Here is a 207,335-nt window from a genome sequence, read left to right as displayed (position 1 = left end):
AACCGGTCGTCCCGGCTCCAGTTTTCAAGCTCAGCTCAAAGTTGTTGCGCTCAATCAAGGAAATAGCCGGGACGGGGATTTCATGTTGGAAGTAAGTATCAGTAACAAAATGGTTGATTTGTAGCGTAGATGTACCCGTTCATTTTCTTTCTTGTTTCTTTTGGAGCCCCAAAAAGGGGGTCGCTTGCTGATGTAACAAATTGGAATTTGTTTTCATGAAATGCAGCTTGGCGTGTGAGGGAGGGGAGGAGGGATGTTGTTTGCAGTCAACAATAAATATCATGATGCGATGGGCCGCCGCCGTTGTCACCCTTTCGGCCCTTGCGACGCCCGACCAAGACTTGCGTCGCAAATCACGGCAGCACGGGTAGCAGCATATTACAAAAAAGTTTGCCCCCTCCCCCTGGGGTATAGCATAGCCCATATGCCGATACTTAATCATCTGCTACGTGCGTGCTAGCCCGTCATCATCAAGACGGGGGGCAAAAAGTAGGGTGACTGACGCCTTGTACACATGGAAACCGGATGGTTGACGGCAGTCAGCCAGGCAACTGCAGATGTCATACAGCACAAATGCGCAAATCAAGACACGCACACGCCCCTATCATTATACTACGTGCTTGGGATTGACTTGCCGTGTCCTAAATTTCGATGAATGCTCGTCCGTTTATTGTCGCGGTCGTCCCGACGGTCGCAGCAATCGCAGCCATGGCCCATTCGTAAGCAACAGTAGCAGCAGCAGCGAAGCTTTTCTCTCTTTTTTTTTTTTCTTTGACGCCTCCACAGCAATCTGCTACTTGGGTGTTTCTTCCAAGAAAACAAACAGAAAAAAAAAAGATTGCCCATATTCCTCTCTGTTCATGTCTTGAGTCAGTTACTTATTCAATGGACAGACAAAGTGGCAGGGGCAGAGAAAATCAATAATTAAAAAAAAAGAGGCTTCGGCTTATTAAGGAAAAACCCACGTGGCAGATGCCGTCCGTGAAGTGGGGGGGGGACCGGCACGCTCACTTTCCACTCGCTGGCATAATCCAAGTTATGCATGCGAGGTTAGGAACGGAGTACAAGAGGTAGGTAATCCGTAGGTAGGTAGGTATTGAGTACCAGCACCAGTAGGTACTCGGTACGTAGGGAGGGATCAGCGAGTTGAGCAAGAAGAAGCCCCTTGTCACCAAGTCGCGGGAGAGGGCTACTGGTTGACTGGTAGGTTCCTCCAGGAGGGGACAAGAAGCACAGCGTTTGGTCTAATTGGCTCTCGAGAATTTTGACTTTTTTGTGAGCGTCCATAATTTCTACTGGGTAGTAATTCTCTCTTTTTTTTTTTTATTCTTGGATGCACGACCCAGCCTAGTGCCCCACATCAATCTTGACACGCCCCCCTCCTGCTCCTCCCCGCCTTTCTTCATTCTTTCCACCCCCATCTTCTGACAAACTCGGATAAATGCATATCCAAGATGCGTATGGATCAATCTCTCTCCATCTCTCTCTCTCTCTCTCTCCATCCCAAGATGCAACTCGTCGTCCTCCGTCTTGTCCCGCCTGTAACCAGTAACCCTCCCAGACAAAGGACCTCCTGGCACTGTCCAGTAATTCGTACTTGGCAGCATAAACTTGGCAATTTGCACTTGATTCCCGGCCGAGTAGTTGAAAACCCAGTGCCGTTTTTTTTTCCTTTCTCCCCAGCTGCGCGCGTCACTCCCTCTCATCCTCTCATTGACTGACTACTGGTCATTGGCTCCCTCAGTAAGCAGTACTGGCACAAAACATGTGGCTCTCTCTCTCTCTCTCTCTCTACCTTGCATATAACCCACGTTGCTTTGCTCTCTGCTCTCCAATACACTCACACTCACACTCTCCCCCTTCTCTTGTCTGTTTAAGCCGATGACTTGTTAGGGCTGAGCTGATGCGAGCTGGCAGCTAGCGATTAATTCACTTGCAGTAGTTTTCATTCCATCCCAGATGTAGAATACCGGATGACTGCATCTCTGCTTATCCTCGTAGTGCAAGCATCATTTTTTTTTTTCCCGCTTCTTACACTCTGTAGCCGAGTACAGTCTCGTCTTACTCCCTCCCACCTTAGTAGCTTGCAGCTGTCAGTCCACAACTCGACAGCCCATGTCCGTCCCTGATACCTTGCAAGGCCCAAAAAGCACCCTTCTCCGCGATATGGCAGCCTTGTTGTCTCGTCCCCCCCGTCTGTGCAGCACTTCTCTGCACCTTCTCAATATCCGCCAATGGCCCCCTTTGGTCCCCGATGATCTGCGTGGCACGGTCATGTCTCTCGCTACCTACCCATCCAACCCTCGTACTTGGCAGCATGGTTGCCATCAATTCGCATATGCCTTTCCGTCCACTATCTTGGGATGATGACTGCATACGCGCCGCGCGCCTTCTGAACTGCCGAGACAGAAGGAAGGAGGCAAACATCCTACTACACTTGGTCGACTCAACAACCTTTTACCCTGCTTCCTAGAAACCAGGAAGCATGCAGAAAGCCATCTACCGAAGAGGCGGAGGAGGGAGGGGTGTACATCATCCCTCGCCGCTGACGAGCAAGCTGAGCAGTAGAGGGTCGCAACACGATGCAGATCGTATTACAAACAGATCAACGGGGGGCTAATAAACGAATGAATGATGGGACTAATCCCAAGCAGCCACCTTTGCTTCCATACAGGAAAAAGAATCGAAACTATACAAAAAAAAGAAATGAAAAATAGATTACCTATTTGACTAGGTACCTCCGTGATTCGGACTTGGTTGGCTTCGGCCGAGAATCGCAGCTGGCGCAGGATCGCCACGTGGTTGTTGAGAGGTTCCAGCGTAGGCGGCCTTACCACACAGCCTGGCCTTTTTTTTTTCGTAATTCCCACGGACCTGATCCATCTTCGTCCTTGCTGGAAACTACGGGCGGTGCCGCTTAGTTACCAGACCAGTCCTGGTCTCATGAGCATGGTGCTACAACACCCAACAAATCTCACACACCATAGTCGACCTGCCACGGAAGCCGCACAGAACAGAGTTTTGCTATGCGTTACTGCCTTCGCTTCGCGGGTTAATAATACAACACTGGGTGCCAAATTATCCCTTGGAAAGCAACAGGCATGGAAATCGTGTCGGACAGGGAAGGGACAGGGGGGGTTGGCCCCCAGACCCCTCAAACCTGCGTTACGGGCTGATCACCCTGGCTTTCCTGATTCCATGTGCTTTTTTTGGTCAAGCGAACAAGGTGGCGGGCAGTCAATGTTTGCTATGCATCCTGCCGCGGCGTTATTGACCCGCTCGAGTTGGGTTCGGGGTGACCAGTAATAGAAGAAATACATGTCGCTTTTATAACAAACCTGGTAACGTCAGAGCTGAAAGAAAAAAGAGTAGTCCGTCGCCGTGTCATTGGCCCATGTCTGTTCAAGTTACCCTCTCCTCTCCCCCCCGTTGTCCGTTGCCCCCACCACCGTCTGCAATGCGTGTAAATGCGGTGCCAAACATCCCAGTATTGCTATTGCTCGCCTGTGAGTTGGTTTCAAGGTATGCAGCAGAGAGGAGGGGGAGAGAGCACTGTGCTTGTGTGCCATGCCTAGATTCCAGGTGCATTCACCATCAGGCCACCTTGCGTGCGATGAAGAAGTTTGGCCACCTTCAGTCCGTTCCGCGTTCAGCCCGTGCCATTTGCGAGAGAGAGCCCGTCGATACGGTGAGCCGCACTCTTTACTTCAATCGTCCTATAACCAACTAACTACTAGTAGCTTGCCTCGCGACGCACAAGCCAGCAAAGACCACAGCTGCACCGGCACATTCGCTTAAAACGAACAACGTAATTTCTCCCACCTTTTTCTCTTAATTTTGATTTTTTTTATTTCGCTCGGTTTTTGTGGCCCAACGTGGCGCGTTATTGCCGTGTTACAGGCGATCCGTGTCGGCTCACTAGCTTTGAGTACCAACTTGCCGCGGCATAGATCCCTGGCATGATATCGAATGAATATTTGCTTTCCCTCTTTTTTTCCGTTCTTCGTCACATATCAATGTCAATGGAGCAGAAAGCAACAGATGAGGTAGACACAGCCCCCCGTCTTTTAAGACAAGGTAATTCCTTAGCAGAGTGGTGCCGGTATAGCCGTGAGGCATGCAGACTTGTCTTTTTTCCAATCAAAAGCGAGTTGTCATAAAACAATCAGACGAGTTCTCGCCTGATGTTTGAGCTGTCATTGGCAATTTTCCGAGCTGCGTAGCAACTCTCGAGGGGAAAATAGACGTGCAAGGTGTCAAATGTCCATGCACCGCACTAGCCAAGGCTACGTGGACGGCGTCGTCGTTTCCATCTCTGTCGTCGTATTCTCATGCCTTTTTTGGCAGCGAACACACGCCTTTTTTTAGCTTCCTTTATTAGCGTCTGCCCCCCTTTGAGACAGCAGGCTTCTTATAGGTGCGCCAGTGCTACTGCGTTCCCCGGCAGCTACGCCACAGTTTGCGAGCGCAATAGTCCAAGAAGAAGTCTCCGCGTGGCTCCCCTGCTAAGAGTGCAATAGAAGACAGACTACTGCACGCCAAGGATCGACAAGCCTCTCTCTCTCTCTCTCTCTCTCTTTTGGTCTGTAAGTATGGGACAGTCCGGACTGCACTAGTCAGTATGTTCATATGCACCATTGCTTCAGAACGAAGCCGTGGTGCTCAATCGCTCAGCAGTGTACTGAGTAGTAAATACGACCTCATTTTGCCTCGTTCGGGAACGATATTGCAGAAGCGTAGATGAGAAGGGGCAGACTGGCTCCTCCGTACCCTCCATGACGGGTAGCAAGAGCTCCGGTAACTCGTCAATGGGGCGTGTATCTCTCAGCCTCGTGAAGTGCATATCCTGCAATAGTCGTCTCTCTTTTTTACACGCCGTTTTGAGCATCAGTAGGTTGCACCCCGTTCCCAATTTAGCGCGAGCTGTTCCTCTCGCCGTTTTGACCTCTTTTCCTCTCTGGTGGAGATTAGCACAGCGGCCGTGGGCGTTGCACTGCATTGCCCACTCAGCCTTGTCAATATTGCCTAAACTATCGGGTTTCTGCCTGCGCTCCTCGAGTCAGGTCCAGAACTACTAACCGCGGTAGTTGGCTTCTTTACATCGTTTTCTCCGCATTCGCTCAACTTGTTTCATTCACAAAAGACACCAACGTCAGGCCCAAGTTGCATGATGGTCTTTGAGACATTTGCAGGGTGTCTACTGAGGACCCGAGCCCTCGCTTGGCGCACCATGCTGCTTGAGCGCTTGCCGAAAGGCCTCGGGGCAAACAAAACAGAAAAAAAACCTGGCCGGAGAAAAAACCTGGCCGGAGAAAAGGAGAGAGGGCGAAGAAAAAATAATCATTAAAATGCGGCCTTGACACCAAAACGAGATTCAAAGACACGACTGTGTGTCTCTTTTGGTCGCGACAAGTCCGGGCGGGCTCAATAGCTGCAAGACAAGACCCCACTCCGGCTGGCAGGGCGGAAAACGGCCGCACTGCTAATCAGACAGTGCGGATTCTTTGCGAGCGTGATGAACAAAGCGCCCAATCAACTTACAACAGGTCACAGCAACGATTTGTCAACAACTCCACTGGCGCAAGGTGGTTGCGTGAAAGGGGGGACGGCAAGACGACAAGGCGTGGGTTATCATACGTCTTTTTTCCAGGGCTGGTGCACTGCAGACATCTCTCGTTTCTGGGTGGCGCTCTCAACTGTTGTCTTACTGACTATTCATGCCTCTCCTTCATCAAAAGATGCGCTGACCCGTGGAGCATTGGACGCATTTACTAGGACAGTAATGCACGAGGACCCCTCTTGTGGCTTGGTCTGGGCCGCAGCATGTCGTCCGTGTTTACTGATAGTATTCATCTTTGATGCCTATACCTCGAGCGAGACCAGTTGCCGATATCAATCGGGAAACAAGGCCCAGGGTGCTGGTGAGCGTTAAAGTGCCGATCATGATGACAATCAGACGCGGATCTCCGAGGTGATGGATTGACTGGGCCAAACTGACTTACTAGACAGTGTCTTGCATCTATCGGCTATGGTGCTTTTTTTCATTTTTTTTTAAAAAAAAATCCATCTTTTTCCTTGTCTTGATTCGGTACTTGTTTTGGATTTCCTGCTGGTGGGGTTGCGTGCTAACTTACAAATTAGTTACCTCTCAGCACATGGCTGATGAACGCAAGCCTCGCCTGGTGGCCATCGGCCGTGTGCCATGTGCATGTGTACGCATGAGCCTGGTGGGATTTTGCATCAAAGCCATGACGCGCCACCAAACAGCAACATGAATCCCCAAGGCTCGTTGACAGCTCATGCACGAATAGTCAATTAGGGTTGCTGTTCTCGAACATTGATCCATGACACCGTTTGTATCACATCGTAGGCAGCAGCATCTCTCAGTAAAGTGGCTGGGCCACTAGTTATCCACACTTGTTTCGCCATCTTTCACGCACCGCCAGTCAGCTAGCTGCGTTCACGTCCAAGAATCGCTCCTGCTGAAGCCATTTGTTAGAGCAGAGGACTTGAAGAGGGGTCAAGGAGCGACGTTGGGGCATCCATCAGGAAGAGGAACCAAGTATCCGTAGACGCGCCCCGTCATGGCGCCGAAATCCGTAACCGGGCCTGCAGGCTCTCGCTTCCGTGCCAGGGCAGAACAGCGCATCGACTTCCTGGTTGGCGGTCAGAGGGACGGCAAGGAAAGAAAAGAGCAAGGTTGTGGAAACGCTGAGCGTGATCGTCGCGGCGGTGACAGTGTGTTCCAGCCTTTTGTGCATATTGTCATTGTTTCCACTACAACCACAATATGCAGAGAAGGGCTGTTTTTCCTTCAACATGGGGCTTTTTTTTTTGCTTTTCCCATTCCGTGCGGAACCTGCGCTGGTGGAGTGTGTTCCGTCGGCCACACGCACGGATGACCCGCTCAGCTTTGGTTTGTTTCGGTGGCTCGACGATAAGTTGTCTCTTCTTCATTTCAACTCCTGTGCTCATCACAAAAGTACGAGGAGACTTCACGGCCAAGGGCCCGTTTCTGCGGCGCGCGGCCGCAGACTGCAACCAAAAGCCCAGCCATTGGCGGCGCAATAGCACATGGCGCCCCGTTCCACTAGCCCTCGGGACCGCTCCGTCCGTCTCCGCCTTCTACCCACTCGCGGCTTATTCTGATCCCCGCGCCCTCGCGGGCATCTTTATTGAAAGAGAATACCCGGTTAGACGAGGCCGTCCTTGCTCTCCGGCGACTTGCGGGTGGAGTTGTGGGTGTAAGTGGCGCAATTATAGTATACATGGAAGGGTGCTAGAATGCTTGTCGGCCAAGAGCTGTTTGCCTCTCCTCGCGTCTCGTTTTGCGTGTGGCTTGGGAAACGTAGAGTCTGTCAAGCAATCTGTCGAGCAATCTGTCAAGCAATGTTTCGTTGTCGTCCTGCCCACACGTCCTGCCATGACCGCTTGCGTCTACTTACGTAGTAACGTGGGCGCTGTCTCATCCGGTGCAGCAAGCGTCGCAGAACCAGAGCACGCAGGCACACAGACACAACAGCCTGCTATGCCACGTGAATGAATCTGACATTCTCCCCTTCCAACTACCGGGGCCCCTCCCACATCCTGCCCGGGGTGACCTTGCCAGCAAAGCAGGAGCGGACGTGTCGGCCACAGTTCCATAACAGCACCGCACGCATGCTTAACATGGTCCGGAGAAGTAAGAAACAGAATGACACCCCCCCTTGGTGCTCCTCTCAACAATCCCCCGCGTCCGTCTGTAGCTAGCCTGTAGGTAGGGGTAATGTTACAAGCCACTTGTGTAAGTAATACAGATTCCCCCGTGTGTACCTCGCTGCTCTTGGCCATTTGTCTTATTCCATAGTCGTCGGTAGTTTAAATATGCAGGTGGCCCCTGTGCTTGCTTTTTTTCTCAACGTTGTCACCCCTGGAAAGATCCAATCTCCCACCCAAATCTCGCCGCCACCACGAGGTCGGCTCTGCAAGTGATAATTCTTTTTATTATTTTTGTGGTCCCTGGCAGGACAACGACGCCCCAGATTCTTCTTTATTCCGAAATTGCGCCATTGTCCATTGTACCAAGAGTTCAACGATACTGCAAGGCCAAGGCTGCCGTGTGGCATCTCCCGTCTAAGACGAGACACTGTCACCTCGGATAGCGACCTTGTCAACGGACTCGCATGGGTTTTTCGGACCAGAAGAGGTTATCTTCACCCTGGGAGTTTTCTCTAGTATCAAATCGAATCATATCAGGCTTCCAAGGCATCGTCATTCGAAGGCATACCTGTGCAACGGATCGGCGAAATAAACAACAAGCCTCATCGAACGATCACAATCCAACGGTTTCGTCTTGACCCCCGAGACTAGGCGAGCGTCTAATCAACCGGCTAGCAACCATTTTCGGCCTGTTGCTCCGAGACTTTGAACAGAAATACGCTCGGCGCAAAACTGCGCTCTCTGGACGTCGGTCAATCACACCAAGAAAATTGCGCGGCCGAAGCCACGCTGTCAGCTCCAGGGGCCCTGCTTTTCCGGACGTCGTCGCCTTGGTACACACGCAACGTCCGATCCTTGCACTGTACTCTTGTTTTAGAGTACAGGTCGCTTCATATCGAGCGACGGGTTAATACTATCATATTGTGCCCTTGCCAATTCTTCATTTTACTGGTCGATCCCGGCGCCTCGTCAGGGGTAACAGAAAAAGTCATCCAATCCTGCCAGGTCAGAAGGTGAATATCTCGGTGAGCAGGAACCATGGGCCCATGTTATTCAAATTTCCCACCACACCATTGCACCCCGGCGCGAGATACGGGTTGCAGGGTCGTCGCGTGGGCGTCTGACTATTGTCAGATGCGACGCCAAGGGCATGCGGCGATGCCGTCGGTGAAGCACTGGACTCCTTGTCTATCCCAAACAATGCAAGAGACTGAGACTGTGGCAACGTACTAATATTGAGGAACACAAGCTTAGGTAATACCAGAGTCGCTCGTTTTTGCTTCCCCGTCGGTGTCAAACCCAAGCGATTAGCTTGACCGGCCGAATTCGTAGGCCAACAAGCGGCCAACAAGAAAGCCTCAGTTCGCTGCGACAAGACAACTGGTACACTTTGTCGATACCAAGACGATTTCGGAGCTTGAGAGAAGCACCTGGCTTTGACAAGAAGCAGCTGTGCCCTGGTCGCCCTACGGCGTCACCGAAAATACGACCGGCGCATCTAGAACAGAGCAGGGCTTACCCCTGGTAATAAAAGCAAAGGTAAGTGAGAGGAGTCTATCGATCCTTTTCCTTTGTCAGGGGCGAAACCAGGCATGCATGAATTCATATCGATTTGATTTTTCTTTTTTGCTTTTTTATTCCTGTCCGTTGTCTTTGCGTGGCTGTGTCGGCCCCTCCTCCCTCTATGGATTTCTTCCTTGGTGCTTCTAGAATGTCTCCCATGTCCCTGGAGAGGGGCACGAGCAATACTGGGTTTGAGATCAGCGAAGGATCAGTGCAGCGGTTTCATTCCAACGTCGGCCCCGGTTGGCCGGCGGGCTTCGCCCTGGGTCAGTGCCCGGTGGAACAGGAATTGCGCGTAAAGATTGAAGGACTAGTGGTGACAAGTGTCGCTCTGCGTTTCTATAAGCATGGATTGATGAGACGAACAGAGGTCGTCACCGGGCGGGCGTTGATTGAAGTTGATGCGAGCGCCTAGCGCGAGTTTCATTCAGGTGGGCGGCGGCCGCCTGAACGATGCATTTTAGCAGTGCCTGCTGGACTGAGTGCTTGGACAAAGTCGGCTAGCGAGATGGCACAATCTCTGGAGCCGCGGACCGATCGAGCAGACGACGAGAGACGGATAAGAGCGCCCCGCCGTACGTGTGTCTTTGTTGTGGACATGTCGCAGACATTTGTACTGTCGATGTGGTCGACCATATGGGCAGGAGTTACATATTATTGCCTTGTACCTTGTGGTGCAGCAAGCGCTACCACTTGGGGTCACTGGTGGGCGGTGGCTGGCGGCAGGTGAGCAAAAGTCTCATACTACTTACCTGGTTGGCCGGCAGGCAGGCAGGGAGACAGACCTGCTACGCGCGCGGGGTTCCTTGTTCGTTTTTTTTTTTCTCCTTATGACGACGGTAATGAAATTTGCGATCTGGCAATGGACATACCAAGGAAAAGGAAAAGGAAAAAAAAAAACCCCCACGACAGGCAGCCCAGATTCTCAACCGCGACACAGTTGTTTGTGGTGGGCCTTTGGTGCATTCCAGTTCACAGTACTCCGTACCGGATGGCCAGAGGTCTCAGGTCATGTCCTGCCATGTATGATGTACCTGCAACGAAGAGCACAAGCATTCGGCAGTGGTCACTCGGTGTGCAGGTACCTAGATGCCTGCCTCATGTACCGCTATACATGAAGTACTTAAGTACTGGTACTTGCCGCAAACGGCCATCAGGACAGCAAACAGGCCGCATAATAATGACACTTGGAAACTGGACGGCGGAGAAAACCACAGAAAAAGAAATGGGTGTGAGGCTCGAAGTCAAGTCCACCTGGCATTTTGTCTGTCTTTTTTTTTCTGCTCTGTTCCATGATCCAGTCAAGTTTGCGATCGATGGTTGTCCGTGGGCTTGGTAGTAGTGTGTAGTGGTTGGTAGTGCGTGTGCTCACTCTCTAGGTAGCGCATCGCACGCGCACGGGACCGGTACTTGGCAAATCTCGCCATCTCGCCATCTCGCTTTTCACCAAGCGGCTAGTGGCTAGTGTCGAGTTGTGAGTGGCTGATGGTGGGTTTGGTGGCTGCTCGCGTGGCCTGTTACGCACATGTTTGGCACGTTTTTGCTGCAGAACAAGCGCAGGCAGTAGTGCAGTTGTGGCACACGCTCAGAGTTGAGCCACGCCACTGTCTTTTTTTTTTTTTTTTCCTTTTTTTTTTGTTGCCTTTCCGGCCACACACCAACCCAACTAGTCGGCACTCCGATCATGCAGCCAAAGCAGGCACAGCACCTCGCTGCAAAGTCGTCACGAAACCACGAGAAAAAAGAAAGCAAGAGTCAGCTAGACTAAGCCAGATGGCGACGCATAAATCCGGGGCAATCCCTACCGGCATGCCCGGCTCGTCTGCTGTGCTGTTCTCGTTTTGCCTTTGTTGCTCTCGCGCTGACGGGCTGCCATTTACCTGCAACGGACTTTTGCCACCGCCTGGCCGATTCAGGTACAGAGCTTTTTGGTTACGGGCTTCTACCCACTGAGGTGCCTAGGCCCGGAAGGTACCTAGCAACCTACCTAGGAGGTAGGTAGTTAGTGCTGGTGGCCGCTGGGCGCTGGGCGCTGTCCACTGTCCCAACATTAATCATCCACTGCACGGCCTCTCAGGAACCAAGGCACCACCCCGCTCAAACCCTCAACCTCCTTCTCTCTTACTCTCGCTCTTTCTTCTTTTGTCTGCCCACCTGGCATTGGCCATGCTTCCACCCGGTCTTCTTGTTCTGCTGTTAAATTGCCCGCCGCGCGCGCACGTCCCAGGTCCCCTGCTATGGGCCCTCTCGAGTCAAGAGGCCAAGCGGCGGGGATGTGAGGGGGGGCTTGGGGGGTGGGCTTGGTAGTGGCGTTTGCTTTCCCTCGTGGCTTGACGCACAGCTTTGGCACATCTTTTTGTCCCGGTGCCCCGTTGCTTGCATATTTCTTCCATGCATCTAACCCAGCTGGAACCGGCAAAAGGCCACCCCCCACCCCCTCTCTCTTTTCGTCCCCTCCCATTCCCCTTGTCACAGATACAAGCTACCAGCCCCACCCGGCATATTTCACCCCTCCTTCTCCTTTCTCCACTTATTTCTTCCATACTGGGGGGGAGAAGGGGGGCGCCGGGCAGGACAAGCTCGTACCTCGTACTTCTGGTCGCGCTGCAGAAAACTTGATGTCCGCCCAGGTCAGAGTGGGCTTACAGGGCATGCTTGTTCCGGCAGGAAGAAAGATTTACTTATGACAATAGCCGTCATGGAGGATTGTCCCACATGTACCCTCTACTTCTTTTTTTTTTTTGCCTGGCTTTCGCTTGGTTGTTCCTCGAGTCACACGCCTGTCCCTCTATATGTACCCCTCCAGCCAATATCTCTCACACCCCCCCCCCCCGCGCCTCTCTCTTCAATCCACCCACGCTCCAACTTGCACTACCGTCTCATTCGTCTTTTTATTTCTCCCGCCGACCTGCTGCTACTTTCTACCCGTCTTTTCCTCCAAAGAAACCCGGGCCACTAGTTTCTCTTCTTTTAATACTTTGCTTCTGCATTTGTTCTTCCCTCTTGGCCGTTTGCCCATCGCCTCTCCTCCCAACTTCTTGGCCCGCCCCTACCGCCATCGCATTCACATTCAAAAGAGAAAAAACACGTCACATTGGTCTTGACTGTTTTCGCTGACGCCTCCTCCTCTTGTCCCCCGTCAGATGGCAGCTTTGTCGAACCACAAGATTACCGACCCGATCACATCCCACAAGTCTACGAATACTGTCTCGTCTACCGCCCGTCACGAAAGCGACACCCAGCCTCGCTCGTCGGCGACCATCCCACGGCCGTCTATCGACCACCGTCCCTCTGACCAGCTACTTCAACTCGGTCAATCCTCCCGCCGCTCCCACCACGCTTCCTCCGTTTCCACGAACTCCCTGCCTCGACTTTCCTCCCAGCGCTCCTCTGGCGCCGCCAGTAGCATACTCTCCCGCGCCAAGGACCGAACACAGAGCGCGTTCGCCAGCATCTCCGAGCCCGTTCTCCGCCCCCGCAAGTCCAATCCGGGTCTCGCCAGATTCACCCACGGCGAATCCCTCGCTCCAGTCACTAGGGTCTCTACTGCGTCTCCCTCCAAGAGTCCCTCTACCGACTCCCTCTCCTCGGGCGAATACACCGTCGCTACTCGCAACCCGCCCTCGCAGGCTTACGTCGATACCGACGCCTCTCTTCCCCTCCCCATCAGACAACCCCGCAGTGAGCCCAAGATGCACCAAACATCTTCGCGCTTATTGCGCATGACCGATGATGATCGGCCTTATACGAGGGTACGTTAACTCTCGACACATGGTTCTTATGTCTTTGTGTTTGTTCCGTCGCTAGCCGGGCTGCTGGGTGCTAGGTGAATTAGCACACGCGCTCAGCTTCCTCAATGTCACTGCACACGCGGGTTCTTACCTACTTCCGCAATTGATCCGGGCCCAACCCCTCCCTTAGCACATGAACACTTTTTTATGCTAACTTGTGTCGCGCAGGATTTCAAAGACCTCTTTTCTACCCTGATTGTCAGCCTCCTGCCCCTCTCTGCGCACCGAGTTCGACTAAGCAAGGTCGAATACACGTTCCTCTCGGAGGACGCCATCAACAACCTTGGCTCTCTCAAGTTTTCTCAGTCTAACCGCATGCCTGATCCCAAGGACCCATCAAGGATCGTTACCACGACCACAACGACCACGTTCTCCATGGCCAAGGACATGGCGCGTTCCATCTGCCAGCGATTTGTCGAGGCTCGCTTCATCGAGTCAGCCGACGGCAAATACCAGCAGGTCTACACCATGAAGGGTAGCGTGTGGCAGTTGACTCCCAAGGGTGTTGCCATTCTTAACCGCTTTTGTGCCAGAAACGGCATTCAGCAGAAACAAGTGGGCGAGCTGATGAACACGAGCAATCTCCAATTGGTAATCCTCGAGCGCGACCTGCAGAGCGACAAGCTCATCAGCGACTGGGGCACCATTGAGGTCATCTTCCGCAGATTCATGGGCTCCGACGGCCGCAACATCAAGTCGAGCGTTGCCGCCGCTGATTCAGATTCGCTGCACGACTATCAAGACGGTCTCACCGGTGTCAAGATGGCTGCCGAGCGCAAAATCAATGGCAAGACGTATCAAAACACCTTCACCGGTCGCGCCGCCACGGACTGGCTGATGGACTGCTCCACCATTGTTGACCGACGCGAGACTATCGAGATTGCCAGCCTGTTTGTCGAATACGACCTCGTCGAGCCCCTCACTCAAGACCGTGCCTACCTGGCGCAGATCCCCAGTCACAACCTGTTCCAGCCGACCAAGCATGCCATTTACCAGGTATCGCAACGAGGCAAGGATATTCTCTCCGGCACCGGCTCCAGAGGCCGTGCTTCCGAGAGTGAGGCGGGCACGGGGTCGCAGCGCAATGGCATCACACGAGACTCAAACACGCAGCGTCTAGACAAGATTCTCAACGACCCTGCTTTGCGTCTGCTCTTCCGCGAGAACCTGTCCGACACCCACTGTGAGGAAAACTTGTCCTTCTACAAGGATGTCGATGAGTTTGTGCACGTCTGCAAGGCCGGCATCCGCGCAGCCAAAAAGTCACCTAACGCAACCTCGATGGACGGGATCAAAGAGATCATGGCCCAGGCCTATGGCATCTACAATGCCTTTTTGGCTCCTGGGTCGCCCTGCGAGCTAAATATTGACCACCAGCTACGCAACAACCTGGCAACGCGCATGACCAAGGCTGTCGGCCAGGACATTGCCATGATTGAGACGCTCGAGGAGGTGACGACGCTGTTCGAGGATGCCCAGAATGCTGTCTTCAAGCTCATGGCAAGCGACTCGGTACCCAAGTTTCTACGCAATGCCAAGTACGAGCAGCAATTGCGAAATTTCGATGCCGACCTTGGCCGAGCGCCTGAGCGGAGCCAGAGCCGATCTACCCGGAAATAATGGCGCTGTGTTGGCACGATTTAGCCCTCCTTCTGCGTCGGCCCAAAACAAGGGCGTTGATTGTTGAGACATGACAGCTCGGGCGACACCCGCACCAGCGCGGCCCGAACCAATCCACTCACTGCAAGCCATGTTTTTCGTCTTTTTGCACGAAGTCAACGCCACTCTTATTTTGTCCATCATTCGATCATACATCTCTTTTCGATTGTTCTTATGGCGCGACTTTTTTTTCTTCTTTTTTTTTCGCAAACTGGGCGGCATCGTTTGATACCAAGACTAGATTCCTCCACACGATTTCGTGTTGCATTTACTGGTGTTTTTGCATTTGCTGCGCTCTATTCCATCTGAGGCTTTCTTCCATATATAGCTTGCATATGGCTTTCGACATTTCGATGCTACTTTTTTTTTTTCGATCTGCGGCTTCGGAAATTTTGGGTCCACACGATGACCGGCGGGTGGTATGCAGAATACCAGGGATAGATTAGGATTTCCGACCGCAAGGATGACTCGGCTAGACCTAGACATCGCGGACAGGAATTGGAAGCTACCCGGGAGCATCCCCGTGAAGGAAAAGAATTGGAATACTCTCTCGGCAATAGCATGAGAGTATCGCCGAAATGGCCGCAACACTGACCTCGGGGAGCCGTTCTTCTGGCGCACCGTGTGTAAACATGATGCGTAGAGACTTGGTTTCCTGGAAATCGGTGGTGGCTTTTTGTTGATGTTTGTTTTCCCCTCTCCCCTACAGAGTTTGGTTACCTTTGTGTATTTGTGAAGCATAGAAAGGAAAGCATCAGCTGAAAGAAGGGGGGGGATATTGGTTCGAGACATGAGGGAAAGAAACATGGCACGAATGACTAGGTGCATATTAGAATACATTTTCAAGCTTGATGGTACGGATTGCTCTGCCTGATGATAGTGAATGTTGATTGTTTCTGGTATGAAGCCGGATAGAAGCCAAATCTCCTGGGTTTACGAAACTCATGGTCGTCCGGCCAGCACCTGCGACAGCGTCTCAACGACATTGAGAGAAATTGAAATCTGGAACGACGAGTCTATGGGAATTGAGGAGATTGGGAGATATGGGGGGGGCGGTCATCCCCCGTGCCCCCCTCCCACGCCCGGGACGACAAAACAGGCAGTGATTTTCGTAACAGCAAAGGAAGAAGCGGTATTGGAACTTGCTCCCTGAACATTGAGCTCTCATCCTGTTTGTTTTGGCCTAGTTTCCCCCAGGTAACTCACAGAGAAGGACTAGATGGCAGGAACGGAGTTGATTTTCGGCTCATTCGCAGAAGCACAGTGACATGTAGGAGATTTTTCCGCAGTTTTTTTTTTCTCCTCCTTTTCTTTTTACTATTCTTGATTCAAAGCAAAACCGCTTCAAGGAAGGATTTCTCAGCCTTGTTCTACTTCACCTCTCGTGCTGAAAGAGGCGAAGGACCAAGAGCGGGGAGGAGGAAGGCCTTGTTGTACTTGTTCCAATTCAGATACATGCAAACAGCCAAGCCGGATTTATTGCCCTGTCTGTCGGTTTCTTCTACAGCAGCTGCAGGGAAGTTGGAGAAAATAACAAAGAAATGAACAAGAGAGAAGAAAAAGACAAGAGCCTCGAAAAAGTTGCAAGGTTAGTAGACCACTGGGGGGGGCCAACGCAGCCATCATTGACACCACGTGACGTTGTTAATCGGTGGTCTGCCTCAAAGAAATGGCACGGGCAGACGGGCAAGACGGGGGTGATAATCTGCGGCCGGAATGCAGCGCCGCCGGAGAAGTGGAGACATTTGCCGGCTCAGCATTCCGGACCTTTTTGTGACTCTCCCCCATGCTTCCAGGACTATGGCGGCACAAGCGAAGAGAAAAGAAGACAAAAATTGTCTCTGGTTGATCAAGCGCGGAGCTCTTTGTATGCGGGAAAAACATGAGAGAGAGAGAGAGAGAGAGAGATGGCCCCATAACCGCGGCGACAAGCGTTGATGATCCAAACCCCCACCCTCCTTTTCACCTGCCTGCCATTTTGCCAGTTGAAGGGTGCTATTCCTCCATTGCTTTTCTCTCTTTTGTTGTGATCAGAAATCCATCGGGAATGTTGAGAGCCCCGCTCCAACTTTGCGATCGCCTTTTTTTCGCCGACGGGCCACATGCGGCCCTATGGGCTCATCCAATGTCCATGCCCCCCCCCCTTCCCTCCCGGGAGGCCGGCCCAGTCCGCTACGGTACCTGGTGAGGTTGATCCGTTCCCTTGACCGGGGCCCGGGAACGCAGAACGTTTGTTGTTCATTTCCCCGTGTCGCAGTGGGTTGGGAGTGTGTGTTTATTTCGATCCTGATCCGGAAAAGTGCACGGTTGAGAGGAAACAAGAGACGGGAAAGAGGAAGAAGTCGATGAGCCCAGCACACCCTCATTCTGACATATAAAGCCTCTTGAACGGTTCCTCTCTTCGCAATCAGTTCCTATCCCACTCCTCTCCTCTTCTTCATCACAACTCACTCCAGTCCTTCGCTCTCTATACTACCACGCATTCTCACATCTTCTCCAACTTACACCCTTGTTCTACCAAAAATCACACACATCTCTCTCTCTCAAAATGTTCACCAAGGCCATCGCTCTCGCTCTTGCTGGCGCCGTCGCCGTCCAGGCCGGAGAGTACCCTCACCACCACCCTACCAACGGCACCATCCACACGACGCCCGCCCACCACACCTCCCCTCCTCACCACACCGAGCCTGCTCACCACACCGAGCCTCCTCACCACACCGAGACCATCCACACCGTCACCGAGGTCGTCGACGTCTGGAGCACCTACTGCCCCGAGCCCACCCACCTGACCATGAACAACAAGACGTACACGGTCACCGAGGCCTGCACCTACACCATCACCGACTGCCCCTGCACCGTCACCAAGGCTGTAAGTGAAAGGCGTCAAAACCCACCACCGCCCGCGCTCGCGCGCAAGCTCTCACGTAAACTTGGTTCCTCGTTGGTGCCAGCATGCTGACTTTTTACTTCTTCAGGTTCCTACCTACCCTGCCGGTGGTAACAACAACAACAACAACCCGGCTAACCCCCCTGCCAACAACAACAACAACAACGCTGGCAACAACAACAACGCCGGTAACAACAACAACAATGCCGGCAACAAGGGTCCCTCCCCAACTGCCGCTCCTCCCGTCGTCGGCGCTGCCGGCCAGAACACGGCCGCTTACGGCATGGCTCTCGCTGGTGCCATTGCCGCCGCCGCTATTGCTCTGTAAATGGGGGATTTCCCCTTCGGTGTAGGTCGCGGCTGGGGGAAGAACTGAGGGACTGGCGTTTTGTGGTAAAGGATTATGCTATTTTTTTTCCTTCATCATTATCATTGGACGCTGGGGTCCGTTAATGTAATATACATTTTTTTAATAATAAGACGACGCTCATCAAAGCGTCTTTCCTCCTTGCCTCATGTTGATAATAATCTTCTTTTCTGCTTTCCATGGCATTGGCGATCCCGTCCAAGTTCTCTAGCAAGTAGCATGGGCTGTCAGTGCTCCTCCTTCCTTCACGCGGCTTTTTCCTCTGCTCCCCCTTTGCGTTGTGCCTTTACCACTTAGTTCATTGCAGCTAGTTAGTACGTACTGGCTTGGGGAGGAAGAGACAGTGAAGAAAGCGAACAGACATCTATTCAAAACGCCAATAACCAATCTATGCAAGTACAAGGGAGGAGTAAGCTACTGGTCAAGCAAGACATGGCAAACCAAAAGTGCCACATCGTAGTGACCGCTCATGGCAGTTCTGCCACGCTACGACCAACATCCGCTTCATAGACCTGCTGTGTCTGGCAATAGTGCTGCTGCCCGCAATAGTTGTTGTTGTTGTTGCCGTTGCTCGCACCGCCAGCGTTCACGCCATGCGACAATGTCCTGCCATCCCCTGCGGCGTGACTCTGCTGTAATTCCTGGTTCTCATGGCGATTCCGTTGTAGGTCTGCATCTCTAGGATATTGCATCGCTGTTCCTAATGCCGCCGCCGCGCGACGAGTCGCCTCGGCCTCCCTTTGCACGTAATAGCTGCTCACCCTGTTCTTCCTGTGCTGTTGCTGCTCGCCCTCGCCGGGCCTTTCCCTCTGCTCTTCCGTTTCCTGCTCCGGCCCCTGCTCCCTTGCCGCCGTCGGCGGCTGCAGCAGGATGCGCTCCCTGTGCTCGCGGTCGCGCACCTCGCGGGCGGCGCGCTGCGTCAGCCTCTCCACGAGCCTCGAGTGCGAGTCCCGCAGCGTCCTGCGGACAAAGGCGGCCATGACGAGGCCGCAGCGCAGCTCCGTGTCCTCGCGCAGGTACAGCCCCGCGGGCGGCGCGTCGACGCCGAGCTCGGCCCGCTCGCGCGGCTCGCCCGGCGCGCTGCCGCCGACGGACCACCGCGTGCGCAGGTCCACGCCCATGGGCGCGTAGCAGTGCGTCTGCAGGCCCACGCCGTCCAGGTCCAGGAACGCGCAGCTGTACCGCACGGAGCCGCTCGCGAGCCCGCCGGGCAGGTACGCGATCCGGTCCGTCACCTCGTACCACACGCAACGCAGCTCGTCGGCCTGCGCGTGCGTCGGCGGCGGGATCTGCCGCCGGCCCGTCACCAGCGGGTTCAGGTCGATCATGGCTCGGTGGTCCTGCAGGAAGGAGACGGCGGCCTGCCGCGTCATGCCCGCCGGCAGGGGGGTCACGCTGGTAAACGTCGACTTCTTGGACATTGCGTTGCCCACTTCCTTGCTCGGATCTGTCCACTCGTAAGGCTTTCTTCTATCGTAGGAAAAAGCACCAGGCAACTGCGGCCGTGTATGCTCGTCTAGATTCTGTTGATGCGGCTAATCATGTGTAGGTTTGTATTCACATGTCAACTCTCCAAAAGCGATGACGTTGTTAAGGTTTCGTCGTCGACTACTAGCACAAAGGCAAGCAGCGGCTGGTGGGTAGCAGCAACAATCACGGCCACCAAAAGTTACCCAAAGGTGGATATTGCCTGCCTTTAAATGGCAGCGCTTTGTTTCCGAGCCTTGTTGTCCCCCAGAACCCCTGCCATGTTGAAGCTCTCGGCGCCGCCCCCGGAAGCCTCACCTTCCGAAACGTCAGCCCAAGACTACCCACCGCAAGGTGAGCAACAACATCTCAACTCCCCAGGATAAGCCTAGTATAGAGTCTCGCCAACTTCTGAAAATGTTTCTACGGACAATTCAAAGAGTTGCGTATACCGGCAACAGAGCTTCTGCTCTTATACTTGATACGTCTGGTTAATTACAGGGTAGTGCGGCGCAACCCTTGAATGCAAGATAAAATAGATTCACGCCGATAAATGAAACAGGGCTGCGCCACTTGGCAGAGCCCCAATGGCTGAACACAGCCAGGAGTCGGCATTTGCTGGCGCAAGGCTCTCTGAGCCTAGCTGATGTCGGCACTAACTTGGTCTGGACATTCGCGCTGCTATTTCGAGAGCGCGTTGTCGCGCCTCCCTTTGTATGGGTGGCTTGTGGCGTGCTAAATAGTGGGCAGGCTGCAACTATTGATCGAATACATGCCTGATCACGGGCTATTGAACGGCGGCGAGATATGCTCCTCCATACTGCCAGACTGGTGCATTCTTGAATCGGACGGCCAGTTGTCGCCTTCTGGGCTATAGATGGTTATCCACAGGCTTGCGCAACTCCTTCCGAAAAGTAGACAGGAGTCGGCACACACAAGACGACGAGATGCCCTTGACTCATTGAGCGATGCTGCTAAATGCAGAGAGCCAGGTTTGTTTTTTTATTGTGTTTCTAGATGCACGCATACGTCTTGTTCACCACACTGTAAACTATGACTCCTATCAGTTCATCTAGCGAAATCTAGCCGAGCCTTGGCTCCTACCCTATAGAATAACTTTAAACTCGACCTCAAGTAACCGAGTCGTGGAACCTGGCTTAGGACCTGTTTGACAAGTCTTGCCAGCTGAGGGTGTCAGAGCCAAGAAGCAGACAGCAAACACCATGTCAAGTTGTAGTTATGAAAGTGGTGCCGAAACGACCACATTGAGAACAGAGTAGCGAAACCTCGACGAGCTTCCTTAGCCTTGGTCCCAAAATGGCAGAGTATATCCGGCATCTGCGAGTTGCGAGAAAGTCGTATCGGGGAAATATTACCGTGACCAGGCCATGGTACTTGGCGCAAATATTATTCTTGGTCCGTCCACTCTTGTAATCGTCGTCGCTGCGGGACTCCTCAAGCCTCTATCTGCTGTTTGGATAGATCCAAACATTCTCTACCCAGCGTTACGGGCTCTGGCACTGGCACTGGCACTGGCACTGGCAAAGGCACTGGCACTGGCAAAGGCAAAGGCAAAGGCCAAAAAAAAAAAAAAAAAAAAAAAAAGGAGCTTGCGGGCTTCTTGGCTTCATATCGCTTCATATCCGTCTGAAGGCCATGTCTAATAAGCTGGCATGCTTCGAGAGATTCCACCAGTCCTTGTCTCAAGTAGACTCACGAGTGGCATCCCGCTCACCATCTTATGACGCCGGTCGGTTTGGTCCGTCACCATTTGGCTCTCACTTGACACGGGTGAGAGCTTCCGGCCACAAAAAGACTACCATTCTTCAGCCTTTTTTAGGGTGACGGTTTACTGCTACAACTACGTGGCGCGGATGGCGCAAAACCATGCCATCCATTGAGCGTAGCATGCATTGCCCAGTTGTACGCACCGAAGCCTCGCAAAGCATGATTCGGAACTACATCACCTACATGCAACCAGTATCATAAGCTGCTAAAATTACACTATTCTCGAGTGAATTAAAAAAAAAAAATCAAAGAAAAGAAAAAGTGTCCCAAACGCCGTCGCTGGAGGTTCTGGGTTGACCCTATGCGAGACCCCCCGTACCGTTTTATCTTTTGCATCCTTTTTGTATGTTTTTACAACAAAAAAAGTTCTTCTCTTTGATTCAGACCTTTGCAACACGGGTCCCTGTCCCTCCGCCTCTCTATTTCTCTCTTCTCTCTCTCTCACTCTGTCGCTCACTCAATCTATATCGACGTCGGAGCGGCGTCCCTACGCCAGCCCTTGGAGCGCATATTGAGCTCAATCGTCTTCCAGATGGACTCGACGGCCTCCTTGTCGCGGAAGCGGGAGGCGTCGAAGCCGTGGCCGCGCCAGCGGTCGACGGGGGCGGCCAGGACGCGGTGTCCCCAGTCGCGGACGTTATCCGGGGGCTGGTCGCCGCGCCAGCCGACGAAGATGCCCTGGACGTGCTTGAAGAGCTCGTTGGGGTTGCTCCACTTGTAGTTCTTGAACTGCCACGTCTGGCCGGTGGTGAAGACGGCGGCGACGCGGTTCCAGTACTCGGGCTTGAACTGCTCGGGCCCCTCGACGAGGATGAAGCGCATCGGCCGGGCCGGGTCCACGGCGCGGATCACGCGCTGCACGTGCAGCATGCTGACGGTCGAGGCGCCCGCGTCGGGCGGCACGAACTTGCCGTCCTCGAGGAAGGACCGCGCGTTGGACATGCGCAGCAGCGACGACGCCGACGGCGACAGCAGGATGATGGGGTCCGGCCGCCTCGACGGGCCCTTTTGGTTGAGCGACAGGGCCGTGTTGGCCACCAGGTTGGCCGTCGACTGCGACTTGCGCTGGATGAAGGGCGCGGCGAGCTTTCGCACGTGTGAAAAGTCCTATCCGTCTTCCGCGTTAGCTTTCTTCTTCGTCTCCCGTTTCATTCATGCGGCCGACAGTCCATGACACAACTGTCCGCCCTCTGACTGATTTTGCGCACCCTCCCCTGCCCCCGAAATGATCAACTGGGAAATCAAAGACTTTGCGACCTACCGTAGGCTTGATCCCTCGCAGGACAGTGTTGCGGTCCCCCATGCGACGCTCGCCGTCGTAGATGCTCGCTAGCCTCGGGTCCATGGTGCCCTTTCCGGCACGCGCCAGAACGGCCGTCGGCGGCGCGCCGGCCTTTGTCGCGGGGGCCGATGACGACGAGGTCGCGGCGGCGGCGGCGGCCGCTTCGGCGTCGCCCGCCAGGGGCTTGATGTACTCGGACTCGTCGCTCGCGCCCTCGAGCCAGGTGATGAGGTCGAGCCGCTCGATGAAGCCCAGGTTCTGGACCTTGGCGGCGGCGCCCCCGGCGGCCTCGAGCTCGCCGTTGAGCGTCGCGGCCGAGGCGTTGTACTCGGGGATGGCCAGCTCGCGGTTCAGCCAGGCAAAGTAGATGGAGCGCAGGTCGACGGGCCGGTCGCTGGAGATGAAGCGCGTCGGGGCGTCGATTGGCAGTGCCGCCGCCGCCGCCGCCGCGGCGGAGGACTGGTCCGGGATCAACAGGTGGCTCGCCTGCGCGAGGCCTACCTCGGGGGAGCCCGCCTCGCCAGACGCGCTGGGGACAATGGGCTGCCCGGCGGCGATGGCCTGGCGCAGCCGCAGCAGCGGGTCTTGCTCGTTGGCCGCCATTTCCGTGTGTGTGCTGGACGGAGGAGGGGGTTTGGGTGGGCGATACGAGACGGGGGGCAAAGAGAGAGAGAGAGACAGCCTCCCGGAAAGGTTTGAGCTCTCGATTAAGCAGCGCGAGTGACGACGGGCTGTGGTTGGCAGAGGTGGAACAGTGTGGCGCGGACGCACAAATGCGGTTTAGCGCGTGCTTGAAGAGGATGCGACTGAGGCTCAAGGTATCAACAAGCAACTGGTGTATGAGGAAAGAATTTGGAATAAGATTTCGAGAGTCATCTTCTTCGAAAGATGAAAGACACGCCCTGTTTCTCTTCTCTGTTCTTTCTATTTTTAAAAAAAGGAGATTTATCCCAATAATAGTATAGTTTGGCTCTGGATAATCAAGCGTGAGCAAGGACACGCCCGCCACCAGTTACCAGCCACAAATCTCACTTGGACTGGCAGACAGCAGAGCGCAGAGTTCAGGACTGACTTTATCATGGTTGAAAATATATGTACTCTTGTATAAATATTCTTTTCGTATGTATACCGCAATGCGTGAAATATGAGACGTGGCGGTGGGCATTCCTCTTTCGCCATGGCAAAACATTCAAATGTGCCCACCAACCCACAACCAAACCAACCAACCCTCGACAAAGGGAAAAAATGTTGATGCGAAAAAAACAAAAAAAAATAATCCAATAGTCGCTCAGTCTTTTGCCATGTGCAGAAGGACCCGTAAAACGCCAGCCCAGATAGTCTTTCATGAGACACTTTCATCTTGTCTTGTTCCTTTCCTTTGGAAACGAAATGCTTGGTTAAATACCGAGAATGAGTTTCATTCTCTCGTACGTGTAGAAGCTCACTGCGGCCAGAGGAATGACCTTGACGTATCCAATCGTTAGTCCGACAAAGAAGCCGCGGAAACCGCGCTCTTTCCAGATCATGCCTGCCGTTTCGCCGATGCGCAATCGCCGACCGTCACCCACAGCGCCGCCGACCTGCATGCGCCGACGAATGACCTCGAGCGGGTACGACGCGGTCTGCGAGATCAGGCCAGCGACGCCGCCGGCGCACAGCTCGGCCCAGGATCGCAGAGCCGCGGGCTTCCCGGGCGGGTGATTTGGCTTTTTGGGCAGGGTGGTGTATTGGGCGATGGAAGGGTGTCGCAAGAGGTCGGTGGCCGTGTCGTGCGTCAAGAAGGACATGCCGGCGTAGGGGAGCATGCCGAGTATGGTCGGGGAGAAGCCGCGGTAAAAGTTGACGAGGCCCCTGCGGGGTGTAACGGCCTCGACAACCTTGGCCGTCTCCTTGACGACGTCGCCGACGGGGCCCGGCGCGCTGGGCAGCCTCGCCGTGGCTGTCTTGTCTACCGGGTGCTCGTTGTAGATTTGACGGCAAATGGAGATGAGGGGCGACCGGCCCTGCGACTTTGTCTCAAAGGCCAAGCGGACGCGGATGACCTCGAGAGGATAGGTGAAGAAGACGGAGGTAACGCCGGCCAGGCTGCCACTGAGAAGGCGGCGAAGGGGCGTCTCGTAGTTCTTGTCGGGGATGATGACGGCGCGTATTTGCTCATAGGCCAAGAACTTGATGCCGGCGTATGGGAAGATTCGGAGGAGGGTGGCGGAATGACCGCGGAAGAGACCGCGACTGCCCTCGTGGCCGTATATATCTCGCATGGCGGACAAGACGCCAAAGGAGGAGCCGGTGTACTTTGCAAACTGGGGATTGCTGGCTTGGAAGAGAATCTTTACTCTGTCGAGGGGTGCGACGAGAGTTTTTGCCTAGATTGAACATGTCGGTCAGTACAGGAAATTCAGGTGCATGGTATTGCACACAGGCGCAGAGCTGTTGGACCGAGAGCCGATCGCGACGACGACTGCGACTGCGACGGCTCCGGCGACTTGTTGTCGCGGCGTGTGCGTTTGTATGTGGCAAGGGCTTATTCGGTGCTTACGGCGCAACCAGCGACTCCTCCAGCGACACCGGATCGCCAGGCATAGTCAAAGGAAAAGGTTTTTGATTTGGGCATGATTTTGTTGTCTTCGTCGGTTGGACAGAGGGCGGGTTCGGTCTTGGTCTGCTTCGCGGCGGCGAGGCCATGCTGCGCCTTGGACTGGGCGGCCTGAGCCATGGACGAGAGGTCCGCCGCGTACGTCTGCGGCATGGCTGGAGGGGCGGACCCAAGGCGGGGAGGAGAGGAGAAAGAGACGAGGACGGATGCCGGGGCGTAGAGGGAAGCGTGGAAGATGTCGAAACGTTATTGAATGGACAACATGCCCGTCTAAAAGAATTGAAAGAAGGAAGAGGGAGAGAGAGAGAGAGATAGCGGGGGAGGTAGACGAGGTGAAATTTGGTCGTGTGTCGGTTGTCAAAGGCGAAATTGGTCTGGGAAGTGTGTCGGGTGCCACCCGCAACAAGGCGACGGCGGGTTGGAGCAAATGATAGTCGCCGCTTTGGCGATTATCCGGGGAGCCGGATAAATAAGTGCGTCATTCGCTCGTGCCAATGGGAACTCTTTACTGAGTAATATGGTACATGGAAGCAAGCAGTCAGGCCGGCGGTCACGCACAAGACCGAAAAGAGCCCTTGTCAGTAGTCAAGAGCGGCGTGATAGTTTCTTTGCCAGATTCTTCTTTTCTTCTTTTTTTTTTCTATTTTGTTTCTATGGAATACTGAGCATTCATACCAAAGGTACCCCTGCCTCTGCCTCTCTTCTCTCGGAACCCAGCAGCCCATCCCTCACTGAGCGAGAACCCGCTAACCGCTAACCGCTAACCAACTGACTAACCCGCCAGCCGAAGCCGACAATTACCGAGAGATATTCGTTCAAGTCGGCGTTATGCCGAGCCACCCGCCAAATTTCACACACCTAGAGCTGCAAACACCACCACCAACCACACACGCAACTCGACATCGGCATTCTCACCGTCTTCTCCAGTTCTTTTCCTTCACTCCATTTTTTTTTTTTCAATTTCGATCATGCGAACCATGTAAGCTGCAGAAAAAAAAAGCCCCTCATCCTCCCCCCAGCCAAACAAATCGCAGTAAGTAAGTAGCTTGCAACCCCGTCGGCATCTCCAATGCCGCCTCTACCCTGCCCGGCTGCCCTTTCCTCGTCCCTGCTCTACCGCAGCCCGGACGGTGCCACTGTCATCCTCGACATCCCCAGGTCACTCGAGGAGAGCCAGGTGCGCGCCGGCGACGAACCCTCGGCCCGATGCCGCATCTACTCCTCCCCGGCCCCGACGGCGCCGTTTGAGACCCCGGAGCCGGCTCACGGCGTGGGCCCTCCCGAACAGGCGGCGGCGCAGATTGATGCTCTGATGACGGCCGAGAGTCTTCGACGCACCCTCAAGACCCTCTCTCAAAATTATGCAGGCGCGTATTGCCTGCCACGGCACATTGCGCCTCAGTCATCCTCCTCACCGTCCTCCTCTCCCTCATCATCACAGGTTGTCGAGTCGGAACCGTACATCCCGCCAGGCGCAACCCATATTCAGGGCTCCATACACCAAACCGTGCCATCGTTGCTGAAACGGTGCGCCTCCAACACATTTCACCTCATCGTCATGGACCCCCCATGGCCCAACCGCTCCGTTCGGCGCGCCACCACCAGCGCCACCGCCCGCTACAAGACGGCCGGCTCGCTCTCGGCCGTTGGCGAGCTCCTCCGCGCCATCCCCGTCCCCGCGCTCCTCCGCCCCGACGGCCTGGTCGCCGTCTGGGTCACCAACAAATCTCGTATCGTAGACCTGCTCGGCCGCATCCTGGCCGCATGGGGGCTCCAGGTCGTGGCGGAATGGACCTGGCTCAAGGTCACCACCGACGGCCGGCCCCTGTACCCGCTCGACTCGGTCTGGCGGAAGCCCTGGGAGAAGCTGCTCGTGGCCCGGCCCGTCGGCCCGGCCGCCGCCCCAGCCCGGCCAGCGGCGACGGTGACCCCTAGAACTATAGTTGCCGTGCCCGACGTGCACTCGCGCAAGCCCAACCTCCGAGCGCTGTTCGGGGACCTGTTCGAGCCTGGATACAGTGGCCTCGAGGTGTTTGCGCGCGGCCTGACGGCCGGATGGTGCAGCTGGGGTGACGAGGTGCTCAAGTTCCAGCAGCCGCAGCATTGGCATACAACGCAGAATCAATAGTCTAGTACTGGATACCAGTCTCTCTAAAAGAAAAAAAAAATTCCATATCATATACAGAGTGGTCATATCGGGACCACACGATGCAGCTACAAGTGCGCGTTGCGCATGCATTCTAAAAGTACAATTCTCTCTCTCTCTCTCTCTCTCTCTCTCTTCTCTTGCGTGCTCCTTCTCAGACAAGACGAAAGGCCGGATCCATACATACTTGTTCTGCATATCCGCCATCAACACCCTTATTGCGCAGGCTTGGAGTTCGCCATCGCCTCTCCGTCCTCCTTTTCCAGGGCATCCTTGCGCAGCGCAACCCGCTCCGCGGCCGACTCCCTCTTGCCTTTGCCGGCCGCGGTGCCGGCCGCCTCCTGCACGATGGCGTCCCACTTGGAGTCGAGCTGCACCTGGTTCGACCACTTCTTCTTACCCGAGAGCAGGTCCTTGGCCAGGCTGGCCAGCTTCTTGCGGTCCTCGGACCGGGGCTGCCGGCTCGCCATCGGGATGATCCTGTTGGCGGCATTGTACTGCTCCTCGCGGCGCTGTTCAAACGTCTTCTCCCGCATCTCAAACAGCTCGTGGTTCCACGGCTCCAGGTTGTCCGGCACCGCCGGCCACTGGAACGGCTGCGCGAGCTCTACTGTCATGATCTTGAGCGCCTGCGGGCGGTACGTCGAGCCCGGCCGGTTCGGGCGCTCGGCCAGCGGCCGCCCCTTGACGTACGACCGCACCTTCTTGACCTCAACGTTGTAGAGGTTCCACAGGTAGTCGCGGAGGTCGAACTTTGTGAATGTGAGGGGGACCTGGAAGCAAGCTTCGTTCGGCGGCAGGTGCTCCTTGCGGAGCATGGTGATGATGTGCGTTGGCCTGGACAGGTTTTCGTCCTCGTTAGTTGCTGTCCTTTTGCTCTGTTTCTAGGGTCTGGAATGGAGGAGCATACAGGTATACCTGCTTCTGGCCAAGCCTGAAGCCAGGTAATTGGCGCGCAGCCGCGGCCTTGACTGCCTCGGCCATTGCGAAGAGTGTATGTGCTTTTCTCACGGGTTTCGTGATGGCTCGAGACCTCGTGCGCTTGCGTCGCGATGAATTTGTCCCAAAAAGTTGATCGCTCAATCGAGCCGTGGCTGGTAAGTATGTTACTAAGCAAAATGTGGCGCAGGCGGGGATCTGGCTGCAAGTGCCACTGCAAGTTGTCCCAGCCTAACCGTTGGAGATTTAGATCCCTTGCCAGGGCTGCCCCCCTTCGAATCGTCCCTATCAAAAGCCGAGCAAGTCTCATTGAGGGAACAAGAATACTTGGTTGCGTAGAGCCATCGGCCTTAGTGCGACCCGCGTGACCACACCACAAACGTCATAGTAGATACTGTGCAGTCCGCGCACGCCGGCCTTGTCGTGTAACCGGCTGGATTTTAAAACATCGGTGTGCGTGAGAGTTCCTACGCCGAGAATGATGCTACATAGCTTGATTTTGCGAAACCGCGGTGCCCTTGACGCTGACTTGCCATGTCCGAGGAACCTACTACGCAGTCCCGCCCGCTCACGGCGTGGAACCAGGCCGCACTGCGCGGCTATATAAAACAGGTGCACTGCTTCAAGACCGATGGCGGTCGTGACGCGCTGGACGCACTAGGCAGACACCTCGACAAGGCTCTGACGTGTGTCTGTCGGCACATGCCTTACATGGCCGGCACTCTGTCGCTCTCCAGAGAGCAACCCGGTGTAATTGTCCTGCACACGCGTAAGGACGACCGAATCCTTCACATGAAGTGTGATATGAGCGACGAGGAGCATCTAGCCTATGCGAAGCTTCAGGACCGGGGCTTCCCAGCAGGGGTCTTTCTTGGGCCCTTGTTCAACATTGAACTCGCCCTTTCCGAAAACGGCCACGAGATCCCCGTCACCGCAATCCTACTCAACTTGGTAGATGGCGGCATACTCATGTCCGTCTTTGTCCATCATGCCATCACAGACGGTATCGGTGTCAACTGCTTTCTCTCTGCCGTAGCCGCAGCGATGAAAAACTCGGATACGCTCCCGCCAGAGCCGCTCTGCTTCCCCCGAAAGATTGACGTTCCGGTGCCGTCCACGTCTGACATGATGGGCAGGGACGCTACACTAGCCAAGACATTGAGCAAACAGTGCCCGGAACTCAAGTTGGTGGATCCTAGCACTGACCATGCAGACTACATGACCACCATGTACGGTGTTTCTAAAGTCAAGTTTGGTGGCATCTTCGTATTTGGCCCTGAGAAGCTGCGGCTGGTCAAGGATGCGGTCGTGTCTGCCGGCTATTCCAGCACGCCGTCTACATTCGCTTGCCTGGCCGCGCTCTCCTGGGCATTCATGACTACTACGAGACTGAGAACAGTCGGTATCGCTGACGAGTCGAGACAGGGAGACACAAAGTGCCGTGTGATTATGCCGACGTGGTGGGGAGACCGACTGTTCCGAGAGCAACTCAGAGACTACGCAGCGAATGCGGTCGCGTTTACCGTAGCCTGGCACGGCGCCGCGGACCTGTTCACCATTGCGGAGACGGCTTCGACGGACTTGTCAGCTGCCAAGGGCGCGCTGATGCGGGTGGTGCAGAACATTGAGGCTACGCTTGGCAGCGTCAACGAGGAGTTTGTCAGGACGCGCTCGACACTGTTCAACAATGTCGGCGATCCGCGCCAGATCCAGTACAGTTTCACCCCATCTGACCCGACGCAGTTGTTCTTCAACTCGTGGCGGCGGCTGGGCGCCGACATTGAGTGGACGATACCGACCGCGGCCGGCCTCGAGCTGATGAAGGCCGACGCGGTGCGCAAGGGCCAAGGGGAGTGGAATGAGAGCGCCGGCTTGATCATGCCCGGGAGGCGGGAACATCAGGAATACGAGGCTGTTCTCAGCTCAGACGCCGACTCCATGGAATCGTTGCGAAACAATGCAGCTTGGAAAAGCTGGGTTGACAGGCAGATCTTCTGACAGCTACGCAAGCTAGAGGACTGCCGCCGCCGCTCATCTATGCCTTTTTATTTTTTTTTTGCTCCGTCACAGATGCTCAAATTTGATTTATATATGGTGAACTCTGGATGATAGTAGGAATAGACTTCGATTGGCCAACACACAAACTGCTGCTACAATGTAAGAAGACTACCTAGTATCCTCCACCACTCAAATGGCGGCCTAGACGCAGGCACGCTGCCCACGTCTGGTCGAAATCTTCCTTCTGTTATAGGAAAGGCTCTGCTGAAAAGATGCCTTCCATGGTCGGCGGTCCACTGGCCTGGTACGTATTCCTGCTCGAGATAGTCGAGCGTCTGCGTACCCTGAATGCTTCGGGGACCAATCCAACGTGTATGATGGAGGTCGAAAAGCATGGCCATCCTACACACGTTACCAGGCTTGTCAGAATATCACCAGACACACAAGCAGCGGAAAAGGTGGACATTCTGTACTCACATGTGGTGTCGTCGCCCGCGCAGCATCCCCGACTCCAATGGCATCAGCTCGTACTTGTGCCAGCCATTGAAGAAGATCGTTTCCAGGACTGCCTTGCCCGTCAGATTCTCCCGATGACAGTTGTAGGTCTGTCTGTGGAGGAGATCTTTGGGCGGTGACTCGTAGCAGTCCATGATCTGCAGCGTCAGGATTCCGATACCATCGGTCCTGACATTCTCGTACGTTTGCATGCTCAGGCACGCCTGCTGGCTTTCCATCTCAATGACCAGAAACCACTGGTTCTGTGGACCCGCGTCACTATACTCAAGTTCGTCGCTATGCCGGAGGCATTTTGAGCTGACATGAGTGAGGGCGTCGACGTGAAAGCGGCGTACGGACTGCAGCAAGATCGGATGGCTTTTTGGCACGCCGTTGGAGTAGAGGGTGTCGTGTATGAGATAGAATGTATTGCTACATCCTTTGAAGTCCATGTTTGCCCTCTTGGTTCTCGTCAAATTGTGGATGTTGGGAAGAGATGCGTCCAGGTCTTTCAAGACGGCCATCTCAGGGTATATATACCCATGATAAACGTACTCGAGATCTCTGGTGGGTCAATGTATCACGGCGATACAGCATTACACCATCAGAATCTATTGAGCAAACAATGAGGAAAAAGTAACATCAGAAATTCGGCGGTTTCAGGCGCCGCGACACAGCGCGCGGTAGACAGACGTGTACAAGACTAGCAAGGAGCAGTCGGCCGCCGCGGTGAAACTCCTCTTGTAGTACGAGCCGGCAACAGAAAACGGGAAGTACTGTTGCCAACCCTAATAGTTTTTTCTATTCGACATGGCAAACACGATACGGCAGTTTTCACGTTTCAACAAACCGCGAGCTGAAAGCCGTTTCCTATTGTAGACGCAGCGATCGATTTGTGGGGTAACCCGATCTAGCAATTTTTGAAAGTTTGCAAAGTTTGGTCTCCTGCCTTGCTGTCATGTTAGTCTTTCAAGCCAGAAAACTAGAATGCCAAAGCATGAGAATTGATTTGCCTCTAAGGAAACTAGAGATATGGCAGCCTCCATGTTTGCTGTATGAATGAATCTGCCAAGGACGCCTGTATAGTTGCTCGCACTCGGTGCCCCACTTCATGATGCCATTCACTGGAGGCGGCGTCCGTCAGCTTCTCTCATGAACAAACAACAGCGCATCCTAGACCACAAGCTCTCTTGACGCTAATGGCGTCAGAAGGTCTGGCAATGAACTCTCCAAGCTCAGATACCCAGCATAAAGGCGCAGGTGTCGCCGCCGCTGCTGGCACTGATGTGCCGACTAAGACGAGTGCAAACGCCTCAACAGGTGACGACGACGACTACGACAACACCGATGCACCACGCAGCAGCAGCAAGACCCTGCAGGAAAAGGCCGCCGCTACAGCACCCATAGTCGGGGACATGGATCTCTGGAAACAGCTGGAGCTGGAAAAGTCGCGGTACCCCGGTGCGAGCACCTGGGCGCCAGACGAGGAGCGGCTGTTCGAGCTGCTCTTCTTCCGCGAGGGCCTCCCCATCCTGCCCTCGCACTGGGAGCTGGACCTGCGCGCCGTGCCCATCTCCGAGGCCAACTTTGCCGACGCCGAGAAGCAGCCGATCGTGTACGCCCACTCCAAGGACTTTCTAGGTATGAGCCGCATCTGTCGTGGACCGCAACAGCCGCAGATGAGCTAACACGGATGACCAACACCCCTGCCCGAAAAAATAGCCACTAGGGCTATGGTGCGCCTCATCGAGCTCACCGCCGCCATCCGTACCACCAGCGAGTCTGGCCTGCATCACCGTGTGCCAGGCATGATCAAGGAAGGGCTGGACAGGTTTCTGGCCTGGGCGGCCGAGGACGGAGGCTACCACCACCGGCGCGTGGTGCCCAACATCATCACCGAGGTCGTGGACACTCTGATGCTGGAGAGCGATATCACCGATCTCCTGCAGGGTCGCATGCGGGCCTTGGCGCGACTGCAGCGCGAGTACCTCCGCGAGGACCGGGACCCCAACTTCTGGCATGGCACCTCCTCGGCATCCACGACCAGGACCGCCGCCAACGGCAACGCCTCATCGGCGGCGGCGGCGGCGGCAGACAGGGACCACCTATTGCTGCAGAGATACTTGTCGCCGCGGAGAAAGAGGCACGCCAACAAGTACCGCCACGGAAAAGCGCCAAAGTGGCGCCGGCGCAGCGACAACGCGATGGAGGACGAGCTCGCCGGGACGCCGCACCACCCGCACACCGGCGGCCATTTCCAGGACGCCGCGGCGCCTAGGCGACGCCGGACGTTTGCCAGCCCTGCCAGCGAGCTCGACGAGCTGGCGCGGCCCGGCGACGGCGACCGCATGCGGTCCTCTCCCGCCGGCGAGCACCGCCTGCTCTCATCGCCATCGACGACCGGCACATGCCTCGACGGCGGCGGGCCGGCCGTCAGGTACCGGCGGCAGCCGCCCGTCGTGTACGGCTTCTTCATCCTCAACAGCTCCGTCTTCATCCTCACGGCGGACGCGTCGCTGGGCGACCACGCGTACGTGAGCTTCCACGTCGAGGCCGACTTCATGGAGCACCGCCAGAGCGTCTGGAACGCGCTGACGCTGGCCATGGTGGCGTGCCTGGCGCGCGACGAGATGAGGCTGCGCGCCGACGACTTTGAGCCGCAGCCTGAGGAGGAAGACAGTGATCCTGATCTCTAGAAATTTACCTCCTTCGCAAGAGAGGTCCACTCGCTTTTCTTGTTCTTGTTGCCATGTCTTGCATTTGTTCTTTTTTTTCTTCTCTCTAGGCAACAGTCATCTACTGGAGAGATGTTGTTGTTCTTTTTCCTATGTCTAGCAAACTCACTTTCTGAAAGATACCCTGTCATCGCTAGCTTTTATGTATGAAGCAAAGAGTGGCTCAGTCTCGTAAATTTACAATGTTGAAGACAATAGATGACTACAGACGGAAGTGTACAGTGAATTCTATGTATTGTAGCCGAGTTTTCCAACCTCGCTCGTCTTTCTTCTCTAATCTATCAATGCCAACTCAAGAAAATAGCTCTTGAATGCGTAGGGAGCGGTGTGTTGACAAAGCCGCCCCGAGTCTATATGTGCCACTCCAAAACGCCGAACCAAAATATTGTGCCTTCTTTTGGTAATCCCCCCAATGAATGTGAATAAATATTACAAGAAATGCCCGACCTTGACAGTATACATCGAGCCGTTACCTCTCTTTTTTCGAAACTAAATCGTACATGTGGACACAGGCCCGTGTCATGCATCACTCGCTCTCTCATCGCGCCGATTGATGCAGTCCATCTTCCTCATCGTTTGCTGGCTCAACAACCAACCCTGTAACCTTCATGACCGAAACGAGGTGATCTGTCAACGCACCGATGCCGCTTTTACAGCTCGTTTTCCTTGTCCACGGGCATCCAGACGTCGAGTTGTCGAAGGAGTCGTTGATACAAAAAGAGCATACAGCCACTTTGGATAAACGTCCACACGCCACGAGGCCCCACACCGCGAAACCAACCCTCTAGACCTTCTGTTCTGTATATAACCTTGAGGCCTGTGATGACGGAGGATGTTTCGAGGGGAATGGCACCGGGACGAGGGCGATGTGTACTAGGCGAGGACGTTGATATTGAGCGCTTCTGCGGGTTCGGGTCTTTGGCGTGTGGAGAAGCGTTCTTCAGCATAGAAGGGTTTACTTGCGTCTGTAGTCGAGTCTTTACGACGTCAAGAGGGCACGTTATCACGCCGGCGAGACCACCCGCTGTGGCACCAGTGAGGAGCTCGAGGCTAACGCCAATGTCACGGCTCTGCTTGTACTGTCGCGCCCACGTCTGGAATTGCTCGTAAAACATAAATTGCAGCGCCGAAAAGGGCAGATCACGATATAGCGTAGCCTTGTAGCCGTGGAACATGGCAGCTGGGCCTTCGGCGCGGACAATTGTGCGTGCGGCGTCGACGGTGCCTCGATAATTGTAGCCAGAACGGAAATGGGGGTTGTTGTAGCGCCCTTGTAGCTGAAGCCGCGTTTTGAGGACTTCAGAGGGTACATATACGATAGAGGCAGCCAAGTCACCGAGAAAACCTGTCATGTCTACTGTTAGCTACGTGGCCTGGCCAGGGAGTTTGGCGGCAGTGACAAACCTGCTGAGAGATAGGCTAGATGGTGTTGCAGCCCGTGGTCGATGAGAAATCGTTTGCTCCATTCGTAAGTCCCAAAGAACATGAGGGTTCCCGGGAAAGAGCCGCCGAGCGCAGGAAGCCAACCGCCATAAAGACCCCTCCTGATGCCTTCTTGTCGCAATATTGTGTAGTATGAAGAGGTCAGCGAGCGATATTTCGATGGCACGTTGGGGTCGCCTTGTTGTCGAGTCTTGACTGTGTCTAGGGAGTGCATCAACATGTCTCCAAAGGCACCGCCCGTCCCTCCAGCAAGCATTGCCTACGTCATAGGGTTAGTAGATTGCCCCGAACCGTGAGAAGCCTTGGCGGCTGTAGCAACATACGTGGACATAAGGCGGCCGCCCCTCGACGTCTAGATCTTCTTCCGGACCCATGAAGTCTGTGCTCACGAGTCCTCCGTTTCCAGTGTCCGTGATATGGCGCGCAAACCGCCCTTCATCGCGGGATTCAGAGGGCAAGCCGGCGAGGGGTGAGGAAGCCGCTGTCGCTGTCGCGGAAGGGTCGGGGGCTTCAAATCCAAGCGTTTTGAAGCCCAATGGCATGGCAGAGTCAGACGGATGATGGATATATGTGTGGAATCTGCGTTTCGGTGTTGACGGTGGTCCCCGAGACCGAAAAAGGGTCGAGTTGAATTTTCCGGCGCAAAAGGCAAAAGGGGAGGGGGCGGAAAGCAAAGGCAAGATGCGGCACGAAAAGAAAAAATCGACAGAATGCAGATCCGGTGCCGTGACTATGCGATTGACAGAATGATGATGGAAGCGAAACAACTTGGCAACACCGGTATCCCGAGTAGTTGTATGCTAGCTGTGCGGGTGTGGCTGCTTGGGGATGCCGATTGTCTTGCCTGTGGCTAGTTGAACTTTTTTTCGCGGCTCCGAGCGCTATCGCCGTAGTGATTTGTTTGGTGGCGCTCCAGGCTGCTATGATTGGGTTGGTGCCTGACGGAGCCACTTTTGGCATCTGCCTCTCTGCTGGAATGAGATGGTGAAGCTGGTCATCAGTACGTAGTCAATTCTGTACCGTTTTTATAGTATACAAATATTCTGGTCATCCAGATCATATGTTGCTTATTCTTGCGAAGCGCAGAGGTATACCAGAGGCTACCTTGGGCTCGCAATGCGCTCGCGCGCTCGCTAATGTTGAAACGAACACCCGCCATAGAAATACACCTAATATACAAGCAAATTATTACCCTTTTTCACATACGCAAGCTTCATAGATCTTCATTGCGCGCCCTGCGTTCGATGGGCCTTGGTATGTGCTCCCACCACTTGACTGCGCCGAACTTGTGGAAGGGGTACAAGATGTGTGTGACTCTGCCCACCAGCAACCTCTTGGATACAGGACCGTAGGTATTACTGTCTATCGTGTGTCCAGGTCGGCCATCTCCTTCTATCCAAACATGTCCCTTTGGAACCTTGACTTTGGGAAACGGGTATGGAGGACGCGTGTGAACCGTGTCCCCTTCCAAGCCGACTATTCGCTTGATAGCCACGGCCTCTGGGTTTCTGGGGCTTCTATACGTCAGGTCAGTCGCACATTCATCCACACGACTAAGTTGTGCTGGCGTGAATCGATATCATATAAGCCGTGGCATCATCTCCGCAATGGGGCTTACCTCAGCGTCACAATCATCCCCCTTTGCAGATTCTCTTGTGGCGACCATTTCCACGTCAGAACAACGTCCGTTCGTAGGGTCGAGTCTTTTTCCCCATTGATATACGGATACATGGACTGACCCCGCACGGATGTCGTTTCCACAACGTGCGCATTGATCCAGGCAATGGCTGGCAGCCACGTCGCAAAGACACCGAGTCTCCAGGCAGTTTGGCCTACCACGCTCTGTGGCCGCCAGCCCCGCCAATTCTGTATGCGCACCCACATGGAGGTCATGGTTAGCCGCGGAGACGCGAGTACCTCCTCGTGATTGACAGTCCCTGCTGTAGTATGCTGATGACAATGTTGAGAGCTTAGCTTCATTCAGAGGTTTGAAAATGCCCGCCAAGCGGCCTGTGGGTCCCATCGCGAAATGCCGCCGTCCCTGAGGAATCAACTTACAACACAACAAGCGGTGGCAGATGATCAATTATGTATTATGAAATCCAGTACTTCAATATCTGTTCCTTCAAATCGTTCCAATATTGGCAATTTCTAGCTTCACAACCAAGGCTTAGGCGACAGATCATGACAAATCACACGAACTATCTCCCGGCCTAGCAAAAGTGTCAAATGATGTCATGTTCTATTCTTTTTGTTACCAATCTATGCAGTTGCCTCATTTTCCTGAGATGCCCATAGATGCCCTCCTCCATCACCCTCAACGCTTTCAGAACCTTTTTTTCCTGCCCTCGGTAGGTATATCCGAAAAAAACAATCATTCTCAACCCTTTTTTTGCTGTTCATTTACATCGTCTCGGGAATGTTGTCGTCACTCTCGCTCATACTCTCATCGCCGCTGACTTCGGCGTTCTCACGCTCTCTCTTCTCCATGAGGGCCTGCAGCTCAGCATCATCGCTCTCGGTAACGGCCTTGGGCTCCATCTTGACAGTCAGGTTGCCGCCAGCAGCCTCGATGTTTTTGCGAATGTCGACAATAGCCTCTTCCAAGCGCTTGATGCCGACAGCTTTATCCAAACAGGTGCTAGTGAGAACGTAAAGCGGTGGCGAGACCAGCTTGACCTTGACTTGGGTCTCTTCAGTGTTACCAGCCTCGGCGGTACGCAGAGCCGTCTTGACAGCGTCGATGCCCTCGTAGCCGAAGCAGGTGACTTCGATATCCGCACGGACCTTGGTTGGTTGGGGGGTGAGGCGCTTGCCAATGTAAGACTTCAGCTCATCGGCGACGGGCTGACCGGGGAAAGTGATGTCATCCCATACTTCGGGGTTGCTGTACCTTTGTCAGTATGCCGGGATTTTTGCATAATCAAGCCAAAGACGGTGCCGGAACAACGTACGTGATGGATAGCTTGAAGGCATCAATAGCGTGGCCGAACTTGCGGTTCAGTGGCCAGGCGATGCTCTCATATAGTGACTCAATAGGAACCAGGGTCTTCTCGGCGACGTGACGCATGATGGAATGAACCATCTTGCCCTTGTTGTATCGCTCCTCGCACTTGATGATGTCCTCGGCAGACACACGACGTTTTGAGAGATCGATGTAGCCTGTTCGTCATTAGTCTTTAACTCCATCGCATCGCATACCGGCGTCTCTGCGCTGGAGAGCCGCAACATACCCTTCTCCTTGTCCACCCTGAGAACGACAACAACCTCATTGCGGCCGACTCGGATGAGCTTCTGAATACTTCGAATACGTCGTCGCGAAAGTTCGGAAAGCAGAATCATGCCGTCAATATCATCGTACTCGAGGAGCTTAACGTAAGCTCCCATTTCGGCGATCTAGAACACGCAATGACCAGGTTAGAAACTGATTCCCTTCTCATCGCAAATTGAAAGACCAGACAGTCCCGGCCATTTCATTAAAATGCGCGTCAGTCCCTCGGTAGTAGCCTGACGAACCTGCTTGACATTGACCATGACGAAGCTGTCGATCTCCGGGAACTTCTCCTCATAAAAACGGCAGTTTGTGAGAGACATCTTGGCGGTGTTTTCTTCTCCCTGCTACAGTGGCAAAAACGTAGGAAATCCGGAAAATCAGAGATGTCGTCGAGAGATGTTGGGCACGAGAGACTGCTGTGGGGTACGGACTAAAGAGTCACCCTCTTTTCTGTCCGGTTGTGCTTTTCGGAGGGGAAGGTGGCGCGCAAAATTAAGCGATGGCCAATTTCGTCCCTTATCGATTTCGCGAGATCAGGGGAGCTTCGACTGCTGTAGATTTATGCAGTGGGCAATCGTCGCGTATTTCAGGACCCCGAGGCTATTTGGCGAAGCGTTGGATTTATAGCACAAAGCACAATTTTGACACACAAATTGGACGCAAACCAGTCGATGGTGGGGGGTGGCGGGGTGTGGCTGATGGGAAAGGCGGTCGCAGTCGGCAAGAATTGCAGCAGGCATTTTTTCGCTGGCTTCTCTGTCGGGAAGGAGCAGCTAGCTGCACGTGACTCTCCGCCAAAGTAAACAGTCGCCAGGCGCAAGTTGAGGATGCAAGCATTCGGAGCTTGTTGGTATATTTTGGGGAGCTTTCAAATATAGCATTGAGCAACAATATGGCTCCTGGTAAGTCATGACCCCTTGCTCCAAACAACCCTAACGTTCCTGTGCCTTCCATTGAAAGGCCGTCTGCTAATGATTCTACTCAACAGCAACACAAGTCGAGCTATCGCCGCCGCCTGGCGACGCTGTCTCCGCCGTCGCCTTTGCGCCAGAGACGAGCACAAAGCTGCTTGTCTCTTCTTGGGATAAAAATGTTTACCTCTACGACTTGAGTAACGGCGCTAGCGATGCCAAACTGGCCAACACATATGAACACCGTGCGCCTGTGCTCGATGTATGCTTTGGCGCACATGACGACGAGGCCTACACCGCGGGCATGGACTGGGCCGTCAATAGGTACAGTATTATCCGCTACACGATAGCTATCGCATGGTTAGGGTAACTTACTTACCAGCATCTATGTGCAGTATTAACCTCGCGACCGGCGAAAAAGTCCTCGTGAGCAAGCACGCCGCTCCGGTCCGCAACGTCCGCTACAGCGCCAAGCACAGTATCCTCGTTTCTGCTTCCTGGGACTGCAGCCTGACTCTGCATGATACCGAGAATCCATCTAGCACGTCTCTTCGAGTCTCTCTGCCCGGAAAGCCGCAGGCTCTCGCCATCAGCCCCTCCAAGGTTGTCGTCGCCATGACGGGCCGCATCATCAACATTTACGACCTCGACACCATAAAATCGCTGATTGCCAAGGGTGGCAGCGGTGCCGACCTGAAGCCCTGGCAACAGCGTGAGTCCTCGCTACGGTACCTCACACGTGCCCTTGCGTGCATGCCCAACGACGCAGGCTACGCTACGAGCAGCATCGAGGGCCGAGTCGCCGTGGAGTGGTTCGAGGACACAGCCGAGTCACAGGCGCGCAAATACGCTTTCAAATGCCACAGGCAACCGGCGCCGGACGGCGATGGCGATATTGTATATCCCGTCAATGCTCTGGCCTTCCACAGCGTCCACGGCACATTTGCCTCGGGCGGCGGTGATGGTACCGTGGCCCTCTGGGATGCAGAAGCCAAGCGCAGATTAAAGCAGTACCAAAAGTCACCCAACAGCGTCGCCGCTCTGGCTTTTTCCAATAACGGCAAGTACTTGGCCATTGGCGTGTGCCCTGGCTTTGAAACGGGCCAGCAGGACTACAACGGCGAGGGACAGACCGTGGTCATCATCCGCGAGCTAGGAGAAAATGAGGCCAAGGGCAAGGGGTCCAAATAGTGGCCATTCCAGCACAAATGGATAGAGACAAGGGCAGCGCGCTTTGCATGATTGATCAGTTGTGTGTTTTATTTACTTGACCGAATTTGGCGTTCGGGTACTCGGGGCAGGAATGAATCTTTATTTTGAACAGAAGTTTTGGAGTGGCGTGTACAAGCTGATACCTAGATAGTCCTGCAGATGAAAAAGAAAATGAGCAACGGTGCAGCATGTTTGATTCGGACTCGAGCAAATATAGAAAGTTGACTATGAGCAACAGGCGTACAGTCGTCCAGGTAGTAAACAGCGATGCATTACCATGCCATAAGCCTCTGCGATGGACATTTCTTTACGGGGTCGTTTCCAACTGCCATCGATTCAAGTGCGAGCGAAAGACCTACTCTGCCGCCTTGGCTGGTCGGATGGGCTACGAAACAGTGAGTGGGAGAGCCGAGAGCGGCATGTGTGCGTCATACCTTGGCATCCTCAACATGATCATAGTTGCCTCCGAGGACGGCAAATTTGACGTTTCCCTGGGCCACTGGCATTTCTTTGCCCCAGAGAAAGTTGTTGGGGAACCCGAGGTCAAAGGGCACCGCGGCCTCGATTTCTCGCATATCCTCAGCACTCAACTCTATATTGAGGGCATCAATATTACTTTTGACATGTTCAACCTTGCGCCCACTGAGCACAGGAAAGACGTACGGTGCCTTGAGCATGACGTATGCGATGGCGACACCGGTGACAGACGCGGCTTTACGCTTTGCCACAGCCTCTAGGGCAGCAGTGACCTTTGTCTCCTCTTCAGTGTACTGCTGCTTTGGATTGCCTTCTTGGACTCGGCGCTGGTCCGCCGTTTTGAACCTGCCTCCGCCGAGTGAGCCCCATGGAGCAAGCGCCATTCCCTCGGACCGGCACATGGGGATGATGTCACGCTCAAAGTCACGATGAGCGGCTGACCACTGGCCCTGGTAGACGCTGAATTGTCTCATGCCGTGGTTTCTAGCGTACTCGTTTGCTTTACTATGATCTGTAAGATACAGAGTCACGACTCTGAAAGTACAGTTCTTCTCACCTAGCCACCCATGCCGGTGCGTCGCTGATGCCGAGGTACAGCACTTTGCCGCTGATTACGAGGCTGTTGAGAGCCTGCATCATTTCTGGTATTGATGTATTGTAGTCCCACCAGTGAACGTAGAGCTGTTGAAAATAGTAACCTTAGCAAGTGAATTTCGGATTCCTCGGTGTGGTCTTTCTCACCAGATCAATGTAGTCCGTTTGTAGTTTCTGCAGACTTGCCGCAACGGAGGCTTGGAGGCTTTTGGTACCACACCCATTCAGGTTTATCTTTATATTGGCCTCGCCTTGTAGCGGTACGAAGGCTGTAGTGTACTTGGTGGCAATGACTACAACACGTTGAGTGCAGACCGTCAGCCCCAGCGTATTAAAACGCACATCGTGTTTTGTACTCACCCATCTCATCACGGTTGCCGCGCCTCTTCATCCACTCTCCAAGTCTGGATTCGCTCTCTCCACGCTGGTAGTTGTTTGCGGTATCGATGAAATTGCCCCCCTATGTTGTATCAGTTCGACGCGAGATGAACGTCCGCGCCGCGCAGAAACTCACTTGCTCATAAAAATAGTCTAGGATATCCTCTGTCGTTTCTCTAGTACACTCGCCAAACCACTGCACCCAGCTGTCACCAAAGTTCATTGCCCCCAGACATATAGGGCTAACCCATACGGAAGCAGTCGGAGAGAGCAGTCTGTATCGGCCCAAATTAGATTTCGGAGGCGGGGCAGGAGGGAAGTAGGCGGGCATGTTCAAGGTTGAATGAAGTCCGTTGGTTTGTAAAAATGCTGAATATTCGACGTCCTTCTCAATCTAATGCGTCGAACAGGATTGGGTAAATCAAAAGGAACATTCCAACAGCAGAAAGATTTCACTCATTATAAGAAAGTTGCTCCGTTTATACCATGGCCGTTGCTCCTGCCAACCAAGACTTGATATCGCAACAACGAGAAACCAAATCTTGAAAGCAGACTCGTCACGGACAAAAAGCTGAATCTTCTACTCTAAACCGCCCATACTAGAGAAAGAAAATAGAAACGTTCATCGAGTTAAGCCTATCGCCGGGCTACGGCCAGGCGGCCGACCGGCCGATCGGTATTTCCATTCGCAGGAACACACTTTTCGTCCCTATATCAAGTCATCTGCATGTTGTATATGGCTGTATCCGTATTCAGAATGGTTCTTCGAGTTTAATTGGGCAGTCGCATTCTACCCGCCTCGGGCGGCTTTTAGGGGCTGGGTGGGAAATGGCCCGCGAGGCGCCGATGGGTGCTGTGAATGCGCCGCAGGGTGGGCTCTTGCAGGCCTGTACAGCAATGAGGTACAACGTTCGACCACAATGTCATTTTGCCTCTTTTTCTCATCAAACAAGAGATAATACAAATATCTCACACAGCTAATTTTCATCTTACTGTTCACTTCACAATTGGCTGTCAAAGTCCTTCAAGTACGATGGCAGACGCAATATTACAGTTTGCTGGTGGGCGGTTTACCGAGGAACTACCGCCCCAGAATAATTGTCGCCTGCTTTTGTCCCGTTCCCATGCCGGATCAGCCCATCAACTTCTTTGCTCGACACGGCCTTTGAATCAAATAGTTTCGGGGCCAATTCGAACGCATTGATACCCGATTGCCGTGCGCCATGACTCGACACGCCAATGGCTTCCTCAAGTACCGCGCTCTCTAAGACGGCCATCAACACTCTGCGCGGCGTCCTTTTCACCACGTCCGTCTCCGTCGTCCTGCTCGCAGAGGAACGCCGCCGCCGCATCAAGATTGCTCGTGCCGCCGTCGATAATGCTCGCAAGCTTCACGCCGCCAAAGCTAATCGCGGTGCTGCCGCTGCCGCAATTCTCGAACCCTTCGACCTGGAGGCTCACCTAGCCAAGCTCGAAGACGAGGCCTTCGTCCGCCAGCCACGCGCCTCCAGGAGCCTCCATCGCCGGGGGGGACAAGAAGCACTCGATAACCCGAACGCCTCCGGTGCTACCGTCACAAAGTCCGAGCCTCACGCTGCCGAAGTCGTCGCTCCACCCAATAATATCCAACATGAATCGATTCCCCTTGTTCACATTGCCGAGGCCTTGGCTGTCGGACGGAGATCGAGCGAGATTTCAGTCAAACGTCCTGCGATATCCAGGAAATCACAGATCAGACCAGCTACTGTTGACAATTCTGCCAAGGTCGTTACTGCGAGCTCGAGACCCAGCGAAGCCTCAGTAACTACACCTGCACCCACTGTTTCAGGCCTCTCCACACAACACAACGCAGCACTTCCGAGCCAGAGGCTGGAATACGAGCATCTCCGGATCGCCCCGCGAGATAGCAAAGAAGCTTCTCCCGAGTATAAAGAAGCCATCGCCGCTCTAATCGACGCAGTTCAAGCTTTACCAGAGAATTTCAACAAGACCGATGAACAATCACACACGTTTACTGCAGCGGTAGTTGCCCTGCGAGGGGTTGGCTCGCATGACGGCACCCGACGTTCATTCCGAGAGCTTTTGAAAGACATTGTCGTCAACCTTCTCAAGCACTCTGTGGATATGAAGGCGGATGAAATGAAGGAAGTATTAAAGGCGTCCCTGTTCTTGAAGCGCTCAGTCGTCACCATTCTTACTCGATTTCTCGCCTGGATGGACAAGTACCGACCAGCGGATGCTATAGAGGTGTCGCGAACTGTTATCGCGTTCTTTACGCAGCCAGAGCAGGCCCTGGTGTGGAAGGATGGGCTGCTTATCCAGGAAATGATCAAAGTGCAAAGCGCTCACAGCACCAAGCTTGCAATCAAGGAGTACACCATGCTTAAATCGGCTGGTCTATTCGCTGAAATGAAGAAGCCAGGGCAGGAATATAACATTAGAAGAGAGGTTGTCATGGCGGCTTGTGCAGCGGGACATTCGCGCTTCGTTGATGAGGAAATGGTTGCACTACGAAACCTGAAAGGCGATGACGTCGAGACAGACTTTGGACTGCAAGCTGCCTTGATGACTCAACACGTAAGTCTCGGAGCCTGTGATGTCGTATTTGACTCACTGCGAGAACTCGAGCGCTGCAAAAAATCGTCGTCGCCGGAGTTTCAAGGGCATCTTCGCCGCTTTACAGACCTCTTTAGCAAGGCGCATGATGCTGAAGAGCTCGGTCATTGGCTCAGATACGCGGTGGAAACATATGGCATGGTGCTACGAACGGAGTGGGTCTTTTCCGTACTGGACGGATATGCTTATTATCACGACATTGAGGGAATGATGTCGTGGCTGGAATACTGCCTGGGGCATGGGCTCAAAGTAGATTACGATTTTGCCACTGGATGCAAGAACGCATGCCGAGGACATTTGCGCTTCAGCAAAGACAACGCGCAAATGCTGTGGAAACGACTGGCAAAAGTCATGCCCTTGCCGCAAATGGATGGTCATGAATACCAGGTCAAGCACCGCAAGGGAGACTTGAGCAGACATATGGCGGAGCTGACGAGCAGCGGGCTCTGGGATAAGGCATGCCTGGTGTTTGAGGCGGCAATGTCAAAGTCCCGAGACATTTGCGAGTCAAGCTTTGAAATGGCCCTAGAAGCGCAAGTTCGAGCAAACGGGGGCAAGACAGAAGCAGCTCTCCGGTTGTTGGAACGTGCGCGTAGCTATGGGAGGGAAACAACCGTGGCACAGCACCAGTTTCTCGTTAAGCAGATCCGAGGCAGGCAAAGCGGCGACATCAGGGCTCTGCTCTTGCAGGCTGTGGAATGTGGGATCGACATCCCGGCCGACATTTACAAACTAGCTGTTCAAAAGGTGGTGGAGAAGGATTTGTACGCGGCGCGCGACATCCTGCAGTTGGGAGTAAAGCATCTGGGTCAGGGCAAGCTCGCATATAACGGATACTGTTTCGCAAAATTGCTTTATATCAGCATCGCGACTCACGAATATGAGGCAGCACAGCTGCTTGTGCGCGAATTTGTGTCGGACAGGCCGTTCTGGCACGGCACCAGAGTGTGCAAGGAGAGCATCAAGTTTGGGATACGGGAGCTCACGAAACGCGCGGCGACGAGGTTGGATACAGGAACCAACGGGGAGTCTGGGGATAGCGCACTAAATCGCGAGCTGCGACTTGCGGAGGCGCTACAGCAGGCACTGGAGCAGAATTTTGAGAGCCGTCATGAGCTGGGATACCAGGCTACGATTGCGGACATGATTGTGCAGCTGGTCGAGACGGCCACGAAAGAAAAGGCCGGCGGCGCGTCTGCGGAGTGGCAGATGAAGAAGCAAGCACAACGACTGGCCAAGAGGACAAATTGTAGTCGGGAAACGACAACACTGCAAAAAAGTAGTATCACGCGCATCAGCGTTGAAGGGTAATGAAGGGCTGGGATAGTTGAGAAGGCCCATGTATATACGACCTAAGCATGGTCTACTACCTACATCTGTACTTAGAATTTGAAGTTTTAGCATGCATGTATGTACTCGGTACCAGGAGACGAAATGGGATCGCGCTCTGCTAAACGGTCTTAGACTAGAAATGTATAACATTTGTTTTTTCTGGATAAACTGAGAGAGGAAAGTGAGGTCAAAAAAAGAAGGGGAAACAAGGGCAGACACAGAAAAAAGACGAAAAAAGAAGTAAAAGGACCTGCTGCCGCACAAGCGCCACTGGCGATTACGAGTACGCCGCCGGCAGTTGGAAGCGTAAACTTGGTCATGCATTTATCCGACACTAGTGCCGCTTTGCGGATTGATGTGCTTGGTACGGTAGCGCAGGGACGCAAACGATTGCGGTTGGAGGCGCGAGTGGTGAAGAAGACAAGAATGACATGTGAAGGTGGTATGAGAATGCAGCAGCATGTTTCCACTTATGCATTCAACAGCCTGTTTCCACCTGCTTCCCTGATTGCCTGACAATTGAGCAAGGAGGCAGGTTTCTCATGCCAGGAGCCTTTGAGTTAGGTGAGTGCCATGATGAGTAAGCCCCACCTGAAAGCACGCTAGAGCAAGGCTGCAGATTGTTGGCATGCAGGGCACAGAGAGTGGGTGTGGCCAGACAAGAGACCAGCAAAAGAACAAGGAAAAACAAAGGAAGAAGAAGAAGAAACTACGCGCGTGGTGGAGTAATCAAGCAAGATGCGCGATTGATGTAGTGAAGAGATTGATCAAGCAGTTTTCCACGAATCCTTTTACGAGAGACAAATTCCCTTGCACCACGAGAGAAAAAACAGGCCATGACCCAACAAGTACTCAGCGCATTCATCTACTCATCTACTTGAACACTGAGCACTTAAGTACTTACAGTTAGCGCCACAGAAAAAGGGGGCACTGCTCGGGTACCTAGAGCCATCTGCCGATTGACCGCAAAATGCTCGGTACCATTTTAGTATTCGTACCTGCAATACTTGGGGTGGCGGGCCCGAGTGGCGGCCGAAATTATTAGGGAGGGGAAGGGGGGGCGCCAACAGACAGCAGGCGGGCGGGTGTAAAAAAAAAGGGACGAAAAAAAAAAGGACTGAGGCGGCTTTGCATCAGTTCATCAACCCCCCGTTTCCACATGCTTTCTTCCCTTCTCGACCGGGGGCATCTTCTATTTTTTCCTTTTTACGCATTGGGGCCGTTCTTTTTGCAATACCGTCGTCTTGGATCTTCTGTTTCCTTTTAATCCTCTTTGGCGCGCTGCAGGAGTCGACTTTTTACCTCTTCTATACATGCATTGACAACTTTCGCCACGATATACCCACGAACCTAGCTATATACGAACATCTTCCACAACGCCTCTCTATCATCGACAAACGCAATTCAGCGGACGCAACTATACGTATACAAACACGCACCCTCTGTCTTTGTCTCTGTCTCTGCCTCCCTCTTACGCGCAAACATAACCTCGCCATATCGACCTCGCCATCGTCATCGTCATCATCATCATCATCATGGCCACAGACACCGTCGAGGCCCGCCGCCTCCAGCGTGAGACGCACCACGAGGCCGACGTCGTCGTCGTCGGCGCCGGCATCTTTGGCTGCGCCATCGCCTACGCCCTCGCCCAGCAGGGCCGCTCCGTGCTGCTCCTCGAGCGCTGGATGTCGGAGCCCGACCGCATCGTCGGCGAGCTGCTGCAGCCCGGCGGCATCCAGGCCCTCAAGCGCCTCGGCCTCGGCCACTGCGTCGACGGCATCGAAAGCATCACCTGCCGCGGCTACAACGTCATCTACCAGGGTCGCCCCGTCCTCATCCCCTACCCGACCATGGACGAGCGCGGCGGCGTCCCCCACCAGTGGTCCGGCGCCGGCAAGGAGGGCAAGCGCGAGACGGGCAAGGGCTTCCACCACGGCCGCTTCGTCACCCGCCTGCGCGAGGCCTGCCTCGGCCACCCTAACATCACCGTCCGCGAGACCGAGGCCGTCCGCGCCGTTCGCGGCGAGCACTCGGACCACGTCCTCGGCGTCGAGACGCGCACCACCGACCCCGCCACCAGGAAGAAGACGCCCGACTACTTCTTCGGCCAGCTCACCATCGTCGCCGACGGCTACGACTCCAAGTTCCGCAAAGAGGTGACGGCCGACAAGCCCGTCGCCCGCTCCAAGTTTTTCGCCCTCGAGCTCCGCGACGCCCGCCTCCCGGCCCCGGGCTACGGCCACGTCATCATCGGCGACGCCTACCCGATCCTGCTCTACCAGATCGGCACCCACGAGACCCGCGTCCTCTTTGACGTCCCGCACAACATCCCCGAGGCCGCCCCCGCCGCCGGCGGCGTCAAGAACTACCTCGCCAACCACGCCATCCCTGCCCTGCCCGAGTCGGTCCGCCCGAGCGCCCTCGCCGCCCTCGAGGCCGAGAAGCTGCGCAGCATGCCCAACAGCTGGCTGCCGCCCACGCGCCAGGTCCCGCGCGGCATGGTCGTCCTCGGCGACGCCACCAACATGCGCCACCCCCTCACCGGCGCCGGCATGACCGTCGCCTTCAACGACGCCGCCCTGCTCGCCGACCTGCTGCACCCGGACCGCACCCCCAGCCTCGCGGACGACGGCGCCGTCCAGGCCGCCCTCCGCACCCTCTACTGGCGCCGCAAGAACTACACGGCCATCCTCAACGTCCTCGCCCAGGCCCTCTACGCCCTCTTCGCCGCCAGCGACCCCCAGCTGCACGCCCTCCGCATGGGCTGCTTCGAGTACTTTCGCCGCGGCATCACCGACGGGCCCTGCGGCATGCTCGGCGGCATCATCCACCGCCCCGTCGTCCTCGCCTACCACTTCTTCTCCGTCGCCTTCCTCGGCATCTGGATGCACTTTCTCGAGACCGTCACCAGCGGGCCGGGTCCCCTCGGCATCCTCAAGGCGCCCCTCGCCGTCATTGACGCCGTCCTTATCCTCGCCAAAGCGTGCGTCGTGTTTCTGCCTCTGATTTGGAGGGAAGGATTCCGGTGATTCTTTTTTCTTTCCTTCTTTCGGGCGCATGGCGCCGGAAATATCTGTTTTATCAAGTCCCTTTTTCCTTTCTTTTTCGCTTTTCTTCCCCCTTTTTCTTCTTCTTCTTCTTTACTCTGTACATTTCTTCTTCTCACAACATATATTTTATATAATTCAAGTTTGTTGCTCTTTTGGACAGGACAGAAAGGGGGGGGGGGCGAGGTGGGGGGTTGGAAAAGAGCAGTACAGAGCAGAGCAATCAGCGAGACGGGTGGAAAATTATCTTTCTTGTCTGTGGTTAGATCACGTTGGGACAATCATCACAAACGGCGTTTTCTTTTTCTTTTTTTTTTTTTTCTTTTTCACATGTCGACCAGTATACACACGAGGTGGTGGTAAGGTATGGTTGTTGTTTCATCAACATGGGCCGGTATATATGCCCTGAGTGGTTTTTCATCTTAGCCATGAGCTTTCATAAAGTCAAAACGGACCTGTTTGCACTGGCCATGGATAAAGCCAATGAGCAAGAGGGGAAAGAAAAGAGGTTGGGCTCTTCACGACTTTATTAGAGTCAAGTCAAATTTCCGCATTTATATAATAATCTTAATGCAATTCGGCATTCCCTTTTCTCGACGTCTGCCCCCTGTCTGAAAGCGTCACTCAACCTGACAAACAAACTTTTGGTCTTTCTCTTCCATCATATTGTATTCATTTGTATCGAAACAAATTCTACCATTCAGAATTCACCCCAGCGTCTTGGTGTCTTTCCCACCCCCCCCCTTCCTCTTGCTCTCTCGCTCACTACGTCAGCCGCCGCCTGTACACGCCCAGCATCCAGCTGGCGCGCAGTACCGCCAGGCCGACGGCCATGCGCACGCTGTCCTGCACGACGTTGAGTTTGCTGCCGCCGACCTCGTGCCACTCGACGGGCACCTCGGCGACCTTGATGCCCGGGCTGGTACCAATGACGGAGCCGTCGGCGCCGAGCAGAGGCGCGGCGGGCGCCGACTCAGCGAGCATGAGCATCTCAATGTCAAAGATCCAGCCCTCGGCGTGCATGTACGGCACAATGTGCGGCAGGGCGGCACGCGAGAAGAGCTTGAAGCCGCACTGCGTGTCGCGGATGCGCGACGTCGCCGGCGGTGTGAGGATGGTGAGGACGAGGTGAAACGACCGCATGAGAAAGTTGCGCAGGGCGGAGCGCTGGTGGAGAGGTCCGAGTTAGCTCAGGTCTCTTCTTCGGCATGTGTATTTTCCCTAGTCCTGCAGTATATACAGAAGGATGGCAATATGGTCAACGTACCTTGACTACTGCTTCGCTGCCGACAAGATGCGCGCGGCTGCCAATCGCCACGCCCCGGCCCGAGGCGTCGGCTACCTCGTCGCAGCCCTCCATCAGCTTGGCGACGTCGCTGAAGCGCGACGCGCCGTCGGCGTCGGCAAAGAGGACGTGGTGCCCGCGCACATGGCGCAGGCCGTGCGTCACGCCGCCGCCCTTGCCGCGATTTCTCTCGAGGCTCACGATGCGCAGTACGTCGTGCAGCTTCCGCTCGTGCGCAAACTTGAGCACCACGTCGACCGTCTTGTCGCGGCTGCCGTCGTTGACGACGAGGATCTCGTAGCCGGACAGGGGCAGTTCCTCCGGCTGGGAGGTCGCGCGGTGGTGGCGCTGCTTGCGCGGGCTCGTCGTGGCAGAGGAAGGTAACTTTCCGCCGGCGCTGCGGCCAATGTGCTCATCGAGATACGCGACGGCCTCCTCGAGGGTCGGCAGGATGCGGTCCTCTTCGTTGTAGGCGGGCAGGACGACGCTGAGGCGCAGCTCGGCCGGTTCAATGGTAGTCCCCGCGTCGGGATGGCTCGTCGGCGTCGGTGTCGTCGTGTGGTCAGCAGCGGCGCTCTGTAACTCGCTCAGGCGTCGCTCGGCGAGCCAGCGGTCGTACCAGCACGGCAGCGGCCGCGGCGCTGTCGGGCCACCATCGGGGCAGCTGGTGATGTACGTCTTTTCCGAAGGGAACGGGGCGCGAGGCTTGGGTGCGACAAGGTGCAGCAGGACAAAGAGCTATTTGACAGAGCGGTGGTTAATGCAGCACATTAGCATCGAGCAATTAGAAGAGCGTTGTGCGCCAGTAAGAGGGACAACGAACCGACAACAGCCCAAAGAGGACCAGGATAGCAGCGAGGGCCAGCAGGACGTAGACGGGCGTCGCCTGCACCCAAGCACTGAGCGGATGTAGAATGCGCGCCGGCAAGTCGGCCAGGCCGGAAGCCATGGCAAGCAGGTTGGCGCTTTTGGGTTTCTTCCCCCAAAAAAATAGAGCTATTTCTTGGGGGGGCAGGTGCACGGATTCGCAGATTTAGACAGGCATTGATTTTTGTATACTTGCGCCAGAGAACAAAAGAAAGAAAGGTTGTTAATAAAAGAACCAGGCTATGTGGAAAATGCACAATTGTACAAGAGGGACCAAGAAAGAAGGAAAAGAAAGGGCAGGGAAAATTAGGAAGAAGAGGTGGAAGAAATGAAACCAAGGGGATGTGGCCTGGCAGCTGTCATGCTTGGAGCAAACGAGCATACGTGGTGGTTACAAACGAAGAAGGGTCCCTCTCCCACTCTCCGTAATTTTAATGTGACGTCGGATGGGTAGTGACCTGGCTTGTTGCGGCGCCTGTTGGTGGCCGACAAGGGTAGCCACAGTGGGTGTAGGCAGATACTCGGCACCTACAGATAGGTCTTAAGTAATAACTTAGATTACTCCGTACCTAGGTTAGTACTAAGTAGTTACGGAGTGAGTACACCTACCTACTGAGTACCTATACTTATCGCCGGCACGCAGTGACCCCACGCAGTGGGGTATGCGTAGGAATACTACCCTAGATTTGATGATGATGCAGATGAGTAGCAAGCCGGGGAAAGAAAGTGACGACGTAGCATTCTCCGAGGACGCATCATGTCTATGTTGTTCTTTTCAACTCGTTCCTTGTCGCATCCCGTGAAACGTTGCTTGCAGGTATCAAGGTTGTGACACTGCATCAACTCAACACTTACCATCCCTAATGACAGAGACGGCCAAGCGCGTGCAGGTCCCAGCTCAAATCCACCAACAGCACTTTGGTTTACAAGGATACCGGACAGTGCATTAGATGTTCGCGTAAATAGCCATGAATTGTCCGTCAGATACGTACATTGTCTATGGCTACCTACATATAGCTCTGTATACTGATATCCAAAATCTACCCTTCAAATGGTACTTCCCGATTTCGTCCAACGCCAGTCCAGGAAACAAATAAAATCTATGCTTGAAAAAAAAACAAGAAACATTTTTGTCGTCATCGTCGTTAAAGATCCTACCCTACGGCCGCACAGAAACAACGCTCTCAGCCATCGCTACTTTCTGTGTCTCGGATCGGACCGCAGGTGTGGCGTAATCAGGCTTTTGGTGGCGTCGATGCCACACAGCCGAGAACGGCCGTAGTAAAAACAGCAGGAGAGAAAGAATGCAGGCGACATCCATAGTAAGATGTGCATAGAAGCCAAGGTAATACATGCCACGGAAAAGCCTTTTATAATCAAACATGTCTGGTAAATGTGTAACGAAGAAGAAGAAGAGGAAAAAGATGAGAGAAACGTGCGAGCACGATATGCTTATGCTGTGATGGGCGATGACTTGGCAAAGGACCACCGCGTTTTTTTGCTCTTGTTGAGCTTGCCACGGGTCGACTTTGAATCGTATGGATCGGGCACAGGCTCAGGGAAGATGTTGACTAGATTGTCGTGCGCAAGCGGCGGCGGCATCTCGGAGCGGCTGTGGCGCGTGTACTTGCTGGAAACGATGGGCTCTAGTTCCGGCTGTTGTGGCTGAGCCACAGACTCACCCGTATGCTCCTTGATGCGGCTCTGATACGGCTTCTGGCCAGAAGACAGCATCGTTGGCCCGGCGGACAAGTCGAGGGTAGGGCTCGGGATCGACAAGATGCCAAGATTTACGTCGCTCGAGTTGCGCGAGGCCGGTGGCGCAACGATTGGCGTGGCAGGGGCCCGGGGTGCAGATGCACTATAGCCGGTACCGATGCGATGGGGACTCTGACGCGGCCCGCTAGTGAGTTCAGGCTGCGCAGGCTTGCCGTCGGCACTGGAGGGGGGCTGCTGCTGCTGCTGGCTTGAAGTGGCGGAGATAAAGTTGAAGCCTCTCATTGACGTTGGCGGTGGGCGCGCATCTCTGGTAGCCGGTTTGGTGCTAACAGGAACCGCTGTTCTATCTGACGTCTCCGACGAGGAGCGGCGGTGGCTTGGGTGCAGGCGGTGGGCATGACCAGAGGACGGTCGAGGAGAGTCCGGAACGGGCGATTGGGGTTGCTGAGAAGCCATGATGGGTTGGACAGGTTGCTGAAGTACCGGCGCAGCGGACTGAATTTGAGCCTGCTGAGCATTCTGAAGTTGCTTCGTCTGCTGGATATGCTGGGTCTGGTGGTATGTCTGCAGCTGCTGGGCGGGTTGGGTCTGAGGAAGCTGCAGGGTCTGGGGAGTCTTGGCCTTGGGCCGAGCAGAGGGCACGACCATTTCAAGCTCGTCATGAGAGCTGTTGGATGCTCTAGAGCTTCCCTCGGGAGTAGGCTCTAGCCAAGGGGGTCGATCGGTCAGTCAGTGAGGCCGAGTCTGATACCAAACAAGGGGCCCGACTCACCTTTGCTCACGAGGGTGCTGCTGGCGCCAGACATGTCGTAGGCGGAAAAGGAATGCCTGCTAACTTCTTTGCCCTTCCAGGAAGATGGGCGAGACGGGGGAGCATCTGGCATAGAGTAGATGACCTCACGGTTCGCGCCGTAAGGGTGGTGAACGCTGCCAGAGCTGTAAGCGCGGGGCAAGCCGACGTGGGGAGTGGCCTCGCCGGCCGGGTAGGAGACATAAGAGAGGCTGCTGGTGACGCGAGGCACGGCGGGAATGGTGGTGGTGGAAGGCATGTTCATGGAGAAGCCGGCGGCGGCCATGGCGCTGCGCCTGCGATTCTGCTCGAGGATGCGGGGCCTGTCGTTGACCTCTCGCCAGGCGGGTGGCGCCGAGGAGATGGCGTCGGAGGCGGCGTGCGTGGGAACGTGGCGATAGGGTGTCGTTTGAGCATCCTGCTTCTTCTGCTCGGCGAGCTTCGCATTGTGCTCTTTGGCATGCTGGCGGCTCTTTCGGAGATGAGAAAAAATCGACATGGTCGACCGGGGGTTTGTGTGGTGGCGATGCGAGGTGGAGATGTGTGGTTCGAGCAGGTGTCTTGTCCAAGAAGCTTGGATTGCTGGCCGGTGCGCACCAGCGGCAAGGTAGTTGAAAGGGTGAGTTGGAACAGTGTCGGTCGTCTCCTGATCTCCTCAGTGTAGATGAAGGAAGACGAGAATATATATGAGGGTAATAAGAATTTTTGTCTCAGGGAGCAGAGACAAAGGCTGCGTGTCTTGATTGTCTCGGCTTGGCGTCTTGTATTAGTACTGAGTAGTAGCAGCACCAGGAGACTGGTGCGACTGGTGGATGGCGGCGTGTGGGGGACGGTAAAGCGAGAGAAGAAGAAGAAAAAGTTTAAAAAACGTGTAACAAAAGCCAAGGCCGTGCTTGCATAGTTTATATGCGTAGTACGTAGTGGGTAGGTGGGCAGGTGGGCAGGCAGGCAAGTAAGTAGGCGTTGTAATCAGAGACTGGGACACGCAGGCATCTGAGAAGAATATAATAATAAAAGTCGTGAAAGCCGACTCGAAGGCGAGACAGGTGGATGGGTTAGGTCGGCAGCAAGCAGAGCAAGGTGAAGGACGATGAACTTGGTGGTATCAAGGCGAGGCCCAATCCCCAAAGGCGAGAATACCTTTGACGGCGAGGAGGGAAGGATTTGAGAAGACGGATAATGTGAGAGAAAGAAAAAGAAGACGGAGAGTTATTGAAAGTATTGAGAGTATTGAAAAGGAAGCAGGGCGAGCAGGAGAAGAAAGGACAAACGGCGGCGGCGCCGGGAGGAAGGATATATTAAATATACGGGAAGTGGTGGTGGTGGTGGTAAGTAAGTGGTGGGCTTATATTTAGCGACGAGTATCCGTACTGAGAAGATTAGTAGGTTCGGTAGGTTCCTACCAGGTACCTAGGCAGGCTACGCGGTACACACTTATCGGTACTACCACCAGAAGTTGTGCGCTGTGCCAGGGGTGCGCGGCGTGGCGTGGCGTGGCGTGGCTCGAGACGCAGCTGGGACGACTTGGGAGCAATACTGTGGTGCAATTGGCAGATGTGATGGGTGAGTGACAGACTGGTGATCTGTACAGTAGTTTTGGTGGTTGACAATGGATAAGGACATGTGCCATCATCAATCAGCACAGAGTATCCGTACTGACTGATGCACACTGAGATGATAAGCCCTACAGGGAAGTACCCAGGATGCTACTCAGTACGCAAGGTACCTAGAATCGGGGTGAGCTCAGGCCGTCTTTTTGGCGTGTCTGGGCGATGAGCAAAAAAAAATAACAGAAGCAGGCTGTAACACGACGCACGGCATACGACTGTTGGACTGGAGCCATCCATGTCCATTTCGGTTCTTTTTTTATTCTTTTATTCGTAATTTAATTTTGATCTTTTGTCCATTCGTGTTTTTCCTTGTCAGACACGCGAGGGTTGTGAAGCAGCCCAGCCAAAGCTGTAGTGGAGCGGGAGGGGCGGGACGGCGGAACAGGGTGCGCCCAGTGGGACAGGGCTTGTTTGGTATCTCTGGCTGTGAAGGAGGGCTGAGTCGAACGGTTGAATGGGTGGCACGTTGAAAGGGTGGCACGTTGAAAGGATGGCATAGTCAAAGAGACGGATGGACGCAAACGGAAAGGGAACAGGCTGGTTTTCTTCTTCTTTTCTCTCTCTTCTTTTTTCCCCAGTGTGGATGGATCATGTATCACGATGATGGACTGAGAATTAGAGGCATAATAGTAGAATTACCTACCTTACATAATAGAGGGGTAAAAAAATCAATGCAAGGCCTACCTACCTACCTATATACCTAGATATGTACTTACCTACATGCCTACCTTACCTACTTACTCAGGAGTCAGTACCTACATACTTAACTAGGCAGAGGTGGAGGCATGAGAAACAAACTCCGTACACACGTTTCGATGCCAACAAAGATGCAACAAGAGGAATCCTTTGCAAGGACGAGGGGCTTACTGAGACTTGCCTTTGTATTGTCAGCTAGTTGGCTAGCTGCCTGCATGCCTGCCTGCCTGCCTGCCTGCCAACTGCCTGGCACCGTCACGATACGAATAGCGCCGTTTCCACCAAGACGGGACCGAGAATCAGTGGCCCTTTTGCTAGTGCCCGCTGGCTCCGTCGCCCTGTAGCCCGCTAGGCCCGCCACCACTAAAAAGTAGCCCGCCCCTCCCTCTCAGACTCTCAGTGCTTTTCGCTAACCGAGCCTGCTTTGCTTGCTTGCCTCCTGCTGCCAACTGCCTGCCAGCTTCGACAGTGGAGTTGTAGCGGATCTCAGGGCACCGCGCTAGGGGGGCAGGGGGCAGGGGGGGACAAGGATGAATGCCGCTAAAATGAGCGCCATGGAAGGCACCAAAGAAGCAAGCCACGTCGACCTACGGATACTCCGTACTTACTTACAGGGGCAATTCCTTTGGATGATGGGAAAAAAAAAAGAAAAAAAGAGAGGAAAAGAGATGATTCACTACCTTATCTAGGTAGGTTGGTCCGCAGGCAGGCCAAGTACTGATACGCGAGTACGATAGTGGACCTTGACCCTTGTGTCCCGTCTACTACTACTAATAATAATACCGAGTACTGATACAAAGCTAATTAGGCTCTCATTCATTCCATCTCAAGACGACCAAGATGCCATGCAGTCAAAGTCAATAAAAATGCCCAATATGCAAGTCAATGAAAAAAAAAAGTCAAATCAAATTACAAGATGCCTCGAAACCACAATGCAAGCAAGCATGAATAAACGAAAATGCAACCAATCTCATGCCCATAACCAAGACGTGCCGACCTGAAGCTGCACTGCAACCCCGTCCCCCGTCCACACGGACCAAGCCACCAATACAATACACTGCCCACCTTACTTACCAACTTACTTACCAACTTACCTACTGGTACCTCTGCGCAGGTACTTATTAGGTGCATACCTACCTACCTAACTACCTCATACAGGCACCATGTAACTAATATGGTACTGATAGTGTACTCCGTTTACTTCCAATAACCCCCCATCCCTACCTACCCAGTCGGATCCCCTGTTTTCAGCCTGGCGTCCGCAACATCCTCCAAACAAACCCGTAACAATTCAACTCGTCAGCCCGTTCTTCCTCATCGACGTGCCACTTCATCATCGCGAATCCTTCTTACTGACCAACCTCTCCCCCCCCCTTTCACCCTTCCCATCGCCCCATGCGGGTTTGTTGCCCACCTCACGTCGCCAAGCCCAAAAGACCGTGAAACGTCCGTCGGCTGGGGGGGAACATGTGCGGCTCCAGCTTTGCATCGAGGCTTTGCCAGCTGTGCCAGCTGTGCCAGCTCGGCCAGCTTGGCCAGCCCAGGTTACTAGATAGAAACATTCAGCTGATTGCTCTCTCTTTGTCCTACGTTGGGTCTCTTTTGCGCCTGGCGCCTGGGCACCGCCGCCGCCGCCGCCGCCGCCGCCGCCGGGCTCCCGTTCTGCCGTAGTTGCCGTATCAAAAAGACTACTGAAACCGGGAATCTAAATAAAGAGTGTCGTGTTGGACCGATGGGGGAGAGGGTGACCCCTGCTGGCCGCGTCAATCATTCAGATCCCGACTTGGCCGCCAATGCCTGACATGCGTGCCTCATTGTTGATACAGGCGAATTCTAGCCCGCCGCCACCAAGCTCACCAGGCATGCACGCGGCTCTCTTGGCCATTTCTATTGGCATTTTTTTTCTTGGGTGGCAGTCTACTGAGTATTCATTTGCTTTCACAACCCTGGGAAGGGCTGAGCACGACATGCATACATGCAGACACACCTGCGCCGGATTTCTCGAGGCTGTCCTGCCCAGCAACCTCAGCTTCCCCCTCCCCGACCGGTATACCAGTCATTCACAACAAGACATCTGGTGCGCCGGTCCCAGACGAGTACTGCCCTCTCTTGCACCAAGGTGAGCTATACCAGACGGGAATAAATGACAAGTCTGCAGGAGAGCCACCTGCGAGACGCACCTTGCCGCCTTTTACCTTTATCTGTCGTCGTTTGCTTCTTCTTCAAACTCGCCGTATTTGGACAAGCTTTTGCAATGCTGGCCAAAACTTGCTACTCTGTCCAGTCTCATCGCACACCGCCCGAGCACCGATGCACGGAAAAAAAAAGGTGCAAATAGAAAGTCAAGTCTATTGGCTTACGCAACCTCTTCCCTTTCTTTTCTTTTTTTTCTTTCCAACGTGGCTGTCCTTTGCCCCCAAAACATGAGGTTGAGCTCGCGCTACAACCCGGTCCGGGATTGGCGTCGTCTCCCCGACGGGTAGGCTGGACCGCCACATGTGGGTTTGGACGCACCCCGCGCATATTTTATTCAGTATCAGTATGTAGATGGTTCTCAGCCCAGGCTGAACTTGGTGGCTCGTCCATATGAAGTAGTCTTCAGCCTCTTGGGCCGCGGAACAGCCGTACGAACGAGTCGAATTTCCACAAACCCGTCTCTCTTTCTTTCCGTATCTCGACCTGCCGCTTTCCTACTTGACCCCCCCCAATTCCCCCTGTCCGGGCAAAAGTAGATGGTTGAGATCGATTAAAAAAAATTTAAGAAAAGCAATATAAGAGAAAGGAACGAAAAGGAAAGAAAACGCCGGCAACGCCACCAATGGCTCACGTTGGCCAAGTCCAGGCTCCAAGGAGACGGTGGGCATTCGCATTGCCGAACCTGTCTTTATGACGTTTGGCCAGCCCGCCGGTTGGCATGATCAAGCCTGAAATTGGGCTCGGATAGAATATCACAGACGAAACGCTTTTGACTGTTGTTCTCATCCATCACAGCTGCCGTATAAAAAAAGTTACAAGTCCACGACGCCGACGCCCGCCGAGCTCGTATTTGACAGGGGGGGGGAGGGAGCGCCAGGTCTGATCTGGATTCTGCTCAGCCGCTAGGCTGGGCCAAGTGGAACCAAGTCCAGACGGGTGGCTGTTTTGGCGGGATTTTCGGCGCTGGGCTATTTTAAACAAAGTCTATCTGGTGGAATTGGGGTGAGGGGAGAGAGATTGACCGCCGGTCTGATACAGACTGACAGACCTGGCGCACGTTCTGTTGAGCGTTTCACCGTCCAAGTTGTCCTCTCCACCCCCTTTCAGTACCGGGGTCTATTAGCAGTAGCAGCAGCAGCAGCAGCAGCAGCAGCAGCAGCAGCAGCAGCAACAGCAGCAGCAACAGCACCTCCGTAAGTCGGCAAGTCGGGCAGCGAATTGGTTAAGGCGGCCGCCACGCATGAATGCGAGATCCCCTCCCCCCCCTCCCCGCCCTTGCACACCTACAGCCGCACTGACAGGACTCGGAACGAATGGCGGTGCCCGTTATCGCGTCGAGTTGTCACCCCCTGGGGAGGAGGAGGGGGTTTCCCTGTTGCGTTGTTTTTTTTTTCAGCTCGCCCGAAACGTCTCTCTTGCTCGATACGGAAGTTTTGGCCGCTCATATTCATGCGCTGACGCTGTGCTCCAGACTTTTGATGGCCGTGCCTCCGGGTTCCTTTTCATTGGCAGGAAATTGGTTGTGTGTGGTGTGTGTAAAAGAGATATACGAAAATCAAGAAAAGCTTATACTGGGTACAGGGCGGTAAAGAATGCCCAATGTTGGCGTGACCTTGGGACGTAGAGCAAGTACAATGCCGTCGATCAGAAGAATGTTGAACTTTTTTCACAATAGGCAAATGACGTCGTCAATTGTGCGTCGTCGTGCCCTGATGGTGACACGACGGCGACGAGGCAGTGCGAGCCCAACATGTGGCATATCGGCTCGCGTCACCATCATGGGCACTCTACTCGGCGACGTCATGAAATATTGGTGAAGTGAGGTTATGTGCCCCTTTTTCTTTTCATTGCCATGTTATTCACACCTTTGGGTTGTTGAAGGACTGTTATTTCACACCAGCCAGCCAGCCAGCCAGCCAGCCAACCAAACAACGTTGTACTGGTCCATCAGCAGGCCATTCATAGAGACGAACCTCTGCTGAGCCGAAAATGAAGAAGGAAAAGAGAAACAAGCAGAAAAAGAAAGTGAGACAGTCTTGTGTGATGCGACATAAATTACGAGCGCGTGCTCCGGTAATGACGAAGCTACTGTTGGGCCTGTCGAAAATTAGAAATTACACCATCCAGCTCGGAAAAGGAGAAGAAAAGCGTGGAGGCAGGCAGCCTCATTGACGGCTTCTTAATGCAAGCCCATCTGAAATCGTATCACCCTCCCGCGAGGCTTCTCGCTGCAGGGCGATGCAGGAGGTTTGACGCCCCAGATGCGCGGCCCGTGGGCAGTCGTGTCTGACCGGTCTGCACTGCCAGCACCACGATCGATGGCGTGAAGATGGGCGGTTGGACGGCCAAGTTCGGCCATCGGCCCGCGGGATGAAGGTGCCGAAGAAAAGCTGGTCCGAAAGGGCCGGGTCAGGTAGGACTTGGATGCGGCTATTGGCCAGGAGTAGCTGAGAGGCGCTCTGGGGAGGGGGGACCTCGTATGTGAGCATGTATGGACCAAGAGCGAGAGGATGCAAGCAACACAATTCTACTACCATGAACCCAAGATGTACAGATCGATCGACCCACGCCTCTTGGGAGAAGGGGACTGTGATTATTGGTAGTCTTATCCTGCACACCGGCTTGGAATGCCCGCGTGCGATTTGTCGACGTCCTCATGTCTGAACAGGAGTTGCGTGTGTGTTCGTATTGTAAATTACCGAAAAAGACTCCGACGCGAGCTTCTGTGTAGTACAAATACCCCGTATTTACTTGATTGGACAGCCATCACGGTCCTTGGTCGTGTGGAGTGCAAAGTGGTGGATGGTTGGCTGATCATGGTGCGTACATGTGTGTGTGTGCGCGCGTCTGAGTATATAATATACACATGTAAGTGGGTGTGAGTGTGAGTGTGTAGATATGTGATGCCTTGAGGGCGATGCAAGGGCCCCAGTAGGAATGATACAGTAGCAAGACGCAAAAGGGAAAATCAATGTAATCTATTGAAATGGAGAGATTGGCGATCTCATGCATCTTGGCAGATCGGCTTCGGTTCCTTTGCCATGGGTTTATTTTTATTTTTATTTTTAAATTTTGCCATGTATTATTAGATAGAGTAGCGGGCCTTGCCGCCGAATTGGGCATGCTCATCTCTCCCGGGGGGGCTGCGGATCCACAAGGCCAATCGAGGAAGAGAGCCCGGCGGCCTAAGTATGTACCAGTAGGCCCTGGGAAGAGGAGAGGTGTGGCTGCGGCGTTGCGATGAAAAAAAAGAAAAAAAAAGAAGAGAAGAGAGGAGTAGAGCCATCAGAAAGGATGATAAGAATAAGAAGAAGAAGAAGAAGAAGAAGAAGAAGAAGAAGAAGAAGAAGAAGATCAAGAAGCATGGAAAAAAAACACGTCAAACAATGCTTAGACAATGGACATGTGCACGTGACTGTTGACGTGCTCGACCATGAGGAAAACAATCGAGCTATCAGTAGCTTAGACGAAGCGAAGCGCCAAGATTGGCTAACTTGGTAGCCACTAAGAGTGAAGCGAGTGGGGGGCCTTCACTTCAGTCTGGGTCGGGAGGCGGAGAGGGAAGAGAGCAATCAAGGGAGAAGGAAAAAAAAAAAAGTGTGTGCGCACTAGCCACATGCAAAAAAAAAAAAAAAACCTTGCACCCTGCGAACTGCTGTAGGAAAGGGGAGTGAAAGAGAGGAGAAGAAAAGAAAGGGGAGGGAAAAAGCCACGGCTGCAGAGGCTGGGGGTACTGGGGTACTCAGCTATCCTTCCCCAGGATTCCTCCGCTTCTGCAAACTGCAGCAGCGGGCAATCTTTTGACAATACAGATGCATTATCAGTAAATGCAGGTGCAAGCATTGTTCATTTGGCAGAGTTTGGCAGCAGTGTTGGATTTTTTTTTCTTTCATCCTTTGCTATTCTATTTACCTAAATATTTACAGACTTTTCTTTCCCTTTTTTCTATAAAAAGCCCAAATTTACCTCGCCCATGCTACCAAGGTACCTCCAGCAGATAGATACCTGCCGAAACGTTATAGTGCCTGTTGTTCCGCCCCCAGACACCACGCACCACCAGACACCATGCAGGCCAGCCAGCATCGCCGAGAGACAGGCACGTTAATTCCGAGCCAGCATCTTGATGGCTAGAATGCGACGATTTTGCCCAGAATAACTCTAGACCCACCCCATGTAACGTCTTTTATGCCAGTACATTTTTTTCAGGTTTTTTTCCTTGGTTCTATAAGGTGCTCTGGCCGGTACAGGGGTGGGAGAGAGAGAGAGAGAGTCCCCTCTCTCTCCATCTCGCGCCGCCGCCGCCGCCGCCGCCGAAGCCCCCCCCCCAAGCCCCAGCCCTGGCTCTTTACTGATACTAACGTTAGCCCATCGTTCTCCGCCGGCTCGCTCGCCAGGCCGCCGCCACCAGTCGCCAAGTCGCCCAGTCCTCTTCTTCTCCTCCTCCTCCTCCCTCCCTCCACCCTCCACCCACCGCGGTCACGCGCTTTCCCGCCTCATCCCCATCCAGGTCTGGCTCCGAACGGCCCTCTCGCATCGTCGTCATTCCCAGCGCACATCGCATCCCTCCTTCCACACCCCCCCTCCCCCGGACGGCCATCTGCGCCTCGCTCGTTACATCGCCCGCTTCGCATCGCGTCGCGTAGCAGCACTTTATCGACAGTTTCATTCATCTCTCTCTTTTTTTTTCCCGCCCGTCGCCGGGTCGCAAAGGAGACAGAGAGAGCGAGTGCGTGAGCAGCCCGCTGCCCAACGAAACCGCCCGGCACCGAATCATTCCCCGCCTCGCCACCGCTGCCGCATCGCGACCAGCAGGGAAGGAGGAAAAGAAGAGACGAAGAAAAAAAAACGCGACCTCGATACCGCCAATTCATCCCGATCGTCTCCTCTTCCATTACTTGCATGGCGCCTTGATCCGACGGCCTACACTGCCCGCCTCGTCGCCAGTCTCGCTTTGGCCGACGCCCGCTTTCTGTCGTCCCTCCCTCGGGTCAATTTTTTTTTGCCCCCTCTCCTTTGCGCCCATCTTCCTCCTCGCGCATCCTTCCCTACTTCGCCCTTCTTTTTGTCGCGCGCGTCCATCTCGGAAGCGTGCGCATCCTTCATCTAGAGAATCGTGGCGGCGCTTACCCTCCTCAGTCACACCGAGACGGCCGAGCTCTCGCTGCAGCAGCATCTCGAAATCTCGCCAGACCTGATCGCGTATCCGCCCCAGATCGCCACCGAGGCGGACTCGGAGCCGCTGATGATGGCACAGCAGGTGCCTCATCAGGCGACGGACAAGAAGCGCGTCAAGGTCTACGAGCTGCGCAACAATGACTGGTTCGACAGGGGTACCGGCTTCTGCACCGCCTCCTTCACTACGGTACGTTTTGTCTGTTGCCCTCCATCCTGCGAATTTCTCCTCGGTCCCGCGCCTACCGGCCGCCCCGGCCCGTCTCGGTCCCGTCTGTCCGGCCACCCAAAACCTGATCCCTTGTGCTGACCGCGCTCCGCGCTCAAATTTCCAGACCGAACATGGACGCAAAGATCCTCGCGTCATTGTCGAGTCCGAGGACCAGCCTGAGCGACTGCTGTTGGAGACCAAAATTCAAAAGGAAGATGGATTTCAGAAGCAGCAGGGTATGACGCGACCATCTCTTCCCCGCACCTCATCGTTACACTAACGCGCTCGCACAGAGACGCTCATCGTCTGGCAGGAGCCAGGAAGTGGTGTTGATATGGCACTGAGTTTCCAGGAAGCTGAAGGATGTGCCATGATTTGGTTTGTCCACCCGCTGCCATCATTCTCCACCTCCTTCCGTCGCTGACGCTTCCACAGGAGATTCGTCAACAATGTTCAGCAAACCTTCCACAACAGCCTCGCCGCGGCCGGTATGTTCCCTCCTTCGCTATGCTGCTTCCGAGCCGTCTGCTTACTGTCCGCTCCACTAGATGACGCCCTCTCAGATGACCTCACCGTCGACATTCACCAGCACAGTGTCAACCTGCCCCCGGCCGAACTTGGTAACCTCCAGGAGATTGAATCTGGCATGCGCATCATGAGCAGCTCCGCCAACGGCCGCGACGCCCTGGCCAAATTCATCATGGCCGACGACTACATTGGCAAGCTCATCCCGCTCGTTGAGATGGCCGAGGACCTGGAGAGCCTTCCCGATCTCCACCGACTCTGTAATATCATGAAGACGGTCATTCTTCTCAACGACACCACAATCATCGAACATGCCGTCTCCGACGACAATGTTTTGGGCGTTGTCGGAGCCCTCGAGTACGACCCCGACTTTCCTAGCCACAAGGCTAACCACCGTCATTGGCTGGACAATCAAGGCCGCTATAAGGAGGTGGTGCCGATTGAGGATGACAACACCAGGCGCAAGATTCACCAGACCTACCGCCTCCAGTACCTCAAGGATGTCGTCCTGGCGCGCATTCTCGACGATCCTACCTTTTCCGTCCTCAACTCACTCATATTCTTCAACCAGGTCGACATTCTCCAGCACTTGCAATCCAATGCCGAATTTTTGAATGACCTATTTAGTATCTTTACCGCCGCGCAACCCGACTACAGACGCAAGAAGGAAGCCGTCTTGTTTATCCAGCAGTGCTGTGGTATTGCCAAGACGATCCAGCCACCCGCGCGCCAAACCCTGTACAACAACTTCATCGCACACGGCCTGCTCCAGGTCATCCATTTTGGTCTCCGCCACGACGACGTCGCCGTGCGTGTCGGCGCTACCGACATTCTTGTTTCCATCATAGATCACGACCCGCAAATGATTCGACAGACCATCTACCGCCAGATGCACGAAAACCAACACTCATTAACCGATTCGCTGATAGAGCTTCTCCTTGTCGAGGTCGACCTCGGGGTGAAGTCTCAAATCTCGGAGGCAGTCAAAGTGATACTTGACCAGGGCGTGCAAGGGCAGGGGCCAGAGGTCATGGCTAAGGTTAATGGCGAGTTTATTGGCCGACCCAGACCGCAGCAGTCAGCCGACCCCCAACAAGAATTGTTCCTGACGCGATTCTACGATCGATCGGCCACGAAACTCTTTAAACCGCTCCTCGACTTGGAAAACCGTACGGACATGAATTTTCCCGTTCAGCAAGCCTCCATGTTCAGCTACCTCATTGAAATTCTGAGCTTCTTCATCCGTCAGCACCACCGATTCAGCCGCTTCTTTGTCATGAATAACAACATCGTCGAGCGCGTTGTCCACCTCATCAAGTCACCCGAAAAGTACCTTCGTCTCGTCGCTATTCGATTCTTCCGCTGTCTCATTGGACTACAGGAAGAATTTTATATCAAGCAAATCACCGAGAAACGTGTGCTCGGACCCATCTTGGACGTCCTCATCGCTACGATGCCTCGTGACAACTTGCTGAGCTCGGCCTGCCTGGAGCTTTTTGAGCATGTCAAAAAGGAAAACATGAAGGACCTTGTCAAGCACCTGGTCGAAACGTACAGAGATCGCCTGGCTGAGCTAAGCTACATGTCGACATTTCGCGATATAGTGTTGCGCTATGACCAGACGCAGGGTTTCACGACAGAGACCGAATACTTTTTGGAATCAGAAGAGGACATGACCAGACGTCAGCCTCCCAATGCAAGGTTAATGGAACATCTCACTGTTGACCCCCAGGAGGAAGAATACTGGGAGACGTCGGATCCGGAGGACGACGGCGAAGAAGGCCAAAATGCCCACAACAACGGCTTGACGCCATCAAAACCGCTGGTAGACTATGCGTCGGATGACGATGGCGATGATGCCGCTGGCGAGGACGAGGATGCCATGAAGGATGAAGCCGAGGACAAGGCAGCATCTTCACCAAAGGAAGATGAGACCGAGCCGTCTGTGGCGGCACCTCTAGAGCGTATAAGCGAGAAGAGGAGACGCGAAGAGGACGAAGAGGAGGACGAACTTGGAAAGCTCGTGGCGAACAAGCGTCGCAATAGTGGCTCCGCCGACGCCAACTCTGTCACATCCAACAAGGCCAGCCAGCGCCGGCGGAGCTTTTCCGCTGGCGCTGGCCATGCCAATCCCAAGAAGATTGCCATTAGTTTATCCCCTGCCCTCAAGAGCGGCGGAGACTTGAGATCAGACGACGAAACGTGAATGCATCGAGACGTTGTGTTTTTCTTCCCCCCCCTTTTCTTTTCCGCTTTTACTCTTCCTCCTACTTTGCTGTGTGCAACACGCAAACGGGACGTAGGAGAGGGAACTGCGACATATCACAAAACAAATCCTTATATCAACATTTGTTCTTTTTACATGCTTTTGTCAAACCAAAGCATCGGCGTACCGGCAAGGCAGTTTTGACGAAATTAACGGATACAATTTTCTTTTCATTTTGCTACAGGGCCTGGGTATTTAACTTGGTCTTTCTTTTGGGGAGGGGGTAGGGGGGGGGGGGTGTTTTGTCGGAAAGAGGCTCTGGGCGGCTACACTTTTTTTTTTTTTTGAGACTTGTTCTTTAGTTTTATTCTTTACCATTATTTTACGCAGTAATGCCACCCTTTTCCCTCCGAGAAACCCCTTCCCTCCATTCTTTTCTTTCCTTGTTGTGTTTTGTCTTTCTGTGGAAATTGGATGACTTGGAGACAAGGGCGGCGGCAACAAGTGGCGGGCAGCTTTACTATTACTAGTTGACAAGTTTTTGATGATGCTGGGTGCGCAGCGACTGCTTTGGATCCCAGGGGGCAGGAGGAAAATTACTTTCTTTTCTTTCCACCCCATGGAAGCATGAACCCTTTTTTTTTTTTTCAATCTATTGTTATGAGTCAGACGACGACCTCTTTTCCGTCGAGTGTGTATGAAGCTGTTTCGTGCTTTGTGCAATTCAATAAACTACACCCCCTTTTTTTTGCCCAGCTGAGAAGGAAAAAGAAGAGAAAATTTCGGGAGAACTCTCTATATCATTAATCTCAAGGTGAACGGGCGCTTAAGGGTACTTCTCGGCGAGGCTTCCGTACGTAGGGTCTAATTTCTTTGCGTCTTTCTATCGTTACTAACTTCAATCATCAAGTCTTTTTAAACTGCTGTGACCACGCCTTGTACGAATCCGTCATAAATTGCGTAATGTTTCTCGGTGTCCTGTAGATGGCCGCTTCCAGGTCCGCCATGGCAATCTCGAGCGGTGCCTCGCCGTCCGTGTCGTCGTGACGCTCCAGCACCGCCGTGCCCGCCTCGACGCAGATGGCCTTGATCTCCGCCCCGGAGTAGCCCTCCGCCAGCCGCGCCAGCGCCTTCATGTCGACGTCGGGCGCGAGTGACAGGCCGCGCAGGTGCACGTTGAAGACGGCCTCGCGCGCGGCCTCGTTGGGCGGCCCCACGTACACGACCTGGTCGAAGCGGCCGGGGCGGAGCAGCGCCGGGTCCATGGCCTCGGGCCGGTTGGTGGCCGCGAGCACCAGCACGCCGCGCAGGCTTTCAAAGCCGTCCATCTCCGTGAGGAGCGCGTTGAGCATGTTGACCGACATATTGCTGCGGCTGCCGCCGTCGCCGCCGCCGCGCTGCCCGCCGATGGAGTCGATCTCGTCAAAGAAGATGATGGCCGGGGACGCGGCACGCGCACGCTTGAACAGGGTCCGCACGGCACGCTCCGACTCGCCGACGTACATGTTGAGCAGCTCGGCGCCCTTGACGGCGAAGAAGTTGAAAGACGATTCGGTCGCCATGGCTTGCGCCGAAAGTGTCTTGGAGCAGCCGGGGGGACCATACAGAAGTAGACCTTTGTGCGGGCTGACTAGCACTCGCTTGTTGGAAGGATTTGTGGCCTAAATAGACAGTCATTAGTAAAAGATTGGGTTTGCAGACAGGGTCCAAGTAGAGGGATGGGCCGGCACCTTTGCGTTTTTGATCATCCGGGAAAGAACCTTCTTCAAGTCTTCTTGACCGCCAATGTCGTTCCAGTGAACCGTAGGCGGGTTGAGGTCGATGTCGTGCATAGCTGTCGCCGACGTCTCTTTGAACGCCTGCTCCATGTCGGAGACTTCCAGATAGTACACCCGTTCAGAATTCTCTTCCGTGTCGTCTGCGGAATGCTGTGCAGCGTCTTCGGCTTCAACATCCCATCTCATGTTGGCAATAGACGCGGCAGTCTCCACCAGGTTTACCAGGTCTTTACCATTGTATGCGTGCGTCTGCGACGCGATACTCGCCAGACAGGCGTCGCGTTCTGCCTCGCGCAACGGCGGATTCAAGAAATCGAGGATCTCACGGCGCTCAGGCGGTCTGGGGACTCGCAGCGTCATGCTCCTGTTGAATCGTGTCTGTTGCTGGAGCTTGGCCGGCACGTTGGTCATGAAGTCGAGACATGCACCCACGACGACGACGGGTGGTAGGCGCTGCTGAGAGCGGCTTCGGGCAGCTAGAGCGTCGAGTTCGTTGCCGAGAGCTTCGACGACCGCGTCGTGATTCGAGCGGTCCTTGGCGAGCATGTCCTCCAGCTCGTCGAGGAGAATGATGCTCGGTCGCCCGCTGGCGGTGGCCGTCTTGAAGGTCTCGCGAATATCTGTAGACTTGCACGTGCACCGGATCCAGTGTGCCGTTCCCCAGCCCGTCTCAGCGAGGTGCTGCAAGATCAGCGTCTTGCCGGTGCCACGCCCACCTTGCACAACAAAGGCGCATGATGGCGACTCATTGGGGACGCGAAAGGGACGGCCGAATGCGGCGAGAAAATGATTCAGCGGGCGAAGCTGGTCCGCGAGTCCGGGAATGCCTGTAACAATGAGCTTCTTCTGAGCCATTGCGCCAGCGTCGGCAGCAATGGCAGCAGCATCCTCCTCGCCTGGCTTCAAGATGCGAATGTTGCTGGTGGCGGGACAGAAGCGGCCGATGTTATCGCTCTGCCCATTGACGCGGAGAACTTTAAAGTTACGACGTAGTCTGCTGGCTTGCACGCCCTCGAATACCATGCCGGGATATATTTGCTCAGCATCGTCTATAAACAAAAAACAGTCAGCTGTAATTCAAGTGATCACTGCATGGTATGTTGCGGAAAAGAAAGCATACTCATTGAAATGCTTAGCTCGGCTCTCCAGTCAAGTGGATGCATAGACGGCTTTACATTCACCTCTGCCTCACTTAGATCCCGTAAGACAACCTCTTCCACATCTGGTATCGTCTCTTGTAGCTCAATGCGCACCTGATCGCCAACGCGGAAGCCCGTTGCATCCTGGAAGGCGCGGGTCATCATGACCACATTTGGGCTGAGATTCTTTTCTGGCAACACGCATAGCGAAGCCTCCCGGCGGATCGGCGTACCAGAAGCATCACTTTCACCATCAAGGAATATCTTCTCTACCACGCACGGCTTGCTCTCCAGGCCGTTGGTCAGTGCGATGAGTGAATCCTTGCTCACATAGAGGCGGGCGGCGCCCAGCAGGTTCTTTTTTTCGAGGGAGGGATGGGAGAGCGGCCGCACTTTGGCGGTGATGCTCTTTTGCACCATTTTCTAGAGCTTCAATAAATCAAACGAGAATCCGTCCGAGCTCTGCCGTCCTGGCCAATGCAGGTTGTTGTAGAGTAAAAGGTGCTCTGGGTGGCCAGGGACCCTGGTTTTTTTACTGTGTACCCACCCGCGGCAGGAATAAACCTGCGGCTAATGCGTGTAGCTTGCCATGGTGAGAGTAGGCTACCTTGACTTTTATCTTTATCTTTTTCTTTTTCTTGTTCTTTTCTTTTTCTTGTGCCGGATATTAGCCATCTTCCTTACTTTCCTTTATCATATTTGATTTCATAAAGTAGTGCATTTCGTCCCTATTTCTTCTCATCTTTTACCTCTTCCCTGCTATATACGTCATCTTTGCCTGGGCTACCTTTTTCTTCTGCTATATCGAGTAGAAAGCATCCTTCAGTCTTGGTACACTGTGTGCGCTTTCTATGGTGCTGCCAAATACGTCACATAGTCCGCGCTCGTTTAATAGCTTCTCGTACATGGCGGGCGTCGCCGCTTTGGTTCACCATGCCCCAAAAGACACCCTTATTCTGCATCAGGTCAGCGGGAGACCCAAACTCAACAGCGGCACCCTCGTCCAGAACCAGAACTTTATCCAAGTCAGCAACAGTGGCCAGCCTATGGGCCACAATAATCACTGTAGAATCTTCAAGTTCCCGACGAATGACTTCCTGCACCATGGAATCCGTCGCGCGATCCACGGCGCTGGTCGCTTCATCCAATATTACGATGCGCCGAGGATATAGAATCGCTCTTGCGAGGCAGACCATCTGCCTCTGCCCATGGGAAAGATTCTCGCCACCCGGTTGGATAGTCATGTCCAGGTCATCGAGAGCATCAACGGTCATTTTCCCATCTTTGGCTGGAAATGCCACCTTTCTCAGCGCTACCTTCATATCTTCATCAGATCTGTGTACATGTATATTCAAGTTACTCCTCAAAGTACCCGAAAACAAGAATGGGTCTTGCGGTATGAGAGATATGGAACTTCTCAAACGAGCGAGTTCAATAGTCGCAATATCAACACCATCAATGTGAATAGCGCCAGCCTCAGTGTCAATGAACCGGAGCAGTGAGTTGGTGAGACTTGTTTTACCAGCGCCAGTACGCCCGACGACGCCGAGACGTTCGCGCGGGGCAATTGAAAAAGAAATCCCTGTGAGAACTGGTGGCAGACCCGGATCATAACGAACAGTAATGTCCTGAACATCAACTTTGCCTGAAGCCGGCCAAGACGATGCCACATCCTCACCATCTTGGCTCTCAGCAGGAGCATTGGCGATGTCGAGTATACGATCAATAGCTCGAGCACCGCTTGTCAGCATGTTGATCTTGCCCATCATGCCACTCATGGTTGCCTTGACCAGGAGGGCGACATTGATAGCAAAACCTGCAGTCGCAGCATCCGCGTCTGCAAGAACCAAGGACACTGTAATGGCGCATACGAATAGAGAGCCAAGAATACCATATCGGCCGTGAATCCACCTTTGTCCCAGTGTGATGTGCCAGCTGAGCGCCATTTCCACGTCCAACAGGTCATACATCCGTTCAACATACATCGACTCTTTCTTAAAAGCTCGAATCGTCATGATACCAGACACTGTAGAGTTTGTGTGCTCCAGTATGGGCTGTGCTGCCAGAGGGATGAGTCTATTGAGGCGTTTGGACATGCGAAGGTGTCTTTCCGTGATTTTGAAGTAAAAGCTCAGCATCACAACCATCATGGCGATGGTCTGAGGTGTGGCGGCTCCACTACTCCTGTCAGTGAGATGTGAATCAACGCTGGTTTGCTACGTACCTGGTGAGAATGACAAGAATAAGCTGCATGATGATTCGAAGCAAATCGCTTAGACCTGCTGCGACTCTGTGATCAACCAAGTACATATCGGAGGCAAGACCTTGCAGTAACTTTCCCAGCGACACTTTGTCTATCCACCGTAGAGGACTGTGAAGGACACCGTGCACCGTTCTGCGGAAGAGGGCCTCTGATGCACTTCGACTGACTCCCTGCACGGCAATAGAATGCACCGCCACGGCAATGGCAGCGCATACTGATAGTGCCAGGTAAATGCACAAGTTGAACCGAAGACTCATACTGTCGAGCTCTTTATTTGCAGTCCACTTCGTCAGCCACCATGAGTTACCTGCTCCGAGGAGCCGGCACAGGAATGTTGTCAAGACAGCGACGGAAACGGGCCATACACCGCCGCCTAGAAGGTATATGGAGAAGGTTTGCAGAACAGAGCGCCGGGAAATCGCCGGATCTTCTGCGTCTACCCCAGAAGTGTCTATCATAGGATTTGGTATGGAACTACTGGCTGTAGACCTAGACCTAGTTTCGATGTTCAAGGACTCCTTGCTACGACGCGGCGTCATAACACGTCCCGAGGCAGTTCCAGCATCAACAGTAACGACATAACTTGCCAAGTGTTCGCAAGAAGCCAGATGGTGGGTAGCAATAATTACAGTGCGACCACAAGCCAACGTACCTGACAAAGCATTGAGGCAAAGCCATTTGGCAACGTGGGGATCGACTGCGCTAAGAACATCGTCGAGCACAAGAGTCCGAGCACGAGAGTACAAGGCTCTGGCGAGACTAACTCGCCACTTTTGACCACCGCTGAGGGATCCACCGTTGACACCCGCTATGGTCAAGTCCCCGTGAGGAAGAGCTTCAAGGTCTCTCTCTAGAGCGCAGGCATGCAGAACAGCCATATAGCGATCTTCGTCAAATAGGTTACCAAAGACGATATTCTGTCTGATGGTTCGGTTTTCTATCCATGGTGGCTGCGATACATATGCCAAATCGGGCGAAGAAGGTTCCTTTTGCTCTTCAGATACTGATTCGCGGCTTGCATTGAAGCCTCCGAGTTCCACGTTGGCCTCGCCGAGAAGTGCAGAAAGCAGAAGACCTTTGCCCGAGCTGCTTTTGCCAGTGATGATGCTTAGCTTTCCTTTGGGGAACTGCAGACTTACATTCTTGAGACTGAATGATGAGCCTGATGGGCCTGAAGCGGAAGATGGGTTTGGCCAAGATACGTGCACATTTTCGAACAATGTCAAATCTGTTCTGTTTGTATTTTGTTTTTCAGTGCCCCGTTGAAGGTAATTCTCGACGCGCCTGCTCGCTGCGTAGGACTCTTGCAGGCTGGCCAACATGGCGGGCAGCTCTTGCATGACAGCATGAAGATTGCGAAACAGGCCAATAGAAGCAAAAGCAAGCGAAGGGCTCAGATGACCGGCTTCAAGAGCATGCGAGGATAGAGACACCGATATCAACAGAATCGGGCCTAAATTGGTCAATAAGGTGAGCATTGCCAAGATCATCCCGCAATACCATATTTGCTTCAGTTCACGAGCTCTGGATTCGATGACCCGCTGCTGCCAAAGGACTTCGATGGAGGACAGACGGACCTGGCGGAGATTTCGAAGCAGCTCTGATATTTCAGCAGAGAAGGCATTGTGTGAGTTTGAAAGATCCAACTTGGCAAGCCTGTGGTGGCTTGCAAGCATCTTTGAGATGGGAAACAGTATAAGAGGAAAGAAACTGCCAATGACAATGTGTTTGAAGCCAATGAGATGAACTAGATAGCTCACGTCAAGAAGCAGCATACATGAAGCTTTAAGACAGTGCTGGCTCGATGTGCAGGCCTGGGCTACTGATGCGCTGGTATTGTTAGCATTGATCAAATGCAGGACGGATAAGCTTACCAATCGAGTAGCATTAGACTCTCCAACGACGATGCATCTTTGCGTTTTGTAACGCTTGCCTTATTTCTTTTTGAGCTTCTCCCTTTCGTCATCTGTTCAAACAAGAGACCTTTTAGGAGAGTGCTCATGGGGCTGTAGAGCCTTGCTTGGGTGACCCAAGTAATCCACCCTGCAGACATGTTTTCAGACAACAGTGCTACACCTAGGCATGCAGCATACGAAATGGCATGCTGCTGGATGGCAAGAGGCTGCTCCAGACAGCTTAGCAGTCGCTGAAGAAAATATTGGCTAGCAAACTGCGATACACTGTGCACCAGCGTGAGAGCCCATTGTAGATAGAGCATATATCTCCATGCTGCCACCAGTCGCGGTAGAAGCTTGTAACCAGAGGAATGTTGGTTAAAGTTTTGTCGCACAACCCGGATTCTCTGCACGAAGGGCGTTACGGGCAAGTCATCGAGGCTTAAATGACTGAGCCCCGAGAAGACGGGTTGATACAGTGGATACCAAGAGAATGAAAGTAGAGCTAGAATGGACGTGCTGTTTTGTTGATCGACGAGGCGTCCGTCGTGATAGACTACCGGCCGCCGAGGCAGAGTCAAGCCAGCAATCCCCACAGTGACGGCGCAAAGCATTTCTTTCGAGACAATTGAGAGGTTAGGCTCTATTATGAGGGTTTGAAGTGTGATGCAAAGTATGAGGACAGCGCTTGACACGACTGCGCAGATACCTTTCTTATAGCGCTCGTGGATACTCGCCTCATTCGAAGTTGCGAGTATCTGAACAGCAAGAAGGAGCTTTGATGCATTAGAAGTATGGCTCACTGCACCTGCTTTAAGTACTTACCCATATGCTGATGCGCGAGCTGGTTGCAACCAAGCTCCATTGTCCGGTACGGGCGCGGTGGCCCGCATTCGACAACACCGATGTAGAGGTCCCAACGGCTGCAGCAGCGTTCATGAAGAGCTTAGCCGTAGTGCCTTTCTGCGAGCTGGCCGCAGAGTCTTTCGTGGCGACCCCGTCTTCATCCTGATATTGTTGGTATGGCTGAGCAGCCCTGCGCCTGATACATAGGCATTGGCGCGCAAGAAACGCAACGGCGGCGAGGCTCATGCAGCCGATCGCAGCCTCCATGTTAGCTCATTGGATGGACCAATGGCTCTAGGTATTGAGCTTTTCCAGGCCGAGAATGACGTAGAGTATTATTACCTCATTTTTGGGAGAAATGAAGCAGAGGTAAAGTGGACAGGTTGTCCAGTGGTCAAGTCGTCGCCTGGAGACTTCAGGAGCGAGGACAGCTGAAGGATCGAGGGGGACTGCATCAGCTACGGACAGTATTCGAAGGAAAGGGTGTTTGAGAGAGCAAAAATAACGGCCAGATAATAGTATACGACTGGCAATTTGAAAATAGAGGAGTTTAATATAAAGTATGAAACGTTGCAAGGTATGAATCTAATTGGGGCGAGGTCCGACTTATCAGAGCACACTTGACCTACGCTGTGGTGGGGCGCAGTGCAAACAGACCAAGGTTGCGATGACTGATTTTCAACATGGTACCTATGCCATACACCGTTGTCAACTTGCAGTGCAAAACGAGCCTTGCTAAGCCCCGGCAGCCACAGTTCCGATGCACCGCCAATAGAAAACACATAATCACACTGAATGTTTCATTCGACATGGCCGCGTCTCCGAAGCGCGGCCACATGCTGCTGCCCCAAGGGGGCACGGTCATACAGCTCTCACGGCGCAAATCGTACCCTTCCCGACAGACCTAGTTATGCCATTGCACCACGGGGCAGAACGAGGACGTGGGACCGCCGAGATAAATTACGAAGCCGCCTACCGCGCCCTGACCCCGAAGTACAGAGAAAGCAGCAGGCGGACCGCAACCTGCGCAAGAAACTGGCAGAGGGAAAGCTATCGATAGCAGAGCAGATGGAGGCGGCCGCGGCGATCGAGGGTTTAGATCCAAAGCAGATCGCAACTAGAAGCCTACAAGATTTGAAAAACACAACCTCAGCGAACACGGCGTATCCATACGCCGGTGCTCCCACAAACACAAACCCAGGCCAGAAGAGTGACAGAAGCCAGTGGTCGTTGCTCAAGAAACGGCAAGAAGGCGCTGGGTCAGAGTCCACTCCGGCAGGGAATGCGCGGGACGCTGACGGGAGCACGATGACACCGGCGAACACAAAATGGCCGCTGCTGAAGAGGCGGCAACCAAGCTACGGGTACATGACGCCAACGGATCTGTTCTCTGATACCTCCAAGGATTTCGCTGTAACAGCCGTTTTGGATCAGTCGACGGATTTGGTTATTGCAACTCATCGAGTCCTTGCTGAGAAGGAGGATTCCTCGACTGCAAAGTCGCACACGATGCTACGGATAGACGGTCTCAGCACGAATGTCCATCCTTCCGACTTCTACCGCATCGCCGAGAACGACTTGTCAAAATGGAACCAGTCCATCACCAAAGGTAAGCATCGTCCTTTCTCTTCCCATTTACCCACCCGGTCCCGCTGATTCATCAGCTAACCGATATTGACTCCGTTTCTCAACAGTGCAGCAAGTGCGTGACCGCATGACGCTGGAGCCGACCGGTACCTACCACGTGTCCTTCTCCACGGCCGTGGCGGCGACGGCCTACGCCGCGCGCTTCCAGCGACTGCATGCGCTGGCGCGGGTGCGCGCCCGCTCGCGGACGGGCCTGTGGCGGAGCGAGGTGCCCCCGGCGCTCCTCCAGGACGACGGCGGCCCGGCAACGGCCACGCAGGCGGGGCTCGAGGCGGAACTCGCGCGGCTCAGCGTCGCCGCGGGCGTGCACGACGTGACACTCGCGCACCGGCGAGTCGCCGCCGGGCCCGAGGCCAACAAGATCCGCGGCATCGTCGCCGGCGACGGCCTTGGTGAGCGCCCGCCCGTCGTGCTGATCGACATAGCGCCCGCCGCGTCCCTTGACCGCGTACGCAATGCCGTCCGCCAGCACGGCCAGCGCGCCCGCGGCTCCTGGGGGCTCGCCCGCGTCCACCCCGTCGCCGCCAACCTGCACCAGCAGCTGCAACGGCTCACCGAGCAGGCCGCCGCTCAGCGGGCAGCCCTCAACGAGAACGTCGGAGAGGAGGTGGAAGAGCAGCAGCAGCAGCAGCAGCAGCAGCAGCATGCGGAGGAGAGCAGTATCGGTGTCAGCAGCGCCAGCAGCAGCAACAGCAGCAGCAGCGACGAGGCCGTTGCCGCACGGGACGAGTCCGAGAAACAGCTGCGCGCCGTGCTGCGCAAGAGGGAGGGCCTGCGCCGCATCGCACGCCACACGGAGGGCGCGGCCCTGCGCCGCTTCGTCGTCGCCTTTCGCGACGACGCCGAGGCGCAGCGATTTCATCGTCTGTGGAACGGCCGCTGGCTGGGCGGCCGCGACGTGCCCCCGGCGGGCGGCGCGGCGCGCCATTTTGTGCGGACGCAGGTGCTGGACTATTAGCACGATGGTTCAATGGCCGAATGCGCGTGTATATCCTGTACTATGCTGTACTATTAGAAGAAAGACTTTTGAAAGATGCGTAAAAGAATACCCTGTTCTGTCGTTGCTTTGCCGCATTGCGTTACACCTCTTTCATACAATTTCCTCTTACTTTCTCGTCTACTGCCAACGCGAAGCCCCGTCAAGTCACCTAGCTCCGAGGTGCACATTCGTTCTTTATTCCATCATCATCGACGACTACGGTGTAGACCTCACAATCAGCGTGTATGAACCGGGCAAGACTAGGTATGGTCCGGTTGAAGGGTTAACAGCAGCTGTATAGTACAAGAAAAAAAACGACATCACAAAAGCAGCCATAATGGCCGCGCAAATCAAGAGCGAAGAAAACAAATGCAATAAATAGTTAAACTAACAGAAAAAGGCTCTCGGGTGTGCTTGCGTGCCATATTGCCCCAGGCACACGATTCGGGGTGGGACGGCCGGGGTAGTAAGTAGTTGTGGTTTGTTGTCGAGTTGTCGTGGTGGTATTTGTAGTATCCACGGGGGAGTTTGCTTCATTCCTCATTCTCCTTGTCTGCCTTCCTTCTATCCTTGTCAAATATTAATCCATCTTTCGCTTATTCCCATGATTTCACCAGCATATCCTGCATGGTCCTCCTTTGTTCTTTGTCCCTGACGTCTTCTCTCGCTCTAGCTCTCTCTCTACACGGGCGTCCACACTTAGCAGCACTTGCTCCCCATGCCACCTTCCGTCTTGTCACCGACATTGACACCTCCAGAGGAGCCGGCCTCGTTCTTTGAGTTGTCAATGAGTCGCTTCTTGATGTCGGCGGCCAGGCTGTAAAAAGCCTTGTCAATGTTGATGTTGCTCTTGGCCGAGACTTCGAGGAAGGGAATGCCGAGCTCGTCGGCGAGGGCTTGGCCCTGCTCCTCGGAAATGACTCTCTTATCCTCCCAGTCGCACTTGTTGCCGATGAGGATCTTGTTGACGCCCTCGGTGGCGTGTTGCTCTACATTTTGGAACCAAGTGCGAATGTCTGTGCTTGGTCAGTCATGGTGCTACCGGGAATGAAGAGAGCCGTCGCATCTTGAATGACAACTGATGTGAGAGTGCAGGCGATACATACTGTTGAAGGAGCGCTCATCAGTGACGTCGTATACGAGCAGGATGCCCATGGCACCGCGGTAATAGGCAGTGGTGATGGTTCGGAAACGTTCTTGGCCGGCGGTATCCCAAATCTGTAGTTTGACGCGCTTGCCATCGAGCTCGATTGTCCTGATCTTGAAGTCGATACCGATCGTGGTGATGAAAGAGGGTGTGAAGGAGTCTTCGCTGAAGCGCAGCAAGCAGCAGGACTTGCCGACGCCCGAGTCGCCTATCAGCAGGAGCTTGATCTGTAGAGTGTGCAACGACGAGCGCGCGCATGGTTAGCCAAATCTGTCCCAGTCTCGGTCTGGCGAGTGCGTTGGAGGCGCGCAGGGGGGGGAGCGCAGCAGACGGAGGCCGCGCAATTCAGCATTTAGGGGCCGGTTGGCGGTTTGGGGGGAGTGACGCATGGGATGGTTCAAAGCCGCGACGGCGCAACCCACGGGGCAGAAGAGGAATTCAGATGTATCGTACAAGGAAGTCATAGTTGCGATTGTTTGGCATTGTCATTTATGCTGGTCCGACGGGGTCGTGAGGTCGGTACTGGACGGGGGCGAGTGTTGGTAGGTGGGTAGTCTTGGGCGGCGGCGATGGGCGGACAGACGACGCGGCGTTTATGCGAGGGGCGGATCTGGAGAATACCCGTCTCGGTTTGTAGGAATTAAAAAAAAAAAAATTTGGCGGCCGCGTGTACTTTTGAATTGTCCCACAGGGGTCGTATTGTAGTGGGAGTCGACGCGAAGCGTGAATGTCGGGGACGCTGGTGGTGGTAAATTGAGGACGTTTCTGGCCAGACAGCAAACCGGGAGTAGTATCGTGGCGATGACGGAGGGGGTTTCTGGCTGAGCTGGTCGTGCGGCAGAGTTTCGACTTGGGAAAGGGTGAAGAGGAAAAGAAGAGCGGACCCCGTAGCTTAGCTGGTAGGCGTGGGGAAAGGCTGTCCTGGTTGCTTGATACTTAGTGGTGGGTGCGGCTAGAGACTGGTGAGATGGGGAGTCGTGAGTAGCTTTGAGAGAGGAAGGAGAATAAGTAGACGGTAGCCTAGGTAGGTATTAATTGAAGAAGATCAGCAGAGGTGAGATGGAGAGACGATTTCAGAATCTGTTTGATCCTCATATAGGGAAAAAATAAATATAAAAAAAAGACCGCCTGCAAGACGGCTGGTTTTGGTGGTGCCTGGGCTATATCTGCGTCAAAAGCACCGAGGTAAGTACAGCGCTGTGTACCTGCCCAAGTCCTTTGGGTACTTGCTCGTTGATGATGTCTATACGGGTAGGTACATATCAAGTACCGCCACCGACAACCAAGATACAAGTATCCAGTGTTTTCCATCAGTAGAGTGGCCAAGTACCTCTGTACCAGTACTGAGTACATCAGATCAATCACTGCCACCGTTTTAGCTCCGGCCATGAGCTGTTTCCCTTCCAAATACGTAGTAGGTACCCTCTACCCGCTCCAGCCACTAGCTCCACGTGTCCATGTTTCGTATCAGGTACACCGCTTGGCGGTCCCGTCATGTCCCAGATTTCTGGATGACGGCATCTTCAGGCTGCCATTTGACATGAGCCGCCACATAATGCATTTGCAGCATGGACAAGAAAGAATTGGCCGAAAACGATATGCACTTTCCTTCGAAACACACACACACACACACAGCCCCTCCATGGTGTGGAGTTGAAGACTACGTTCATCTGTGGGTCGGCTGGCTAGTGGACAACCACTCTCAACGCCAACCACTTATTACGAGAGGCATCATATCAGATGAAGAACGTGAGATGGACGTCGACGAGAACAGTCATCCATTGACTATAGAAGAAACTCGTTCCTGAATAAAGACTACAGCACAACTACCAGCATGATCCAAACTCGGGCACGCATCCGCACGAACAGTGCCGGGCCTTGCGGCCACACTCGCCACTGTTGGAGCAGCAGTCCCCGAACCTGCTCCCGGAGCACGTCTGCTTGAACTCGGGGCCGCACTTGCCGTGTGTCGAAACTTCCAGCAGCCCGCCGCTCCTTTGGCTTCCGCCACCGGGCTGATTGTCCTCGGTAGGCCTGCCGCCCGCCGCCGTCGCCGTGGTTTGACTCGGCGTGCCCGCCACCGACTCTGTTGCATTGGCGCTCTCGGACGCGTCACGCCGCACATCTGCCGTCATTTCCCTCACCATTGTCGACTCATCCACCGCCCTCGCCGCAACGCGCTCCTCCCCCCACGGCTCCGGGACCTGCCCCGGCGCCGTCGCAAACTTTTCCTTGCCTCGAAACGGCGGAGGGCCGTCAAACTCCTCGCGCTCGCAGGCGTCGTTCATGGCCGAGCAGTAGTCGCTCCAGGTGTAGCAGTTGGCCGAGCCGCTCGCCGGGGCCGAGTCCCAGCAGCGCTTGCTCTGGGCGTAGCAGTCCTTGACGGCGGCCCAGCAGCCCTCCATGTCCGCGTATCGCGGCACCTCCTTGGCGCACCAGTTGGCGTTCTTCACGAGGCAGCTCTGCGGGACCGCGCCCCGGGACAGCTTGGCCTGCTTGAGCGACTTGGCCGACCATGACGAGGCCGACAACGTGGGCGTCCAGACGTCGGGGCCGGGCATAGGGTACGCGGGCATCTTGTCCTTGTAAATGTCAAACTTCAGACCGGCCGTGTCAGCGTCGACGTAGCCGGGGATCGACACCATCTTGCTCGCGGGCACCTCGGCCGTCGTAGCCGCCACGGTCGGGCCACCGCCGCCGGCGCCCCCCTGGACAAAGATTTGCGCGCAGCCGAGATAGAACTGCGGGTCGCCCTTGTACGCAAAGTGCAGGGCCAGGATCTCGGGCCGGACGAGGTAGTAGCCCGGCGCCAGGCCCGCGGGGAGGTGGACCGAGAGCAGCCCGTCGTGGGCGATGAGGCGGTCGGAGCACCACTCGCCGGACGCGGCGTCGTAGCCGTCGTGCCAGATCTTGAACCAGCCATCGCCGGCCGCCGGGTCGGAAAACATGTCGTCGACGCGCTTCAGATAGACGGCGCAGGGCCCCTTGTGGCCCGGGTCGAGAGCGCCGGGCTGCTCGGCGTCGGGCCATAGGCGGAACTCGAAGGTGAGCTTGGCTCCCGAGGTGGCCGGACAGACAAAGGGCACGGGGTCCTGGCCGCCGTAGCCTACAAGATACTACATGTCAGTCGTCTGCTGCGGAACAAGTTGTGCATGTGTGTGTGTGCGTGTCAGTGTCGTTGATCAGGAACGTACCGCAGGCCATGGCGTCGCCGGTGATGGGATAGATGGGCGCCGTGCCGGTTGCGCCGTTCTTGGGCATCCGAACACACGTCCCGTCGCCCTGGTTCTTGCCGTCAATGTAGAGCGTGGTGAAGAGCGTGTGGGCGGTGGCGGCGGACGCCATTGCAACGATGCGAAGCAGCTTCATGTCGCCGTCGTTTTCTTTTTTTTTCTTTGTTCTTCCTCTTTGTTCTTCTTTTTCGACTTGCACAAAGAACGCGGGCCAAGAGCAATAAAAGAGATGTTTCAAGACTTGCTGAAAACGGCAGAATGAAGGAGAGAAGGAGAGTTGGAAAAGTGGTTCACAAAGTGAATGTGGGAGAAGAGAAACAAATGTCACAAGAGAATTTTGACGAAGCAACCCTTGCTTGCGTCTATTGTTGTGAAGAAAGGAGTGTGTGTGTATTCAGCACCAGCTGGTCAAGGTGTTATAAAGAATGAGAGCAAAGACAAACGGACCAGCGAGTCTTGGGGAGAGTCGTAGAACCGAGCAAACAGGGCGGCAGAAAAGGACAAACCCTCGGGCGCATATATAGGTGGGAAGATGGATGGACGGATAGGTAGGTAGGTAGGTAGGTAGGTAGACAAACGAGTGGCAGCAGTGTGAAAAAGAGAGAGAAATCGCCGACATCTGTCGTGCCACGCGGGGACATTTCTTGTAACGCTCATGTCCTCTTCACACATGCTCAGCTCATCCATGACGGCTAACCAGACGTAGCCCTCCAGTACAATACACCTCCTTGAGTGTAAAAAGATGAAACGCTATTCCGTGCCTGCTCGAGGTTACACGGCAGCGGCTATCACATTCACGCTCGCCTCGTACCCTGTCATTCTTCCTTTTTTTTTCGTCTGATGATGCGAACATGGCTGGAATGAAACATGTCAAGATATAAAAAAAGGGGAATGAAACAAAAAAAAAATGCGCCGTATGCAGGTACATTCGTACAGGTTCATGCCAGGCACATGAGGCGCAACATCTCGGAGCGGATGGATGCATCATGACTTTTCCTCGCGAGTGGGAAAGTGGGCGTTTTATTGCCATGCTGTGTGTGTGTGTGCGCCTGGCTCAGGCAGGGGACGTCTTTGTCTCTTTTGCTTTCTCTCGCTCTCGCAAAATATTCCAAATGTAGACGCTTTCGAAACAATCGCTTTTCTGTCCTTGTAAAATCGATGTCCTTTTCTAATTAGAGCGGAGATTTCATTTATTGTCTTGTTCTGCGCAGGTTGGCCAATAAAACTGCCAGTCTCTCTGTTCTGAGGTCCTGTTTCCTCCTCACCTCGCTTCTCATTTGACTCATTTCGCCTCACGTACGTACACTGCACGAGTTCTACAACAGCGTCCGTACATCACCCCCGCCTCCAAGCATTTTGATTTCGATACAGGCTCTTTTTTTTTCTGTTTCGCTCTCAACTCGTACAAAAAACCCATCTCGCCTCGAACTATTTTCTCCTCCTTCTGCTCCACCATCCCACTGCCAGTAGTTTCCTTTTTCATATTGTACAACATATAGTACACACAATTTTGTAATTTCTTAGAGTCTCAATCTCTTATTCCTTGATCCAGCCAAATGTGTGCAATGGCTGGCTCAAAGACCTGGGTTGGGCAAGGTGAAAAGGAGCAACGAGACTTTGTTTCCCATCCATGGGCATCTTTGATCAAATGATGTGGCGCGACGTCATAGATCTGACTCCCGTCCTTGTCCACCCATGTTCCCTTTTATTTCGTCAAGAGAGAAAAAAAAAGGAAGAAGAAGAAATAGTAACGAATTACTGCTCGTTAATCTTGGCGAGGATCCTACCACACAGCAACAGTTAGCAGCCAGATCCCACTAAAATCGTCTCTCTCATCTACCAGGAGGACAAGCATGGGAAAAGGGCAGGTTGATCAACGTACTCGCTATCACGGAACAGCTGGTACTCCTCCTCGCCGGCCTTGACGGGCGAGCCGCCAAACTGGGGAATCAGGACGCGGTCGCCGACGGTGACGCCCATGGGCAGGCGCGCGCCGGCCTTGTCGAGCGCGCCGGGTCCGACGGCGATGACCTTGGCCTCGTTGAGCTTCTCGACCGACGACTCGGGCAGGAAGATGCCGCTCGCCGTCTTGGCCTCGGCCTTGACGCGCTGGACCAGCACGCGGTCGAGGAGGGGGGCGAGGGCGCGGATAGAGCGGATCGAGGTGGCCTATTTTTGTTGGTTTCATCATCTGTTAGTTCGACGTTTCTTCTTTCTCTTTTTTCTTCTCCTTCTTCTTTCGTTCATCTTTTCTTCATTCTGCTCAGCTCGGGCGCGGCGCACTGGAGGGGCCGAGGGAGCTTCCGTTGATGTCGCATTAGGGGCCGCCCCCCCGGGGGAGGCCAGATCCGTCCCAGCATGCGCGCGCGCAAAGCTCATCCAGCCACTCCATCCTTCCACGAGCAAAGAGAGGATTCCAAAAGCGTACCATTGTGATTAGAGAATGAGGAAGATGCAGGAGTGCAATCAATTGATGCTCAGAGTCGTCGGAGTTAATGCAAAAAAAAAAAAGATGAAGCTTGCTTTAGACAAAGTGACGGGAAAAAAAAAAGGGTCAAGTTCTTTTCCTCGGGGAACCTTGGCCCCAAGTCACCCGCAAGCTGGGTGGAGCTCTGTTCCAACAGCTTCCAGAAATTTTGCGCGGCCCGGCAATGCCATTTTTCCTGCTCCGACCGACAACAAACGGCTACGTAGCTCGGTCACTCACCTACCGGCTGCATGGCGAGTCCATAATCACCGGCACAAAATTAAAAGAGCATGGCAGTCTTCATTAATTTTATTTGTTCTAACCAATAAAATATATCCAATATTCGTAATGACCAAAAGGCAAAAAAAAAAAAAAAAGCAGAAAAGAAAACTGTACCCCGAGGTCCCTCCTGTAACTATGTAGTGTTCCCCTTCGCTGTATTCGCTAGTCTTTATATACCTTCTTTCCGTAATAATACCCCTGCCAATACTAATATAAATTAAAAGCAACCGTCTTTTTTCATGAATTATTGTATCGCTTCTTCAGTGATGCACTCGGTGTCGTTCTCGTGCCTTTCGGAGGCTGACGACTCTGAGGGAGCTGGCCGCACTCCGCACCGGGCCTGTCTAGGAGCTGGGGTTGTTGGGCGGTTCTAGCACATGCACATGGTCCTCAGCCGCAAGCACTTCGCCATTCTCCAGCTGCTGGCAAATGACAGTGTCGGCGACCCAAAAATCTTCCAAGATTTCCTCCATCTTGGCGCGTTTCTTGGGGTCGAGCTCTAGCATGCGGTGGATGACATGACGACTGTATCGGGGCAGCAGACGCAGAATACGCCAGGGTCCTCTGATGATCTCCTTCTTCTCGCCTTCCTGTGGCTTGGACTCTTGTTTGGTCTCCTGTTTGTCCTCTTGCTTCTCTTGCTTCTCTTGCTTCTCTTGCTTCTCATCATGTTTCGGCTCGTGCTTGAGTTCGACCGATTTCGAATCTCCCGTCGTAGCGCTCGAGTTGGTTGTGCCATCCTCCCTTGTCTCATTCTGACTCTTGCGATGTTGCTCGGCATCGCGAGTGGACAGAGCAGAGATGGTGGTGGATGACGTGGCCGTCGACGGCGTTGCAACAATTAGCCTCTTGGGATCGTGCCCAGGCGTGGGATCAGAGGCAAAAAGCTTGAAAGAGTTATCCGTCATGCGCGGCAGCTTCCACGGGAAACGGCGAAGGCTCATGCAGCAGTAAATGATCGCCAGCGACCAAATGTCCACGGCAGCCGCGTCATACTCCTTTTGGTCGTACACTTCGGGGGCGAGATATGGGTCGGATCCAACGATGCCTACACAGCCTCGGTTAGTAATTCTGGCAGATGAAAAAGATAAGGTTTAATAGATGAGTCAACATACCCTTGGCTAGAACAGTTTCCGTCTCAAAGGGGTACTTGAACACGTGGGCGCTGCCAAAGTCGATGATCTTCATGATGCCCTTCTCGCTGACCACGACATTGTCGAGCTTGAGATCACGGTGGGCCAGACCCAGACTGTGTAAATATGTGACGCCATTGAGAATCTGCAAAAAGCAGCAGCTGACTTCCTCGCGTGACATTCTGCCGGTCATGACTATCGCAAATAGATCGTACGGGCCGTACTCCATGACCTCGAACCAGCGACCCTTTTCCTGGAGAATGTCGAGCGTCTCGATGATGTTGCCGTGGTGAAGCGTGGACCCGACGCAAAACTCAGCCGTCACCTTTTTGGCATATTCCTTTTCGGACTCGTACGTGTGGCGAGCTCGGAACTCTTTGACAGCAAAGACGGTACCATCCTCCTTGCGACGCATGAGACGGACAGAGCCGCCGGCACCAGCACCCAGCACCTTGCCCAGCTTTCCGTATTTTGAGGTGAGCCCATGGTCGTCGGCAAAGGGGACCAGCTGAGCACTGCGGGAGCTCGTTGGAGGTGTCTGAGCTTTGGGCTTGGCCGGCGCAGGGGAGGAGTCGCGCTTCTTGTTGTGCCCCGATTTGCGGAAGAAGCGCTTCAAGTCGGCCATTGAGCCATGAGCATGGTGGTGGCCGTGGCCATGGCCGTGGCCGTGGCCATGACCTGAGCCTCCATCACTAGAATCGTCCTTGGTGGTGAAGGCCCCCGAACCAGCCAGGCTGGAGCGTGAGCCGCCCGGGGAACCGTGCTTCTTCTTCTTTGAAAAGACAAAGCGCGGGTCAATGGAGGCACGGCTAGGGTGGGACTGCAGAGGTGGGCGTCGGTTCTTTGCGTAGGGGTCGTTGAGGTCACCAACTGGGGTGGCTGGCTTGGAGTAAAAGTGCGAGGCGGCAGTGCGGGACGGGCTGGACTCGCGAGACACGGGAACGGAGCCGCCACCGACGCTGAACATGCCCTTGCGGTGGCTTCGGGGATCGCCAAGGTGTTCTTCAACGGACGATGAGCGACGCAGACCAGCATGATCGGAGACTGGGCGATGAACCAATGGGGCTCGCTCTTGCGGAAGCGCCTCCTGGGACGAGGACGGCAGCGGTGTGATTATGTGCGCGTCACTGCCAGTTGCGCCAACGGGGCGTTTGTCTCTGGCTCGTCGTTCGCCCGCCGAACCCGAGGGTGTGAGAGGCGGGGAGGCCAAGGCTGAAATGCGAGGGCTGCCATGGGGAGACTGGTAGCTAGAGGATACGGGTGTGTGTAGGCGTGTTGAGTCGGGGGAGTCTTCATCGCGAGAGGGAACCTGAAAACGGGTGGTGTCAGTAGCGTTGTCGCGGGGTTGGGCGGGGACATGTGCGGCGTCGCAGCTCGTTGGAAGAATCGCAGGAGGGGGGCATCGGGGAAGAAAAGAAAGCAAAAATTGACTTACACGAGATGGCGGGAGCGAAAACGCTTCAAATTGATATGTATTTAGACGGCGTTCCTGCAGCAGCGGTCCGTGAAGCGACTTGGTGAAGGCTCTGAGCTGCTCGGGGGTGACCTCTTGCGACTGGTGGGCGGCGGGGGCGTCGGGAGCAGCAACCGGGATGTCATCATGAGCCGGCGAGAATTCCTGAACGGCCGATGAGAATCGTACGGCGGGCGTCGAGGTACCGGTCGCATTGCCAGCTTTGCCGGCGACCTCCGGGGCGGAAGCTTGCTGTTGCTGATGATGCTCCTGTGCGTCGTCGGGGCGGGCGGAGGGGCCGCTGTCTGCAGTGGCGGCTTGTGCAGTTTCCGTATTGGCGTCAGTCATGATGAAGGGCGTAAATAGCATATAATAGATTCCATAGACAGCCAAGAAAGAAGAGGGGAAAGAATGAAAAAAAAAAACGAGAGGCAATGAGGATGAACGGGAATCCGAGAGCAATTGCGCTCCCAGAGACGAAAGAATGCTAATGGGACGAGAACTGTTTTTTTGGCCTTGTCTGTGAGGATGTAGAGTGTGGGAGGGGAGAGTGGCAGAGGCAAGACGGAAAAAAATTGAGGCAGAGGCAAAGTTGGTGGGCGGCGAGGCTAACAGAGGCAAGCGGCGGTAGTAGCTTGTAGGTAGGTTTCTAAGTAGAGGTAGGTACTAAGGTAGGCAGGCAGCCAAAAACTGTTGACCAACCCACCATGTGCCTGTTTATTATCCGTCCTACCGAGCAGCCTGCGTGAGACGCTTGCAGGGTTGATGATGGGAAGTTTTTTCTTCCTTCTTCTGATTCTTTTCCCCCTTTTGTTCTGTTGCATCTTCTCTCATCATCAATCAGGAAAATCTGCTTGTTGCCCGTGCCAAGTTTTACCTGTGCGCTGCACCGGGGTCCCGGGACAGATGTATTGAGCAGGGGTTTGTTGCTATAATTATTCCTAGTATATAATTTTCTTTTGCCGGCAAAAAAAAAAAAACTCGAGCTAATCGGCATATATACTGATTCTCACCCTCTAATGTATGGGCCGTAAGCAAGAGATGGCGTCCAAGATTAACAAGGCAGAAACGACTGTGCTGGCTCGATTAGTTTGAGCGAGGGGACATGAAGAAGAGACAAAGAGTGTGATAGAAGGGCGCCGGCGACGAGGCTGTACAAAATAGCAACGACAATTGCCTGCCAAATGACCCTGCACGAGAGCCGGAGGCGCAGCCAAACAAGGCGAGACGTCAGAATGGAATTAATACATGGCGGCGTAGCCTGACGCAGACGGGAAGGCGACCCGGGCAGAGAAGAGGGGCAGAGTGGACTTGACAATGGTCACGTTGCAGCTCGAGATTCTCTACTCGTTGGATTTTTTTCTTTTGCTCTTCTAGAATTTAATAAGAAGCCAGGCGGATTACGAGGGCGGCCAAGAGCTGGACGGGAATGGTATCGAGCTGTTTCAGGCCACCAAGTAAGTATTGTAAGCAGGCACGCAGGCTCAATTTGATGAGCCGAGTACGGCAAGGCGGTCTCTTAGTTATAACAAAAGGGCAAAGCAATTGCCCCACCACCAGAGACGACCAGTATCAGTATACGTAGCTGCGAGCGTCGTTGGGATGCACTCATTGTTTTTCACATCCAACAAAACGTATACTGGTATTTTACTTAAATGGGGGGGCGGGAAGGGAAAAAAAAATAGAATAACAGCTACCTACGGGAAGCATCTCTATAGAGTTTGGTGGGGCCGCAAGCGTCAACCAGGTGCGAAAAATTGGATTGGCAAGAAGCCAACGGGTGAAGAAGGAACGGGAACAGAGGAGAAAAAGAGGACAAGGCGGAAAAAAACAAAATAAAAAAAAACCCCTCCCCATTCAAATCTCAAAGGGTGGCGACGGAATCATGACTAGACCGAACTCGCCGGAACGCGGTCGGATGCCACCCGTGGGTACCTGCGTGTTATTCGTCAGTGGCTCCCGTTACACTTGTTCAGAGGTGTGTGTGTGTGTGTATGTGTGTGTTTTGCTTGTGATTGCGCCAATGTCAAGATGGATATCTACTTGGATACATGGGCAATCCAGCTGGGTGCGTGCATGCAAGCTCTCTACATGCATGTATCTACATAGGCAGCGGCGGAAGCAAGGGTACCAGTACACAGACACTCGGACCCTTGCGAGCAAAGTTGAGACGGAGCGATCGGAGAAGGACGTGGCCGCTTTATCAGAAGCTGGACAAGGACGCAGCCTTTTAACTACCGATACAGGCAGATAGATGGATGGCTGCACAGATACGTGCACCCCCTTATCTTGAGGGCTGCCAGTGGTACTCGGCGAGCCAGGGTCGGCATGTGCTTTTCTTTCCCTCTTGTCTTGCTTCCTCTTTTTTTTCTCTCTCTTTCTCTCTCTCTCTCTCTTTTTTTCGTCTTTTTTTGCGGTCCCGTCTTGTCCGTGTACTCGTGACGGGGACCCTTCACTAACAACAAAGTGGCCTATTGCCGAATACAGCACTTTTATCATCGGGGGTCCGATCTACGGCGACGCCGTTTTTGGCAACGGCCGCTTTTTTGCTCCGCCACCCACGCCCGCGCTGGGAAAACTGATAAGTAGGTAAGTACTTACCAGTAGAGTTGGGTGTTACGGATTACCGGCGGTTTATTCACACGGATGCAGCCCATGGAACGCTTGAGCTGTTTTTGAGGGCTACCGTGATGACACCAAAGTTGACGTGGATAATTATTACATGTATACACACACACAGACGCACATGTATATATACGCATAGGCTTGGATGTGTTTCGAGTCACCACTGCCGATAACAAAATGAATCGATCAAGAGAAAAATAATAATAGAAATGAAGAATAAAATGGTTGCGTGGTCAGGAATGGCGTTGCAGCTGCAACCCATGCCGCCATCGGGCTCCAAGCGAGCTCTCCTCAGTGACAAAACTCTCACCACCAGTTTTACGACTGCACGAGTCAGCTGTTCGCAGGCAGCCACCCACTGCGCCCGCGTCCGTCGTCCACCAACCAACTGCTTTGTTACTTTTTGCGTGCCCGCACGACTGCCATTGCCCTTTGATCGCTGCCAGACGGCGTGCAAATTTCGGCTTGCCTGCATGCATTCGTCTTGCATGCATAAAAGCTTTTTTTTTTTTTTCCTTTTTCTTTTTTTTTCAGTCTTCTTCTTGTTCCATTGCATGCATACTATATGCATGTATGCACAGTTCAGGTTCCCTTTTTCTCTGGCCAACGCGCCATAGGTACCTAGGCAAGTGGCAACCCACAGCCTTTAAACAGTGCCGCTGACAGCCACACCAGCTCGGCGTGAACAAGGCCATGCACGCCGTCACCGTGTCTCCCGCGCTCGACCATCTAGGCAGGTTGAGGCAGGACGTACCTAAAGAATGTGCCGTTGGCCAACATCGCATAACAAGTAGACTCCTTGGATCGTTTATGTAATAATTGAATATTTAAGTAATAGCCATTACGCCATATGCCACCAATGGGTGTCTAGCTCCAATAGAATACAGAGGACAAGGGCCGAGGGAGCCGTCACGGCGCCGGGCAGGCCCGACTCGAGTCCAGTACAAAAATCATGTAAGCCAAGAGAAAAAAATACGCAAGGTGATCAAGTAAATGAGACCAAAAATGGAATTGCCTCCGTCGCTAGCAATATCGTGGATCGTCGTCAGGGGGAGAGAGAAAGGGAGAGCGAGGCGAGGTGAAACGGGCAATGGGTTGCGCCCGGGGTGCGCCGTTGAAGGAGTGGTCCAGGGAGTGAGTGGTAGACGCCGTTAGACGCCACGAATGACTTGTGTTCGTTCCGACTCGAGCTGGGCAGCGTTGCGCTCATGCGACTGCTTCTTGCACTGTAGATAATTTTGTCAGCATTGTGTGTTTCGATATTTCTTGGATGCCGTATTGTCGGCGTCCAACAATGACTAAGACGAAGTGACCGGAGTGAATGGAGTGACAGGCGGTGACGTAGGTGAGAGGTGGCCTATTGCGGCGACAGCGGCGGCGCCGGGGGCAGGCAGAGTGGGCAGTCGAGTTAGCGTCCTGCTCGGGTGACCGCCCAGTGTCTCGCTCCTGCCGTTTCGCCCACCGTTTCTCCCACCAGGATCAGGGGAACGAGGTTTCTCAAAGGCACACCGGCCAGAAATTGGTCTGACGGGGACATGATGGACGGGTTCAACTTACGTCCTCGAGGCCGCTGCACTTGTGATCCTCCAACAGGCGGTGTTTGCCGCAAAAGTGGCCGTTACAGAAGCCACAGTCGCCGACGATACGCTGGGCAGCTTCGCGGCAGTCCTTGGCGTTGCAGCGAATCTTTTTGGGAGGCATAATGTCCAAAAACCGGTATTGAGTAGCGAGAGCTTTCGTGTTTGGGGAATTGGTCGATTTGATCCGCGTCGTGGTCAACGATGGGCGGGTAGTCGTTGCGGTTCCGTGATCGGTCAGCAAGGACGGGCAGTCAAGGCTTGGTCGTGTGCAAGCCCAAGGAGAGGACTTTGATCCCGGAGCGTGGGTATTTGGTTGAGAAATTGATGCAAAGGTTGTTGCAATAAAAAGTATGAAGGAGTTGCACGTGGAAAACAAGAAGAAGAACGAGGCAACAAGAAGTGGTATGAACAGGAAGAGAATTGGTTTGCGTTGGGAGACGGGAGAAGGTAGGTAAGTAGGTTAGGTAGATGGAAGAGGAGCGAAAGGCGCAGACGGTGGCGGGACGGATGAATGACTAGGCGGAGTGGGAGAGACACTAAAGTTAGCCTCTTGGGTAACTATAGGTAGGTGGTACCAGTACCTAGGTATGAGTAGGCCATGGGCAAAAGGTACAAGGGCGCAAGGACAAAATGACAAAAAGACGGGGCGACGGACAAGGTGAGAAATGCGGATGGATCAAACGGCATTAATCAATAATAAACTGGGTAATTTGGATAAACTGGATACAAGGCCCAAGTGCAGTTCTCAGTACAAAGGCACAAGGGGAGAGGGGAGGGAGACCTGGTCAAGCATGAAGCATCAAGCTGGCAGGCTGGCAGGCTGGCTGGTAGTGGCTTCGGGGCGTAGCTGTGCCGGAGCGTCAAGTTGAATGAGGCCTCGGCAACCTGGTCAGCACCCAGCCAATGTTCCATTGGACCAGGTAGGTAGGGTACTTGGGTACTAATGGCTTGTTGGCAGAAAGGTAGGTACCTCTCTGTACCTCCTTGCTGCCGTTCTGAGGGGACGTTGCAGGTACTTACGCAGGCACCTGCCTGGTGGTACCCATCGCCTCCGGCCTCTGGCCTCTGACAGCTAAAAGTAACGAACCGGTAGCGCCGATGGCAAGTTTGTTGGACCCAACCAGCCAACGTACGCCCCCAGAAGGTTTGACAAGACGACGCTACAAAGTCGACGAGTTCTTGTGAAGCGGCACTTATTAGTCAGGTCTGACAAGGTTTGACGTTGGGCACATCGTCGCCGCTAGGCCTTTGCCTCGTCCATCTGTGCGACATTCCATATCATCAGCAACTTGTCGATAGTAGACAAAGTGAATACTCTGTACTACCGCAAGTCATCCGTAGGTAAGTAGATAAGTACCAGGTACCACTGTACCGGGCTTCGTGCGCAGCAAGTACTAACCTAGGTACCTAATTTACTTGCCCTGATACCTGCAAACGAAGCGCCAAATGATACTTGCTTACTTACACCTTCAGTGACCTCCCCCAGAGCCCCTGCTAAGTTAGCCAGCCAGTTGCCAGCCAAGTTAGCTGGTTAGGTACCTAGCAAGGTAGGTAGGTATGTTAGTAGGTTCTGCACGGCGAATTTTCAAGTAGCACTTGTCGACTTGAAGAAGAAAAATACCTGGACCCTGCTTCATAACTTGCTTCATAACGGAAAGGTTCCTAGGTAATTTACCTGCGGGCTGCGCCGTGTTCCATTTTACCATGGTCCTACCAGTACTGATACAGTCCTGCTCGACCATGCCCCATCAAACCACTCACCCATTTCACCATTCACCCTTTTCGCCATCCACCAGTCCACCATTCACCATCGCTACCTGTACATCACCGCAGCCGCCCACCCTTACCTACTGATAGCAGCAGCCGGCCCAGGATGGATGGGTACTTACGCATCATTGTTTCCCATGGACCGAGTTGGGCATGCCTGCATACTCAGCAGATACCATCTTGCTACACATCTGCAAGCCCAGCGGTATGCCAACGCCGCATCACGACAACAATGCCGACCTGCTCGAGATATTGCCCTCTTGGGCATCGCCAGCCGGGCTCTCACGAGAACGGCGCCGCAACCATGGGATGCCGTCCAGCACCCAGCGCCCTCGGCACCCCTCTCACCCCTTGGAATCTCCACGATTCGGCACAAGGTCGTGATAACTGACGGATCATGGCTGAGCCTCCTTCCTACCGCCCGCCCGCCGCAATGCTCAGTACCAGTACGCCAACATGGAGACTCGCTTCCAGCAACCCCAGTCATTCAGTCCCTGTCCCTGTCGCAGTGGTCACGTTGTGGAGAGTGACCAGGAAGCAGGAAGCAGGACCCCCCGCCACATCACACCCCATCACCCTGGTTCATCTTTCTCTGATGACCGCCTGATCAAGGTGGAAAAACCGCAATCGAGAGCATCATCACCATCGCGGTCATGCACCTACCCACTCAATCCATCCATCTCTCCATCTATCCAACAACATAAACTTGCTGCTAATCCACTGACAGCCAGCCAGCCAGCCAGCCCAGCATCTTCTTGATCCTCTCGGCAAATTATCGTAATGGTCGCCCACCCCCCTCGCGCCCAACGCCAACGCCAGCCTACCAGTAGCTCGACCCAACCGACGCTGGCTACACCACACGCCACACACCCATCATTCAACAGCACCCTGCAGCATCAACATCATGCACGATTGCCTTTCGATTCCGCTAAGCCAGTCATAGACCGACTTGTCCACGAAATAGGTGTCCACGGCAACAATCCCGTCCTTTCCGCGCCCGCGCCCGCGCCCACTCCTTCCACGCCCACGCCCTCTTTTCTCGCGCCACCACCACAAAGGCGCTCCCGTCCTGACACGGCTGCAAACCTTTTGTCGACAACCCGACTACTGAATAGGTAGCAAGCAAGTTGACTTGTCATTGACGCCTTGGCTGTCCGAGGGCCTTGAGTCAAGTCCATGTCTCATGTCGGAACCGAACCACATGTCTCTCTTCTTCTTCTCGTTCCCCGACAACCCGAGTCCATGTACTTGCCGCATCTCCAGTCAACCGGCACATCGTGCACACCATCTACCTACCTATTGAGTGGCCGCCCGTCTTGTCGATCCACGGCCACCACAACAATCCCCCACACTCTCTTGACCCTCTGACCACCATGGCCCTCTGCACGCCCGCCTCCGCGACAATCCAAAATGGCTTCGACGCCGCATCACCTGAGCCCGAGCCCTTGTCAAGGCGTGATTTTCCCCGCCTCTCATACAGGCCGTCAGCCTAAAATGATAGTCTTCTGCACTTGTGTGCTGGCCGTCCTCCTATACCCCGCCGCCCTGGCAAGTATGGATACTACCTACATGACATCTTCTTCCGTCTCTCTTCTTTCTCTTTTTTTCCGTGGCTGCCAAACATGAATGCCAAATATTCAGCCAACAAATTGGCGCTTCAACTTTCAGACCGCTAGCTTGCCAAGTCCTTTCTGTAAAGGCACTCCCACCCGCACCACCCATAACTCGCCGGACCCGGACCCTTGCTCCCTCCCTCACCCTAAATTTAATTCCCCCCTTGGCAATTGGCTCGGGCAAAGCATGTACCAGGCTTGTCTCGTCTCATTGTCTGATTCGTTCTCTGCTCGGTGCTCACATAATAGCTGCATGCAATGACGCACTTATATCCGACTTTTCCTATTCACAGACACGCAGATTGACTACGCCCCGTGGCTGGCTGACCAATAGAGCAACTATTGAATACTTGTAAACTGTCTTAGCTTACCCCTCAGCCTATCTACTCTCTGGTATTTCCTATCGTTTGCTACACCATCTTTCCATACAGCTTACTTTTCCCTCGCTCTACTCAGCGAAGCTTAATTTTACTCAACACCGACTAAAGGTTACCGTTCGATTCCTTCACTTAGTTGTTCTGAGACTTGCTACCTGCACACGGGATTATGTCAGCCGAAGGAATCATGTCCAAGTCTGGATATCTTGTAATCGTCTCGGCGGAATCACGGTCAGGGTCGGAATTTATGCATTTGCCATGGTTTGATTTTTTGGCGCTTCCTGTCATTCTCGATCGCCGCACCACTGCAATTATCTCCAGGGCAGCAGCCAGGGATCACTGGGGGGGCGTCCGTCTAGTTATTTCCATGCACGAATCTAGAATGGCAAACTAGCCATGTCTCGATACTATACAAGATCGTAGTCCTTGTACATTCCGTGTCTGATTCCTGGGTGCCACCACAACTGCCCAGCTCGCACTCACCGTAACGGTGTGTTTGACCAGAGGCTTTTGTCTATCCAGTCGAACAAAGGCAGCCAGCGGACACGACTTGTGCGACCATATTAGAGCTCATGTGACATTCCTCTAAGAATTTGAAAGAACAAAAGCGTCATTTCATTTCTCCTTTCCTCCGAAGCATATAGAAGTGCCACCACGGCCCAGCTCTAACCAGCCCCAGTACAGATATCTCTGTACAACGCCACCATGCCTCTTCACTCCCCAATACCACTGGGGCTGCCCGCAAGCCGTCGAATTGCTGCGTTCAGAACTCGTCTCAACTATGCGAAGGGACCCCCTTAGCACGAGCTAGACGCCGGTTCGGGGTCGTAGCTGCAGGTGTTCCGGGTCACGCAGTCGTCGGCGCTGTCCATGCACCGGAGGTGCAGCGATCGAAACTTCCACCCTGCGGTCCACAGGTCGCGGCACGTCCCCCTGCTCGTGTAGCCGTATCCGTACCAGCCGCCGACGCACCCGGGCTTCTCCCAGTAGCTGATCTGCACCTGACCGCCGGGGCAGGCGCCCTCGGCCGCGACGTCGAGCGACCCCACCCGGCAGTCGGTGTCGATGCAGACGCCGTCGCGCCCGAGCGTCGTCACGTCGTTGTGCGTCTCGCCGCGGCACCCGAGGTGGTAGCGGCTCCGGATGCGGAACGCGGGCATCCCCACGCAGGCGTACGCGCCGGCCCAGAGCCCCTCGCACCCGGCGCCGGCGCGGGGGTTCCACGCCACAAGATCGGCGACGGAGACGCCGTACCGGCCCGCCAAGTGGGCGCAAGACTCGCCGTGCTGCACGTAGTGGAACCGAACGCAGTTGGCCACCATGCCCGGCTGTGTCGGGCTCGGCGTTTCGACGCCGCCGTTGTTGTTCTTGTTCTTGTCCTTGTTGTTCTTGTCGTCGTCATCGCTGCCCGGCTTGGTCGGCGTCGGCGTGTAGCCAATGACAGACACGCAGGCATTCGCCTCAGCCCAGAGCCCGGCGCAGTCTCCGCCGACTTTGGGGTTCCACGTGGTAAAGTCGGACCGGCTGATGCCGTGCTGCGCGGCAATGGCGGCGCAGGTGTCACCTCGCTGGACGAGATAAAACTTGTTGCAGTCCGAGACCATGCCGGGCTGGATGGGCAGGGGCGTCTCGATGCCTGCCGATTGGGAGGACCAGGTTAGCAAATCTCTTCTCTCCGCAGATCTCAGTACGATGAGTGGCAGGCGAAAGCTGACCGTTTTCGGGTACTGTTGGCGCCGGCTCTGTAGGCGGAGCCATGGGAGCCATGGGCGTGGTTGCTATCGCGGGCTCGAAGGCGGCTTCCAAGCAATAGGCCCGCCCAATTTGCATGCCATCGCAGTTCTGGCCAACACTCGGGTTCTTTTTTTTTTTTTTCGTCGTTTCGTTTCTTGTCAGAAAACTGTCATGGCGGCACATGATAATCGAAAACTTACCCATCGCGAAAACGCATCAGTTTTAATGTGGTTTTCTTGAAGTATTTTGCTGCAAGACAACTCGTCTTCGTAGTCAAGCCACCATGTGCAGTGCGGCGTAGTCCTCTCGTCGTATGGTAGATTGGGTGTCGAGCTTCGCTTGTCTGTGCCAGCTGTAGCCAAGGTATGGCTTGACTGGATCGCCAGCAGCGCGGCCGAGAGTAGAAGCCGCATCGTGCTAGATGAGCGGATTCGATACAGAACGGGCTATCGTTGGAACTTTGCTTTCCTGTTTGGAACATGTATATGGAAACGTAACAGCATCTCACCCACAAGCCCTACGTTTTATATCTCGCTGCGGTGTAATCGTTTTCCACAACTACTCGTGGCCACAACTATATCCGGAACAGTCACAAAAATTGGCAGACTTCCGGTTGCCGAAGCAATATCCGATTCTGTTGTATCATGGTTGAAGTTATCGTAGAACTATTAAAGTTTTCGGATACGAAACCTCCATGATGCCAAGAGAAAGTGGCATCATTCGCTAGGCACCAACTGGTCGAAAGTCGTCCTTTTTCAAAGACGTCTGCCCAAGATAAGGGATACGAAGAACCAAAAGACATCACCTCGCCAAGACGGCAGACCCCCGAGAGGTCAATAAAAGCAGTCCCCGGAACGATAGCGATAGGCCAGAATGATGTTGGCATCGGACTGTCGTTCTTAATACGTTGTACTATAAGCCCTCGCGGGCGCATTATTCCCTCTTCAGGGCTTTTCTTGGCGTTAAACATCAATACAATACAATACAATACAATACAATACAATACAATACAATACAATACAATACAATACAATACAATACAATACAATACAATACAATACAATACAATACAATACAATACAATACAATACAATACAATACAATACAATACAATACAATACAATACAATACAATACAATACAATACAATACAAGAGAAAGCGGCGAGCGGTCGGCGGAAACGTTAAGACCGCTTCACCAGCGAGATGCACAGATATGAATTATGTGTTGCCCGGAAGCCCACACGAAGCTGTTTCCCCGCAACTGGTTATACATGCGCGTATTAAGCTTCTGCCCCTCGTCAATTTTCATAGATTGCTTGTTTACTGGTAAATTTGACCTGACCGGTACACACTGCGCGATTCAGACAAGGTCCACTGGCAGGAGTTTTCCCATCAATCGCCACGCCGGAGGGATAGTGATAGTAGAATACTCATCCCTTCCCTCAAAAAGAAGAAACTTACTTGGCCTGACCTAGATCAAAACGAATTTGGTACTGATCAAACAAGCAAAATGCAAGCGCTTTCGCGGGCTCTTTCGAAGGCCGAGCAGGCGGCAGCGTATGGTGCCATGCGCGGCGTGAAACTCGCCTTGAGACTAGATCATCCTGTTTGCCGCGCCGCCACCATCCGTGGCATACGCGATCATATTGGCTACGCAAAGAGCCCGGAAATCACAGCTCTCTGTACAGGGAAAAAAGGGCACGAGAATCCGGATTTTGCCCGTGCTCGCAATGCTCGCCTTATAATGAGCAACATCATACCGAAGCCTGAAGAGCTGGCCATCGAAGGCGAGCTAAGCTCTGCTGATCCAGACAAAACCAGGGTACCCTACTGCATCTGGCATCCCGAATTTGCCATGGAAGAGACGTATCGCTCCCTCGTCGCGGCATATCCTTCCATGCGGTACCAGGTCGGCCGTGCATGCGCCGCAGCCGGCATGGACAAGCTCTATGCCGAGCTTGACCTTCTCCCGGACGTGACGATTGCAGAGGAGGCCCGCGAGAGCAAGACACAGGGCGGAAGCATAATCTATGACAAAATCATGTCTGCACCGTGTCGCTATGCCATCATGAACGACTATGAACGCAGTATCAACATGTCTGACCCCGCTGGTCCTGCATTTCTGAACGGCGATACCAACGTTCTGCGTACGTTGGAATATCGTCCAGTTTCTGGGTTGAGCATCCAAGAGCAAGATGGCGTCGACTTGTACAACGATAACCCCATGCCTTGCATCATCGAAACAGGGTACATCCTACTCAACAGCGGGGAAGGCGGGCCTTACCCAACCCTCTCCAATGACGAGCTCAAGCTCTTGTACACGCCCTTGCCGCTAGATTTGCCGACCGTCAACAAAACGCTCCTCATCCAAATGGCCGCGTATAACGGTGACGTCGATCGCTATTCGAGGCTGGTACGTCGGGCGCTCTACATGTCAAACGCGGAGCATCTATGCGTCTTGCGCGGCATCCTCCATAGCCCCATGTTTGCACGGTTCTGGGCTCTGCAGCTGGCCGACGACTCGCGGCTCGCTCGGCGGATGTGCGGGTGCCACTACAAGGAGACTCAGCGGGCCATCTCCGCACGCCGCATCATGTCCAACGACCTCTCCGAGTTCGAGAACGGCTGGGACACCAGCAAGCCGATGCCCATGCTGCTGTGGTGGCCGCAGAAGCCGGCGCCCATGACTCTGTGCGACCTATACGAGGCCGCGCCTCCCATGCGCGAGGCCGCCGTTGTAGCGTGCATCATGTGTGATTACGAGGATTTTTTCGAGAAACTCGCGCACAGCCCCCCCACCGATACCATCTATTTGGCGGCGCGCACGAGCAGCAACCCCGTGTACATGGCGCGCGTGCTCGAGCAGGCGGAACAGGCGGGCGTCGATGTGGTCTCAAAGTACCGCCGGGAGGGGATACCTGATGTGTTCGACCCAGCGTCGTGCATAGTCGAGGATCTGGAGCCCTCTGAAGAGGGTTATGTCAGCGGTGGGCGGCCGGACGGTATTAGGGTTTCAGGCGGAGACCAAAGTTACTGCGACAGAGAAGTGCTCAACCTCGATTGCTTGCACAAGCTTATATGGCACCTGCCGCTGGAGCCGGGTGAGGAACGATTTTGAATTGATGTATAATTAAGTTATAGTACTCAGGAAAAGCAAAATTATGCCACATGACATCGTCGCGGGATTGTTAAACTTCATTTGTATTGTGTGCTTACTACCCTGCCACATCCTCTTGCATCTCTTTCACGATCCAATGGCGGACTATCATTAGATCTAACCCCGGCTTGAAGAGCATTGCTTCGCAGTGTCGGGGGTCATCAGACTATGACCATACGCTTTCCGCCAGATCTGAAGAACATCCCAGTGGTTCCTGTTAGCTTTCACAACTGAGTCCGGCAGCGGGCCCTTCCTGTAGCCCCCATCCTCTGTCAAGCCCCCGTCGATCTTTGTTCAGTTTTAGCCCTGGCGTCAGCAGCAGTCACCTCTATGCCGCAAAAGCGAATACTTACATATTTTATGAAGGCATCTCTGTCGTTAAAGCGTTCCTTAAGCGCTTGTTTAAACTGTCCCTCGCTCTCTGTGTTGGCCGCCAGAGTGGCCGCGATGTCTAATTTATTGTACCTTTCTCCCCCTGGGATAGTAGAGTCATGTTCCGGAGCAACCACATCAGGGATACCGAGGTGTTCTGTCAAAAATTTTGCAATGGATGACTGGTTTTCTTCACGCCTCAGGGTGTATATCTCCTTGGAAAGTTGGCCCATGAGCTGCCGACGATTGTCGATAATGTTGTTGGACTCTGTGGTGGTTGGCAAGTCTCTATACTTCGCCATGGCGTTCTCGAGCAGGAGCGCATAAATGGTTCTTGGAATCTCTTTCTCGGCGGGCTTGTGGTCCTTCAAAGAGGGGGATAGTCTTTCTACATGTATAGTTCCCCCTCCAAGTCCATGTTGCTGAAGGTCTGCCAGGGCTGCTTTGATGCCCACATCAGCCGGACTGCGGATATCCCAATAGACTGTGGTCGCCTTGCGAGGGGTGGAAATTTTTGACATGAATTCCTGATAAACATATCGTTTGTCTTCAGTCATGATTCCGAGGTTTCTCTCAGTAGCCAGCTTGTGATTGGGCTGATGAGGATACATCATTTTTTGATTGGCCGCCCCGACAGTATCGCTGGGTACATCAATTTGTCAACGAAAAGTTGCAAAACACTTCATACGAAGGCTTACCAGATCATGTCATAAATAAGATACAATGCAATCTTCTGCCGGTGGTGAGTCCCGGGGCTGGCGCGTACTTGGACCACGCATAAGAACGACGCAACAACCAGATAAAGGCAAGTGTGAAAACGCATGTTGCTTTTTGAAAGCCCAATCGACGTTTTTTTGTGCAAGATGATTGAATGAGGAGTTATGTCCCCTATTGCATTACGTTGGTGTCAAAGAAGCTGTCTTTGTATACAGGCAATACATCGAGGCGTGGTAGATTCACGCGATTCTAGCTCGTCAGCTCTTGTGCGGGCTCTCCTACCATGATCTATACAGGTTTCGTAATCTAATTTCGGCGGGGTCTTTCCTGCTCTCTAATTACACAAGGAAGACATTGCATAGCCAGGTCATGCACTGTGGAGGACATGTAGTGCACCCTGCAGGCGTCACAACTAGCCAGATGCCAATATCAGTACCACAAGGTTAAGGTTAAGCTTACAGTTCACGCATATACTGAATTAAACCTTTTCTTTCTGTTTTTCGAACGTACATCACACCACTTTGTGTTTCTGAAGCTTCTGGGGGCGGGCGTCTACTGAGTAGTTGACAGCAGAGTTTGCCAAGCACAGGGCTAGGATAGTCAGACTGTGTCAAAGGCTCGGCTTCCTCCTTCTCCTTCTCCTTCCCTTTCTCTACTCTCTTCTCTAGTTCCTCGTTTAGACCAATATCAACAATATTGACTCCTCCCACGGTGTATCCGCATCTACTATTAGTGTTTGCCCAGCCTGCAGGAATCAGGGGAGAACCCACCATCGATACCAAGCACACAGCGTTGCAGGGATCATCTCGTGCCGGAAAAGCCTTCCGTAATACTGGCCTCGAAAGAATGGTACCAAACAAAGAACTGCTCTCATTATCCATTCATCCCGCACTGCTATTGCCGCGAAAGTCCAAACATGACCGACTGATGGGTGGCGCGCACTCATTTCAATATATTGAACAATCTTCGTATTTGCAATTTCCAAGCCTTACTAGGCAGCGAGATGTTCACTCCACACTCGTAACAACAATGGAGTATCAACTTGTGGTCAAATGTCATGGTACCATAGTTTTTATGCGGTGAACGCGGGAATCAGTTTCCACCATTAAGTATCGTAGGCTGCTCCGATACGCGCTTTCTAGTTGGACGATACTAAGCTCGACTTTTAGCAACAGCAATGGTAGTGATTACAGGAGTGGTTTCTCTGCTGCTGCGGTTCGCGGTGGTATCGGCATCTAGAGGACATCGTTCTCTTCACAAAACGCTTTTGAAGGAAGCTGGCAATGGGCCATTGGATTCAAAATCAGATGCGAATTCATCTTTGCATGCTGACCCGCTTCGGGCAGCTCACTTCGACGTTCGAAACGATCCTTTGACCACACCGTTGGTTGACAATTGTCCAAAACCTTGTCATGAGGCTGGGCCAGACCCCTCATCGTGGACACATATTCACGACCATAATATACTGGCCCAGTGTGATCACGAATTACTGTTTGACATGAACTTGCATGCTCCTCTCCATGGATCGTTCACAATTCGTGTGTGTTCGCTGCTGGGTTCAGTCCAGTCGCCGAGCAACAAGCAGAAGCGCTTGAACGAGGCTCAAGACATTGAGGCTACGCAATTCGGACAAGTCACGCAGACAAAAAACTCGTCTATTCCAGTCGAACGGTGCGGGGCCAGTCAATATGTTGTGCCAGTCATTCTGACAGCCGGACCAAGCCTTCTCGCGGCTGGTGGTGATGCTGCGGCCGCCGCGTCAAAAATCGCTACATACATGATTGAAAACCCAAAATGTGGTGCTCAGATTCTGTTTTCAAAATCCGAATCTGCGTATGTCGGCATGTACATTGGAGCTGACATTGTAACAGACGATGTCGGTCATTTATTTGATCAATACAGGTGTGTTGCCCACCTCGGCTCGTGCGTTTGAGGTACTGAACTTTTGACACCTGTTGTAGTGCACATTTCAAGAATGGAATACAGTCACTTCAGACTTGTAACACAGCCCAGCAATTTGCCCGGACAGCTGGCGTCATAGCTGTGGATGGCGTCAACAGTCTGGATGTTGTGCGCAGAGCTGTGCAGAATTGGGCTCAAGGTGGCTGCCTTGACCACACGGATGCACCTCGCCTAGGTGAGAGTGTACCACTTACATTCTTAGCCTCGTCTGCCCCCGAGAATGGAACTATGCCGTCTACAAATACTACGTCTCCAGTTCAAAGGCGAAGTGAGTGTCGCGCTATCCAAGTTGTAAAGGGCGACGGCTGCGCGTCGCTTGCTTCGAAATGCAATATTCGCGGTGCCCACTTCATCAAGTTCAATCCTAAAGAGAATCTCTGTGCCACGCTGCAGCCGAAACAGTGGGTTTGCTGCTCCCAAGGCGCGCCGCCCGAGCCGGGACCTCAACCGCAACCGGACGGGACCTGTACCACTCACAAGGTGGATTATAATGACGACTGTTGGCGGATTGGTGACTTGAACGGTCTCAAGTCTACGGATATAGAGAAGCTCAACAAGAAAACCTGGGGTTCGCTGGGTTGTGACCGTTTGCAGGTACTTGAAGACCAAGTGGAAGAAAGGGGACATAGCTAACAGACACAGGTTGGCCAAATCATTTGCGTGGGCAAAGGAAACACCCCCATGCCTGCACAACTCCCGGGCGTTGCATGCGGCCCGCAAAAGATCGGGACCGAGAGGCCGTCCGGGAAATTTACCGGAGAGGATCTTGCCAAGCTCAATCAATGCCCATTAAACGCTTGCTGCTCTGGCTGGGGCTACTGTGGCATATCCGAAGACTTTTGCATTGAGTCACCTGCCGACTCGGGAGCCCCTGGAGCGTTTAAGCCAGGGAAGAACGGATGTATATCGAATTGCGGCATGGATGTTGTAGGTAATACGCTCAAACCCAGCAGTTTCGCAAATTTGGGATACTTCCAGGGCTATAACCCGAGTCGCGTCTGCCTTCGCATGGATGCTACAGAGCTCATGACCAAAGTGTCAGGATTGACGCATGTTCATTTCGCATTTGCGGTTTTTACAGACGATTTTGAGGTAAAGATACCCGATGACACAAAGGACCAGTTCAAGGTCTTCATGGAAACACCTTTGCCGTTCAATAAAATCATCTCCTTTGGAGGTTGGGCGGCCTCCACGGAGCCCAGGAGCTATCATATCTTTCGCAACGCTGTGAAACCTCAGAATCGACAGAGGGTAGCGGAGAATGTTGTCGCGTTTCTGGACAAGCATAACCTACATGGCGTCGACTTTGACTGGGAGTACCCGGGAGCCTCTGACATACCCGGCGTACCGCCAGGGGACGCCAGTGAAGGCCTCAACTACCTCCGCTTCCTGACGGTCCTAAAGTCGCTTTTGGGTGATGGAAAGCGGACAATTTCAGTTGCTCTCCCTTCTTCATACTGGTACCTTCGAGGCTTCCCCGTCAAGGAAATGGCCAAAGTTGTGAATTACATGGTGCTCATGACCTATGACTTACACGGTCAATGGGATTATGGAAGTCAATTTTCAAACCCCGGATATCCTACCGGAAATTGCTTACGTTCTCACATCAACAAAACAGAAACATACAGTTCATTAGCACTTATCACCAAGGCAGGTATTCCAGCTCACAAGCTCTATATCGGCATTTCCAGCTATGGTCGTAGCTTTAGAATGACTGACCCCGAATGCACGGGGCCAGCCTGTACATTCACCGGGTCCTTTTCTGTTTCCGAGGCCGAGCCAGGGCAATGCACCGCAACAAGTGGTTATAGTGAGAAGAACACCCCCAAAGTTTTCTTCGATGCCAATTCATACTGATTCAAAACCTCGCAAGTTTCCAATGCCGAACTCGACTCAATATTTCGCGACAGGCATTCGGAGGACAACGGTTTACAGGCGGTTCATTGGTACGATGAATCCTCTGACTCTGATATTATGATATGGTATGAAGTTCCTTCTAATCCCTACTACCGTTGACTGACAAAAATCCTCAGTTAGTATGCCCTTCACACTACCTCCGCCGTGCCCTTTTCGGATATGGAGAATCGTGAGGCAAATGACTTGGAAGTATCATCTTGCTAACGAGACGGCCTTTCATCACAGATGGTACACAGGGCCAAGGAATCACCGACTGGGTGACCTACATGAGTGACGAAACTAAAAAAGGGCGAAGAGAATGGATACGTGGACTGAACTTTGGCGGAACCACCGATTGGGCCCTGGACCTTGCCGACTACTACGAAGGTCCACACTCAGAGGGAGATTGGAATGTCGACATAGAATCCCCCGAGTGCAACCAAGACGACTGGCCGACCAGCTTGGAGGGATTTGACACAAATATGGACCAACTTCCAATCCACTGCCGCGGAATGGCACTGACTCGATTTCTAGCAGTGTCTATGAATGACGCCATTGAGGAATTCACAAAGGTCTCAGAGGGCTACGATGATAAAGTCAGTATAGATTCCACCACTTATGGAAACACGCTAACGATAAGTAGTTTGGCTATTACGCCGACTGGGTCAAAGACGCGATAGACAGCCGGTTGGACGAATTCCTCGCCATAGGCCGCGGAAAGGGGCTTCATTTCATGGACTGCGAGTGGGAGACGAGGCGAAATAAAGGTTCAGGGCCTTGTACCGAAGTCGTCCTTGAGTATGACCTAGGGATCCGTCCCGGGGCTCGCGTGGTCACCTTCACTATGAAAGACGAGGAAGGATTTTACGCAGCCCTGGCTGAATCGACTGGCATACACAAGGACTGGATCACTTGGAGAGATGACAGTCAAAGTGATCCTTGCATAGAGTGCGGCCCGCTGCCATTCTGCCCCGGACAAGCCTTTTGCGCAGACAACTACTACATGCGCAGGAACTTTCCTCGCCGAATCCACAATAAGGGGAAGATTAACATTGAAAACCCCAAGAAGATCATCGACGAGGCCCTCCCGAAGATACGGGAGCTAGTCAATATCGCGATAGATGCATACATGCAAATGCGTTGGCATTTCGCAGACATGGATAGCACGGATGTTATCGAATCTCTCTCTATGCCGTTGTTCATGCTGCAAGATTCTTTCGAGGCTATCAAAGAAATCAAAGACATTGGCGAAAAGCAAAAGGATAGAAAGACACGAGATCTCGTCATCCTGATTCTCACTATTGTCTTCTCCGTCATCCCCTTTGCCGGACCGGCTGCAACGGCCTTGGGAGGCGCCGCGCGCATTGCCACGGCCGCTCTCATCGTTGGCGAGATTGGCAACGCCGCTTTGGCCATTGAATCCATCATTGACGACCCGTACTCGGCGCCTTTTGCCGTACTTGGCTTGCTGGTCGGCGCTGGGGGCATCCGCGTCAAAGGCCCTCGGCAAGGCTTCAGGGACGCTGCGGACGCCAAGAGGGCCATGGATCCGGGCTCTCTCAAACTATTTAGCACCGAGTTTCGGCGCAAGAATGAGATTGTTGGTCGCATTGTGAAAATGTGCATAATCTAGAACTTCATTTGGCATTTTCCGACTACAGGGTGCTCAAAACGTCGAGCACAATTCAAACATGAACTCTTCTTGGCTTGGCCGCGTGAGCTGACTATGTGCCATTGTCAATGGTCAATGCGGAGCGGCGGATCCAATACTTGTACTGTGTAGACTTTCGGGTATTGATAGCGATTGCAATATGCACAATCTACTGATACTGTACAGTTCATCCTTGAGTGCGAGAATCTGAAACCGCCTCATATGCCGGGGGCGGACTCGCCGTCCGCGGCGCACCGCCTCTGCCCATGCTAATGTCTACCTGCATCGAAAACCCCCTCCCCGTACCTTGCTGGCCTGACGGCAAAGTACCACTGTTCACATGCGGCGTCGTGATGCTCTCGTAGATTTGCGGCTGCTCCACCACGACCTTGGCAAACTCGAGCATCGTCTCGTCCAGCTTCGCACCGTAGCCACGCAGCAGGCGAATCAGGTCGGCGTCGCGTCGCACGACGGCCTGCACCAGCGGCGACGGCAGCGATCCGTCCCTGCCCCTACCGCCGCTGTGCTTGCCGTCGCACCCCTCGTTGGGGTTGGCGCCGTGCTTGAGGAGGTGGCCCGCCTCGACGGCCCTGCCGGTGCGCACGGCGTACAACAGCGCCGTCTCGCCCGTCTTGCCGTTCATGGTGCACCTGTTGGCCTCGGCGCCGTGCTGCAGCAGCAGCGCGACGACCTCGGGCAGGCCGCCGCCCGGGTGCTCGAGCGCGAAGCGCAGCGCGGGCTCGCCGCCCTCCCTGGCCGTGGCCTTTGCGCCGCGCTGCAGCAGGCGCCGCACCAGCTCCGTCTTGTCGCGGGCGGGCAGCTGGCGGTCGCGGACGGCCGCGATGACGAGCGGCTGCCCGGAGAGCGTGCTGCGGTCCCCGCGCGCGCCGCGGCTCAGCAGCAGGTACGCGACGGGCAGGTTGCGCTCCGTCACGGCGTCGGCCAGCACGTAGCTGCCGGAGCCGCCGCGGGCGTCGGCGTCGGCGCCGGCGTCGAGCAGCGCGCGCACCATGTCGGCGTTCTTGGTCGCACCGAGGAGGGAGCCGCCGCTGCTGTCGCAGACGCCGTGCACCTTGGCGCCGTGCGCGATGAGCAACTCCACCATGGGAACGCTGTCGCGGCGGACCGCGGCGACGATGACCTTGCGGCCGGACGAGTTGGCCGTCTCGGCGTCGCAGCCGCGCTCGAGGAGCAGGCGCGCGCCGTCGACGCTGCCGCGCTCGACAACGTCGTAAAAGTACGGCGTGCCGTACTGCGGCGCCTGCAGCGGATCGCACCCGTGGTCGAGGAGCATCCGCGCCATGCCCGTCTGGCCGGCGGCGGCGGCCTGGAACAGCGGCGGCAGCTTGGCCGAGCTGTGCGCGCCCTCGCAGTCGGCGCCGGCGGCCGCCAGCAGCGCCGCCACCGCGACCTGGTTGGCCTGGATGGCGACGTGCATCGGCGTGTCGCGGTTCTCGTTGCGCCCGTCGATGCTGGCGCCCTGGTCGAGCAGGCCCTGCACGAGCCGCGTGTCTCCCCGCGCGCACGCCTCGCAGAGCGCGCACACGAGCGGGTCGGGTTTGGGCAGTACCGACGACATCATGGCCTTGAGTGAGGACACGAAGGAGCCAAAGCCGCCGCGCTCATCGTCGGCGGCAACGCCGTCGGGCCGTTGCGAGGAAGCTGCCGGTGCTGTGTAGACGGGCGGCGAGGCGCCATCGGGTCCCGATGCTCGGATCGTTATTATTGTATTTGGCGACTGCGTAGCCTCGCTGGCGGCTTGCGCCGCCACTTCTGTGAGATGTTGCCAGTCTTTAGTATCTAGGCGCTCGTCCTGGCGCTCTCTATCAGGTCTATGAGCGGTGTAATGAGCCAACCTGTCAGTACTATGGCGTTTTTCGGGTAGCAACAGTGAGTAACATGGAAACACCTACAGAGCAGAGATTTGGGTATAATACTGAAAAAGATCGCTGTATGCTAGCACCACGCGTTGTTGTCTGTGGACGTAGCTCACGTACACGCTCGCCAGGCTGCTCGCATCCAGGCGCATCAGCTGCTTGCCCAACCCCGCCAGCGTCGTCTCGCTTGCCGTCAGAGCTTCATTTAGCTTCTTCTGTAAGCGCTCTGCGACGGCGGTCGAGGCGCCTAGGGCCTGACCGAGCTTCTCGACATCGCGGCTGGCCTTTTCGAGGAGGTCAGCGAGGGTCACAAGATCACTCAGCGGCGGTTGGCTGTCCCTTTCATGACCGTCAACGGCCCGCTGTATGTTCCGAATCTCATTGGCGCCGGAGAGGGCGCGCTGTGAGATTGACGATGTGGTGGATGTGAGTGAGGCGACCGAGAAGCTGTCCATTTGCTACTTATCGACCACAGTCGCACTCGGTGATTTGAAAGATAGAAAAGGAGACCAAAGTCCTCAGGCTTGTACAGAATATCGAGCAGACAGCTGTCTGTATATTGGTGGCTTGCAGATGTGTGGAGTTTAGTTCATAGTCTGGGAGACAGCCTTATGGTGGGCTGAATGATCCTTTGCGTAGCGGTGCCACTTGTATTACGCGGACGGGCGCAACACTTGCGTGGCTTCTTCTACACGGGGTTGTCTGACCAGATTTGTAGTAGGTAGGATGACGAAACCCAGCAAGATGGCCGGCAGCGCCGTAATACGTCAAGATCTGCTGGCTGATATCGGCCTGTTAGCGACTGCTAGAGGCAACCCATTGGGGTCGCGGCTCAAGCTTGCGTACAGCCACCAGAATCAGTATCGGACAAACATCATGTAGCAAAAAGGCAAAAGGAAAAAAAAGAGAAGATATCACCAATCTACAAAAAGAATGCCGCAGCGAGGACTCGAACCTCGGTTTCCAGTGGTTTGCGCAGAAAATATCCTCCACAAACTAGTGTCCTGACCCCTAGACGACTGTGGCCAAACAGGATGATGTACCATCGCTCCAGTGGAAGAGAATTGAATACAACATGGAAAAAAAGACAAGTGCCGCAGCGAGGACTCGAACCTCGGTTTCCAGTGGTTCGCGGTGTTGAAAACTCCACAAACTAGTGTCCTGACCCCTAGACGACTGTGGCGTAACTGGTCTAATTGTTGAGAGCGGTGGACTTAAAGAAGACTATGTAGCTCACCCATAAATGCTCCACCAAAATCAGTCTATTTGAGGGCGCCGATTGGCCGCGACGAGAGACATCTAAAGCTGGGATTGTGTGGAATCGCTATCGATATTTCACTGCAATTCAGCCAAGTTACTGTCACAAAGGGGGAGGCAAGGGGAGCAGAGAAGATTTTTTACTGCCATGGCGATATTGACTGGAATACAGATAATGAATCGATGAGGCTTGGCATTAATATACATTCCGTGAAAACAAGCTGAAAATATACTCATGCTGTTGCTCTAGCTGCGCAATGTTGCCGGCCAGGTTGCGCTGGACACGCTATGAAACGAGCGACTGATCTGATACTTTGCAGGAATACTCTGAGGGAATAAAATGAGTCGCATACCAACACATGTATTCCTCAAGTCACATGTAAGTTTATACGCTCTCCAAACTCCTGTAAATCACCAGAGGACACGGTGAGTTGTTACAGCGCCCGGTCCATAGGGTAGCAAGCCACAGTGGTCCTCTGCGGAACAAGACCGCGAGCCAAGGTGTATGTATCATGGCGACGGGAAAAAGACCAGACAGTTTTTCTTTCCAAAATCGCAGGAATTATGGCGACACTTTCCTTGTATACAAATAGTGTGTACTGATGAGCAACCGTGTCAAAGGCACGCCGCGCCATTCCACTGGTACATACGACTGAGCGCCATGACACGACCGTTTACTTTACTGACAACACTCGCCACTTGACGTCGAATCAGACTCCCCTCGTAGCTGCAGCAATACAAGTGCAGAACCATCTCAAAGCTATAGCTAGTTGTATGCCGCCCTCAAGGAGGCCCTTGCGGTAGAATTCCGCATTCTGGGGAGGCATCGCTCCACCTGCCGAGGTTACCTGCACTAAATAAACCAGAAGCTCCGCCCCCGGCGGTTCCAGCGACTTGGCCGGACGGGCAACGGGGTATTAAAGCATATAAAGACCAACAAGACACGCGAGCACTACTCAAGCACCCTGTGAAGAAAAATTCTTGATCAGTCAAAACACTGTCGCCATGGAGCCTTCCGGAGCCGACAAGGGCTTTTTCCAAACACCACCGACGCTACCGAATCAATTCTACGACGATGATTCCCACAAGCGATGCTTTAAGCGTATGTGACCCCCGTCGGCCGTTGTCGCTACCCAGTGACCACTCCGCGACTGAGCAGCGATGGCTAACAGAGTTTTCATGTTTAGTATTTCTGCCGGAAAGTGTAGCTTCGCAGACCCGGGAGGAAGTCGCAGCGCTCGGTCAAGATGTGCTGTCCGACCAAGTCTTTACCTGGATCTCGGACGCGTACCGCAACCTGCCATACCTCAAGGGCTCTGGCCGATCCTCCTTTGGCCATTACACGGGTGAGCTCGTCACCGGAGAAGGATGGCGCGAGCTGCAAAACATGGGCATTTCCAAAGGGTAAAAAAAAAACTTTCCTTCCTTTCCCGCGGGGGGCGGCGGCAACGCACCGCAGTATCAAAACTACGAAACGAAACGCTGAACGGTATTGCTTTTATAGTATCGTCGCTACGGGATACGACACGCCGTACGGTCCCTTCTCGCGGCCTCTGCAGTTTCTGCGCATGCATCTCTGGCAGCCCTCCTCCGCCATCGTCACCTGCCCTTCTGCGATGCAGGACGGCGCGGCGTGCCTGCTGCGCCGCCACCTGACGGACCCGTCCCTCTCGGCGAGGCTGACGCCGGACGAGCGACGCGTGTACGAGGACGCCTACCGCCGGCTGACGTCGCGCGACCCGGGCGTCGCCTGGACTTCCGGGCAGTGGATGACGGAACGCACGGGCGGCAGCGACGTCTCCCAGACGGAGACGGTCGCGACGCGCCCCGCCAACGCAGAGTTTGGCCTCGCGTCCCAGCAAGGGGACATCCCCCTCGGGCCGTGGAGCATCAGCGGCTTCAAGTGGTTCTCGTCGGCCACCGACTCCAAGATGACGGTGCTGCTGGCACGCACCTCGGCCGCCGACGGTCGGCTGTCGGCCTTTGTGGCGCCGATGCGCCGCCACGACCCCCACGCCACGACGATGGCCGGCCACGCCCGTCCGGACGGCGAGAGGCTCAACGGCGTGCGCATCTCCCGCCTCAAGCACAAGTTTGGCACCCAGTCCCTGCCCACGGCCGAGCTGGTGCTCGAGGGCATGCGCGGCTGGCTCGTCGGGGAGGAGGGCAAGGGCATCCAGGAGATTGGCAGCGTCCTCACCATCACGCGCGTGTACTCGGCCGTGTCGGCCGTGTCGTACGTCGGACGCGCCCTGGCCATTGCCAAGGCGTTTGCCCGCGTGCGAGAGGTCGGCGCCGGGAACCGCGCGCGCATGCGTCTGATCCACAGCCCGCTGCACATGCGCACGCTCGCCAGGATGACGGGCGAGTACCGCGGCCTCATGCTGCTCAGCCTCTACGCGGCCTACGTTCTCGGCGTCTCCGAGTACCCGAACAACGAGTACGACGACGTCGCGCCGGCGCTGAAAGCGCTGACCCCGGACGCGAAGCTGGCGCTGCCTCTGATTCGCGTTCTCAGCCAAGTCACAAAGGCGTACGTGTGCAAGCCGTCCGTGTCGCTCGTCTTCTCGTGCATGGAGGCGCTGGGCGGGGTGGGATACATGGACAATGAGGAGCAGGAGTACCTCAACGTGTCGAGAATTTTCCGCGACGTTTCGGTGCTGCCAATCTGGGAGGGCACTACAGACGTGCTCAGCACGGACACGATCCGGGCTCTCAAGCACCCCAAGGCGGGCCAGCACTGCATCGCGGCGCTGGACGACGTGATTGGCAAGGCCGCCGCGTTTTCTGGCAAATCCCCCAAGGGCTGGGATGCCGTGCAGGAGTGGACGGCGCTGCGCGCCAAGATTGTGAATACGGCCCAGGCAGATCTCATGGGCGAGGCCCGGGATCTGGTATGGGTGCTGGGTGATATCCTCGTCTCCCTTCTGCTGTACGTTGACGCCGCGAGTGACGGTGACGCTGCGGCGCAGGAGATCTTGGCGCGCTTCGTCGAGCAGAAATACAACGGCGTCGAGAAACGGGAGAGGCAAGACACGGCGTCTGAGCTGCGCAAGGATGCCCTTATTGTCTACGGACACGACGACGTGGGAGCTGCGCCGCCGAAGCTATAACGGCAGGGGCAAAAAGGGCCGGAAAAGGCAAGGCACGCAGAAATCTTTTTAAAATCCAGAATATGTAAATTTCGGTATATAGAATGATGGGACAAGTATGTGAAAAAAAAAAGGTGTGTATAACGCGTCTACCACTTGCACTGACCGGCTCGGTTGTCGGCGAGCAGCTGCGTCTTTCGGCAGCCGAGACCAGCAGGAGGCTGCGAACCAAAGACTTGCTGCCGACCGTCGGCGCCGCAGACGTTGAACTCGATGCTGCCGTAGTCCTCGAGCAGAATGGCGTTGGAGACGTAATTGACCAGCTGCCAGGTGTCGCCGCCGGGCGTGCCGTCGAGGCACTGGAAGGAGTTGTCTGGGGAGGTCAGGATGCAGGCATTGTTGCGGCGGTCGTAGAGGACGTTGGAGCCGGCGTTCTGGTTGATGCAGTACCAGCCCTCGGGAAGGCTGGGGTCATCGAGGTAGACGTAGCCGGTGCGGGCATCCTGCTGGACATGCTTGCCAGTGGTGGTGTCTTGGAGGTGGAAGCAGCAGAAACCGTTGGGGACGGGGGTGTCTTGCCGGGCAGAGATGGCAGCACCAAGAGCCGTGCCGACGATGAAGGAGATGACAAGAGAGAAGGAGAGCTTCATAATGTCCGGGGGTGTATGTGTTGCAGTATATGTGAATGTGTACAAGGCCAAGGGCATCTCTACCTGGAAGCATTGGGGTGCGGCGGAAAGGCGACTTGTTTATATACTCGACTTAGACGGGACAGGGCTTTGCTGAGACACGGGCTGCTCCCCGGCTCCAGGATTACAAAGTCGGCCCTCAAAAATTAAAGTTTCCGTCACACTCCACGTCAAATGACAGCAAACGATACATGCTCCCTGTTCAAGGCAGAGGTGAGGAGGCGAGGAGGGTGCGGCGAAATGTGGACTGCGAGGTGCCAAGTCGCCAACACGACCCTGCTGGAGGAGGACGAAGCAGATCGTTTCCGGATCGGCCAGACCCCGAGCAGGATACAAACACGAAGACGATAGCACTTGATCCTCTCGTGTTGTAAGCAAGGACAAGCAAAAAAACGATCATGCTAGGCTGGTTCTGGCGGTGGCGCCATGCAATGTCGATTGTCTGTGACGTGGGACCTGGCAGGTGACGAGTTTTTTTTTTTTTTTTTTGCTCTGGCCAACGGCGGAGAGAGGTTTCCTTTTCAGCACATCCTTGCAGAGATGTCAATCGAATGATGAACCTAGAAATTGTACTGATACGGAGTACTCCGTACCGGGGGAGGAATGCCTAATTCGTCTTCTTGCTGCAGCGGTCGAGACCTGCATTGTGGAGGATTGGGACGCAAAATGGCGGCCAAGCCTGTAGTGGTGCGCCGGGCCCAGGTGTGCGGAATCAGGCAACTTGAGTGGCTCGTAGCATCAAGGGATGGGCGTTGAGGGATTGGGAGCCCGTGAGCAGATGCATTAGTTGGCGAGAAGGAAGCGAAGAAAAAAATAATAATAATAAGGGTGTCGAGAGGATTTGGTGACGATGTGATGTGGCGTCGCGGTGAATCGGCATGCTACAGGCCAGTGGCCAGGGGGGCTAGCGGGTGAGTGCGGACGCTAACAGGGGGGGCGAACAGGGCCAGGGGGGCAGTACGGAGTACTCGGAAACGTGGTGGTGTACTTACGGATCAGATTGTGAAGAAATGGCACAAGTACTTCTACGTGACTATGACTACCAGTAGATAAACTGCAAGAGGAAAAGATACCAGTAAAGGATTTTGATCAAGGCTCCGCCAATAACAATAGCTATCTAGGACAGCATGTGGCGGCAAAAGGTAGCAGGCTTCCCCGCTGACTGGCCCAACACAAGATACCTTGGTACCTAAAGTGCTTACCTACTTGGGCTTCTTTGGTGGACCTTGGGGGACCTTTGGGCAGCCTGGCCACTGCAAAAAAAGGCTGCAGCGGACACCCACATCCACTAAAGGCCCTGAAGCACCCCTGTACAGCCTCAACTGTATATACCCCCCTTGCCCTCAAGACAAATCAATAGTATACTGCTGACTGGTAAGTGTCAGTAGTGATGATCCTTGATATGGCCATGACGTGACGACCGACAAACCAAGGCCCGGTTCAGTGGCTGAAGGTACACAATCCTATTGACTCGTAGCAATTTGTTTCTCATCCAAAATATTTTGCCCTCTTTTAAAAACCACTGCAAGGCTATATTACAGTTCCTCCTAATCAACTGTTCCTGTAAAACCTACCACATGCAGCCAATCACGTCCTACAACAAGACACCGACTGCCCGTTGTGACGTCGCCTGACCCCACCATCCCTAGACCTCGTCACCCCGCCAGGCCAACGGCCAGCTTCTACTGGCTGCTCTACTTGACGTCGATCCCCCGTCTAACAACCATCTGTTTGCACGAAGCTGCTGCCGAGCATCCAACTGCCGAGCATTCGACTCTTCCTCGCGTTGGATAACCGAGCTTTTCCTTGAAGGTTTTCCTTCCAACAGCCCGTCCAGAGCCCGATAGCGCCGAGTGTGTGTTGTGCGTCGCCGGCCTGCTTCGTGCGAGAGCCTCGTGTGGCCGCCTCAACCCGCAGAGACCGACCTGCAGCCACGCTGCACCGTAAACCTTGCGAGGTCTGCGTCGACTTTGCACCATTTCCCCACCAAAAGGAGGATAGATTGTCGAAACTAGACCCGTTTGTTCTCCGGCCTTTCGGAACCGGCCGAGACCACCCTGCCACCCCGCCCGCCGAGACAGCGGCCTCGTCTTGCCCTTGTCAGTCCAGACCAACTGCACACGGCCCCGGTCACAGGCACATACGAACGGCCGCCCGTCTCCCACCAAAAAAAGCTCGCTCACCGTCCTCGCAACCGCCCAGCATGGCCATGCCCAATGATGTGTGGGAGGAAGTCTCCCAGGAGATACCCTCCCGGGACGACCCCTTCCTGCAGCAGTACATGGCCGGCCGCGCCAACCTCATCGCCCAGGAAAAGACGAAGCGTGCCGACGCCGCCTTTCGCCAGTCCCTCTCGCCCATTGCCAAGCGCGCGTGCCGCATCGTCGAGCGCGTCCGCGCCGAGGAGCTGCGCACGACCTGGACCGGCGACGTCGAGGAGAAGATGGCCAGCGAGACGCACGCCACCATCTTCCCCGGCATGATGTTCTCCATGGGCAAGGACCGCATGGAGAGCACCAAGCTCTGGCGCATCGTCCGCCAGATGCCCAAGGGCTCCCTGCTGCACGCCCACCTCGAGGCCATGGTCGACTTTGAGTACCTCGTCCGCGAGCTCCTCAAGCTCCCCAACATCCACATCGCCAGCGACCGCCCGCTCGCGAGCCCCGAGGCCCTCGAGCAGGGGCTCGTCACATTCCGCTACCGAGCCAAGGAGCGTCTGCAGGGGTCCTCCGTCTGGAACGCCGACTACAAGAAGGACAAGTTTCTCCTCCTGACCAAGATGGCCGACGAGTTCCCGGAAGGCGGCCGCGACGGCTTCGTCCGGTGGCTGACCGGCCGCTGCACGCTGCACCCCCAGGACGCCCGTCACCAGCACCACGGCATCGACGCCATCTGGGCCAAGTTCCAGAACTGCTTCATCTCCTCGGCCACCATCATGACGTACGAGCCCATGGTCCGCCTGTACCTGCGCGCCCTGATGCGTCAGCTCAAGGCCGACGGCGTCTACTGGGCTGAGCTCCGCTTCGCCTGGCCCATCAACTACTGCCGCGACCGCCACGAGAGGCCGGAACAGGACTATTTGCACCTCTTCGAGGTCATACAGGAGGAGATTGCCAGCTTCCAGGCCTCCGACGAGGGCCGTGGCTTCTGGGGCCTCGGAATCATCTGGACGTCGCTGCGCGCGCTCGACACCCGCCCCATCATCGAGGACATGGACCACTGCATCACTACCAAGATGGAGTTTCCCAACCTCGTCCTCGGCTACGACGTTGTCGGATACGAGAACCCCGGCCGTACCCTCCGCGATCTGCTGCCCGAGCTCTTCTGGTTCCGCAAGCAGTGCGCCCAGGAAGGCGTTTCCATCCCCTTCTTCTTCCACGCCGGCGAGACCCTCGGCGACGGCGACGCCACCGACTGCAACCTCTTTGACGCCGTCCTCCTCGGCACCCGCCGCATCGGCCACGGCTACTCGCTTTACAAGCACCCCCTTCTCATCGACATGGTCCGCGAAAAGCGCATCCTTGTCGAGGCCTGCCCCATCTCCAACGAGGTCCTCCGCCTCTGCGGCTCCGTCTCCGCCCACCCCCTCCCCGCACTGCTCGCCCGCGGCGTCCCCTGCTGCCTCTGCAACGACGACCCCGCCATGATGGGCCAGGGCACCGCCGGCATGTCCCACGACTTTTGGCAGGCCCTGCAGGGCTGGGAGAACCTGGGCCTCGCCGGCCTCGCCAGCCTCGCCGAGAACAGCGTGCGCTGGTCCGCCTTTGAGGACGAGGACAGCGACGCCTGGATCGGCAACATCAAGGCCGCCAGCTTAGGCGACAGCGTCAAGGCCCAGCGCATCAAGGAGTGGCAGATTCAGTGGGAGCAGTTCTGCCTCTGGGTCGTGTCCGAGTACGGCGACGACTACGATGATACGCCCGAGCCCGAGTCGGCTGGCACCGCCGCCGCTGCTGGTAAAGAGCCTGCTGCTCCCGCTATTGTGGCGGAGCAAGCATGATCATTGCAAAACGAGGCATTTTTCCTTTCGTCATTCTGATTTATAACGGCGCAGTGGTTGGTGCATACGGCGGTGTTGGTAAAACTGGGGGAGCTCAAGGGCACAAGGAAGGAGATGCTTGTAGATTCACAGAGAGCTCAACGACTCGACAGAAAATGTAGATCCTGAGAGAATAGAGGGGGCTCAACAACCCAAAAAAGATGTGTCTCTAGGGATAACAGGGGGGACTCGGAGACTCGAGAAAGTGATTTGTCACACAAAGGTAATAAAAAAATGATCATCTATACAATACTGCAAATGACTCAAGACTGCTTAAAAGCCAAAAATGCCCAATATGCCTAATATGCCTAATAGGTCCATAATGCTGTTCAGTTTCCTACCATTTTGCTTCATTCTTTATGCTTCAACTCAGCTGCATTCTGGCCGCCTCGCCCTTTTCGGCGCAAGACGGCCCTTCCGCCCAGTCTTTCATGTTTCTCGTATCCACGTCGAAAAGGTTAAAAGAACATAACGTCAAGTTTCGTAATAGGTACCTTGCTCCGGTAGAACAAGGTTTTGTCATGTAAAACGCGCTCTTCTACTGTGTGTGAGCGGGTATAACGTATAAATCAAAAGAGCCGGCAAGGGCTGACAAGAATCAAGAGCAGACTGTCGCCAGCCATTGCCGAAAGCTCATGGGATGGACGCTGACTCGACTGCTCCTTTCGACGGCGTCGTTTAGCGTTGTCCGTGAAAAATCGTAGCGGCCGTTGGCGGTTTCCAGGTTTCTCTGAAGATAGGCCACGCGGTCAAAATGGCCCATTTCGGAATTGTAGGCAATGTGCGTCAGCAGTTCCTGGTAGCTGAGCGCATGTGTTTCGAATTGAACTGGGACAGTCAGCTTTAGGGAGAGGGGGGGGGGGTTGTTCCGGCGGCACAGATCCGTCCGTTGGTTTGCCAGAAGGGGGAGAAGGGGGAGACGCACCGTTTCGAGCGGTCGACATGGCAGCGATCACGTCTGCCAGGCTCTTCTTGTCGCCCCTCATGGTGAACTCGCTCGGCCAGGTCGAGGGACCGAGCTCCACGGCGGCCACGATGAACCTCACGACGTCGAGGACGCTGGTGAGGCAAATCTTGACCGAGTTCCCCTTGGCATCCCTCGGCGTGTAGTCGGCGAAGCCGTTGTTGATGTCGGCCAGGTAGCTGCCCACCGTGCCCACGCCCTCGCCGGCGCCCATGTTGAAGATGCCCGCGAGCCCGTACGGGTGGAAGCGCTCCATCAGGACGCCGCACGAGAAGACGGTCCACTTCATGCGCGACGAGCCGTCGGACCACTGGCGCAGGAGGGCCAGCGCCGCGGCGCTGCCGCGGTCGAGGGGATCCGAGCGGGCCGGCGGCCGCTTCGCGAGGCTGCCCTCAAACTCGGACGGCACAAAGTAGCGCACCCGGCCGTGGCCCGCCGCGTTGATGAGGTTCAGCTGCTCCTGGCCCGAAATGGTGGATATGACGAGGTCGATGCCGTTGAGGGCGAACCGCAGCGTGTCCTTGTTGTGGTAGTCGACCACGTGAACCTGGATGCCGTGGGCGGCGAATTCTCTCCTGGGCTTTGGTTTGTCGGGAGATGCATGTTAGCTTGAGAGCGATTGGGATTCTTTTTTTTTTTTTTTTGAGACCTTGCATGTCATGAGACGCCCTACGAAAAGGAAGGGAGGGGGAGGGAAGGAGGGCCAAAACATCTGTGCAGACCAACATACCGTCCGGGACAGCACGACGACATTGTACGCGTTCTCAGCAAGCGACAGGTGCGTTGCAATCAGATACCCAAGACCTAGTCCTCCGGCAACCGCTATGCGCATCATGGTACATTGGCCGCACTTGGTATATCAAAGGCTTTTGTGTCGAGGCTGCGCGGCATGCTTTCAACGCCAAGTACAAAACGCCTAAAGAGGCGGTTTTTGGTTGCGAGACGACGTCCTGGAAGACACAAGAAGCCCTCGGCAGTTGGCAGCCCAATTCGAGCCCAACGAGATAGGGCTATGCGTGTTTCGTAACTTTAATTATACGAGCAATATCGAAAGTTTCGCCAAAGAAGGGAGGGAGGAAGGGTGATATTGTATGTGCCTGAGCGGGTTGCCCACGTGGAAATCACAAAAGTCGTCTGCCGAGGCGACAGATACAAGCTCAGATGATGGCCTCTGTGGAGAAATATCGATTCTCAACGCTATTGATCTTTCTTGTTGTTCCGATGAGGCAAGGTGCATCTATATGGTGGTTTGTGTGGTCTGATGAACCGACCTGGTGTTGTCACTTTTTAATGTTCCTGCCGCAACAGTCTGCCAAGGGGGGGGCACTATAAATCGCAATTTCGTCTTTTCAGGACGAGGATGCCGGCATGAATATACCTGATAGTAGCGTCCTATTATTGTGTCGCTTCGTGAAGGGCATTGGCAAATGTTGAAACGGCTTTTCGAGCGACCATCTCCAAGAGGTCTTTCCGACACGGGGGGTGAAGACCCTGGTCGCAACAAAGGGTGTGTAGAGGACAGGAAATGTAATCTACAAAACAAAAAGGAAAACGATTGCTTTTTGTCCGGGAAAGAAGGAGGGAAGGGGGCGGCAGCGCATCTGGAGCACGCACGCGTAGTAGCGGCCACGGCCCATGTACACAGTCAAACTAGCCCTGTCAAAAAGAACTCGTTACTCCCGGGCCGCCGTTCTGGGTCCAACCTTGGCTACATACCGGGGGCCCTCCATCGGCCCCGGTGGTGCGCCCTGCCCCTCCTACAAGTAGGCGAGCCGGGTGTGTGGATGAGGGGAGGAAGAAGGGGGGAGGGGGGTGCAAAGATTGGCAGAAACAGAGAGGGCCGCGAGGGAACCTAATCAACTAGACGGGTTCCTGGTTGATTGATATGGAGGGCTGCACGCTTGCGTTGCAGCATTGTAGCATTGAGGCGGCTGGGAATGACGTCTCCTCCGGGAATGCCCAAGGGCTTTAGGGGGGGGAAGAGAGAGCGATTCGCCCTCCAGAGGTTCAAGACAGCTATCCACCTTTGCTCCCATCAACCGCAAAAGAGCCGCATTCTAAAACTGAGAAAACTCGAGAAGAATAGTGGTCGCTGGAGTTCACTTTGCATGGCTTCGGGGGGAAGCGAACCCTGGTTTGGAGGGGAGCCGGACCAAACGATGGCGGGGCGGTACGTCAGACTATTCAGATAGGGACCTTTTGTAAATGTGTGTGCGCGCGTGTGTGCTTTCAAAGGGGGGTTTGGCCTTTTTTTTTTTTTTTTTTTTTCCCCTTCCTTCCCTGTGCCTTTTTTAACTTCTCCTTTCTGTTTTGATACAAGCTACTGCAGCTACTACAGGCCGGCCTGAAGACCACACCACCACACCAGTGCGCTGGATCCATTCTTTGAACAGGGTTTAGTCCCATCGAACTGAAATCTATAAAGGATTTTGGTGGTGGCGCGGAAAGTGGGCGGAATAACTAGGGACAGAGGGGAGGGCAGAGAGAAGGAGAGAGAGGGAGAGAGAGGGAGAGGAGGAGAGGCAAGATGGAAAAGGCAAAAAGAAAAAAACAAAGAGCTAAGCCAAACGGGAGGCTTGCGAGTTCCTAGTTTCCGTCTTGTCTCTGAAAGGCGCCCGCGCGATCAGTTCGTCATCCCAGGCGCGCCATGGTGCTTCGGGACCTTAGATCAAACCACGGGCTCACTTGCCGATACCACCTGTTGTTACGTATCAGAGAAATCGAAACGGCCGCCTTTCCCAGTAACAATCCCTGTCATTCACGGTGGACTCTTTTTCAGGTCGCCAGGCATGTGAAGAAGGGGGGGGGGGGAGATGCTGGAGCCAGCTCTTGTCTCTCAGTGTCTTTCTCTATGCTCTTCCGACAAATTCGTAAGAGGAAGGTCGCCGGAGTGGGCACACACACCTAGAGGACCGAAAAAGCAAAAGAGCCCGCAGCAATCTCCTCTCCGGACGGGTGTTGGACCCGTCCAAACTGACTGGGTTTATAGCTAAGAATGCCCAAGCTTCCCTCCTACTACTTAGTAGTCTGCTAACTAAGTATCTGGGCCCCCTCTCTCTCTTCCCATGCCGCTCCTTGCCGTTCCTCCTGCAAATGCCCCTCCCCCTCCTCGCCCGGCACCGAGGCCTCGCGACTTTATCCTGGATCATCTTGTCCAAATCGGGCAAGTGTACCGGCCGGCTCCATGACGCCGCCAGAGGCAAAAAGAGAGAGAAAAAAAAAAAGAGAGAGAAAAAGTAAAGAAAGAAAGGCTCGTAATTCCAAAGGGAAAGGGGGAAAAAAAACGAGAGAAAATGTCCGCTTCGACTTGTCATCCCTTCCTTTTCTTTCAGAGAGCATATACATACGTGTTTGGGCGCCAGCAAGGTAGCAGCAGCTGGTTGCTGTAAAACCAAAAAAAAAAAAAAAAAAAAAAAAAAAAAAAAAACCTCTCCTGCTCAAAAGACATGCATGATAAAGCAGAGCAAGTCTGCACCCAAGACATGCGTGCCAAGTTTCGGTTGGTGCACAGTCATGCGCATCTCCCTCCCCTCCCTGATGATGCACAGGTGTCCCGAGATTGGCCTACCTGCCTACCTACCAGTACCACCTGCCCAGTATCCGTAGAAACAATTCAAATCATGCACGAATTGGGTAGCTAGGCCCTGGTCGCCCTGGAGGGGGCTAGAAGGGAGAGGGGGGGGGGGGGGGGTCGCCTTGTGAAGATGGAAGAGGAGGGGGGCCATGTTTGGTTCAATTTGGCCAGCCCATCCATCTGGCCGTCTCCGTCGCTTTGCACCGCCCCCTCAAATCCCCTCGCACATCTCTTTCTTTCTACTGGCGACGTTACTGGTACAGCCCGTCCCACGCGAGTGCCCACAGCTTCTCGGCGGACAAGGGTTTGACGGCGAAAGAAAGCGCCGGGCGACGGCAGCAGACGAGATGAACGAGATGACTTTGGAAGGACGGTTTACTTATTACAAGAGCCCAATCGAGCTCCCATCGGCCGGAGGTTTGGGACCGCCGTTGCGCCGCGCCTCCCTGCTACCAACCATCCTCCTCCTCCTCCTCCTCCTCCTCCTCCTTCTCTTTCTTCTTCTCTCCCCTCGCTCGTAGTTTCTCCGTTTCCGCTTGGATCGCCCAGTCCTGAATGTAGCCATGCACACAAGTGTATCCGTACAGGGGGGAGGGGGGGGGTCCGTGGTCCAACCGTTGATGCAATTTGCCCGTTATTATACCCCTCCGCTGAAGACGGCCCGATCCTCGCCTTCGTCGTTGTCGATGGCGTCGGCATTTGACCCCTGCATCCCTGTCTATTTGCGTGCTCCTCCGTTTACCCGCGTCTCAAAGAGACAATTGCCCTTCTCGAGTCAACACACGTTGAAATGCATGCATGCACGCGACTCTCCGCGGGCACCGTAGCGAAACAAAATTTCTGGCCACTCACGGACGCGCCTTTCACCGATATGGTCCCCGAAGCCGAAGCCTGACGAGCTTCTGCACCATCCGGTTTTTTGGTGTATTTTATAATAGCAAGGGCAGCGTTTTTTCTCCGCCTTCCTTGTCCAACGACTCTTGCCCTCCTCCTCCTCCGACTACTCCTCCTCTTCCGAATCCCAAGGCGCGCCACGAGCGGGCCGAAAGAGGATTTCAAGACTGTCAGGCTCTGGCGATGGGGGAGGGGGCCGCGGCAACTTTTCCAACTGGTACGGGGGTCCGGGATGGCGTTCCTCGCCGCCATTGCTGAAAAGAAGTTCATCCCGAAACGCCCGTTACTTGTGTGCGTTGGTAGGGCTGAACACAGCCGCACGCCAAAAACTCGGCTCCTCAGCCTTTGGCGTTTCTGACCTTGCGGCCATTGCCTCTTTCTGACCTTGACATCTTGGACAACCGGCTTTTGGGGCCCTAGCTGGCTGCATTGTCAGCGCAGGTACGGAGATGGGTTCCGAGCCCCCATTGGGACACCGTGTCTGACGTGCGAGCTAGCCTTGGTGCTTGAACCCTCAAAACGGTGGGCTTGAATTTTGTGCGCAAGTAGAGATGGAATGGAATGGCTGCCGATGAGATTTCCCGCGGCGAGTCTTGCACATGGTAATGTATGCCAGGGTTGGGACGATTTAGGGCCCGATGTCCTGCCAACATGGAGGGATCCGAACCTTCTCATGACGCCGTAGGTACAAAGGTGGTCGGACTCGTTTCCATCGTTGAATGTTGAATATAAAGATGAAATAATAGTCTGGATGAAATCACGAGACTATTAGCAAACGAGAGCTCGATCACATTATCATGATCATGACAGTAGAGTTGTGTGTTGCATGACAGGGATCCACTTACAACTTGGAGAAATTATGCCTGGATTGAGTTCCGCACCTTTCCAGGTATTTGTCTAATTATCGAGTAGGCTGCGAATGTCTCATACATTTTTCTCAATTTTTTTTGTATCAGAACTACAATATCTATCCCGTTGCCGAGTCTCCAAGACTCACAAGGATGCCGAACCAGTTATCAAACCCGTCGAGGTTCACTGCTGTGCGATGATCGCCGAAACTGCAGCGGGGTTATATGTGTAGCAGTCGGACGGTGGCTGCGAATATTTGAGACATGGTATGGTTGCAAGGTTTCTTTTCAAAGCAAGTCTCAACTGTATTTCGCTCGCCAGAGCATCGTGATTGTGATTAATGCATCAATTTGTCTAATCTAGTGCGGGGTGCCGTCGGCTGCTCCGAAAGTGACGCTTATAAGTTAGAGAATGCGGGGGAATATTTGTAATGTAACCATGTAAGTCGCTGTTTTGTCTATGAAGCTGGGTAAGCGAGATGGATTACCAGCATCGATTCCAAACCTAAACATGCCCATGAACTTGTCCGTAGGCAAATCTGAACGATATAATGATTGCGCGATGGGCATTTTCCAAAAGTATAAAGACTGCTTGCGGGCGACTGTCCAGCTATATACTCTGTTATAGTCCACCAAAGACTACATCAACGACTACTTACAGCGACGAGCTCGTCTACTCAACAACATCACAACGATATCATAGGAAATTATAGGCATTTCAAACAATCCTCACAAAGTGACAACACTCAAATTTTGCAATCCGTAAAAGAATACTCCTTACCAAGGTTTCTCAAATGTCTGCAAAACTCGTCACCGTCGTTGGCGCCACCGGACAGCAAGGTGCGGCTGTCGTCGCCGCTTTCAGCAACAACCCTGCCTACAGGATCCGCGGCCTCACGCGCAACGACCAAAGCGCCGCCGCCAGGAAGCTGGCCGCCGAGGGCGTCGAGGTGGTGCGGTTCGACATCAACGACGCCGGCTCCATCGCCGCCGCCTTTGAGGGCTCCAGCATCATCTACGCCGTGGCCGACTTTTGGAGCCTGTACCAGGAGCACGGCGCGCAGAAGGCCAAGGAGATCGAGACCGCCCACGGCGCGGCCATGGCCAGGGCCGCCGCCGCCGTCCCGACCCTGGAGCACTACATCTGGAGCACGCTGCCCAAGAGCGCGCCCGGCTACCCCGTCTACCACTTTGACTCCAAGCACGACGTCGACGCGGTCATCAAGGCGGACGCGGCGCTGCTGGCCAAGACGACCTTTCTGGTCGTCTGCTTCTACGCCAGCAACCTCCAGCTCGCCTGCATGCGGCCGTACTGGCTGGACGGCGTCGACAAGTACGTCCAGTTCGTCACGTACCCCGCCGACACGCCCATCCCGTTCGTTGGCGACGTGTCCAACATCACGCCCTTTGTGCGAGCCGTCGTCGAGCAGGCCGCCAAGACGCAGAACGGCGCCTACGTCGTCGCCGCCGTGGCGACCCTGACGGCCGAGGAGTGGCTCGCGCTGTGGGCCGCGGCGCGCGGCGGCGGCGCGCAGGTAGAGCTCGTCACCGTCTCAAAGGAGGACCACGAGCGCCTGTTCCCGCACCCCCGCTGGACGGAGGAGTGGGCGCTGATGATGGACTACTTCAAGTACGTGCCGGCGAGCCAGTGGCTCGACGAGGGCTCCAACATCCTCGACGCCGGCGCTTTGTCGGTCACACCCGCAGTCACGATGGAGCAGTGGGCAAAGACGTACAAGCTACCTGATGCTAGCCAGGTATCCATCTGAGTGGAAATCGAGACGAAATCGATGTTGTATTGCGTGAGCCCGGGCGTAGGGATTCTATAGTTTGTAGCATATATACTTTGATCTCACTGGCGTACGTTTCGGTTCGCGGATTGTGCTGCGCTATAGCGAGTGTTGCCATATCAAATCTGGCTCTCATTTAATGACGGTGAATAGATACATGTAGCCAAGAATAAATAATACACCCTGTTACCATACACGTATTGTATTACTCAACTAGTGCGCTTCTCGTGAATAGAGTGGTTCAAGTTTCAAATCCGTCCGTCTCGAGACTTTTAGGGTGACTCAAGTGTGTTCATGAGATGGTAGCACCGCAGAATTTGGCTGAATAAAAGGGCAGTAATAATACAAACCGTCTATCCTCATTTACTGAGAGCCACGAATAGCCTATTCTAGCTTCCTTTGCTCTGCGCTTTGGGCTCCCCAGCCACAATCTCAATTGCCGATTGCGGGGCTATCTAGATATATTTGGGATAAAAGTGCCGTGCCCAAATTGTCCAAAAATCCCCGACAAACCTAATTCAAAGTCCGCCGAGTGATAAAGATGGTTTCTCTGGGGTTTACGAATGCGACATTCCTACCGTTTGTATCGCTTGCGGCCCTTTTCTCAGCTGCGACAGCCGATGCATCCGTAGCTACAGTGTCTAGAGACAGCGCAGATCAATCACTGGGCGCGGCGAACCTGCCGTCTCAGGCTCAGGTGATTGACAGTGCCAAATTCGGCTCAATTCCCTCTGTTTCGCCTCCGGGTGAATACGATGGCAGAACCGTAAGCACTGATTGCCACCAGCCAATCAGGATGCTATTCTTCTTGGCTAATTGCTGTCATGTTAGGTTTGGGTGCCTCCAGGAACCTCGCGACAGGGGCTGAAAGACCGCCCATTTCTCGTCTTTGACCGCGACTTCCTCGACATCATTGGCAATGAGCCCAAGCTCACAATCATCGCCGAAACTAAAAAGGACCCCCTATTTCACGAGGCTGTTGTTTGGTACGTGTGCAAGGTCCTTGCCATGCAGACCGCCCACTTACTCACCCACGTTAGGATTCCAGAGACAGACGAAGTCTTTTTCGCTCAAAATGCCGGAAGCCCAGATGCCGGTACGGGCCTCAACAAGTCGTCTATCATACAGAAAGTCTCGGTGGCGGAAGCGCTGCAGATTGCGCACAGGAACAAGACCGGTCACGTCAAAGTTGAGACTGTCACCTCCGACCCTCCAGTGATCAATCCCAACGGTACGCCGCCATGTCTCGTAAGAGAATGTGTCGAAACGCTAAAGTATGAGGTGCAGGCGGGACCAACTACAAAGGAAATATCCTGTTTGCGGGTGAGGGCATGGGGAACAAGACGGCTTCCGCTCTGTATTCCGTCAATCCCTTGCCTCCCTACAATGCGACAATTCTCGTAAACAACTTTTTCGGTCGGCAGTTTAACTCTTTGAACGACATCGGAATCAATCCACGCAACTTGCACATTTACTTCACAGACCCCCTTTATGGATATTTCCAGGCCTTTCGACCACCGCCGGCTTTGCCTGTTCAGGTGTACAAGCTCAACCCAGACACGATGGCCATCACGGTAGTCGCCAGTGGATTTGACCAGGCCAATGGTACGCCAGTCTCCGTTTGCGCGTCCGGCTGCGGTTTCAACGTCTTTTGAGGGCATATACTTACTTCAGTAGGAATCACCTTCTCGCCTGACGGCGAATACGCATATGTCACTGACACCGGCGCCAATCACGGTTTCTTTGGCTATGACGCGTCTCGTCCTGCAACCATGTACGTGCAAGTTTCAAGTTTTGATGCATGCTGCGAGATGTCTATAGAATCATGCTAATCTTTGCCCCCTGCACATCCGGCAGCTACCGTTTTGATGTTGCACACGACGGCACGTTCGAGAATCGAAAGACATTTGCCTTTGCCGACAATGGAGTTCCCGACGGTAAGACTATCACACACCTCGATGGCGCGTCCATAAGCAAGCTCGCCGCGCTACAAGTAGATAAAAGAGCTGACCAGCACAAGGTGTTCACTGTGACAGCAAGGGCAACGTGTATGCCGGATGCGGGGATGGAATCCACGTTTGGAACCCGTCGGGCAAGCTCCTGGGTAAGATTTTCACTGATGGCACTGCGGCCAACTTTCAGTTTGTCGGAGACGGAAAGATGATTATTTGCGCCGAAACACGGCTCTATCTCGCCTTGTTTGCTGCCAAGGCCGCACCTATTCATTAGTTCGAGTACATTCTCAGGCTTGGAGTATTCGATGTAATATTTGGCTCTTGTATAAATGTTTTTGGCCCGTCATGTGAGCAGTGGGAGTAGTCTTACGCGGCGAGTTACATATACTCTACTCACAAAAATTGACCTCAATTCTACGAAGCGCGTAGCTGGGCACTGTAAGATCGTTTCCAGCCAATAATTCCAGGGCAACTACTGCGGTATACCCTTGATTAAAATATCACAGCATGACAGAAAGAAACTCCTCGGCTGCTTGTTGGTCACGCCTTCAGCGTGTTGTCAGTGGCTGTGATGACGTCACTAGTACGGGCCAAGCTCACGATAATGACCAGCATTGTAGTTGCACACAAGCAGAGGACCTGTCTCAGTTCCACTTCTCCGTTGACTTGGAGATTCTCTCAAGAATAACCCTCATTCAAAGCACAGCAGACGACTCATGAGACTATGCGTACGGACAGTGAGAGCTCGCTAGTACATGGCAGTCGCGCTAATAACGCGGCCACCCCACGAGCTCAAGCTGTCTCGGATAGCGCAACATCTACATTTAACCACACAGCCGTCATCGTGCAGGAGGATCCTACACAAACATGCTTGAACATGCACGCCATCTAATACCAAGCACGGCTGTTTTATTACGATGTGTTCGTCAAACTGGTACGCACGAGACACGGCATGGTCGGCTTGGCGCGAAAGCGTCCAGCCTCGGGCGACGCGGTCCAAGCACAACGCATCTTCGTTATAACACCAATAGATCAGCACCAAATGAATCGCCTCCTGGAGGCAACAGAGTTGTCGAGCGTGCAGTCCGTCTCTCAATGGCACCGCTGAACGGCAATGTGAAGATGCAGTGCACTCGGTGCGACCAGGGCGGCGCCGCAACGACAACCACGTTGAGCAAGGCCGAGGTTGCGAGCGAGTACGGCCTCAGCGCTCGGGACTTGCAAATCATCAATCTGCCGTCGCAGGGCTTCCCGCACATCCTCGTCCGCGAGTCAACCATTCTGTTCCACATCTTTGACCTGCGCCTCCTCATCCAGGCCGACAGGCTGCTGCTCCTCCACATTGACGGGCTGGCCGACACCACCATCTCGCACGTCTTCACGTACGACCTCCAGAACAAGCTCCGGGGCGAGCGCGCGCTCCACAAGCCGACGAGCGAGGCCTTTGAGCTGCGCGCCCTCGAGGCCGCCCTCGCCTCGGTCGCCGCCGGCCTCGAGGCCGAGTACCTGTTCGCGCGGGACGACGTCGGCGCGGCGCTGCGGGAGCTCGACGCGCAGATGGCGGACAAGGAGGAGGTCTCGGTGCACACGGGCCTGCGCGCGCTCCTCGACATGGCGCGCCGCCTCGCCGACATTGAGCAGCGCGCGCGGCTCGTGCGCGGCGCGCTCCAGGAGCTGCTGCGCGAGGACCGGGACATGGCGGACCTGTACCTCACCGACAAGCGCCGCGGCCGCCGGCACGCGGCCGACGACCACGACGAGGTCGAGTACCTGTTCGAGGCCTACTTTCGGGCCCACGACGCCGTGGTGCAGGAGGCGTCGGCGCTCATGGCCAACGTCCACCGCACGGCCGACACCGTGCGGTCCGTCCTGGCGAACCGCCGGAACCAGATCATGGTTCTCGAGACAAAGGTGGAGATTGCGATGCTGAGCATGGCGGCGGCAACGGTAGTGGCCGGCTGGTATGGCATGAACACAGTCAACTTTTTCGAAGAGAGCGTCTACGCGTTTGGTGTGATTGTGGCCAGCTCCATGCTGGGTGGTGGTGTAGTCTGGATGGTTCTACTGCGCAGGCTGCGGAATATCAGGCGCAAGAAAGCCTAGGATTATACAGGGCTTTGATAATGATGTTTTGGCTGGCTAATTGCATACAGTGACACCAAGACCGCTACCTGATGCCCATGTTAGTGGACATGATGGTGCAATTGATGAGATATATTAGGTTCTTGAATGCAGTATTTGTTTGCTATGCTTGTCTTTCGCCACATTAACTTCTTACTTCTGTTTTGTTCCCATTTGTTTGTCCTCAATCACATTCTGGCTGCAATTTGAATGTTGCTGTGGAAGCCTGATTGCGTGATCCAGCGCCGTAGGTAGTCCCCTATGTCTACCACGAAGCATGACCAGGCAGAGTATCAGTTTGCTACCCGTGAACCACGTTCCAGCAAAACTGTAGGCGCCGTTGGGTGTCCCAACAGAAATACCGACAGTACCATATGCTGAAGCTACCTCAAATATGATGTTGAAAACAGAATGGTTGATAGGATCAGCATCGAATTGGCTACTTTCGATAATCACAATCAAAAGGACAGCCAGCACCAGCCACCAGATATCCTTGGCCAACTGCCCGTGTATTTGTTGGTGGATAAAGCGCAGATGGCCCCCATATGTAGCAGGCGGGGGGGCTTCTTGTAATGATAAGAGTCTTGTATGACAGCTTGGCCGCTCTTCCTGGGCCCTGGCGTGAGTTTGTGATGCAGGCTGTCCATTGGGCGTGGTCGGCTGCAGATTACCTAGCCTTGCACGCCAAGAAGTCTGGTCTGACGACGCAGCCACTGGTGGATAGGCTTCATGCCCTGTGGCAAGGCTCTGTTTCTCGATGGGATGTGAGACAGCACTATCAAGTCCATGCAAGTCGGCCCGTGATGCGTCATGCGAGTCACTACCCACCACATCGCCAAGTGAATGTGTATACACACTGGACTGGCGCATTGTGATGACAACTGGATATACTGAAATGTACATCATGACGACGTATATAAACTGAACGCCAATAGATATCTGCGCAATTGGAACGACGTAGAATCCACCGGACCGAACGGCCAAAGCTTGAAATAGTCCGACCAAAATTCGAGGTCCGACAGGAATGCGTCCAATGACGGGGTTATTCAAGTTGAGCAGCTCGAAAAGTACCCAGTCAATGGTGTTGAGGCAGACCAGCATGAAAGAAAGCCACCATGTGGGACGCGACGGAAACAGGTTTGTGTAGACGCGGCGAGGGTCCTCGAGCAACACCTTGATGGCGAGCTTGGTATTTTGACACACGGCGGCTTCGGTAGTCAGATCCAGCAGCTTTAGGCTGAGCCAGAAGATTAACCGCAGGAAAATGGGATAGGCCGTGTTGCCGGCCAGGATCATCAAGCCCATGGTGATGAGGACAAAGTATGCCTCCTGAAAGGGCATCATGTTGGCGTCGAGGAGCGACATGCCGGAATTGTTGAATGCGGAAACGCCGTTGAAGACCCCCAACCACCAGGGGTTGATGCCGTTTGCAAGCGCGGTGCCGGGCATGTGGTGATACATCCACGCACCCAGGCCGAGGCAGCCCAGCAGTTGCCACAGGAGGAAATAGAGTGGCACGACAATGGAGAGCAGTTCGAGTGCACGATACTCGCAGCCACAGACAGGCTCGCTCTTCGTACCATAGAGGCCGTCCTCTTCGCTATTGGGGCGTGATGGCTCTTGTTGCAAGGAGCAGGGGCGGCCGCACGCCGCCCGAGACTGTGTCGTATCCGAGTCGACCGCACCGGGAGCGGAGCGATGCCAGAGAGGTGTGTGATGGGGGCATGGGGGGGTTCCATGCCGCTCCGAACCACTACTGCTTCGTTCTCGGACAGCGCCTTGGTCAGGCGCGACGACACGCAAGAGGTCCTCGCGCGCGGGACAGGCGGCCACGACGAGACGCTGCGACGCGCGGACCAGCCGGCGACGAAAGACGTGCTTGCGCGCCACGACGGTCCAGATGGACACCCAGATGGTGCCGCCCAACATGATGAGCAGGAACAGGATCGTCTGCTGCCAGCCGGTCATGGCGCTGAGGTTGACCGTGTTGAGGCCGGCCTCGGTCATGGCCGACACGACGACGAAGAGGCTGTCGACGTAGCTGATGCTGCCGCGCGGGCTGGACGACGCCCAGAAGACGACGGAGCCGAGCAGGCACACGACGACAAAGTAGGCATAGTGGATCGTGATAAAGTTGACGGCGGGCCGGCGCCGCCGCCGGCTCCGCCTGCTCGTCGAGTGCAGCGATGCTAGCGTCCCCATGGATCCCGAGCCCGCCAAGCCCTCTCGAGGCTGTGATCTGACAAGTGCGCTGGATCGCCACCTACTGGTACTCGCAAGGGGGGGAATGAGCCGGGGATTACTTTGATCTTGTTAGCGTCCATGGCAACTAGCGGGTTTATAAGGGGGACGATCTTGTGGCTTATTGTTAGGGCTGCGGCTTTCGCCTCGCCCCCTGTTGACTGTTGGGAAACTAGCGGGACTTGTAGTGCGAATGTCTCAGATGCATGGGATGGGATGTACAGATATGCCTTTGACGGTCTCCGACTATAGGAATACTTCATGCACGTCCAGTGCATATATTGAAGGTATATATTCATCATATATTACTCGTTGCTTCACACCTTTAACCCTCATCTTATAGGTTCGTCAATATTTGAATATCGAACATGCGTCTAGATCATCTAAAACGGGTACTCACATGGTACCATTCCACACAAGGAAATCTAAGCAAACAAGTATTGGCAGCCGCATCCCCAGACATGTCGAGTCACGTCGTTCATGCTTGCAGCGCGGCGTCGTCCCGTGCCGCGCCGCTGCCCTTCTTCCATGAGTCCATGTGATCACCCCGTAACTTGGCAACGCTCTCGTCACCGGCTGCGCCCCAACCGCCGCCGCCGGGCGTGTTGATGATGATGCGGTCGCCCGCGGCCATGGATGCCGAGTTCTTCGCGCCAATGTTGATGTAGCGTTCCTCGTACTCCACCCCTCCTCGGGCCTTCTTCTCCTCTTGCTCCTTTGCCGTCTCGCCCTGCACCGACCGCATTGAGCGCTGCCAGTCTGCCTTTTCTACCCGGCGCACCCACAGGTTCAGACCGCACTGGCCGTCCTCGCCACCCTTGAGGCCGTACGGCCGGTACACGCGGCGCTCGCTGAGGATGGACACCTGCAATGGGATACGGAACTCAATGTCGCGGACCACGCCGTCGCCCCCATTATGCTGTCCCTTGCCACCGGAGCCTTTGCGGATGGAGAACTCGCGCAGCAGCACGGGATAACGGCGCTCGAAAATCTCCGAGTCTGTGATGCGCGTGTTCGTCATGTGAACGTGCACGCCACTGGTGCCAACCCAGTCGGGACCGGCGCCGCTGCCACCCGCAATAGTCTCGTAGTAACCAAACCCTCGGACAGCACTTTGGCCGGTGACATTGCCTCCAAATCCGAATGTGAGGTTGTTGCAGCAGCCCTGCGACGCGGCGCAGGCTTCAAAAGCTTTGAGTACAACGTCAGTTATGCGCTGGCTGGTGAGCACGTTGCCGCCGACGACGGCAGCACCGGGTGAGGGCGATAGTAGCGACTTCGGTGGGATCTTGACATTTATGGGACGTAGGCAGCCTTGGTTCAGAGGGATTTCCTGAGACACCAGGCATCGCAGACAATAGATGATGGCGCTGTAGGTGATGGCTTCGGGGGCATTGACGTTCCCGTAGACCTGGGGGCCGGTGCCAGTAAAATCAAACTCGGCCTCGCCCTGTTCGGGATCAATCTTGACTTTAAGCTGTATTGGGGAGCCGTCATCCATAAAGTCCAGTGCGGAGAGATCGCGGCCTTCAAATCGCTTGTAAACATCCTTTAGCAGATTACGTACGCACATCTCGGCGTTTTTTTGGATGTTGATCATGTAGAATTGAACAGTATCTTCACCATACTCCTCAATTAGACTCTCGATCAGGGAGATGCCTTTCTTGTTTGCAGAGACTTGGGCGCGCATGTCACTGATATTGTCCGCGAGACAGCGAGTACCACTGCATCCAGGGTACTGCGCTGGCCCGTCATATAGAATCTCCGTGATGCGTTTCTCGTCAAACTTGCCCTTGCTAACGATTTTTTCGCTCTTGAAAACAGCGCCCTCCTGGTAAAGCTCACGAGAGTTGGGAGGCATGCTTCCAGCTGTGATGCCACCAATATCAGCGTGATGGGCACGCGACGCGGCATAGAACAGGATACGGGTCCCGCTCTCGTCAAACGCAGGCATGACAAGAGTAATGTCAGGCAAGTGTGTGCCTCCATATGATGGATCGTTTGAAGCAATAACATCGCCCTTCTCCAGTCGGCCCTTCCAAATCTCGGCCTGGCGGCGGACACAGGTAGACATTGATCCCAAGTGAACGGGCAGATGAGGCGCGTTGGCTACCAAACCACCTTGGTCATCAAAAATTGCGCAGGAAAAATCCAACCGCTCCTTGACGTTGGTACTGACGCTGGTCTTCTGTAAAGCACGTCCCATTTGCTCAGCAATAGCCATGAAACGGTGGCCAAAGATACTCAGCATAATGGGATCAACCTCGCGCTCGGTTGATTTTTGAGTTTCATCTTTGGCGCCCTCCTTCTCTAGGTCGAGGATAACATGCGTACCAGTAATGAGAGCCTTTGTCCTAGGCGTAACCACGATTGTCTGAGTGCCGTCGGCAAGCATGGCAGGACCGGGAACGACATCGCCAATAGCAAGGTTCTCAAGTTTATAGATTGGTGTTTGGGCGCGCCCGCCTTCAAAGTACACCTGTTGTGTACTATGGCATTTCGAATCTGTTACGTCTTGGCGTTTGATAGTCTTGAGCTGCTCATCAACGGTATTCTCCTTGTTACGGAAACTTTTGCCGATACCGCGAACTCGTACATCATCCACAATGATGTCTCGTTCATCTAGAGTGAAGCCAAACTCATATCGATGCTGCTTAATGAACGCTTGGCCAAACTGCCAGTCCTTGGCGTTGAATGATTCCTTGGCCTCGGCCTCGGTGGGCTTGACAATCATCAGAGCAGATTCGGTACCACGATAGCGCATGTTGAGATACTCTTCGAAAACGATCTCGCCAGCGTCGAACCCCTGTTCTATGAGAGCACCGCTGGATTTTTCCTTGAGTTTCTCCATCTTGGCCTGTAACTCCGCCACGACATCACCACCGTCGACCCAGATTGCGGATTCTGGCTCTTGTCTTTCATCCACGACGTCTGCAAGAGCCATGCCATAGGCAGACAGCACCGAAGAGTATCTGTGGACGAGAATTTGGCTGATTCCCAGAGACTCGGCAATGGCAACGGCGTGCTGACCGCCCGCACCGCCAAACGTGGCGAGTCTGTGCTTGGACGAGTCATGACCCTTGGCTTCCGTGATGGACCTGATGGGGCGGGTCATTGCCTCGTTAGCAACAGTCAGGAATCCGTAGGCAACCTCGTCCGCAGTCATGTTCTTGCCAGTCTCACGATTCACCTGGTCAGCAAGCTCCTGGAGAACCGCGCGGCTGGCTTCAACATCCAAACCCTCGTCTTCGTTTTTGCCGAAGATCTTGGGAAAGAATTCGGGAAGCAGGCGACCGAGGTACAGATTTGCATCCGTCACAGTCGCAGGACCGCCCTTGCGATAGCAGGCAGGCCCGGGGTGGGCACCAGCTGATTCGGGGCCGACAACGAACAAGCCGTTGCGGAAGAAGAGTCGCGAGCCACCGCCGGCAGCGACGGTGTTGATGTCCAATTGAGGTGATTGAATAGTGACGCCTGCGGTTGTTGTCTCGAAAACGTGCTCATATCTTCCCTCTCCATAACGAGATACATCAGTACTGGTGCCACCCATGTCAAAGCCAATGACTGGTGTTTTGGTATTTTCATCATACGATGTAATGGCGTAACCGACAACACCACCGGCAGGGCCAGACAGGATGGCCTTGAGACCGGTGAATTTGTCAACATCGACCAGACCACCATCGCTTTGCATAAATTCGCATCGAGCACCCCTCGGACCGCTCGTCTCCTGGACACTGCGAGTGCCGAGACCGCCAGCGAAGCCAGACTGAAAGCCATCGATGTACTTTTTGATGGTGGGAGTGAGATAAGCGTCGGCACAGACCGATGTAGCGCGCGGGACAAGCTTGATCATGGGCATCAGTTCATGGCTGAGAGATATGTGAGTGAAGCCAACTTGTCTGGCAATCTGGCCAATGACGGCCTCGTGGTCGGGAAATGTGTAGCCATGCATCAAGCACACGGCGATACTCCGGATACCCTGTCGGTGTACTTGTTCCAGTTGCGTCTTGATCTCCTCATGGTTGGGCCGGCGCATCACCCGAACCGTCTCGCCTGACAGGCCGCGAACGAGCTCCGCGTCCCGAGCGGCGTCAGTGCCTGCCACTGTGTCGGCTTCTGTGAGGGTTCTCTCCGGGTCCTCGGCGTAGTCTTCCAGCGTGACTCGCTCATCCACCTCGACCACTTGTTCGTACAAAACATCCGGCTTCCGGATGGCCAGGTCAAAGATTCTCGGTCTGGACTGGTTACCGATTGTGAGGCAGTCCTTGAAGCCCTTTGTAACAATCAGGGCAATGCGTTCGCCCTTGCGCTCCAACAGCGCATTGGTGGCGACGGTTGTGCCCATGCGGATAGAGTCGATCTGGGACGTATCCAGCGCTTCTCCGCGAGGGATCTCACGGCCGGTGAAGTGGCTCATGATGCGGCGGATGCCCTCTAGAGGGGCGTCGTTGTAGTTTGCGGGATCCTCGGAGAGGAGCTTGATGATGATTTCCTCGCCATTGTGCTCGCCGACGCAGTCCGTAAAAGTACCACCACGGTCAATGGCAATACGGATCCCGCGAGTTCTGGATGCTTGTGCCATCTTGGATGCTTTTGGCCAGCTTCCAGAGGTGAGTTGCGGCACTGAGAGGGACGAAGGCGCGGGAGGGGCAGAGAGATAGGTGCGCGCTGGAGCAGCCCCACCAAAGACTCGGTTTTTTTTTCGAGAGTCCGGAGATGCTAGGCGAGTCTTGTCAATGTTTGCAAGACTGAAAGATCAAGGTTGAAACGATAGGATCTTGCCTCGGATAGTTTGATGCTATTTCCCGTCGTCGAGCTCGTGGTAGGTGGTAATCGAATTGAAGCGTCGGCGGGGTTCCACCTCCGAGAGTCCACCATCTGCGGCTCCGCCTCCGCTGGTTGGAGTTGCTATTATACTCTATTTTACCGCAGTGCGGAGTAGTGTAAGTTAAGCATGCTGACAAACAATAATTTCTCGGTTGTTTTGATATGAGAAAGGGACCAATCCTGACGCGGGTTTCTATTTCTCATAGCTGTGGGACAGGACCAGCGCCGCTGCGTAGGTGCTGCTACCTTTCAATAGACGGAGTTTTGCAGCAACTTCTCGTGGGTCTTACTACACGATGTATGCATCGAGTTTTTGGCCAGATAGAAGGTACGAACATAAGCTAGAGGCAATAAGAAGCATAAAAATGGCACACCACCATGTGTGCTATTTCTGGACGCTTTCATTTTCTCGGCAAAGTCCCTCCCTTGCAGACTGTTGCGCTCGAGCTACCCTGTACGCCGGCGAGACGGAAATTGCCAATGTCTTTGCTGAGGCAGAATGCGTCGCCACCGTTTTGCAATAGTCATTGTTTGATGCAAAATGGGTTTGGTATTTACGTCAGAACAGATTTCAAGTGAAGAGAATAGGCCATGTTTGCCTCAGCTAGCTTCTAGCTTAAAGCCACAGCATCTATACGTGACCTGTATGTACCAATCTTTGAAGCGACTTCTAAAGAACGCGCGCACAAACTTTGACTTGGTCCAGTTTAAAAGATGCTGTAGTGCATAACATAGAGGTCGCCATACTACGAGGCTGTACATCTCAAGGTACGCTGGAACTGCCCGCAAGGATTGAACATGTCTTCATGGGAGAGAGATGCAGCAGCTGTAACTTGGATGCACACACAGCACTTTGGACACTCGACAGGTCGTCACCAAATCTTGCAAAGCCGCCATACTTATTACACGCCGGCGTGGTTTCACCTTTCGAATGCCGAGTGTGTCCGGATTACCGCTTCCGGTATCCGCAGTTGACTCAGTAGTAGAGCGCCAGAACGTACGGAGTGCCTCGTACAAATAACGGACTAGGCGTGCAGGGATCACTTACTATACTGAAGATTTTGTGTTCGTTTAGTCCGTGTCTGCCAAACCACGTCCGCCAGCATCAAAAATCAGTTCGTTGCCAAAGTCATCCCTTGAAGGTCGGATACAAGCACCCGTCATGAGATGAAGGCATTATTGGGTCATGGCAGGGCATGCTTAATACTCGTATTATTATTACCAACTCGACTGCGATATCACGACGTCACCAAGACGCCCCCCAGCGCTAAAGTGACACACTCGGCACCACAGCCGATGCAGCCAAAACCGGACCTGGGCTGGGCCCAAAACTGTAAATCAATATAACGACATCCACGAGAGAATTCCGGCAGCGTTGACCGACCCATACCTCCAGCATCACATCAGCCACACACCATCAGGTCATGGTCGTCGTGCCACAGAAAACGCTGTGCGAAAAACCACTTGCCGACACGGCGACAACCCCAAAGATGGGCGTCGCAGCGTGGCTGGGGTGGGACGGCCGACCAGGTTTCGCAATGTCATGACCTCATCCAAAGCCCCGTGGCCATGTATATCCCACAGTGGCGCCACAGAGCGCCGCCACAGGCCCTGCTTAATATAGGTTGCTCTGGAGTTTGCTTGGTTGATACCCAAGCCTCCATCGCCACGCAAGCATGGGGCTGCTGGCATCTCGTCCCTCGACGGCGAACCCTCAAACTTGATCATGGCCGTTGTACGGGCGGCCCCTTGCCAAGGAAGCTGCGTCATGGGACTCGGTTCCCTGCGAGTAGGAAAGAAAAGGAAACATGACAAGAGATGCGTGTGCAATATCGACCCCAGCCAAGACTGCAAACACCAAAGGACAAAAAAAAGATAAATGCTGGTGTTTCCCTGCCCCCAAGTTCTACAGTTGCAGCCAAATTAGATACCCCTTCGCATCCAAGTCCTTTTGACCAGTTTTATTTTAATACCCAATACCCTTTCGCTCTTGTCCATAATATTCCGTCACCCACACCATAACAATGGCTCTTGACCGCCTCGTTAGCCTGATCCTCCGCGGCGCAGAGCTTGTCTTTGCGGCCATCGTCGCCGGTGTCAATGGCCAATACCTTCACCACAACAGGGGCACTCACGGCTCCCAGTGGCGCTTCATCTACACCGAGGTCGTCGCGGCCCTGGGCATATTCTTTGCACTGATTTGGCTCATCCCCTTCTCGAGCACCTTTACCCACTGGCCCATCGACATCATTCTCAGCATTCTCTTCTGGATCGCGTTTGGCGTTCTTGTCAACGTAAGCTTCATTCGCTAATAATCTAATGTATATTTCAAAATGCTGACTTTGATTCTCGCCATAGCTTGTCGGCAGCAGCTGCGGTCACGTCTTCAACTGGAACAACGTCCACCCGATCCACGGCGACCAGTGCGGCAAGTTCAAGGCGACCATTGCCTTTTCTTTCCTGTGCGCTATCCTGTTCCTCGCCTCTGCCTTGATCGGCCTACTCTGGACCCGGAAGCGTGAGCCCAGGGCCCACCACAGCGGCGAGGTCGTCCACAGCCGGCGCTGGTACCGCCGCGGAAACCGCTGTAGCGTCGTCTAAGCAGCGTCGGCACTCGCACCGAAAAAGAAACATCGTACGGATACACGTCCTGTTTCGCAACTACCGCATACAGGATAACGTGCGATGAGATGCTTTGCATCTGACGCCTACTTTACGATTTGCCTTAAACTGATTCATGATACCATAAAACTTGGACAACTTTCAGTCAGCGCAGCGAATTTCGCTAAGAACATGAGGGATGATGGGTGATGGGTGATGGGTGATGGGTGATGGAATACCTGGAATTGCTTTTTCGTTTCATTAGTAATTTTTGCTATAGTTCAGTTCAATGGCTGTGCTTTCTAATTAAATTATTCTGTTGTTTCCATTATGGGTACGATACGAGTTGAATGAACGTTGACCTAGCAGCCATACTCTCAGAAGCTACTGCCAGCCTGCTGCTGGCTGCGTGATCATTAAAAAGACTTGCGCAAATTGCTTGGTGAGGCCCGATGACTTTGCGACTGTACACGGACAATGTTGACGAAAGGTTCTGGCTCCTTGAAAACTGACGTATCAGTCATTGACTTTTCTATTCCGCGGCCTGCGACGTGCATTGACTTTTATGCACAGGTTCATTCTCAGAACCCACACTTTGCTAGGTTATGAATGACTCCAATGGATATACGGATTTGGTGCACAAGTTTACGTCTGGACCCTTGTTTCTTGCACATTCTTTCGTGTGTACGGAGTATATTCTTTCTATATCCTGCCCCGTCTCCATTTGTTTTCATTTCAGAGTGCAAAGTGCATTGAGAGCATCACTGGTTTGCTGGACGCTCCTCAAGTGAACTTTTCGTCAAGTGTAAGTATTCTGCAGCTCTCGGAGAGTACTGGCTGGTCAGTAGAAAGTCGTGTTGTAAGACGGGTCGTGTATGCAGGCTCGCTAGATATCTGCAGAACCAGGTCTTTTCCCCTCTCTGCTCCAGCGCATCCTGCAATACGACAGGTAATCAAGTGTCCATGTTCTGGAACCAAATCAAGAGCGTCTATCCACAGAATTGAAATGAGCGACGTAAGAAAAAAAGAATACCCAGTAATACTGATGACTTGGTGGGACCGACAGCAACGTAGCACTAGGCAAGCTACCAGTACCAGCTTTTAGGCGAACCCCTCCCCAGAGCTTGTTTCTATGCCAAGTTTGCTACTTACTCAGCAGACAAGATTTCCCAAGACATGAGAACGGCGTCGTGATCGAGATCTTTAGCTGAAAATCCATGCGATAACGTGGCCAGCACCTCATCCTCGTCCACTTGGCGCCACACATGCCAGGGAAGCGTGCGACGATCGCCGACGGAAACCCGTCACTATCCCGTAACAAGTTACGAGGACTGAGCCACAGCAGAGGGCAGGAAGTCGGTGGTCGGCAGCCGGATCAGCAGGTTGAATTTGGCATCAGGACGCGTCTACATACATACCAGAAGCAAGGCTCCTCCGCCGAAAAATAAAAATAAAAATGGTGACGCCACCACAGCCACAGCCACAGTCGTGGTCAGTTGATCCTTACGGAGCTGCAGCAATGCTGCGTATGTTTTGCGTCATCTTCCCCGGCATGGTGGTCCTCTTTTTTCTCTTGCTCTTGATTCGGTGTTCTGCAGCTCAAACTAGCAGCTCAGAGGTAACGCTCGTTTGCCTGGGCTGCAAGGCCATCCGAAGCCACGAACTAACTACTGGATGGACTCTGGTCTTCCCTTACTTTACCCCACCATCTTGAAACCGTTCAGCCAAACGGCGGCCAAGGACTGCATTCTTGCTTTGAGCTATGGTCGCTTGGGGTAGCTCCCAACGCTCTTGCTCATCTATAGTGAAATTCACGTCAGTATGACGCCGCAAGCTTGCTGACCTCTCTCTGCCCACTCCTCTTCACTCCTCTTCACTCCTCTTCCTGCTCTGTGTGGCTGCTGTGGCTGCCCGCTCTGGGGCGGCAAAGAGCCGGCGACATCTATGACGATGGCCAAAGTGTATTCTGGATGATCACTGGCTAGGCAGGCCCCGTTTCATTCAGTTTCTGTGACAGATGAGCTGAAGTTATTGCCTTGATATTGACAGAGGCGTACAAAACAGGTCGACGATGAGTTCATCCAATTCGTCTATAAAGAAGACTGCATCGCCGGCCTCAATATCTCGATTTCTCTTCATCTCATCACAATCACATTCATCCAACTCTGATACCCCATCTCAAAAGCCTACAAGCAACTATACAAATCCATTCTTCCCATCAAAACCCATCCCCACACTCAGACACTTCCATCTACAGCCATCATGTCTTCCATCGTCAACAAAGTCAAGGAGGTTCTGCACTCCGACAAGGACAACAAGCAGACCACCACTCACGACACCACCACTGGCACTCACAACTCCCGCCTAAACGAGCCCCGTGTTGATGCTCAGCACGATACCCGCACATCTGCCCTGCACTCGGGAACTACTGGCAACACTGGTTACTCCACCAGCGACAACTACGCTACCGGTGCTGCTGGTGCTACCGGCAGCCATGCTACCGGCCCGGCTTCCGGCACCGCTGGCCCTCACTCCTCCAACATCGCCAACAAGGCCGACCCTCGCGTTGACTCCGACCTAGACAGCCACAACCGCGCTGGTGGTGTTGGCGGTGGTGTTGGCGGTGGTGTTGTTGGCGGTGATGCCACACACAGCCGTGCCACCGGCCCTGCTTCCAGCACTGCTGGCCCTCACTCTTCCAACATCGCCAACAAGGCCGACCCTCGCATCGACTCTGACCTTGACAGCCGCAACCGTGTTGGTGCTGCTGGCGCCACGCACAGCCACGCCACTGGCCCTGCTTCCAGCACTGCCGGCCCTCACTCTTCCAACGTTGCCAACAAGGCCGATCCCCGTGTCGACTCTGACCTTGACAGCCGCAACCGTGTCGGTGGTACCGGCGCTACTTCCACCTACGCCACCGGCCCTGCTTCCAACACTGCCGGCCCTCACTCCTCCAACCTCGCCAACAAGGCCGACCCTCGTGTCGACTCCGACCTGGACAGCCACAACCGCACCGGCACCCTCGGCAGCGGCCCCGGCCCGGCCTCCAACACTGCCGGCCCTCACTCTTCCAACCTCGCCAACAAGGCTGACCCCCGCGTCGACTCTGACCTAGACGGCCGCACCGGCTACAACACCCGCAGCTCTGCTGCCGCTGCTGGCGCCGCCGGCGCCACTGGCGGTGCCGTCGGCAGCCACGCCGTCCACGGACAGCAGTACAACACCACCACCGGAGCTGGCAACACCATCGGCAGCACTGGCACCCACGGCGCTTCTGACCCCCTCCACACCCACGGTGCTGCTGGCACTCACAACACCCATGGCATCTCCGGCACTACTGGCCACACCGGCCCCCACGGAACTGGTGTCACTGGCACTCACGGAACCACTGGCCTTACCGGCAGCCACGGCACCACCGGCACTCACAACACCACTGGCCTTACCGGCAGCCACGGCACCACCGGCACTCACAACACTACTGGCCTCACCGGCAGCCACGGTACTACCGGCACTCACAACACCACTGGCCTCACCGGCACTCACGGTACTACTGGCACTCACAACACCACTGGCCACCACAACACTTCTGGTGTCACTGGTACTCACGGAACCACTGGTCACCACGGCACTACGGGCTCTAGCGCTGTTGGCGGCGCCGGCGGCCTCAACACCGCCCCCGGACCTGCTCCCAACACTGCCGGCCCGCACAAGTCCGACATGCTCAACAAGATCGATCCCCGCGTCGACAGCGACCTCGACGGTAGCAAGACCGTCGGCGGCAACAACACGTACGCCCGCTCCTAAAAAAAAAAACCGTCTTGCAAGCACAGCACGGATATGACCGAGGAGCATACTTACTGACATTGGACAACTTTTTTAAAGAGTCGATACCACCAGAAAGGATCCTACGGATGCCGCGCAAGTCCCTCCCTCCGTTCTTCAGAAGCACATTGGCGCACCGACCATCCACCACGACGACGCTTCCCACGACCGTGAGCGCCGCCACAGCGTCACCCACCGTGAGACACACACCGGTCTGTAAAGACAATTCGAGATGATGAACAGCGATGATTTTTGTTACGAGTCTTTCTACTTTAGCTTTTTATGATGTATCTTTTAATACAAGTACGAAATATTCAAGTTATCAATTCCTCATTGTTTACAACCTTGCATTAAATGTCATTGTGGAGATGGATTCAGGCGAGCGAAACATCAACATACTAATTCAACGTTGGCCGACTGACTTTGCATTGTAATCGTCAGAACTGGGAATATTCATGTATTACTATGGTCATTAAGGGGGGAGTGGGACGAAATATGAATCGTAGTTGCAAAGTATTGCTGGCAATTTGCTAATCCACTGAGATAAGTGTGCCTGACATTTTTGCCTTGCTCCAATATCATCACGAGAAATGTTCTCGATCCATTCGTTGCCTCTGGAGAGAGTCGCGTTGCAAAGGCACCCGTTTCTTTTGCCTATATGAATTGTAGCGGCTGCATTGTATTAGAAGTATAAAGCTTCCGTATTTTCCCTCAAAAAGGTATAGCTCGTGTTCCTGAAAGTATCCTTGAGATCACGATTCTCGAACAAAGTCGTCCAAAGCAGGTCGTTACCCTCGGGTGTCCACTTTGGCCACGCTCGGTAACCTCCCCTTCCGACGTTTGGGTCAAGATTGTACAGAAAATTCAGATAATACGTTCTAGTAGACTGCGCAGGTATCCCGATGCCGTCAAACATCATGTTCACATCTGAGCCGTGTGCCGTCCCGTAGTAGGCCACCACACCGTGGCCGATTGAGCTCAGCGACGACCAGAGAGGCACCTGCGGATGCGATGATGCCATTCCGGCAAGGGCGATACGACGGGCAAGTGTAAAGACAAAATCTCCCAGGATGGCTGCCACACGCTTGAACCCTGGGCCGGCACCGTACTTGGCTTGGTACCATTCGTTGCGCCCATCGGTCCGAAAAGGGCTCCCGGCCGAAGACTCGACAGGGTACGTTTCGACAAGTCCCGCGACTTGCTCTCTCGTTGCGCGGTCGAAGAATGTTTCCTTGAGATAGTCGACGAGAGCATCCGTGTTGTTGACGTGCCTCTGCGCAAAGGCGAACAGGGTTCCCTCATCCTCCTGATCAGTGAGGATGGCCGGAACGGCATAGTATTCGCCCGTTTCAGCAATGACCTCGGGGCTCTCTACCAGCAGCTCCCCATCCGGCCGTGGCAGATAGGACAGCGCGAGCGAGGAGTTATCCAGAATACGAGGGACAGAGTTTGCCGCACGATAAAATGTCTCGAACGGTATGGATCGAAGGCATTCCAACTTGGAGGGAACGGCATCACTGCAATTGGCATGCTCAGCAACAGCGTCAAAAATGGCCTGTGCTCGAGATGAGTCGACGCGTTCTGTTGGTATCACGCTGCCCGAGTTCATGATTGCACCGCGGAAAAGAGGGTTGCCGTTGTAAGTCGCATTGCCATTATATAGAGCCATCTGATCAAACACGGAGATGGAGCCTGCCGACTGACCCCAGATGGTCACTTTTGTAGGATCACCGCCAAAGAAGGCGATATTGTCAGCCACCCATTCGAGACCCATGCGCTGGTCGCGGAGCCCGAGGTTCGTGCTGCCATCCTTTAGGATTTCGTCCCCGCCTAGGAACCCAAATCCCGCGACGCGGTAGTTGACGCCCACGAAGATGAACTTTTGGTTCTGCTTCTCGGCGAACTGGATAAACTTCTCCGCGTTGTTGGCACTGGTGGCACCAAACATGAAGCCGCCGCCGAAAATGTAAAACAGGACAGGCAGGCCCTCGCCGGCACGCGTACCCTTGGGCCGCTGAACGTTGACGGTGAGACAGTCTTCCTGGCCCCGAATCAGGTCATCGGGCCAGAACGGCGGAGTCATGTCCTTCCCGAGGACCGGTGGCAGAAGCACTTCGGTGGTATTGGGCGGCATCTGAGGACAAGCTGGCGCGACGCCCGTGGCGTTGAACACACCAAGCTCGCGAGATAGTTTCCTCGGCGGCCTCAATCGAAGATCGGCGACCGGAGGGTCTGCGAACGGGATGCCGTTGAAGCTCTCGACACCAGTGACAGCACCGATGACAGTGCCACCAGGTATCTGGACCGTCACTTCCCCGGCTCTGCGCACCAGGTTGGGCTGTGCGGTAGCATGAGGCGCTGCGACAGCAGAAAATGGAAGAGCAGCCAAAGCCGCGACGGATAACTTCATGGCGCCGTGTGGAAAATAGTAAAGTAAACCAATGTCCAAATTGATGTCTAAATCGCAATCTTGGCTGCTTGGGGATGCCCGTACTATATATATGTCACAGTTTCTACTCAAAGCTCTCTCCAACGAAATAGAAATTGTCCAATGGTCTGCTCTATGCATCACTGGACATTTCTGTAACTTGGCAAAAGTGGATTATAAAGACCTATCAGGTTGTCGCTTCACCTGCCGTAAAACATAGCCATCATCCGCAGGCGGCCAGGAAGCTGATCACGAGAACAGGATAGGCCATGAGGTGTGTTCGCATAGTGATCTTCATCCGACATGTCGGTGTCTGATAGACTAAAGTGAAGTAATGGCTTGCCCTGCAGTGATGCAGCGCCGTTCTACGTGCCGTACTTGACCTTTCATGCAGGTTCCAGATGCTCCTTCAGCTCCATGTTTCTTAACGGCAGCTGGTCCGGCCCAAGGCGTGCGCGGCTGCGATCCGGACAGCAGACTTCGAGACATACCCGTTGTACACAAGGTTACCTGACCGTCTTTTGGGTTCTTCTCATTCTTCAACATGCCGCGGGCAAGGTGCACGAGTTGTATCATTGTCTCGGGCGGGAGTCACGAGAGACAGGGTTTCATTCACATTCCACCCTACCTGTCAACGATGAAGTCTAAGACAGACGGTTCGTTGGATGGCTGAACGAGCATTTTCTCCGCACAATACATCACTAGCTAAACAATTTCATCTGATTTTCGCTTTTGAAAATGTCAATTATGGCCGGGGTAGAGCTTGTGCTCGAGTGAATTCATGAGAACACACCGCATATCATGACTAGTAATATTTTGCCACGGTTCTAAACATCCGTCGCGTGAGTTTTTTCCGGCCCCTCCACAAGTATACTCCGCAGTATAAGAGAAACAGTACTTGAAAAGTATCTGCACGTTCACAGACGGAGGAACGGGTATCGGACACTCCACTCAACAATTCGAACGGAATCTGTCTCGTAGAGACATAAGTCCTAGATAGCTTGCAGGCTAATCTGAATCCTCCTGATATCTTCATTGGACAGAAAAGAAAAAGGGTAACAAGTCATAGCTGCTACAGCTTTCTTCCGCCACTACAAAGTCGAAGCTGACGGACCCGACGTGGTATGGTCTTAGACACGCAGGAGGCAGCCATACCATTTACTAGGGGCGTTGAATGAACACAGAACACCTCAGCTGTACTATATGACTCCTGCATGATAACGTAGTCTCAAAAATCGTATCAGTACGGATGAAATACAAACCCTGTTGGAGATGTCTGACAAAAAAAACCGGCAGTTGTCTCCTCCAAGATACTCATAAATGCCTCATAGCAGTATTGTATAGTTTAATGATCATCAACAGCAGAACTTCAAGTTTGTGCGTTCGGTGTGATCAAGGTTCCAAGGCAGTGATTGCTTTGGTACTTTCGATACATCACCTGTTTGGCTTATAAGTTGAGAACTACGGACCTAGTAATCTGTACTCACCCACAGTCGGGGATGTTGGACTAGCAAACGTCGCAGTGGCTCCCTTCAACACATTTGCGCTAGCACTGTGGTCATTCGAGAATGTTGAGCTGACTGACATCTTTCTGATAGTATGCAATTATCATTCTATCTGTAGGAAGACTCCATAGAACTAGCATGAAGGAGGCACCTTTGCGCCTCGCACTGGTGCTTCGGATGTGGAACTTTGCTATGCTAATTCGCAAATCCAAGGGCATAAAAGGCCTACAGTAGCAAGTTTTAGTACATAAACGATACCATTACAGAAATGAAAATATCAGTCAAACTCCAGCTAAAAAATCTCAGTCCCACCGTGTTTTGTTCATAGACTACAATGTCCAAAACCTGTCTGTCCATATCTACTGCAAAGAAGCTGCTCGGTTTTTAGTACACAGCAAAGCTGCATACCTATTTGACTACAAGTCATGCGTTACAAGGAGGTGCGAAAAACAGTGTTGGCTTCAACTGGAGAATGATCATCTACGGTGCTGATGCCATTGTCAGAGCCAAGTCAGCGAGCGGTCTGAATCATGGATAGACAGACCCCGGGCCGGGCCTGCACGATCGATTTTAAATACGCGCAACCCTACAATGTAGGATTCTTGTAGCAGCAGAAACGGAGAATGCAGAGGACAACAGCGAAGCTCACATTTCTGGCACTTCGTGTCAAAGCATCAGCCAGCCACAGGACGTTGCCTCTGGTCGGTCTGCCCCACCATTGGCCGCAAGCATTGCTGCCTCACCAGCCAAACTGATCACTCATCAGCACAGCTTCATCAGAACGAAGCATAGAATCTGTCCATATCGCGAGCGCTCATATCCAGGGCAGAATGCAAGACACATAATGTCTGCTTCCATCCCGCAGGCCCTGTGGGACGCCCGGATACCACTCCACGTCACCCATCCCTCAGCGCCGACCGCACCTTTCATCACCAGCATCCCGCGCTTCTCCTATCTCGCCCTGCTGCTCCCGCGTCTCTCTGCCTTCTTCAACACGACCTGCTCCAGCTTTTATTTCGAGAATGTTCTGCTGCGGAACCTCGCCGCGGGCCTGCTAGTTGACCTGTACCGGCCGTCGTTGCCCTGGCGGCTCGTTGTCAACGATGGTGTGAGCTGGGACATTTCCGATACCTTTCTCAATGCAGCCAAGGAGGTGCGTTTTTTTTTCTCTCGTGACTGACTGCGTCTCTCTTTTGCGACTCGACACCCCGATTCGTGCCGGATCTTGTTCGACACTTGGCTCACCACACTCACAGGCAGACTTCATCCGCAACGGCAACGCCAACCAGATCATGAAAATGTCCAAGAGCGATACCACGCAGCTCTGGCACGCGGTCATAGATAACGATTATGTCGCCTTCTCCCGCATCAACAGTCGCTTGCTCAACGCGCCCACGACCCTCAAGCATGTCCCCATACGCATCTACTTGCCTCTCGCACCGTCGAGTAGCGCAAGTGGTGAAGGAGAGCTGACCGCGCTGGATCAGCATCAGCATCAAGACACCGACGGCTCGTCAGCGGGCACCTTCAAGATTATCCAGTCTCTCATACAGCCAGTCGGTATGGATCGAAAGCCGAAACTTTTGGGACACGCGCTGAAGGATACAATGCCGAAACTTTTCCCAAGCAGCAGAGATCCGGTCATGGCAAATGTGCTTCTGCATGGAGTTGCGGTGCCGTTTAATGCCCCGCTGGTGGACCTTATGAGAGAAGCAGCTTATCCTGATGGCTGGCTAAGTTTTGTCGTTGGTGTCTTGTGATACTAGTGTTTACATGCAATTCACATAGCGGGCGAGATGGAGTTTGGAGTATATACTTTTAAATTCTTCCTATACGCGAATGAGACTGCGGCGACGTGCTCCAAGTCATGCAAAGGTAATGTTCTTTCCCATGAGGCTCTTGTATGCATCGTCCACTGCCTTGCGTTTGCGTGTCCGCACCTCCTCATTTTTGTCCACCTCTTCAATATCTTCAATGTCATCAGGCCCCGGTAAAGTCATCATCCAGGCACGAATATGCCCATCTAGATGAGCACTATAGATTGTGCCCAACGATTGCGCGCCACCCATGACGGGCCCGAGTGCGCGACGGCCGCTTCCGCCGGCTCCACGCCAAGCCATGGTCGTAATCCTATTTCTACCAATTTCAGAGCTGCGCGGACCGACTGGATTCGTTACTCCAGGGCTACGAAGGCGGGTCATAACAGTACCATCAAGCATGTTAAGCACCAGTATCTCCTGATCGTTGGCCCAGATGAGGGCATCACCAAAGTCACAAAGTCCTGACGGCGACAGGAGGATATTTGCCGTTTTGGGGTGCTGATTTTGTATGAGCGACCCAAAGCTGGCGAGGGTGTTCGCCCCAGTATCAGCATCCCAGACTCGAATCTTGCGATCCAAGCCTGCTGTGACGAGATGTCTGCCATCGTCGGTCCATTTGATTCCGTTCACGGCTTCATCATGTGCCTGAGCAGAAGCGCGGAAGTGCGGTTGACGGTTCCAGTCAGCCCCGTTTGCCGCTGCGAGGGTGAAGCGATGCACAACGCCAAGCGAGTCTTCCTGATCGAGCTGAGCGACAACACCCCCTGCGCGCCTAATATCCCAGATTCGCACTTTCCCATCAGCATGCCCGCTAGCGAGTATATACTCATGTTGTGGACTCCAGGCTGTACTCAGTACTGGCCCTCCGTGTGCCACGAGGGCTTGCACCGCAGAACCAGATTTGAGGTCAACCAGACGCACATTGGAGTGCTGGGTGGCGCACGCCACCAGCAAATGATCTGCTACAGGACTCGTTGCATGCGAATAGATCGTCGCGTTCAGCGGGAATTCGGCGGACAACGCTGCGCGCGCTGTTGACCACAGTTTCAACGTCTTGTCGAAGGAGCTAGAGAGGAATGCTCCCGAGTCGAACGGATAGAACGCCATGTGTGTGATGCCATGACTATGGCCCCGGTTGCTACTGCTACGCGCGTCCTGTGTTGAGCGTGCAATCGCCAGTGCCGGCTTGAACGTGTGCAGCGTGTGAGGGCTCGGCGCGCTTTCCAGGTCCCAGATCTTGATGGAGCCATCAGCACCACCTGAGATCATGAGGCGGCCGTCAAACTTGTCGACATCGAGAGCGCTGACGCCGGCTCCATGCGCGCGGATATTGTGCGCTCTCTCTTCGCTAACAACAGACGGGCCGTCTCTTTTGGCCGCTTGCGAAGTCAGGTTTTCTCCATCGAAGCGATGTTGCGGCGCAGGCGCAAAGGTGCGGATGAGGTCGCCAGCTACGCTGCATGCGAAGTTTTGGGGCTGCAGATCGCCAGTCTCACGCGCGAGAAGACGAGTCTGCATTCATCTGATTCCTACGACAGCGATGGCTGTCGATTTTTTTTTCTATTTTGCCAATACTTGATGGGATGGGATTGAGAAGTGTCGGTGCTGGAAAGGCGCGATCAACAGGTATTAAATACAGTGGGTCACCCGTACCTTTTCCTCCGCACCTCTAGCCCAGTATTGCCACAGTTCCTTCACTGAGAACTTGCAGCCAGCAATGTTTGGGGGTAATCATGGCACAAAATCTGGCCCGACTCCTATAAATTCAGGTCTGAGTACCCTATCTTCGGGGTAAATCCAGCACGTCAGTGAATCGTACGGAGAAGAACGATGGATTCGGAAAACGAGCCGCTGTCGCACCAGCAAACGCCAGATTTCGACAATTCATCTGGCATTGACGCGCTAGATGACTTGCACCAAACCGAAAGAAACCGAAGCAAGCGTCGCATTGCCACAGTTTACGATGCCGTCTCTGGTGAGTCTTACACTTTGAAATCCAGCCGCGAAGGCCGATATTGACTTTGCCCAGGCAGACTCTCTCATCATAGAGGCACCCTGACGCATGGCGAGAACAGCAAACCCGCCCTTGTCACCAAGTACTCTCTTCGTGAGACAAAGTATGGTCCAGATGAGGTGCTTTTCCGGCGTGTGGACGCTCCCCAGCGCTATGCCGAGCACGACCTATACTACGCGCACGAAAGAGACCTTCCACGGGGGGGCCGCGGTGTCCTGCCGGAAAGTGATTTGCTCAAAGCCATCCACGACTATTCGGGACGCTTTTACGGCCATATGCGTCGCCGCGGCAATGTCGCCTCGCAGAGCTGCAATGTCGATGAGGCCAGCATGGATGAGACGGCCCTGCTGGCGTTTGGTATACTGCTTGAGGAAGCTGGCCGCGACATTCTGGGCAAGAGTGGCGACATGGTTTTCACAGAGGGCATCGAACCGGAGAATAAGGAAGAGGAGTTGCCGCAACGCAGAAATAAGCAAATTCTCAGCAACACCGTCGGGCCGCTGGACGGCATGGTCCGCCAATCACAGGTGAAGCGGAGATCAAAGAGACGCAAAATCGGCAGCCCGAGGAAGACAAAGTCATAACAGGAGATTCTATCTGTCTCCACTTCATTCAGCCTCTCCCCTCTAACGATCCCGACACAGATGCTTTTCTGGCATGGTTGCACATGCTCGTGATCCTCCGAGCCTGCCGAACAGGGACGTCGCCACCATCGGCCTACCTCATGAGGCCCGAAAGGGGCATTGTACCGGCGTCACTCAGATTTAAGAGATCCTTCTATGAGTCTCATCAGACTGGAAAGTGTGGAAGAAATATCCTCGGAATGTATTGCGCGCGGGAGACCTATTCAAACCTCGGCTGGTGCCGTGCCCTTCTAAAGATGCGGCCCAATCACACAATATGGAAGTAGTTTCCTCATTGCTCAACAGCTGTACTTGCCATGTCCGGGGAGATCTACTTACCAGAGTGATTATATTTGGCAAGATACATCAAGCCATAAGGTTGCAAACGCATGGACACTTTCATCGTCTGCTCCACAATGGTGCAGTAAATTTAATTATATTTGGGGCATACCCTCCGCAACGAACATGCGGAGCCTCAAGTAAAGCTCTACATTGTCGTTCAATGCAAAGCATGCTGGTTATTGTGCAGAACGTCTAGCCAGTGCTCTACGGTGACCCCTAGGTGGCTCTCCAGGCTACTCCGCGGCCATAATGTGAAGATTCAAACAGTCCACTAATAGCCCGCTTCCTCCAGAATGATGAAGCTGATGGTTATGATCAAACTCATACACTCAATCAAGACTGAAGTTCACCTATAGACTTCTTATAATCATGCAGTGCTATTTGTCTTCAACTACAGTATAGCAAGAAAACCGGTCGATTGTGCCACGAACTAGGGAGCCCGGCAACTCACAGCCCAAACACGTCAAAATGGTGATCTTGCATCGTATTTTCGGGACAACTGGTCCCGGTGCTAACGTATCCTGCAGCCGAGAGAAGGCAACAGCCGTTGGCGGCGGATGTTTCGAGACATTCTCTCCGATACGGGTGACGGAGCTCCGACTCGTTACTCCAGACCGAACAAAGTGGCTATAGAAGCACAAGGCCTGAACTGGACTACCCCTGCAGTTTGAAAGTGGTTATCGTGAGCGCAATTCGGATTAATTTGGTTCGGACCCCCGGGAACAAACAGTACTGCTTGTTTACGAACCCTGAATGCATTGATGTCAGAAAGTCACCTCATTACTGCCCAACGGGTACATCTTGAGAGACCTTGGGCCGCAAGCTTACTACTTGAACACTTTAATAGCGTACATCCATCTGCGTCGGAAATTAATAGGCGTCTGTCTTTCAACGCCACAAACAACGAAAATAAAGCCACAGGGGAGGGAGGGGGTGTCAAGCTCAGCCAAGCACACACAGCCATGGAAGGTTTCGAAGGGGGCATGTCAATCAACGAGACAAGCGGGGTTCATAAAAATACATCGGTTTCTCAGACACCGTAACCCATTTTAGTTCGTCTCTTTGACTTGCAGACTTCGGTGGCGTTTTGAGCCTCCTCCGGGGCCGACCAATTGGGCAGAGCGACCAACCGACCGGGCGTCGTTGCCCTGCCTGCATACCGACATCACGCTCATGAATCTACAAGATGAGCGCATGGATATAAGCTAATGCAGTGCACGAGCTCCTCGAACTTATCAATAAGAGCCTACTTATAGCTTGCAAGGGCCTTTTCTGGGGTAGTGGCATGGTTGGCCATGGTCGAGTCATTTATGACGGCAACCCGAGCAAACAGCAGCACGCTACAATCAATTTTCCTTGGTTAAATTTTGCCCATCTCGCTTGTCTTGCTATCAAATGCAAGACGGGATGGCGGTGGTGGCTTTCTCTCGCGCACTCACCCAAGTGATGTATCCGTACTGATCACCAGGGTCGAAAGAGGAGTGGCCGCTTTGCACGCAGAGGTTCAGTTACTCGAGTTTTCAAGCGTCGCCTACTGAGCACATTTCATTCGAGTAGAAATGCATCGCATTGTGCTGGGGGGCTTCGAAATGAAGCAACTGGAGAAAGCAAGGATGTACCTTGGCTCTGCTCAACAAGGTGACAGCCCTTTCTACCCTCCCTATTTTTGGTCCTGCAGGCAGGCAAGTTCTTTGCGAGAAAAGAAATTGGAAGAGTCCGCTTTTCACAGCGTCTCTTTTCTACGCCGTGCAGTGACACCGCACATGTGCGCGATGTCATGTGTCTTCATGAAGAAGTGTGAGGCAACTTCCCGTACCTAGCTCCAGAGCAGAGATGCAGGGGCATCTCTTGACTAGTTTGAAGATACCATACGCCTTCTTCCCAACGACTAGTGGACTCTTGCCCAACGGCCGTCACATGGATTCGTGCAAGTATTTCTCGTCCATATTTTGAGTGTGCGAACACCTCAGTTATCTGTTGTCTCGCACTGCGCACCAGAAAAGGCGCAAGTATCGAGTCGCGGCGTGGAGTCCAGCGATGAGTCGCGAGTACGTACACGCCCAGTGTAAGACATATATTATTACCATTAAAAACGGCAAAAGAGCTACAGAACGAGGTGCACATGTTCTTTGCTTGCGTAGGTCGAACGTGGCGCCGGATATTCGAATCTGACTATAAGATTGGAGGAGCAGTGCAGAGTGAAGGCGGCGAGATGTTTTGCTTTTGATTCTGAACGGCGCTGCAAATCATGAAACAGTTGAGCTGGGGCTCTTGGATGTACGTTTGCGCGTACGGCGCTCTGCGGGGCTGAATCCCACTGTGAGGCTGTTGGATTCTCTTCCGACACTGTTTGGGCTTGTTCAGGTGTGAAAAGAGAAAAGATTCGTTCTTGTCTTGCTGAAAGTCAACGAAATGAGGGGGGGTAACACGTCGCAAAATCCTGTTTCTTTTTTCGAATTGTGACAGAATATTGTGGAAACCGCCACTTTCAAGCCGAGTGCAAGGATAAGGCAGCTTTTGAGTGTCACATGTGTGAGCATCCAAGTCCTTTCTTTGCCATTGTTGTCGACCGACTTGTTCAAATGCGGTGTTAAGCCTGGACCTCTGGTGTGAAGCTTGTTGAAGAAAAGAATTAAACTAGCAACAACAGCGATCAAGTTCATTGATCGAGCGCTTCTTTCTAGCTTTGGTTTGAGACGACCGTTCTGCCAAATGACAAATCATAATTCGACGGAAAGGCACTTGTCTGAGACAGTCGCGTTGCTTCGATGTCTGGGCAGGAAGTTGTCGAAGATTCGCATCTTTGCTTGAGCAGCTAGTCCTAAGACTTTTCGCAGTACCACAATGAACTTTGCAACAAAGTGATGTTTACATTCTGCCGCTCTCTTCTCCTCTTCCCTCGGTACAGAGCACCGAGTCGAGCGCCGAGCAGACATTTATGAAACAAGTTCAAAATTAGTGCTGCCTGTATCAGCACAACAACTCAACACCAGTGTCACGTATCCCGATTTTCTATTTCTGGCTTGCGTTGTACATCTTGATCTGTCGGGACGTCTTTCCGGGCGATGACGTCCTGGTTCGCATGGCACCATGGTAACAATCATCGTAGTGCGCCCATGTTGAACGTTGCGCGACTGAGATTGTGATGGTGCGCAGGCGTGGCAACTCGGCATAGGCCGATGCGATCAAGCTCATACATGTGCACGACGTAAAGAGCTAGCAAAACACCCGACCTTCTTCTCAGAAAGCGCCGTTTCTTGGATCCGGTGAGACCAATCCTTTGACGGACTCATGAAGTACTTTGATAGGTACCAGACAGGCCTCGCGAGACTAAGGCGCTTTTGCAGTTGCCTCTCAGCCTAACTGCATCAGGTCGACAGAGGAGGAGGAGGAGGAGGAGGAGGAGGAGGCTTATCCAGCGTATATACGCTATTGAAAGTTCTGTAGCGTTTCTACCAGGCTTTTCAGCGTCAAAACAGCCTTGCGTTTGGCCTCACGACTCTGCAGGGCGAGCGTGCGTAGAGACGGCGCTTCACCCTACCACCAGTCGCCACACCCAAAGCCAAGCGGCGATCCAAAACGCAAAAGCAGCGGCATCATGGCGTGGGGGCATCATCTAGAATACATGACCTGACAAGATTGCAGGCAATGGCAAGGTACTTGCCAAGCGCCTGTTCGCTTGATGTCTAGCTTGAGAGGAGACGTCGACGGCTTCGAGTGATTTCGTTCCCGCATCTAATACGAAAGTCGAGAAATTGGAGTGTTGACCTGTGATCTACCAGCCTTATTCGGAATTTGTCTGCCGCCGACTGCCAACCTCGACTCTTCCAGATGTCATAACGCAGTCTATTGAATTCCAAGACCAGAGTAGCCGGCGCGGCGTCCAGAGGTGCATAAGCTTTAGCGGCATGGGGCAGAAGGAGATCGTACCACCCCATTCCAGAGCCGCGGATCAGGAGAACGGAGATCATTGCAGTTCTCACGAAAAGAACATTCATTGGCGCAGCACGGTGAGAATTGACTGCATAGGTGGGGCTCGGCAGATCTTGAGGAAGCGTACAAGTGTCGAGGGACGTCATTTGTTGGTGGCCAGGTGGCCAGCAAGACAGCCAGCCTGCCAGCCAAAGCAAGCCCAGCCAAAGCAAGCCCAGCCACAGTGGTAGAGTTGAAAGACATGGTGGGCTCGGATGCGAACGTTCCGGTAGTCGAGTCGGGGGACTGTGAACTGTAGCTGAATCTGAACCTGCCTGCATCGTTGGTATTCCTTAGTACACTCGTTGACTCGTGACTCGCTCCTCGCCGAGCAGCACAAGACATTGCGCTAACCCAGGGGGGCGCGCCTTCGGCCGCAGCTGAGATGAGGAACGATGACTGAAGGACAGGCCGTAAGTTGAAGATTTCCGTTTTCAAGCACGCATTAGCTGCTTGGCTAGCTAATAAGCTTCGAGTCGGGATTGCGCCCCGTGCACGTCCTCCGTGCCAAAAGTCCTCGTAGCGAGTTTGCTCTGGGTCCTCTGAAAGGTCTCCATTGGTCCCAGAGATGTGGTAACCGCCACCTAACCAGGTACAGACTACAGGTAAGTAATTACCGGGCTAGTGGCGCGACTGGGGCCGGTGAAACAGTTTGGCGAATGACGGCGGTCTGCCTCACATGGCTTCACTGACGAGGACGTAGGTGGGACAAAGGCTGGCGCAAGCTTGGGCTTCTTATCACGATCCTCGGGGGGAGGAGGGGGGGGGGGGACACAGTCGCATTTTGAAGGTGGCTGTTCTCTTGGTCGTCCGGCGGGCAGCCAAGCAGCTTTATTAGGCGAGTTCACGGGCCGGGTAACGTAAAATGTCGCAGACTTAGCCACTGTGTGGTGGGCAAGACATCGCGTGCGACTATCTAGGGCGAACGAAACACGTTGAAGGTGTCGTTGCCACGCGAGAACATCATCCAGGCAGCGTTGCGGTCTTTATGATAGGGCGAACGGGACATTGGTGAGCATACCTGAAGTCGGTATAAAGGCAATTGAAGCAGATTGCGTTCCGTCGCAGCCTCTTATTTTTTCTTTTTCTCTTTCTTTTTCCTCTCCTGTGTTTTTACTGTGTGTGTGTGTGTGTGTATAAAAACATGTGTTTCGGGGAACGATAAAGATCTTGAACTCGTCGCATTGACCAGCGTCGCCTCGCCGGCCCTCTGGCCGGTCCCCCTCGATTGCCCGAAATTAACCACGACAGCTGCGAGGAAGCTTCAACGAAGCAGAGCTTTGGTGAGCAAATGTGCGGGTGATTGGACAGGAAATTCCGGCCAAAAGTCACCAATGTAACGCTGACGAAATCGCCAATTTCCAGGGGTATTTCGCTGGCTACATACCGCGTCTGCCCCGAGATGGCGAGTACGTATCGTAGAGATGGAAACGGTGAGCAGCAGCAACGGTTTACTGCGCCGCGTTTCATGATCTCGGATATTGTATACGCATGCTGCACGTCCAAGGGGGGGGTTGGAACCGACCAACGCCGATCAAGTACTTACTTGGCTACGGAGCACGGAGTACGGATCGCGGGTATGTATGCGGGTGACCACATAATACTGATATGATAAGTCGCGAGTACTCGGTACACACCGATGAATCTGTAGACAAGTCGAGATTTGTTATTAGCTCGGATACGAGTAATGATGAGTGAAAATCCAATGACTGCATACTTGGTCATTTATTCTGTATGTTTTACTTTTCTGATTACTTTGCTTTTATCGTATTAGCCGCTAATAAATCCTGGTTGCTTTTTTCTCGTTTATGCCCTTGCTAGACCAGAGCGTTGATGTCTCTGAGCAACCCCTTTTTTTCCCGCGAAGCTGAACATGTCTTGCCACTGCATCTATATCAGCCCATAATTGCATAGCAGGCTGGAATGGCAATTATCAGGGACGGCACGGAGACTTGGGTAGCTTGGGAGGCGTTTTTCAGCCGACGGGCTCCCGGCGAGGCGCTCATCACTCGGAAAAGCCCTCTGATAACTTGGGCCGTGGCCAGCGGGTAAACAGGACTAGTTACAGACTAGGATGCCAAGTAAGTAAAAAGTACCAATAAGCTGGTTTTCGCTGATCGTTTATTACCAGCATTGCTGCGGTGGGCACCATTTGGCCCGTGGCCCCTCGTCTCGCTCCGGTCCGCAGCGGGCTTCCTGGCTGGGGAAGGATGTGCGCCACTGGACACTAGCGAGCTGGGAGAGGGAAGAGGACCTGCATCAGCCTAAATTCCCGGCTGGTGCAGCTGGTCATGCGTGCAAGGGCGCAAGCAGAGGCGGAGAGAGGCGTGATGAGAGGCATGAGAACAGGAGAGACGTCTGCGGGGTTGATGGCGGGCTGCATATGGGTGGGTTCCGAGGCAGATTGGTCTAGAGAGGATACTGTTGATCAGCAAGATATTTATCGGGGGGGCATGGGGGGTCATAACAAGAGGAGGGAGTGTGCGGGATTTGCAGGAGTCGCGTGGTAGGTTTGCATTGAAGCTTTGACAGGAGTAATGTAGTCATGATGATGATGATGATAATGTACTTGGTGATGCGCGCGATGTTGACATACATGGTGATGGTGATGCTGCGATGGAGTGATGCTGTGATGGAGTGCTGAAGTGGGCGATGGTTACTTAGTAAGTACTCCGCACAGAAAATAGGGCAGGCAATTTAGGTACCTACTTTTGCTACTGGGTAATACCTACCTACCTAGGTAGGTAGGTAGGTAGCTAGGGACCTAGGTAGACTGGTAAGTAGACACCTCACCTGCTTACTCTGTAAGTACATGGTAAGTCCTGAGTAGAAACTTCGAACTTGGGAAGATACAATTCGTAGAGACTTGGCAGTACTACCTATCCAAAAAACCGCCAACGCGGTGCAGGCATTGGCTGGCTGGATGGATGAATGCATGTCACTGCAACATCCATCACCACATGCCTGGGTAAAGGAGTACCTGCCCGCCTGCACCGACCTTTCCGCCTATTCGCCTATTCGCTGGCTCCGGTCTGTTTACGCTGGGGAATTCGGATTATCAGTAGATGTGGACGGCTGGGCATACCAGGTTCCTTCAGCCAATGGCAGCTCTGCCATCAATGCCAGCGGCCAACTCGGTACAGCAGCCTCGCCAAGCTGGCCAACGACGGCGACGACATCTGCCAGGGTGCACTGCACGTTCAGGTGGGCATATCAAGTTGGAGAGCAGAAAGTCGGAATACGGCTCCGCACGATTGATGAAAACTTTGATGAGTTCGGAATGGATTGACGTGTGCTTCTAATGAAAAATAATAATAATAAAAACCTTCAATATAGAATAATAAAAAGAGGGGAGCGAGCGTGCAATCTTGTGGAGGCCGAAATGAACGGAGACAAGCACCAAACGGGGCAAGCTCAAAAGGCCCAGTCGGTGCGGCACAGAATCTGCAGAATACTGTATCAGTATGGTAATCTGTACGGAACACATCTCCGTACTTACTCTGTACTTAATCCGTATAAGTAGAGATGGGAATGTGGAAGCGAGTCACTTCTGTGATTGATGCAATCTGGTTCCTTGCGGGTTTGTCCCAGATCCTGGCCCAAGTTAGATAGCTGAGCTACTTAGCAAGTACCAGTACTCAAAGTAGGAACAACTGCCCACCTGGCTGACCACCGAGGTACCTGCCCGTCTAGGTACTCAGCTACCTACCGAAACAGGTATTGCCCAACATCCCTCGCTAGGCAGGTAGGTACCAGTACTTACTCCGTACAGTTGCCTCAAACGGGCTCTGTTTGCAAAACAACACCACAGCAAATACTGCCTACACAAAGAATTCGTACATCATCAGCTTCACTTCCTCCTTCATGCATCCTCACTTGATCTCCATCGCCAACTCCAGCTCCCATACGCATCGACCACGTTGTTCCCGAGATGCAGTCCATCCTCCTGCAAGCCCCAGGCAAGCTCCCAAAGTAGCTTATCAAGTAGCTAGCTGATCTGGACGTCCTTCCCTCGTCCCGCAGCGCCACGGACTTGCTGGCACCGCCGCCACTTCCACCACCACCCAGTCACCCAGTTGCCAGTGTGAGCGCCACTTGACACTCACAGACAATGACGGAACTTGCCAACTAACCTTGCTACTAGCTCGCCCCTCACCTCCCTCAATACCCCATTCTTTGGCCATCGACTCATTAAAAACTACCAACCATACCCATGCATACCGACTTGGCGACGGAGCGCGGTCCATGCATCATGACCCTTGTCAACTACCACACACCCTTGCCCAGCCTGGCAATTGGGCTTCTTAGCTCGTCCCGCACTCTGACCAGAAGGAAAAAAAAAACGAGACAGAACGAGACAGAAGAGTAAGTACTTACCACTCCAGCTCAGGTGGACATTGGGAGCTGGCGCCGGCCCACAACATGGAGGACCTTGGTACCCGCAGCCTTGGATCCTTGGTCTCTGCGTTGTTGCGTCTCTGCGTCGTTGCGTCGCTGCGACTTTGCGCCCTTGAGCGATAACTAACATACCAGTACAGCTTACCGTCTTTTGTGTCGCGTCCGCCACGAGCCACCACCGACTCAGCCATATGGTACCGACTACCGAGAAACCCCGTCCTAAACAGCGCATGCTTACATTACTTAAGTACTAACTGAGCATTATTGCCCGCCTGCCCCATTGTACTTACACTGCGGTGCGCGCCGTACATTGTACCATTGTACAATCTCCATTCTACATCATACATTGTAAGTAAGTATATTGTGCATTGTATACTGTACGTTGTACCTCAGACGGCTTGCAGCAGCTTCTTTGCACCCACAAAGCTCCCGCAACCACATTTTCAGCCACGCACGGCATTGCATTGTACATGCATCTCACACACGCACACACACACATACACTTGCTGCTCGCTTCGTCCAGCTAGGTAGTTGGCCTGCAGACCTACCCGTTTGCCGCCTCCTGTCCCATCTCGCTCGCACGCCTGGTCCATCACAGATCTAAGTACTCCGTGCTGCCTTGGCCTTTGCTACATGCCCCATCGCGACCCCATCAGCCTCTCTCTCGCGGCCTTGCAACAGCTCCGCTAGACCTATCACTTGACAGTACGGAGTACCTGCCTAGCCGTACAGCGAGCTCGGGCTGGTCGCCGTCTTCCCCTCCGCTCGCGCCGGTTGTCCCTGTCTCTCTCTCTGGCCTTCACCTCCTTCTGATCCTCCTGGCCATCCCCCTCCTCCACCCCCCTCTTGACTTGCTCTCTTGCATATTCATGCCCAACACACCCGCTGGCCTTGCAACCCACCTACACCGTTGTTCCCGCTAGTACAAGTACCGCCGCCCTCTGTCCCTGCGGCCGCTGGCGCAAACACCCGTACGCCGCATCGCAACCTGTTGCGCACTGCCCGTTGCCATACTGAGTACACGGCCCATCACTCGCCACCTCAACCCGACCCGACACTCATCATCCCTGTCCTCTCCAGCGTGGTACGGCTCCTGCTCTTCAGCCCGCAAAAGGCAAGCTTTGTTTGGCCCTGTCTCTCCGCGACACGCCCCACACGCCGCCGCTTTGCTTTGCGCTTCTGGTCCTTCTCGACCTTCAACTCCGACCACGAGCGCCTCGTCCTTTTCTTCTTGCTGATCTCGAATTCTCTCCCGTGTCTGTCGATTCACCGCTTCTAGCGTCACTTTTGCCTGGCCCCCGTTTTCTTGCGTCTTCTTTCTGCGCTTCCCGTCGGCGCGTCCCCGTCCTTTACTCAACTTCGTTGTTTCCCTGCCGTGTCACACACAAATCATCGTACTACATAGGCTACTTCTGCTACCACCAGCATAGCCTTTGCTTGTCTGGTCAGTGGTCACTGACAGCGCCCCAAGCCACGTCGTCGCCCAACCCCATGTCGGCCAGCCAGGCTGCGAGACCACACCTTTGATCAGCCTCCTCCAGCTCCAATAGACTCCCCCAAGGCCGCGATATCGCGACACCCGCCTTGGCTCTTCCCGTCGTGTCGTCTCGGCTCCCGTCCATGGCTCCCTGCCTCGCCTGGTCCTAGCTTTGCCACTCGACTCACCCACGGCTATGAGCCTGTGTGTCTCTGGCCCTGTCTACTGAGTACAATACACAAAGATGAATCTAGGTACTCGGGATAGCAAACGGCCTCGTCTGTCCTCGTGGTCTGGTGCCACCTCGCAGCAGCCAACCACGCTACCGCTCCCGCACTCCTCCACGGCTCATCTGCCTCCGCCTTCCCATACTCAGCATCCATCTTCTGCTGCTCCCGGTTATCAGTCATACCAGCCCCGGCATTCCGACATCTCTCCCAGCCATCCTCCCACTCCAGGGCATGGCCTTTTGCACCATCCAGACGTCGACCGTCGCCATCACGACCAAGAGGCCCTCGCTCCCATGCACGACCACTATCGCCACCAGCCGTCTCAGCCGCAGCAGCCGCCGCCTCACTCGCCGGCGCAACACTACCCTCCTTATCCCTCCCGAGACTCTCTCATAAAGCGAGAAGGCCCTGAGGATAGCCGTCGCCCGACATCAGGCAGCCATGGTCTTGACGGCGGCCATAGCTCGGTTTCGCATCACTCTGCCCCTCCCCCGCATCCTCATTCATACTCCTCTGAGCCTCCGCGCCATGTAAACTACGAGTCTACTCCGCAGCTTCCTCCAACGCCTTCATCATACCGTCATCATACTGGACCTTCCTCGTCAATGCAGCCCCCGCAGCCGTATGAAAGCCAGAGCCAGTCTGCCTACGTATCCTCAGCAGACCAGTCCATGTATGGTGGCATGTATGCGTCCTCAAGTGTGGCACCGGTTAAGAAGAAGAATACGAGGGCGTCACAGGTATATATTTCCTTCCCTACCCACGTGCTCAAACCCAACTAATCGTCAACTAGGCATGTGACTCGTGCCGTCAATTGAAGGCGAAATGTGACGAATTACGGCCCTGTAAAACATGTAGAGACAGGGGCACCGAGTGCAAATACCGTGACCCGCCGCCCAAAGTGTCAGTCCAGTTTGGTCTCATGCTTGGTGCCCTCCAGTACTGATTGTTAGTTTGCAGTGCCGACAAAACCCAGTCCGATATCCTCGACGGCATTGCCATCATGCAAAGTCAGCTAAGCACCCTAACGGAGCATTTTGCTCAGATGAATGAGCGCCTGACAAAAATTGAGTCATCGGTTACTCCCAAATCTGATCCCGCCCCCAGCGCAAATCAAGTGGTGGAAGATTACTGCAAAACTGAGAGCACCCCTCTCAACGGGGAGGCAATAGTCAACTACCCGGCCCAAGACACTACCGCCACCGGTCCCGATCAAGCGATCTTACCCGAGGACGAAGTCGAGACCGAGCCCGGCCCTCCGCCGCCTCTTGGCGAGCCCGCTATTCCGAGGAATCATACCACACTAGCCGGTCTGCTTCTTGACTGGCCTTCTATTCAGGAGATGACAAAGCACCATGTCGAGCGCGAAGGCATAACCTACGTGGGGGAATATCCTATTAGCCAAGAACAAAATCGGGGGTTACTAATTCTGTATGGGCGTGGCGAGGACAACAGAATGTCGCGAAGGCAGCGCGACCGCGAGCGCGAGCGTGAGCTTGACCAGCAAAGTGTTGACATGCCCGACGATTCATCCGACTCCCCATCACCGTCTACAGTCACCGAAGCGGCAGATTGGGGTACTATGGGTGGCCTCAGCCCATATGATCACGTCGACTACAGAAGTGGTGTTCTCGGCCCCGACGGCAATCCTGATTTCTCCGAGACCAAGGTATGGTCATATGTTCAGTCCTTCAAGGAAAACATTCTCAACATGCATCCGATCGTGCAACCTCCGATACTCGATCAATGGGTGCGCCAGTTCCTCGACTCCTTCCCATTAACGGGAAACAAGAACAACAGCAAGGCCAGCACAGCTTGGGCCGTAAACAGCTCCATGGAACCACCTGGGTCAAAGCGCAAGAGGTCGTCTCCAGGCCCGGCCGACAGCATAGATGGCTCGTCGGCAGCCTCACCGACCTCCAAGATCGGTCGACCGAATCGAACGATACATACCGCACTCATTCTGACTATCCTAGCACTTGGAAAAGTTTGCCAGCATCGAGATTATATACCCGACGCCCTGCACGTGGGTGATCCGATGCCCCACGGCAGGTTTCACCTCAATGGTATTCCTCAGTCGCCCAAGGGCTCTCCGCCTGGTGATGTGTCGCGTTCGCAGTCATCAAGTTTGGCATCCCCTCGAGAGCAGGAGCGTCCTTATAATGGTCGTCGTTCGTCCCTAGCGGGTAATAATCGCTCGGGCCTTTTGAAAAAGAATTACGAAAACATCCCCGGCCTGGAATACTTCGCCTTTGCAACCGACATACTGGGCAACCACCTCGGCTCCTACAATAACATGAAGAACGTGTATGCCGACATATTTGCTGGCCTCTATCAAGGTCAGCTCGGGCGGCCTTTAGAGAGCTTTGCGTTCATCCACAGGGCAAGTCATAAGCTACAGGTAATCATGCGACCGAGCTTAGAAAAGCTCAAGAGGTTCAAAACTACACGGGAGTTTATCAAAGATACCAAGTATAACCAGCTTTCGTTAGCTTTTTGGACCTGCTTGCAGTTGGAGAGTGACTTACTCGCTGAGCTTCCTTGTCCGCCTTCAGGTCTCCTGAACTATGAGAACGATATACCACATCCCAACATGAGCTTGCTCGAGGGCTTCCCAAAGCCTGTTCTCGATAGCTATCTCGGCCAACTTTACCTTCGGACGCATCTCAACAGCATCCACCGCATGTTCTACGCGCCGGAGGATCCAACCAAGAACAATAATTCGCCCGATATTCCCTTCAAGAATGTTGACTTTGTCTCGGCGGCAGTCTCGGGCATGGAATGGGTCGGGCCCAGTTTTGCCTTCAAGGAGGACGACCCTCCTGCCTCTGATATTTTGTCCGCAAGACTTCGTGCTAAGTACTGGGGTGCCCAAGTCCTAACGTACCGACCCTTTTTGAGGCAGATGTTACAGTTTTCGTTTGTTAAGAACCATCCGACCACTGGACAGCCGCCCTCATCGGAGTTCCGCGACGAGGTCGAAGCCCCGCGCATCGACCCCCAGGCAAGAAATGTACAGGATTTGGATCCCCATCTCCTCGTTCTCGCCGAGAAGGCCATCAAAGCTCTCATTGAGAGCACTAGGGCTTTCCATGGGCTTGGCGACAAACGGCCAATTATTACGAGTGTTTTCGGCACTGCGCATGCTCAGTGGGGCAATCTGCTGGTTCTTTCTGCTGCGTTTAGAGATCCTATCATGAGCGAGTACATTGACGAAAAGCTCCTACGCCACCTGTTCCAGAAAACAATTGCCTTTTTACGTCAATCGGCTACAGCCACAAGCTCGCTACGCATCGATATGCATATTCTGGAAGGCATTCAGAACGACTTTTGGGGTATTGAACCTTCGTACAGCAGCAATAGCACAGGATATTCAGCTGGCAATGCGCAGACGACGACACCGCGCATGTCATCTGACAGCATGGATATGCCGCCGCCAAGAAACACTGTCGAAGGCGAGGGAACACCCCAAATGCTCAACAATCGTTTGACGCCAGCTCCTGGGTGATGATGCTCGCTTTGCGATGCCTGCGCCGGCCTCTTGTTGCGCATGATGCGAAAACGGGCCTGAAAATGTTTGTGTGCCAACGACGGAGCAATGACTATACCTTTTCGTGTTTTGATTTCTGTTTTTTTTTGTTCGTCTTGGCTCTATACTTGCGAGCCATATCCTGCCCAACCGATCCTTTTTTAATCTTCTTTCTTTCGTGCACCAACCATGGCGAGCGACAGTTTTGCATGGCGAGCATTTTTACCCTTTCAACATTTTACCCAGCTTCTGTCTACATATAACTGATTCGTACACTTGTTTTTTTTTTTCCTTATGTCCCACACGCATATATATTAAGCCACTTTTTTTTTCCAAGGTTTGGGACACTGCTTTTCTATCATGGTCAAGCTTGGCTTACAATTTTCCCTTTGCTGTATTATTTCAGTTCTTTTCTTCTCTGCTTGAATCTCTGTGCCATTTGGCTTGAATGTGTTTGTTCAATTTTCATTTGTCTTGGCGTGGCGGCCTTGAAAAGATACCACTGGAGGATACCCCAAATATGGTGCAGACAGACAGCTCTTGGTTTTCTTGCCTTGTTTATCCGGAAAAGGAGGGGCGGAGCAACTGCAGAATTTTTTTCTCTTTTTTTATCATCGTTTTTTGAATAGGACATAGATGAAGCAACACAATCAGAATGAAGAAGCTTGAATCCACCAGCTTTCTCAAGACTTACTTACTCTGCTGTCGTTTCTCTGTCTGGTGTGATTTTGGTGTGTCTGGGTCAAGCTGCAGCTCAGCATCAAATGTTGTGGCAAGGTGAGCATGTGTAAGAAGAATAATCCCGTGGATTTTGGCATAGATTTATATTCACTAAATAATCCATCATCATGCTTGGACCACAATTCTCGTCCCATTTGATATTGACGACCAGCTTTTTAAAACATAATCAAACGCCTTTATGTCTGCAATGCAAACGCCTAGAAAACGCCGTTTCCGAAAAGATGGCAACTCGAAACATGCCAGGTATGATGCTCTGCAAGCCGTTCTTTCCATACAGCCAGCAGAGAGACAGAGACAGAGACGACTGCCGGCTCTTCTCCTTCCCGATGTGTTCCCGCTTCACGCTCTTTGTCCCTCTCTCGAAACCGCTCAGATGCAGCCCAAGATGAGGCTGTCGAGCATACCGCCCGTCTGGCCGGCGACCTCGGCGCGCTCGACCTCGGCGCGGACCCGACGGTGGAGCGTCCGGAAGCCGGAGGCCAGGGCGGCCGACGCGTCGGCGTACTCGGCGTAGAGATCCAGCAGGTGCAGGCCGACCTCGACGCAGACGCTCACGTAGCGGGGGTCGCAGACGTGCGCGCAGACCCACTGCAGGACGGGCAGGACGGCGGCCTCGTCGCGGTGCTCGAGGGCGTCGCGGACGGCGCCGCGGTGGCGCAGCGCGAGCAGCAGGCTCAGGGCGCTGAGCGGCGCGTAGTCGGCGGCGCTGCGGTCGACGACGCGGTCGAGGGCGGCGCCGTACCGCGCGTGGCGGAGGTCGGCCTGCCATGGGCGCTCCTTCTTACGGTGGGTGCGCGGTTCGTGCGCGATGACCACGTCGGCACCCTCGCCGACGAGGTCGAGGCGGTTCTGGGCCGCGGCGCGGCGCTTACGGCGGGCCTTTTTGGCCTCGAGACCGTCGGCGCGGCCGGCGACGAGGGCGTCCATTTCTCGCTCACGCTCCTTTTCCCGGTGTGCCTCCGGACCGGTGAGACGCGTGCGGAGGGAGAGCACGCCGGACTGCATGCCGACAGCGAGGTGGCGGTCCGGGGCGGCGTCGGCCGCCGCCGCCGCGTCTTGGCCGTGCGAAGAGGAGGAGGAGGATTGGCTAGTAGGCGAGGGGATGACCTCGACGGCGAGAATGGGCGACGGGTACTTGACGCTGTTGACCACGTTCCAGCCGGTCGTCTCAAAGACCTTGACGTGGCCCTCGAGGCCGCCCGTGACGACGCGGCGCCCGCCCGAGGCGAGGCTGAGGGACGTGACCGTCTTCTGGTGGTTGCTAATCATGTGCAGCGGGCGGGCGGCGACGAGGTCGAGCACGCTGACGCAGGGCCCGGCGGCGGCGAGCACCGTGGTGCCGCTCGGCAGGGCCAGCACGTCCTCTACGGGTGCGGCGTGCTTAAAGGTCATGGCGGCGGCGCCGCTGCCCGTCCGTGGGTCCCAGAGCTTGACCGTGGCGTCGTAGCTGCCCGAGACGAGCATGCCGGACGTGGTGCCCGGCAGGAAGCGCGCCGCGCGCACGTAGTCGGCGTGTCCCGCAAAGGTGGCCACGGGGTCTCCGCTCGGCAGGTCCCAGAGGCGGACTGTCTTGTCGTCGCTGGCGCTGAGCAGGGCCGTCGGCGCGGCCGGCGAGAAGCGCGTCGTCCACACGGGCTGCTTGTGGTGCGCCCACGTGCGTAGGATGGCCCGCGAGTTCACGTCAAACACCTGCACCTTGCCCGTGTCGTCGCCCGCCACCAGCACCTTGCCGTCCCGGCGGATGTCGCCGCTGCGGGCCACGTCGCCGAACCGCGTGATGGTCTTGAGCAGCTTGCGCGTCCGCGTCGAGTAGATCTGGACTCGGGTCCCCGTCGTCACGGCAAACGTGTCAGCGCTCCCGCAGGAGATGTGCGTGACCGGGTAGCTGGTCGGCGATGGCACCAGCAGCTGGTTCTTGAATGTGCGCCAGTAGCGCTGCTCGGCCGTCATGGGCGCGGGACCCGTGGCCAGCTTGAGCTGCGGCAGTGGTCCAACCTGCGCCGCCATGATGTGCGTTTTCAATGGCGAATTGGGTTGTGCCTCGTTCCGTCGTCTCGGTCAATCGTGATCTTTTTCGTCGGATGTCGTTCAGACTGAGGTGGATGGCAAATTGTCGTTCAAGGTGAAGAGCCCAACTTTTTTTTCTGCCGGCTTGGCGGTGAAACCTTTTTATTTCATTGGTGCCAGCCACGCCAAGGCAAGTGGGGTTTCGAAGCTGGTCTAGTACCAGTTACAACTGGCGCAATGCTCGATTAAACAGGCACATCAGGACAAGGTCGCAGGGGACAAGGCAAGGCGAATAGAAGCTTCTATCTTATACATTCAAGTCGTGTCAAGCTACTATATGCATTGAACATCTTCTCCGTCGCTCCGAATCTGTGAATATGATGTCGATCTCTTCTTAGTGTTAAAACCCGCGCCGTCCGAAACATTCCGCCAGCATGGCTTTGTTTCTCTAAATAAAATACATGAAATAATCAAAAAAGGAAAGAAAATGATGATGCAATAACAGCTGCAGTTGAAGCAAAATGATCAAAAAAAATATTATTAGTAGCCTCCTCGACGACGAGATCTACCGCTGCCAATGTCAATGCGTTGCATCTCCTCTGCCAGCGACAATTCTGGTCCGCCATTGGCACCACTCATCAGCGGAATCTTGGCCGGGATAGGTGGGCCACTACCATATTGTGGTGGTGCATAGTTTTCATTTGGATAGTCGTACGAGGCGCGATGCGAATGGCCTTGACGGCTGTATGAGCCGTGCGGACTCTGCCTCTCTTGGTAGTTCTCCGAGTGAATAGGGGACAATGGACTGGCCGCACCAGGCGACACGGACGCGCCTCTGGGAGGCTTCTTCTGCAAGCGGGTGCGAGCACCAGAGGGCGTTGGCGGTGCGTGAGGCTCATCATATCCATGGGATGACACTGGTGCCGTCTCGGCTCGCGTAAATCGCATTTGTCTGCGACCAGAAGGTGGCATAGGTTGGGCTCCGCCCGGCGATCGACGAATGTTGTCTGCAGAAGCCGAGTGGCCAGGTTTCGGTTCGGGCTCGGGAGCCCACGATTCCATAGGTAAGTGATCAGATGGGTCAACTTCGCGCCCATCGTGCATGACAATTTTATCATTGGGGTCCTTGCGATCCTGGCCAGACAATGCCGAGTTGGACGAGCGAGATGACACCATGCTAGGATTGAGAGCATCATAAGAGTCGGGCCCAAATGGGACATCAGAAGCTAGTTGCTCTTCGTGGGCCTGCGGTGCCGGGCTCACGGACTTTCTAGGAATACTATGTGCAGGGCTCGCAGACATGTTCCCACCATGGCTGTAGGTTTGTGTAGGTTGGACGTCCTGCGGTCCTCCCGAGTATGTGATGGTGCTTCCATGCCTAGTATGATGAGATGGCGGCACATAGGTCTGAGACGGTGGTCCGTAACTGGGAGGAGGTTCGTCCCTCTGTCGGCCGCGAGCTGGCGATGGCTGCTGGCCAGCGAGGCGGTTTTCGTATTGCCTCTCCTCGTTGATGCGTTCCGAAACATCACGAGCCAGTCTAGGGTCCACAGTATGCTGGAGCGAGGCGGGAGGAGCTGGAATCCCATACGTTGGCGCACGCGGAAGTTGTTCGCTGCCTTGTCTGACGTGCCGATGATGCGGCGTGCTGTGAGAGCTTCCGCCATAATTGTGGCCCGTTGCTGACGGCGAGCCCTGATAGCCATGATCGTATTCTTGGTCGTCGTGCCCATCATGGTTGGAAACATAGCGCGAGGTTTGGCTGTGGTAAACCGGCGACGGCTGGGGTGAGTGCCTCTGATAGGGGTTCGGGCTCGGGTCGCGCTCAAATGGCGGCTCACTGTCATGCCTGCTTCTGTAGGAGCCGGTGGGAGCCGCCGGGGGCTCACTTTCGTGTCGGCTTTTGTATAAGGGGCTCATAGATGCTGCTGGAGGCTCGCTATCATGCCTACTTCTGTAAGAGGAGGTCCCGGGTGCTGTGGGAGAGTCGGGTACATCCTCGACCGTAGCGTGCAGTGAACGGTTGCCGTAGCCAGCGTCATATGACTGTTGTCTCGGTGAAGGAGTACCATAGCCTCCTGGGCTGTGAGGGGAGGGAGGCAGGTCGTGGTGTGAGTAGGACAGGCGAGCAGAGGAGGTTGAGGCCGTGTGGCGATGCGCTTCACTCTTCAGGACGTCGCGTCTCATTGGCGTTGAGGGGCCAGCCTTTGTAGGGGACACTTGGGGCGACTCTGGGCCGACACTGCTATGACGGGAACGATGCGCTGGTGGGGGCGGCGGAGGTTGGTTCATGTCGAGAGATGGCAGATGTCTGTCTCCCATGTGCAGCTCATGACGGTCAGATTGGCTGTAGTGGGCCGAGGTCTCCTGGAACTCGTAGGCAGGACTGTCGGCCTGTCGTGGAGGCGTGTCGTAGTGGTCTCTAGAGCGATGCGGTTGGCGACTAGGCGTGGTCGAGAAGCTAAGCGCGGCAGTAGCGCCAGGCGAGGTGCCATACGCATCACCCGACTGATGCCGGGCACCTTGGGGAGTACTGTACTCCATAGCTTGCAACGGAGACTGGTTGGGAATCATGCCAGAGTGTGAAGAGTGCTTGACATGTCGCGGGGGCGTCTGTTGGTGGCCATAGTACTCTGGGTTTGAGGGTACGATTGTGCCAGCAGGTACGGGGACAGGTGCAGGCGGAGCTTCGCCGGTGACGGGATCGGAGGGCAGCGGGCGTCTCTTGACAGGGGAGGTCCGCTGGCGGACCGTGTCGACGTCTGCAGGTGTAGGCTGCTTGACCTTGACGGGCTTTTCAGGCTTAGGTCGGGTGTCGTAGAAGGTGATTTCGAGACGTATCTCGCCAGCGTATTTGCCTTTGCAGGAGAGACTCTGCCAGACGTCTGTTTGACCACCGCCGGGGACAATGATGCTCTTAAGGTCGATCCAGGCCTCGCCAACGAGGTCCGTCCTCTTGTCGTCGGTAAAGATGGAGATTTTGAGCTGGTAGTAGTCGGAAGAATCGTGGACAGTAAATCGAAGCTCTTGGTCCCTGGAAAGATAGTAGAGTCAGCAGGGCGCGTGGGGTGGTTGAGAGAGCACTCGTTGAAAGCCAGCAACGAGGTTTGGGAAGCCTACCACTTGGGCGTCTGACCGCCGCGAATATCAGTCGTCGTCTTCTTAGCCTCCTTGCCGAGTCTAGCAGCACAGTAAGGATCCTGCTTGCCGATTGTTTTGCGGTTTGGCAGATTCTTGGCGCGGTCGACAATGGCGACGAGGGTGCCAATGACGGGGCCGTCGACAGAGAGGTCGGCGTATATACCGGCGGTATGGGCAGCACCCGTAAAGTGCGGCCGGCTGGTAGACGCCATGATGGCTGGGTGTTGGGGGAGGGAAGAATTGCCCGCCGTCGCCTTTGAAAACCTTTCTTTCTTTGTTTGTTTTTCTCTCTCTTCTTCTGTGCCAGTACAATCGATAAGCCGTAGGGGGGTTCAGTCCACGGATGGATTGGCAGCGTGGAAGACGGCGGGACTGCGGGTGGTTTGTTTACTTTGGCATTGGGTGCAGCACACGGTGAGGATGGCGGGGCCGTTTGTGCAGATCAGAGTCGTCAATAACAATAGAAATGTATATAGAAGAAAGGAGAAGAAAGTGAGACAAGAAGGAGAGGAAGTCTGATAAAAAGGCTGCGTTCAGACAGACAATGGGAGAATGCAAGAATGAAGAATGCAAAACTGGTTCCAAAGGAAGAAACGGAATGATGGAGGAGGAGGAGAGCTCGGATTGGGCCTTGTTTTGTCAAGGCGATCCCCGGTCGGAGTCTTTGGCGCCGATGTGGTGCAGCCAGGGCAGCCAAGGGCAGGCGTCAGAGAGCTGGACAGGCTAGACAGGGCCAGGATGGTGGATGGAAGAGGTACCTACCAGGTGGGCATGTGGGGTGGCAGAGGCAGTGCCACAACGAGGCTGGGGGGAAGGGGGGGGGCCGCATGAGGCGGGTTGGCGGGCTACTCGGTTAGTAGGTAGCTTGCGCTTGCTTGCTGGCTTGCCTGAATGCGGCGCTCCGGCTGTGGCGTTGCTGTTCAAACTGTAAGTTATAGGTACCTACCTCCTGCCTACTACTAACTGGCAAGGCACATACCGAGTATTCCGGCGTATCAAGTAAAAAGTAGCTTGTTATACTCGCCGTACCAAGGGCACCTGGCGTTTGGTTTCAGCAGCAACAGCAAGAATAAGGTCGGTCATCAGCGTGTGGTCTTAGCAAGCCAGGCCAAACATTGTCTCGGCTTTTTTTTGCTACGGATCCCAGTCTAGTCAAAATACACAATGGTTGCCATGTTTTGTATTGCGCGCATCCCAGCAGCCGAGCTATCAGTAGGCGTCGAGGGTCGTGAGGCCATGAGTAAATACCTTTAGTACTTAGTACTCCGTACCGAGGGAGGTAGGCATATACTTACCAGTACGGATTACTGCCAACTTCCTTGTACAAGTGTGGCTGGGGAGTAGGGGCAGGGCGGGCGCCTCCTAGGGGTCTGCCAGGGCAGGAAACTTTGTATATAGGTGGCTGGGGTGGACAATGCACTGGCAAAAGCTGGGCACACGTCCCAACGCAAAAGCATCAAGCTGCCCTTGCGCGCGCGTGTTCACCAGGCTACCGACTTTTATTAATGACTTTGCTTTCCTACCTAGGTATTCGTAGTATAACATGGAAGGTCAGGTCATTTTGTTACCAGTCCTTGACGAGCTGACCGTCGCCAGTGCCCCGCCAAAATGGCCCGTCGCCTTGGCCACCGCATTAACATGAAGCGCAGGGAGAGCACTGCATCTTGACTTTGAGCCCATGGTCAGTTGGACAGCAATGGTACAAACATGCTCCGTTTTTGTTTCAGCTTAATAAGGTTTGTTCGTTGTTTTTATCCTTTTTTTTTTCAAATCCTCTATGACTTCTGGCATGGAATGCTCTCTCTCTCTCTCTCTCTCATGACATTGTTTACACTCTACTCAGTAGGCTTAAACAACCCCCCCGCCCCCCCTGGAACAGCAACCCCTCCTACCTCCAATCGTTACGCTACTCTCCTAGCGCCGCCGACAGCTGACCAGTCTCCAGCCAACCGAATCATCAATCCACGCGTCCTCGCAATCACACTGGTCCTTTGTTTCCGACTTGCAAGGCAACCGCATTATCACAGTGTGTCAGACCATATGCCCACTCAGCCTGTTTTCATGCATGTCCATCTCGATCTCGCTGTTCCCAAGCTTCTCCGGCTCCGTTATGCATGCAAGCCATTCCTGACGTATGCTTCCAGCTAGGGCTGTGCGTTCTTACGTGTGCTGCTATTTATACCAATGCATGGCATCATCCACAACCCCCCCCGTTGCGCTTCTGTTATTGTGCATATTCGTCTCTCTTGCGATTTGCATAGTCAAATAAATTGTAAATCTTTTACCAATTTTTTTTCAACTCGTCGTACGTTTTCCAGCTACCTACCAGTCGCAACTCTTGCCAATCAGCTCCGCCAGCTGCTCCAGGTTCTTCTTGTCCACCTCGTCGAACCCGTTGAGCTCGGCACAGTCCACGTCAATGATGGCGACGACCTTTTTCTCGCCATCCTTTTCGGCAACGATGGGCACCACAATCTCGCTCTTGCTCTCGCTGTCGCAGGCAATGTGGCCGGGAAACTGCTCCACGTCGTGCACCAGCTGCGTAGTTTGCGACTCGGCTGCGACACCGCAAACTCCGCGGCCAAAGGCAATAATTTGGCATGCAACCTTGCCTTGAAAGGGGCCCAGAATTAGCTGAGGCTTCGCCGCGGACGGGTCCAGCACGTAAAATCCTGTGTACGGTTAGAAACAGAGAACAAGAGCCGCGTTCTTGCATCTTGACAAGCACACGTACCAGACCAGTTTACGCTGTTGCTGGGAGCTGGCAGAGACTGGTAGGCATGCCACAGTAGAGCAGCAGCGTTGGAAAGGTTGCTAATGGCGCATTAAATCCTCACGTTTCGCTACAGAGAGGGTAAATGGCTTACCAAACCTGTGCGAGTTAGTCAACGCTCTCTCTTCAACAGTTCACACCACTACCACATACCCAGTTGCGCTGATCATAGAAGATACCCTCGGCCTGGAGAAGGACTTGTTCGTAGGCATCCTCCTTGGTAACACCTTCGTCGAAATTAGAGGCGTCGGCGTGAACCTATACCCAGATTTAACAGTTAACACCTGGCAAAGTGTACCCAGCTGGGTTTATGTCTGCTGCCCACCATTTTGTCTGACGCGGTATTGATTCCTGTTCAATGGCTCGTCTTGTAGTTGAAGGTTGACTTTTTTGTTTTCTTGGAAGAATCTACCGCTTTTCTGTATGAGCTTGAAGGACGTCAAATTTGTCTCTGCAGGCGATCCACATGCCGTCATTACTAAGAAAAGAAATGGCGACATCACGCCAACGCTCGACACGATGGTTGAAGCTCTGCAAAGAATTCCTTTACTTTACCACGAATTGAATAAATTCAGAGCGATGGCCCTTTTACTGGCCTACCTTTCCTGGGCTAAGGTCATTTCCTACACCAATTGGCCTACCTGCAGCTATCTATCGCTTGATACTTTGGTCACAGACCCTGCCCGATCTGACTAGGTAGGGAAATCTTCTGCAACTACCTTTTGAGGTGGATGGTAAGTTTCGGCCACTCATTGGCATACGTACCGCGATTTCGGGTCCATGATGGTAAAATTCACGATTTACTTACAAGGCTGGCATGACGCAGGTGTATTTGGTGCCTGAGTTGCCTGTGGGGCCACAATGTGGCACCCCCATTTTCCCCAACCGATGACTGCGAGTCGGCCCCCAGTGATATTTTTATTTATGATTGCTTCGTCGTCCCAACTCTCTACATTCACCATCAACCGCACCACGACAACAACGCCAAGGCGAGCCGTCAATCTCTCACGATGAGCTCAAGCCTTGCTTGGCGTTGCCGGGCGCGGCACATCCCCGGCGCGCTGCCGCTCGCTCGCCAGTTCGCCGTCCTCCCCAATCGTATTGGTCTCGCGACGACTTGGACCAGCCGAGTCTGCCACAACCTAGACAGCGGCGGCCGACCTATACAATACCGCAGCGTACACCACACGACGCCGCCGGGCGTTTCGCGCAGCAGCAGCAGCAGCAAAGAGAGCCTGAACCCCCTGCTGAACCCGCCGGCGTCGACACGGCCGCCGGCGCTGGAAACAGTGCATCGGGAGGCGCACGGCTCGACACCCGCATACCTGTTCCACCTGGGCAAGAGCTACCTCAAGTTCTACAAGAACGGTCTCAAGGCTGTCTTTGCCAACCGGCGGCTGCTGCGGGAGAGGATGGCGCGGGTGCCGGCCGAGGACCGGCCGTCGGTGTGGCGGCCGCTGGCGGCGGCGCCGCGGTCGTTTTCGCGCGCCGACTGGGTGCTGCTGTGGCGGGTGCGGCACGACGTGCTGCGGCTGCCGTGCTTCGGGCTCATGTTTGTCATCTGCGGGGAGTTCTCGCCGCTGGTGGTGATGCTGGTGGACGGCATCGTGCCGTACACGTGCCGGATCCCGCGGCAGCTGCGCGGGGGCGCTGAAAAGGCCGAGACGCGCCGCCGGGAGGCGTTTCGGGCGCTCGAGACGGCGCACCCGCACGGGGTGCTGAGCCCCGGCGTCACCCGGGCCGCGGCGCGGCGGCACGTACTGCGCAGCCTGCACCTGTCGGGAGCCATGTGGGATCGGCTGGGCGGCGCGACGCCGCCGGGCATGTGGCAGGTCAAGGGCGCGCTGCGGATGGCGTTCCTCGAGGGCGACGACGGGGCGCTCGTGCGGGACGGGGGGCCGATGGGCCTCGAGGTGGACGAGCTGCGCATCGCGTGCATGGAGCGCGGCATCGACGTGCTGGGCAAGAGCGAGTCAGAGATGAGGACGTGGCTGGGTGACTGGCTCCGGCTGACGGCGGCCGAAGACCTGACGGAGCGCCGCCGGAGGATGACGACACTTCTTATGACGAGGTATGTGTTTTTTTTTTATCTTTTTTCCACCGAGTGGTGTTGCCAAGACGGATCTGATTACGCGGAGAGTGAGAGGAGCAAGATCTTGCTAACAGAGATTTTAGGCAGGAGAATTGGCCTCAGAACCGCGACTTTGCAGTGCCGGAATGGCATCTATAAAAAACACCGGCGTCAGGTTGGTGGTCAAGATGCCGGTACGGAGTAAGGAGGCCTGACGAGAAATAGCTGACGGGCTGGCTCGCACGCGAATAGAATTGGGCTTTGCGGGACCCATTTGTACAATAGCATCAGAATCTTTCTCTTCTATCACAAGCAACTCAAAAAGAGGTTTAATAGAGATACACCAAGTTATATGCCAAGCCTTTTTTTTTTCTTATTTTCAACCAGGCAACAAACATATTACTGTTGTGTGAGGGTGATGAAATCTGGACGGGGCAGGCGAGGTTGAGCCATGCGTTAGCGGCTCCTCATATGCTCTCTGCTCGCGTGGGCGGGTGTGCCGAAGATTGCGCCACTGGCTAATGTTGAGCTAATCGTAGCCGGCGGACATGGGAGGTGACATATGCAGGAGGAGGTGATCAATGTGGTGTACTTGCCATGAACTGTTGGTAGTCGGGGCAAGGCTCGGTGGTACGAGAAGAGTGGTGCATGCACATGGTCTGATAACCGGACGATGAATCTCGGGAAGGGGGGGGGTGGCTGGTAGTTGTAACTATTTTGTTATAGGCATGTATAAGGAGAGCAGCAGGTCGGCACTTGTATAATAATGAGTGGGAGGGGAATAATACGAAAAAGAGACTGGTTTTTCGTTTTGCATCTTATGCAGCGGAATCGGTGTGCCGACAGCATTGCCATTATCAGTACATACAGACGGACAGACAGACAGACAGGCTATGGTAGTGTTGGGCAAGCTCGTGGACCGACTGCCCCGGCGGCTTTCCCCAGAGGTCGCCTATATCAGCAAAACGGGACCGGGGGGTTGGGGAAGAAACGGACGGCCAGGCATAAGCCAAGCAGACATGTACTGGTAACCAGGCGCAAAGGAAAAAAAAAGGAAAAAAAAAACAGGAAAAAGGTACGCAAGGAAGGGCTTCGGCTATGTCGTCAGCAGTTACCGAGGAGGCTCATAGTCGATACGGATGCTGATTGGCTAAAACGGGACGGGTAAGAAAAGAATGAGGGGGAAACAGGAAAAGCTGCCCTTGTCGTCACTCTGTGGGGGAGAATAGCCAGCCAAAAGCCACGAGTGCAGCAAGCAGTGAGCACTCAGTACCTAGTATCCGCTCTGATGGTGAGATTGGGTGGCATTTCTCCGCAGTAACTGTAGCAGCGGCAGCGGCAGCACCAGAGAAACCGGGGGGGGCCAGTGCGCTATGTACAGTGTGCTTACGGGCCGTCTGCAGGCCGTCTACAGGCAGTCTACAGCGTTGAGTTGGCATTGCTACAGTGGGTGTAGAGGCCCGGCCTACCCCAACGTGGTCCTTTTTATTTTTTTTGGCCTTGACTTTGGCTTTGGCTCTCCAACTCCATTCCCGTGCCAGTACCTACCAAAACCGTCACTAACCTAAGTACTCACACGGTCCGGCCGAGGTTCCCATCACATGCGTCGCCGAGCCAAGGCCAACTTCCCCTACCTAGTTTACCCCAAGCTTTCTAGCCGCCCCCCCCCCCCGGCCGACGCATCTCATAAAGCTCCAGAAACCCCTCTGCCGACTTTCTACTTCTTTTTTCTTCTTTCTCTTTCATCTTCCATTCATCTTTTTTTTCCAAATATATCAATTACTCTAGATACCCCCTTCCGATCCAACATCTCTTTCATCATGTCTGTCGCCGACTGTAAGTTGCCATTCTCTCCCCCCCAAACAGCTACAAGGCTTCCCGTAGCCGTTTGCGCCGGTATTGGTGGTTTAGCCGAGGCCGACGACGATACTCCTAAAGAAACCCCCCCGACACTGACAAGACGTTTCCCTTTGTAACAGCCAAGTTCCCCGCCTCCGCCGCCTTTGACCAGATCAATCAGGCCCTCGCCAACGATTCGGACCGCCAGGACGCCATCAAGCAGGGCGGCGCCGTCTTCGCCTTCACCCTCAAGAACCCCGCCGGCGAGACCGAGAGCTGGAACCTCGACCTCAAGAAGGAGGGCAAGGTCTCCAAGGGTCTCGGCGAGAAGCCCACCGGTTAGTTTATTTCCAACTCTACCACGCCCAACCCTCTCTTTTTTTCCTTCTCCTTCACCACGCTGGTCCCAATCACTCTACCAACGTGGCCCTTCTATTTTGAAGGGGGGGTTGGGGGTTGTCTCTCTCTCATCTGCTCATGCTGACGTATTCTCTCTCCTGCAGTCACCCTCTCCCTCTCCGACAAGGACTTTGGCGAGCTCGCCGCCGGCAAGGCCAACGCTCAGCGCCTCTTCATGTCTGGCAAGCTCAAGATCAAGGGCGACGTCATGAAGGCCAACAAGATGGAGCCTATCCTCAAGAAGGCTCAGAACAAGGCCAAGCTGTAAATCAATCTGTCACACTCGCCTCTACGATTGATGTCGCATCTATTTTTCTTGCCTTTTTGTCATTTCCCGGTTACATGTTATAATGCCTGATGTGATGGGGAATCTAAAAAGAAGACCAGATCCGAGCAATTGCCGCAATGACTCGGTGAAACGAGCTGTGCGGCCTTCTGTTCATGTACCATAGAAGCATCTTCTCTTGGGATAGTGCTACTGCTTGAAAAGGAAGAAATCATGATAGAATTTGAAATATTCTTTCTCTTCGCTCTTATCCCATCTTGTGATTGCAAACATTGCTCTATCATGGTTGTCAAACCTTGTGGCTACACATATTACTCCATTGTCGTCGAGCATTTATTCATTGGCACCAGCTCATGTTACGTACGCTCCTACAAAACGTCTCCCGAGGCTAGATCAGTCCAATCAGTGACTCAATCGTCTCCCGCGTCTCGCGACGAACATCTTCAACAATCTGGCCAGCCGGGCCTCCCGTCTTGACCAAGCCGACCCCCGTCCCGCTACACACCATTGTCACTTGTCGTTAGCATATCTTTAGCCCATTGCATTGCCAATCTTGCAGCAGAGGACACGGCGTGCCCTGACTCTCTCTTTCTTTCTTTCTTTTTTCGCTTGTACTTACGCCCACGTGTTGATCAGCTTGACAGCCTCTTCCGGCGGCGACACCTGCTTCAGCGCCGCCTGGCACTCCTCCAGCGTCGCCCCCGCCATGAACTTGTCGTGAATCTCCGAGACGATGGCGCGCCCGTCATACAACGGGCCCCAGAGCGTGCTGTTGTTGATCTGGTCGTTGAACGGCGACCTGCCAGGCAAGACGATGGGGCGTTAGTGCGTCTGGACAAGTTGATATGTAACCAAGTACCTAGTTTTCCGGTACACCTTGAGAGGGAGGGAGGGAGGGAGCTGTGTTTTTGATTCCTTACTTGAACGTAGACGAACCGCCATCGGTGGTCTGGAGGACTTGCGCCTTGCGGAAGTCGGGATAGGTTGACTCGTCCGCCACCGTAAACTTTGTTTTTTACAATATTCAGTATTTAAAGAGTCACCCCCGGCGTGGCAGAACGAAAACTCACCCTAGTGCCCATGACCACGCCATCCGCGCCTGTGGCCGCCCATCAATTAGCTCATCAGCACGCGAAGGAGGGGCCTGCCGTACGCGGAATGTATTGCAAAGGCAGTAGGAGGGGAGGGGGGGAAAGGAGGGGGGGAGCAGGTGACGCACCCAGAGCCAGCGCCGCGGCGACGCCCTTGCCGTTGACGATGCCGCCCGCCGCCACGAGCGCCACGTCCCGGTCGGCGAACTCGTCGGTCAGCATGCGGCGCACCTCGGGCACGAGACTGATGACGCCCGCGCCCCGGCGGAACTGGTGCCCGCCCGCGTCGACGCCCTGGCAGACGACCACGTCGGCGCCGTCCCGCACGGCCTCGCGCGCGGCCGCCACGTTGCCGACCTGCACAAACACCCGCGGGCGGTAGCCGCCGCTGCTGCCACTGCCCTCAAAGTGCGCCCGCACGGCGGCAATGATGCGCGCGTGCGGCCGGACCGCGCCGTCGGGCGCAAACAGCCACAGGGCCGCCGGCCGCTGCGCCGCCATGACGGGCACCACCACCGTCTCGGCAAATTGCCCGACGCTGGCGTGCCCGGTGATGCAGCCCATGCCCGCGCGCACCACGCCGTTGTCGTCGTCGTCAGTGGCGGCGTTCTGGCCCAGATGCTGCCGCACCGCGGCGAGGTCGTCGTGGGCCCTCGTCACTTCCGGGGAACCCTGCTCGACGTTGACGACGCACGAGATGAAGCCTGCCGTCATGGGAAGCGACGGGGAAAAAGGCCAGAAAGAAAAGATTAGCAAAAAACAAGAAGAAGAAAAAGAAGAATGTTGACCGGTGGTTTAGAAAAGCGGCAGAAAGGGGACTATGCGCACCGATACCACCCGCTTTGCTCACTTCAGCGGCGAGCTTGGGACAGGCGACGCCAATCATGGGCCCGTTGATGATGACGGGCGCCTTGGTCCAGGGAAACCATTCTTGCAATTTCGATGGTGCCATCTCGTGAATCTTGTAATTTGTGTCTTCTTTTCCATGTCAGTGGACGAGGTTTACATGAGAGAATTGCCACAAACATTGGAAAAACACTCGCTACTAATGCAATACGGAAAGTCGGTTGCAAAGTTCGTGGTGCAAGAAGCTGCGTTGCGAGGCTACTCCGTTCCCGATGCATATATTTTAATAAGAGACAAAGTCCAGCGCTAGCCGATTATTAAGTCGACGATACGGAATTGGCGGAAACGCTCCCGCTGACTACGCGGGCATACAAAACAGTAACTCGATTTGGAAACATGCATGCGATCACGGAGGATCAATGATACCGTGTTGGTAGTGTGAAAAGGACTCTCTCATTCATCTAAGTAAGCTAGCATCGGCGTGTCGCCACTTACACGGACACACAAGACGGAGGAGGCGGGCGATTAACCAGTAGCAATGACCATTGAATGTACTTTTTTTCCGGTACTATTATTTGTTTCGGGTCTCAAATTGGCCGCATTGCTTTCCTTTTTCGTTCTTTTTTTCTCTTCTTACTCTCTCTCTGTAACCGACGGCGGCTTGTTGTTGAGAATCTCATCAATCTCGGCCATGATCTCGGGCGTCAGCTTCTCGACGGCCGCGACGGCCCGCACGTTCTCGTACACCTGGGCCGGCGCGCTGGCGCCGGTGATGGCTGAGCTGACGTTGGGGTTGCGGAGGACCCACGCGAGGGCGAGGGTGCTCATCTTGACGCCGAGGCGGTCGGCAATGGGCTGCAGCTGGTTGACCTGCTCAATGACCTTGTCCCAGCCCTCCTTGCCGGTGCGCTTCCAGAAGCCGGCGACGTACTGCACGCTCGTCTGGGCGAAGCGCGAGTCGTCCGGGATGCCGTCCTTGTACTTGCCCGAGAGGATGCCCTGCTTCATCGGCGAGAAGACGGTCAGGCCGAGGCCGGGCTCGCGGTAGAGCAGTGCAAACTCCCCCTCGACCTTGGCCCGGTCGAGCATATTGTAGGCCGGCTGCTCCATGATGGGGCCGATGAGGCCCAGCCGGTCGGCCACGCGGTGCGCCTGCGCAATCTCGTCGGCCCGCCACTCCGACGTGCCCCAGTACAGCGCCTTGCCCGTGTTGATGACGTGGTTAAAGGCTCGCACCGTCTCCTCCATCGGCGTCTGCCGGTCCGCGCGGTGCGCGTAGATGAGGTCCACGTACTCGAGGTCCAACCGCTTCAGCGAGGCGTCGACGCCCTCGATGACGTGTTTGCGCGACAGGCCCGTGTTGTTGACGGGGTTGTCGCCAAAGGCGCCACCCCAGTAAACCTATTCATGGAGCGTGTGAGCGGGCGGTGGATAGTTGACAGCCGGATGTTTTGCGTTCACCAGGTTCTCTGGACGGGGAAGAATGGGGGGAATTCCATGCGTACCTTGGTAGAGATGACGAGGTCGTTTCTCTTCCAGCCATACTTCTTGATGGCCTCACCCATGACCTTTTCGCTCTCGCCGCCGGCATACACCTCGGCGCAGTCGAAAAAGTTGACGCCGCAGTCATATGCAGCCTTCATGCAGGCATAGGTGCCCTCTGTCGCGGACAATCAAGTCAGTCAGTACGGGGGAGGCTTTGGGATGACCTTGCATTGGCCCGCATTGTGAGGGGGAGGGGAACAGCCATGCAAGGAGGTAGATGCAATGCGTACCGCGGTCAACATGGCCACCGTATGTGAGCCATCCACCTAGAGAAATGGCAGATACTTGCAGACCCGACTTTCCGAGAAAGCGGTACTGCATGGGAGGGAGATCGTCAGGCTTGGACATGGTGTGTACTCGAACAACAGCGATTGCGCTCGGTGACAGGTCAAAGTGTAAGGTTTGAGATTTGAGGAGGAGATGGAGGGAGAGTCAGCGCTAAAGCGAATCGACGACACAAACGCCGCAGTACTATGGTGTTATATAGGAGCTAGCAGGCTCCAAGTGATGATGAAGCTGGCCATTCCTCTCACCGGCCACAGGCGTGTTCCCCCACCAAGGTGCGGGGTGGCTTGTCTTAACGTGTAACTGTGGTTGGATGGGGGCGGCAGGATAGTCGGATAGGCAGGCAGAAATGGGAGTTCTGCTTTGTCATGACCTAGAGCGATTTACTACGCTGGCTAACAGGGTTGTCATTTGCCCTTTGGTTCGTATGTCCGAAAAGCCCCCCGCCTGGTGTGGAAGTGACGGTGAGGGCAATTATGATGCGGCCCTCAATTGCTGAGGGGCGTCACCAGATTTTGAACATCTTGGCAACTGCGGCAAGAGTGGCTACCCTATACCGATCTCTGAACTTGGACAACATCTACACAGGTCGAGAGAGGCTGGCTGACTTCTGGACTGCTTATTAGAAATGCGGATTCTTGGGGCGTGTTTTAGCGAGCCACAGACTATTGTGTCTGTCACGTTGTCTTGCTGCCAAGCTTCTTTTTAGAGACCTGAGGATTAGCGACAAGTCTCCAGCAAATGTTGGCCTGACTTCATCGATGAGGCGGCGTTTCGGGTTTCGGGTGGAGATGCCAACCTACAACGGCAGTGCGGTTTCATACACTCAACGGTAAAAACTGGGCATAAACAATCACATCTCCAGTCGTATCTCCGCCTCGGCCATCTGCCTCTGCCGAGCCCATGCTCATCAGCAACACCGCCGAATGGGCAGCCACAGCACACGGGCGGAAATATCGTCTACCTTGCAAGTTCGGTAGCTATAGCTAAAGCTTTTAGAAAAGAGCCGATGCAGGTACGCGACCAATCGCTGCACAAGACCACTCGGTAGCAAGCCATGAACGGATCTGCGGCCCGTGGCTGACCGCGACTTGTCGATGATACGATGTATGCTGCAGTTTCGTCGCATGGGGCTGGACCGCGGGGCCTCCAACCACTTCCACCCGCGAGACACCCTGGAGATGGCGAGGATTGCCATGCGCGCTATGATGTCGCACCGAATAGTATCAAGGTGGCATTACGAAGCGTCATATGGAGCACTTACTCGGTATATAAGCACCTCGCAGGTTCAACTCTGTTTCCCCAAGGGTGCATGCAGGGAGCAAGGTGAGACAGCAGCCATTCATCCATTTGGCCATTTTTATTAGCCATTGAGCTAGTAGTGAGTTTCGACTTGGGGCCGAGATCCGCCATCTTGGAGGCAGCCACACTAAAGTTAAGGTATCTCTCAAGAAATCCTTGCTTTTTTTTTTCCTTCATTTTGTTACTACTCAGTACTTCTCCAGAGAAGGAAAAAAGGAACCAGAATCTCAGAAACTACACTGTTTGTTACAAGAACCCCTGCTTTACGTCGGGGATTAATGACAGGGTGGTCCCTCCCGTCCATGCAGGGTGCTCCCGCTAGTCAGTATTGCAACACGAATGTAACAAGAACGACCATCCAAATCCCGGCTCTGATGGTGCAGGCCCGGCCACATCTTGTTGAGGATGGCGGCCGCCCGACCATGCACGCAATGAGCGAGCGGGAGTGGCCGAGACGCGGGCTTGGGTGACGGTCCGTGTTCTGGCAGCGATAGAAGCAACACGATGACCAAACGTTGCTTAGAAGACGTAATGGCATAATCTAGATATATATTTGCTTCTTCTCTTCTCTTGGTCTCTTTTTTTTTCTTCTTCAGCTGGGCCATTCCCTTGCCAGTCAGTATTGGTATGTATGAGTGCTTTGCCGAAGAATGGAGTGACATGGTTCCAGATGGTCTCACACCCAGTTTATTAATGTTCCGTGGTGAGATCTTTGGTTGATCTGGCGATGAGCTCGTAGAGAAAGAAAAGAGTACCCCCCTAGTGTCTCGCCTGTTTTTTTTCCTCTCGTGTACCGCGGTTGGGGTGGGCACATGCCATTCAAAAGTATGGTACCCTGTTTGGGACTGAACCATGTTCGCCGCAGGCTTCGAGGCCGTCGCTGGGCAAGAAATGTGCTTGTTTCGGGTTGCATCGTCTTGGCAAGCCGGAAGAGGAGCAAGGTTACGTGCGGACCAACAAAGTAAGTAGTATCAGTACTAATACTGATACCTAGTACTGAGTAGTAATCGTGTTACAAGTATCGAGGAACAGGCCTGAGCGGACTGGCTTGACGCCAGGGGGACATAAACTCGTTGAATGGCTGGGAAATTGCGTCTGATCCGGGGCACGTCATTGACAGGGCTCCAACTACAAGTCGTTGACGAGACACGGGTCTGGGTAAGTTGGTGTCTGGTCAGTAAGGCTGCGATACTTAGGTTGCTCAATTGAATGATTGTTTGCTTGCTTTGGGCCAATTGTCGTCCAGTGCTCGGGTTGGGAGAGCCCATGTTTCCGCCACGGAGCCCAAACTGTGGCGTAGAGCATGAGCCACAGTGATGAGGTCGCTGCGCCTCTTGGCACGTGGTTGAGTTTTCGGTCTCTACACTTCTTTTCGTTAAAGGTTGTTGTTTCAAGGTTGTTGTTTGTACAGGAAGTCGAATCCAATTTGTAGCTGCTTGACTCTCATATGGTAGCAAGATTGTACAGTAGGAAGTTTGACACAGGCATGCGGTTAGCAATCAGGTGGTGACTGAATGGTGCTTGTGGAGGCAAAGTTTTGAGCATTCGGCGGCTCCGAGCGAATTAGGCGATGCCACTCGCTTCAGCTGGGCTAGTAGAACTTGACAGTGGTGAAAAGGCAAGAGTATATTTCGGTATCAAATGATGGCCGGTAGGATCCGAGTTCGTCTCAATTGCATGTGCGTTTGCATGTGCGTCTCGCCAAACTATTTTTGTTCTTCTTTCGTATTTGGCATCTCGGCTCACCGCCAGGCGGCGCTATCCCGCAACGTACCGCACCCGCTGCTCTGTTTACTTACCTACCCAGTACTTATTTAGTACCCGTGTAGCCGTGTACCAGTCCAGGCAGGCGGCGGGGAAGTGTGGATATGGTACCTACAGCGACGTAGCCAGCATTCCATTGCCGCCATTGTACTTACTCCGCAGTAAGGATCTAGGTAGGCTAGTATGGTACTGAGTATCAGTACGTAGTCAGCCTAAGTGCCTGCCCAGGGGTCGTGCATTGTTCGTAGGCGTGCTGCCAGCGCAAGTAATGCGTCTGCGGGGTGACAACGCCTTGCGAGGTGCGGCATAATATCAAGCCAAGCTTCAATATGAAAGCAGATGAGAAAAATAAAATATTAAGAAGGATTTGAAGCAAAGAAGCGTCGACTGATTGATTTGTCAGGCGGCCAGGCAGCCCGGCGATGGGGCACTTAAGCCCCAGACCAACCAACCAACCAAAGGTAGGGCACCGAGTTGCAACTAAGTACGGATACAGTACCTACTTAGGAACCTACGAATTGGAGGTGCGAAATGCCAAGTAAGTAGCGGCAGTCTCTGAGGTAGACTCAATCTGCAGCCAACTGACTAGGTCGGTAGGCATCCATGCATCTTGGACTGTCAGGACGCTAGGTTGGGCCAGGCCAAGAGTCCACCCTCTAGTTGTGCGAGGTGAACGAGGATCGGTCGGGGTGTTGGAAGGAAGAAGGTATTTGTGATACTGGCAAGAAAATGAACAGCATCTCATCTGAACACACACAAAAGGGACCCAGCATTTCTTGGCTTTGTTGTATACAGTAGACCATATCTGGTAATCCCAGCCTAGTAGTGTCCCTACAAGTCCTTTTAGTATCACTAGCAATGTCCGTCGACTTTAGTACCTACCTAGATGCCCAGGAACGATACTTACCTGGTGCCAGACCCCAGCCTCAGCGGCTACGTTGCCTGACGTCCCCTGTTCCCCGCCCACAGTTGCTGTAGGCTTGCGCCTCAGCGGCCAGAACGCGGCAACCCATCGCCGTGTCACCTGGCCTCGCATGCATCGATGCTTTGCCTATCATTAGCTATTGAACTGTAACACCTGGATTTCTTAAGCTTCTCAGATGTCAGATGTCAGATGCCACTAGCCAACCCTAATTATGCCAATTATGCTTCTTCCTCTTGCTCGAGGCACCCGCCGTCTCGGTCTCTCTTTTCGTCTGTGCTAGGGGTCCTTTAGGCAGGTACTTATTAGTAAGTACCTAGTCAGGCATCTTGCTACCTAAACGAAGTATCTAGGTACCTATGACCTAGGTACTTATCTAAGTAGGTAGTTTGATAGGTACCTAAGTACCTAAGTAGGCCGCCACCCACCCACCCACAGGCTCCCTGCCTCCCCCCCTCCCGTCTCTCTACCTATACTTAGGCTGTTAGGGATGCTAGGGTTCGCAGTATTCACCAACTAAACAACCTACCTAGGTACCTGTGCATAGTAGGTATCAGTAGAGGTTAGTACTGGTAGGTAGTGTAGCCTCCCTCCCAGACTCCTAAAGAAATTCCCACCCCCAAAGAAATTGCCTACCGCTTCGTTGTGATCCACTTCTTCCTGGGCACTCATCTCCAGCAGATCTTTACTTTCTCCTCCCCTTCCTTGCCCGTCTCGTCTCTCTCTCTCCCTCTCTCTCTCTCACGACTTGCCTTTTTTCTTCCTTTTTCTCCCCGCTCACTCCTCCGACCTATCGGCAATGCGCATTGTTCTGCCCATTTGCTGAATTTCTTCAACTCTCCGACCGGTCTTGCGTACGACAACGCCGCCCTACAGGCTCGTAGTCTGTCCACCGAACAACAGCACCACCCCTTACTAGGGGCTTCCTTAGGTACCGCCCCGAGGCCTGCAGTTGTTTTGCCTGCTTGCCTGCAGTGCACTCTCGCCTGACCGACCGACTGTCCGACCGTCCAAGCCTACGGCAATTCGTCTCCTCGCACGCAACCCTCGAAGTTCACCACCACCCCTTCTTCTCTCTCTCCCGCTGTCCCCTCTCCTTCGATACATCTTTCCTGTTGCCACCTCCCGTTAGCCGCCGCCCATCATGGCCTCGTCAGCCTCGAATGTCGTCGGTGTCCACTACCGAGTGGGCAAGAAGATTGGTGAGGGCTCGTTTGGTGTCATTTTCGAGGGCACCAACCTCCTCAACAACCAGCAGGTTGCCATCAAATTCGTCAGTTCCCAATTCCGACACACCGCTCTCATTCATTTCCTCGTCTCCGCCCGACCACGAAGCGCTAACCCCCACCCAGGAACCTCGCAAGAGCGACGCTCCCCAACTACGAGACGAGTACCGCACCTACAAGATTCTCGTAGGGTACCGTGAGTGCACTATCCCCTTCTTCGGCCTCGCTCGTCCCTGACAATGGCACTGACATCATCCCAGCCGGTATTCCCAATGTCTACTACTTTGGCCAGGAAGGCCTCCACAACATTCTCGTCATTGACCTCCTCGGACCTTCGCTCGAGGACCTCTTCGACCATTGTGGTCGCCGCTTCACCATCAAGACCGTCGTTATGGTCGCTAAGCAGATGCTTTCCCGCGTTCAGACGATACATGAGCGAAACCTCATCTACCGTGACATCAAGCCCGACAACTTCATCATCGGTCGACCCGGCACCAAGGCCGCCAATGTTATTCACGTCATTGATTTTGGAATGGCCAAGCAGTACAGGGATCCCAAGACGAAACAACACATCCCGTATCGCGAACGCAAGTCCCTCTCCGGTACCGCTCGTTACATGAGTATCAACACTCACTTGGGACGTGAGCAGTCCCGCCGAGACGACCTCGAGGCCCTGGGCCACGTATTCATGTACTTCCTCCGAGGTGGTCTACCTTGGCAAGGCCTCAAGGCTGCTACCAACAAGCAAAAGTATGAGAAGATTGGCGAGAAGAAGCAGACTACCGCCATCAAGGACCTATGCGAGGGCTTCCCCGAGGAGTTCAGCAAGTACCTCACATACGTACGCAACTTAGGCTTCGAGGACACCCCCGACTATGACTACCTTCGCGAACTCTTCACTCAGGCTCTCAAGAACGCCGGTGAGATCGAGGATGGAGAGTACGACTGGATGAAGATCAATAAGGATTCGGGAAAGGGCTGGGACTCCAAGGGGCACAACTATCACCACAATCCAAACGTACGCCCCGGTCCCTCTCAAATGGAACTTCACAGTGGCCATCGGGCGAATACCAACTCTCACCAGCAAGCACAGAATCTTACCGTCGGCCGACTAAACGCCGCCCAGCCGCCCCCTCCCTCGCCGATCAAGCAGATGGGCAAGCAGAGAGATCGTCCAAGCGCGCAAGGGGGTCTGTCCGCCCAACGGGGTCCTGGGGGCCTGCGTGACCTGTCTACCCCAGCCGGCTCAACTCAGGCACAGTTCCAGAACAGCGCCCAGAACCTGCCTCAGCAGAAGATGACGCCCCAAGGCGGCATTGGCCAGCCTGGCCAGCTGAATGCTCAGGCTGTCCAGCAGCCTAGCGGCTTCCAAAAGTTCATCAAGTCTATTTGCTGCGGCTAGGCGCCTCTTACCATGAGTCGAGGTTGCGTTGCTTCTTATTGCTGCGGTACGTCTGGGCTTCATGAAGTATTCACGTTGAAATCATCGAGCGCCATCAATGTTCCCGCCCGCGCCAGGTGGTGACCTCGAGCTTGCTAGTCGGCTAGCCATTTTGAAATATCCTACCTAGGATGGCCCGTACGGGAAAAAATCATATTGGATACCACAGTGTGATCAACACGGCATATGCTCACCACTAGCATGGAAAGGAAACAACTGGCGCGACGACATCCAACTTTTTCTACAAGCCAATGCAAGAAACCAAATACAATGAACAGCACAAAAAAACACAACTACGAAAATGGAGAATCATCCTAGCGCATCGCCAAGGGTCTCGGTTTCTTATTTCCTTTTATTCATCACGTCCATCGCTACGACTCAAGCCGGTTAGCTAGCTGTTTCGTTACATGCAGGCTGCATCGCCCTGTTAGCTAACGGCCACGACAAACGGGGTTGCATCAAAGAATGTTTTGCAATTCCTTCTCGGCTGTTGCCTGTCCAGCTTCCCATGTGCATTTTTCGCCATTTTATAAATTCCCACTACTACCATTACTACTGCTCGACCATCACGGCTTTCATCCCCAATCACACAAACGCGCCCTATTTCTTACAATGCCGTCGTATAATATGTTTTTACCCCGAAGAAGACGAGAGGAGGTGCTCTCGGGAACGCGTTCAGGGCGAGAATACGAGATTTTTTTGATCTGAAGGAGAAGTTTGTATTTTTCGACTTTGGGAGAGCGAGAGGAAGCTGCATCGGTTGAGCGTCGTTGTTGCAAGTTCGGTTCTTTTTATTACTTGTTTCATCATCATTCAGTTAGACCTGTCGTGCCCACGACACCACCTGAGAGGCCGAGGAGAGCAGACGAGAAGACGGTGTAAATCTTTTGATTTTGACATGGACTTTACAAACACTAGGTAGGAGTTACATCGGTATGCTTTTCTTAATTGAATTAAAGACCTTTCCAGTAATGAGCTCTTCTAGCATGTGTTTTTAAGTGAATTAATTGTGTTTGCTTCTGAGCTGCCAAAATTCGCCCCCGCCGATGGTACTAGATCAGTCTACCATACGGTGAATCCTCGCGAACGTCAATTGCAGCAATATGTCATTGAATGCGTAAATGCCACCTACTTGGCCATTACAACAAAAGCCTGGCGGCAACAAACTAGCTTATGATGCGTACTTGACCACCTTTTCCTTAACCCTTTCCCCATTCCTTTTCACGACTCTAGATTAAACCGTCCCAAGCAAGCAAGCAAAGACAGATTTCGAACAAGTAAAAAAACAAAATACCATGTAGTACAATGCCGTGTGGCTTTTTTCTCACTTACGTCAGCTTCTGCTTGATGAAGAAGGTGCGCAGATGCGACAGCTGCCAGGCACAAGTACCACCGAGAACGACAAGCTGAATTATCATCCATCGGATAACACGGGCGTTGGTGGACTCGGATTGATCCCTGAACTCGGCCTCACGTTCCTGTTGCCGCATGTTAGTGTCCTTTCCCATGCTTTCTGTGCTGCTTTGAGACATGTCCACTTACACGCTGGAAGACCTGCTCGCGACGGATATCGCTGAGGCGGTTGTTCAGGTCCCTAACACGGGTGGTAATGTCGGCAATGGTATCCTTGTCGGAGCTTTCAATTTCGCTGCTTGAGCCAATGACCATGTCGAGCTTCAGCTTAATGCCGCCGTTGGGCGAGGACGTCGAGAGCCACGCGGGGCGACCCGACGTGGACGAAGGCATGAAGCAGATTTTGTGATCACCGGCCTCGTGGGCGACAAAGTGGAACTTGCCAGACGACGAGCCAGCCTTGGAGACGATGCGGTGGTCATTGTTGAATACTTCCTGCACGAGGGCGAAATATGTTCGTTAGCATTCTATCCAGCAGGTAACACACGAAAACTCGATTTCGCAAGGGCAAAGGGCTCGACTGGTTGGGTACGGGCACGTACATCGACGGTAATGTAAATCTTGATGCCCTCGTGCTGTTGCCATGCACCTAGGCGGTCCTCCCACTCTTCGGCGGCGTAGGTTCCGGAGACGAGGGTATCCTTGGGAAGCTCTTCGTAGAAGCACTTTTGCGTCGAGCCGTCAATGAAGAAGTGCAGAGCCTGCGCGGCCGAGGCCAGGGCCATGATGGGGAGAAACGACCGCATGGCGGGCTACGTGCGATCGCAAGCAGCGTCGACACGGTATCTGGAGCGAGCTTCGAAGAGATGCGAGGTGGTTCGGATTCGATATCAACGGTCAAGCTGATAAAGAATAGGTAGTCTCTTGCGACAAGAAGATAATCGGAGGATCCAGAGAGACTCGACGTTGCGCGTGGTTGGGATAGATGGACAGGGAGGACGTCCAAGTTCACACTGCTAACACCACCTAGCCTAGGGGCTACCCATCGAAGCTGCCACGTCCCTCAAAAATTCGCCAGCGAGGCCATCCAGGGGTATACAGTCACGTGCACGCGCCTGCAAACCACTTTTCGCGTCTTGGTCCTTCCAATGCGGCACTGTCCACTGAGCGCTCCGTCAAAGCTACCTACTAAGAGCGCTGAGAGAGGTCCAACCCAGCCAGTGCTCGTCAACGCGGACAAATTTCTCGAGACTCCAATTACTTTGCGAATAGCCACGAGCTTCGACCGGGCGCAACAGCTACACAGCGCGCCGAGAAAATCCCAATCTTCTTTTCCAATTGCGTCTGTCAAATACGAATTCAGAATTAGATTAGGAAGCGATGCAACACCCGTTTTAATCCATCTCTTGACGATTACAACACCGGGCATCTCCACCCACGCCCATCACCAAACTAGGTCACAACAATGAGCTCAACAGACGTTCGCGACGTGCTTAACCTTCCAGATGGCCTGGCCGGTTCACGCCCGGCCAAGAAGCAGAAAATCTCGTCTGCGCGCCCCAACCTTAAGGGTCTAGCACGAGAGGTACACAATCTCGGCGGCGACAACCCGATCGCCATCGTTCCCGAAATCACACAGTTCAAGAAACGACGCCTAGCGAACCGCAAGCCAGCAGCACGATGGGAGTTACGGAACTTCCGCAACTCGGCACGGGAGGACTCGAGCCTAGTTCTACGACACTGGCGGCGCAAGGACACGAAGCACGACACGGACGCAACAATGACCGGCGCGACGAACGAGCGCGGCGATGTGACGGCTGCGGCGCCTGCTGATGAGATGGAAGACTCGGCATTTGCCAAATACAATGTGCAGGTGTCTGTCCCGCAGTACACTGCCGATCAATACCTACAAAACCTACAAAATGAGGACTGGACTCGTGAAGAGACCGACTATCTGATGGAGCTGGCCCGTGACTTTGATCTTCGGTGGCCCCTCATCTGGGACCGATACGAATGGAACCCACCGGCGATGAATGGCGAAGCGGATGCGGACGGTGACGAGAGCAAAGCGGTAGTACCGACAGCGCGCGCGCGGGCTTTGGAGGATCTCAAAGCACGATACTATGAGGTGGCAGCCAAGATGATGGCCGTCAATAAGCCGGTACAGTACATGACGCAGCCGGAATTCGCTCTTCACGAGCTCATGACGCACTACAACCCTCAACAAGAAAGGGCCCGCAGAGAATTCGCTGTCAACTCTCTATCACGTTCGCGCGAGGAAGCTCGCGAAGAGGAGTCGCTCCTGATGGAGATCAAACGAATCCTGGCTCGAAGTGAAAAGTTCAATGAAGAACGCAGGGAGCTATACAACAGGCTCGATTACCCTCACGCAGAGACGGACATAAGCACCTTTAAATCGTCTGCCGGCTTGCAGACACTATTGCAAAACCTTTTGAATATGGACAAGTCCAAGAAGCGCAAGTCGATTATGGGTGCCGAGGGTGCCAGCCCCGCGCAGGGCACCCCTCAGGCTGCCGCTCAAGAATCGACCACCAAGAAGGAGACTGCTTCTGCCGCTGCTGCTGCTGCTGCTGCCGCCGCCGCCGCCAACAACCACAACAATCGCGAATCCTCAGGGCCCGTCTCAACACCTACGGCTGCGGGCAAGAAGACGCCGCAGCAGGCGCACGAGCGTCGAAAGCTCTCCGACCAGGAAGAGGCCATTTACGGTGTCACGCATCACGACCGGTTGGGCTCCGGGCCTACGTTCCGCACAGAAAAGATCAACAAGCTCTTCTCACACAAATCCAATCAGCAGCAGATGCGCATCAACAACACGCTCAACGAGCTCGATGTGCCTAGCAAACTTGCCATGCCCACGACGGCCACAACGCAACAGTTCGAGGCTTTGCTGGGTGCAGTCAATGGTCTGTTGGACGCTCGCAAGGTGTCGGACAAGCTAGACGCCGAAATCAAGATTGAAGAGGCCAAGAAGGCTGAGCGAGAAAAGGCGCTGGCTGGGCCCGAAGCGGCCGTTGAGGGAGTAGAGCCCGCGGCCGCTGAAGCAGATGCGGCGGCCGAGAAGACGGAAGAAAAGACGGAGGGCGACAATGCTCCCACAGAGGCGGCGGCCGCCGCCTCCGCCCGCAAAGCTGATGAGGCTGCTCCCACGATAGAAGAGCCAGAGACGGGTGCCGCCGCAGAGGCTGCAAAAGTAGAGGATACGTCAGCTGAGGCGGAAGACAAGGCCAAGGATACTGCCGCAGACAAGGAGAAGCTTTCACACCCAGGTGGCACCGGGTCCATATCCCATAAGCGAAGCGCCAGCGTGCTTAGCATGACAAGTGACAAGAGCACCAAGCGGCAGAAGAAATAAAGACTGGGGGCTCCAGCAGAATACACGAGATAAAGGGGGCACGGCAGATGTACGAAATTTTCTCAATGCCGGCCTGGCAACGGTCCCGTTTCACCGCCACCATCTCGCGTAGCCGTTGATGCCAGGTGTTGCTTGTCTGCATGTGTGTGTGTATGCATAAAAGAATGCGTATCATTATCTCCTCCCCCCGCCTCGCATTCCCGGCCACGTCGAGCACACACTGCCGTGTGTCGTTTGCAGAGCATTTTAGATGCAACTTGTTCTGGCGGGTCAAAGCGCGCTTTCTCCTCCCCCTCCCTTCTCGCTTTTCTCACTCACACACACCATCAGAGTGGAACGAGATGCAGTGGGGGGGTTTTTTCTTTCGTGCAAGCAGGAATGCAGCATTCTATTCTTGGACATGCGGCCAGGGCGACGACGAGGCTTACAGACGGGCGCGTACTTGTCAGACTCGACGTCACGGCGCACATCAGACGAATCATTTTTTGAGAGAGAGCGGCGGGGGGAAGAGGGCCGGCCACGTGGGAAATACAGCCGCCATCATGTACAATATAATACGCTGTTACCTTGAAATCAAAGAGGATTCATTCCATCAGCAAGCCACACCACCCCCTCCCTTGTTTATCTCCATCTCCCCCTGCTGTACCTAGTTGTTCATGGCAGGCGGGGGCAAGTACCTGTTCATATCAAAGAAGAAGGGGTCAGAGTAAGCGAGACGGCTTTTACAACTCAAATTATTCATGAAACAGATACACTTCAAGTTCCATTTCATTGTCTCTGTAATCAGGTTTCTGGCAAGGATGATACTCTATAGTTGGTTGGTGTTTTGGCTCGCTTTGCGTCGTACATATATTGTCACCTGCAAGAATAGAGTTTAATATTTGTCGCCTGATTTCCTTCTTCTTGGTCACCTTGTTTTTCTTTGTTTCGTGCGCTACACATGGCATTAGCCAGTGATTGAGTATCTGGGCGTGGTGGGGTGGAGAGGGACTCGTTTCAGGTATACTATTCTCGTCTCATGTAGAACATTGTCGAAAGGACGCATCATGTGTCGAAAATAAGGTTTCGTCCAAAAAGGAAAAAAGGGAAAAAAGGGAAGAGGAATAAGCAGAGTTGAATGAAAAGAGGGGCGAAAGGCGAGGGGGGGGTTGTCGTTGTCGTTGTCGTTGGCGGTCGCCGGTTGGTGGTTGAATGGCCAAAGACTAACGTCGGCCACCCACTTCTCGGCACCACCCACTTCTCGGCAGGTCAAGCAGAACAACAGCACGAATTTTAACATAGCATAATAAAGCTAAAAAAAATCTAAATAACATAATATATATACTAATTAATAAAGAATTAGATAGAGAATAAGAATTAAGATAGATTAATAGGAAATTCGTAGTTAGTCTTATTTAATTATACTTTAAGCTATTAGTAAATATTTTTAATATCTATTATTTTAATAAATAACTAGTTAGGATTAGTAATAACTATTTAGTATTTTTTAGACTATATAAGAGTTATTTTTACTTTAAGTTTTAAGATTTTTTACTTTAAGAAAGTAATTTAAGCTTACTATATATTAAATTACTTTTCTATTTTTCCTTATATTTACCTAATAGTATATATATTTATAGGGGTATAAACTGAATATTATATTATATAATAATTATAATAAAAATAAGCTAATTTTTCTCGTTATAACGCATATACTCTTACCTATTTTAACCTAGGTTTAGAATTAAAGTTATACAGAATTACACTAGCTATACCAGGTACTCTACCAGCCACCCCAGCCACCTTAACCTTATATAAGGTCATGACGAACCACTTGAATTTATTCGAGTCATAGACTAGAATAGACCCACATTTTTCGTCTATATAGATCCAGTAATTCCCTATGCCTTTTGCCATAGAAATAAGCAAGCTTCTTGTAACGATGGCTTAAATCTAAGTCACAGTAAGTCTGTTTCTTAGGAAGTGAGTCAGTGTAACGATGGCTTAAATCTAAGTCACAGTAAGTCTGTTTCTTAGGAAGTGAGTCAGGCTGAAGCTACAGGGTAGCACGTTAAGCAGTATCGTTAAACGGTCGTTAAGAGATTAACTCTTAATAGTAGAACTATTGCTTAGATTAATTAATAGAGATCTAGACTACTTGGCTATGGGAATACTTCCTTCTTAAGTACTCGTCTATCTCTCTATTATAGACTTAGATCATACTGATCCCTTCTGATCCTGTCGCACTAGATCAGACTAAGCTCGTCCGATGAGTCTATTTGGATCAGTTCGATCCTTCCTGATCTATCACGTGACTATGTCTGCTTGTACCTTCGTACCCTAGGTGCTTTCTTAGCCTCTTCCTGCGCCACTGGTCCTCCCCCGTGGCTGCATAACAGGCCGCCTTACTATCCTTTGTTCGTTTATCATATTATTCCCCTCTTCCTTGGGTCTTGTCCTTAAGACTTCGTAGCTCCGTCGTAGGTTCCCCTCCCTCTTATATCCTTATCCTTTTAACATGCCTTCTGACCACATTACCAAACAGCGGTCTCGCCCGAACCAAAAGGTTAATCGCAAACGTCTGTCCGAATTTATTACCGCTTTTGGTTTTATTATGCTATCTTATAATTCTTGTCGCTAAAATAACTGCGAATATATCGTCGCTAAGGGAAAAGATCGTTATAGCGAATGCGCACTACGGGGTTATTCAAACTGCAATCCGGGCGGTACTTCTTCTAATGCCTATGCTCGAGTTCTTCGCGAGAAGGACTGTCTTGACAAGGAGCGCGCTTCCGCCGAAGAGGACCTAGAGCGTGCGATAGCTTGTCTCTAAAGGGTTCGTCGTCAAGAGAAGTTCCTTCGTCAAAAGGTAGCGGAGATGGTGGCTCGTGGTGTTGAGAGCCTCGACGAGCTGGAAGCGCAGGAGCATTCCGAGCTGGAAGCTTGTATGGCCGACCAGTTACCCGAGTTCCTCATGGATTTAGGTCTTCCGGTTTTGTCCGAATTTTTGTTACCTTCTGGTGGAATTGCCACAACAGGTCTGGGCAGTTCCTGAGGTTTACTACTAGCTCCCATGTGTTTTCGGAGTTAGGGTATCCTTTCTATTTGATAAGATATTGACGATTTTTTATGTTCCCTCGTGCCTTAAGTATCTCCTTAACTTCGTATTCGTCCGTATTCTCTACCGTAATTCTTATAGCGAGTGTAGAATCATCTAGTGCTTTTTCCAATAGTAACACATGAAATATGGGATAGATTCTTATCCCCTCCGGTAAGGATAGTTCGTAGTTGGTGTTTAATATTTTTCGTTTGATAAGGAATGGTCCGATTTTCTTCTAGTCGAGTTTGTCGCTGGGTTGTTTCGTTTTGATGTTTTTGCGGATAAGGTAAACTTTATCTCCCTCCTCTAGGATTAGCGCTGGCAATCTCTTTTTATCCGCATAGTATTTTATTCGATTCTGCAGAAATATCTATTCTTGCTATAAGTGTTTTTGTGTTTTAGTGATTGTTGCTGTATGTGCTATAGCTACTGGCGCGTGCACACTGCGTGCCGCATGTGTTTCGATAATAGGGTTAAATCTATAGTTTGCCCTGAATGGTGACATCTTCATATTTTCGTTTTCTGAGCTATTATAAGCCCATTGTGCAAGTGGTAGCCATTCTACCCAATTGTCTTGTCGATAGTTGACATAGCTTTGTAGGTACTATTTAAGAACTTGGTTTAAGATTTCTGTCTGTCCGTCTGACTGTGGGTGGAATGCTGTAGATAAGCCTTGCTTAATCTTTATTGTTTCTATTAGGCATTTCCAGAAGTTTGACGTGAATAATTTGTCTTGGTCTGATATAAGTCGTGTTAGTAGGCCGTGCTGTGCGATAACTGTCTTGAAGAATATATACGCTAGATCTCTCGTATTGCTAGATTCTATGTAAGGAATGTAGTAAGCGTATTTCGTGAGTTTATCCACTATGACTAGGATACTGTCGTAAGTGACTCCTGTTATTGGTTCTTTGGATTTCGGTAGTTTGACGATAAAATCCATTGTGACTGTTTGCTATGCTCTTTCAGGTGGTGGTATTGGCTGTAGTTTACCGTAAGGAGCGTGTCGTGCTGCTTTTGCTTTTTGGCAAATGTCGCATTTGTCCATAACTTGTTGTACTATTTTTCTGCTTTCGGGAAAGTTGTATGATCTCCTTAGTCGACTGATTGTTTTCCCCACACCCTGATGTCTATGTAACGGGTGTTCGTGTATTTCTCTGATAAGTTGCTCTTGAAGTGTACTAGGGACGTACTGCCGTTCGTTGTATAAGAAGCTTCCCGCTTCCTTGCGCAAGTGCGTTTTTGTCTCCCAATTGTCCAAGTAGTTGTCGTTTTTGCTGTATGATGCAATTCGTTATATCCATGTCTCATCTGGCTTTACCTGCCAGGTAATGTCAATTTCTCGGGTGCCTAGCACAAGGTTCCCATCCTTGGTAGCGCATAATAAGGGTGCATTATCCACTTGTTCTTCTGATTTTAAGTCCTCTCTTCGGCTAAGCGCGTCTGCTCTTCCGTTTTTGGATCCTTTACGGTATATGATCTCGAAATCATAATCCGTGAGGGTTTCATACTATCTAATTTGCCTTTTATTTAGGTCTTTCGTGGTTAAAAACGATGTGAGATTTTTGTGATCGGTGTAGACTTTAATCTTATGTTTTGCTCCTACGAGATAGTGTCTCCATTCCTTAAAGCACTAAATGATGGCCATAAGTTCTTTGTCGTGAATGCCATAGTTTAGTTTAGGCCTGTGGAGTTTCTGTGAGAAGAAGGCAACTGGGTGCAATCTCCCTTCATCATCTCGTTGTCCGAGCTGTCCGCCAAGGGCATAGTCCGAGGCGTCGGTCTCGACTTCATAAGGTCTCTCTAGATCAGGTGTTTTCATCACAGGTTCCTATGTAACGAGTTCTTTGATCGTGGTGAAGGATTTCTCTTCCTTTTCTGTCCACTTGAATTTAACGTCTTTCTTGGTTAGGTTAGTGAGAGGTCGCGATATATCTCTGTATCCTTTTAGGAATTTTCGGTAAAAGTTCACGAATATAGTGAACGCTCTCACGTCTCTGACGTTTGTTGGTGTTAGCTATTCCTTAATTGCTTTGATCTTGTCTTAACATATCTGTATTTCTCCGTGGGTGATAATAAATCCCAGGAATTGTACGCTACGTTGGTGGAACTTGCATTTAGCTACTTCTACTAGGAGTTTGTTATCTTGCAGGGTTTGAAGTACCTCGTGTACGTGTTGTTTGTGCTCCTCAAGGGTGTTCGAGTAGATGAGGATGTCGTCAAGGTAAACCACAACAAATACTCTGATTTGTTTGCGTAGGATCGTGTCGATCATGGTCTGGAACGTTGCTAGTGCGTTAGTAAGTCCGAAAGGCATCACTAGATATTCAAAGTGTCCTTTGGTGGTTCTGAACGCTATCATCCATTCGTGGCCCTTTTTTATTCGTATGAGGTTATAGGCTCCTCTTAGGTCAAGTATGGTGAAATATTTTACTTTCCTAACTTTGTCTCGTATTTCTACTATGAGTGGTAACGGATATCGATTCTTGATTATGATCTTATTAAGTGGTCGATAGTCGATGTATGGTCGTAGTTTTCCGTTCTTCTTCGGTACCCACAGGACTGGGTGTCCTGCTGGGGACTTTGATGGTCTTATGTATCCCTTTCGTAATATTTCCTCTAGATACTCCTCGAGTGCTGCGTCCTGCTCGGGGTTCTGGGGATATATCTTGTTGAACGTTAGTTTAGTACCGGGCTAGAGTTTGATCTTATGGTCCTAGCGTAAATACTCTGGTAGTCCTATTTCTAGCTCGTCGCTGAACAGCTTGCTGTACTTTGAGTATTCCTCGGGAATCTCCGTTGTCTTAGCTTTTAACTCTCTGGTGATCACATATATTCCTAGAGGTCTGTCATGATTCGGTGAAGGTGCCTTTCTGCGGCCGCTCTTCCTGCCGTAATCGCATCCTAGCGTATCCCATTGAAGTTGGCCGGTTCTCTAATTGACTCGGGGATTGCTTGCTCGCAACTAGGGTATCCCTAATATAACATCGTGTTTTGAGATCACTATGATGTCTAAGGTAACGTGGTGTTTCGTGCCTTGTATGTCGACTGGTAGCTGCGTAACTTCTATGTCGACTACTCCTTAGCCGTAATCCACCGCTCGTCCTTCTACAGTCGTAAGTCGGTAGGGCTCGTCTTTCATAGTCTAGGGCAATCTTAGTCTGTTAACGAGATTCGGCAAGATAAAATTTCCTTATGCTCCACTATCTATCATTGCCTAGATCTTTCTTCCCATAATGCTCATAGTAATCATAAGGTACGCCGTGTTGCCGATGTCTACAACATATAGAGACCTATCAGATCTCCGTCGAAGAATCGGTCTTAGTTACGACGACGGTTGTCGTTTCCCGAAATCTTCTTTTGTTCGCGTTCCTTCTTTCGTAGTTGTCGGTGGTAATCTTCCGTACTATTAGAGCTTTGGCAGCTTTCTGCTTGCTTGCCTGCTATGTTGGTCGAACTCGGGCTAGGCGAGTTGGTTATAATTACACTATTTCCAATATCCTCGTATCGTGAGGTCATAGCGCGGATAGTGTATACGTTTTCATCCTCAACATAGTGAACTTCTGTGTTCCTTGATAGAACAAGTCCTCTGGAGTCTCTCCTCCATACTTTCTAGTGTCGTAGGTCAGTTTCTAAATAGGGTCTATACGGGTTTTGTCTTCCATTGGGTCGCGGAAACCATCTATATTCAAGCTTCTTCCACAGGTGCCTTCTACAGTTGTCGTGTGAGCACGATGCCTAAGAGATTATCGTATGTTCTTGGTGCATAGGGTTGAGTGCTGGGTGCAGAGCCGTGGTTTTGCTGGTTCGCGCAGTGTTATCGTCTTCCGCTGAGAGTAGTTTTCGAATTAAGACCGTAGGATTAGATATATCGTAACCGTGGATCATGACTCCTACTGGCTCAGGGTCTCCTTCCCCTAGCGACAGAGCGCTAGTAAGGGTACTTGGTGGCTGAGGGACCTGAGAGTATGGAACACACGTATAGGTATCAGGTAAATCGAGTTGCGTTGTGTACGCTGGCGGTCGAATACCGTGTTCCTCATGCTCTTCTTCTGGCACTGGTTGGGTTCCAAAATCCCAATCTTCACCCTCCTCAGTAGTATCATCTACAGAGTGGTAATCATCCGTATCGAGGTATCGTTCGGTGTCGGAGATATATTCTTCGCTGTTTGCCATACTAATGTTTCGTGTAGGCAAGTTTTCGCGGTTGGCCGCGTGAATCTTCTGTTCCTTCACGGGCTTCCATTGCTTCTTCGGGGCTTGGCACTTGTTCGCGAAGTGTCCTACCTTACCACAATTATAGCAGGTTTTCCCCTTTTCTTTATTGACGGCGTCGAGTTCTATAGGTCCTGCATGATAACCATATGCGGTGGAGGTGTGTTGTTGTGCCTTAGTATTTGACTTATGAAATTTTGGCATGTTTTTGTAACCAGATCCTCCCCTCTTCTCCTGACGTCGTTCATATAGACGGTTGTCTGCCTTGATGACTTAGTCCACGAAATTGTTAAAGAGTTCAGGTCGATTATCTCGATAGATGTCGTCCTTGACTTCCTCCTTGAGTCCTTGGTAGAAAATCTCCATCTTGGGTTCATTGCCCTAATTGAGCTTGGCTGTAATCCGTTTAAACTCCCTGGCGTAATGAGCTGTAGATCCCGTTTGCTTGAGTCGGGTAAGTTGTCGAGTGGCTTCTTTGTGCTCATCAGGGTTTCCGAATGTAGTGAGGATACGATCCTCGAAGTTTTCGTAATCTCTAAAGATGTGGATAGTTTCAATATTTCGGGTTGAATCGTCATCGTGTTTCAAATAGTCTCGTAGCGTAGGTTCCCACCATTCCATCGCTTTTCCGGTCAAGAGGTTTCTAATATATAGGATTTAAGATTCGGGTGTCTTGAGTATATGGTGATTGACTCGGAGGTAAGCTCTTGCCTAGGTGAGGAAGTTCCTCACGTCTCCCTTATAACCGTCGTATGGGACTAGTTTAGGAAATTTTGGCATATCAGTTCGAGGCTCGGCTTCAAGGCCGTCCTTGATTTTGAGTCTGATTTCGAGTTTGTCCTTCGCTTCTTCGAGGTCGTTAATCTCCCCTCGAAACTTCATGGCACTTTTCTTGAGCTCGGTATTCTCTCTCTCAAGGACACCAACTCAGTCGAGAAGTTTCTGAAGCACTTCAGCTTTGTTAGTAGTAGGTCCGCTTTCGGTAGACATATTAGCTACTCAAGGTTTTAGGGTAACTCACTGAACAGGATTAATCAAAATGTAACGATGGCTTAAATCTAAGTCATAGTAAGTCTGTTTCTTAGGAAGTAAGTCAGGCTAAAGCTACAGGGTAGCACGTTGAGTAGTATTGTTAAATGGTCGTTAAGAGATTAACTCTTAATAGTAGAACTATTGCTTAGATTAATCAATAGAGATCTAGACTACTTGGCTATGGGAATACTTCCTTCTTAAGTACTCGTCTATCTCTCTATTGTAGACTTAGATCATACTGATCCCTTCTGATCCTGTCGTACTAGATTAGACTGAGCTCGTCCGATGAGTCTATTTGGATTAGTTCGATCCTTCCTAATCCATCACGTGACTATGTCTGCTTGTACCTTCGTACCCTAGGTACTTTCTCAGCCTCTTCCTGCGCCACTAGTCCTCCCCCGTGGCTGCATAATAGGCCGCCTTGCTATCCTTTGTTCGTTTGTCATAGTCAGGCTAAAGCTACAGGGTAGCACGTTGAGCAGTATCGTTAAACGGTCGTTAAGAGATTAACTCTCAATAGTAGAACTATTACTTAGATTGATCAATAGAGATCTAGACTACTTAGCTATGGGAATACTTCCTTCTTAAGTACTCGTCTATCTCTCTATTATAGACTTAGATCATACTAATCCCTTCTGATCCTATCGCACTGGATCAGACTAAGCTCGTCCGATGAGTCTGTTTGGATCAGTTCGATCCTTCCTGATCCATCACGTGACTATGTCTGCTTATACCTTCGTACCCTAGGTGCTTTCTTAGCCTCTTCCTGCGCCACTGGTCCTCCCCCGTGGCTGCATAACAGGCCGCCTTGCTATCCTTTGTTCGTTTGTCATACTTCTTTACGACGCACGTGTTACGAACGCTATAGCACGCGGGAGCTGGGCCGAACTGACAGGGGTCAGGTAGGACAAGCACCTAGGATAAGGCGTGGAGTCACGTGACCAGGGAAGTGATCGATGGATCACCTATCGATTACCACGACTAGTGATCGATGGATAGTTAGATAATCAGAATAATCATGGTCTACAATAGAGGGATAGACGGGTACTTAAGGAGGAAGTATTTCCATAGCTAGGTAGTCTAGATCTCTATTGATCAATCTAAGCAATAGTTCTACTATTGAGAGTTAATCTCTTAACGGACTTATAAGCCTACGATACTACTATGAACTGCTTATTAGCTACCCTATAGCTATTCAACCTAACTCACTTCCTAAGAAATAGACCTATCTATAACTTAGATTTAAGCCACCGTTACATTTTGATTAATCCTGTTTAGTAAGTTACCTTGAAACCTTGAGCAGTATTTACCTTCACGATATCGACCGCAAGCGGAGCTACTACCAATCCTGGTCAGGCTATATAAGCCATGCGCCAGCAGATTGAAGCTATGACTGCCTAGATCTAGGCACTCCAGGCAAACAACAACGGAGGAGGAGCCCTCACCCTTCCTAAATTCCCCAAACCTGAACCGTTTGATGGGATAAAAGGAGATGTGCGAACCTTCCTCACTCAAGCCAAAGCCTACCTTCGTGTCAACACCACTATCGCCAACTCTACCGCGCAGATTCTCTACATTAGTAACCTTCTTACCAGCAAGGCGATGGAATGGTGGGAACCTACTCTCAGAGACTTCCTTGACAACGAAATACCAGACGACGAAACCGCTCGTATTTTCCAAGACTATGATAATTTTGAGGAGTTACTCCAGACCACCTTTGGAGACCCCGATGAGATTCGAACCGCGACACGCAAGCTTAAGGCACTACGACAGACTAGTTCTGCCCAGCACCTTATACGCAAGTTCAAACGCATCTCAGCCTATCTCGACTAGGATAACGAAAGCATAATAGAATATCTCTACGACGCACTACGTGAAGAAGTAAAGGATAAGATCGCAAAGTATGATCGACCTGACACCTTTGACGAATTCGCTAGCAAGATCATCAAAGTCGATAACCAACTCTATGCTAGGCGACTTGAACGAAATGGACGTAGCAATCGACAGAGCAATTAGCCACGACGAAACCAAGCTAATGTTAGCAGACGACGAGGAGGATCCACGGCCTATGGATTTCACCCAGGCCCGATGGAACTCGATGCAGCCAACAAGAAAACCTTCAAATGCTACAATTACGGGAAACCAGGACACATGGCCAACAAATATAAAGCTTTGAAGAAACCATGGAAGCTAGTAGCAGAAGGAAGAAACGTTAGCGTAGCTAGTAAGGAACTGCCTATACGAAACATCAGTATGGCCAATAGCGAAGTCTACTATTCGCCAGACGACTATAAATACGATCTCGCATCTGTGGACGACACCACCGATGAAGATGGAGACTAGGAATTTAGAACTTAGCCCACATACGAGAATCAAGGGGGAGAAGCCACTCCTAACTTTAAGACAGGAGAGGAGTACTATGCTATTACGAAAGAGAATTAACAAGGAAACGGAGGACCCGACCAAGTGGTAATAGCCGGATTCGACGTGACAGACCTAGCTATGCTTATGGTAATATTGGACGAGAGTACCTATATCGCGCCACGCGCTAGTCTAAAGCATCTAGAAATTAGTTACACTCACTGCGATCACGCGACTATTTCCTAGGCTTTATGCTTATACCACACTTGTGTGCGACACCTCTAGAAGAAACTCGACTACCGATGGTTTCCTAAGCAAACCCTTCGCTAAGCCCTTTACAAAGAAGACGAACTTAGACACTGGACAATCTAGCAGAGAACACAGGAATTCCTTATCCTAGAAAGGAATAACGGATTATACTTCGCTGAGGATGAAAACGCTTATACTATCCGTGCCACAACCTCAAGATACAAGGATGGAGGAAACAGTATGATCGTAAGACGTTCGCCTAGCCTGAACTCGATCAGTGGAAATGGCAGACAAACCAACCGTCGCCAAAGCTCTAAAGAAGAAAGAATGGAGGGAGCTATGACTCTCCTTACTGTTTGGAGGAAACCCGAAGAGAAGAAGTCGGGAAACGACAGCCGTCGTTGCTAGTAAGACCAACTCTTCGACAGGGATCTAGTCGGTCCCTATGCGCCACAAACGTCAGTGACGCTACTCACCTCACGATTGATATCCTGATTAAAGGAACCAAGCTTAAGGCAATGATAGACAGTGGAGCATAAGGAAATTTTATCTCGCCAAATCTCGTTAACAAATTACGATTGCCTTGGAATAAAAAGAACGAGCCCTACCGACTTACGACCGTGGAAGGAGGAGCAGTCAAGTACGGCCACGGAATTGTAGATCAGGAAACTGCGTAACTTCCTGTCTCCATACAAGGCCATAACCACTCTCTTACCTTAGACATTACGGAGATCTCAAAACATGACGTTATATTAGGGATACCTTGGTTGTGAGCGAGTAATCCTAGAGTTAACTGGAGAATAGGCTAACTTTAGTGGGATATACTAAGATGCGATTATGGTAGGAAGAGCGGCCGCAAAAGGGCACCTTCACCGAATCATGATAGACCTCTAGGAATATATGTGATCACTAGAGAGTTAAAAGCTAAGATAACGGAGATTCCTGAGGAATACTCAAAGTATAGCAAGCTGTTTAGCGATGAGCTAGAAACAGGACTACCGGAGCATTTACGCTAGGACCATAAGATCAAACTCTAGCCTAGTACTAAACTAACGTTTAACAAGATATATCCCCAGAACCCCGAGCAGGACGCAGCACTCGAGGAGTATCTGGAGGAAATGTTATGAAAGGGATACATAAGACCATCAGAGTCCCCAGCAGGACACCTAGTCCTGTGGGTACTAAAGAAGAACGGAAAGTTACGACTATGCATCGACTATCGACCACTTAACAAGATCATAATTAAGAATCGATATCCATTACCACTTATAGTGGAAATACGAGATAAAGTTGGGAAAGTAAAATACTTTACTATACTTAACCTAAAAGGAGCCTACAACCTCATACGAATAAAAGAGGGCTATGAGTGGATAACCGCATTTAGAACCACTAAAGGACACTATGAGTACCTAGTGATGCCTTTTGGACTTACTAACGCACCAGCGACATTCTAGACTATGATTAACACTATCTTACGTAAGCAAATTGGAGTATTTGTTGTGGTTTACCTTGACGATATCCTCATCTACTCAAACACACTTGAGGAGCACAAGTAACATGTACACGAGGTACTTTAAACCCTATAAGATAATAAACTCCTAGTGGAAGCAGCTAAATGCAAGTTCTACTAGAATAGCGTATAATTCCTAGGATTTATCATTACCCATAGAGAGGTATAGATGTGTTAAGATAAGATTAAAGCAATTAAGGAATGGCTAATACTAATAAACGTCAGAGACGTAAGAGCGTTTACTGTATTCGTGAACTTTTACTGAAAATTCCTGAAAGGATACGGAGATATATCACGACCTCTCACTAACCTAACCAAGAAGGACGTTGAATTTAAATGGATAGAAAAAGAAGAGAAATCCTTCACTACGATTAAAGAACTCGTTATATAGGAACCTGTGATAAAAACACCTAATCTAGAGAGACCTTATGAAGTCGAAACTGATGCCTCGGACTATGCCCTTAGCGGATAGCTCGGACAACGAGATGACGAAGGAAGATTGCACCTAGTTGCCTTCTTCTCATAGAAACTCTACGGACCTGAACTGAACTATGGCATTTATGACAAAGAACTTATGGCCATCATTCAGTACTTTAAGGAATAGAGATACTATCTCGTGGGAGTGAAACATAAGATTAAAGTCTACACCGATCACAAAAACCTTATATCGTTTTTAACTACGAAAGACCTGAACAAAAGGCAAATCAGATGGTATGAAACCCTTATGGATTATGATTTCGAGATCATATACCGTAAAGGATCCGAAAACGGAAGAGCAGACGTACTTAGCCGAAGAGAGGACTTGAAATTGGAAGAACAAGTGGATAATGTACCCTTGTTACGCACTACTAAGGATGGGAACCTTGTGCTAGGCACCCGAGAAATTGACGTTACCTGGCAGGTAAAGCTAGATAAGACATAGATATAACGGATTGTATTACATAGCAAAAATGATAACTACTTGGATAATTGGGAGATAAAAACGCACTTGCGTAGGGAAGCAGGAAGCTTCTTGTATAACGAACGGCAGTACGTCCCTAGTACACTTTAAGAGTAACTTGTTAGAGAAATACATGAACACCCGTTATATGGACATCAGGGTGTAGGGAAAATAATCAGTCGACTAAGGAGATCATATGACTTTCCTAAAAGCAGGAAAATAGTATAATAAGTTGTGGACAAATGTGATATTTGCCGAAAAGCGAAAGCAGCATAACATGCTCCTTACGGTGAACTATAGCCAATACCACCACCTAAAAGAGCATAGCAAATAGTTATAATGGATTTTATCGTCAAACTACTAAAATCCAAAGAACTAATGACAGGAGTTAGCTATAACAGTATCCTGGTCATAGTAGATAAACTTATGAAATACGCTTACTACATTCCTTATATGGAATCTAGTAATATAAAAGATCTAGTATATATATTTTTTAAGATAGTTATCGCATAGCATAGTTTACTAACATGACTTATATTAGACTAAGACAAATTGTTCACGTCGAACTTCTAGAAATGCCTAATAGAAATAATAAAGATCAAGCAAGGCTTATCTACAGCATTCTACCTATAGTCAGACAGACAGATAGAAATCTTAAACTAAGTTCTTGAATAGTACCTACGAAGCTATGTTAACTATTGACAAGACAATTGGGTAGAATGGCTACTACTTGCATAATGGGCTTATAATAGCTTAGAAAACGAGAATATGAAGATGTTACTGTTTAGGGTAAACTATGGATTTGACCCTATTATTGAAACACATGCGGCACGCAGTGTGCACGCACCAGCAGCTATGGCACATATAGTAACGATCACTGAGACGCAAAAACACTTACAGCAAGAATAGATATTTCTACAAAATCG

The 207,335-nt window shown here is 53.5% G+C and overlaps 60 protein-coding genes and 2 non-coding genes across 62 annotated transcripts; 27 read left to right on the top strand and 35 right to left on the bottom strand.

Annotated features, from left to right (window-relative positions):
• Nucleotides 1-12,404: 12,404 nt before the first annotated feature.
• V2A60_001817 (regulator of G protein signaling domain-containing protein) lies at nt 12,405-14,672 on the top strand (the record flags this gene model as incomplete). The annotated part of the gene is made up of 2 exons (XM_083253172.1): nt 12,405-13,013; nt 13,221-14,672. 2 exons carry the CDS (start codon nt 12,405-12,407, stop codon nt 14,670-14,672), a joined length of 2,061 nt encoding a protein of 686 aa, XP_083109298.1.
• Nucleotides 14,673-17,259: 2,587 nt separating this feature from the next.
• On the top strand, nt 17,260-17,926 carry V2A60_001816 (uncharacterized protein; the record flags this gene model as incomplete). The annotated part of the gene is made up of 2 exons (XM_083253171.1): nt 17,260-17,580; nt 17,687-17,926. 2 exons carry the CDS (start codon nt 17,260-17,262, stop codon nt 17,924-17,926), a joined length of 561 nt encoding a protein of 186 aa, XP_083109297.1.
• A 506-nt stretch (nt 17,927-18,432) lies between these two features.
• On the bottom strand, nt 18,433-19,386 carry V2A60_001815 (uncharacterized protein; the record flags this gene model as incomplete). The annotated part of the gene is made up of 1 exon (XM_083253170.1): nt 18,433-19,386. One exon carries the CDS (start codon nt 19,384-19,386, stop codon nt 18,433-18,435), a length of 954 nt encoding a protein of 317 aa, XP_083109296.1.
• A 2,296-nt stretch (nt 19,387-21,682) lies between these two features.
• Nucleotides 21,683-23,105, bottom strand: V2A60_001814 (RNA pol II accessory factor, Cdc73 family-domain-containing protein; the record flags this gene model as incomplete). Its single annotated transcript, XM_083253169.1, has 2 exons — nt 21,683-22,327; nt 22,482-23,105. 2 exons carry the CDS (start codon nt 23,103-23,105, stop codon nt 21,683-21,685), a joined length of 1,269 nt encoding a protein of 422 aa, XP_083109295.1.
• A 794-nt stretch (nt 23,106-23,899) lies between these two features.
• On the bottom strand, nt 23,900-25,251 carry V2A60_001813 (coenzyme A transporter; the record flags this gene model as incomplete). Its single annotated transcript, XM_083253168.1, has 2 exons — nt 23,900-24,868; nt 25,042-25,251. 2 exons carry the CDS (start codon nt 25,249-25,251, stop codon nt 23,900-23,902), a joined length of 1,179 nt encoding a protein of 392 aa, XP_083109294.1.
• Nucleotides 25,252-26,167: 916 nt separating this feature from the next.
• Nucleotides 26,168-27,226, top strand: V2A60_001812 (MT-A70-domain-containing protein; the record flags this gene model as incomplete). The annotated part of the gene is made up of 1 exon (XM_083253167.1): nt 26,168-27,226. The coding sequence occupies one exon, from the start codon at nt 26,168-26,170 to the stop codon at nt 27,224-27,226; it is 1,059 nt and encodes a 352-aa protein (XP_083109293.1).
• Nucleotides 27,227-27,459: 233 nt separating this feature from the next.
• On the bottom strand, nt 27,460-28,228 carry V2A60_001811 (mitochondrial 54S ribosomal protein uL23m; the record flags this gene model as incomplete). The annotated part of the gene is made up of 2 exons (XM_083253166.1): nt 27,460-28,081; nt 28,155-28,228. The coding sequence occupies 2 exons, from the start codon at nt 28,226-28,228 to the stop codon at nt 27,460-27,462; spliced, it is 696 nt and encodes a 231-aa protein (XP_083109292.1).
• Nucleotides 28,229-28,717: 489 nt separating this feature from the next.
• Nucleotides 28,718-30,181, top strand: V2A60_001810 (uncharacterized protein; the record flags this gene model as incomplete). Its single annotated transcript, XM_083253165.1, has 1 exon — nt 28,718-30,181. One exon carries the CDS (start codon nt 28,718-28,720, stop codon nt 30,179-30,181), a length of 1,464 nt encoding a protein of 487 aa, XP_083109291.1.
• Nucleotides 30,182-30,654: 473 nt separating this feature from the next.
• V2A60_001809 (uncharacterized protein) lies at nt 30,655-31,200 on the bottom strand (the record flags this gene model as incomplete). The annotated part of the gene is made up of 1 exon (XM_083253164.1): nt 30,655-31,200. The coding sequence occupies one exon, from the start codon at nt 31,198-31,200 to the stop codon at nt 30,655-30,657; it is 546 nt and encodes a 181-aa protein (XP_083109290.1).
• A 696-nt stretch (nt 31,201-31,896) lies between these two features.
• On the top strand, nt 31,897-33,372 carry V2A60_001808 (uncharacterized protein; the record flags this gene model as incomplete). The annotated part of the gene is made up of 2 exons (XM_083253163.1): nt 31,897-32,317; nt 32,399-33,372. The coding sequence occupies 2 exons, from the start codon at nt 31,897-31,899 to the stop codon at nt 33,370-33,372; spliced, it is 1,395 nt and encodes a 464-aa protein (XP_083109289.1).
• Nucleotides 33,373-34,061: 689 nt separating this feature from the next.
• On the bottom strand, nt 34,062-35,396 carry V2A60_001807 (mitochondrial carrier domain-containing protein; the record flags this gene model as incomplete). The annotated part of the gene is made up of 3 exons (XM_083253162.1): nt 34,062-34,756; nt 34,816-35,113; nt 35,178-35,396. The coding sequence occupies 3 exons, from the start codon at nt 35,394-35,396 to the stop codon at nt 34,062-34,064; spliced, it is 1,212 nt and encodes a 403-aa protein (XP_083109288.1).
• A 671-nt stretch (nt 35,397-36,067) lies between these two features.
• Nucleotides 36,068-36,747, bottom strand: V2A60_001806 (endopeptidase catalytic subunit; the record flags this gene model as incomplete). The annotated part of the gene is made up of 2 exons (XM_083253161.1): nt 36,068-36,371; nt 36,473-36,747. 2 exons carry the CDS (start codon nt 36,745-36,747, stop codon nt 36,068-36,070), a joined length of 579 nt encoding a protein of 192 aa, XP_083109287.1.
• Nucleotides 36,748-37,257: 510 nt separating this feature from the next.
• On the bottom strand, nt 37,258-38,448 carry V2A60_001805 (translation initiation factor eIF2 subunit alpha; the record flags this gene model as incomplete). The annotated part of the gene is made up of 4 exons (XM_083253160.1): nt 37,258-37,741; nt 37,809-38,016; nt 38,088-38,250; nt 38,371-38,448. The coding sequence occupies 4 exons, from the start codon at nt 38,446-38,448 to the stop codon at nt 37,258-37,260; spliced, it is 933 nt and encodes a 310-aa protein (XP_083109286.1).
• A 572-nt stretch (nt 38,449-39,020) lies between these two features.
• On the top strand, nt 39,021-40,230 carry V2A60_001804 (WD40-repeat-containing domain protein; the record flags this gene model as incomplete). The annotated part of the gene is made up of 3 exons (XM_083253159.1): nt 39,021-39,030; nt 39,117-39,363; nt 39,435-40,230. The coding sequence occupies 3 exons, from the start codon at nt 39,021-39,023 to the stop codon at nt 40,228-40,230; spliced, it is 1,053 nt and encodes a 350-aa protein (XP_083109285.1).
• Nucleotides 40,231-40,606: 376 nt separating this feature from the next.
• V2A60_001803 (NADP-dependent oxidoreductase domain-containing protein) lies at nt 40,607-41,923 on the bottom strand (the record flags this gene model as incomplete). The annotated part of the gene is made up of 6 exons (XM_083253158.1): nt 40,607-40,636; nt 40,686-41,232; nt 41,285-41,409; nt 41,470-41,615; nt 41,683-41,782; nt 41,837-41,923. The coding sequence occupies 6 exons, from the start codon at nt 41,921-41,923 to the stop codon at nt 40,607-40,609; spliced, it is 1,035 nt and encodes a 344-aa protein (XP_083109284.1).
• A 1,016-nt stretch (nt 41,924-42,939) lies between these two features.
• Nucleotides 42,940-45,627, top strand: V2A60_001802 (uncharacterized protein; the record flags this gene model as incomplete). The annotated part of the gene is made up of 1 exon (XM_083253157.1): nt 42,940-45,627. One exon carries the CDS (start codon nt 42,940-42,942, stop codon nt 45,625-45,627), a length of 2,688 nt encoding a protein of 895 aa, XP_083109283.1.
• Nucleotides 45,628-47,183: 1,556 nt separating this feature from the next.
• On the top strand, nt 47,184-48,677 carry V2A60_001801 (squalene monooxygenase; the record flags this gene model as incomplete). Its single annotated transcript, XM_083253156.1, has 1 exon — nt 47,184-48,677. The coding sequence occupies one exon, from the start codon at nt 47,184-47,186 to the stop codon at nt 48,675-48,677; it is 1,494 nt and encodes a 497-aa protein (XP_083109282.1).
• A 783-nt stretch (nt 48,678-49,460) lies between these two features.
• Nucleotides 49,461-50,929, bottom strand: V2A60_001800 (dolichyl-phosphate beta-glucosyltransferase; the record flags this gene model as incomplete). Its single annotated transcript, XM_083253155.1, has 3 exons — nt 49,461-49,862; nt 49,963-50,718; nt 50,804-50,929. 3 exons carry the CDS (start codon nt 50,927-50,929, stop codon nt 49,461-49,463), a joined length of 1,284 nt encoding a protein of 427 aa, XP_083109281.1.
• Nucleotides 50,930-52,299: 1,370 nt separating this feature from the next.
• V2A60_001799 (uncharacterized protein) lies at nt 52,300-53,855 on the bottom strand (the record flags this gene model as incomplete). Its single annotated transcript, XM_083253154.1, has 2 exons — nt 52,300-53,270; nt 53,339-53,855. The coding sequence occupies 2 exons, from the start codon at nt 53,853-53,855 to the stop codon at nt 52,300-52,302; spliced, it is 1,488 nt and encodes a 495-aa protein (XP_083109280.1).
• A 6,819-nt stretch (nt 53,856-60,674) lies between these two features.
• V2A60_001798 (component of IIS longevity pathway SMK-1-domain-containing protein) lies at nt 60,675-65,972 on the top strand (the record flags this gene model as incomplete). The annotated part of the gene is made up of 6 exons (XM_083253153.1): nt 60,675-60,677; nt 62,966-63,220; nt 63,366-63,477; nt 63,535-63,619; nt 63,677-63,729; nt 63,790-65,972. 6 exons carry the CDS (start codon nt 60,675-60,677, stop codon nt 65,970-65,972), a joined length of 2,691 nt encoding a protein of 896 aa, XP_083109279.1.
• Nucleotides 65,973-66,877: 905 nt separating this feature from the next.
• On the bottom strand, nt 66,878-69,309 carry V2A60_001797 (P-loop containing nucleoside triphosphate hydrolase protein; the record flags this gene model as incomplete). The annotated part of the gene is made up of 3 exons (XM_083253152.1): nt 66,878-67,633; nt 67,703-68,799; nt 68,871-69,309. The coding sequence occupies 3 exons, from the start codon at nt 69,307-69,309 to the stop codon at nt 66,878-66,880; spliced, it is 2,292 nt and encodes a 763-aa protein (XP_083109278.1).
• Nucleotides 69,310-69,758: 449 nt separating this feature from the next.
• On the bottom strand, nt 69,759-74,160 carry V2A60_001796 (uncharacterized protein; the record flags this gene model as incomplete). Its single annotated transcript, XM_083253151.1, has 5 exons — nt 69,759-71,067; nt 71,114-71,603; nt 71,805-72,605; nt 73,757-73,823; nt 73,873-74,160. 5 exons carry the CDS (start codon nt 74,158-74,160, stop codon nt 69,759-69,761), a joined length of 2,955 nt encoding a protein of 984 aa, XP_083109277.1.
• Nucleotides 74,161-74,702: 542 nt separating this feature from the next.
• V2A60_001795 (uncharacterized protein) lies at nt 74,703-76,498 on the top strand (the record flags this gene model as incomplete). The annotated part of the gene is made up of 3 exons (XM_083253150.1): nt 74,703-74,753; nt 74,893-75,502; nt 75,588-76,498. 3 exons carry the CDS (start codon nt 74,703-74,705, stop codon nt 76,496-76,498), a joined length of 1,572 nt encoding a protein of 523 aa, XP_083109276.1.
• A 720-nt stretch (nt 76,499-77,218) lies between these two features.
• V2A60_001794 (Rab family GTPase SEC4) lies at nt 77,219-78,149 on the bottom strand (the record flags this gene model as incomplete). Its single annotated transcript, XM_083253149.1, has 3 exons — nt 77,219-77,535; nt 77,626-77,893; nt 78,120-78,149. 3 exons carry the CDS (start codon nt 78,147-78,149, stop codon nt 77,219-77,221), a joined length of 615 nt encoding a protein of 204 aa, XP_083109275.1.
• A 1,343-nt stretch (nt 78,150-79,492) lies between these two features.
• V2A60_001793 (glycosyl hydrolase family 61-domain-containing protein) lies at nt 79,493-81,011 on the bottom strand (the record flags this gene model as incomplete). The annotated part of the gene is made up of 2 exons (XM_083253148.1): nt 79,493-80,772; nt 80,861-81,011. 2 exons carry the CDS (start codon nt 81,009-81,011, stop codon nt 79,493-79,495), a joined length of 1,431 nt encoding a protein of 476 aa, XP_083109274.1.
• A 1,643-nt stretch (nt 81,012-82,654) lies between these two features.
• Nucleotides 82,655-83,330, bottom strand: V2A60_001792 (chaperonin 10-like protein; the record flags this gene model as incomplete). The annotated part of the gene is made up of 3 exons (XM_083253147.1): nt 82,655-82,682; nt 82,782-83,068; nt 83,328-83,330. The coding sequence occupies 3 exons, from the start codon at nt 83,328-83,330 to the stop codon at nt 82,655-82,657; spliced, it is 318 nt and encodes a 105-aa protein (XP_083109273.1).
• A 662-nt stretch (nt 83,331-83,992) lies between these two features.
• Nucleotides 83,993-86,582, bottom strand: V2A60_001791 (serine/threonine protein kinase NPR1; the record flags this gene model as incomplete). Its single annotated transcript, XM_083253146.1, has 3 exons — nt 83,993-84,696; nt 84,764-86,090; nt 86,217-86,582. The coding sequence occupies 3 exons, from the start codon at nt 86,580-86,582 to the stop codon at nt 83,993-83,995; spliced, it is 2,397 nt and encodes a 798-aa protein (XP_083109272.1).
• A 3,428-nt stretch (nt 86,583-90,010) lies between these two features.
• V2A60_001790 (AN1-type zinc finger protein) lies at nt 90,011-90,560 on the bottom strand (the record flags this gene model as incomplete). Its single annotated transcript, XM_083253145.1, has 2 exons — nt 90,011-90,085; nt 90,417-90,560. 2 exons carry the CDS (start codon nt 90,558-90,560, stop codon nt 90,011-90,013), a joined length of 219 nt encoding a protein of 72 aa, XP_083109271.1.
• A 4,433-nt stretch (nt 90,561-94,993) lies between these two features.
• On the bottom strand, nt 94,994-95,963 carry V2A60_001789 (LysM peptidoglycan-binding domain-containing protein; the record flags this gene model as incomplete). The annotated part of the gene is made up of 2 exons (XM_083253144.1): nt 94,994-95,832; nt 95,912-95,963. The coding sequence occupies 2 exons, from the start codon at nt 95,961-95,963 to the stop codon at nt 94,994-94,996; spliced, it is 891 nt and encodes a 296-aa protein (XP_083109270.1).
• A 1,478-nt stretch (nt 95,964-97,441) lies between these two features.
• On the top strand, nt 97,442-99,049 carry V2A60_001788 (uncharacterized protein; the record flags this gene model as incomplete). Its single annotated transcript, XM_083253143.1, has 1 exon — nt 97,442-99,049. The coding sequence occupies one exon, from the start codon at nt 97,442-97,444 to the stop codon at nt 99,047-99,049; it is 1,608 nt and encodes a 535-aa protein (XP_083109269.1).
• A 156-nt stretch (nt 99,050-99,205) lies between these two features.
• V2A60_001787 (uncharacterized protein) lies at nt 99,206-100,017 on the bottom strand (the record flags this gene model as incomplete). The annotated part of the gene is made up of 2 exons (XM_083253142.1): nt 99,206-99,376; nt 99,442-100,017. The coding sequence occupies 2 exons, from the start codon at nt 100,015-100,017 to the stop codon at nt 99,206-99,208; spliced, it is 747 nt and encodes a 248-aa protein (XP_083109268.1).
• A 1,658-nt stretch (nt 100,018-101,675) lies between these two features.
• On the top strand, nt 101,676-105,668 carry V2A60_001786 (uncharacterized protein; the record flags this gene model as incomplete). Its single annotated transcript, XM_083253141.1, has 8 exons — nt 101,676-101,848; nt 101,900-102,079; nt 102,139-102,733; nt 102,782-103,949; nt 104,013-104,077; nt 104,177-104,225; nt 104,282-104,631; nt 104,679-105,668. 8 exons carry the CDS (start codon nt 101,676-101,678, stop codon nt 105,666-105,668), a joined length of 3,570 nt encoding a protein of 1,189 aa, XP_083109267.1.
• Nucleotides 105,669-105,873: 205 nt separating this feature from the next.
• On the bottom strand, nt 105,874-108,018 carry V2A60_001785 (ankyrin repeat domain-containing protein; the record flags this gene model as incomplete). Its single annotated transcript, XM_083253140.1, has 2 exons — nt 105,874-107,518; nt 107,600-108,018. 2 exons carry the CDS (start codon nt 108,016-108,018, stop codon nt 105,874-105,876), a joined length of 2,064 nt encoding a protein of 687 aa, XP_083109266.1.
• Nucleotides 108,019-108,497: 479 nt separating this feature from the next.
• V2A60_001784 lies at nt 108,498-108,589 on the bottom strand. The gene has a single exon. It is a non-coding gene; the product is annotated as a tRNA-His (tRNA).
• A 66-nt stretch (nt 108,590-108,655) lies between these two features.
• V2A60_001783 lies at nt 108,656-108,746 on the bottom strand. The gene has a single exon. It is a non-coding gene; the product is annotated as a tRNA-His (tRNA).
• Nucleotides 108,747-109,825: 1,079 nt separating this feature from the next.
• On the top strand, nt 109,826-111,933 carry V2A60_001782 (uncharacterized protein; the record flags this gene model as incomplete). The annotated part of the gene is made up of 3 exons (XM_083253139.1): nt 109,826-109,922; nt 110,008-110,224; nt 110,325-111,933. 3 exons carry the CDS (start codon nt 109,826-109,828, stop codon nt 111,931-111,933), a joined length of 1,923 nt encoding a protein of 640 aa, XP_083109265.1.
• A 128-nt stretch (nt 111,934-112,061) lies between these two features.
• Nucleotides 112,062-112,619, bottom strand: V2A60_001781 (uncharacterized protein; the record flags this gene model as incomplete). Its single annotated transcript, XM_083253138.1, has 1 exon — nt 112,062-112,619. The coding sequence occupies one exon, from the start codon at nt 112,617-112,619 to the stop codon at nt 112,062-112,064; it is 558 nt and encodes a 185-aa protein (XP_083109264.1).
• A 2,185-nt stretch (nt 112,620-114,804) lies between these two features.
• On the top strand, nt 114,805-116,601 carry V2A60_001780 (uncharacterized protein; the record flags this gene model as incomplete). The annotated part of the gene is made up of 1 exon (XM_083253137.1): nt 114,805-116,601. One exon carries the CDS (start codon nt 114,805-114,807, stop codon nt 116,599-116,601), a length of 1,797 nt encoding a protein of 598 aa, XP_083109263.1.
• Nucleotides 116,602-117,238: 637 nt separating this feature from the next.
• Nucleotides 117,239-118,436, bottom strand: V2A60_001779 (uncharacterized protein; the record flags this gene model as incomplete). The annotated part of the gene is made up of 3 exons (XM_083253136.1): nt 117,239-117,468; nt 117,566-118,184; nt 118,335-118,436. The coding sequence occupies 3 exons, from the start codon at nt 118,434-118,436 to the stop codon at nt 117,239-117,241; spliced, it is 951 nt and encodes a 316-aa protein (XP_083109262.1).
• Nucleotides 118,437-123,714: 5,278 nt separating this feature from the next.
• V2A60_001778 (uncharacterized protein) lies at nt 123,715-124,689 on the top strand (the record flags this gene model as incomplete). The annotated part of the gene is made up of 1 exon (XM_083253135.1): nt 123,715-124,689. The coding sequence occupies one exon, from the start codon at nt 123,715-123,717 to the stop codon at nt 124,687-124,689; it is 975 nt and encodes a 324-aa protein (XP_083109261.1).
• Nucleotides 124,690-125,251: 562 nt separating this feature from the next.
• On the top strand, nt 125,252-126,939 carry V2A60_001777 (SMP-30/gluconolactonase/LRE family protein; the record flags this gene model as incomplete). Its single annotated transcript, XM_083253134.1, has 7 exons — nt 125,252-125,476; nt 125,542-125,696; nt 125,751-125,941; nt 125,998-126,315; nt 126,388-126,484; nt 126,568-126,647; nt 126,731-126,939. 7 exons carry the CDS (start codon nt 125,252-125,254, stop codon nt 126,937-126,939), a joined length of 1,275 nt encoding a protein of 424 aa, XP_083109260.1.
• Nucleotides 126,940-127,760: 821 nt separating this feature from the next.
• V2A60_001776 (CorA family magnesium transporter) lies at nt 127,761-128,768 on the top strand (the record flags this gene model as incomplete). Its single annotated transcript, XM_083253133.1, has 1 exon — nt 127,761-128,768. The coding sequence occupies one exon, from the start codon at nt 127,761-127,763 to the stop codon at nt 128,766-128,768; it is 1,008 nt and encodes a 335-aa protein (XP_083109259.1).
• A 64-nt stretch (nt 128,769-128,832) lies between these two features.
• V2A60_001775 (cation transport protein-domain-containing protein) lies at nt 128,833-130,988 on the bottom strand (the record flags this gene model as incomplete). Its single annotated transcript, XM_083253132.1, has 2 exons — nt 128,833-128,836; nt 129,688-130,988. 2 exons carry the CDS (start codon nt 130,986-130,988, stop codon nt 128,833-128,835), a joined length of 1,305 nt encoding a protein of 434 aa, XP_083109258.1.
• A 517-nt stretch (nt 130,989-131,505) lies between these two features.
• On the bottom strand, nt 131,506-135,609 carry V2A60_001774 (5-oxoprolinase; the record flags this gene model as incomplete). Its single annotated transcript, XM_083253131.1, has 1 exon — nt 131,506-135,609. The coding sequence occupies one exon, from the start codon at nt 135,607-135,609 to the stop codon at nt 131,506-131,508; it is 4,104 nt and encodes a 1,367-aa protein (XP_083109257.1).
• Nucleotides 135,610-137,878: 2,269 nt separating this feature from the next.
• V2A60_001773 (MARVEL domain-containing protein) lies at nt 137,879-138,455 on the top strand (the record flags this gene model as incomplete). The annotated part of the gene is made up of 2 exons (XM_083253130.1): nt 137,879-138,148; nt 138,213-138,455. The coding sequence occupies 2 exons, from the start codon at nt 137,879-137,881 to the stop codon at nt 138,453-138,455; spliced, it is 513 nt and encodes a 170-aa protein (XP_083109256.1).
• Nucleotides 138,456-140,717: 2,262 nt separating this feature from the next.
• V2A60_001772 (uncharacterized protein) lies at nt 140,718-142,500 on the top strand (the record flags this gene model as incomplete). The annotated part of the gene is made up of 2 exons (XM_083253129.1): nt 140,718-142,246; nt 142,341-142,500. The coding sequence occupies 2 exons, from the start codon at nt 140,718-140,720 to the stop codon at nt 142,498-142,500; spliced, it is 1,689 nt and encodes a 562-aa protein (XP_083109255.1).
• Nucleotides 142,501-142,962: 462 nt separating this feature from the next.
• V2A60_001771 (uncharacterized protein) lies at nt 142,963-144,690 on the bottom strand (the record flags this gene model as incomplete). The annotated part of the gene is made up of 1 exon (XM_083253128.1): nt 142,963-144,690. The coding sequence occupies one exon, from the start codon at nt 144,688-144,690 to the stop codon at nt 142,963-142,965; it is 1,728 nt and encodes a 575-aa protein (XP_083109254.1).
• Nucleotides 144,691-147,057: 2,367 nt separating this feature from the next.
• Nucleotides 147,058-147,973, top strand: V2A60_001770 (autophagy protein 5; the record flags this gene model as incomplete). Its single annotated transcript, XM_083253127.1, has 2 exons — nt 147,058-147,366; nt 147,470-147,973. 2 exons carry the CDS (start codon nt 147,058-147,060, stop codon nt 147,971-147,973), a joined length of 813 nt encoding a protein of 270 aa, XP_083109253.1.
• A 105-nt stretch (nt 147,974-148,078) lies between these two features.
• V2A60_001769 (WD40-repeat-containing domain protein) lies at nt 148,079-149,551 on the bottom strand (the record flags this gene model as incomplete). Its single annotated transcript, XM_083253126.1, has 1 exon — nt 148,079-149,551. The coding sequence occupies one exon, from the start codon at nt 149,549-149,551 to the stop codon at nt 148,079-148,081; it is 1,473 nt and encodes a 490-aa protein (XP_083109252.1).
• A 312-nt stretch (nt 149,552-149,863) lies between these two features.
• V2A60_001768 (uncharacterized protein) lies at nt 149,864-151,683 on the top strand (the record flags this gene model as incomplete). Its single annotated transcript, XM_083253125.1, has 3 exons — nt 149,864-150,008; nt 150,063-150,574; nt 151,540-151,683. The coding sequence occupies 3 exons, from the start codon at nt 149,864-149,866 to the stop codon at nt 151,681-151,683; spliced, it is 801 nt and encodes a 266-aa protein (XP_083109251.1).
• A 9,420-nt stretch (nt 151,684-161,103) lies between these two features.
• On the top strand, nt 161,104-164,597 carry V2A60_001767 (Zn(II)2Cys6 transcription factor domain-containing protein; the record flags this gene model as incomplete). The annotated part of the gene is made up of 3 exons (XM_083253124.1): nt 161,104-161,829; nt 161,883-161,992; nt 162,050-164,597. The coding sequence occupies 3 exons, from the start codon at nt 161,104-161,106 to the stop codon at nt 164,595-164,597; spliced, it is 3,384 nt and encodes a 1,127-aa protein (XP_083109250.1).
• A 1,131-nt stretch (nt 164,598-165,728) lies between these two features.
• V2A60_001766 (WD40-repeat-containing domain protein) lies at nt 165,729-167,366 on the bottom strand (the record flags this gene model as incomplete). Its single annotated transcript, XM_083253123.1, has 1 exon — nt 165,729-167,366. The coding sequence occupies one exon, from the start codon at nt 167,364-167,366 to the stop codon at nt 165,729-165,731; it is 1,638 nt and encodes a 545-aa protein (XP_083109249.1).
• Nucleotides 167,367-167,906: 540 nt separating this feature from the next.
• V2A60_001765 (uncharacterized protein) lies at nt 167,907-170,719 on the bottom strand (the record flags this gene model as incomplete). The annotated part of the gene is made up of 2 exons (XM_083253122.1): nt 167,907-170,400; nt 170,487-170,719. The coding sequence occupies 2 exons, from the start codon at nt 170,717-170,719 to the stop codon at nt 167,907-167,909; spliced, it is 2,727 nt and encodes a 908-aa protein (XP_083109248.1).
• Nucleotides 170,720-172,829: 2,110 nt separating this feature from the next.
• Nucleotides 172,830-173,608, bottom strand: V2A60_001764 (L-methionine (R)-S-oxide reductase; the record flags this gene model as incomplete). Its single annotated transcript, XM_083253121.1, has 4 exons — nt 172,830-173,179; nt 173,242-173,278; nt 173,434-173,538; nt 173,606-173,608. The coding sequence occupies 4 exons, from the start codon at nt 173,606-173,608 to the stop codon at nt 172,830-172,832; spliced, it is 495 nt and encodes a 164-aa protein (XP_083109247.1).
• Nucleotides 173,609-174,290: 682 nt separating this feature from the next.
• On the top strand, nt 174,291-175,510 carry V2A60_001763 (uncharacterized protein; the record flags this gene model as incomplete). The annotated part of the gene is made up of 2 exons (XM_083253120.1): nt 174,291-175,351; nt 175,456-175,510. 2 exons carry the CDS (start codon nt 174,291-174,293, stop codon nt 175,508-175,510), a joined length of 1,116 nt encoding a protein of 371 aa, XP_083109246.1.
• A 1,661-nt stretch (nt 175,511-177,171) lies between these two features.
• On the top strand, nt 177,172-177,857 carry V2A60_001762 (SCP2 sterol-binding domain-containing protein; the record flags this gene model as incomplete). Its single annotated transcript, XM_083253119.1, has 3 exons — nt 177,172-177,187; nt 177,331-177,528; nt 177,694-177,857. 3 exons carry the CDS (start codon nt 177,172-177,174, stop codon nt 177,855-177,857), a joined length of 378 nt encoding a protein of 125 aa, XP_083109245.1.
• Nucleotides 177,858-178,263: 406 nt separating this feature from the next.
• V2A60_001761 (2-nitropropane dioxygenase) lies at nt 178,264-179,918 on the bottom strand (the record flags this gene model as incomplete). The annotated part of the gene is made up of 6 exons (XM_083253118.1): nt 178,264-178,372; nt 178,495-178,674; nt 178,796-178,881; nt 178,946-178,974; nt 179,095-179,670; nt 179,795-179,918. 6 exons carry the CDS (start codon nt 179,916-179,918, stop codon nt 178,264-178,266), a joined length of 1,104 nt encoding a protein of 367 aa, XP_083109244.1.
• Nucleotides 179,919-180,445: 527 nt separating this feature from the next.
• Nucleotides 180,446-181,705, bottom strand: V2A60_001760 (NADP-dependent oxidoreductase domain-containing protein; the record flags this gene model as incomplete). The annotated part of the gene is made up of 3 exons (XM_083253117.1): nt 180,446-181,213; nt 181,318-181,472; nt 181,588-181,705. 3 exons carry the CDS (start codon nt 181,703-181,705, stop codon nt 180,446-180,448), a joined length of 1,041 nt encoding a protein of 346 aa, XP_083109243.1.
• Nucleotides 181,706-186,774: 5,069 nt separating this feature from the next.
• Nucleotides 186,775-188,258, top strand: V2A60_001759 (kinase-like domain-containing protein; the record flags this gene model as incomplete). The annotated part of the gene is made up of 3 exons (XM_083253116.1): nt 186,775-186,903; nt 186,983-187,052; nt 187,117-188,258. 3 exons carry the CDS (start codon nt 186,775-186,777, stop codon nt 188,256-188,258), a joined length of 1,341 nt encoding a protein of 446 aa, XP_083109242.1.
• Nucleotides 188,259-189,625: 1,367 nt separating this feature from the next.
• Nucleotides 189,626-190,435, bottom strand: V2A60_001758 (emp24/gp25L/p24 family/GOLD-domain-containing protein; the record flags this gene model as incomplete). Its single annotated transcript, XM_083253115.1, has 3 exons — nt 189,626-189,775; nt 189,840-190,145; nt 190,253-190,435. The coding sequence occupies 3 exons, from the start codon at nt 190,433-190,435 to the stop codon at nt 189,626-189,628; spliced, it is 639 nt and encodes a 212-aa protein (XP_083109241.1).
• Nucleotides 190,436-191,115: 680 nt separating this feature from the next.
• V2A60_001757 (SANT/Myb-like DNA-binding domain-containing protein) lies at nt 191,116-193,026 on the top strand (the record flags this gene model as incomplete). Its single annotated transcript, XM_083253114.1, has 1 exon — nt 191,116-193,026. One exon carries the CDS (start codon nt 191,116-191,118, stop codon nt 193,024-193,026), a length of 1,911 nt encoding a protein of 636 aa, XP_083109240.1.
• A 9,925-nt stretch (nt 193,027-202,951) lies between these two features.
• V2A60_001756 (uncharacterized protein) lies at nt 202,952-203,182 on the top strand (the record flags this gene model as incomplete). Its single annotated transcript, XM_083253113.1, has 1 exon — nt 202,952-203,182. One exon carries the CDS (start codon nt 202,952-202,954, stop codon nt 203,180-203,182), a length of 231 nt encoding a protein of 76 aa, XP_083109239.1.
• Between the last annotated feature and the right edge of the window lie 4,153 nt (nt 203,183-207,335).

Source organism: Cordyceps javanica, chromosome 1, assembly GCF_051103115.1.
Source record: "Cordyceps javanica chromosome 1, complete sequence".
Classification (NCBI taxonomy): Eukaryota; Fungi; Ascomycota; class Sordariomycetes; order Hypocreales; family Cordycipitaceae; genus Cordyceps; species Cordyceps javanica.
The sequence above is the reverse complement of the archived record's forward strand: the minus strand, read 5'-3'. Positions and strand labels throughout refer to the sequence as shown.